The sequence below is a fragment of the Wyeomyia smithii genome, chromosome 2, assembly GCF_029784165.1.
Source record: "Wyeomyia smithii strain HCP4-BCI-WySm-NY-G18 chromosome 2, ASM2978416v1, whole genome shotgun sequence".
In the NCBI taxonomy this organism is placed as follows: domain Eukaryota; kingdom Metazoa; phylum Arthropoda; class Insecta; order Diptera; family Culicidae; genus Wyeomyia; species Wyeomyia smithii.
Window position 1 is genome coordinate 121,788,782 of NC_073695.1, and position 263,995 is coordinate 122,052,776.

A 263,995-nucleotide genomic window follows, 5' to 3' on the forward strand; every position below is an offset into this window, starting at 1 on the left:
AAACTCAGAGTAATAAATTTTCAGAAGATTTGAAACAGTGAATATCAAACGAAAACGTTTTTGCTGCACCTGACGGAGGAGTTGGCTTTCAGTATTTTACGAATGATGAAAAAACGTAGGAAGTAAGAATTAAAATTGCATGAGAGCGAAATATTTTCTTATGATAGTAAAAAAAGCACTGACTTTTATGGTGGCTAGTTTTCACTTCCATGAAAAGCGCCGAAATTTTTAAGCTCTGGTTTGGATTCATCGTTACAACAATGGTGTGGAAAGAGTATAGTCAGTTTAACAGCTTTTTTAGAGATTTGCTCTTCGGAAACATTTCTAGCTGGGTCGCAAGCTTATCATACTCATCAACTATAAGCACAATTGGCACAAAATTGATTGCATGTAAAAAATTTCAAGTATACCCGAAACAAAGTCATCTGGAAAAAACCCTCAAAATTGCGGTTATAGTTATATGTACCATAATTCATCTATATTCAAATATCATTGTCCAAAACAATAAAAAATATTGATTTTTCCAATTTATTTAGAAGTCACTGACAATGTAAGTAAAATTACTGTCGGTATTATTATGTTCAACAACGAAAATTTTTGTTGAAACATGGTAATGGTAAAAAAGGTAATATACAAAGATTTCTACGGTTACAACGAAAAACATTATCCATTCACTCTTGTCACCACCAAAAACATGATACTTTTTTCTGGTAGTTCTTAAATAGTAATCAAAGTTTAAATGTTGGGTTATTCCATATGGCATCACCCGCGGGGAACGAGTTTAGCTTAAGAGTCTAATTTAAAATGATCAGACGTCCAGCATTTCGTGGGACAGTTCCGCGTTTTAACAAAGTCTTTCGCGTAGAAAAACGACCCGCGTTCATCTGAAGTGTACTGCGCGCCTGTGCAAAGTTCCGCGGTTTAGAAAAAATTGAAACACCAGATGTTCTCACTGGGACGGTTGTCGGTATCGAATTTTTCAATGCCAAATGTCTCAAAAATGCATGAAATGGAGGGATCTGGTGTTATCCCGATATAACGACTTCCTAGGACTTAGAAATTCCCGAGCTGGACCAACGAAGAGTTTTTCAGCCCAAAAATTTCCTAAAAAAGTCCAGAAAGCCAATTTTTTTGATTTTTTAGATGACATCAGATCTTGACGTTTTTGCATTTTAAAAACATTTAACATTAAAAAATCCGATACCGACAGTTCCAGTTCGATATCGAAATGAACATTTCATTAACTTTAGCAGTCAACATAGGGAAACTTGGGCCGCTTTGAGGCGTAACTTTTCGAAGTTCAATTGAGCTGATCTTTGTATGAGAAAATTGTTCAAAAATACGAAACTTTTGAACCTTCCTGCACAACAAAATTCAAACGTCAATTTTTTCTCATACAAGTCAAGTCATTTCCACGCTACTATGCACGTGTAATTTCTGATCAATTCAAAGAAAAGTTCTTAAACCGAACCACACAATCCCCCCCCTCTCGTCTTGAATTGGTGTCCCGCGCTTAAGCCCTAACTGTCTGGTCACTTTAGTCTAATCTGAAATCCAGCGTGAAGTGAGGGTTCTTGGGGAGCCTGCGAATAAACTCATGTTTATGTCATTTGACATCGAGTACGGTTTTCTCCCTCCAATCCAACAGGGACCTGTATTTGCTGCATTGCTTGTATTGAAAACCATTTAAGAACGAACCAACGCATATTGTTCATGTTTGAGGTTATGATGACAATTATAGAAAAGCATTAATATTTGAAAAACGCATCACCAATAGCATAAACTGTACCCGCATAAATGAGATCACAAGTCAGAACTACAAACTTACTGATTATTCATTCCAGATTGATTTAATTTTTGCTTCTTCTCATTCTTTCATAGTGAAAAGCCGCTACGTTCTGGCTTCGTATCTTGATATATGATAAGTTTTGCTAAATATCATCTAGTCGCTCTTGCAACATATTAGCGTTGTATTATCTGCTTAATAATCTATAATTTATTACCCAGACTCCTGAAATCCGGCGCTTTAAGAAATTATACAAAAGCCTTTTCTTTCCAGTATTTCCCTTGAACTTCCTACCCACCAGCTAGTATAACAACCTTTCACGCCATTCACACCGAGTTAAAGTATGTCTTTTTTTGTAAAGCGGTTTGAAAAATTAGCTTTTCATCTAATCATCCGATTTTACCCGTCGTGACAGAATATTGAATGATTTTTGAAGAGTATTGAATAAAATCTAAATCTAAGGATTAGCCATTGAAATGAAACCAATGCTAGATTTTTTTTTTCATTTTTCTTGTGTGAATAAAATTAAAGGAAATCTATGTTAACATATAATATGTATAGTTACAATATGAAGAGTCTAATTCCTTAATGAGTTTATTTTAATTAAGTTTTTAAAACATACGAGAATAAACCAAAAACTAGAATTGGTGAACGATGCGATCACAGAATTTCATTTTCTTTTTCAAAAACATCTAAATCTTTCACAAAGAAAATTTTACTCAGATTCGCGGGAAGGATGGAGAGAAGTTATAAGAAACCATTGGAGGATTGCAAAGTAGATCCTTACCCAATTTGTGGATGACTTCTTTCATTCCACGTGTGGTTTTGCAAGTTATGCAATTACCCATTCTCGTAGAGGAAATCTTTCTTTAGGTACTTAGACAAATACAATTAAACTTTCATCTCTCGTCAACTACAGATATCGTTGGTAGAAATTGTGCTTCTAATTGAGTGTCGATTATATTTTATATAGGTTAAGGCTTAGTGTCCTACGTTTATCTTGTGAATATTTTTCACACATTTGCTGGAATTACGTGCTCTATTTGTGGATTTACTTTTATAGTTACTTTTCCAGATGGTAAAGTCTCTAGTCAATGCAAAGACTGAAAGTTAGATTTAAATGTCATTAAATGCAATTATAATAGTCATGCGTGTCGCTCATCTCTGGTTTTACAAATATAATATGGTAGCAAATTACAATTACAGGTGTGATGAGATTGATGTTGTAGCAAACGTCATTCATTTTTCGTTCAAATAACTTCATGTTCGTATTCAGAGCTAGAGCCGAGAGGGTCCGTGCTATTTTGTTCATTTGACATGAACTCAGAGACTATCTAGTAGGTTTATCGATTTGTTGTTGATTGATTTTACTAAACTTTCTGAAAGTCAACAGTTTATAGTAGTTTTGTTTTACAGTAAACACGCCAAATGGATGTTAAAATTCAATATTAGAAAAGCTTCATTTATAAAAGTGCTTGCACTTAGATAACTAAATATAGGTTGGCCTCCAATTGGAGTCGAAACCGCAGGCTGTGTCCGAGTCAGAATCGCCTGGATTTTCTGATTCTGTGTCCTGGTTTTCTGACAGTGACCCAATAGGAGCTCGAGACTGGCTTGGTGTCGTCGGTACACTTTGACTGAGGTGATCGCTGGGTAGATCATAGTCGATGTCTTGCTTCGGACGACGTTTTTTCACAGAACCGTATTTCGGTGGTGGCATGGTAATATCTTCATGCTAAAAAATAAAGAACATTAATATATGCCAGGTTATTAAATAAATATACTCTAATCCGAATTATGGGTGAATTCAACTGGAGCTACTGCGTTTACGTACTGGTATGTTATCTGCTGATCCCCAACTTTTATGAAGTTTCTCAAAGTAGGCGGAGTTGGGTGGTGCGCTAGTTCTCATGTTCTGTGGGAGACGTGTCGTGTTTGTCCCAACTCCCAAAAAGTTGCTGAAGGCTTCGGTCGTTCTCTTCACTCGAACGTTCAGAGAGCCAATCCTCAGGAATCCCGAGTCTTTTTCTGTGGGGTTATAGGATTTAGAAGAAGATGAAAATGTTGAGCAACACATAATTGTGCCCTTGTCCGAATTTACCTGTATGCTTTTTCCTGGCTTTGATTTCTGATTGGAACCGATAAAAAGAAAATACAAAACATATGTGAACGTCTTTATTTGAAAGTGTTGAAACTCCCATTCACACAAAAAACACAGAGTTCACGCCAAGAGTTTACTTGACTAAATAAATTTTATTACAAGATTAGTAAACAAAATATACTATACATTCAAGCTGTTAGTACTAGGTGTTAAAGAATGTGTTAATAAATCCCTCGTTTCTCGTTTTTTCTCGAAAATTCAACATCGTAAACGCTTGTCAATCTAATTGCTAAATATTTTGTAATTCTTTTTTTTTTCTACATAGAAAATGATAGATAACTTTACTAGCTTAAGATTTTACTATTGTTAAAAAAAAGGACATAGAATTACAATAACGTTCAATATAATCATCTAATCGCGAGTTTTGCAACAACTACCGTGACATAATGATGAAAGGTGGTTAACTTATAGACTTCGTAGACGACTTCTACGTTATTGCAAAAAACTTCGCAACGGAGGAGGCATTTAATGTTAGAATAAAAGTGGAGACTTGGAGAGTTGGACTAGTAATTAATGCGTCCAACCCATGATAGGGAGCAGCTCAAAAGAAACCAACATTCGCCTTCAACGGACGGTGATCATGGACGGCGAAGAACTCGAAGTGGTGGTTGAGGAAATATACCGTGGTAATCGAGGACTTTAAAATGTGACGCTGCTCACGAAGGTGCACTGGCCGTATTCAAACATAAAGTGTTAAAATATTTGATAGAGTACAAATCGAAAGCGGGGTGTGGCTGAGGTGTATAAACCACGAGTTGTAGGCGCTATTTAGAGAGATTGTTATTTTGCACCTGACGAAAGTTGAGTGGCCACGATAGCTGGACATGTCGCAAGGACGCCGGCCGACTGTGCGGTAAAATCTATTTTTTTCCAAGGACCCCATCAAATATCTAAAATCCAACGTGCCAGATCCCTTGACAACAGATCTACGAGAGTCGACATACCTAGGGAATTGGCGACGAGTAGCTCAGGACCAAGTGAAGCGGAGGAAAACCATTGATACGGCAAGAGAGGTTTCTGAAGTAAGTAATAGCGAATCCTAAATTGCAAAATCACGTTTATAGTTCTGGCGGTTTGTGCACAGGGACTTCATTACACAATAAACTACCACTTTCTAGCAGATTGAGCTTCCTAAGTAAAATAAATCAATCGAACACTGGTGAATTGAATTTACAGCGAAATTCTAGTGAACACAATATTCGGAAATTGGTGTTACAAAACATATTATTTGTTGGCTGCTGTGGGAAAAGGGCATGGAACGGTTCGAAATAAAAATAAGCAAATCCGGCATTGTTTGGTAAATAAAACAATTTGCCGTTTTCTAGTGCTTCGAGATACGAATGAAGTGCTAATAAACTAATTTTCATGAGGCAGTTCGTAAAATAGCTTACATACAAAACTGGTTAGGCACTGATTAAATATAGCGTCCCATGAAGCATTTCTCATTAGTTAGTTATATTTTTATACACATTTTACCTGATTCATTGGAAACCGTCAGTATATTGAGACCATTATACGAATTAACAGAACCACAAAAATGTAAGTGTGACTAAAAGCGGATTAATGAATTAACTCAGGGGAGGAATTGGATGAACATTTTGAATTTACTAATTTATGTGAGAACCTAGATGAATAAGGTAAACTAATAAATTCGCTAGAAAATTGCAAAAGGTGTTAAGTCTGGATTCTCACCATAGAACAATTCCACGAAAATGTATGAGTTACCTGTAGCTCCTAAGTTATTTCACTTAGTGAACGCAGTTTTGCTAGTGAAAATGTTATTTCTTGTTTTAGTTCTCTATGTTTAGAAGAATGTACAAGAAAGAGCATAATAATTGTTGCGGAATTGCTCTATAGTAAAATTTGATCAGACATGACATATATTAAAAGTGATCAAAGCTGTTTTTACATCTGAATCCAAACCTAAAAAAGAAACAGCCAACTGCAAACAATATTAGAATGCACAATCCCACAGAATCAATGTTTGCGTTCTGTGATTAGCTTTGCAAACGTAAAAAAATAAGAAAGATTTGCTAGATACGTAAAAGAAACAAAAACGTTGTAATATTTAAACGTGTGTGTGTAAATTGAAGTGCTGCGTGAAGGCTTGCAGTAAATACTTACAACGGAAGAATAAGCTAGCAAACAATGTTTTCTATTATTTAACACAAGAAGAAACGAATACATGACATTAGGATGCAAATTTGTACAAACTTGCCTCCAGTATCCAATACTCCATGTGGAAAAACCACCGCTTAGGGCTTGTAGTCTCATTGCTTGGATTTCTTGATTTTTATTTTCGGATAGATCCACCACCAGAATTAATAAAATCCCATATGCCAGCCGGCATAGAATGACAGTTGCAGAAAAAAGGAAAAGAAAGGATTAACAATGGTGAAAGTATTATTGTATTTGTAACACGTAAGTTAAAAAATTTAATAATAGAATCAAACCCGATATGTTCTTTCTGTTTTGGCGAAAATGTCATGTTTATTACAGTCAAGCTTCGTTTTGTTCATCTTGATCTCAAAAAGAAAACAATTATCTCCCCTCTTAATAACTGCGAGCTTACATGCAATGTGCATCACACCATTTGCTGTAGAGAGAGCGCTGAGTAATAGTTTGATGTAGGGGAATAAACGCTAAAATTGTTTGGTCATTTATTTTCATTGGCTATCCTATTTTCAAAACTATCCTAGAAAGTTCATTTAAATCAATTTTTACTGAACAATTTTTATGATCCAAAATCACATATTTTGTTTAGTTTGGTGATGCTCGTTTTTTTATGTAATTTCAAAACTTTGTACACTAATAGAAGTTACCCATGATGAAGTTTAGAGGTCGCTGCATCAAGTTTCAACCGTTACTGCGTCTCTACAGTACGTGTTCACTCATAATTTCCATTTGTTTTGTCAATCAAATAAGATTGACAAGCTTGAGCGCATGTTAGATATCGCGAAAAAGGCTAGGTGCAGCCTTACATCAGACAAAAAAAGGAAGAAGACGAAAATAAGGCCCAAGAAAGACAACTTTACGGCGCAAGGATAGCTGACTGAAGGTCAAAAAATCATTAGGGGCTTTATAATTGCGATTCTTGAGATTTATAGCATTTTGGAACTCTAAACGCGTTTTTGTCAAAACCATGTTTTTAAAATTGGCGAGCAGTAAAACTAAAATCCACCTAGCGGTCAGACCCAGCCTTTCTCATTCAAACTTATTATTTGTAAAAATAGATTTACATTAACGCTTCAATCCAATAAATGTGTATTCACTTTTTGGGTTGTAAAATAATGATGTTGTAATAGAAGTATAAAATATGAAATTTGACGTAATGTAAATGCTCAAGAAATAGCGAAATAAAAGAAATGACTTTTAATTTCGAACAATAAAATCACGAGCGATACCGGGAACATTCAAATGGTACGATACCACATTTAAATTATATTGTGGCCACATATATTGATCAAAGCAGGTATAGTTTTAAATAGCCTTTGAATTTCTTTTCTTTCCATAACTTTTGAACCACATATCAAATTGTTATGAAGTTTGTTATTTGTAATCAATAGGGTCTTATGGGGTAACTAGACCTTTCATATGACACTGATTTTGTGGAAATAGGTCCAGCTATCTCTGAGAAACATGAGTAAAATTAAACAGTATTCAGAAGACGTTACTTTTCATAACTTTTGAACCACATGTTCAATCTATATGAAATTCGGAAGTTAAGGGTTTTTAAGATAGCCCGTTCATTTGATACCAATTTTATTGAAATCGGTTGTGTGGTTTCTGAGATATTGATGATTTTCGTGATTTTTACATTTTTAAACATAACCTCTAAAATAAAAATCCAATTACAATGAAATTTCATAGGGTCTTATGGGGCAAGTAGAACTTTCATTTGTATATAATTTCATTAAAATCGGTCCAGCCATCTCTGAGAAAAGTGAGAGAAAATAAAAATCTGCACATACACACACTCACACACACACACACACACACACACACACACATACATACATACATACATACAGAACTGAGTCGAGTGATATATGCCATTCGGCTCTTTGGAGCACTTCCATATCTTCGGTTTTGCAAGTGATTGCTATACCTTTCTAGGAGAAAGGCAAAAAGTTAAAATAGTATTAATTAGGAGTAAAATATTCGTGCTGAAGAAATAGCGAAATAAAATAAATGACTTTGAACTTCGTACACTTCAATCACGAGCAATACCGGGAACTTACGAATAGCGCAGTACCAATGTTAAATTTTGTTGAGGCCATATGTTTTGATCAAAGCAGTTACAGTTTCAAATAGTCTTTGAATTTCGTGTCTTTTCATAACTTCCAAACCACATATCAAATTGCTATGAAATTTCTTACTTGTGAGTTTGAGAAAGAACCCGTTCAAATGGCACTAGATATGTTAAAATAAGTCGTGTGATCTTTGAGATAATAGACGCTCGTTGTTTTTATAATTTAATACAGTACAGATACAGTTGGAATAAAAATACGATTATAGTCAAATAAAATGGGAACCTATAGGAAAGCCAAACTTTTCATTTGACACATTTGACAAGATTGTTGAATTTAGTCCAGCCATTTTTGGGAAAACGAGTGAATTTGAAAAGTCACCGGAACATGTTTCTTTTCACAATTTTTGAGCCACGTGTTTAATCACTATAAAATTCATCAATTAACCTTTAACTAGCCCGTTCATTTGATACCAATATTGTTCAAATCGGTTGTGTACTTTCTGAGATAATTCATTTCGTGATTTTCATATTTTGATACATTACAGACAAAGTAACAGACCGATTACATTGAAACTCAATAGGGTGTTATGAGGCAGCTAGACCTTTCATTTGACACTAATTTCGTGGAAATCAGTTCAGCCATCTCTGAGAAAAGTGAGTGAGTTTGAATAGTCTTCGGAATATGTTTCTTTTCAAAGCTGGATTTCACATTTTCAAACATAACAGGCATAGTAATAGTCCGATTGCAAAAAAAATCAATAGGGTCTTATGGGGTAATTAGACCTTCCAAATGACACTGATTTTGTGGGAATCGGTTCAGCCATCTCTGAGAAACATGAGTGAGATTAAACACTCTCCAGAACACGTTTCTTTGAATAACTTCTGAACCACACGTTCAATCTTCATGAAACTCAAAAGTTAAGGGTTTTTTTCGAGCTCGTTCATTTAAAACCAATTTTGTTAAAATCAATTTAGTAGTTTCTGAGATAATGATGTTTCGTGATTTTCACATTTTTAAACATAACCTCTAAACTAAAAATCCGATTGCAATGAAATTCAATAGGGTTTAATGGAGCAACTAGACCTCTCATTTGCAATTAATTTCATGAAGATCGGTCCAGCCATCTCTGAGAAAATCGAGTGAGATTGGGAGAGCGTTACATACACACACATACACACACACATACAGAAAATGCTCAGCTCGTCAAACTAAGTCGATTGATATACGAGATTCGACCCTTTGGAGCACCTTTATACCTTTGGTTCTTCCAGTGATTGCTACACCTTTCTAGGAGAAAGGCAAAAAGTTTACATCCGATTGACTTGAAATTTTAACTGTAGCTTTTTTATTAGATTATCTAGTGAATTACACACGAAAATCGATTAGGATGTGGTTACAACGTGAACCTGAATGTTGACGTGGGGCTACGTCTTTCTTCACTATACTAAGGTACATTCTGTGAAAACTGTTTTGTTCTTTGGCTAACTTTTCTTTTAGTAACGGAGAATCTAACAAAAACTGTTTAACCCTCGCAAGCGATGATTAAGAGTGAAAATGAACTCTGTTACTTAAATACTCCACGACTAAATGTGGTTAATTACTCACTTTGTGTGAGAGATAGTCTGGTTCTCCAAGACGTTTGGCAGATAGAGAACAAAATGTGAGCAATAATCAAGAGAACTGATGAAGCCAATTTCTTAGAAATGTCATTAAATTTCCAACCATATTTCTCGCCAAACATGTGAAAAGGCTCCATGTGCCATATGTAAACAAGCCATAATTTTACTTTTTTTAAGTAATACAAGCTCAACCTACCCGTACAAATAAGATTATTTGATACAAATTAAAGTCTTCAATCAACAAATCTTATTCGTAAGGGTAGACCTCGTTTGTATTAATCGAAAAACGAGAAAATTTGGCTTGTTTACATATGGAACATGGGCCCTTTTCATATGTTTGGCGAGATTTTGAAGTTGAAGACATAATGTCCAAGTGAGATTAGGTATGCATGCATAGTTATGTCTAGCCAAAGATTAAGTAGGTCCAGCACCAAAATGTAAATAATGAGTAATTCCAAAAAGAAACTGCACAAACAAGCTTTTTCGTTTAATAAAAATAAGAAAAAATAACATTGTATAAAGAATATCTCACCAAATATACGATTAATTCAACGAAAGCTCGCATCAGAAAACGTAGATGCGTTTCAGTTTCTTTTTCGATAGAACCATTTGTTTTATAGAACTACAGATATTCTTTTACAGATACTTTTAATACGCCCAGGCATTTTGAAATTCGCTGACTGACTCAACCTTGTGAATTCGAAATTTGTAAAATTTTCAAAAATATTTACACTACTTTAGGCTTGGAATCGCTCTACTGAGTTTTGCGGCACACCTCAAAAACTTTTGCATAACCTGGAACAGACAGATATCTCGTGTTTCCGACAACCTACAAAGTTGCGGTCTTTAGCTGACTTCTTCAAAAGGTCGAAGGCTTCGGAATTGTGGACTGTGTAGTACGGAATCTATCGTTTCGTGGCGCCAGTGCGTTCGCAATACTTCGTATTGTGACCCTAATTTATCTCACGACTTCAACCTCCAAGAATGATGCGAATTTCAGTAAATTTAATAGCAGGTCAAGGGCTTCCAGTAGATAATAGTGCAGAATTCTGCCGCCATGGGTGCACGCTATTCCTCGCAGTTTTACTTACTCAACGATTACCTCGCGATTACGATTAGTGATGGGAAATATCGCCCAAAACGGACATCGATAACAATCGATAATTCCGGGGCTTTTATCGATATTATCGATAAGTATCGATAATTTGACAGCTAAAGTTTGCGTTAAAAAAAATTTTTTTCAGATGGTGATGAAAAAAAAAACTATTTAGGACGGATAATTGAGTTGGATAAATTTCCCATGGAAGGTTATCATGTTAGCTTCCTCACAAAAAAATATTACGTCCTTGCGTGCAGCCTTCCGTCAGTTAACCGGAACATTAGCCATGGTGGACGAAAACATGCGTGCAGCCATGTTGTTAAGCTCTTTCTTCGTTTTTTTTTATTAATTCCTCCTCCGTTTTCGTGACAAAATTGTTGGAATAGATCTTGCGCTTCAAGTTTGCCCAGAAATTCTCGATGGGAAGCAGGTGGGGACATTGGGCGGATTCGCCGATTTCGGTACCACATCGATATTCAGCCGCTCCATCTCCTCCACCGATCGCTTCGAGTAGTTGGCCGACGTAAAATCTGGCCAGAACACTGTGTCTTCGCGCTTATGGTATTTCTTGATGAACGACGCAACTTCTGTCAGGCACTTCGTACTATAAATTTTTCCGTTCACGGCTAGCCCGGAGCGAAAAAAGAGCAACTTTGATATCCCTTTTTCGCTGATTGTTAGCCACAGCCGCACCTTCTTGGGGAACTTGGTCTGTGAAATCAAATTTACCTTGGTGCTCACTTCCTTCGTGGGGGAGGTAAAATACGAAGAACCTTGCTAGTCGTTGCCATCCAGGGTGAGATAGGTCTAGTCGTCCAATACCACTGCCACGTCGCGATTTGCCGGGAAAATCGACTTGACCATCTTATTCAACCGCTGTCGCTGCGTCATTGCCTGCCGCTCCGAGACCAGTGAACGGGACTGCCGCTTCCTGCATGTATATCCATGTTCTCCAGATGCTTTTTCACTGTTTTAGAGCAAGCACCAACCTCTCGGCCAAGTGCACGCAGCAATTTAGCCACCTTTCCCTCGGTCTTCCTCTTCAGCATCCTTTGAAGCTTCTTGTCGCTCAGGGTCGTTGGCCGCCCGGAACCGGGCTTTCTTTCGATGCTCTGATCGTTGTCCAATAGTGTCAAGATGTTGTAGATGCCAGAACCGGCATACCCGGCGTCCACAAAGTGCCGCACGATGTCCGTTTTTGACGCGGCGGGGTACCATTCTTCGAACGCGCACACTTCACTTTTTTCGCCATCCCAGTTAGAGTTTGACAATTTTTTTTTTTTTTGCTAACTGCTAGTTTCGTCAATGCGATTAAAGGAAAACCCATGAAAAATCGGCAATTTTTGTCAATTTTTTTACCGCAAACGTTATTCGACAAATGCAATTTTGCTATATAAATTTGTTAAAAACAGAGACAGTGATGGCCCAAGCAGAATGGATACGTTTGCGTTGCGTTGACGTCAATGTGACAGTAAATGTATGGGCTAACTCTCAAATTAACGCAAACGCAGCCGCAACGTATCCATTGTGTTAAGGCCTTGAATGACAAATCTTACGATACTGCAAATGAAAATTCAAACAACCGTACGAGTTAAACAGTTTGTTTTGGAAAGTCTTCGGGTTTTACGCCAGGAGTGCTTTCTACAAGTAGTTTCAAGCCGAAGTTCATTTTGAAGGTTGTATAATAAGGGAAATAATTGATGCAGGCAAAATTCTGTCAATTTTTAAATGGCCAAAACTTGGAAGCGAAAACACACAAACACATGCATGTCCATCACATTATAAGAGGTGGCAAGCCAAAGAAAATGCATTTTATTACAATTTCGTATCATTGCTTTTTATGAGATGTTGCAAAAAGTTTGGATATTTTTTCAGAGTACTCCAGTACTAAGTTGTCGAACTCATCTGTTCTTAGGAAACTAAAAACTATAAATACTTTTTTAGTTACCATTATTTCTCAGAAACTCAGTGACACCCGGGGCGAACCTTTACACCACCCCCAACAATGCTAAATCTTGTCGAATAGCAGCACTCAACAAATACCTAGCGCAGGGGCGACTCGTGGCTGCTGAACCTACCTGTTCAACTATAAATTCTGAAAATCAGAGTTTGGGGAAGTAATTACAATTTTATCCGTGAATAAAAGCAAGTAATTCCCTTTGTTATTATTCAAAAATAAAACTAAAAAATAAGAAAATAAGAGCATGAATTTGGATTTTAGATTCATTTTTTGCCTGAAGTCCCCATGTGCATTGCACAGGTTGCACCTATGGACGAGTCGCCCCTAACCTAGCGGCAAAAGCAACTCCTGGGGTAGGGTAGGTGAGGTCTCCTTCTTTTGGGTCTCCTCCAGTAGCCTACCGCACTGACTTGTGTTCCCCCTAAATATCGATAATTATCGTTAACGTCAAAAAATTAGCGATAATATCGATGACCAGCATTTATCGATATTATCGATAAGTATCGATAAGTTTCCCATCACTAATTACGATTTCCTAAAAAGTCTAGAACTACTTTATTGAAGACCGCATGTTTCTAAACGGTTGACGAAGCATAGTAGGTAGAAAATGTTGCAAACTTCATGCAAACTAGCACCACGTTATGGCAGAATTCCGTATTAGGCTATTAGCTTACTAAAAGCCATTGAAAATCTAAACAACTTCTTTGAAGTTCACAGTTTTAAATCCACGAGATAAATTTATTTAAAATACTCAAAACCACATGCATATTAGCACCATGTAGAAGTTGAATTTCATACTAAACTGTATACCAACTAAAAACTCTTGTCCTCCTGAACAACTTTGCTGAAATCCACCACTCTTTAGGTTGGCGCGTAGCTGCTGAATTTTGAAACAAATTGTGCACCAAATAAAAGCCCTTGACCTCCACAACGACTTTGCTGATGTCAACAACTCTCTAGGTTGTTGGAATCACGAGATAGAGTGACAGAAATCTGCAAAATTTTCGGAATGCTGCAATATTTTCTACGCTTTCTTGTGTACTAGTAAATATATTAGTCATGTTTAAGTTTTTGTTCGTTATTTACATTTTTTAAATTAATATCACAGTATAAATGATGCACAATTGTGGTTAGTCTTTTATGTAAGTTTTGACTAGTGATCTATCATGCAAATTTAGATGAACAAGATTTATTATTTATTACATTCATGAATAATGATTAAAACAACATTCTAAAATTTTGATGACGTTTAATAATGTAGTATAGGCAATCGAATTTAATCATCTTCGATAGTAATTATAAATGGTATACATTACATGACAGCTAAAAGAATAAAATAATATCGGTAATAGGTAGCTAATAAAAAATAAATGCACTTCGCTACGCCTACTTTGAATCCAAATAAGTACAGACAAAACAAATCCAAGTAGAAGGCAAATCATACTAAAAGAAAACATATATAGCAGGTAGCCCAGCTTCAGCTTGGCATGCAAACGTTAGTTAGTGATGCGTTTTCTTGCGTCGAAAAAAGCTCTGATTGGATTTGTCATCTCTACGCAAGTTGCCGGCACTTCCGCTCATAAGGCTCATCGTGTCGCTCGGTTGGGCCGTTAGACGGTTACGAGTGTAGCTGCCGCTGCCATTAGTGCTGCTAGTGCTGCCGGTCGGAACCGACCGAATGTTAGTGGCAAGCGATAGTTGTTCCGGCGTGATCACAGTAAGCATTGAATGTGTGCGCTGTAGCTCGACCCCAGTCGCAGTGGAAGGACGTTGTCGGCGGCTTTTCTTGCGCATAAAAGTACCGCCTCGCGCAAGTGGCGAGAGAATTTTTTTCGACGGAAGAGAATGGAACCGTTCGTTCACTACAAACATGGGATCATACTCACTGCTGTAGGTGGACGCCGACACACTTGTCATTTGTTTTTGATATTCCAACGGTTTCTTGCCGCTCCAGTCCAAGAGGTCCCGATCTGCCTCTGTAGAGGTTGAAAGAAGAAAGGAAAAAAGGAAAGACATCAATCAGCTTGACGTAAATAAAATCAATCTTGGAATGCATTAAAGAAGTTAAACGAGACAGTATATTGGCTAATTCTAATGATCATCGTTTGGACTTCATTCATAAGCGTAACTTTGGAATCAAGGAATAGTTTCATTGATCGTAACAAGAACAGACTCACACAGCGCAGAGTCGCTCTGAAGAACTGGTTGCCTATCAGCAATCAAATGAATTTGAATATACTCTGTTGATATGTAGAAGGTCGTTTTATATCCACAAATGGCGGTTTATTTGTAGAACAAAAACATCAATGACCGCTTCCAAGAAATGTGATATCTTTATTCGATAATTATCGACAGGGCTTGTCACGTGTTCACACAAGATGATGGCGATCTTGCTCCTGCCTGGCCTTACACGTTACAATCGAGAGCCTTGTGATTTTGAATTCATTTCCGCTGACGCGCATCACAGACACCCCGCCGCGACTCATTCGTTATCACCTGTCAATCAGGCGGAATCAATCAATTACTCTTTCTTATCGCGTTGGCATCATGCCAATAATTGGCGGGAGTAGGTTGTGCGTGCTGATTTGAAATTTTGTTGGGTGAAAGAAATTCGTCATTATATTGAATTGTCAAATGAGACTTAAGCAACATGTACCGTCTAAAAATTCAACCAAGAAAATATTGTAAGATATCTACGCGATATTTATTGAGTTACAGGAAGTTTGATACTTAGTGAACGGAATATGCACAAACATCTATGGGTAAATTGCGGGCATTCTACACTGCAAAACGTGCTGCAGAAACGTGATCTAGACTACTGCGTCCATTAATTAGAACTATTGTAGTAAAAAAATATAAAATAATAATCGAAAGACATTGCGTGAATAACCCGTAATATTTACTTGTGCCGGTGTCTGCATTTTGCTGCTGGCGACCGAATCCTTCATGTATTCACTGAAGTTTACTATTTATGGTATAATATTTTGAATATTGTGGAAGTTGGTGAAAAAGTGACAAAGTCGATTTCTGGAATCTTCATACACTATACTGGTAACGATGTACTCTTCTCAAAGAGTTTCGTGCATTAAATTAAAAACAAATTGTTTTCGTACTTTGTATTGCCCCCCCATTCGCGTCGAAGTTGAAATTGACGATCCGCATACTTCCGTTTCTGATGTCCGGTCCTGCGTCTGGCAGTGAAAGACATAGTTTCTTTTTTTTTGAAAAAATGTCGTTTTAATTAAAGAACCAATCACAGTTTTATGGGTTTGATTATATCTGAACAATGCAAAACAAGTTTTGCTGTAAAATTTGACCAGTTATTCGAAAAGTTTCTATTTGTCACTTCTTGTTTTCTTGGATTAAACAAATTGTGATTGCAAAAATGATACACAAGACTCGTTTTTTCAAATGTTAAATTTTCAGCGAGTATTCTAACAGAAACCTGCAATATCAATGAGCTTCTTGTGATTCATGTTCATGTTCAGTTCAATTTATTTTGGCCGGACTTTTCCACACCTCGGAAGCATTACCCGTTACCTGGCCGGACTATAAACATTTGAGTCTGACCAGATTTCGGACTAGGCATTCTCTGCTTGGAGGTAAATTTAATTCTAGAATTGAAACTAACAACCAACCAACTGATGATCGTATGCTGACGTTCAAGTGCATCAAATTCATGAAAAGCAATTGATCTTTCATAAATTTCACCGTTTGTTGCGCCCACCTTAGCCAAAGAGTCCGCGCTCTTGGAATTTTTCGGATAAAGCACTCAAATGTTCCCGTATTTTCCCCAAAAAATACGGAGAGTGCTTAACATCTTCCATCGATCGGAGAGCGTCAATAGGACTGAGTAAAGATAAAGAGAGTCCGTAAAGATGAAATAATAATCCGTGAGCATTTTTTCGATAATCCCTAGGGTGTACTGAATTGCAGCTAATTCTGCGACGTAAATAGAAGCAGGATTATCGAGCTTATGGGAAACGGTTAAATTGTTCTTGAAGATACCGAAGCCAGTCTAATCGAGAAGTGATCCGTCAGTGTAGAACATATTGTCGCAGTTGATGTTTCGATATTTATTGGAAAAAAATTTGAGGATCTGCTGCATGCGTAAATGATCCGGAATTGTGGATGCTTCCTAGAAAAAACAACTATCTCAGTCTTCTCCGGAGAGAATTCTATACCTAGCTGTAGAGCCCAAGCCAGGCCCGTAGGAACCGGGGGGCTAGGGGGGGCTTAGCCCCCCCACGCGTTTGTATTGCCCCACGACGCAATTTTCTCATGTATGTGATTGATATGGTTGATTCATGTTCAGACTACACTTGCTCCTTGAACCAAAAGATACACAGTTACGCTAATCAATAGCGGTTTTCACGTCGAGCTCGAATACAAATACCTAGCCGTAAACTGTGTATTAGGGTGCCAATGAAAATCAATTTTTCGAATTTCGTTTAACGATAGGGCTCAAAAGTTTCGTCTTCTCGAAAAAAATCATCCAAAAAATTTTTTCCCGAAAAGATACACCAGATCTCGACGTTTCATGCATCTTTTAGATATTGGGCATGAAAAAGTTCGATATCGACGATATCATGAACTTTTACCTGTGCATTTCATCAGTCAGAAAGTTGAATCATTGATCGCTTTGAAGGCATGTTCCCAAAGGCCGATTTAGCTGAAATTTTGCATGGGGACTTTTGAACCCTACCGCTAAACGATATTCGAATGACCTTTTTTTATACATCTCACTGGCGCCTCACTGTATATCTTACATTACTCGTCAATTGAGGTGAGTATTTTTACGGCTGGGTATTTGAATACAAGCTCGATATGAATATAAAGTAAATGTACGAAGCTCTTACTCAGTTAGAGTAAAACTAGCTGAACCTGCGTAAAAAATTGGTCCCCTGAAACTCAATTACACAATGTAAACCTGCTCATTTAAGTTAGCAAACTCATTAAAATTTGTAGATTTTTTTTTCTTTAGTAAGGAGGTTTTTAACCACAAGCAAATGATAAAGTTTATATCCCTGCTTTATTTCCGGAAAGTTTTGGGAATATCAACCCGGAAAACCGGATTTTCGGGAATAAGAAAATTCTTACGGGACACCCCTAACGCTTATTTGATAATAAATGAGCTTCTGAATCTTTAGGTGCTAAAACAATCGAAATGGGACGAAAACTGCTAACGGTCTAAGAATTTTAATGTGTGAGTACCCGAGAACTCCGTTGGACGCGTAACGATCCTTTTTTTCGAGCACATAACGGTTTTAAACTGCTTACTCCACGAAAAAATAACATTTTATTAAATAAAAATTCTCTGCCCCCCCACGCGAAAAGGAGTAGCTACGGCTCTGCCAAGCAGACAAATTGTCCAAGGTATCCGGCAATGGCCTCTGCGAATCGGCAGCTTTGGGTCTTGTAACAGAAACCACGCTGTGGTCTGCAAGTTGTCTTATCGTGCATGAATTTGCCAGAAATTCGTCGATGTCATTTACATAAAAGTTGTAAAGAAGGAGGCTCAAACATGAGCCCTGGGGAAGACCCATGTAGCTAATGCGGAAAGTTGCCAAATCGCCATGCGTAAAATGTATTTTCGTACAACAAATTGTGCAAAAAATTGTTCAAAATTGGAAAAAATCTTTGTCGGTGAAGTCTACCCGAAAGAATGTTAATAGAAACGGAATCGCCTCTTAATGTCCAAGAATGCAGACGCCATTTGTTCTTTGCGAGCATACGCCAGCTGAATATATGTTGAAAGCAACGCAAGACAATCATTCGTCCGTGCCAATGGCGGAAGCCAAACGGAGTATCTGATAGTAGACCATTAGATGTGGTCTAAGCGACGGAGTACCATTTTTTCCATCAATTTCCAGATACAGGATAGCATTGCAATCGTCCTATAAGAGTTGTGATCAGAGGCTTGTTTTCCCGGTTTTTGGATGACGATCACCTTCACTTGCCTCCAATCCTGCGGCACAATGTTTTGCTTCAGGAACTTATTGAACAAGTTCAACAGTGCCGGGTAGATTCTTCAACAAGTTGAATTTAATTCTATCTAACCCAGGTGCGTAATTGTTACAACACAGGAGGCAACTCGTAAAAGGTGATTCTATCGCATCGTGGCTTGGAGACGCATCGCGAACAATTATTATTAAACAATTACATTCATCTGACAAAGATAAGTCTTAATGAACTAAAATTAAAATTAAAACTAAACCGTCACAGTCTGCGGAAAGCATCAAGGAGTCGTTGACGAAACACATTGATTGGCAAGTCGAAGTCAAACAGATCGTATACGGTGGCAAATAACGCGTATTGGATCATGACAACCCCAACTAAATCTTCCCAGCTGGTCTTGAGGTACGATGCTGGCCTAACAAGCCAGTCGTCGTAGGTTCGAGTCTCGGCTCGGGAGAGACTGTTAGTGTCAGTAGGATCGTAGCGCTAGCCCCGCAATTGTCCTGTACACTTAACAGTTGGCTGCGAAGTCTGTGTATGATAAACAGAAGGTCAAGTTCCGAATCGGAATGTAGCACCAAGGCTTTGCTTTGCTTTGGATCATGACAACCATAAAGTCGATTCCGAGGATCCAAATGCAGGAAACTTCTTTGGCGCAACGGCCTCTCAGGAGCATACAAATCAGCTATGCTACTAAGGCTGGATAGACGATGTGGCCAGTTGGGCGGCGTAGCTCTAAAGGTTGAATACCGAGAAGTTGGCAACGGTCCTCGTATGATGGCAGGTTTAGTGGATCTCGCCATCGGAGATGACGGAAAGCATAGCGTACGATTTTTTTCTGTATCATTTCCATTCTGTCGGACCAGTTTGCATGGTAAGGGGTTCATATCACAAAATTAGATTCGAGGATTGATCGCACTAAGACACAGTAAAGTGTTTTAAAGCATAACGGGTCACGAAATTCATCGGCAACCTTGAATATAAATCCCAATTTTCGGTTAGCCTTGGCGATAATGTTGGTATAGTGGTTTTTGAAGGTCAACTCGCTATCCAAGTGTCCAAGTGAATAGTCAAATTCGATAGGCATACGCTTTCTATGAAAAGAGATTATACTGCATTTTTCCACGCTCAACGTTAACATGTTTGTTGCACACCAATTAACAAATTTATTCAGATGCTCTTGCAGCTCCAAACAATCACGCAGACAATTTATAATTTCAAATATTTTTGTATCATTCGCATAAAATAGTCGACATTCGGGTGGTGCTGGGTGAAGGGTCGTTTATAAAAATGGAGAATATTCGCGGGCCCAAGTTGCTACCTTGAGGAACTCCTGATAAATTAGAAAAACGATTCGAAACCGCTTAATCTATTTACACACACACATTAGTCAGGTAAGACTTAAACCAGCATACGGATGAGACACCTAGTCGTTCTAATTTGGTAAGCAATATTTCGTGGTCTACCCGATCAAAGGCTGCTTTCAGGTCCAGGTAAATTGCGTCAGTTTGGAAACTACAATCCATACTTTGCAAACAGCGAGAGACGAACTGCAAGAGATTAGTCGCAACAGGTAAATTGCGTCAGTTTGGAAACTACAATCCATACTTTGCAAACAGCGAGAGACGAACTGCAGGAGATTAGTCGCAACAGATCGTTTAGGGAAAACCCCGTGCTGCTCAGCGTCAATATAAATTTTAAAGCAGACAAACAAGACGTCATTCACAATAATTTCAAACAACTTTGAGCAAGCACACAAGGATGTGATCCAACGGTAATTAGAAATGTCGCGTTTATCTCCTTTTTTGTGGATCGGTAACAGATATGAAAACTTCCATCGGTCGGAGAATTTACACTGCTGCACAGACAAATTGAAGACATCGCGATTGGAGTACAAAGCACTTCTCCACATCGCTTCAGAACCGCAGAAGGTATACCGTCTGGCCCAACAGCGTATGAGGTTTTGAGCTTAAGCAAAGCAGCAGCTACAACGTCGGTACTGATATGCAGTAATCGAAACGAAAAAACATTACGGGGTACTACATTTCTGGTTTCACGAATTTGTTCGGAGGACGCCACGAAGTCGTTGAAAACTTGCTGGAACTGCTCAGCAAAAAGGTCGCATTTTTCACGCTCAGTGTTAGCTACACCACAGTTGCCCAAGAACATGGAAGACGGTGAACCCCGTTCCTCACGTTTAGTTTTTACAAACGACCAAAATTGTTTCGGGTGCATGCGAAGGTTATTTTCAATACGCTTAACATACCTGTTAAGCAAATAACGGTTGTAGTTTCGGTTCTGATGACTGGCAATTTTTAAATGATTCCTGTGATACGATGAGCGGTAGCAGCAATATTTCCGTAGCGCAGCTGATCGAAAGCGCTTAAGCGTTCGTAGAATGAACAATGTTTTGCTCAGAATCAGAGCCCGGAATTACTTTTCTGGCAAAATCAAGAGGGGGGGGGGGGGTGGTAGGCTTCAAATCGTTAAAAAACTGGCCACGTGGTATGTGGATGGCCCTTAACTGAAATTAGAATAGGCAAATGGTCGCTACCGTGAGGATCAAGGAATTGTAATACTGATGATTTAGCAGGTTATAAGAAAATTTTCAATTCCGGACCTAGTATTTAACCTTTTGCATCAAACCGAATTGAAATTAGGTTTAACAATGATCAAATTAGAGCGAAATTAGTAAACTACATCTCGTGAGCTAATATCGTTATTTTCATTTCCAGATTAGCTGTGATTGATATTTTCAGTTCAGAAATCATCATTTATCATGAACTTATCGAAGAGCTTATTTCCAATAGAATGTACAGAATGTACAGACCCCGATTTATCTCTTAGAATTCTCGAAATTATTTCATATAGAAATTTCACCAATAGCCATTGGGGTTCTCTTGAACGAACGAACGAACGAACTTTTTGTATCAACTTGCTCGCAGATCGATTGGCCTACTCCAAACTGCATCTCGTCGTACATCCTTTGGTTTTCACGATCCAATCGCCGCCGCAATCAGAACCTTTTTGAGTGTTGAAGATTTGTTTGAGTTCGGCGAGTCATCACGAAAGTTTGTGCATAGCTTAAACCAGTCAAATATGTTTTAGACTTGACTCTTTTTTTGTTAAGGGGTTTTTAACTGCTAAGCAGTCATTCAACCCAGAGACTTGACTCTGATTTTTGTTATTTATTATGACTTTTGTCAGATAAATTATAGTTAAATATACAAAGATAAAAACTTGTGTTGTAAACTTGGTCTCGTTAATAGTTAAAATATCAAAATTTCTATCAAAATTACCTACTGATGATTACAAATTATAGCAAGTTTTAAAAGGTTTTTGGCAGAAAAAAATCAGAACTAGCTAGAATGTACAATATTTTGTTAATTGAATAACAATTTTTTTTATAAATATGCTTTAAAAACACACACTTTTGAACATTCAAGTGTATGATAACAGAATTCGATATAATTCTGTACTTTTCATTATTCTGGTATGTCAAGAGTTTTATAGGATTTGTTATTTCTATCAAGTTCAGATATATTTGTGTTACCCGTTTGTAATAATCGTTTGATCGGGAATATATTGAAATTTTTTTCTTAAGAGTGCCTTTTTTAACTGCTGAGAAGAATTTTGGGCAACTAAATAATCCATCTTAGAAACTAAAGTACGAAAAAAATCTAGTGGCGCGAAATTCGTCTATTGTTTCTTTTATGGTGAAGGAAACAAATCAATTTGAGGCAAATTATATATCATTAATTATTAATAATGTTACTGATTTATATTTTATGTGACTGGTTCATAAAAATACTTACTATAAACATTACAAAGAAGCTCGAAGATGTCATTTCGTCCGAATTGCATTGCGATGTGAAGAGCAGTGTAACCCTATAATGAAAAGCATATAAATATATGATAAAAACATTCGTTACGACTGTTATTGGGGCGCATTTTGTACAGTTATGTAATGTACAATTGCACAAAGCTGGTTCTGAGTTTAAGTAGAAAATTAAAAACCGTAAAATCACTCTAAAAAAATGAACGAGAGAAATATCCCCCTAGAGAGTTGATAGAGGTAGTTGCGTGAATAATTTCATTCTCTGCGTCAGACCGCAATCACAAAGTTGAACATTTAAACAGTTGAAAGGGCTTAAAGATTTGATTTTAAAATTTTGATTGACAACCAAAAACAACCGCGAAAGTTTTGATACATGTTTAAAGGCACCCCTTCTACCTCCTTCGCTACGATTATACTCGTGCAATATGTTGCAAAATCCTGTATAGTATGTAGGAACATAAAGTTGACATACGTACATATTTTTTATATGAATGATTCTCTTTTTTAATAAAAAGAAAAAATCTTTTTCCGTTCGAGCCGAAAATAAAACTCACAAAGATAAAACGGAAAAAGATTTTCTCTTCTTTTTATTCAAGGTTTTACACATCGAATTATTTCTACACTTTGATTACCTTAGGTGTAAAATATTAAGCTAATTATTGCATACCTTAATTAATCAACACAATGTATATATTTTATGTCATTCATATTCATCACACACAATTGCGTTTTCTACATAGTTCAAAGGCATCTTATGTTAAACACAAGTTGACACAGCTACCAAATGTTTGCAGATGACACACTGGATCGCAATTTTCCCATTAGATTGTGTACCGGAGCGTGATGTAAACGTGCAAAATTAATACCTCTTGGTGTGGCACGCTGAAGGAGCACTACAACACCACTTATCAATTAACGGTCTTGTCTTGGGTTAAATTATAATGAAACTTAAACTTCGATTCTATCCCTATACTATAGAACAGCAGAGGTGTACACCTACAACTCGATGCTGCAACCGAGCAGCGGATTTGATGTCAGTAATTCAGTGTGATGCTACAAGGCTCTGTTTTATGGATATTTTCTCTCACATACATCAGAAACGTTATTGCTGCAATGTAGCCTACAGCATCCGTGCACAGCCGGGAAAGGCACAAAGCATGAATCTTGTACATAGGAAATTGAAAATCCAAAACAATATACTAGATGTTCCCAGCGTTATAACGAATCAATGAGTTCGTCGTTCCTGTGATGTAGATCTCTGGCTCAATTCCGTTCCCCGTACACTATGTTCGGTTCATACCGAATGATCTTCCGGTCTCTCTTCCTCTATCTGTCAAAACCGTTGACTGGCTCCCTTTCGAATGGGGCAAACCGGGCAGCCACTATATGGTGCGCCATAGCTAAACTAGACCTGAACTGTAGAGAAAGAGAACAGCTCAAGCTATGGTGAAGCATTGACCACCTTCTTTCACTCACTTTTGTCTGTCTCGTCAATTGTTTTTGAAACATATATAAATAAATTTTAACATCTACTCAAAACCTTTTGAAATGTTTCTTCGTTTCCGTTGCTATGTGCGGGTAACGCCCACACTACCTTCCGAAATGTGTCGTTTCATCACCGTACCTATTGTATGTGTGAGGGGGGGGGGGGGGGGGGGTGGAATTGAAAACCGCCCAAATCAGGAACCTGAAAACCTTTTACTTATCATAGAATCACAACCATGTTACCTGACACACGAGAGTTATACAAATAATTCCTCCGCACTTTGTTTTCCGTTACATATTTCTTCAAAAAAATGTCAAAATAACTTTGATAGCAAAAAACTTCAATCTTTACCAATAATATCCTTTAATTTTCGAGTTAACACTACACACTTTTAAAATATGTACCAACTAATGCGATTAGCCGTTTTCAATTAGCACATTTAGAAAAAAATTATTTCATAAAGATTATAACCTATTTATTAAATTATGTGCATGCTTCCGCTTTTAACTTTCATAAAGATTATAACTTCAGTTGAGCCTGATTGAATGCTTATCCGTTAAACTGTTTTAATGATTGATAAGAATCTATAGATGATTAAGTCTGACAGATTTGTGATCATAATTACCTGATAAAAGTCAAAAATAACCTGCGTTTACCCGATTCATCCTCGATCAAATCTGTAGAGACAGTTTTTCGAGCATTTCCAGCATGTTACGCACAATATAAACAAACAGCACATTTTACCGGATAGGAACGGATCGACTGCAAGGCAACATGATTCTGTCAGGCTTAAAAATTCAATATACAAGCTGTTGCTACCAATCGTTACTCGATAGCACATATGAAACGAAGGGTAAAACCGTATAAAATACGATCCCCCTTTTTTAAATACACGCTGAAATAGGCAATTGTTTTTCCAAGTCACCGTTACAATTCGGGCTCGGTACACATTTTGTACTTTTATCCCGGGTGTGCAAACGAAGTTCACATGCGTCCAATGTAACATATCCTTTGATGAGCGGAACTGATTGTCTCGTGGCACCGCTTGCAACGGCCTAGCAAATAGGCTCAAAATTTTAAAGTTAACCCCTTGCTTTTTTCATAACAGACGTGCGTTTTAAAGTCGTTCATTTATAAAAAGATACGATTTATTGAGATTTGGGTGGTTAAATTGAACTTCCTATAACGCCAAAGTTATTGCAGTGTACGATACAGTTTTCGCACAAGCTGTTTGCAAACATATAATTCAAAAATGTGAATAAAATTCACATGTTACGCTATATGGTTCAGTGCAATGGATTGATTGAATATTTTTGGGAGTAGATAAAACCGGACCTGATGCACACATATTACGCAAGATACATGCCGCAGTTTTTTTTTTCAGAACTGTTCTTCGATTTAGAAAAGTAAGTTCATGATCGGTTCTAAAAAAATGAGAACAAATTGTAGTAAACAAATAAAAACGTCCTATTCTGTTTTTGACGGATTTTACCTCAAATGAAAGGCTACCCTCTCAGGATTTGATGAAACTTTTTGGGTGTGAAGGCCTTACCAAGCTGAGTAACTTTCCATCCTTTTCTAAAAAATATTTCTAATTAATGACGAGATATAGAGAAAAGATGTCAAAGAATGACATTTAGGGAACAGTTCAAATTTTTATTTAAACATAATGAAAAAAAAAATACTCCTAAACTCCTAATGAAAAAAATTCTAACAATAAATATTATTTAGTAAGAATACTTGCTTAAACATTTCAAATGTTTCATTAGATAATTGAATTGGCCTCGTAAAGTCAAATCAATGTAATATATGAAATGAGGAACCTACCAGTACAGTTAACTGTATTGAACAATGCACAGGTATCATTTTGTACACAATATAGCAATAGTAGTATTCCCACAATCAATCAAAACTAGCGTTGGCTGTATCAGAACGAGCCGTTTTCTTAAGGTTGATTCCGGTAAATGCTAGTATGTAATATTGTTTATGGTAATGGCCAAGAGAAAGAGAGAAACCAAGTAACCAAACACACGTTATTCTAATTGTTTATGTGTGACTAATTTGAATAGCGGCAAAAATTATGCATGCATATATTAATATTTTTATTGCTTGTACACGAGGGCCTTTTCTCTTTACGTACACGTTTCTAGCAGATACTGGCTTGAATTTAGTTGCAACATTTAACTTTGACCTTCGAATGGAAATATTTAGACCGTGTTATCAGAGCCGTAACCTTAAAGGATTGTTCGAAACAATTTCGCTGTAGATCGTGAGCTATCATAAAAGCGGATATATAGCTCTCGCAGGAATTAAAAACTAATTTGTTTGGAATAAAATTGTTTAATTATTTCAGTTGAATCTTAATTTCCGTATGTTGCCTCCTGTCTTTGGATCGGAAAGTCGTGACCGAATATTTTATGTTATCTGATGTCTACCTACTACCCACCGACAACAGCACGGATGATGCGGATTGTTGTTGCTCAAAGTCGTGTAGTCTGGAAATTTGCAGGGAGTATTCTTTGGTATTGAATGGATGGGAATTCGAGTTACCTACCACAACGTTTTGTGAAAAAAATGTCGCATGCAATGTCACACACGCTTAATCACGAGTAATTGTGCATTAATATGTGTCCCCTCGTTGTTTACTTGTTGATAATGCGATATTATTCTCTGATAGCTGAAAAAGAAAGAACATAATAATCCAAGAACCAGGGCCGGATTTAGACGCTGGAAGGCCCGGGGCAAATTTATCTGTGAGGCCCTCTTTTCTTAAAATATTTAGAGGTAACGTTCTGGAAGGTGACGAGCAAAAAAAAAGGTCTCCCCAGGATAAGGGGGGGCCCCTTGAATCGGGAGGCCCGGGGCATTTGCTCCCTTTGCCCCCCTCAAATCCGGGCCTGCCCAAGAACTATGCTTTAGGATGTTTAAACTTCTGTTTTGGGGTGGTTCAATATGAAACCTGTTTGGCAAATAAAATTAACTTCAGTTGAGATTTCACTGTTGATATTAAATTTCACTATGAGGATACCAGTCGATTACTATTCTATAAAATTTTCTAAATAGCAAAAAAGCAATTTCTCAGTACTCTTCTATCTTAAAAATCGCTTCAAAGACGCAAGTAATTTTCTATATTTTATGTAACAGTCGAGCACTTTTTTTATGTCCTTCCGGCCAGTTTTGTATAAGTCCTCTATGCTTGAAAAATCTTTAAATGCGGTTTTCTTGAAATACCTAACTGACACCAATATTGAAAGTGCGTATGTGAGATTTTTTCAAAAACTGCATTAGGTTTTTGTTGTATCGTTTTATTCGAGTCGATTCGTCCCATTTAATAAAAAAGCAAAGCTCGCTGTTGGCTGAAAATAACAATTTTTCAAAATCGCTGCGTACAAGTAGAATACGCTTCCGAAAAGTTAAAAACATCAAAAGGGTTGTGTGCAAAACTGCGACCTCTAGGTTGATGTAGAACTACATGAGGCTGTTTGTTACATTACTTGAATTGTTGTATTTATTTATTTCGTCAAGCAAATGTAGACTACAGTTATAATAATACAATGTTTTCTTATATTCTATACATTATTTCCAGTAGTTAGTCGTTTTTTTATTTGATTTCTGCCCATGGTGATGTCGATATTTTCGCAGTGCTGGTTATAGTGACGCATCATGCGATTTATTGGGCCATTTTTTGAGTAGTTTGTTCTTCTTTTTCCGAAAATATTTTACGATTTCTTAATTGACGAATGGGTGCATAAAAATTTAGTTGTGATAATAATTGAGTAGATTGCACGCGTTGAGAAATAATGTCATTGATAAAATAAAGCATTGAAAGATCGCGGCGTTCTTTAAGTGCTTGTATGTCTATAAGCATGCAGCGTGCTTCATATGATGGTAAGGGAAATGATGTCCAATTTAGCTTACGAAGCGCGTACAAAAGAAATTGTTTTTGGACAGATTCAATGCGTTCTTCATGTGTGGCAATATAGGGATTCCATACAATGCTACAATATTCCAGAATTGGTCGGACGTATGTAATATATAATAGTTTGATTGTATATGGGTCTTGAAAATTGTGGCCGAAGCGTTTTATAAAGCTTAGCATACTATTTGCTTTGTTGATAATTGTATTATAATGTTCTATGAATGTGAGTTTGGAGTCTAAGATTACGCCTAGGTCCCTAACGATTTTGCATTTTTCTACTGGTTGGTTTCCTAAGAAAATGTTTGTTGGTGGTGTTACTGTTTTTCTGCTAAAGGCTATTGAATTACATTTTTTAATGTTGAGTTGTAATAGGCTTTTGTTGCACCAAGTGTAGAATACATTAATTTCATTCTGGAATATTTCGAAGTCTTCTGCATTGGTTATTTCTATAAAGAGCTTCATGTCATCAGCATATACAAGCACATGTATTGACTTAAGAAGAAAGGAAATGTCATTTACGTGTAATATAAAAGAAGAGGGCCCAGGTGGGAACCTTGAGGAACCCCAGAAGTTACTTCTATTGGGTTTGAAAAGGAATTTTGAAAGCGGACTATTTGTGTTCGTCTTGTTAAGTATGACTGCAGCCATTCCAAACATTTTGTTTCAGTTCCGTATTTTTCGAGCTTGAAGAGTAATAATGGTATGTCGATTCTGTCAAATGCCTTGCTAAAGTCCGTATAAAGAGCTTCTACGTGGTTACCGTTGTCCATTACAGTCAGAGTGAAAGTTATGAATTCCAAAAGATTTGTGGTAGTTGATCGGCCTTTGTAAAAGCCGTGCTGTTGAGTTGTAATTTGGTGTTTTACTTGTTGAAAGATTTTTTCATTAATTATTGATTCAAATAATTTTGGAATGCATGAAATAATGGCAATTCCACGATAATTACGAATGTCAGATTTAGCGCCAGATTTGAAAATTGGCACTAAATATGAGGTTTTCCAGAGTTCTGGGAAAATTCCATTCTTCAGGGACATGTTAAAAAGGTGTTGTAAGGGTGTAGATAGTTCTTCTGCCAAATTTTTGAGAAAAATTGGAGCTATTCTGTCAGGTCCAGGACCTTTCGTAGCGTCTAAATTTTTAAGTGCGTTTTGAATTTCGAATTCAGATATTTGATTGACAGATAAAGAATTCGAAAATTCAGGAAAATACGAGAAGTATTCGCGGTCGCGATCTGTTTCTTCATATTTGGTGTAAATTTCTTGAAAAAAAGTGGCAAAAAGACTACATATTTCATTACTAGTTTGTCCTACATTACTGTCAAGATGCATTCGTGATGGAAAGTTGTTACTTTTTAGTTTGGTTTTTACGTAATTAAAGAAGTTCTTAGGGCAAGACTTGATTTGATGTTCGATTTTACGATTATGTTCTTCATGTGCAATTTTAATGGCTGCGTCAAGTTGACAGCAAATTTCTTGGTAATTTTGAAGATTTTCGCTATTGCTGTCTTTTTTGTATATTTTATGTGCTTTTTGTTTTCTATTTTTTAGGTTCTTCAATTGTGGATTAAACCACATTGGATATTTGTTGGTGTTCGTTCGTATTCGAGAGTGATCGCAAGAATAAGTTTTAAGTAAGCTTCTCTTTTGACGTAGAACTGCGTCTTACTTTAGTAGGGTGCTATAATGTGGTACGTGTAACAAAATTGTGCCCCCTTAAAACGTTTATTTAGCTACTACCACTAAACGGATTTTGGACGCCAATGTCATGATCGAAGAGTGAAGTGAGTAAAATCGGTCCACCGTGCTAGGGAAAGCATTAATGAGTCGCATGCATGCAACTCAGCTCTAATTGATCGAGATCTGCGTTTCAACTAGCCTTGGCAATATTCAATGGTACAACAGTTCCCACGATCAAAATGCAGTTTTCTGAATTTTGGCTGATGCGTAGTTGTTTTTCCAATTGATTGCTGCAAAAACGAAGGAAAACTGTTCAAAACTAAACGGGTGATAAGTATTTGAAATTGAACCTGATTTTGTCCTCTGTTCCGATTTGTGTCGTGTGACTCGAGTTTTTAGGGACATTAACTTTGACACCATCTACGGAACACGGATGTTATTTACCTTTGACTAAAATTCTTCTTTACTTTTTCATTTAATTATTTTTCACTTTACACATCTGTGACGATATGCACAGCAAAGCCTTGGTGCTACATACCGATTCAGAACTCGATCTTCTGTTTGTTGGACACATCGCAGCTAACAGCTTAGTGTACAGTAGAGTGGGACAAAAATAAATGTTAGCTCCCGTGCACTTTTCGTGTTCCTACAACAACTGTGTAAATTTTCAGATCGATCAGTGGAACTATATTTTTGCGCCCGATTTTTAAAGTTTCCATACGATTTTATATGGGAAAACCAACCTTTTTCAAACTCTTTCTCTAGAATTGTTCAGTTGGTTCCTGAAAATATACGATATGTATATATATATATATATATATATATATATATATATATATATATATATATATATATATATATATATATATATATATATATATATATATATATATATATATATATATATATATATATATATATATATGAAATTTTCCTGGAAAAAACTCTTCTGAAGACCGTAAGGCGCTAAGATACTTGAAGAAAAAGTTATTCACTCCAAACTGATTGGATGTCTGACGAACGGCTCATCATTGAATTTTTCGATCAACACTGCTACAGGCGCATGGCGCAAGTGATGTGCTATGTGCGTGTTTCGGGATACTCTCGAGTTTCTTTGAATCGCGTAGAGGGTTAAGTCAAAGTGATGGACATTCTTGTTTGCTGTTCGATTTCCACAAGGTCTAGTTGCCCCATAAGACCCCATTGGTTTTTGAAGTAGAATACTTCTCTCAGAAAGTTCGCCTACATAGGGATGTGAAATGAAAATCTAAAACCGAAAAAAGTGAAAAATATGTCCAATTTCAAATGCTAATAAATCGGTTAGTATTCGATGGATTTCCTTCGTTCTTGCAGCGATAGATTGGAAAATCTTCTAAGATTCTTCCCAAAATAAGATAATTGTAATTTTATAATTCACACTATTGTACTATTGAAAATAGTCAAGCCTTGTCAAAACGAAAAATTCGACCTCTGATTGGTCGTTATATGCTTGCTTCCCAAGCACGGTCGACAGGATCATATACCTTGCAATTGAAAACATGCTATTTGGCCTATATAAGAGCCTGTTTCAGCCGAAGCCGCTCATAATAGTTCTAGACAACGACAACAGCAGTCGTCCTTCCTTAGCAGCAGCACTAACCCTGTGGTAGGTCACCACGTCTCAGGAGCAGCGCGGTTTTTCTCAGCGTGAGTCGCCAGACAGCCATTATTCCCTCCGTGTTGGGGCAGCATGAAGATTGCCATCAGGAAATCCAATTTTGGAAATCAAAATGCCTTTTTTCAAGGCAAATAAACAAGTCGTTGAAAGTTAATAATTTTTGTCAACGCAAGCAAGCATTCTGTGTTGCATCCTAGCAATTAAAATCTGTCGCACCCGTAGAATTTACTGAATGTAAAATAGCTTCCACAGTGCATGTTGTCCGTGTATCCTAATTCCCCCAATGTTAGGGCTGCTCAAAAGTTGTAATTAGCAACCGATTTTGAACCGCAAAATGCTTTTTGACGTTGACTAACGTCTATATCGAAGTTAGGCCCCTGAATTTGAAAATCTAGTAATTCAACCAGGGAAAACCAGGAAAAAGTGGTCAGGTTTTGAGCGCTAATTTTGCAGTCATCTATAATCAGGTTTTCGAGGTTTTGGCATCAATCGATCAGAAATTCTTTAACGGTTAAATTTATGTAACAAAAATAGACTATTGTTTGAGATACACTATTGAAAAATTGGTAATCAATATCGATTGTCTAAATCATACCGCGCAGCCAATCACTACCTCTCTTCCCAAGCACAGTCGGCACTAACGGATACAATCGATCTGACAATGTTGTTATTGCTGTTGTCACTTTCTGTTTCCGATGTTTATGCTGCTGCTAGCGGAAAAAACCTTGCAAATATGCATCTTTTTGTTGGTGTTAATTTTACGACAGCGGCCGGCGCCCCATCATTTTAATTCGGACGCTAGGTGATAGCAGCTGAAAGGAGGAAAGACAAAAGAGTACCGGTCATCTTGTGCCGGTTTCACCCGAAATGCCGGTGGCTTTTAGTAGTAAATGGCTACTGCAAAACACTTAAATGGCTGGAATTCTGGACGGACTAACCAGAAAACAACAATATGATCGGCAACTGGCACCTTTTGGTGCCTCGAAATTCTGGTACAGAAGCGGCTATTTGAATTTTCTGTTTTACCAAATGCTGCTGCTAGCGGAAAAAACCTTGCAAAAATGCATGCTGTGTTGGTGTTAATATTACGACAGCGGCCGGCGCAGCTTTCAAGAAACATTTGTCTCTACCATTTCATCATCTATGTAGCCCCTCCTTCTTTCTAATTATCCGACGAAGCCTTGGTGTAAAACGTATCGTTCGAACATTTCACCCCATCAGTTTCATTACTAAACCGTACCGGTTACATACGGACGCTAGGTGTTAGCAGCTAAACGGAGGAAAAACAAAATAGTACCGGCCATCACGTGCCGGTTTCACCCGAAATGCTGGTGGCTGTTAGTAATAAATGGCTACTGCAAAATACTAAAATGGCAGGAATTCTGGACGGACTAACCAGTAAACGAGAACAATCGGCAACTGGTAGCTTTTGGTGCCTCGAAATTTTGTTTCAGAAGCGGCTAATTGAATTTTCTGTTTTTCAAAATGCTGCTGCTAGCGGAAAAAACCTTGCAAGAATGCATGTTTGTGTTGATGTTAATTTTACGACAGCGCTAGGTGTTAGCAGCTGAAAGGAGGAAAGACAAAATAGTACCGGTCATCTCGTGCCGGTTTCACCCGTTATGCTGGTGGCTGTTAGTAGTAAATGGCTACTGCAAAATACAAAAATGACTGGAATTCTGGACGGACTAACCAGTAAACGAGAACAATCGGCAACTGGCACCTTTTGGTGCCTCGAAGTTTTGTAAAAGAAGCGTTGCAATTCCCTCTACTATTTGTTTCAATGGAATATAAGAATACGGTAGTCAACGTCATGCGGTCGTGTCTTGAATACCACCGTCCTACTATTTTCAAGGCAAATAAAAAAATATTTGAAGGTTAATAATTTTCTGGCATCAACACGAGCAGACATTCTGTGCGGGATGCAATAAAATTCTGTTGTAGTTGTCTAATTTTCACTTTATTTAGTAAACCCCCCACTGTAGGGGCAGCGCAAAGGCTGCGATCAGCATAACCGACATTGAATAACAAACTGCCCTGTTAGAACGCATTCACAAAAGCAGTTAGTTCGACTATGCAGAGCTAATATGAAGTCGATTCAATCAATCAGTATAAACAGAATTTCGTCGTCTCCCAGCTGCCAAGTTGCAACATGATGCAACACGCAACAGCGAGCAAACGAAATCGCTTGATGTTACAAACCGCAATAAGATACGGGTTAAAACCGTTGCGTGTGTGAGAGCACCATCGGTGTTTATTCGCTGGATACAAAAATCAAATGCGAATTGTGGAATAATTCGTCTAAAGAACATAAGGAAATGGTAAACCTGAACTGAAAGGCGTGGCCTATAACGTAGCACCCTTCGGCTATAAAAGAGTGTTTCTGGGAAAACTAGCTACATTCATTAGTCGGAAGGTGAACTGGATGGACCGTCCACAACGTTGACAGCAGTTACAGCAGATATCGGCACTCAGCAGTAACAGACCACAGCAGCGAGTAGCGCCTGTGGCTGCCTTCAAATTAAACAAATCACTTGCCCTGTGGTTGGTCACCACGTCTCAGGCCTCTGCCAGGCTGAACGCCAACGCGAGCGATCGGGCGAGATTTTTGCGGTACATCAGCCGGCACTTCCTCTAATGGAAAAGTAGGATCATTTTGTTTAGAAGAATATTACTGTCGGTTATATTACAGAGATGCGATTGCATCATATCCGATATGGAATTGAACAATTGTTCTTTTGAGGACAAATAAAACATCAATTTGAAGAGTTAATAGCTTTGGGTACCAGTAGCAGTATGGTAACAGCCTCAGCGGTAGGTGCAGCCGGTACTTCCATAAGGCCGATGTAATAAGGAAGTAAATGGAAGCGGCACGGCGAAACAGTTCGGGTGTTCTTAGACGCGCGTCATTTTTCGTACGATAGCGGCGGTATTAGCGGTAGATGCATTTGCCAACACTTACTCCAGTAAAGTCGTGTCTAATTTTCAATGTGAAAACACCTTTCTATTGTGTTGGCCGTGCGCATTACGCCTCTGCCAGGCTAAACGCGATAAGCGGCGCGAACCGATACGCCGGCCGTAGGTTAATTTACAGCCGTAAGTAGAGCTGTGTAAAAGTATTCTACTTCAACCTTGCGGTCGTGGACACAACCCTCCTGTGATTTTTTTTTTTGCAATCGGACTATTACTTTGCCAGTTATGTTTAAAAATAAGTGTAGCTGGAGATATGAAAAAAAAAAACAACATATCCTAAACACTACTTAAATTCACTCACTTTTCTCAGAGATGGCTGAACCGATTTACACGAAATTAGTGTCAAATGAAAGGTCTAGCTACCTCGTAACACCCTTGGTCCGTAACGTATTGAAATGTGAAAATCACGAAGCTTCATTATCTCAAAAACTACACAACCGATGAACGGGCTAGTTAAGGGTTAACAAAGGTCAAAAATAATTCCGCGTCATATATTTGTAACATATTTATTTCATGTTATTTGCATGTGTTAATGTATGTTCATGTAATGTTTGAATGGTATGTTTTGAATGTTTGGTAAAGTTTCACTGTTGGCTACCACAAATTTGTTATTTAGAGTGAAAAATAAATCCAGCAAATATTATCAGTTTTTTTTTCGAAAATTGAGAGTTCGTGAAAATCTATTTTAACAAATAATAAGTTTGAAAGAGAAAGGCTTGGTCTGACCACTAGGTGGATAATTTGGGTTTTTCCTTATGTTGTTATACTCAACTTTTTTATATTCGGTAAAGTTCTTCATCCTTCTGTTTCCAGTTAGGTACTAAATTTAGACCTTGCCGGAGACAACGGAGATTGCGAGTTCGAGTCCCGTCTGGACGAGGGAAAAATTTTTCTAAGCCTAAAAAGTCACACCTTCTATTCCCGTTCATTTTCGCATCCTCGCAAACTGCATACATTGCCCGCTTTACTAAACTTAAAATGTAAGTCATATGACAAAAATGACGTGATACGCGTGCGTGAAGAGATCACTCTCTCAGTTACAAAAATAAACTCCCACCGGGCAGTGTGTGCAGTTCATCGTTGGCGTGCTGAGATACGGGAACACAATAGTAGAGGGTGATTCGACTTTGGTTTAAAACTAGTTATACCTTTCCCAGTAGTTTAATTGGCCAAAACACCTTGCCGGAGACAACGGAGATTGCGGGTTAGAGTCCCGTCTGGACGAGGGGAAAAATTTTTCTACGCCTAAAAAGTCACACCTTCGAATCCTGTTCATTTTCGCATCCTCGCAAACTGCATACATTGCCCGCTTTACTAAACTTAAAATGTAAGTCATATGACAAAAATGAAATTAGTTCGTAAACTAAATTTAGAGTCTAAGATCAAAGTTGACGTTTGCAAAGTATCAATGAAATGTGTAGTACTAAAATTTTATCATTTTAAAATGGAGGCAGTTGTTGAGTGGGGTCATAAAACTACATTTGAAACATGCAAAACAATATTAAATTTGAAGATAAAGAATGTGTCGAGGTTACATTTTAGATAAGTTTAATTGGTTTTTGGGCTTAAGCCGGCCACAAAAAGTTAAAGAATTCCGTCATCAATTTTGAATTTATATCGTGTGCATTATATCAACTCAAGGTTACTCTAGAATGCACAGATCAGAAACGGAAAGTCTAAGCTCACTTACTTTTACGCAGCTCATGATTATGTTATTAAGATAAGATCGTGTAACCGTCTACTCACCCCATTCTGTTGAATTTACGAGTTTCGTAACCGTTTTCCGCGCGACAAGAGACGAGATGAGACCGAAGAAAGGAGAAACAAAAAAACGCTTTTAGAAGTCGTATATTATCAATGATAATTTCATAATTAATACCGTTCTTGTGTTGACATCTGCCTTCAGTGTTCCAGCTACCAATTTAACGACGTCTTTGCTACCATGCTTGGCTGCCCAGTGAAGTGCGGTCTAGAAAAAAAAAAGAAATCATTATAGTCACTATAACGCCAAATTTTGAATTTTAAGGACTATGTGTTTACTTGAGCACATGTTTACGTGATAGTGTTTTTATATAAATGCTGCCTTTTGCACAAAATAACAATTACTATTCTAAAGAGTTGGTTTACTAGACTCTTGCTGGATTAGACGAAGTTGTGCTTTATAAAAAATTCCATTACTTTCTATTACTATTTCCAGGTATACTCTGCATGCGTGATTTTATTAAAAAAAAAATATTTCAGTGTGTATTGAGTCAGAAAATTTGATCAGCAGGAAATAGTGTGTACGCTTACAACGGCTGCAGATTGTTTAAGAACTGCATTTCTAATAAGTCATATTATTCTCAGAAAACTAACTCAGCCAAACAGATTCTAAACTGGTATCTCATAATGACGTTAATTATGGTAACAAGATACAATCGGTTAGAGATTAAATGTATGTCGACCAACGTGATTCTTACGTATTTTGCAGCGTGTTTCATCGTTGAGAAGTGACCCATCGCATCATATAATTGTTTTGAATGACCTTTCGAAAGCATAGAGTGAAAAATGCTTTCTGGCACCATTCTTAGGGGGACAAATGGTTTAGGCAGGGCATCCCCCATTCGTAAAGCGAGCGTATATTGTATTGTCTCACGGTTATGATTAATATTTCGCAACCCGAACCTGTCTCGACTGTTCCATCCTGTCCTTGCTACCTAGCCAAATCCACGCGCTGAAATCACGAATGGAGTCTTACCTCATGATCCATCGCCCTCTACGATTCCGAGGAAAACACACAAAAGAAAATCTTACAAAGTACACAGACAGCTAAATCGTTGCACTTCTCGGTAATAAAAAATTGAAGCCCGGTATACGCTCAGAAATGGGAATGCACTTTTGTTCTTTTACGAAATCCTATCATTCCCCATGTACGTCGACTACTCCTGATACCGAGCCTTACCACACAAATTCTTCGGGGTGGTTTAAAAAAATTTTGCAATTGAAATTATAGCCACAACTACATGATGAGATGGCGCCAACCGTGAGCCGCCAGCGCCACCACGGCCGGTCAGGAATGATGTTGTCTGTGGGAGACAGTAGTTTTATATTTATCCTTCTCTTACCGTTGCTGCTGATTTCGCTCAGAACAATAACCAAGCAGCATGACCGCGTTTAACGGCCAAACAAACGGAGGCGTGTAGCCAATTGCTATTGCAACGTTGGAAAATGTGAGGACATAAGATCAGTTCGATTCGAGTTATAATCTTCGATGAAGGTTGTTAGGAACGCCGAGGTTATTTCGAAGAGCACGTGCGAAGCTTTGTTACATGTCAAGTTATATTCTGTTATAGTAAATAGAAAAAAGAACTCATCAAATTTATTAGAAATAATGTCAATCAGATAAAACCTTAACGCCTACTCAGAGTTCTACTTCGTAATGACATTATGAAAATTAGAAATTTCTATTTAAAATGAGATCAAAATTAATGCAATGAAAAACAAACACATGTATTCAAACAAACATACATACGCGCATTCCATAGAAAATGAATAAAAATAAATATTGCTTGAACATGTAATTTCCGATTTCGAGGAAACTTTGCACAGTCGTTCCTTTTAGATAAAGAGATCGTTTTATGGTATCAGTTGTTCATGTTGACTTACGACTGGGTTTTTAAAAGAACCTATCCAAAAATGTGGCTGAACAAAAAAATCTATATCAGAAAAAAATTGCTTAATTGGAATAGTGTTTTTGAAAAAGCTGTAGATAATAAAATGTGGTTTTATAAAAAAATTCATTTATGTCAGTACAAAACCCGGGAAATCAAGCTCATGCACTGAGTGTCTATTAACGATAAAAAATATTTTTAGCGTTTAAACGGTTTGTTTGGTCGGTATAGTGTCTTCGGCAAAGTTGTAGATAATATTGTTTTTCTTCCAAAAAAATACACTTTCAAAATAAATTGTTTTGCTTCCAAAATATTATAACTCATTTAGTTTTTATTCTACCATGTTCAAACAAGTATCAATGTTTAGATAATAATGTGTAGTTTCTGAAAAAGGGAACTTTTGAAGATATCCAATCCATAGTTATTCTTTTAACTTATTTCACGAAGATTTTTTTTCTTACGGCGTATATTTTTTTTGGAACGACAAAAACACTCTCTGCGACTTGGTTGAAGACATAATATAAATCAAAATCGCGTTTTTATTCCCTATAATTTTGCCGAAGACACTGTTTTAATCAAACAAACCGTTTTTCTATATAGAATAGTTTATTAATCAGTCACATTTTCGGGAAGGTCCTTTTGAAACAGCAGTCGTGAGTCAACATAAGCAACTGATATCATAAAATGACCTCTTTATCAAAAAGAAACAACTGTGTGAAGTTTCAACAAAATCGTAAATGATGGATCAGCATCGATTTGCAAAGCGTGGATAGCCTCATGATTACTGAATATTTATTATTGTAGCCTTGGACATGATATTTTAATATTAAGTTACTGTGAGCTTCTTGTAGCCTTGTAGTATATAATCCTTGTATGTAAAAATAACACTAAATTCAATAACATTTACAGAGAACCCCTCAAGCAAAATTTATAGCGCCTAACTAACTAACTTATCATTATTCAGGGAACAGTTTTTCCCAGTTTTATTTTTTTAGAATCCTTCAAAGCAGCCCCTTTTTTTGTTCTATTGGTGATATTTTCTAAATCAATGACATTCTTTATATTTCTTTGTTGATTCGAATGATATTTCATATAGTAATTGTTGAAAAAAAATTAAATAATTTGCAACAGAGTTTGCATGACTCTCCAATAAAACAACAGTATGTATGTTTTTGTAATTTTTATTTCAAACATTGTCAAACATTGATGCCCAGTTGAAAACGGTTGTTCCAGATTATTAGAAAAATATTGGCAACCTTGATCCCTGCTACTGTTATTAACAGTAAGATGATGATTTTTTTAATTCTTTAAAAAAAGTTATTGAGTATTGCAGCATAAATACAAAGATTTGTTTACATTAGTTATTTGAAAACAATTTGCGAAACCTTCAAGCGCTTCTTAATTTTTGCTTCTGTATGCATGCATGCATTGTTTATTACCAAACACAATAATACTTGATTTCATGAAATGGAAGTATGGCAAAACTGAAATATATAAATCAGAAAAAAATTAGGAACGCGATTCACTTTTAATCCCCCTGAGCGGTTTATAGTTATCATCTCTTTTAATGCCATGAAAACGACTCCTAGAAAACATTCATATATTGCGTAACGCGGAATTTGGAAATTTTCAATACCCCACTCCCACCTAACGCAACAAAATGAATGAATACCCTTTTTTATTTATAATCAACATCTAATCAACTAATTTTGAATTAAAACATCTGATGAGCAATTTCTCAGTTTGTTTACTTATGGTGCTTGGGTGCTGTTTGCATGTTTGCATAGCTAGATGTTAAGTTGAGACGAGCGTTTAAAACCATTGTTTGAATTTCTGTGCTATGGGCGTTATTAAAGATTACAGCTCACTGTGAAAGTGATTGTCTTTTCTAGACGGACAATGCAATTATTTTCATACTTGTATTCACACAATTGCGATTACGAATTCTACTTATTGCCTGTTGTTGAGCATCAACTGAAACAACTGCTCCGTAACAGATGGTATAGATGTAGCAAAGGTTAACATATTTGAGCGTATCGTAGTTATTGATACAACATAAGAATATGATCATTATCTCGCACGTTCAAGTTCTACACAATATTCGTCAGGATAAAATTGCAGCTCGTGAAAGATTTATACTATATGATTATTTCTAACGGCAATGTTTTGCTTTGGTTAAACTAATGGCGAACTGGATGTTATCCTCGAGCGTTTTACGAGGAAAAATTTGCATCTGTTTCGGAAGTGCGAGGATTAGCGGATGTTATTAGTTGTTGGCCTCAAAAGTAGCGTAAATGTGTACAGCCAAATTTTCGTCACTTGGCTGCGGGCGTTACAGAAAGCCGCTTCTACATGCTATCGTTGGCTATATATGGTGAAAGACTGCATCGAAGGTCGCAGTTTCGAATAAAACAGTATGCAGGGCGAATAATGCAAAACTTCTTGAAAATAAAATTGTTGCAATTCGAAGATTACTCCATCTGCCGCATCAGCACCAACTACCAGCAAATGACTGCTTCTGTGGTCCCGGGCAGCAGCTCAGATCTCGTGGATCGTTATTCGACTGCGCAGATGGGATTATTCTGTGGAAAGAAGTCGGTGGATTCCCTAACATCGCCTTGGGAGACGATTCAGGCCCGATTGTGTCAGTTCGTGAGAAGAAGCAAAAAGGTAAACTCTCAATAAATTATTTTCCTTTTTTGGGCGCAATCGCACTATCATTGTTGTCTTACGCTGTCGCCAAGATGATTATCTGATAAAAACAAACAGGAGAGATGTAGGAGAATGCGCTGCAACTTAAGCAAACCAAGTACAGTGTGTACGAGTACATATGTTTCTGTACACCATTGTGTTGCTTTTTTGCGGTATACTCTATTTGTAAAATTCTCTAACCGGGAAGGTTGCCTATAAAACCAAATCGAAATTTGTCAAGAATTACAAATGTACCAAAACTCATTTGTGGCGTTCAGTTGAATACCTTTGAAGCAGTAAATTTTCGAGCATTGGATTTAGTTTTTAAAATGCGACCAAGATATAAAATAACATCGTGAAGAAAAAAAGGAATATCTTTAATAAAAATTTGTGTGCAAGTTATGAAATCTTGAATTTTTTACCGACGGTGCCCGAAGGTGTACCCGGGTAACCACAAATTGAAATTCTTGTAACTTTGACAATTTACATCTGACTTTAATAGTTTCAGCACAAAAAGATTCAGCTCATCTACTATGAAATCATTGCTGGTGGTGCCCCGAAAGAATTTTCTCATTCTCGGAAATCCGGGTTTTTCGAAGATATTTTTATGAACATTTGATGACACAGGTATACCACGATTTTTTGACAACCAATACAAAAAAAAATTAAAGTCCTAAAAAAGGTATAGGTTGAGAAAAGTAATTATTCACTTGTACGGCAGGAACTCACCCAGAACATCTGGAAAATGCTTGGAAGGATTTACTTAAAACGATAAATAGAGGCTTGTTTGAGTATGTGTGTGCCAAACACATTTTTTTGCTCATATTACCACCAACTTCCATTTAACACAGCCCTTCTATTTTGCTTGAACTTTGATTTATAAATTGACTGGGTCGAGTGCCTATTTGTGATAAAAACATGTTTAGATCCAACACGGTTTGTTTGATCGGTCTGCGGCAAAGTTGTAGATATTATTTTGTCCTTCCAACAAAAATATACACCGTAAAAAGAAGTTCAAAACAAAATGTTTTTTTTTTGAGAGATTTAATTTTCCTTTTATGTTTATATCTCCAAGTTCAGTTGACTATCATTGTTTAGCTAGCATTGAAAAAACAAAATTAAAAATATTAGCTTTTGAGATAATTAATAAAAAAATACCATTAGCACAAAATGACATTTTTAGTCCATAAGAACCTTTGTGCAAATTTTAAGCTAGATTAAAAATGTCATTTGAAAAATATATCAAGATTAGTACATTTTTTATGGAATTGCTATCAGCTTTTGAACGCTTCAAAATCAAACAAGTTTCCATGTGGGGCTTCTATTATACAGTTGTTGTAGATTTATATACAGCAAAGTTGTGGAAAAATTTAAAAAAAAAAACAATTGCTGAATACTGCCTTCCTTCAACCAGACTTTTACAGTACCCCTGTTAACTCTCCTTCTAACAAAAATAAGCCCCTATTATAATAAAACTGGTGTGAGTAACGTATGAAAGTTCTCTCCAGAAAATTGTAATTAGGGAATATTGTTAGAATGGACAGAGGCTCGATATAGTAAACTAGAAACGGAAAGGTAAAACTTACACACAAGCACGGATATCATTGATAAGCGTATTACTTACTTCAATAGTGATACTGCCAATAATATGAAGTGCGGAGTACAGAAAACAACTGGGTAATATCACAATAGATCTAATCTCTGGTCGCAGTGATGAGTCCACCCAGGAAAAAGGCTTTGTTGTATGAAACAATTTTGCTGAAGACATTGAGTACGTAAAATCAATTTTCCACAGTCAAATCTAAAACGATCACAATTTTTCGAGTTCAGACCACTGTGCATTGTGGGCTTTTCGATTAAATTTTTACACCAATTGTAAATGTCTTGGAATATAATACTTGGAATGTGTTAAAATTGTTTTGGAAGTTTTTTCATGAAATGGTGGTTGAAAAACGTGGTTTATAATAAGTATTTCATTGCTTTTATATTACTTTTTTGTACTTTATGACCTTCAAAAGGGCTTTACTCGAAAATGTACCGTACGACGATTTTGAAATTTTGACCAGAGATTCAGGACGTCATAACGAATCGAATGGTATAGTCAGATCCTTTGGTGTATTTTTTTTAATAACGGTCTGTGGGTGCACCGTGTATTCAGTCAAAGTTCAAACATTTTGGGACAGTTTTCTACTTCATTTTTTTCAACTCAATTTAGTCTGTTTTTATGCGGTTCCATACAATTTCATCATGTTCTGTTGAATATTCGGTCGTCCGTTCGGCAGAATATTCGGCAGAACAGACGGCCGAATATTCAACGAAACATGATGATAAGATGAGAATAATTAAAAACCAAATTTTTCTTGACTTAATATGACTTACTCTAGACAAGCTCAAGTTAAAACCATTATTCTGTAAATTGAAAATTCGGTACTTTCCACAAAAAAACTTTTTCCCAGCCTTATTATTCGGTGCAACGCTAGCGTCTGGAGTTGATTTCCGGTCTCTGGTTCCGGAAATACTCATATTGGGTGGTATTCTACCAATTTTGGTTCTCTTCCAGAAGACGGAAGTCGCCATTTTGATATTCAAAATGGCCACTAGAGTCGTCTTCAGGTTTTTGGACATCATCTTGATTCCGAAAATACTAATATGAAGTATCAATTGCAATTGTATCAATGATGACCACGGAAAACCAGATTTCCGGAAATTAAAAAATTCTTTCCGGACACCGCTGACACTGATTACGAAGCAGATAAGCTACTGAATCTAAAAAAAAAACTCTTAGGGGTTTCTGGGGTAAAACGCACCAATTAACGAGAGCAGCGTATAAAGCTGAGATATAAAACCAATGTTATAAATTGATCAAAATATAAAAACCCTTATTTATTCGTTCAAACTCGCATCTGATGCTAAAAAATTATAAAAATGCATAACACACATTTTTTAAGTGAGTGTAATAATTTTTAAAAGTCGTCAATCGAGGCAAAATGCACCCTTGCTAGGGTAAAATGTACCGCAACAAAGGGGCAAGAAGCACCATGCAAATGAGGTAAAATGCACCCCGTCCAGAACCACTATATTGGGGCAGTACGGCTAATTTTGTCATCTAATGAATAATGGCAAAATTGTTTTCTTCGGAATTTCATACACTCGAACGACAAGGTTTTTGGAAACACCGTCTTTGATTGCCTTTAGCACCGATTGTAGCTGTTTAACGGTCCATGATCGCCGATTGGACTTCCGGACAATGCTGGAAACGAGATGAAATGTAAGCAAAAAATTTGTTTACAAAGAGTCCTTTTGCCTCGAGCTACGGGAAGCGTTATGCCCCGAACGTAACAAAGGAATGTTTCTGGTTGGCGACATCCATTAAGTACGTCACGCAAATTTTGATCAAAATTTACTCCCACCTCTAGAAATGGACTCCGCTTGCTATAATCAGATAAGTTTCAGTCAAATGTCAAATGAAGCTACTTTCACATGAACGTATATCAGCTTAAATTTTATATTATATGCAATAATTATTTTTATTTACCAAATAGCTTTAACAAATTTTCAGAAAAATATAATGTACTCATAACTAAAAAAATGATGATAAAAAGACGATTACGATGGAAAGAACAGAAAGATTTGATACGATTTATTGAAAAAATAAAAAAATGAACTCTTTTTGTTGTTGGCCAGGTCTAAAGTAAGCGTTGCCAAAGCCACTAAAAGTTCTGACCTCTCTGGTTCGTACGATGAGTTCCCCACTGTACCGCCAAGGCATTGAAGTCGCGTGCCACCGTCAATGGCGTTGGGCCCGTCAGTTCTACAGTTATTCCGTTCATCATCTGTGTGAACTGTTCGATAGACCTGTGGTGATGAATCATAGTAATTACAGTAGAACACTTGGTCAAATAAACTTTAAGTAAAATTGCATATCACTTTTCGCCTTTTCACATAAAATAAAAGTATTCAATGCTGTTCGTGGTTGCGTTGATATTTATCCTAGACGTAACTAGTTCCTGTGAAATCATTGTCTATTCGAAGATGCAGTCGAGAGAACGCCTTCGCCTATCAATAATAAAAAAGGTTCTGTTCGAACGCAACGTTTTCCAGATCAGATTTGCAACAATGAATTCACATATGTACAGTTAAATCAAAGCGGAAAGTAAGCGAGCATCACCATCAACATTAGCGTCATTGGCAGTAAAAAAACCTAAATTAATCCACCTAGCGGTCAGACCCAGCCTTTCTCATTCAATTATTTATTTGTAAAAATAGATTTACGTGACCGCTTCAATCCAATAAATGTATATTCACTCTTTAGGTTCTAAAATATTATGTTGTAATCTTTACATATAAAAATGCTGTCAAGTCTGTCTGTCTGTTTGATCCATATAGGCCCGAAAACTACCGAACCGATCGACGTGAAAATTTGTATGTAGGGGTTTTTGGTGCCGATAAAGGTTCCTATGATAGTTTGAGACCCCTCCCTCTTCTGGAAGGGAGGAGTCCCATACAAATGAAACATAAATTTCTGCACAACTCAAGAACAAACCAAGCAAATGAAACCGAATTTGGCATGTGGATGTTTTAAGGGGTAACTAATATGTCCATAATAGTTGGATGAAACACAAATTTGTGCACATCTCGAGAACTAAGCAACCAAATGGAACAAAATTTGGCAGGTAAATGTTTTTAGTGGTAACAAATATGTACATAATGGTTTGACACCCAACTCCCTCTTCTATAAGGGAGGGATCCCATGAAAATGAAACACAAATTTCGCACAGCTCAAGAACCAATCAAGAAAATACAACCAAATTTGGTATGTGAATGTTTTTAGAGGTAACAAATATGTCCATAATGGTTTACGCCCCTCCCTCTTCTGAAAGTACATGTTTCTTCACAAATTTCTGCACATCTCGCGAACTAATCAACTAAATGGAACCATATTGGCAGGTGAATGTTTTTAGTGGTAACAGATATGTTCCATAATAGACCTCAGACAACATTTTAGATTGTAAGATGGCAACTTCCGGTTTCTGGAAAACAGCCTGAAATGGACGATTCCCATTAAATATTAGTATTTCTGGAACCAGAAAGATGCACAGAAGCTAAAAATTGATCACAGACACAATCTTGAATTTTAAGATGGTGACTTCCGGTGTCTGGCAAACAGCCGGAAATGACCAAATACCATTCAATATGAATGTTTTCGGAACCAGAATTACGCCCAGATGACAGAAATTTATTTCACAGGCAATTTTAAAGTCCAAAATGACGACTTTCGGCTTCTGAAAAACAGTCCAAAGTGACAAAATATCACCCAATATGAGTTTTTCTTTAACCAGTATCCTAAATACAATTTTGAAATCCAAGATGGCGAACACCGGTTTGTGAAAAACAGCCTAAAATAAACAAATACTATCCAATATGAGTATCTCTGGAACCAGAATGATGCAATGAGCTAACAATTGACCTCAGGCACCATTTTGAATTGCTAAATGGCAACTTATAGGCAACAGTCGGAAATGACCGAATAATACTCAAAATGGATGTTTCCGTCAACATGATGATGCATAGAAACCAAACATTGACCCTGGACACCATTTTGAATTTAAAGACGACCACTTTTAGTTTCTGGAAAATAACCAAAAATACCTCCCAATATGGGTTTTTCCGGTGTCAGATTGATGCCAGAAAGTCTGCTGAAAATGACAGAATACCACCCAATATGAATATATTCAGAATTAAAACGATGTACAGAAGCCAAAAGTTGAGGATATTGTCATTTCGATAAAACCAATCATTTCAAACGGTTTGTTATTTGACTTTGATCATATCCTATGACCGATTCGTCGTGCATTTGCAGACTTTAAACACATTGCAAGGAATCAATGAATTTGGAACGTTCAAATAGTACGATACCACATTTAAATTATGTTGAGGCCACATATATCGATCAAAGCAGGTATAGTTTTTAATAGTCTTTGAATTTCTCTTCTTTCCAAAACTTTTGAGCCACATATCAAATTGTTATGAAGTTTGTTATTTGTAAGTTTGAGAGATGACACGTTCGTATGACACTAGTTATGTTCAAATAAGTCATGTAATCTTTGAGATAATAGACTTTCGTTGTTTTATTAACAATTTAATACATAACGGTTGCTTAAGTTCGATTATAATCAAATGAAATGGGAACGTGTAGGACAGCCAAACTTTGAAACCACGTGTTCAATCATAATTCATCAGTTAACCCTTAACTAGCCCGCTCATCTGATAATAATAATCAAATCGGTTGTGTAGTTTCTGAGATAATGAAATTTCGTGATTCTCACAAGTCGGTACATTACAAATGAAGTTACAGTTCGATTACAGTAAAATTCAATAGGGTCTTCTGAGGTAGCTAGACCATTCATTTGACACTAATTTTGTGGAAATCGGGTCGGCCATCTCTGAGATAAGTGAGTGAGTCCAAGTAGTCTTCGGAATGTGTTCCTTTGCATAGCTGATTTCACATTTTTAAACATAACAGGCAAAGTAATAGTCCGATTGCAAAACAAATCAATAGGGTCTTATGGGGCAACTAGACCTTCCATTTGACACATATTTTATGAAAATCGGTACAGCCATCTCTGAGAAACATGAGTGAGATTAAACAGTCTTCAGAACACGTTTCTCTTCATAACTTTTGAACCACATGTTCAATCTTCATAAAATTAAAAAGTTAAGGGTATTTCAAGTAGCCCGTTCATTTGAGACCAATTTTGTTCAAATCGGTTGTGTAGTTTCTGAGATATTGTTGTTTCGTGATTTTCACATTTTTAAACATAACCTCTAAACTAGAAATCCGATTACAATAAAATTCAATAGGGTCTTATGGGGCAACAAGACCTTTCATTTGCAATTAATTTCATGAAAATCGGTCTAGCCATCTATGAGAAAAGTGAGTGAGAATAAAAATCTGCACATACACACACACATACACACACACACACACACACACACACACACACATACATACAGAAAATGCTCAGCTCGTCGAGCTGAGTCGAGTGATATATGCCATTCGGCCCTTTGGAGCACTTTTATACTTTCTGTTTTGCAAGTGATTGCTATACCTTTCTAGAAGAAAGGCAAAACTTAAGTAACACGTGTACTTTTCTAGGGAACATACATTTTAACAATCGGAAAGTATGCAAAAACGGCAAAAAAGCTGCCTTATGAAGTAGCTCCTAACATCGATTATAAATTTACATTCCGCGCCAGGGGAAACGGGCTGGGAACAAGACTTGGCAGTGTTAGACAAAGTATCTTTGCGATGTACCTTTTAACAAAAAGGGTTGAGCAAAAAGTGATTTTACACTTTGATATCGAGATGTCGTTTGTTTACAGCTGGTCTTTACATTTATCGCAGAGCGGCAATATAATCGCATTTCAAGTGAAACAGAAAAGGGCATTTTCATGTATCATTCAACCTACAGTGTTAAAATTGTACAAACGTGTGTTTAAAGGCGGCAACAAATGCAAGTTCTTCAGTTGTATCAATTGAAACTCAAGTTGTGTCAATAATATTATAGTTTTTATCAATATTCATCATCTGAGTAAAGTATCAAACATGTTGTGAAGGATATTTGACACGTATTCAAAACTCTTCGATGATAAATATTAGGTAAAATGAAAATAATGTTATTACGATTTAAGTTATAATTTATGCAACCTAAGTTACAATTTAACTTGAGAAATTTATAAGGTTTAAACTTAAAACAAATAGACGGTGAGGATTCCCTGTTCGGTGGATTGAACTCAATGTTGCTGGATGCTTGGACTGTAGTCTAATAGTTTTCGATTTGTTAAAGCAATATCGAAACAAATAATAACACTTCATTGTCGAGGGTATGCAATGATAAATAAGCTCCACGGTATGTTGGTCTTCACGACAGCATAAGACGTTATTTCTCTGCAGTGACAAAATTTATGGTTATTAGCGAAAATCTGAAAAAGCTACGTATATTGTTGTCTCAATCTGTTGGGAAACAAGATTCCGTGACAATTTAGTGGCTCGATTGTTGGTTTTGTGGAGCGAAAAAAAAACAGAGAAACCCGTACGTAAAAGATGGCAAAAAGTGAATTTTCCTTAACCGCCAGTATGTACGAAGGCGGATTGGTTGGACTACTACAATCGAGATGTTATCAGAATTTGTATTCAAATTGATTTTTCTTGTGTTATTTCCCACTGAAGAAAGGTAGACAGAGTGAGTTTTGGCTTGTATGAAGGGAAGGTCCAGCAAAATTGATACAAATACGAATCGGTTAGCAAAAGCGATTTGTCTCGCATGCGTAGTCTTTCGAAAAGTTGCCGTGCAGCTTTAGTTCCGACAATTGTCAACAATGTGTGTGAAGGGTAACGCTTTAATTAGAATTTCCTCCGGGCTAGTGCTTAGTTTCGAGCTCCAGCTATCGTTAGAAGCCTGGTTTTGTCGACATAGTAGCAGACAAAAGGGAATTGCATCGATTGATTTTTGGTTCCAGATGATAGAGGGCTAGTAAAGAGGCTTATCCGATTAAAAGGCAGTTATTTTCTACCCGGTATGCAGAACGATGGACGATTGCATACATTGTGTTTAACGAATGTTGTCTTGAGAACGTCAGACGAATGACATTTCCAATTACCGGTAAATGGGATTTATTGCGGTCACTCACGTTTAGTAAGCAAAAACAAAACAAGCTACTTTTTTTAGCTTATTAATACCAATAGAGGTTTTCGGTCGAAAATTTTTATTCGCCTAAACGAAGATAACGTTTTAATTGTTAAAACCGATCCTCATTTAACTTTTTTTCTTTAATGCTTGCAACTATTGAAAATAAAAAATAAAAAATCGAAAAATTCATATTTTACCACATCCCGACGAACATTTTTTCCGCACCTTCATATGTCCCATTGAGTTTTGTTTTTGTCCCTTTTCTGGCAGTTGGTTCTGATGTAAATAATCTCTACTATCTTCAGGTGAAAACCAAAACAAACACCTTGAAAACACTGGGATAATGTTTTAGATTCGACCCGGCAGGAAATGCAGCCGCAATGATCTAGAAATTCGAGAACATTGTAAGTATTAACGACTTTCTAAAACTCTCAAGTTGGTCAAGTGTAGATGCTGTGATTTTAGCTATACAATCAATGGGACATCTCTGGCGATTGTAACTTCCACTGTCGGAACCGCTGCACAATGGCGAGCTTCAACAGCAACAGCAGCGCCAAACAAATGCAGTGGAACAATTTCGCAAAAAGCTTTAATTATGTAATGACAACAGCAGAGATATGACGAATACGAACGTCACCACCAATACATTTGATAAGGCTTTTACTAAGGTGAAAACAGTAACAATGAAGGCAATCAGAATTTTCGCAATGGTAATATTGTATCTGGTCGTTTTTGGAGGCGAATCCAACCGTAGACGACCGTTTTTAACGAATTGTTTATTTGATTAACCACAATTGTTTTTTTCAGGCTTTTCAGGTTGTCCACATAATTGTACTGTTTTTTTTTGCATAATATTAAGCTTTCGATTCATTCTCGGCTACGGCAAAATAGCTTAGCATATAACTAAATAATTCTCAAACGTATCTTAGTGTTTATTTTGACCCTTTCATACTTTTTCGTGTCCGCGTGTCCAGTGCTGATATACTTACTCTGCAAGTACTAATAGGATGCTATATCTTATAACTGTCATTGTGGGACGTCTGGTTACTTTATCTTAGCATTATCCTTTTGTAATTTTTCCAAGGAGAATGCTGGCACTGTCTTGCTTCTAGTTGAGCAGTCGTTTTTTTTAATTGGTACAAAAGGGTCTTTACGAAGAAACTTTACAGCAGCAGTTGTTTTGATTGGCCCGTGAACAACGTATAAGTATTGATTATAAAATGATACGAATGAGTGCCGGAGATTATCTTGACGCATTCGATAGGATTCTCCAACTGGCCCTCAAAGACCAGCGAGTAGTGGTTACGGTCATATTCCACTGTTTGCCCCAATGGATTACAATCCATACTATAACTCATTTTCGCAAAAGCTTTGCGAATACAATCGCTGCTATCAGCTAGCAATTTGGGGTCGGTTGAACAGTATGCATTTAAGCAAGCATCGGTAAGGAATGTTGCTAAATTACGTGCACATTTGATTGTCGAACGTGGATTTGTTATTATTCGTTCAGAAGGTAATAAACCTAAGTAACTATACTCGTTTTATCAAAGTCTTATAGCGCTGTTTTGACTGTATTAAGTGCTATAAAACTTGGATAAAACCAATATTGTTACTAGGGAATAGAATATTAGTCAAAAGAAACCAACAAAGTTACGCTCGGATTGGTTAGGCAAGTTATACAGGGAATTGTACTGCTGAATTAGGAGGATATGTGTATCTAGGTTTTAAATCGAGTCGGTCTAGGTATACCTAGCTTATAAGCTGTAAGAATTGGTGATATAGGGTGATATCTTCTGAAAGAGCTGCATTTTCTGACCAATACGTGATTTTCGGAAATTTTCTATCGTTTTCAATTTTTTCAATTCAATTTTTAAATCACGAATTGAAACTTCTCGAAATCGCTACAACGACAGTTTGTCCATATACCAACTGTCATTGTAGCGATTTAGATAATTTTTTTCAAAACATCACGTTTCGCTCAGAAAATTACACTCTTTTAGCTGATATATTCGTGAGTAGTTAATCAACCCAATTCAAGGATAGTTTGCGACTATTTCTGAAACATTTTTGCTGAGGTGAAGCGATAAGTTCGACGTGCCTCAAGAGGAAACACAGCTGTTGCAGCAACGAATCACTCTTGCTGAATGGATGCTGGATACTTCCAAATTGAGAGTAAAGTTTTGAGCTGGTTATTATGCAAGTTGTGGAAAATTTTGGTTATGAGCAAGAAGTCAAATTCTCACGCGGACGTTCTTTCATTATGAAACGATCTTTTTTAATTTTGAAAAAAAAATCCAGTATCAGTCAAAGACAACAATGTAGTCAGAAATACGGGGTGAATAATATTTAGCAGTGCTGCTAGAACGTGAACTTCGAAAAAAAAAACGTTCGTGTAAATTTCAACTTTTTGAAAAATAATAGCAAATTTTATGCTCATAGAAAAAAATTGGTTTTAGCGCTATCAATCTTAGAATAAAAAATACTTTGAAGAAAAAAATATAAAGATAGGGAGTATGGTCTGACGGAAAACCTTTATTATTATACCGTTTACGTAAATTGCTATTTTCTACGTGAACAAAAATCGAAATAATCTATAATGCTTTTTCGACGATTGCTCCCACAGAATTTGACCTTTGCACAGAGAAGTAACTCGAGTGAAAACCTGACCAAAATTATTTTCGCTGCTATTTAGCAATATTTTGGGTAATATTTGAGTAAGAAGGGGAAAGAAATGATTACAGAATAATCAGATTTAAAATAAGAAAAATAAACTGGTAATTCTGCATTCCATTTTAAATACTCAACTCCAATTTCGCTGATTGCTCAAAAACTGTATGAAACAAACACCAAGCTCGGTTAAACACTTGTTTTCTACAATGGTAAAAACACATTGGCCTTTTATGGCAGGTTCGAGTATTGTATCGGAGTGTAACTCCAAATATCACACACACAACTTGATGTTTACATTTAATTATAATTTGTGTTCGCAAAATTGGCAGCGAAACAAATCGAGAATCTACCAAATAAATGATGTGGCAAAATATCTTCATTTTGAATTTTCAATTTGTTGCTCATAGATTATATAGTGTTATTAATCTGGATTAATATTTCCGTGCATCAAGTTAATTTTATGTTAGCCTCCATTAGTTGAGATTAATTCACTGAACTAATCTAATTCAAGGGGAGTTCCGTAGCCGCAAGGTTACAGAGTCCGCTTTGACAAGCGGGTGATCGTGGGTTCGAATCTTAGTAGAATCAGGCCATTTGGTGGTTGTCAAAGGATTTTAGCATGGGTTTATTTTTCACCACATAGCATTCCTTCAATATGAATTCCTTTCGCCTGTTGACTCTTCTTCTAACAAAAATAAGTCCCCATACCAGTTTTAGGTATGAGTAACGTCTAAAAGTTCTCTCCAGGCAATTGTAATCGGGCGACATTGATAGGATGGAAAAGAGGCTCGGTACATAGTAGAGCAGTAAGCTGGAAACGGAAACGTAAAACTGACACACTAGCAGGGATATGAATGATAAGCGTATCACTTACTTCAATAGTGATCATGCCAATAATATGAAGTGCGGAGTACAGCAAATACTTGGGCAATATCACAATAGATCTAATGTTTCTGGTTGCAGTGATGAGTCCACACAGAAAAAAAAATCTAATTCAGTCATTGATGAGCTGAAACTTTGTTTGGACATTGAGGCAGGGACTCGTCCGGTATTTTATTTTTTTCCATTACCCATGTACGCGTGAACACTTAACGTCAAAATTTGTCAAAAACCCCATTTGGCAAACGGTTCGCAAATGTCAATCCGGACGTTTTCGGATGAGGTATTAGCAAGGATGTGTTTGTGATGATATGTAGACTTCCTTTCCACCGAAGATTATATGATCGGTTGTCGCGAGATTTGTTAATTTCATTAATGTTGAATACGTTTGAAAATGCATAAAAATCACTAATTTCGAAAACTTTTTAAGAGCAATTCTTAATTTCGGAATTTCTATCAACCGGTTTATTAGCATTGAACATAAAGAACTCATTTGCTGCAAAAAATTGAACAATTATCATTTTTTGACTCCTGGCACAAGTTATAGTAAAATGGTTCGATTTCTAAAAAAAAGCTTGACAATTTATCAATATTTACAGCGCCTCCAGCATATGTAAATACCGTTTAACGTTAGTCGAGTGATGGCATTTTGTGAAGCATTTATTTAAGCTGCAGAGAAAAATATTGCGGCACCAAAAACATTTTTTATTTTGGCCAACTTTTTGTTCTAGGTGCTTCTGTGCTTCGTTCAAAGGATCTCCCTGCTGGTCTTGTGATATCAGTTGTCGTATGTTCGAGTCCCGCCACAAGAGAGATAGTTAGCGTTGACTGGTTCTACAATTGACCTCTGCACTATTAACCCTTTCCCGCTCATGGTGACTCTAAAGCACCAAGGATTATAATCATCATATCTTGACATAAAATAGTTTGTTATGCTTACGATTGTTCCATAAACTTTTATATGCTGCGTCAGAGCATCACTGGGCATTTTCTTCGAAATACTACAGTTGACAGTAATTTCAGTTAGTCTACATAGTGTTCAGTTTGAATTTTCTCGTGAAGCTATAAATTTTAATGATAAACCTTGTGAGCGGGAGAGGGTTAATAATAACAGTTGTAGGTGAAGTCTGCGTCAAATAAATAGAAGGTAAAGTTTCGAAAGTGGAACGTAGCATTTAGGTTTTGCTTTGTTCTCAACTTAACGAATGAATTTCACTGGAAAACAATAAATGATTATGGCTTTTTAACCGTTCCAGTGTAAACATAACGTTCGTAAACATAACGTTGAAACGACGAACATACCTAAAAAGATTTTTGAAACATTATTTTACACATTTTTTCCAATGGAATTCTGGAGGATCAACTTTTTAATAAATAAATGATTTTTTATTGGTAAATTAGAATATTGAAGGTACAGCGCAAACTTATTATCTCTAATTTTTAATAAAGAGGGCAATGAATGCAATTTTTCAAGAATGCGAAGTTTACCAAATTTTTCGTTTCTATCAAAACCTGTTTTCCTAACAAAGTTGGACATGGGTTTGACACTAGTAGGACCATTTTTGTTATAATTTCTGTTATTCTGACACCTAACGGGATCAAATTGAAAAAACAACCTGATAGGTTTTGCTCATAATAAACTAACAGCTTCGGGGGACATTGAATATCTTTTATCAGACCACATAGAAACTATGAACGAGATAGATATAAGTGAATGAGATTTTTTAATATATTATATTCAAATTCGCAAACTTCTTGCGCAGAATAGACAAGACAAAAATTGAACAAAAAATCTAATCTAAGTATTCCACACATTAGGATACCTGAATAAGTCTTTTGTCAACATTTTCAATTTATATTACTTACCTCACGACAAAGAGAGCAATTAGGATAAGCTTTGCACAGTGGCACAAATCTCATAAATATTTTAATGCTTTGTAAATTGAATACAGGTGTTGACTACGGGATTATTTTTGCCGGTAGCCAACGAATGCCATAGAAGTAGCCCAAACTTGGCAGCAAAGAAAGAAAACCTATTCCACGGTACGGTTCAGCTGAGTGGCGAAAATTTTCAAAAACATAACAGATAAATGGTCACAATCACCAAATGCGCAAACAAATCGAATTTACACATTTACATCTATCGCATTCTGGTATATACCACTCTGCAGCCCTTGCTAATCGAGCATTTCCCATTCCTTTCTTAAAGCATCGCTGGTGAATAGCACGATGGAATCCCAATAAAATGTCATTGTTTGGTGGTAACATTCTTTCTCCGCTTTGTCGCTGGAAAGCGTTTTGTCCACTTCAAAGGTGTTTGCAATTTATGCTTTAGCTCCGGTTAATCCCAACCATCGAGGCAGGATTTGGTTGAGGCTCATCAGACTAGCCGTAAAATATTTACGCGGTTTAAAACCTTTCAACGCGTTTCCTTTCTTTTAGGAAATATTTCAGGAACGCTTTGACTGCATCCAATGATCAAGGTGTGCTCTCTTGATGTTCGTTGGAGCATAGGTGGATATATAGAGGTGGACAGACGAACGAAACCTTTTCTGTTTTTGGTTATTTACGCGGCTTCTTGTGTGAAAATGAGACAGCAATTGCTTGTTGATTAATAGCAAAGTGCGTTTTCGAAAACGGCATGCCAATTGCGACGATGCCAATCGATTCCACGAAGAAAATCAAAACCGAAAACGTTTTTTTTTGTTTGTTGAAAGCAAACGTATTGTATGCAAGGAGAAGCAACAATGTCTCCAAACTATCTGAAATCGATCGGGTTCGAATATACACCAGATTTTCTCAGGCTGATAGAACAATCGAGCGTGTATCAGATGCTACCTTATTTGAATATCTGTGGGGTATATGTTGGGTTGTCCAAAAAGGAAATGTTGTTTCTGGGAAGATAATTTTTCTTATGTGGTGTTGATGAAATATCATTAAGCAGTTTTGAGTTTGTGCAATAAATAAATCATTTAATTCAAGCTGATTGATTTGTTTGAAACAAACATGTTTTCAAAGAATCTTTTTAAATCCAGTCCCTGAAATAGCACTTTTTTCAAAGTTTTTGTTCATGCACTTTTATCTGTTGAAATTACACACCGTGATTTTTTCAGCATTTCAACATTACCTTTCCGGATCAGAATAACTCTATGTTATAAGATCCTCAAAATGAAAAATAATAATAATAACTTACCCTTACATTGTAGACTAATGAATTCGTTAGGTGATACTACATTACTTTGAAAGCGTGAAGAAAAGGTTTTCATAACCCGCTTGTCAACACGGATTCTTTGGATTTGCGGTAACGATGCCACAGTATTCCATTTCAAACTTATACAATTTTTTACTTAGTTTTGCAATAATGGTAAGTCTGATTTGAACAATCTTAGTGTCATTGGCAAGATGCTAATATTTGATTGATATCTTTTAAACAGTTATGATTGAATGTTTAGTTTAAATATTACGTATAAAATGTGCATTATCATGTACGTACTATTGTGTTTCTCAGAATTGGCTTATCCGATTCGATGACCCCTTCAAAATTGTTATGCACAGTGCCTGAAAATTTACCGTTTAAGCAAAACAGTGTTTGCAACTTTTCAATTAAAGTGTTTGAGTATACCGAATAACACATTTTCCATGTTGCAATGCGTTTCGCTTTGACAGCTGGACATAAAAACAATGTCACCATTTCGCTATATTTACTAAGCAAAGTAGAAAAACGACACATTTTGTATGATTAAATCGGAGTATGATTCAAAGCAAAGACCCATGAAATCTCGTGCCAATTGATCAGTATGCAATAAATCATTCACCTCTATTTCTTTACAGCCGATGGAAGTACTTGACGCGGTTATCTAATTTTTTTCTAGGAATAAGTATCAATATGTTTCCCATTGTGTTTCCTAATCAATGATGAATCGATACAGCACTTACGATATGTTTAAGCTCATCAAAGATTAAAAGTGTGTGAATGTATACTGACCAGTCATATATTAACGATTTTGAAGTAGTTATTATCAAACTACTTGGAGATCAATAATATCTGTGTCGGCAATGCATTTCAAACGCGGGAACAACGCACAGAGAACATGATATGCTATTTAAAATCGAATAAAAATAAACTAAATACTTACATACTGTCGGTATCGGATTACATGTCCATAAGATGATGCGTTCGACCAGAGTAGCAAAGAGTGGTTGATGTTGAATAGGAGAACCGGTAAAGATCGGGTATAGATTTCAGTCAATTGCAGAATTTATGGTCAGCGTATGCAATGCAGTAGAGATTCGTAAGTGTTGCGTACATGAAACGAGAGAATAAAGAAAGGAAATCTAAAATAATTTATACGATACATCGATGTTCTTCGGAAGGGCGAAGGACAAATACAGCGAAGTGGTGGCAGGGTAGCAAAAGATGAGTCGTCTTTTTGTGTTTAATTTTGGTATCGCATCGCTTGCTGAAACGCCTATCATCATATGTAATCAAAAATTATTCATAAAAATAAATAGCTATTGAATTATGATTGACCACTGAAGTTACTGCTGACAAATCTTAACATGTATGTGAATGAGAGATTCATTCAGATAATGTTGAAATTGAAAATATCACTCTGTGAATTATGTTCTTAACTTTTGTTTACAAAATTAAGGCACTTTGAACAAAATATCGATAAAATCAGTTTCAAAATAAGCATTTAATAGATTTTTAAAACGAAATTTGACATTAAAATAAATTAAAATTAAATTTAGGTTATTTGGGCGATTAAATCAATCGCAAAATAATCAGGCTCATCTGAAATGTAGTACTAGTGTCGTGTCCAACTTTAAAATTAATCTTTCAGCTTTTTTGAAAAATTGATCCCAAAATAGGTGAATAGTTTATTACAGGTCGGACTCCATTATCCGGAATAATTCTTTTTGCTGTTGGTTTTTAATATTTATTTTGAAATTTCACTTTTACTATCCCTTTCAGTACATTTGTTACCTTTTCTGTTCTTTCTGGCATGTTTGGGAAACATTCGAGTTGAGTGCAATAATCAGTTCCTCTCGAGAATTCACCTCTTTTTTCAACAGAGAGCAGTTCCACAAAAAATGTCCCAGTTTTAGTATTTTTTTTAAATTGTCATTTTTGATTTGGCTGAAATTTTGCATAGACGTTTCCATAGGCAAACGACGCCGTTTTGTGCTATTGGTTTAATTTTTTGGAACATAACTCATTTTGGAAAAGCTATTGAAAAATGCCATTTCGGGAAGGTATTGATAATTACAAGCATTTTTAGGGCCAAAACGGTTTGTTTGGTAGGTGTGACATCTTCGGCAAAGTTGTATGTAATAATTTTGTCTTTCCGAAAAAAACATACACTCTAAAAAAAATTATTTATTTTTTGAAAAAAGTTAAAAGAAAAATTAAAAATTAATTATCTAAAACAGCTCATTTTTTTAAAATCTTTTTTTTATATATAAAAACTACAAAAGATTACCTAAACAATGCAATTGGTCCGATCATGGAAAAATAAGGGAAAAAAAGTTATGATTTTTTGAAAAAAAAAAATTTTTTTTCACAGGGTACTTTTTTTATTGAAGGACAAAATTATTATCTACAACTTTGCCAAAGAGACTATGCCAATCAAACAAGACGTTTTGACTGTGAATATATTTTTAATTCCCTATAGAGTGCTCTATTGGAAAAAATTGGAAGCGGTTGGTTATAAGACACGACCGCAGAGTTAACGTAGAATACGACAGCCTGCTTGTGTCAATGTCTTTCTTGGCATAGGTTTGGGAATACACTCAATTGGGCTTAATTAATTTAATAGTCTCTTTGCTCCAGATGACGTTTACCTCTGTACTTGCTGTCACTTGCTGCCGTATCCAAAACAAGAATGAAATTGAATTGTTTTGTGGCTGTCTTTTGTATCAAGTTGCACTAAGATATCTTAATTTAGGCAGTGGCTACGAAGAGGCTATAGACAAGGGCAAATATAACAGTTCAAATAACAAATTTCTGCATTTTACGATAGCGTAGATAATTTTACAACTGATTGCTGCAATTAGTAAGACTTTCGCGAAAAATTATGTGATTCAGGATCACTAGCTTCTTCAGATAAACTTTGAGGTTAATTGTGTTTGTCAATGCCATTTATTGATAAGTGAACATTTTTTCAACGTGGCAAATTTTTTATTTAGTTTTGGATGATTTACAGTGATAATTAAATTCTACATGAGGTGATTTATGTATATATGAAAATTTGTATATATGAAAATTTCAATGCAATTACGTATATATGAAAATTTCAATCGCTATATTGCTAGCCACACACGCTTTATAGCAAGCCACACACGCTATACAGCAAGCCACGTACGCTATATAGCAAGCCACACAAGCTATAGACATGCACATACACGCTATAAACATACACACACGCTATACAGCTAGCCACGCACGCTATAAAGCAAGCCACGCACTCTAGCCACACGTGGTGGGGGTGGTGGTGGTGGTGGTGTTGGTGGTGGCGTTGCCACACGCGTTATAAACATGTTCACACGCGCTACAGACATGCATACACGCCATAAACATACACACACGCTATATAGCAAGCCACACACGCTAGCCACACACCTTATATATTAGAGATACACGCTACAAATATTCACACACAATATGTGCATACACCCTACATACGCTGGATGATGGTGGCTTTTCAAACCACCTGGCGGTGCGACTCTCTTTCAGTTTCGGGTTGTATTCACCCAACGATATCTGAATCGGATTGCCACTGGTGGGGTTCAACTCAGATCGAAGGGAAGCCGAGCTGAAAGAGGTAAGAACTGCAGCTAACCACTACCACCGCCGCTGTTGCCCGATGCTGATCCACTTCGCCTACTGCCATCGGTGTTGATGTCCGCTGCTGCTGCCTGCTGCTAGTAAACTGATTTGCTCGAGGAGAATCAGTCTCTTATATAGCCCGAAGAGTGCATTCCCGGCTAACTAGGTACTCCATTCTGTCGTCCTTTTTAGGGAAAGGCAGCAAGCTACCAATCAAAAGTCGACATTTGCGTTTCGACAATGTTCAACAATTTTCAATATTACAATAGTTTGAACAATCAGATTACAATTTTCTGCATTTGGACGGGTGCTTAAATGATTTTCCAATCGATTGCTGCAAAAATGACAGAAATCGGTTGGAAACTGACTGGGTTTAAAGCGTTTGAAATTGGACAAATTTTGTGACGCTCTCGATGTTTTCGCTTTTGAAATTGGATCCCTGTATTGAAATTGGGTCCCTGTAATTGTTGCCGTAAAACGTATTCTACCTCAAAAAATATTTCTACAGGTTTGAATCATTGGCATAGTGTCTTCGGCAAAGTTGTAGATATCAGTTTTGTCCTTCCGAAAAAAATATGTCACTCGAATAAAAAAATTAAAAAATTTTTTCTTTCAAAAAATCATAACTTTTTTTTCTTGATTTCTCCATTATCAAACCAAACCGATTGAATTCTTTAGGTAATCTTTTGTAGTTTTTATATAAAAAAATAGATTTAAAAAAATGAGCTTTTTCAGATAGGGTAAATTACCAATTCTCGTCAGTCTATGTCGTTTGTCATGTTTTAAACTGTCATCCTTCTTTAGTAAGCTGCCTAATTTCATCTATTATTTTTCTAGCATACTTTCCTACTTTTTGTTCCTTTTGGTCAAGCCATTTCTATTGTAGTTCCTTTTTGGTCAAGCCATTTCCATTGTAGTCAGAATTTGGTTTAGTTCGTCAGTAGCAGAGAGAGAAAGAAAACTTGTAAAACTATACTCGTTTCATCTAGTTTGATTGCTATGAATTGCAAATAAACGTTCTTCGTTATTCCGCCATTCAAAGTATAAGTAGAATTCTGACGCCATAAGTTGTACGTGCAAATTAATACTAGTGATGTCATATTTTATTTATTTTTGTATATGTATTTATTTTATTTTTGTATATGTATTTGCTGCGCTTCTGTACACACGATTGTCGAGGGATTGATACATGTTGTCGTTTACTGTTTGAAAAAAAGGGGTCGAGATATTTGCGCAGTGCGCAGCGTGTGCAGTGGCTCCAAATTTACCGCAAAATATGTTTGTACTCTAAATCTAATTACTATATCTATTTGATTTATAAAGTAATTTCTTTGTTTAGGAATATGCAAATAGCAATAAGAGTTTTTGCAATTCAATAAACATCAAAATATGGTTTCACATGTCATAAACTTTATTCAAAAAAGGATACGGCACGTTTTGCAACAAAAACAGTTCCCTTTTGTTCTGGCAACAAAAACAAAAACACATGCCGTGCTGTCTGTTGACGAACTAAACCAACCTGTTGGATGTGTTAAATAAATTTAAGTTTTATTTATCCCGTATCCTCAATTAACTGTGAGTGTTCATAGTGTATGAGTTATTTGCTCTCGCTAGTACGACGGAACTAAGGTTATTTGAGGAAGAACAAATGTATATTTCTCGAGAAAATCGTAACCAAATATCGCTAGCGGTGAAGATGTGTTTCGTGAAAGTTTTCTTCTGCCGGGGGAAATATATAGGTGTGTGAAAGTGTAAACTGCCACATTTTTGTCAAAAAACAATAAATATGTTTGAGTTTTTAATGGAGTGATTCATTCATGCGAACAGAAAAACTTCAACGTTCAAGGTAAGTTAACATACATTGAGTTTCTGAGTGGAATATAAGCAGTAGAGCTTGGCAAACTGAATCCTGCCCACAATGCATATCACCTGACGAAGCCGTCAGTTACCCTAATTAATTTTTAATTTTTCTTTTACTTTTTTTTCAAAAAATAAATAATTTTTACTTAAAATGGTAGATTAACTTGGTTGCCCGTTTTTTGTGGAAATGCTCCAGAAATGATTCCTGCTTACGCCAAGTAACATAACGATAGAAAATAATTATTTTACGTTCGTTAAAGGCAAAATCATTAAAAATTTTTGATTCGAAAACTCGATTATACGGAGTGAAAAAAATTTCAACACTCCGGATAATCGAGTCCAACCTGTATTTCTAAATTGTTTTAACAAATCTAGCAATTTCTTCAATTTTCAATCATTATAATGTTTAGAAGTTTTAGGGATGTGGCGCAGTTTTTGGGGATGTGTCGCAGGAACAGAGCCAGTTTTTTGCGGCTGTCCATAATCGTATATGAAACTTGGACCCAAAGATTCAGACCTTGCAACACAACAACCAGAACCTTTCGGCGGAGATGGTTTTATCCACTGATAAGGTCATGGCATCAGTTTTATTAAAAACAATGAACGGACAGTATTACGCGAGATTACTAAAGCGTTTAAATGATGAATCAAGAAAACAAAATTGTGATCTTTCATTTGTCGGGTGAGAAGGTTTTCGCCTTGGTATCCTTGTTCACGCGATCGTTGTATTCCCATTATTTAAAAATAATTGTTTTCTTTGAGACACTTTAGTAAAAGATTTTGAGATCCATCCGAACTAAAGAAATAAATAAATTCTAGAAATATTGCCTAGAACGCCTTAATCGTTCACTTCGTTTACACTCTTCCAAGGGTGGTTGCTTTTTTGAGCGGAAACGAAATATGCCTGACTAAGTTTTTTTTTGGCGCTCACTGTAATTACAACGATATCGTCGGTTCGGTAACCTCGTCAAATAACAACTAGGCCAGATGTTGATTTTTATCAGTCGCGCATCTTGATGGTAACCTTGGCGGTGACTGCTTATAAGGAACACTTTTGAGTGAAGGAGAACCTTTAAACGGTGGTAGGACGTACAGGAAAAGGTGCACGATTTGGCACCTGCCTGTGCATTAATATGCGAACCTTGAATATGCCAATTTACGGAACAGTTGAGCTGTAGAATAAAAAGGTTGAATCTTGAGATATAGAGGCGACAATTTTAATGACATTTTGACAAACTAATTTGATGATTTTGGTAACAATATATTCAATATGCTGATTTATACGCCAGACTGTTCCGGCACAAGAGGCTTGCGTGCAAAAAAATAAATACTTGATACGCGGTTTGTAGCTAATACTGTTTTGTTGTTGCGTAATAATTCGTCCTATTAACGAATAAATACTCCAGCATCGTAGACTATAATTATATCCTCTTAAGCTTCCGTTATAAGCAGGAAAAAAGTTCTTGCGATAATCCTTTAATACTGGAGAAGGTGAACACGGGAACAAAATGTGAAGAGGAGCAAGTGTAATGACCTGTTACGTTTATAAATTTAAACAAAATAAAAAACAACTGCATATAATCAATTATGTTACACTTTTTATGCATGGTAACGCATCCAAGCTTTTTGCGTGGTTACTACTTGTTCATCATACGCGCAATAACAGTATGTATGAAATTGGCCAAAACAACCTCAATAATCGCTATTCGCCACTATATGTTACGGTTTGAGGAACGGTTGAATGATCCTCGCAGACGCAGACTCATAAATCTAGGATTTTACCCGCAACGGCAATTAAATTGTCAAAGCTGACCGAGTGGACCGCTCTTAACAAGTTTGTTAGTTTTTTATGACATTCGTCACAAAGGAAAGCATGTCGTAACATAAATGCCTAACATTAACACTGGCTGTTATTATATTCATCGTCTGCTATTGACGTGTCTGCCGCTGTTGCTGGAGAATTGGCTTTTTTGTTGTTATCTGTCTCGAGGCGAGAAGGTGTGTATTTTTGTAATAGGGATCGACAGGTGGTTCTGCTGTATGCTGTTTACTATCGAATTCGGTTTCGACAAATAGGAGAACCGATTTGACTCACCATCACTCAATCATGTTTTTATATGATGCCCTTGTCCTTTTTGAGGACATTTTTTCAGAAATGGGACATATTTCAGCTTTTGTTTTATCTCATTGTTTATTGTGTATGTTCGTGGTAGTACATTTCGTTGAAGGCTCAAGCAATTGTAAGCAAATGACTTTCGGGTACAATTGAAACGTTTCAGCATGAAATCAAAATATTGTTGGCGCAATGTATTAAATGCATTATATTTTCAGTCTACAGAGCTCAAAATTACTCAAACCATACATTTTATGACTTTGAAAGAGAGGTTTGTTGATGCTTAACAACTTTGCCGAAGACACTAAAGAGCTAGGATGTCCCGAAAAAATACTGTAGCTGTTTAAAGTTGAGATTGTCGAATTAATTGCAGGAAATATTTTTTTCTGCCAACACTACCAGTGTACCGGCTTCAGTTGGATTTCCATACCAGGTATAGAATTAAAAGGTAACTTCCGAAGAACTTGAACCTCGATGGAGCAAGAGCCCGCAAAATCATAGCAAATGCGCTGAGGTTCAGCGTTGCAGAAGTGGCAAGTGTCGATGAAATGATGAAAAGCACATAACCGCGGGGTTGGGGTAGATAAACTGTTTAGCTTGTCTACAACTTTGCGCATGTTGCCATTGGGATGCCGTTTAGGTTATGTGTGGCCGAGCAATGGTGATATAAGATCAGGGTGCAAACTGTGGTTTCAGCCCCCAGGTTTTGCCGAACAGTGTAGAGTCCAGATCCAGCCATGTCCAAAACACGCTCTGCACTGAGGGATAGATTTAAAACACGAAACGGCGTGCTTAGCAATTGCCACTCAGTGTTGGTGTAAGACAGACGGCACGAAGGGCGAAACAGCAGTGTAATACGATCGACACTGGCGCATTAAGCTTCGGCAAACACCGGGAACGAGGGCTTTACTTTCGTGAAAGCACCGTAGCCGAATGTTCGAACTTCGTAGAAACACCTCGGTCACTGCCATATGGCTCTGCTAGGCCTAATGCGAAGCGAAACGTTTCTAAAAATGCTCACATTGTTGATATTATTCTTTATGTAAGACCAGTGTTTTCCGAAGCTAGATCCACCGGCGCCGGTGTTTGCCGAAGCTTAAGACACCAGTGGCGATCATATATGTACCACTGACACTGCCTTCGGTGTTGCAAGTTTCGCCCTTCGTGCCGTCTGTCTAACACTAACACTGAGTGGTGGTAGCAAGACACGTCGTAGCGTGTTGCTATGCAAAAACCGCACCAGTGCAGCACAGTTCAGTGTTTATACCATGGCTGTCCAGATCTCTGAAGTCGGCTTCTTGGTGGCGTAGTCCAGTTCAGCTTTTTATTCAGAATGATTCCAAGTTATTTGGTTATTTGGCTGAAGTTCAGTCTTACCCCGTTGAGTAGCGGAGGAATGATTCAATGCATCTTTCGTTTGGTATATGGTATGATGACCGTTTTAGTGCGGTTAATGGTCAGCCCTTCTTCGGAACACCACTGAGAAGTGGTGTTAGGAGCCCTTTGCATACCACTGGAAAGAATTGTGTCACATTTTCCCCGAACAATATGAACTACATCATCAGCATAATCAATGACTTAACAGCCAAGCTGCGATAGCATGTTAAAAAGAACGTCTCCTACTCACCATAGCGTTACCATAGCAGGGGAGAGAGAACTGTTCCTTGAGGACACCTTTCACTGCCTCTACTGTGACAGACGAAACTCCCAACGCAGCTGCGATTCTCCTGCTTAAATGTATTGGCTCCAGCCCAGTGTGGTTTATTCGACTCCTCTATTTTATAGAGCCCCGTAAATAAATGTCGGACATGTTATCGTGGTCCCTCAATATTAAGAAAAATGCAGACCGCTGTCTCTCTGTATTTTAGTACTTTCTCGATCTTCGAACTTAGCAGTGTAGAGCAGTATCTTGAGCTTTAGCTTGACGAACTTAGCAGCATAGATCGGTTTATGTAGATTTACTCTATTGATAAGCATATTGATGTTTATACAGGGGTTAGTCCTTCAGAAACTCGCTGCGGATGTAGTTACCCATGATTTTCTATCAACTTCACGTCAGACTTATCGGTCTGAAAGCTTTGGGTAATGTTTTGTCTTTTTTGCCCGGCTTTGGTATAAACACCACCTTAACGTTTCGGCAGCTGTCCGGGATACGTCCCAAAGTTAAACTAGCTTGAAAAATGCTAGTAAGTTCGGACATGATGACCCAGTCAGATTTTTGCAGGAAGATTGGTAGAATGCCATCCGATCCTGGTGACTTCATAGGCTCAAAAGATGTTAGTGTCCAATTGAAGAAGTCCCCATGAACAGCCGGCGAGCGAGTCCTGCGGAACCACGTGACGTCGTGCGTGTGGATGCGAGGTTTTGTAGCTCTTCAGCGTATAACCCGGAGATCACTGTCGAGCCAGGAATCCCGTGGTGTGACTTCCTCTAAACAAATTTAGTCCCTCTTGTAATAAAGCTGGCCAGAAGGACGCCCAACGAAACTTCTCCAGGAAATTATAGTTGGCGATATTTGGCAGGAGGAACGAGGACTATACCTAGAGTCATATTACACACATACACGGATAGATAATATGCATGCCACTTCTCAATAGCGGTATGGCTTATAATAGAAGTGCGGGATACAGCATTTACCCGGGCATATCTCACAATAGATTAACGATTCTGGTCGCAGTGAGCAAGTTCATACAGAAAAAACACGACTTAATTATTCTAGCCTTGTTCTTAGCCTAGAATTATATAAATCTGTGACATCTCAGAATTCATTTATAGGCAACTTTTATTATTAATATTTAAAAAGTAATGAGTGTGGTTCAATCTTTTATTCACCACGTGACCAGTCTCGTAAAAAAGCATAACCGAGGTACCGTAAACTGGGATGACTTTGATCACCGGGGTGGGTGATTTTGATCACTTTACCTCATTTTGAATTAGTGACAAAAAGCGCTCGTAAAGCTTGGGATTTCTCGTAATATTCCCTGATTGTGTTTAGATATGTGTACATTGCCACTTTTCATGCATTTCCTGCTATTTAAAGAGTGTTTTTCATGCTAAGACACGAATTGAAAATAAACTGGATTTTGAGCTTTTTTTATTCACTTCTGTTCGAGCGTCTTGATAGAATATTTTCACTACACATTACACTTTTTATCCACTTTCACTTTTTAATTCTATCATTTTTCAAAAGTGATAGAATTAAATAGTGAAAGTGGATAAAAAGTGTAATGTGTAGTGGATTTTGAGCGATTTTTATTGCATACAAACAATTGGTTCAAGCAGATACAAAACAACAAGCTGCGATACGTAAAGTTTTTCAATTTTGTTCCCAGATTAGTTATCAAGATAAAAAAATATTATCACAACGATTTTCATTATTTTTTTTTTGCAATATTTTTCCTTAAAGGCAATTTTAAGTCCCAATAATCTCAACAGCGTATCACACGTTTTCTTCTTAACGACAGCCCACGACGTCACGTGACATGCAACTTTGGACTATTGGATGATATGAATCTTTGACATTAACAACAACATAAACTGCTCACGTGAAATGTGAATGGCCTTCAAATGGTTGCTCATATTTATCAACTCGTTTAAGTCGTTTCAGACAATTCATATTTGTTAAAGCAGTAAATCTCACTTCAAATTAATCAAAATAATGAAGTGATCAAAGTCACCCCGGAATGATGATTGAAAAAAAAAATTTTAGAGCATATAAAAAAACAGCAGAATTGTTGCTTAACTTTTGAATAGTAACTGGATCTGGTTCAATGCATGCCAGTACTCATTTTAAAAATATCAAACAGTTTTGTATTCAGTACATTTTTAAAATATTTAAGATATATTAAAAAAAGTGATCAAAGTCACCCCAGTTTACGGTACTACATTCCGTAATTCGACACTGACTTCGCAACCAACCGTTATAATATACAGGATAATTGCGGGGCTAGCGCTACGATTCTATTTACACTAACAGTCTCTCTCCCGAACTAAGATTCGAACATATGACGACTCGTAGACCAGCATTGCGCAAAATATTTGTTGTCAAAACCTAAGGATATCTCTTACCGAACGGTAATGTTTATATATCCTACTTTGTTGAATAATATTGTGTATTACAAAACATGGGGCTTGTGTATGTAATTTATTGCATACATTTGTTAAAAAATAAAATAAACGCATAAGTTGCATGATTTTAGATGACATTCAAATAGTGCAACAATAGTTTTGTGTTACAAAAAGGAACAATAGTTTGTCCGGGTTGTGTCAATATCGATAAAAATGGGTACTCTGAGATATGTTGAATTATGCCTTCCCAATTCATTTTATGCCGACCGGAAATGCAAAAAAAACTTATGTTGTTTGATTTTAAATTGTGCGCGTCATAATATTAAGAACACACCATAATGCTCATGTTGCATCAATGGTAAATTTATTTTCATATGTCACAGACAAAACCACAACAAGCAAGAATCTGGCACGAACAGAAAGTGAAACAAGAATTCATTCAATCCATATTTTATGCTTCTTTGCGATTTCGATCAGATAACAACCAAACGAGCATAATTCCATTAGGGCAATTTGTTTCAATCATATTTTGCTTAATACGTTTCTACAAACAAAAAGAAAAAAATCGAATTTCAAACAAATGGGGTAACAAAGGATTGGGTTGCTCTCTATTCGGAGTCTTGTGTCAGAGTTTTAAAATTTGTTTGTATTTAAGGAACAAGGGCCGCTTTATGTTTTGCTATCATAATTGGGAAAAGGTATAATTTCAATACAAAATTAAAATTCGGATGAACAAAATTCAGCGAGTGAACTTACTCAACAATGTTTATTATTTTGGATGACCGAAACATGAATATCAGTGTTTTAGTCATTATGATCAAATGAAAAGGCGAATGTTGTAGTAAAAGAAGACTAACGAAGATTATTGAACTGTTTAAAACAGAGTCAAATGAAGATAGAAGCTAAAGACAAAAACCTGAATTGTTGCAGTTAGTAGCGTAAATTATCATTTCTGCTACACTTTACAATCAGTACAAATTCATTCATTAAGCCCCAGATTAAACAACGTGTTCAGTCAAAATGCTTCATGACCTATTCACACATTGATTTATCTTAACTTTTAATTATATCTTAACTGTATAGTTATTTTCACCAATATGTTTTAGTATTGCCAAAGATTTTGAATATTATGAATAAATCGCGTTGTGTAATGTAGAGAAAAAGCTTGAAAAAGGTTTTCTAACACTAGAAGGATTACATGCGACTTTAATTATGCACAAGCTATGTCTCTTATTATGGATGAATGAGTTAGCTGTTACTAAGTTCGATAGTTATTGCTTTACGAATTTATAAAGTCGGTAGACAGTGTAGGAAAGGAGAGGAAACAAAACAACATTTGCAACTTTCTTTGGCAATAAATTTAAAAATTTTAGGCTGGTGGAAAACGGCAGGTGGCGACTAGTAGGTGGTTTGACCCCATAGCACTAACCAAGCGCAATGACATTTTAACTATATCTTTAAAAGAGATGATGTCTTAGGGTAACCAAGCTAATTTTGTTCCTGCCACCAGTTCTCTGTTGCAAAATATATCATTGGTGAATGATCCTAAGCAGCTAAAATAAACACTTTTTTGTGTATTCATTTTTTGTAGAAACAATTTTTTTAGTTTATTAGAATTGCGTTATCCATGAATCGGAGAAAAAACTTCAATATGATTCTTCACCCTAGCGAACGCAACAGGGCACCAGATTCATCGCAACAGCCCCATCAGATCGATGGAGGAGAAGTGCCGCATGCGGTGCGATGATGAACTTGGGATATTTCGCGCCAGTTTGCAGACAGAGTAATGTTTGGCTTGTTATGATTTACAGAAGAAGATCGGAAAAGAAAATTTGTATATGTGGCTCGTTCTGTCGCTCTATCTTTTTTATTATTGTCTTTTCACCCTTTCAATAAGCGCAGCAAGGTGGGTGAGTCGTACCATAATAACATCGCGAAGTTCCAACCTGAAAAATAAGCCGTTTCGGTAAGCCACGGGAGATTAATTCACAGACATGTTTGAGGTATTTTTAAACGATCGGAATCGGCTTCGAGTGTAGCCGTTTATAATATAATTAATTAGGGCTGATTAAAAAATCGGTATAATTCATAAACGGATCGTCGCTTACAGTGATAAATAGTGCAAATAAGTTAGTGTACAAAAGTGCATTACTACGCTAGCTATGCATTTTCCAAATAAAGCTGAATGCTTTTACTTGAGAAAAAAAACGTCGTTACTTACTTTCTTAGAAGCAGTTGTTTGTTAACGGGTTTGACGGGTCATGAAACGTATAAAAACAATGAGGTTAGTGATAAGACACGTAGATTGTAATTATCGGCTATGTCGATCAATTTGCATAATTATATTGCAAAACAGCAGTACTGGCAGCTGATAGCCATCGATGTTTTCTTCGTCTGATGTTAAGATATGAGCGGTAGAAATAGTCAGCAAAGATATAGGAAAAGGGTGATAGCTCAATGCTTGTTGCCCTGTCATCTCGACAAGCTCGTGCAGTAATTTGACCAAAAATATAAAATATTTTTTGCGAAAAAAAAGTTGCCCTAAGCAGATTATAGCTTTTGAACCATACCTGTGAATTTTAGTGCCCCAGTTCTCAAGGCTTTGAATGCATGGAATTTTGCCAATTTTTCAATTTTAATAGATAGTTTTTACGTCAACAAGTTCCTGCCTTAGCCCCTAATCCAACTCCGTAGTACTTACGGGAGTGTTATTGAGTCGGTGGCCTCTCACTAAGTAAGTATTATATCATCAATATCCTTTCTAATATCCCCAAGCTACGGTTAAGATGGGCGTGGCCAGCACTGATGACTATCGGGCGTTAGTCACCAGTCTGCAACCTACGAAATATACCGTGCGTATGCTACGCTTTACCTGTGAATTTTAGTGCTTCAAATAAATGCAGAAGTGCGTCAAAAAGCCGCAGAGTAATTGCTCGCCGGACTCGTCGCTTCTACATTTTTTTTCTCTGTGTGGACTCATCACTGCGACCGGAGACATTTTGATCTATTGTGGTGTTTTCCTGTACTCCACACTCCGCATTATTGGCAGTATCACTATTGACTAAGACATTATTGGGTGAGACTTCACCCAACATATCTTTTCGGCCAGGTTTATTCTAAGAGGGACTTATTATGTCAAGTGAAAGGAATTTTATCGAAACCTCGTTCCCCGTGCCAGTATCACCAATAACTATTCCCTGGAGAGGATCAATATTCCTCTGGTTTATTACAAGCGAAACTTATATTGTCAACAAGAAGGAGTCTTATAGAAAACCGTTCCTCCAGCCAATATCGCGCGATAATTACAATTCCCTAAACAGAACTAATAACGCTACTCAGACTAGTTTAATTGTAAGAGTGATTTATTTTTGTTAGGAAAGAGTCAACTACTGTAGAATTCAGTTTGAAGGAAGGACATGTGGTGGAGAGCCTGAGAATAAACCCATGTTAAAGTCCTTGGACAACCAAATGGCGTGATTTTACTAAGGTTCGTACCCACGACCACCTGCTTGTCAAATTCAGATGATGAGTGTTGGATTCAAATTTCTATGCATTCATGAAATTATTTGGAAGCAATTGAAAATATCTTGACACTTTTCATTATATATTTTATAATATCATGAAGGTGTTTTAATACTTTAGACCTTGTAACCAAATAACATGACCTGATGAGACTAAATGTATACTGGTAATGTTTGCACCATAAACTTTATTTTTTTTTAACTTTTTCTTTTCCTCAATTACGCTCAAATGAAGGCATGAAAAGCAGTGTTACGTGCATCAGTTTCAAATTATGTGCAATGTTTTCATGCAGTACTTTCCTACCAAAAGGATTTTACCACCGCTGATACCAATTTCACGACCCGGGGCGCTTTCTTCCCATCAGTATTCGTGTCAAACTCAATCGACACGCAAATTATATCGGAGGTAGTGTTGACTGAAGACACATATAACTAAACTGACAAAATCAGCAATCAAATTCTTCCGGAATATTGATCAAAACTTGCGTGACGTATTCAATGGATGCCACCACATGGCCATTAGCTTCCGCGTGTTTATCGTCCAACTGCGGTATGTAGTGGTTCGAAGAGCAGGCGCATCCGTTGAAGGAAAGAACAAGGTCATACTTTGCGTCAATCATTCCGTCAAGCCTACATACCGACACGAACGACAACGACCAACGAAGTATTAACTTCGTATCTTCTCAAGGCCTCGAGATTTAAAGCACTTTTCTCCCTCGGAAAGATATCCACAAAATTACCTGGAGATCACCTGACCATCGAACAACAAACCGAATTTTCGGACCACAACTTCGTAGCAGTACATGTGCGCTTGAAATAATCCACGATAAAGCTGTCTTCTTCGGCCAAACAACCGGCAATTACACAATCCACAGGATGTTGGATGGGATAAGCTGCGTTCGGTCATCGAAGAGAACGCAAGCGCGGCACTAGGTGAGGTAACCTCGAAGCGAAAAAATGACTTGTTTGGCGGGGAATGCCAGCAAAGCGATAGAGAAAACTATCTAGGTATTGCCACAAGAGAGAACGTGGTCAAATATCGAAGAGCTCGCAAAGAGTTGAGCGCCAGTAAGAGAACAGAGAACGTGAAGTGGTCGACAGGTAAAAGCAGTTCTTCAATAAGAACCTCAATAGAGGCGTAAGGGAAGGAAAGTAAACCTTGGATAGCAGTGTTTCAGTTCCCGATATCCTGGAGATAAAATGGGAAATTGATGTAAGCAAAAGCGTGTTAATTTTTTCGCGAGTGCAGAGAAAAATATTGTGCAAAAAATTGCAACACGCAGCGCTCATGCTGGACAGGAAGTAAACGGTGAATATTTACTCTGCACTTCCCACAACCGATAAAAACACAAGTGAGTAGATCCAACGAAATTGGGTCTACCTTGCCCTGCTCAAGATGGAATTGACGATGTACACTTGAAACGATGAACTTGAAACTGTGACGCACTACGTGCACTGGCTGTATTCAAATGTAAAATGTTGTGGATAATATTTGGTAAAAAAAACTGAAATTAGTGCGGCAAAAACAGTCCTCTTCAGGAACCCCACCAGCAACAGAAGTAGCGAGGCCCGGTGTGCTAGATGGCTTGACCAGGTTGTAGTGAACCTGCCAGTGTCGACGTGCCTAGGGAATTGTCGGCGAGTAACCCAGGACCGATTGGAATTCTTAACGCGGAGGATAATTTGAAATTTTATCTCAGTTTCATAATGTTCTGAATGCGCGTTCAAAATTATTATAGGCTTTCATATCGAGCTCGTATACAAATACCCAGCCGTAAAAATACTCACCTCGATTGACGAGTAATGGAAGATACACAGTTTACGGCCGGGTATTTGTAAGCTCGACGTGAAAACTCAATATTACAACCAGAAGAATAAATCTTTGTCTGTTAGTAGTAACTCATAAATAAATGAATACATAAACATCCAACGTATTTCTGAAAAATATAGTTCTGTTGGATTTTAAACTGATGACTTCAATATCATAAACGATGCCAAGTAACTGAATGGACTTCCAGTGATTCCGCAAATCTGTAAATTGAAATACAAGGCCTTTTTTTGCCTTTCTCCTAGTTTACTAGGGAAAACATTCCAAATGTATATGGGACCACCTAAAAATACATTTTTTTGAGTTGAAAATATAATGACAAAAACCGTCCTAAAATGGTTGAACATTGTTTGATTGTGATAGTGGTCATTCCAAAAGCTAAAATACGATATTTCAAATTTTCTGTATGAACACCAGCAATTGTGATTTTTTTTTTGAAAATGCGTAAAAAAATCGCGCGAAAAAGACCTCACTGTAATATGTTTCCTATGCTTTTCACCGTTTTCATATTGCTCTGATTTCTTTCTAGTTGTGATTATTTCTAACTGTTACCAAAAATCATTCATATGAATACCCATTTCAATCCATATTATCTCCCATACCTACGGCTACTTGCTAAAGTAAAATGTGAAATACCTAATATTAAACAAGTTTTTTGGAAACAATCTTCGATGCACGTAACAATTATTTTTCGTATTTCAGAACAAAATATTAGAAATGTGCTCAACTGCATGTATTAGTATAAAATAAATAGCGACTAACCCTGTAATTATCTGTCACTCAAACCCGACGCTATAATGATACTTACACCCTTTATTCGTTGAATTTACACATAGTTAAAGTTGTCAACAGGTCAATTGACGATCCACCGATACAGGAACGGAAATGAGAAGCATTGGTCATTCGGTCAGTAGAAGCACATGGCCATTAGCTTCCGCGTGTTTATCGTCCAACTGCGGTATGTAGTGGTTCGAAGAGCAGGCGCATCCGTTGAAGGAAAGAACAAGGTCATACTTTGCGTCAATCATTCCGTCAAGCCTACATACCGACACGAACGACAACGACCAACGAAGTATTAACTTCGTATCTTCTCAAGGCCTCGAGATTTAAAGCACTTTTCTCCCTCGGAAAGATATCCACAAAATTACCTGGAGATCACCTGACCATCGAACAACAAACCGAATTTTCGGACCACAACTTCGTAGCAGTACATGTGCGCTTGAAATAATCCACGATAAAGCTGTCCTCTTCGGCCAAACAACCGGCAATTACACAATCCACAGGATGTTGGATGGGATAAGCTGCGTTCGGTCATCGAAGAGAACGCAAGCGCGGCACTAGGTGAGGTAACCTCGAAGCGAAAAAATGACTTGTTTGGCGGGGAATGCCAGCAAAGCGATAGAGAAAACTATCTAGGTATTGCCACAAGAGAGAACGTGGTCAAATATCGAAGAGCTCGCAAAGAGTTGAGCGCCAGTAAGAGAACAGAGAACGTGAAGTGGTCGACAGGTAAAAGCAGTTCTTCAATAAGAACCTCAATAGAGGCGTAAGGGAAGGAAAGTAAACCTTGGATAGCAGTGTTTCAGTTCCCGATATCCTGGAGATAAAATGGGAAATTGATGTAAGCAAAAGCGTGTTAATTTTTTCGCGAGTGCAGAGAAAAATATTGTGCAAAAAATTGCAACACGCAGCGCTCATGCTGGACAGGAAGTAAACGGTGAATATTTACTCTGCACTTCCCACAACCGATAAAAACACAAGTGAGTAGATCCAACGAAATTGGGTCTACCTTGCCCTGCTCAAGATGGAATTGACGATGTACACTTGAAACGATGAACTTGAAACTGTGACGCACTACGTGCACTGGCTGTATTCAAATGTAAAATGTTGTGGATAATATTTGGTAAAAAAAACTGAAATTAGTGCGGCAAAAACAGTCCTCTTCAGGAACCCCACCAGCAACAGAAGTAGCGAGGCCCGGTGTGCTAGATGGCTTGACCAGGTTGTAGTGAACCTGCCAGTGTCGACGTGCCTAGGGAATTGTCGGCGAGTAACCCAGGACCGATTGGAATTCTTAACGCGGAGGATAATTTGAAATTTTATCTCAGTTTCATAATGTTCTGAATGCGCGTTCAAAATTATTATAGGCTTTCATATCGAGCTCGTATACAAATACCCAGCCGTAAAAATACTCACCTCGATTGACGAGTAATGGAAGATACACAGTTTACGGCCGGGTATTTGTAAGCTCGACGTGAAAACTCAATATTACAACCAGAAGAATAAATCTTTGTCTGTTAGTAGTAACTCATAAATAAATGAATACATAAACATCCAACGTATTTCTGAAAAATATAGTTCTGTTGGATTTTAAACTGATGACTTCAATATCATAAACGATGCCAAGTAACTGAATGGACTTCCAGTGATTCCGCAAATCTGTAAATTGAAATACAAGGCCTTTTTTTGCCTTTCTCCTAGTTTACTAGGGAAAACATTCCAAATGTATATGGGACCACCTAAAAATACATTTTTTTGAGTTGAAAATATAATGACAAAAACCGTCCTAAAATGGTTGAACATTGTTTGATTGTGATAGTGGTCATTCCAAAAGCTAAAATACGATATTTCAAATTTTCTGTATGAACACCAGCAATTGTGATTTTTTTTTTGAAAATGCGTAAAAAAATCGCGCGAAAAAGACCTCACTGTAATATGTTTCCTATGCTTTTCACCGTTTTCATATTGCTCTGATTTCTTTCTAGTTGTGATTATTTCTAACTGTTACCAAAAATCATTCATATGAATACCCATTTCAATCCATATTATCTCCCATACCTACGGCTACTTGCTAAAGTAAAATGTGAAATACCTAATATTAAACAAGTTTTTTGGAAACAATCTTCGATGCACGTAACAATTATTTTTCGTATTTCAGAACAAAATATTAGAAATGTGCTCAACTGCATGTATTAGTATAAAATAAATAGCGACTAACCCTGTAATTATCTGTCACTCAAACCCGACGCTATAATGATACTTACACCCTTTATTCGTTGAATTTACACATAGTTAAAGTTGTCAACAGGTCAATTGACGATCCACCGATACAGGAACGGAAATGAGAAGCATTGGTCATTCGGTCAGTAGAAGCATCGGGCAGCGTATTGTTTTATGCAGGAATTATTTTCCCAAGTGTGATCATTAGAAGGTATCAACAGTTTTAAAGATTATCATTACCATCCAGCAGTTGTCGCAGAAAGCCCATATTTTGGGGGTGATCGGTGCCATTAGATAGCGGTTGGAAAATTGCAGGTTACGATCAATTGTGTCATCCCCGTTCGGCCAAGTGCCGAAGATTCATAACGACATCATCATTTCAGTGGTGGTGTTTTGGCGTGTTTTCGTCAGTTGATGGTCATCACGGTTGAGCGGATGTACAGGGAGCAGACGGCCGTATAACAGGATAGTGTATCGATGATTATCATTGTCGTTTTTACGATGATGGCAATAACGTCGTTTGGAAAAGCAACCACATTACGTTATATAACGACAATAGTTTCGTGTTCGATGTCGAAAATTTGTTGTTGAGTTTGTTGTGACATGCAAAGAGAATTGAAAGAAGAACATGAGAAAATATATGTAGCTGCTGTACTAGGAAAACATATGTTAAAAAGGAAAATATAAACAACCAAGTTTACCTAGTTTCCTTTTTGCACATTCTACAGCTGTATGCGAGTATTCCGTTTGCGAACGGGAAACTAGTTTTGTGATAGCACTGTACACACGTCACCATTTTGGGTGGATATGGACGGCCTACATAAAATTGCTTCGAAATTCAAATATAACAACAGTAGAGGACCTAGCATCCAATATCGACCATTTTTGATTTGATAGAAATTTTGAACATATATTTGACTTAGCAAACCAAATATTTTTCTGAGGTGGAGATTTTTTTGGTTCAAGAGTAGTTTTCTAAAAGGGCGTGTGTATGTTAGCATATTTTAGGGGATGGACAAAATGATTGAGATAGAGAAAATTTGGTAATTTTAAAATGGCTATCATTTTACGAAAAATGAATTAATTTTGACGAAACAGTTTTCCGTAAAATTACTGGAAAAATTAATTAGTTAGGTTCCTAATATTGTGCGTCGTCAACAGACAGCGGAAATGTTCTGGATTTTAGGAGTGTGTGTCAAAATGTATACATTTGCAACGCGTGGAACTTTTTCTCACATCTTGTTTTATTTAGGTTTATATGTTTCCAATAAACAAGAAATCTTTCCGAGTTCATTAGTAACAACAGATCGGCACAATACAAGATCGAAAATTCGTCAATCATTAAGATATGAATTATTGAACTATGGGGTTGGGAACTCGAATCCACATGGTATTCGGCATGGTATTCGGTCCCGTCTGGATTTTTTTTCCTAATCTAAGTAACACCTTCTGCTCTCGTTTATTATTCGCACCTTCATAAAACTACATATATTTCCCGCTTTACTTAACTAGAATAAACTTAACACATTCCCCGCGGGTGATGCCGTGTGGCATCACCTGACATATAAACATTGATAACAGTTACTATACTTGAAATTTCCAACGATGAAAATATTCTAAGCAGATCTTCAATATGCAATATAGTTTGTGCCAATAATGCATGCGGTTGCTGAGTAATAAGAGTTTGAATGTCATTTTTCGATGTAAAAACTGATTTCTCTCCGCGGGGATAGGGTTAAAAATAGCATAAGCATTTTTTTTCCATAATGCTCTATTTCTATTATTGCATAACAAAAATGTGTGCCAGTGACAAGATTTGAAAATTTAGAACACATGGTGAGATTTCACATCAACAAGTAACTCTCAATCATACATATACACAATACTGTGTGGCCGAACTACTCCAAAGAGGAAGACGGCTGATCAAAGATAATCTTAACAATGATTAATGAATTCATTGACTAAAGTACCATCACTTTCCTCGCTCTTCTTTATTCGTCACACGAGGGTAACCATTATACTTGGGCAATTTACTTCTCTTTAAAATGCTGCTAATCTATAAGGTGCGATTATTCAACGTTGTAGTAGTTTGTTATTATTAGCATATTATTTCTTGTTGTCCTTTACTACTGGCAACAGTCGAAATGAGCTTTTACCTTACATAGGGAGATAGGCTGGCTGAATGTATTCTTATTCGCCCTCGAAAAGTGGGCATTTAGGAAGATACAAATTATGCTGTTTCTTTTACCTGAGCCCGGTTCATTATGAATTGCTTAAGCAAATATATCCATGTAAGGCTGATCATCGATAAGACCAACCGAAACAGATGCGGAAGCAAGGTGATTAAATTAAATCGTATGATTATGACTGAAAGCTTTCCAGTTGCTTCAACGTAGACTGTTAATTGTGTATTGCTTGTTTAAAGGTTAATGATGGAGAAAAATTTACAAAACAAGGGTCTGTTTCACCTTGAAGAAAATGTATATTTTCATCTTAAGCTGCCTCTCGCAAAAATCTTTGGTACCATGGAACGGGGTGAAATTGATCAATTTTTATAACATTTTCCAATTAACTAGCTTCATGTACATTTTTCCCGAAATAGTATAATTTTAAAACAAGTACTGGTATATACTCCAGTAATCCTCTATGGCTATTGGTGAAATTTCTATCGTCTACTTCATGAAATAAATTCGATAATTCTATAAGGTACTATGAGGTAAATTGGGGTGAAATTGATTGAAATCCATACATTTTTTTGGCAATGTGCTTTTTTTCGATATGCTAAAGATAAATGATGATTTCTGTACTGAAAAATTTCATTTACAGCTAGTTTGGAAACGAAAATAACGATATTTCAGGTTAAAATTTGTTTATTTTGGTTTACGAGCTGATTGTTGCTAAATTTGCTCTTATTTGATCGTCGTTAGACCGATTTCAATTCATCAGTATTTCTTTAATGGTATGGAATGATCATTGTTCGAAATTAATTTTTTTGAGCTTTTATCAAACTTTACTCATTCTCCAAATTCAACGTAATAAACCCTCACATAAGATTACTTTAGGTAAATTCAATACTTTTTTTTTGTTATTTGGAAACTTGTTTGATCAAATTTGATTGAGTTTTGACTGAGTTAAAAGAATTTTTCGAAAATATGAAAAATTGCACCGGGCATGCAAGGGTTAACTTTGTCAGGTATGTGAATCATGCAAAAGTTGCGTTTAAGGACACGTTAACATTGCCTAGTGTAGTAAGAGCAATTTCTTTTGATTAGTATTTTTCATCACGAATTTTCAAGTGATCAATTTCACCCCACGGATCAATTTCACCCCATTCCACGGTAACTGCTTTCGTTTTTAGCAGCTCATAATTTTGAAAGCAATTTCCAACTTGGACGCTTTGTTATAAACGAATTTCAAAATCGAAGCAATTTGAATGGAGACAAATGCCGATGAGTTGTTTATGAAATTGAAGCTTAAAATAACTTTTAATAAATTTTGTTCCAAAAGAAATCGCTAGCATAAGGTTATATACGCACAAAAAATTGCCGTTTATTTTCAAAAAAAAAAAAAAAAAGACCAGAATTATTCCACCTCATGCAGGAGAAGAAGTTCTATGAGCTCGTGGAAAAGACGTATAATGAGTGCCCAGGACACGACATCAAGATCGTCATCGGGGATCCAAATGTGCAGGTCGGGCAGAAGAACTTCTCCCGCCCAGTGATTGGTAGAGAAAGCCTCCTCTTTACTACGAACGACAACGGCCTGAGGGTTGTCAATTTCGCTGCAGCCAGAGTTATGGCTATCTGTAGTACTTATTTTGCACGCCGGAAAATACGTAAGCACACCTGGAGGCACCCGAATGAAGAGGCCTGCTCTCAGATCGACCATGCTCTGATTGATGGTCGGCACTTTTCGGACGATACAGACGTGAGGTCGTTTAGAGGACCAAACGCTGACTCGCATCATTATCTCGTTGAATCCAAGATTCGCGCCCGGTTGTCCAATGTGTTGAAATCCAGGACGACAAGGAGGATACAGTTGAACATCCAGCGGCTATTAACTGGAGAAGTCGCTACAGAGTACCTGCAGAAGTTTGATGAGCGGACCCAGGTTGAAGTTGGAGGTAGCCAGCAGAGGAGGCATATTCACAGTTCAATTAGCACCACAGCGGAAGAAGTGTTGGATATATCTGCGAAAGCCACGTCCAATGAGTGGTTTGACAGGAGTGCCAGCGAGTGACGGATGAAAAGAACTGCGTCAGAGTTCACATGTTAGCCCGGCTGTGACTCGTCAAAGCGTAGAAAGATACCGGAACGCTAGAGCTGTTGAAAAAAGACTCCATCGCCAAAAGAAACGATAGCATTGAGAGCGGATTCTTGCGGAGGTGGAAGGTTGCTTCTCTAGGCACGCTACTACAGAAGAAGAAGCTTCTACAAGAAGATAAATGAAGTCAGGAACCGGAACGTGTCAGCTTCTGTCATGTGTAACGATAGGGAGGGGAACATGATTCCCGATAAAACGGAGGTGGCCAGGCGTTGGAAGGAACACTTTAGGTGAAGAAAACGCGTAGTCGAAAGGAGCAGGATTGAGGATGATGGCAAAGCTGTGGACCCACCCTCCGTGGACGAGGTGAAGAAAGCAGTGAAAGAGCTGAAGAACTGCAAGGCAGCTGGTAAGGACGGCATTCCAGCCGAATAGCTGTATCGTGCTTTGCATCGGATTATGCTGAGAGTGTGGACCGATGAACAATTACCCTCGGACTGGTTGAAGGGCTGATATGTCCGAGCTACAAGAGCGGCCACCGCCTGGACTGTAGTAATTATCGGGGCATAACCCTTCTTAACTCTCTAGTGCCCAAGTTAATTTTTAGACGGACTTCGGTAAAATCACTATGAATCTTTATACACTTTTTAAAAGCATTTATTGAAGCTTTAAGCGCCGTTGGCGCCGGTCCGTTAATAAAACGGGTCGTGAGTTAGGGTCCTGGGTTGGGTGTGGAGTCGCCTCCCTGGGCGTCGGTGATTGGCCACAACAGTGGCGGAACTAGACCGACGGAAAATAAGCGAGAATAAAAAAAAAAAAATGAAGCCTAAGGGGTAATAGCCACCAAAAAAATTTTTTTTCTTGTCACTTTTTTATTGGCTTGAATCATGCTAAAGATATCCTAGAAGCAAAATCTACAAGTACCTACTGATCTAAACTCAAAATTCGTTGAAATCAATTTTTACCGAACAACTTTTATGCTCCAAAATAACAATTTTGGTTTATTTTGGCGATGTTCTCTTTTCTTTTTATTTCGAGGCTTTATAAACTAGCAGAAGTTACCTATGATCGTTATCGTGTTTCAAATTTGAAGTATAGAGGTCGCTGCATCAAGCTTCGACCTTAATAGCTTCTCTACAGCACGTGTTTACTCACAATTACCCTTTGTTTAATCGATCAGCCGCTCTCGTTGTGTACGTTCTTTGTTTGAGTTCTTCTATACTTTTTAACAGTGAGTTATGTTCAAAAGTACTTAAATACGAGTGACAAGTTTGAGTTTTGCGTGGGATCGGACGCCAACCGCGTCAAAGTCACTGAGCATCGCATGTCTGATATCGCGAAAGAGGCGCAGCCTAACATCAGATGACAAAAGGGAAGAAGAGGAAAATCAAGCTCAGGAAGGACAACTTTATGGCGCAGGGATAACTGGGGCTTTATTATTGCGATTTTTAGGTTTTATAGCAATTTGAAACTTTAAACGTGTTTTTCTCAAAATCATGTTTTCAAAATCGCCGGGCAGTAGAACTGAAAAAGTTTACATTCGATTGACTTGAAATTTTAACTGTAGCTTCTTCATTAGATTATCTAGTGAAGTAGACACGGTTTTGGCGATTGGTTAACAACAACAAAAGTTATAAACAATTAAAGTCGATTTTTTTTGTCGGAAAAGATTTTTTTCTCCATACCGTTTCCATTTTGCGAAAAATGGAAAAATTCTAAAAAAATATAATCATGTGTACTTCACTAGCGACACTTATGTAGATAATGAAAAAAAAAATTGTTTTGGTTATAGGTGGTTTTGGGCACGACTTCTACTGCTCGCCACGGAAGAACTTTTGAAGAAAGTGGTTCACGGCAATCGCTGCACAGCCGCCATTTTGTAAAAAAATAGCAAACAAAATTTTTCCTATTTTTCAAGAGTTGCCTAATCCAATGATATATTATTTATATACCTTACATCTGAAATGTCCTTTTAAAAAATCATGAAAAAAGCTTTGTTTTTTTTGAGCATTTGGTGGATTTTACCCCTTAAAGAGGTTTGACTGAAGCCCATCCAAAGACGGCATTGGGCACTAGAGGTTTGACACCGTTTACAAAATTCTCTCCCGCATTTTGTGCCGTTGTCAGAGACCTTTTGTTGGCGATTACCAATGTGGTTTTCGAGGGGGGCGCTTCACTATGGACCAAATGTTCACACTGCGACAGATCCAAAATAAATTTCGAGAATTCAACTTCGTAGATTTTAGGGCAGCGTACGATACAGTTAAGAGAAATGAGTTAATGCGATTTATGCTCGAGCATGGTTTTCCAACAAAACTAATTAGGCTGATACGTGCCACCCTTAAAGGTTCTTCATCGTGCGTTGGGATAGCCGGTGAGATATCAGACTCCTTCGTGACATTAGATAGTTTGAAGCAGGGAGACGGGCTGTCAAACTTATTGTTCAACATCGCATTGGAGGGTGCTATACGGAGGGCTGGCGTGCAAAAAAGCGGCACGCACCATAATTACGAAGTCTCACATGCTTCTGGGTTTTGCGGACGATATCGACATCATTGGTATCAACCGTAGAGCAGTGGAAGAGGCCTCCGGACCTTTCAGGAGGGAAGCTGCGAGAATAGGGCTCATCATTAACTCTACCAAAACTAAATATATGGTGACTGGTAGAGAGCATGGTAATCCGATGGATGTTGGTGCTGAGGTGGTGTTCACTAATGGGTACACTAGTGACATGTGACAACGAGGTTAGACGTGAGATAAAAAGGCAGATAGCAGCTGCACAGGGCCTTCTACGGATTGCGAAACCAGCTGAGGTCCCGCCGTCTGTAAACCCGTACTAAACTTGCACTCTACAAAACACTAATCCTTCCCGTGGCCCTATACGACTATGAAGCAAGGACGTTGAAAGAGGCCGATCGGCGAGCTCTTGGTGTTTTTGGGCGTAGGATTTTGTATTCAATCCCTGGCGGCAAACTAGAAAATGGTGTTTGGCGCAGACGCATGAACCATTAAGTGCACCAGGTGTACAAATCGGCGGATATAGTCAAGCGGATGAAACACGGCAGGTCGCACTGGGCTGAAATCCCGATGGAGGTCGTCAATTTGGAGGTAGGTGTTAGGGGATATTGGAGGATAGCAGTCCAAGACCGAGTGACTTGCTGGAGTATTCTGGATTCAGCATTGGATCGATAATTCGGTCTGTCGCCGTAAAAGTAAATAAAAAGTATCGGAACTTTAGTTTCAGAAGTTTATTTTTCAGGTTCTGACGGAGACTTCGATACGTTAAGATCTACCACCAATTTAGTGGTATTACTCTTGGTCTCGGTCTTCAGGTAACTTTTGACAGTAGTGTACACGAAACTTCTTCACACACGTAAATGGGACTGATCACTTCTCCCGTCGTTTTCCAGCTTGGAACAAGGTACAATTGTGGCTGGTAATGTTTAGTTTATACTGTTTTGCAAAGCTATAGATCACACTATTAGAATCTGGTAAAAATATATAAAAAAAAACAAACGTCGAAAATCTATACATGCATAATAAAGAACACTAGGATATTAAAAATGAAAATAGAGCGCTGAGGGAGAGTTTCAGCGATTGGATGTCGAAATATGCAAAATATTGACCGTATGTGGCTTACCGTATTCATATCCTGAAACGAAAAGAAGAATATCGTTACTATTTTGCCTTAATAATAATTCTAATGATGTAATAACTACGCATGTATAACAAGGCGCTCACAAACATACAGCTGTTTCATTTTGAGGCACGAAGGACATAAAGTCGCCGGACAAATCACCTGATTATGTGTTAATAGAGGTACTATTGTTGTGGTCATGTTCGCTCCCGTAATAAACAGCGAATTTAAGCGGGTGAAAGTATTGTCTCAGCCTATGGGGTGCTTGTAGGCCACGTAAAGAAATTGGAAATATGACGAAATTAATTTAAATTCATATTTTTACGATTCTACTGCGTGGCTTACCGTATACTAGGGTGCCATGCTCTATTCACGTGAGGAAACGAAGGAATATATGAATCGGAATTGGAACGGTATTCAAAAGACCTGAGCACGCTGTGTGTGTCCCCCGACACAACAACAATTCCTGCGACTTCGGTCAAAGCGAAAACACTAATAAAGCACCACCACTCGTATAATATTGAAATTTATGCATTGTAAATTATTATATCGAACCATGTTAAACCGACTAATAAACCATTTAATTTGACTAGAAATAACTTCATCACTGTGTGACGAGTAAGGTTGTTTCGAATGTACACTCATATTCCGACTTCGTATAGCATGGTGGCGCAAGGTGTAAAAACTTGTGTGCTTACAAACGAGGTTCAATCTGAGATTTCATATTGTGAGCTTGGGTAGTATTCTTTTGGTTATATGACGGCAATTTGACTAGCGCGCTTCGAACAACGATATTTATGTTTTATTTACATGAGTTTCTACAATAAAATATTCAAATCATTTTTAGCATTTTCATCCATTGCTATTTTTTATTGTTGATTCTTATTACTTCGACTTTCGAAGGAGCTATAAAACGCTGGTATTTTACTTCGCCAGATTAGTCGGCACAGTTTAACGCTAGATTTTCAACTCTATACCAGGGCATACACAGTTACCAGAGAAGATTAAGAACTGATATCCGAAATGAAACAAATATACGAAAAATATGTTATGATACATATTAAGGGTATATTAGAAAATAAGAAAAAAGGGCTGTTAAGCCTGCTGACTGTTGCTATTAGGGATTTGTTGACCAAAAACAGTGTTGCTGGAAGCCCTATCACGGAGACCGCACGCTCTCTGTCAGTTTCGGTTACGGGCAACAGAGATGTTGAAACAAATGCTGACCTGCTGAGCGTTCGATTCATGTGTCGTTTTCATACACTCTATCGTTGGATTTTTCGGCATGGGATCTTGAATTGCGTATGATTTATGGATTTTTTATGCTCTGCGTGAATTTGATTCACGATCTCTTCCTCGGAGCGAGAGAATCACGTATGAACATTGAACCTGTAAACGTAGCAACAGTAAAATAACAAAAAAAAACAAGGAAGAAGTGAAGTTATAAGTGTCAATTCATAAATATTTGATTATTAATAAGATTGAATATGTGGTCAAAGACGACACCGTCCGTTTCTTCTTCAACGAAAACGTCTGGCGTCACAGAGTGCAGACTTGCGTGGTCTGTGATTTATTAATTGATTATACTAATTTATTCGTGTATTTAATCTTAAATCGTTGGGTTCATTGTTTAAAGAAAACGTCTCTAAAACTTCAACAGTATAAAAAACCAAGAACGATAGACAAATTTTATTCTCTTTATTGTCTATACCATTAAATTATAAATCGGATACACTTGGTTTTCATTGAAGTGTTGAAAAACTGCGCAATAACCTTAACGTTGATTTGGTAATAAATTAATTATAACTAACTAATAATAGTTGAAGGTCACCTGTTATTAATTGAATTTATGTTTTAAGTTGTGTATGAGTACCTTTTATAATCACAATTGAGACACACATTGTAATAGTTAATTCTAAACAACATATTGAAATGAAAATCAATATTAGATTAATCTGCGAATTTGGGCACAGTCTCATAGAGTCAAAGAGCTACTTGTTTGGAATAACTATCTTATAAGGTGTTCAGCCAGTAGACGTCAATAAAAATATGCATGCAGAGAGGTCTTGAAGAGTCCATGTGTTTTCAAACAGAATTCATTACACTTTTTAATGCTAAATATTCACGCAATTATTGCATAATTTAATATATCAAACCACCTTTCCCAACGATCCGTTTTATGCTTCCATCCTTCCCGATGCATGGACGAAATGTTATTCTAACCGTCAAAGGTTAATTTATTACAATTTTGGTACACTTTAATGCCTTGTAAAACAGTTTTAGCATAATACGTATCGTCGATTAAACCAGCCATTCTGGAGCGCTGCACATAAACAATTAAATCTAGCACATGCATGTCTAGGATTTCTTAGTAATAAAATAGTACTTAATGAGTGACGCATTACTTGAACTCACCTTTAAATTGAACCTAATGATTATGCAAGAAAATGCCATCAAAGCAGCCTTAAAACGCTATCTTTACTGTTTGTAGTGTTCAAATGTTACGTAAATAATGTTGACAGTATGACCATCAGCCTTATCATTTGAACGAATTTTCACATAACTAGCTAACAACTCCTGTTTTATTTTTGTTTTGTCTTTCTGATCGGGTTGCTAACTGTTGGCTTCAGACAAAATGGTGCGTTGACACACCCGGCATCACACCACTCCATCTTTTAGTTACGTTATGATTTCAGAATAGACGTTAAAGCGGCGATTATGTTATATACTCTTTTAAAACTACAAAGATTCATTTCTACAGCGCACATACGACACATGGGTGTTCCATGATGTAGTTTATTTATTTTGACGTGGGATTACATCTTTGTTTACTATACTGTTTACTATAGAGCAAAATCATTTCAAATCGCCTGGAAATACGAGAAAATTTAATCGACCATTTTTTATTCGAATGAAACTTTGCGCACGTATTTGGCTTAGCAAACTGAGCATTTTTCACAGGTGGAGAGATTTTTTACACCCATGAGTTACATTTTAAAAGGGCGTATGCCTTTTGGCACAGGTTTTATTCGAAGCATTGTAGCCCAGAAACCGTTGGTTGTATAGAAAAACTGTCTGAGAATGAGTTGTAGGGAATTAAATATGCACCATAAAAAATATACACTGTACAAAATAAAAATTTTTTTGACCAAAAAAATATTAAAAATAAACATTGAATTTCAATTAAAAAAAAATTGAATTTTTTCGTTTATTTTTTTTTTAAAGAAACTTGACGTTAATATGCAACTTTTAAAAAAAAGTCCAGGATGGAGAAATGAAAAATAATTTTTTATGGTAGATTAATTTTTTTATGAAAATTCTAATTCAAACATTTTTCAAAATATTTGTATTCTGATGATTTTAAAAGATGCAGAAAGTCATTTTGAATCAAAAAGCTCTTGGTAGTAAACATTTTAAAGGTATTGGTTTTCGAGTTATTTCTAATTTAAGCTCGAAAAATTATAATTATTTAGGAAAATACACGTTTTTCTTAATTTGTCCATGGTTCTCCAGCGGAAACCATACGTTCATTGGAATGCTTGATCAAAAATATACAATTCATTCTTTGACAACAAAACGATTGGGCGAACGGTTCTCAAGAAAAGACCCAAGTAACCAAAAGTTCGGATAAAAGTAGAATTTATAGACTAATCAGCCAATCTAACGATCATGAATAGAATTCTATTCAGCTCAATTTTTAAGTAACTAACCGTACTTTCAAGTTCGCATTTGTTGAATAAACTTCGAGTAGCATGCAAAGCAGCTTCTAAACCGAACTAGAAAGTTCACATTAAGTTCGGTTAGGTCACTGAACAGAGCGCTATTCAGCTTGAAAAGAAAACTTCAAAATACTTAAAATAAAAATCAATTTGCAATTTTCCAATTCCCTCACTCATCATTCGTGTTGCTTCATCAATCCCATGATAATCGTTTACTGAAGAAATTTAGATCAGAAGAATAATGTCTGGCTTCATTTATTATTAAATTTCATAATTTTTTTGCAACTTACTACACAAGCTTCGAACTCGAGTCCTCCCTCTTTAAAGCCTAGATTCATACCACTGCTCCGTTCCCGCTATATGAGATCAGCATCGATTTTACTCGATGTGCTGATTTCTCTTCATTACCTACACGTTCATAGCTAGGAACATACCGGGTCTCTCTTTCAGCTTGAAAGTTCAGATTAAGTACAGGCAGAACCTCATGCGAACTAGGAAGTTCAGAAAAGGCTGACGCGGAACTTTTTCTGAACTTTCAAGTTCAGAAGAAGTACGCGCGGAACGCAATGTGAACTTAAGTCTGACAGTTCTCTAGTTTGTTTTGATTTTGCTGCAGTTCGTTGGTAATGTAATTGAAAAACGTTGTGTCCGCAATATTTTCCTTCCAAACGTTTACTGAAATTTTATTCTGGTAAGCAGTATATACAAAATATGATAAATGTTCAAAATCAGCAAAAACTTTTTCGGTCAGTAGATATGCTGTGTGCCGCAGTCGAAACAACCAACGCCTTGGAACACAGGGAGCTCTCGGTGGTGTCCGAGAAATGGATTCGGACCTCAAAAACCGGCAACATCATGCTGTGGCCTACATAAAAACACCCAAGATTTGGGCAAATTGCTCAGGGATGAAAGCATCACGCACAGCAAATGTCTAACGGGAATTCACAGCTTACATCATTTTTTCTTTTGACCTACACATTCATGGGTATCTGAATTCATAATTGATTTCCTGTAAGGTAACAAAAGTGTTTAGATAGAGAAACCTTTAAGCACCCTAATATTACCTATTGGAATCATAGCTTTGTTTTCTTTTTGCCATTAATTTAGATAATAAAATTCCGATGATAATAAAATAGACCACATTTTTAAATGTTTTTGAAAAACTCATTTTTTATCACTAATCCTGAAGCAAACTTCACTTTCGCCAAAGTAGAGTAAAGCACGAGTCAGAACTTAAAATGAACTTTGAAGTGGAAATGAAGAACGATATAGACTTCTCCTGAACTTTCGAGCTGATTAAAGGTACGGAAAGTTCCGCGGAACCAAATCCGAACCTTATGTGAACTTCTAAGTTCGTTTGTTAAGTGAAATTCGAACTTCTGGTTGCTTGGGGAGTTAAATGTTCTAAGTGATATAAATATATATAAGAATCAAATATTTATTTTCGAGTTTTATTATCTTAGGAACATATTTTTTTATGACATAGATACTTTACAGAACTAGTTTCACCTTATATTTTACATACATCATAAGTAAATGATTCGTCATCTTTTGAAAACAGCTTCATTTGTATCTTATTTTCTGAAATCGGAACAAAAGAGTAATTCTCTTGTGTGGCAGCTATTATTATAGATTTTTGAAAATATTGCTCCATTCTGTTACACCTTGTTCATATTCTTCATATGATACCCAACTAAATGACATTTTTGATGAATTTTTATTACTTCTCTGATTAGACCAATCATACAATTCTTTTGCGCTTGTAATGGGATGTTCATGTTCTCTAGCTAAACTTGCATTTCTTGCCATTCGTTTTAATATGCAACCAATCGCATCGCATGGGCCTTTACCATGAGAAGTCGCAAAAAAATGCCGCTCTGCATCGACGTTATATTTAGTTTTGAGCTTGCAAAGACTTGCAAAGTTTTTTCTATTTTTATATTGTGAGGCAGCTCCATCAGACATTAATATCGCTTTTTTCAACTCTATTGTTGTTTTCAAAAAACTCATTAATTTGGCAATGAACACCTGAACCGCAACAGTATCATGATGGAGTACTTCCGATATGATGATGAAGCTGATATTCTTAAGTGTTCCAGATTCTGAATAGTAAACAACGAAGGGATGAATGGTGGCTTGACTATCATTCCAATAACTACACGAATCACAAATTGATGAAGACGTATTAAAATGAGCTTGACTGTTCAATATTTTTAATTTTGCAATAACGTTTTTTTTTTAATTTGCGTAAGCTTGATGAGCGCCGATGATCAGGAAAGGGTTTACAGCATTTGGGCTTGGAGTATTCCATTTTCACTTTATTCATCTTCAACAAAATGCAAACTGTTACTAACACATCTGGAGTAGTGCAATCGTATTTATATACGAAAACAGATATTATAGGTAACCCAGTAGTTATTGGTTGCGTACTTTACAAACAGTTATTATTAGTAAACAAGTAGGTAGTGTTGCACGACAAACATATTTTTTTATAAAACATTCGGCAAGGGGGAACGTGTAGGTAGGCTAAGGTTTAGCGCTTGAGTTATTTATCCAATCGTTTTGTTGTCAAAGAATGAATTGTATATTTTTGATCAAACATTCCAAGGAACGTATGGTTTTTGCTGGAGAACCATGGACAAATTAAGAAAAACGTGTATTTTCCGAAATATTAATAATTTTTCGAGCTTAAATTTAAAATAACTCGAAAACCGATGCCTTTAAAATGTTTACTATCAAGAGCTTTTTGATACAATATGACTTACTGCATCTTTTAAAATCATCAGAATACAAATATTTTGAAAAAATGTTTAAATTAGAATTTTTATAAAAAAATTAATCTACCATAAAAAATAATTTTTCATTTCCCCATCCTGGACTTTTTTTTAAAAGTTGCATATTAACGTCAAGTTTCTTAAAAAAAAATAAAACAAAAATTCAACTCTTTTTTTTTTAATTGAAATTTAATGTTTATTTTTAATTTTTTTTTGGTCAAAAATTTTTTATTTTGTACAGTGTATATTTTTTATGGTGCATTTTTAATTCCCTACAACTCATTCTCAGACAGTTTTTCTATACAACCAACGGTTTCTGGGCTACAATGCTTCGAATAAAACCTGTGCCAAAAGGCATACGCCCTTTTAGAATGTAATTCATGGGTGTAAAAAATCTCTCCACCTGTGAAAAATGCTCAGTTTGCTAAGCCAAATACGTGTGCAAAGTTTCATTCAAATCAAAAATGGTCGATATTCGACCATCGGTCATTTCGCGCGATTTGTCTCTATACTGGTGATATTCTCTATATCAATATCGATATAAAAATTGACAGAGTCTCCCCGTCCCAATAGGTTAATTTATTTTTGCTTCCATGAGCTTAGACTAATATGATGTCTCGAAGGTAAAAGTTTTTCGAAAAGTTTGAAACACTCTCCATTCTTGCACAATTTCTAAACCTGCTTTCAGAATCTAATAAAAACTGATATCTTGAAAGAAAACATGCCGGTAGAAGCAACAGTACCAGTGGAGTAAAGAACCACAGATCTCTCGTTGTCTATGATTGTAGCGGTACTCTTCTATTCGTACATTTTAGCGGTACACTTCTATTCGTACTGCAGCAACAACTGCAGCAACAAACAGCTCGTGAACCAAAATAAACAAATTTTAACCTGGAATATCGTTATTTTCGTTTTCGAACTAGCTGTAAATGATATTTTTCAGTACAGAAATCATCATTTATCTTTAGCATATCGAAAAAAAATCACATTGCCAAAAATATGTATAAATTTCAATGGTGATCAATTTCACCCCAATTTACCCCATAGTACCTTATAAAATTATCGAATTTATTTCATGAAGTAGACGATAGAAATTTCACCAATAGCCATAGAGGTTTACTGCAGCACATACCAGTACTTGTTTTAAAATTATACTATTCCGGGAAAAATTTACATGAAGCTAGTTAATTGGAAATTGTTATAAAAATTGATAAATTTCACCCCGTTCTATGGTACTCAACGAGAATTGTAAATTTTTGCAACAGATATTTATTTAATTTCAAAGCTTTATAATAATACACGCATGCATATTAGCTGTCTTCGTAATACAGCGAATGTAGTTGTAGGCAAATAAAAACAATTGTCAAGCAAAAAAACAAAAATCGAATTGTTGATTGCTACGATTTTTTGCTGGAACTTGTTAATAATTTTGTTTGACATATCTCATTATGTTTGCCATTTAATGAACCTTTGTAAGGGCTTCCATATTATTTTGTAAGTAAGATCCATATTATAGATTTGATTTAATCAGAGTTGAATAAGACAAAACCATTCATTATGATAACGTAAGTATTATTAGATTTGATTTTTGAGGATATAGAGTTAATTGTGACTTCGACGCATTACGAGAAATTCTTGGTGCTTCTTCAACAAGAATGATATGCTTGTGCCTTGTCAAATACATGTTGTTTGCACAAAAAATACTACAGTCATAATATCGCCAAATATAAACGATGTTCTTTCGAGTGTTGTTGAATATATTTCAAAAAATTGATTACCAGAGGAGGCTGTAAATAAATATACGTACAGTCGCTGAGCAAACACCTTGATTCTGTCTGGAGATTCTGTATATTTTGTAAAAAAAAAACAATCCCCTAATTACAGTGTTTAGTCCCACGTCACCATTTCATACAACCTTAGGGCAGTATACCTTGTAGTATTTTTCAACTTATAAATATAGTTCACCGATTGTACAGATAATATTTTTCTGCATTTATTTCAAACTCTATACAAATCTGGTACATCTTTGTACTACACTTCTTTAGTATTAAGGTAATGACAAAAAATTTACTTTGGTCAAAATATTCATACTCATAGATTTTGGCGTATTAATTTCTTTACTTTTCTCAAATTGAAATCATTGAATCTGTATTATTACATCAAGTATTTCAAGTCCAGTAATGCTATTGAATGGCTTCATTACAACACAAAGTAATTTGTGGATGGATTTTGGGAGGTGTTTTCTGCCACCATTCAGCCATCGTTTAATTTAAAATGGTAATGTTATAGATTTTTAAATTCTTCTCCACCAAAGTTGCACATATAGTACGTGATTGGAATAATTCAGCTCATCTGAAAACAGACAAAGCAATGTGCATGTTTTTCTAATAACTAATAATAAAATAGTGTTACCTAGCATGTTGTTAACTTTAATTCAAACTTTTAAATTAGCTGTTTCTTTCTTTTTAACTTTTTTTTCTACGAAGTTCTCTTTCCTCAGTAAAACTTTTCCTCAATACTACTTGGACCACTGTGATTGTCGTTGGTTTCAAAGAAAATCGTCGATACACGATAACCAATCAAACATTACATATCACTGCAGGTTACGATACTTTGGTAAAATGAATACGCATATTTTTTAAATTTGTTCATTTTCCGTCGGCCAAACCCTGCAACTTGTCTGTGCCGACGTCCGGGAAGCCGCCTTTAGTCAGGTCTCCAACTTACGATCATTCACTACTACTTTTCGACTCAGGAAAGCTATCGGTAAATATCAGTTGAAATTGAATCTAGACCTGTTGACATGCGCGTATACGCATGTGCTAATAACCGATAATTGTTCGAAAATATCGAATGATAACTGATACTTTTATCCTCTGTTAGTTGTTTTGCAATTACGTAGTTTGAATATTATACTTTTCTCATAGAAGAGATTCCGAAGCAAAAAAATGATAATTAGACGAGAGATGATCAACATGGTCACAGTTCGTCACGCATTTTTTGACAGTTACTAAGCTACTTCAAAATCACCATCATCATCACCATCTTCGTCATTATCCATCCATTGTACTGTCTGTTTGTTTATTATGTTCGTGTTTCTCATAAAACTTGACCCACACATTTCATCCGAAGTGAAATGAAAAACCTCTCCTATCAACGGGTGTTGTAGCAGTCAACCAAAAAGAGCCTGCGGTACCATTTTGTCTTAATTATCCATATTTTGTATGAATTAATTGTTTCGGTGTATTCCTCCAATTTGGTGTAGATTATTCATGAACCATACTAACTCGAGCGAGGCGCAAAAAGGGGCTACAGGTTCGTTACAGCGATGGTCAGCAAAGTGCAAATGGTTCAAAATTTTTATAAATATTTCATTCAAGGTGATGGAAACCTTTGTTTCATTTCGGCAACGACGAACTGTGCTTTCAAAAAAATTTCTAACACATTTTTATTGACGTTCTTGCACTTTGCGGTGTTTTGCGAGAAATTATCATTTTAAATTAAACTATGGCCGAATGGTACCATTCCAGAAAATACCTCTCCAAATCCATCCACAAATTAATTCGGGCAGTAACGAAGCCAAGCAATAGCGTTTATGTGGAACGACGTCCTGGGTTTGAAAACCTCGATTAAAGAAACTGTAAAAAGTCAATTGTCGAATAAAGAAATGAATATGATATAAAACTTTACATAAGCTTGAATGTTTTGAGCAAAACTTGCTGTTTCGTCATCACTGCGAAAGTTAAATATCATACACCACGCATGCATTGTGTTCGGTACAATTTCAGTAGTTAATGCAGTTTGTAGCATTTGTACAGTCAGTGAAATGCAAAGGTCAATTCATCATACCACTTGCATGTGTCATGAGTAAGTGTGGAAATTATCAAGAAGTAAGCAACCAACCAAGGTGAGAATAAATTGATTCTACGACAGCCGGAAGGTTTACCAGTTCATATTTTTTGCTTCTACAAATTTTCGCTGATGACACACGTAGTTCCACATAAGACCGTTCGATGGCTACATCATATAACCGATAATCAATGTAATGAATATATCGATGAATGACGCTAATTTAGAGCTTTAGTCATAAACGAAAAACAATGTTGTATTGATAGTTTAAACATGAAAACAGATTGTTCTCGCTTCTTACCGTAGGTACAGAGAGATGACACCATAAAACATACTGTTGGAAGTGAGGCGGGGGAAGCAATCTTCGTGAAGCATGATTGTGGTCAAAGTGCAACAATTTGATTGTGATAATACGCACAAAACAAACTGCCTTTACTATGGCAAAAAAAGTTCATCAAACACTTACAGGAAATGAATGGATCTTTCTTGAGGATTCACGAGAGACGTCGGGTTTTGACGGACCGAAGCCTTGCTAAATTCGTTTATTTCTCTGGTGCATTGCGGTATCACGACTGCACTGTTATTAACATTGTTATTAAATGTATTAAGTTGAAGTTTGTTATTAAATTGCCCGCCGATCGATATTAACAGCTGCGGTAGCGGTTGTTTGAGGATTTTCAGCATTTTCCTTGGCGAAGTGAGCAGGTAAGTGAGGCCAAACTAAAAGGTGTCGGTGTCCATCAAAGGCGCCGTTCGTTACGAAATATTCACATGATCTTGCAGGTTTCAGAAAAGCGATTATTGTATAGCATGTGAAAGTATTAGGTAGTTAAATTAAATTCCCTGTAATAAAGCAGTAAAGAGACCAAATTTGTCCAGTGGGATGAAATTTAATTTTCTACATGATTCGATTTAGTCGTAATAATCGTGAAAATTTAATTTTTCGAAGCATAACAATTTGGTGTTATTACTACCTTTCCTTATCGTGTTGGTGAATAGGATAACGTTTGTAACTTGTGCCTTGCCATCTAAACTGTGCTTTCCTGTATGCTGTCCAATACGTATTGTACTGTGGACGGTTTCTGGCGTTATTCAGATATTATTTGTTTCATGTTCCACTATGCAAATGTACGCGTCAGTTTCAATCGTCTTAGCTCAGACTCAAGCTATGCTTCATTGCATAAGGCATGTTACCGACGTGATAGCACAAAACATTCCGCCTCCTTCCAATATACTGTTATGTGAATGTGACGCATACCTAGTCCACCCACCCTGTCATCCTTTATCTTCACTGTGAGAGCATTTCTTGAGCAGCGGTACGGTCATGTTGTATAGACCGACGGTGGACATTCACTTCCAAGTCGTTATTCATTCTCGAGGCTTGTTTCATTTAGAAAGACAATTAAATCCGCTATTAAATCTCAAATTAGTGACAATTTCTAATCACATTTTCCTACGAATAAATTTTGCATACACAAATGCGATATGGTCTTCCGTTCCGTTCAGGTGCTCCATCCTGTTGCATGTTGAGAACAGAATAAATACCGAGTCGTAAATCATAAAAAATGAGTTATACTCTTTTTATTTTCACAAAACAGGTAACAATTGGTGATGTTAAAAAATAGTTTGCTTTACTTTCAATCGTGTGAGTGTGAACAATGAATTTATGAATCGACTTTATCATATGACCACGTGGTTTAGGAACGTCCTCTTATATGGAATGTTTGCTTCATGCGAAAATGATGCACTATTTTTATATCAACAATAACGGTTATACTAAAAATAGTAATGCTGGGAATTTTATCCGGATATGATCCGGATATTTTGAGCTCTGAGCACTGATAAGTAAACGAATACTATACGAATAGTTGAATAGTCGGGTATCCGGATATTAACTGTCCAGATATTGGATTTTTGTTTTGTCTTTGAAAGTCTGTTCGATTAATACTTAACGCGAAAAATGTTTTTTATACCCCCACAACTATTCGAACATACAGAATCTGGATATTCGGATATCCGACGATCTACAGAAGCTCAGGTGGACAAAAATCGGAAATGAGACTGTCGTTGATCTATTTTTATATATATTTTTTGAAAGTAGTCACTTAAACTGAGAAAAGCTCGAAACTACAGGACTATAGAAGGTACTATACTACATATTTCGAGAAAAAGTATTTTTTATCGTTATAACAGAATAATTATTAAGTGTATTATCTATAAATATAAAAATGGAGTTCTGTCTGTCTGTCTGATCCATATAGACTTGAAAACGACTGAACCGATCGACATGAAAATTTATATGTAAGGGATTTTGGGGCCGGGAAAGGTTCTTATGATAGTTTGAGACCCCTCTCTATTCTGGAAGAGAGGGCCCCCATACAAATGAAACACAAGCAGTGCTGATAAAAGTCATTTTCCCCAGCAAAATTCTTCGAAAATTACAGCCAATCATTTTCAATTTTCACTTCCAAAGATCGCAGCACTCTTTCAGATACACTAGATTTTCGTCCTAGTAACGTGCTGTTATACTCAGATGAAATAGATCGCGCGCATCGTTCACGGTTACGGAATAAAATTTGACGACAAATCCAACCAAATGATCTTCACTTCAAAGCGAAAAAGGAAAACAAACAGCCCACTCAACCAAAATGAACCTCACCGAAACACTTTTTCACTGACACTGACCGATGCCTTGACAATCTTCGTTAACTGATAAACTGATATTGTTGTCTTGCTTCCATCGCATGAAATATACTGAGGTGTTTTGACAGTTCACTTCCATGCAAAAAGCGGGAAGGGAGAACTCTGAAAGGATTGTAAAAAAGTAACGTTTATAGATGCTTTTTTTCACTTTCACTTAAGAGTGTCAACAAATATCGACCCTGACACAAGTTTTTGCATAACCCAAAAACTATTCGAGCAAATGAAGCCAAACTTGACACGTTGATGTATCTAGAAGCAAGAAATATTTCTGTGGTAGTTTCAGGGGTCCCTGCTCTGGAAGGGAGGGCTCCCATACAAACGAAACACAAATTTCTGCATAACTCATAATGTCGAGACAATGGACTGTACTCAAATCACTACGAGAACATTCTGGATGGTTTTATTACTTTGAAAGGATTTTTGGATGAAGAACTTCCAATTATTTCAGACAAATATTTATTGTATTTAAACCACTTACACTCTTCAAAAATTAAAACACGAATGAAAATATCTCTACTGCCACTGCCCTACTTATAGCACTGTACTAACTTCTAGAGCATTCGGAAACGGAAAACTAAAAAAACTATTGTGAAGGAACGTATTCACCATCTGGAAAATTCGAGAAAATGCTCCATCAGGATGCGGCTGTCAAACACGTCGAGCTGTCAAAGTTTGCGTTAGCGTTGACGAGGTGTTAACAAATTGAAATTACATCGAGCTGAATCGGTTGGCTCGAACACATAAACTAATCAAGTATTTGGCATGTGGAAGTTTTTGGGGGTAAGAAATGTTTCTATGGTACTTTGACGACCCTCTCCCCTCTGGAAAGGGGGGCTTCCATACAAATGACAAACAAATTTTTGCGTGACTCTATAATGGAAAACTGGAAACCAGCCGAAAGTGACAAAACATGGTATTTCCGTTATCATGCACAGATACTAAAAATTAATCTCCGACACCATTTTGAATTCTAGAATGGTGACCTCCGGTTTTTGGAAAACAGCCAAAACTGACTGAATACCATCAAATATGGGTATTTCCGGTATCAAACTGGTGGCCAGAGGCTAGAAATCGATTCCACACGCCATTTTGAAATGCAACTTGACGACTTCGTTTTCTGAAAATCAACTGAAAATGACCGAACGCCATCCAATATGGGTATTTTCAGAATCGATGTACAAAAACTGAAAGGTAGGGATATTCTGATTCAAGTAAAACTAATCATTTCAAATGGTTTTTGTTTTGAGTTTGAACGAATCAAATGCCTGATTCGTTAGGTATTTGCAGACTGTAAACAAATCGGAAGTAAAATCTTTGGATGCAGGTGGGATCAATTTAGAGTGCTTGAAATCATTTACATAAAAAAATGAGCGGAACGAAGTTTGCCGGGACAGCTAGTATTATTATAAACGTTATTGATTAGGTTTTCCGAAAAATGAGTAGTAAAGCCACTTAATTGGTGAAAATAAAAAAATAAAGCATAAGAAAAAATAGAAGATGAAAAAAACATAATACACTCTCCACCTCGCGATCTGCAATACAAAAATTGATCAGAGGAGTAACTCATCGCTCGCCTCATCTTCTGTAATAGGGGTCTGTGTCACCCTATTTTGAAATTGGACACCCTAATAGGCAAACAAACAAATAGGAGTATATTTTTTTGGCTGGTGACCAACCTCTACAATTCAGAGCAAAATATAAGCACTTGAAAATTTTTTTGTCTTAGGGGCCATCCACATACCACGTGGACAGATTTTTAACGATTTTGTCCCCCCCCCCTCCTCCTCCGTGGACAACTGCCCATATAAATTCTAAAAAACTTGTATGGACCGTGGACATTACCTAGAAGAGTTTTCTTTAGAAAAATTTCCTACAAATATCATGTATCTATATATTTTTAGGAGCCAACAGGAAATATCTAGAGAATAAATTTTGAAAAAGTGGATTTTCCCATATAAAACCATATGGAAACTTTAAAAATCGGGCGCAAAAATATAGTTCCATCGATCGCTTTGAAAAGTTACACAGTTGTTGTAGGACTTATAAGGAACACGAAAAGTGCATTGGAGCGAAGTAATAACACCATGTATACATTAAAGTGCCAATAAAACTCGAATTTCATTTGTGGTAGGGCTCAAAAGTTTCATCTTCTCGAAAAAAGTCCCCTTGCAAAATTTTAGTTCAAACGGACTTAGATAACAAAGCGATCGAAACTTCACTTTTTCGACGGAATACGAAAAGCACTGGTAGTTATTCATGAGATTGTCGATATCGAAATTTTTCTCGCTACTGCCGGTACCCGGATAACTGTCCCATAATGAAAAACAACATGTTGAGAAAACGGCGATTTTATATTATCCATGAATTTTCGGATTTCCAGCAATTACATCCAGAACCAATGACCATAACAGTTTCATGGCACCACAAGTTTATCGTTGAGAACAAAAAACCATGGATGGAATTGGTTTTACGTTATATAACTTGAAAAAAAGACAAAATGGGACAAAATATGCGGGTACATTTCAAAAATACTCGCATATTTTGTCCCATTACATATAAATTCAACCAGCAACCGGCAGTGTCATTGGCAATGTAAATTGTACTACAGAAAAACAACATTAGTCTAGCTAATTGAATGACATCCTTCTATATGCCTAAAATAATCCGATATACACTAATCTGGAGCAAAATTATATGTTTAAAGTTTGTACCACTACGCAGTGGGACTGTAATGCGGGTACTTTCAATATGGGACAAAAATAACTTGGTATTTTTCCCATGTTTTTCCATACAAAAGTATCAATTTTAATTTTTTTCCCGAAAATATGATAACAATTAGGTCGATTCCTGATGATAACTCAAAAGTGATCAAAATCAGTATGGGACAGTTATGCGGGTACCGGCAGTAAATGTCTCAAAAACATGTAAAACGTCGAGATCTGGTGTTAACTCCAATCAAATAAATCGGAAAAATTCGACATACTGAGAGCTGGGAAGCCTTCTAATCTTGAAAATTTGTCCCGGAAAGACGATTTTTTTTTCGAGATAACATCAGATCTGAGACCTTTGACTTAAAAAGTGTGTTTTTCTTTATTAGCCGAAAAAATTAAACTTTGACCGCTCTGAGGCACGTGTTTCCTAAGTCCGTTTGAACTGAAATTTTCCATGGGGACTTCGAGAAGACGTAACTTTTGAGTCCTACCGCTAAGGAACTTCGGAGGTCAATGTTTTCCCATATGAAGCTTGATCAGATAGTATTGGAACCAAAACAATAGCGTGTACACTAAGGTCGCTTTTTACGCGGTTTTTTACGCGGATTCCGGAATTTACGCGTTTTTTTTTACGCGGATTCCGGAATTTACGCGGATTCCGGAATTTTCGCGGTTTTTTTTAAGCGGATTCCGGAATTTACACGATATTTTTTTGCGCGGATTTCGGAATTTACGCGGTTTTTTTCTACGCGGATTCCGGAATTTACGCGGTTTTATTTACGCGGCATGTATCCCCCGCGTAAAAAGCGACTTTAGTGTATTTCAGTTATTTATTGTTAAATTCAAGAACTTTTCTTACAAAAATGTACCATTTTCTTCATTCTTTCAAGCAAAAATACGAATAAAATCAGCCCTCCCAGCTGGTCTCGAGGTACGATGCTGGCCTAACAAGCCAGTTGTCGTACGTTCAAGTCTCGACTCGGGAGAGAAAGTTAGTGTCAGTAGGATCGTAGCGCTTTTTTCTTTGCTTTGAGTCTCCTCATCTTTCTCAATAGGGCAGAACTGGAGGCAATTGGGTGGGTTAAGGTCTTTCGGAATAAATTGGATCCCTTTATTTGCATTTCATTCTTGAAAGACTTTGCTGTAATGACAACTCATCAAATTGAGCCAAGACATCACGGGATGGTCGTGAAAACGAATGAACGGTAAAATTCGTTTTTGGAGACACTCTTTTTGGTACAGTTCCGACGTCATTGTCTTATTTGTAACGAAAACTTTCGTTTTTCTGCCACAGCTGCAAATGCCCGGCCGAGCAAGGATTTTGGCCACACTGTTCTGTTTTATGGTCTGGTTTGGCTGTTTGCTAGCTCGATACGAATTGACTCTTTTCCGTCCAACAGATAGGGATTCCACTATGGTTTTCAAAATCTCACCACGCAGTTTCCGGTGAACAGTTCCACTCCGATGATTGGCTTGAGGCTTCCGAATCATCGTCAATGTTTACTTATACAGTTTGATAACGCGCCATGCGGTATTTCTGGGCAATTTCAGCTATTCAGCTATCCTAGCTGCAGCCCACAATGGATTTTGTGCACATTTTTCCCTTCTTTCGGCTTCCATATTGATTGTTTACGAAATAAATACAAGCATTTTTTGGAATGTCAAAAATACATAGGTGAAGCTAACAGAGTTCGCGACACGTGGGCTCCAAGTTCTTGGACAAATCCGTCAATCAGGAACGCACACATGTTCAGGAAACATCTTTATGATATTCTGGTAGTATTTTAATGGCCGTATTGACGGAAATTTTCCACTAAAAGCATAGACATACACAAGTGTGGAATATAATCATCAATCGTTTAAAAAGGCTGATAGTTGTTCGACCCTTAAATGTAGAGAATTTGATTTAGCTACATCTTTTTCCCCGGAGAGCAGGATGGAATAAGTTAGAATGGTTATAGAAGAGCTCAAAGATATAAATCTATGCTTTCCAGACGATAGTTATTTTATTACTTCGAAACAAACCAACGTGCTCTGCTTCAATTGCGCCATTCGTTACGAAAATTCTCCTACAGCTGGCAACATGCTGTATGGGTTTGATTTGCTTACTAACCACTTTCTTTCTTGACTAATTGCATCACTAATGCAAAGCACTTTTCGTTTCGAGCGAAATATAACTGACACTGACGTTTCCGGGATCGCCTAAGTCGTTAGTCATTTATAGAGCAAGACAACATTGACTATTTCTTCCGCAAAGAACATTGCTACACAATGCAACCGATTGCAACATTCGCAGAACGGAAGATATATGAGCCTGGAAAGGCTTTCTTCGTTTCTAGGATAGATTCGATGTGAGAATCGTAAATTACATGTCTGTCATGTACCGAAGATTCCACTCGTCACTAGGCTGCACCAAGATATGGTTGCAGATACTACGCAAGTTGTGTAAGACAACGAAGGCTGACATGATCTGGCAAATGCATTAAATTCACTGCATATTGCAGTGGCATGGTTAATATCCGAGAGTGAATACTCGATATAGATAATAGTTTTACGGTAGGACGAATGCTGGAAGCCAATTTGTGCTGACATTTTTTTGGGTTTTATCTTCAGCATTATATTTTCTATTTGATTGAACTATATTCTTAATTCGCAAGCTACAACATCAAAGAAGATGCAGTGAAAATCTGATCTGATTTTCACAATTCACTGTAAGAAATATTAATTGAAACAATTAGCAGTACTGCAATAACAAGTTGCCATTAATTCACTCATGACTGATTATAATACTTATGCTTATATCCATTTCATCAACAAAATCGTATGAAATAATGCAGGAATTTGAATATATTTGCTACTAAATTATACAATAGATTATGACCACCTGTGACTCAGGCTCACCACTATTATGATGTGATGATTACTTTTAAATAAAAAAGTTTTAGCTGTCTTTGTACAATGTCTGAATAGCCATGAGACTGTGCGAATGATTTCATATTTAAATTTCCGTTAACGATTACACGATTGTAAAATAGATCCAGTAGCAGCAGTACGAGGCACATGATACGTTTTAATTAATTTTCAAGGTTCGTTAAAATGTATGACCAGAGCATCTTGCCAGTTTCGCGTTCTGAATCGATAGCAATTTCACTTTCCGTCTGTTATCGGAAGTCGCACGTTGCTCCTTCTAGAACCCACCTCTTACCAGGTAATTATATAATGGAAGTTGATGACCTTATTGCGCTACCAAACAGCACCCGGTGTCACAAATGATTTCATAATCGTGTCTTTGTCTTTTGATCCTCATTGGAATAACCGCGATGTGTTTATCAAATAAATAGTTTGGCATAATTTCGTCACATGCTTGCCTTAACCGAACGTCGTCGCTTTGCCTGATCCTGATACTGAGGGTACATTAGCATTCCGCGAGTCATCCAACGGGATGCAAACGGCACACATACATAAATGCATAAATTACACCACACAAGACAATGACATCTTTCATGTTTGTAAATGTTAATGGCGTTGCTCAACCAGACAGACGCGACAGCTTCGGTCAAGTGAAGCAATTTATCGGAAATATTTTAATTGCATCAAACAGGTGATACCGTTGCAGAGCGCTATTCTAGCAGTTCGAAACGGTAGCATCAAGTGACCGTTTATGTTCGTAGGTTGTGACCCTCGATTCGCCCAAGAGGATAATAGCAGGTTCGGTAATTATCAAAGTCCAGGCAAGGTGGGAAAGGAACGCATGCTCATCTACCAATTTCACCATTCGTCAATGTGTTTACAAGTTATTTCGCTTTATTAAGGAAACCGATTACGGTAACTGATAACGTCCTAAAACAAGCTGTTTTACACCATTGCACATATTATCGTTGTGCAAAATGGCTCCACTTTTCAGCGTTTGTTTCACTTTGTGGTCGGAGGGTTTTTATTTCTGTCAAGGATGTTCTGTTGACACATGCCTCAGCGAAATAACTTTGACAACGGGAATGATGGTTCAAGTGGATACATACCATATGATTAGTAACTTTAGTTCATACAAAATTAGGAATCTGTAGAACTCCACAACGTTACCCATTTAACCCAGCCAATAAAATAGTTATGGCGTAGATATCTTATTCGGTTTAGTCTACGCTAATGACGAATATTATATTAAAGCAAAGATGGCTATCGCATCTGAATGTTCGCAGGCTAACATTAATAATTCAGAATGTATACCTCTTATGTAAGCATGTGGCTCTCAGATCCCTTTTAAACAAAACCCTCTCGCATACCGTACATTAGAGTGCACGGTTACACTGTATCGAATTCGTATCACGCCTATGTAACAACACGGTGAGGTTTATGTTCATATGCTATGGTACACCGGAACAACCTAGCCGTTGTGGAGGTAAAAGGCTTCAAACTCACATTTTTGTTCCATCGTTTATTCGACGAGAAACGATGTAAAAAGCATACTAGCTGATGGTTTGATTATGTTTCGTTCTTCATTTACACTGGTAAGATATTTTCAGCGCCTTCAGCGGGTGCTTCTTTTCTAAATGGTATTTTTCGCACTATCTGAACACATCTTGAACAAAGTAACATGTGTTCTGAGAAAAAAAGGATTCCCAAAGATGTGCGTGTATTGGGGCCTTTTCCATTTGTTTATACAGTGTTGTAAATATATTATACAAAATTACTATAACTTCAATTGAATCCTTTAATTGTCAAAAAAAGGCAACTAACGTACTGAGTATTTAGAAACTCATCCAATATGGTTAGTTGAAGCTTTGTAATGTAGCAGAAAATTTGGTTATTCCAACGTGAAAGGTACCCTTGGCAACAGAATTTACCAATACCAGATAACCCTTAGTCCTAACTGATTGTTCACGCGAAGCCGAAGTTTGCCGAAACATCTCGATTTTTAATACGATATGAATAACTTAGTTATTATTCAAAGAGAAAATAAACAAAGACTATTTACTTACTTACTTACTTAAGGGGTTATATACCTTTTTGTTCGAGAAAAAAGTGCATAGCTTGGGATTCTTTTAAGCGTGTAGCATCTTTTTTTATTGCATAAAAGTAGTAATTTTCTAAAAGTTTTATCATCCAACCACAACAAAACACGTTTGTTCATAAGAAATACCAATTATTTGGGGAGTAATGGATGTTTCCCCGTAACACTTTTTTTTTGTCAGAGGTTTGTAGTGTTTACGATAGCGACGCAGCATTTCAACTGGAATCAAAAAACTCATATTATTTCATTAGTTTAGAAGTGTGCCGGGTATCTGAAGGATCGTTTTTATAAGCATTTTTCAGTGCAAACGGGAACGTTTTTTCCCGAAAGAAACATGTATTGAGCGCTGAAAATAACATTAAAATTATTTTTCCGACACACACTTCGTGTATCAAAAATCGATCGTTCAACGACCGGTAAATTTAATAACGAACAGTTTTAAAAAAAGAGAATCGGTTCAGTAGTTTCAATGCAATCGTAAACACGGCAGTCATTTTTTGAGAAACACCATTCGGAGATAAACGCGTATAGAGTTTCAAGTTTAGCTTATGCGGCCGTAACGACGTAACTTTCTTCCTTTTGCTCAGGTCTTCATGTAAATTCGTGAAAATGTTCTCAAGATGTTGTACTTTAAGTTAATGCAATAGAAAAAATTTTCGATTTTTTGGAAACTAAAAAGGTATATAGCCCGTTAAATGGCCGTACGTCCTAAGACATGGCCTACATAACGTAGTTCCGCCAGTTTACTCGGTCCATGGCTGCATGCCTCCAATTCCGTGGGCACCCGGTACTATGCAGATCGTTCTTCATCTGGTCCATCCATCTCGCTTTTTGCGCCTCTCATCTTCTCGTTTCTACCGGATTTGAAGCAAATACCAATCTTGCAGGGTCGATATCCGACGTTCTAGCTACATTTTCTGCCCAGCGTATCCTTCCAGCTTTAGCCACTTTCTGAATACTGGGTTCACCGAAAAGGCGAGTAAGCACGTGAACGTTTCCGGTATTGCTCGTGATTAAAGTGTTTGAAATTAGGAGTCATGTTTTCATTTCGATATTTCTTTAGTACAAATATAACGTCAAATTTCACAATTTTATACTTCGATTATTACTTCAAATACAACAACATTATTCTAGTACCCAAAGAATAAATATACCTTTATTGGATTGAATTTGACGATTTTAGGTTGTTTTCCTGAAACCATAAATCGCAAAATCGGATTTCAAAATGAAGTATGGAGTTGATTTCCGGCCTCTTAGCATTATCTCGGTTCCTGAAAAACTCACCTTGGGTGATGAAACTGGATGATACTATCCAAAAATATTAAAATGGCGTCTGCAGTTGAGTTTGGCCTCTGGGTATCATACTGTTCCACAAATTCTCATATTGAATGAAATTCGGTCTTTTTAGGCCAGGGAAAATTATTCTACTATAAAAAGTTGAATCTAAAATGATATATAATCGACATAGGCACATCGGAATATATTTGCGTGAACTACGGTAGGTACGTAACTGCTCAATAATGCGAATATCAAGAAAAAGAACAACATTCGTCGAATCTTGAATCTGTTATTCATATTAAGTTGTAGTTGTATTAATCAAGCAAAGATTTTTTGAAATTTTGCTGAGTGGTGCAAACGGCTCAGATCGTTAGAAAGATATTTCTAGATAACTCATTCAACGCCAAAATCTATCCGCTCTCCTTATTCTCACGTATTTATAGAATGACTCGGTAGCATAAAAGATTGAACAATTATAGCCGGAATATATGTTAGATTAAGGGAAGTCTTTAGAAATAAACAATCAGGAACGAAATTTCAACACCGTGGCTAGACATATTTTTGTTAGAAATATTGTATTTTTTTTTTTCAAATAGTCGAGTTAATTTTTCCGAGAGTGGTAATTTTATTGGAATTATTAAACATGCTTAGTGATATATTAGAATTGGAAAATGTAAATTTGCTCTTCATCGGGCATCATTTACCGTTCTCCGATAAAACATAGACATAATAATTATTCTCCAGGTTGAACATATCAATTTGAAGATGCAAAACACATGTATTCTGTTGAGACACGTGCGAACGATCAATTGAGCATCAGTTGTGCTTTTTTAAACGTTTGGTTTTTTTTTTGTTTGGAAAAACGACACCCACAGAAAGCGCGAAAAAAAATCCTGTTACTCATGTCTGCAAGTCGAGGTAATTTTAAGTAACGAAAAAAATGTCTGTCTTCTCGTTGTTATCTATCTTGTCTTACCGCTGTTTTCCCCAAGTGTCTGGAATGTCGTAGTACAGCGGTTTCTAGCCAGCCTGTCTTGGCGTAGTTCAAGCTATATTTTGCACCCAAACGGTCGGTAGCTACTTAAGTAAAACCATTCAGCAGAAACTGAAACAACATCCACCCGGCCAGGAGCTACAACATCATTTTTGCCCCCTCCCCCCTCCCGTGCTGAAAGAGCCTAAGTAAATACAGAACCGAGATGACGGTGCAGGAGGAAAGTGGGGTGATCATTTCGAGCGGGCATCGCCATTTTTTCGTTTAATGCAAGCGCGAATTTAATTGTGCGCTCCGCCATGAATTTCGCGTTAGGAGATGCATTAAACAGTAGAAGCTCACTGAGGTGCGTGCGTGTGTTTTTCTGTTTTTCTGTTGAGTGCGTGGAGGTAATGCGTTTTTTTTTTCTCTCCGTTTCCGATTGCTTAGGCGAGGTGATGCGAAAATTTACATAGTCTAATGTGGAACATGGTTACAAAAATGATGTAAATTCATTTGAATAATTCACAGTGAAACCATGTTTTTGAAGAATTTACATACTTTTCCACCCTGCAATTTTATCAGCCTAGTTCCCTCGAACGGACCCGAGGAACGCGAGCCGTTTGTTCTGGTACCTTTGAATAAACGCAGGCGCAGGCAGTGTGGTCCGTTGACCAAAGGGTGCTCGCTCATTTAGAGCTCCAGCTCGAAACTCTGCTAAATCCGCGGAAAACCTTCTTGCGCCTCTAGGCGAATGAAATGCTCGTACTAGTTCCTATTCGAAAAAAGAGCTGCGGTAGCTCATGCAAGAAGTACGTGTATCCTTTCGCACATCGATGAGTTGGAAAACAGTGATGGATTCATTGCGGAGAATGAGCACTTAATGATGCCTAATAAGCACCAAGTGCACTGGACGCTGGCAGTAAGGAATCATTGGCAGGAAAGGAAACATGGTCCCAACTATCGTCGCGCCATTTACTCCCGGAGATAGTACAGCAAAGCTTATTGTACTTATAATGGAGATTAGTTCATGCGAGGTAAATGGTCTGCGCAGCGAACGTGAACTTTAATAAATCTGACGATAATCGACTGGAAACCGATGCAGTTTTTACAGTATGAAGGGTATTATCGTAATCTGCGTAGAATAGTAATAACGGAAAAACTTAATACTCAAATTAGTGCTTTGAAAATAAATTGAAGAATTGAAAACTGTTAAATATAAGGGTCACGTGTTTTTTCGGAAATTTTGTAAAAGGATGCGATATCTGCGTTCACAAATCAGTGGTTTTGGCAATTATATAATTCAAATACATTTTTATGATGCTGTCGCGTGTTATGTTACATAGATCGAAATAACAAATTCACAGTAGGGTCAGAATTCGTGAAACGGATCACTAAAAATCACTCTGGATTTGAGTAAGTTTTCAAGTTGTTATTGTCATTTGAAGTTTAGGTTAATATTTGTTTAAATAAACATATCCTTAAGAATATTGCTTCGATTTCAATGAAATTTTCACAGCAGATGAATCCCAAGTTGTAGTTTCTGAAATAGTAATTATTTAAAACAATATGTTGAAAAACTATGTTTTGGGGCACTGAAAAATCTGAAAAAAATCAAAAGTTTTCTTGACGAAATTTCGAAACTGTCCTGAAAATTTCGAGTTGGTGATATTTTTTGTTCAAAAGATATGGGGTTTCAAAATTGGTGCCACAACGCATTTTCAAGCGAGAAACGCCCCTCAACCCACCTTTCCTATGCAGCATAATAACAAAACGCAATAGTATATGTGTGTGTTTCGCAATAGTGTGTGTTTCGATATAGTTTCTAACGTTTCTAAAGAAAAAAATGATAGTAAAAAGCTATATTTAGTATTGAAATTGAATTCATGCAGCTTCGCCATAGAAAACATTTTAGTATAGAGATAACATTTTTCATAGATTTCACCTACTCAAAAATATGCGTCTTTTGTGACAGAATGGTCCAAATAACTGTGCAAAAGTTGTGTCAAAATCGAAAATGTTTGTTTCATATTTCAGCCTTTATAGAAAGATTCCACAACGAACAATTCAATTGCCCAGTGGTTTGGGCCACAACCAAATTGTTTTAAGCCGTCAACAACGCAAAAAAGACCTCAGTGTGTTAGTAGTTTTTCCTTCTTTACCTTAATATAATAAACTTGAATAAATACTGCTCAGATCTTGTTTGAAACTTGCCGCTCTGCTTTGAATAAAATGGTCATACATCTCGAAGCCTATTAAAATAATACGCATATGTGTCTTAATAAATATACCTGCTGCCTACAAAATCAACCGGAGAACATTTCAATACCCGCGAAGAAATCTTATACTGAGATCGTTTTTATCAGTTACACACATCTGATTAATAGCGTCGAAAGGTGGTATACTATCAGTGATTTATAAAGAATTATTCCGAATTACCTTAATCTAATTTAAATATATCAATTTTCTCTTAGCCTGAAAAAAGCGGAGGCCTTCACTTTGGGCAGAAACTGCAACTAAAATCGTAAATGGGACCCGAAAATGTCGATTCGGTAAATATGAAAAGAATGATGAATAGACATAAATTTCGAGGCAGCCACGGGCCCCCAACTGATGGTAGAGTGCATGCTGAATTTACAATTTCTTGTGGGTAAAAGCAGAAAGAAATGCTTCAAACTGAATGAATAAAAAGGGTGGTCTGACCTATTCTTGTTATATTGTAAAAAATCGTCGTGCATTGGTACACAGCAGAACGTAATCGACTTGAGAGACCATAAATACCATCGCATACGCTACTCGATTTATTTATGCGTCTGTTCCGACTCTGTTCTTTAAAAGTGGTCGCAGATCCCTGCTTGGTAAAGACATAAATCTAAAAGTGAGCAATTTTTATCAATTAATTATGTCGTTTTGATTTATTCCAAATGTATTTCCGTACGGTGTAGGTGGATGCACTTTTTTTTGTAATGTATTAAACTGAATTTGAAATCAGTAGTGAGTAGAAGATATAGCTCGCAAGGCTTATTACGTGTAATGTGAACTTAGTGAGTATTGCACGGTCTGAATCTTTCGTTTCGTTTTGGGCGTTCAAATTACATATATAAGATGGGGATCATCCCAGATCTGATAAAATCTTTAAATGTGAAAATTGATAGTCTACGCCAAGTGAAATGATGTTACAAACAAACTTTTCAATAATATATAGATCTTGTTGTAAACTAGATACTCAAGTTATTGTTTCCTCTTACTGGTTAAATCATATGGAGTTATTTAGTGCAGATTTTTTTTTTTTTTGATGAGCATTTCCAGTATCGAAACCGATATTTAGACAACAATAAAGAATCTTTTTTTACTAACCAATACTACAAATAATCTATGTGGTGCCCACGAAGCTCAAGTTTACCAAGATAACTTTGCACTTTCGCAGATAAACAGCGGCTTAATTGATCGCAATCCTCGTTCGCCTTTAAACTGAAATACTCCTGGTATCAGTCCGCGGATGGTCAGAAATTAAATTATTATCCTGCGGTCGCAGTAAGTTTGCGTTCGTACCTTCTGTGGGCGTCGGGTTAGGGGTCAGCTCTACCGTTTACTGCCTTCACATCAGCATATCTTTCCCAAGCGATCGTGAAGTTGTTTTCAGTTCTGTATGCTTGGCATACTGTCTATATTTTTTGAGATTCGGTTTGTGTAAGTTTTTGCAGGAAAATCTTCTTTATTTCCATTTCGCAGACAATGATGTTGCAAAGGGTTCGAGTTCCCTCGTTCGATGGTTCAGTAAGTCGTGCTTGATTTTGCAATTGCAATGAACCGTTTTACACCTACAATTAATAAAATAAATGACTCCATAAATTCGGGTCAATACACTTCTGCGACGAAAAGTGTGTTCACGATTCCATAGTATTGATTGTTCAGAGGTTGCATTGTCATTTTCGTTTTGCATACTGACGAAACAATTATAATTAGTTCAGAAGATAAGTTTGACACTTGCAAACCCCTAATATAGTATTATTTGTTACATTGTGCTCGAAGCATATGATTTCTACAAAACAGTTTAAACATGCAGATATTTGCCTAACTAGTGAACACTGCATCGAAATGTTTGCTTCTAATAGTTGAGGATACATATAAGATTTAGTTACTGATACTTACGTACACGAAGACGAAGGCTTTGCAAAATAATCGAAGGAAGTAAGAAGCCACTCGGTGTGAGACAGAACAGCATTCTTTAGTTCACGTCTTGAGTGCATTTGCTTGTTATCGGACTTTCCTCTCACAGCATGTTTTAACGGTGGAACATTGGCAATGGAAACGTTTGACTTTTTCTGCTTGCAAAAGAAGACTGAGTTCCTGTTACCAAAATGGCAATCTTTTGTATAATCAATACATTCGACCTGTTTGCTCAGTTGATTTTAAATCAAATCCATTCATGATAAATTAGCAAAGCAAATTATTGACGTATATTGCAAGCGCAGTTAACAGTAGCATACACTTCCATGATATTTTTTAACATTTTTTCTAACATTCAGCACAAAACAGCGCAACGTAGATGAATGCAACTTTGAAATTCAAGTGAAAAAGTTGTCCCGTATTAACCTCTTGTGCGAAGAAAAATCCGTTTTGGCCCTGATAAGCCGTTTAAAAATAAATAGCGTCTCGGTTAAATTTTTTCCTGATATTCCCTGATCGAAGAATAGATTCCCTGACATTCTCTGATTTTCAAGTTTTACCCAGTTTGCACCGCCCTGATAACTATTTCTTAGTGATAAAGACAGAAATATGTTTTATATACCATCTGTAGATTTTTTTTGTAAAAGTTTTTAATAAAAAAGCGTTCAAATTTAGTTGCATTTCAAACTTAAGTATGACCTGCCAAAAAAGGAGTTCCTAGGAGTGCCCCACAACAGCTCGAAAATAAATAGTTCAATTTCCAAAGTAATTGTAGCAAGTTTTATTGTAATGTTGTGTTGGTTTTAATTTCATATTTTATTTTAAAGTTTAATTTTCAAGTTTTCAAAGTAGATGAATTATTATTTCAACGGAATTCAACCAACTAAATATGGCAATTTGGTATGAAGTTACAAATGTCGCTTTTCGAGGGACTAAATCAATTGGTAATGAACTGTTACACGCGGTTAAAATGTTTATGAATTTGAAATTAGGTCCGTAGGATGAATAAAATGGCTCTACGCGGCCTGGACACCTATTAAAAACCAACAAATAGAACCGGTAGCTAATGAGAATCACATATAGAAAGATAGGATACTCGGTAGCTGCAACACATCACGCGGGATTTTAATACGTCCGCCGGCAAGTAGTCAAAAGACTCCCTAGGCAGAAAAAAGCCAAATTCGAAGCGTCAATCTCCTCCACCTTTTATCGGATTCCTACTGAGGAGTCACTTTTCATCACTGCTAATTAGTGGTATTCAAAATAGCTATATCCAGATCTCGGCATCCTACAGCGCGTTGTTTCTGATCTTTCAGGGTGGAATTTTATTGGTCTTTTCATTCCTGTTTTCTTCGAAAGCGGAGAGTTTCGGGTTAGCGGTGCTCGGATTTAATGCGTAACCTGAAATGTGTATTTGGCTACAAACGCCGTTTGGCGGCCGATCGTTGATCAAGATGGTGTAAAACAAGTGGCAAAGGGAAATGGAAAGGAACGAGACGAGTGCTTTAAATTTTGGTTGCTTTTTTCCCTGAGTCTCCGGTCATTCGATATCATTTACCTTCTGCTTCCCGGTTTGTTTGCGGTGGTCTCCAATTAACACTCGCCTATCGGTAGAGAAGTTTTCATGACGAGGATTAGAGACAATTATGGATGACGAAATGCTATTAAATGAGTAACCAAATTGAGCGATGAATGAACTTCGGTTTAGCCTTGGCGTAAATCTCACACATCGGTATGTTAAAGATCTATTGACGTTAGTATTTCACGGCGAACCTACGGATTCCGAGATACTAATTACCGTAAGCCAAGGATTGTGCCAGAAGAGCATACTTTTTAGTTATTCAGCTTGTAATAAACACATTAAAACGATAAACTTGATAAACTCCAAGGCAATAATTCTACACGCCAATTCATCCGCTGTTAAATACAAGTCCATAATAACTGATAATAAGGACGTTATCTATGGACAGCCTCAATAAACTCAGTAGCGTAGGAACGAAGGGAAACTAAGTGGCAAGCAATTTTAGAAGACTTATCGTTTTTTTTATCATTCAACATTTACCATTGTGTATTTCTTTCGAGATCTCTGAGTTACAGGGCACTTAGCCACAATTCCTAAACTGATTTAACTGGTTTAATGTCTAATATTCCCTCAACACATTGCGAACGACAATGTAGTGTACTTTTTGAACAGTAGGTTGTTACGTAAGTTTGTGTGTGGGGCCATGGACAACTGCCCACATAAATTCTAAAAAATTTGTATGGACCGTGGACAACACACAGACCCCCCCAAAGCTGTCCACGTGGTATGTGGATGGCTCCTGAGACGTTTTCTGGTAACGTTTTTCTGCGCGTATTTTTTCAAGCTGAACTTTATTTAAGCAAAATGGTACACTAACTATTATTTGTGTTCTATTCCAAGTTGTGAATAAATATGTCTTGTTTCGTATCGTGTGAAGCATTTTACATAACAAACGAAATTATCCAAAAGTAAGGCACTTATATTGTCATTTGAACATCAAACAATACCATAAAGAATGATTTTTGTTAATATTCGGAAAAGTGGCAATCTTGATTGTTTATTTTTCAAAGTACAGAACAGCATCGTAGAAAAAAGTTTGAAGAAATATGACTTCGAGAGTATTGATGCCTAAATAGAAACGCGAACAGACTATAAAGTAGCAAAGTCAAAATATAATGAATCACGTGCGTGTGCTTAACTGATTTAATATCTGGCACGTTTCTGAATAGCACCAATCCATCAAACGCATTGCGAGGTTCAATCATTATCGCCTTTGACATCATTATATTATGCGCTTTTGTTCTGCTTCACTCGCAGGCTAAACGCAGCAGGATATGACATGTTGTATATCGGAATAAAATTAGCTCAACTATTCCGTGTATATTATACGCTAGCTAAATAGATTCTCTCGACGTGGTTGATCTCATTTTGATATGGGTGAGCGCATGCACTTCAAGTGTCAACTGTCAAAACATGTGCGACTGATCTTTTACACTTCTTGTCGTCAACAACGGCGCACCACCGCACTCGCCTACACCTTTACCTACGAACACATGGCGTTTGAAACGAAACGCAGATGAGCAGCTGTCCGGGGTTTGTCCTCCAATCCACGGACGTTGATGTTATGTGGGATAAAATCCATCGTACGTTTCCGAAAGATACAAATACTATGGGCAAAATATAATTTATTTTACGATACCCTCTGTTTTGAAAACAGTGCAGCGAAACGGCATTAATAGGGTGCAACTTGGTCGCATTTTTCGTGATGGATACGTCTCAATTTACGTTGTCGGATATATTTCATGGACGGCGCGCGTCTTTGTAGAGCTTTTTTATTGTCAGAGTCGTTCTCATCCCGGGAACGTGTTAAATGGCTTACATCGTTTTCGAAAAGATTTCAATACCTATACGAATTTCAAACAAATTACTGACGTTCTTTTTTCGTTTATTTCGCCTTCTCACCTAAAACAAGCCGTGTCATATTTTTTACCACCAAGATAGATGTTAACCTTATAACATCGCGATGTCACGGCACACGCATATTTCATTCTACGTATGTTTTCTCCCTAGTTTCCTCGGGCGCATGCCAAAAACTACTTTTTGTGTAGTCACTGTGTTCACAGACGGCAGCGTTCTGCTTCAAATTAGGAAAAACTAGGAAGAGACAGAAGGTCTACAGCTCGAAAACGTTGGAGCAATAATTTATCAACTAGACGATCGCTGTTTATTCTTGAGCAAGGGACGACAAAAATAATTAGATCTCTGTTTCTGGCGCTAGAGTACGGTAAACGAATTAGCAAATTTTCAACCACTACTACTACTAGTGCAGTTACTTAAAAATAATCCCACTAGTGTAGCTACTGAAATAATCCTACTAGTGTAGCTAATTATATATATACAAATAAATAATCTTTTTTTACCCAAGCTTATCTGAATTGCTTGGGATATGTTCGAAATGATTATTTACGCAACAATACTTCTAATGCAACTTAATGCGTTCAAATCGGTTGTGCCGTTGTAAAGAAAATCGGAATATCAAGATGTGAAAACAATGAATGAAACTGGAATGATCAAGCTGACCCGGTGAACTTCGTTCCGCCAATTTTTTTCCTTATTTAATTTTGAACATTTAATGCATGGGAAATGATTGGTTTTATCGGGAGGAGAACATCTTCGCTCTTGAATTTATCTTAAATTATCGTTGCTTGTTATAGATTGGATTTTAGATGCTAGATTCAATTTTCGATCTCTTGGCAACATTCTGGTTCCAAAAATATTCATATCTGTAACTCCTTTGCTAGACATCCTCTTAACAAAAATAAATACCTCTTATCAATAAAAAAAAAAAAAAATAAAAAAATCATTCTGTGCCGAACACGCATCAGTACTGGACGTGTTTGGTGATCGGTCCGATAGAGTATAAAACAAAAGACGTGTGAACAAGTGTTGGCATTGTTTGCCTGGTCGAGTGAAATAAATCCGGGTTCAAGGTCGTTCCTTTGTGCAACTGTTTCGCATCGTGACTGCCAGCTGGTGCGTAAGCCGATTTGGCTGCTGGCTGGATTGTGCTACAGCAGTGGACGAGACACAAACGAGGAAAAAGAAGAAGCCATCAGTGTCAGCGAGTCGTATCGCTGTGTGGAGTGATCTCACACCTGGCTCGCTGCTGGTGGCTGTTCGGTGCTGCTGTATTGGTGCCGCTGGCTGTAACGGCTGCTACTTCGAACGATCGGACAACCAACCTTACTGGAAGGGAGAAATAAAAAGGTACGTGTTCTTGTCAGCGCTAGTGCGCTAAACATAGCGCGATGGATGTAGATCCCTCGCCTCCCGCGCCACCATCCCCGAACCCCTCTGACCCTGACCCTTCTGTTACCCCCTCCCCTGTTGATTCTTCAGTCCCCCCTCGCCCCAGGCTTTACCCAGACGGAGCCCAGGGCAGCTATACTGTTTATTTTCGGCCAAAGGCAGGACCGAAATCGAAAAAGTTGAACCTCTTGCAGATTTCTAAAGACCTGACGAAGGAGTACAAGGGCGTGACCGAAATTTCCAAGGTCCGGCCTAACAAGCTCCGTGTCGTGGTCGGTAACCTGAAAGAGGCCAACGATATAGCTTGCTCTGAGCTCTTCACACGCGAGTATCGCGTTTACATACCCGCACGAGACGTGGAGATCGACGGTGTCATAACCGATTCGAGTCTGTCCGTCGAGTGTATACTGCAAAGTGCCAAAGGGTGCTTTAAGAACAAAACGTGTCCCGAAGTAAAGGTGCTCGACTGCAAGCAATTGCGGTCAGCATCGATCATCGGTGGCAAAACAGTATACACTCCGTCAGACTCGTTTCGAGTTACGTTCGCCGGGTCTGCACTACCAAGCCATGTCTCGATCCACCGGGTTCGTCTCCCTGTGAGGCTCTACGTGCCCCGCGTCATGAACTGCCTGAATTGCAAGCAGTTAGGCCATACAGCCGCCTACTGCTGCAATAAGGCACGTTGTGGCAAGTGTGGGGAGTCTCATGCGGAAGATTCTTGCAGTGTTAACGCTGAAAAGTGTATTCACTGCGGAGAAAATCTGCATGAGCTCTCGACATGTGCGGTGTACATGCAGCGCAGGGATAAAATAAAACGGTCTCTCAAAGAGCGTTCAAAGCGTTCCTACGCTGACATGCTGAAGAAGACCGTTACCACTTCTCCCGTTACTTCGAACCCCTTCGATCTGTTGCCCTCTGAGGAAACCGATTCTGACGATTCACCAGCGGGAGCATCTTACGCCAATCCTGGGGAGTCTAGAAAGAGGAAAAATATTTCCTCTCCTAAACTTCCCAGAAAAGGTCCTAAGATTTCTCAAAGTGAAATGAAAGTTACAAACAAACCAAACAGTGCTGCGGAAAAACCGAAGCAAACTCCTCCTGGGCTGGCAAATTTAAAGTCCCAGAAGGAGTTCCCAGCACTGCCAGGAACATCTAAAACCCCAGTTGCTCCTTTTACACTCCCAGTTGATGAAACAAACTCTGGATTAGTGAAATTTTCTGACATTGTGGACTGGATTTTTGAAACTTTCAATGTACCCGATCCAATTAAAATTTTTCTTACAGCATTCCTCCCAACAGTTAGATCATTTTTGAAGCAGTTGACTGCCCAATGGCCTCTCCTTGCAGCGATTGTATCCTTCGATGCCTAATTCAACTGCGTATATGAAGGATTCTATCTCTGTCTTACAGTGGAATTGTAGAAGTATTTTACCAAAAATTGATTCGTTTAAAGTTTTGATAAATAAAAACAAATGCGATGCATTTTCCCTTTGTGAAACTTGGCTTACTTCAAATATTGATCTCAACTTCCATGATTTTAATATTATTCGCCTTGATCGAGACACCCCATATGGAGGAGTACTTTTAGGGATTAAAAAGTGCTATTCTTTCTATCGTATTAACCTCCCCTCGATTCCAGGCATCGAAGTTGTCGCATGTCAAATGACAATACAAGGTAAAGAGCTTTGTATTGCCTCAATATATATTCCCCCCAGAGCACAGGTTGGGCAACGGCTGCTCTTTGATTTAATAGAACTTCTTCCCTCGCCACGTTTGATTTTGGGAGACTTCAACTCTCATGGCGTGGCTTGGGGTTCCCCATACAATGATAACCGCTCCTCTTTAATCTATAACCTTTGCGATGACTTCGACATGACTATTTTAAACAACGGTGAAATGACACGTATCCCGAAACCTCCAGCGCGCCCAAGCGCTTTGGATCTATCCTTATGTTCGACGTCGCTACGGTTGGATTGCACATGGAAGGTAATCCTCGATCCTCACGGTAGCGACCATCTGCCTATTCTTATTTCAATTACTAACGGGTCAACTCGCATGCGACCAATTGACATTCCGTATGACCTCACACGAAATGTCGATTGGAAGTTATACGAGGAAATGATTTCAAAAGCGGTCGAGTCGATTCAACATCATTCACCACTTGAAGAATACAACCTCCTCGCGGGCTTGATTCTCGACGCCGCGTTGCAAGCCCAAACGAAGAAATATCCCGGCGTAACGATCAAAGAACGGCCTCCCACTCCGTGGTGGGACCAAGAGTGCTCCGATGTCTACACGCAAAGATCCGACGCGTTTAAGGCCTACCAGACGGGAGGTATACCTGGCGACTATTTACGGTATTCGGAGCTTGATACCAAGCTTAAAAGCTTGGCTAAAGCAAAGAAACGTGGATATTGGCGTCGGTTCGTGAACGAGACGTCGAGGGAGACATCGATGAGCACTCTTTGGAACACAGCCCGAAGAATGCGGAATCGCGTAACGGTCAACGAAAGCGAGGAGTCTTCAAGTAGGTGGATATTTGATTTTGCCAGGAAAGTATGTCCGGACTCTGTTCCTGAGCAAAATATTGTTCGCGATGCGTCTCCGGGCCACGACGCGATAGAATCACCTTTTACGATGGCAGAACTTTCAGTTGCCCTCCTGTCCTGTAACAATAACGCGCCTGGATTAGATAGAATCAAATTCAACTTGTTGAAGAATCTACCCGGCAATGCCAAGAGGCGCTTGTTGAACTTGTTCAATAAGTTCCTGGAGCAAAACATTGTACCGCAGGATTGGAGGCAAGTGAAGGTGATCGCCATCCAAAAACCAGGGAAACCAGCTTCTAATCACAACTCTTATAGGCCGATTGCAATGCTATCCTGTATCCGGAAATTGATGGAAAAAATGATACTCCGTCGTTTAGACCACTGGGTCGAATCAAATGGTCTACTATCAGAAACTCAATTTGGCTTCCGCCGTGCCAAAGGGACGAATGATTGTCTTGCGTTGCTTTCAACAGATATTCAGCTGGCGTATGCTCGTAAAGAACAAATGGCGTCTGCGTTCTTGGACATTAAGGGGGCTTTTGATTCCGTTTCTATTGACATTCTTTCGGGTAAACTTCACCGACAAGGATTTTCTCCAATTTTGAACAATTTTTTGCACAATTTGTTGTCCGAAAAGCACATGTATTTTACGCATGGCGATTTGGCAACTTTTCGCATTAGCTACATGGGTCTTCTCCAGGGCTCATGTTTAAGCCCCCTTCTTTACAACTTTTATGTAAATGACATCGACGAATGTCTGGCAAATTCATGCACGATAAGACAACTTGCAGACGACAGTGTAATCTCTGTTACAGGAGCCAAAGCTGCCGATTTGCAAGGACCATTGCAAGATACCTTGGACAATTTGTCTGCTTGGGCTTTACAGCTAGGTATCGAATTCTCTCCGGAGAAGACTGAGATAGTAGTTTTTTCTAGGAAGCATGAACCTGCTCAGCTTCAAACACAATTAATGGGTAAAACGATTTCTCAGGTTTTGGTACACAAATATCTTGGTGTCTGGTTCGACTCTAAAGGCACCTGGGGTTGTCACGTGAGGTATCTGATGAAAAAATGTCAACAAAGAGTGAATTTTCTTCGTACAATAACCGGACAATGGTGGGGAGCCCATCCAGGAGACCTTATAAGGCTTTACCAAACAACGATATTGTCTGTTATTGAATACGGGTGTTTCTGCTTCCGCTCCGCAGCAAACACACATTTGATCAAACTGGAGCGAATACAATATCGTTGTTTGCGTATCGCCTTAGGTTGCATGCAGTCGACCCATACGATGAGTTTGGAGGTTTTAGCTGGAGTACTACCATTGAAAAACCGCTTCTGGAGCCTGTCTTCTCGTATTCTAATCAAATGTGAGGTCTTGAACCGTCCCGTGATTGAAAATTTTGAAAGGTTAATCGAACTTAATTCTCAAACCCGTTTTATGACATTGTATTTCAATCACATGTCCCAAAATATTAACCCTTCTTCGAATATTCCAAATCGTGTCGACTTATCAAATACTTCTGATTCTACTGTGTTTTTCGATACATCCATGATAGAAGAAACTCGTGGAATCCCGGATCATTTACGCGTGCAGCAGATCCCTAAAATTTTTTCCAATAAATATCGAAACATCAACTGCGACAATATGTACTACACTGACGGATCACTTCTTGATGGGTCCACTGGCTTCGGTATCTTCAATAACAATTTAACCGTCTCCCATAAGCTCGATAATCCTGCTTCTGTTTACGTCGCAGAATTAGCTGCAATTCAGTACACCCTAGGGATTATCGAAAAAATGCCCACGGACCATTATTTCATCTTTACGGACAGTCTCAGTTCCATTGAGGCTCTCCGATCGATGAAAGATGTTAAGCACTCTCCGTATTTCCTGGGGAAAATACGGGAACATCTGAGTGCTTTATCCGAAAAATCTACTCAGATTACCTTAGCGTGGGTCCCTTCTCACTGCTCGATACCGGGTAATGAGAAAGCGGACTCTTTGGCTAAGGTGGGCGCAACAAACGGTGATATTTATGAAAGACCAATTGCCTTTAATGAATTTTTCGCACTTGTACGTCAGAATACGATCATCAGTTGGCAAAATGCTTGGACCAGAGGGGAATTGGGAAGGTGGTTACATTCCATAATCCCCAAAGTATCGACGAACCCGTGGTTCAAGGGGTTGGATGTAGGTCGGGATTTCATTTGCGTGATGTCCCGGCTTATGTCCAATCACTATAGATTTGACGCGCTCCTCCGTCGTGTTGGGCTCGGGGAAAGTGGTATCTGTGCCTGTGGTGAAGGTTATCACGACATAGAGCATGTGGTTTGGTCATGCCCTGTACACCGTGACGCCAGGTCTAAATTAATAGCTTCCCTGCAGGCCGAGGGTAGACAGCCGGCTGTTCCTGTTCGTGATGTCTTGGCGAGCCGTGACCTATCCTACATGTCCCTTATATACGTTTTCCTGAAATCCATCCACGCCCCAGTCTAGTCCCGTTCCCCTCCGTCTACACCCAACAAAACGACAAGAACACGTTTGAACCTTAAGCACAAAACCAGCAACCAGACCCCGCACAATAGAACCAGGACCCAAGGACTACGAGCCTCTGTCCCAACTCACGACATCGTGGCTCAGCAGAACGAATCCATACATGCCATTCGACGATTATCAGACGACCATTGAACAACAAAACACTGATTGGAAATCCCATGCTAGTTTTAAGTTAGACTTAATTTCAGCTCGTAGTCGGCAGCGAGGATAAAAAATTTGCTTTAGTTTTTAAGTCATCAGATATAATTGGCGCCGTTAAACATTAAATTGTATTTGTGCCGTGTCAAATAAATGTTATGTGAAGAAAAAAAAAAAAAAAAAAAAAAAAATCAATAAAAAAGGTCAGCAGGACGCACGACTAAACTCCCCCAGGGAGTTATAATTGGTTATATTCAGCAGGAAGAACGAGGCTCGGAATAGTAGAACAGTAAGCGTGTAAAGGGAAGGGTAAAATCACATTACACACAAGCACTGATAAAATAATAATAAGCATGCCACTTTTTAATAGCGGTATTGCTAATAATAGAGCGCGGGATTCAGCTTACACGCGGGCATATTTCACAATAGATCAACGATTTTGGTCGCAGTGAGGGAGTCCATACAGGAAATCAAAATTAGGAAGAGAGAAAGCTGTCGAACTATCATAGAAACATTTCTTGAATTCTAAAATTCTAAAATTTGTTTGTATGGGAGTTCTTCTCACTTCACTGCGAAATATGAGCCGTTGCGGAACAGAGTGGTCTAAAGACCATTTTTTCAGAAATGAGCTTTTGCATAAACCGCATCTACTCAAGAAGCTGAAATTAGGAGACTAGAAAAATTTCGAAAAATCGAACTTTAAAGCTGATTATACCATGTTGAAATTTCGTCCGAAACAGAATGGCCATTCTGTTTCGGAACAGAGTGGTCTATGTACATAAATCGTGGTAATAATATCACGTAACATGTGACATGTAACATATCACATGTGATATGTAACTTGTCACTTGCCCTGTAACATGTTACACGTGATTTGTACATGTTAAACGTAATGTAACACGAAAAATGTAACATGCCAAATATCATGTAATATGTAACATATTGTGTAACATGTAATGTTACACGTCACATGTTACATGTGACATGCCATGTACATCATATAACATGTGACACTAGCCATATTGAACGAGTTAACGTCATTTTTATTTATGGTTATGTACATAGACCACTCTGTTCCGAAACGATACGAGGATTTCAATGAAATATATGTGAAGTCGGAGTGGTCTATGTTCATTAGTATGGTTAAATCACTTATTTCACCAAATGAATGGTAATTTCATGTATTCACATGTTAAACCACTTCATAACCTTTATATTAGAACATTTTGTTTGAAAGAATCCGTTAAACTGAATTTTATTCAGAGATTTCTCGAAAATTGCTTCTCCTGACAAATTTGCTCGATGGAACATAGACCACTCTGTTCCGCAACGGCTCATATTGTGATATTGCTCAGTACTCCACATTTCTCGCCAAACATGTGAAAAGGGCCCATGTGCCATATGTAAACAAGCCAAATTTTCTCGTTTTTTGATCAATACAAGCGAAATCTGCTCTTACCAATAAGATTTATTGATAAAAGTTTTCACTCTTTATCAAAAAATCTTATTTGTACGAGTAGAATAAGCTTATATTCATTGAAAAACGTGAAATTGTGGCTTGTTTACATATGGCACATGGGCCCTTTTCACATGTTTAGCGAGATTTCATATTATTGGTGTTATCAACACCATTACAGACAAACAGACGTACCACTCCATACAAACTTCTAAGAAAATTGTGATTCCGACTAATTTGTGCGACACCTACTGGACATATTCCGCAAAAGATAAACTTTCTGCTGTTCTTGCCAGCACGGCGCGCGTAGCTGTCAACTGAGTTCAAAGGAAAAGGCACATCAGCGTCACCATCGCTGCGGCGGGAATATTCCGCATAACTAAAACTTATTCGAATTGACCGTTATATTGATCCACAAAAATAAATTTCGCGGTACGTCTGGGCTCTACATTTTTGAAACATAAAAAACAAGTACAGTATGAAAGCCTCCTATTTTCGTCAGCGATTATTATCATTTTCAATTGAAAATCGTCAGGTAATAGTGACGCCTGTTATTCTCCGTTTTCAATTGAAAATTATTTCTTTGCTTTTCGAAGATGTCAAAATCAAAGCAAGAGTATCCTAATAGTTTTCATTTGACTCACAAAATGCTCGAAAATATAATAAGTGTTTTTCAATTGATAAATGTCAATTGATAATGATTTTGTCAGGTTCTGCTCTGCCCACGACCACCCGTTTGTTAACCCTTTCCGACCGGGCCCATATAATTGCGTAGGTAGTAGGTAACTTAAACAAAACCTTCTCTCTCGCTTTTTGAACATCCTATTCATTGTTTTATTGGTCACAAAGCTAGTGTCAACATCGCAGATGCTACGGAAAATAAAAAACCGGAGCAAGCAAGTGTTTTTATATAGGAATTGCTTCGATTTAGGTTTTGTTTTCCGTCATTTTTTACCTACACAATTGTGTGGGCTCGGTCGGAGAGGGTTAAAGCGGATTCTGTAACCTTAGCACCAAATATCCAAATACCCTCACATGTCAAATTTGGCTCCATTTGCTTGAATAGTTCTCGAGTTATGCAGGAATTAGTGTTTTATTTGTACAGCCCCTATTTAGAGAGGGGAAATATGGCAAACTACAATTGAAACATTTCTTGCATCTAAAAATCTTAATATGACACATTTGGTTTCATTTTCTTGATTAGTTCTCGATTTCCACAGAAACACGTGTTTCATCTGTATTGGAGCCCTCCCTTCCAGAGGAGGAGTATCAAATCATCAAAAGAACCTCTCTCGGCCCAAAAACCCCTACATATAAACATTATATTACCAATATTACCATTATATCACATTATAGGTAACCATAGGCTATTATGACACTGTATTAGTCCCGTGCACTGCTGCACCACGTCATCACCACCGACACTTTTGCATACACCGACGCTGCCGATGATTCTGAGCCGACGCCCGCTGAGGATATTTTTTTCACATTATTGGTAATGATTGTAAACATACAACCAGAGACTTCGACTAAGACCCAAAAAATAAACATTCCATCAATGCAATCGTTCACCAGGGAGCCACTTTTTAACCCGAGAAAACAGTGAGTATTCGTTTTGGGTTTAATCTGGTGAATATAAAGAGTGAGAAACCAGTTCGTAGCGCAATTTCTTCAATTTTTCGGTCGTATCGCGAGCACAAAAGCGGGAGCATTGTCTTGGTGAAAGATCTTTACAATAATGTACAATAATATTGCTGAATGATTGTTTTACCATGTTCAGAGGTGGTCGACGAATATAGGAGCAAAATATTGTCCAACCTTTACCGGCCGATTGTTGCGTTTTGGGCGCTCCGGACAATGTCAGGAAATGTTGTCAGCATTCTATTTAAAATTGGTACAATCGGAGAACCCCATAATTTTTTGATTTGCAACCTCAGGCAAAAGAGTTTTCAGCGTATGTAGTAAACATCACATTAACCGAAAGTCAGTTAGGAGACGTCGGTGACTTCGTCGGAAATGTGTCTGATTAGCAGTTACTCCCCATTCACAGGTTTGTTCTTTATATTTTATGCGCTGCAGGTGCAGAAAAAACACCAATGATCCACTGAAACACCAATGATCCACTTGGTCTTACCGATACATCGCCGTTATCATCCTTCCTGGACTCAAGACCTGCTTCTGGAAAACTCAAACTTGCTTTTGGACTACTTTTCAGGAAAACCTTTCTTCAAAATTTAGCATTCATGCAAACGATGATTACATTTGAGCAGCATTAAGAAAACGATACCTTCTATACATAATGCACACAGTTTCTCAATTTCCATGTCACCATAAGTTCAACAAAAACCCTATTGCATTCATTCGAGTGCTCCAGTCATTACTCAAACCATGTAATTTTAAGTGAAACATGTGTTCAACTATCTGTAACAGAGCACTAGTAGAGAAAAAACCCGTGTTGCTACTTGATGTCTCTACTATCTTTATCACATAATATTTTGTAACTACTACCGCTAGCTTTTGTTTTGATACCACCGTTAGAAATAAGCTGAAACTCATAGAAGACAAAGCGCGGAAATGATCAACAGAAAGACAAAAAACGACAACCAACTAACTAATTACTCATTTTTGATGACACCACAAGCCTTAAATCATCGCTCGAATCTGGCAAATCGTGGCGTGCCCCCTATATTTCCAGGACCACACATCACAAGATATATTTTTTACAGACAAGTTGTCTTTTTTGTGTTCATGGTTGGTTTCGTTGCGACATCCAGCACAGAATGTGAGCAGATGATGACTAAATTTCGCGTCATCAGTGTGATGGATCATAAAATTCAAAAAATGTGGTAATAACTCTTTTTCCTTAACTTTTGTTGCTTCTCGTTAGAGAACGTTTATTTATTGCATTTGGTTTACCAAACTTATCTTAATTAGCGGCATTGAATGCACTTGTGAAACAAGAGAACACAGATACAAATTTCGGATAGTTTTTTTTTTTGCAGGATACAATGATAAACAGCAGTAGAGCGGCAAATCGTGGATAAAGTTGTATAGGTACGAAGGTGTAAATCAACTTTTATCACTCTGTGTGTCAGAGCTTGTATTTTAGTCTCATTTATCTAAAATTGTTTGACATATAGATAATTTTATGGCGTACCGTGTCTAAACAGAATATTCCCATAACGGTTGCAGCTCAAGAATTTTCTTTCAGCAGCTCTTCGAAACGCTTGAGACAACGGAGAGATGTACGAGTATTCGACGGCGGAGGTTTATTAGCTGGTGCTTTTATGTGGTTTACGAGCTCACCATCTAAGATCTGACTGACTTAGTCCCCGAAGCTATGCGGTTACTGCCGAAGGGGAGAAGAGAAAGAGCGTGTGTCGCTGTGGCACCCTGAGATATGTAAAACAATAAATTTTGTTATAACGCATTTTTAAGGCATGCCTGTTCGGCCTGAATCTCATGTTGAAGATTTTTTATTGTAATTTATGGCACTCTTTGTTTTGACGGTTGTTTATGATTTTCTCTGGCTCTTGAACAATTACCTCGGTACTTTTCTGGCAGTAATATTACTAATAACGCTGTCTCTGATAAATTTGCATTGGCCATAATTATGTACACGTGGATATTTCTGACAGTACAAGGGGGATATTTAAAAATATTCAAACTATAAATATTTGAAAATAATTTTTCAGTTTCCAAACAATAACTGCGAAATTCAATCAGTCCGTATAAGTTTTTCAGAATATAAAAAAAATTTTGATTTGAGAAACTTGAAATTTTGTTTGATTGGATTGCATTTTTGATGAATCCGATATAACTCTGGCGTGCTTAAATGGAAAGATGAACTGGAATATTAGTATCCATTGTATAAATGTGTTGAGAAACCCGAATTCAAAACTTTTCTTTTGTATGTTTGAAGAGTATTGGGCAAAAATTTTAATAACGCAGAAAAATTATTCATATGATTTACTATTTCCAGTTCTACTTGCACTACAATTCAGAAATTAAACAAGAAATCAAATCTGCCTGTTCAAGGAGACCAGCATTTCAATGTATTGTAATGTATTGCTTACTTTTTCGACATTATGAGATCCAACTTTGTACTATTCGAAATTTAGAAAAAAATCCAAAACTGACAAACTAACTGTACACTAAAAAATGGAATTGATACGCACAAAAAAGCGTTGTTTTACTTTCTTTTCATAGTTTTGTCTGCCATTTTTTTACCAAGCACTGTTGCACATAAAAATATGGCACGGGATACAAACCGCATTCCGTTCCCTAATAAATTAAATTAATCACCCAGCTTCCCTTCATTTGTAGCAGTAGATCACACTGTAAATTAATTTGCATTTCCCACCACAGAAAATGTCAAACGAGTCAGAGAGGAAATCACATCCCTGCTCGGTAGACGCTCTAACATGTTTCTTTCAACGGTCTAGTGCTGGTGCGAATATGTTCCCCTCCCGAACTGAGCAATATAAACAGAAAAAGCCATATTCCTAATTAAAACGAATGTATGATACTTCTCTTAGATAGACACCCAGAGGATATAAAAATAAAAGATTTTCCTGGTAATTATTCCTAATTAAACACGGACCAAATTTTTTCCTCAGGCTCATTGAAAAAAAAAACAGAAAAGTCAGCACCAAGGGCAGCCTTCTAATCATGTAGTGTTTCTTCTTGATGCTAATTAATAATACGGTCCGCTAAAATTTTGTTCGCAAATTGGTCGTGGCAAGTTGCATCACATGAGATTGACGTGTTGTATTCCGCGGAAATGCTTAGCACTTTTCATTGGGAGAACGACTGCATAAGCGTCACACATGCTTTGCAGTAAACGAGTTGATGAAGAAGCAAATCCATCATCCTGTTCGCGGACCAAAACTAGATGACATCGTCGTTATACGTTTTGTTTGCAATTAAATTGCCCGGTAAAACATCATCATCGCATCTCTCATTTAAAACATAAGCAATTCTTGCACGTTAGGTTCACAGCTTTCAGTTTCCAAAAATTGCGCTCTGCCTGTAATAAATGATCCAAAACTGGGTGAAAATCTGGCTGCGAAGTGGGCCGGAACCATCTCTATTAGAAAAGTAACCTCCCTTTTTCTCAAGTGCAAAGGAAACATATACTGAGATTCACTATCATAGCTTTAACAGCGTTTGAATATAGTTGAACTAATTAACAGTCTGTTGTTATTATTCAACTTACACTAACAACACCTTCTAGTCGCATTTTGAGAAGGCAATAAATGTATATCAGTTTCGTACCTATCTTGAAGTAAATTGGGCAATTCAAGGGTAATGAACAGTTTCTGAGTGATGCCTGGTATACAAACTGGACAATTTTGGTACGAAACCGCGCATAACTTTCTATTACTTGATTACACACAGGGTAGCGAAAAAGTTTTCAAAATCAAATTCCCTGATTATCCCTGAAATGTAACATTGATTTCGTTGATATTTTTCACCATTCGGCACAAAAAAAGTGCAACGTAGATTAACGTAACTCTGAAATCCCAGCGAAAAAAGTATTCAATCTGGTATGAAACCGATCCGTAGAGGTCCCGAATTAGCCATTTATGCTGAAAAAATCAGTTTTCCGCGTCTCGGTTAAATTTTTTTCCTAGAATATTTTTCAGTTTTCCCTGATATTCCTTAATTCTCCTGATATAAAAATAAATTCCCTGACATTCCCTGATTTGCCAGGTTTCACCACCCTGTCTCGAGATTAACAATATATGCAATTTGAGATATCTACTATCAGAAGCTAATGAGTAATATACATGTTCGGGTAACCAAATCTTTAGCAAATCTTTATTCATAAATTGCTTTAAGCTGCAATTAATTTAATATTAAAAACTCAAACGGATGCTATTCTATTTAGTTACTCACAATCTTGGTGTTCGATCACAATCGATAATGCTGATCTCCGACCTATGAGCTTATCTTCAATGTTCTCCGCACGTGTAACAACCGACAAATCAATATAAACTATATTGCATAATATTCCAAAGCTTAATTATTTTATATAAATTCACATGAGAGTATTGCGAGAGAATTACCTTAATATTTAATATATAATATCAACTACGATCAAAGTTTGTCTTCTAAAGTTTTTTCAATCGGGCGAACGCTTTTAGTTTCCTAACCTGATGACTCTTCTTCAATCTAAAGACACTTCAGTGAGAGTAACAATAGGTGACGTCCTTCTATCTTCCCGCTTCTCTCTGCCATCTCACGTTACTATCAGTTGCTATCAGTAACGGTCGTTCGAGGGGACATCGATTGCTCGTTGTAACAATCCCCCACCCGTGAAGACTGGTGATGATCTGCACCTCCTGATGAGTCCTCAGCGGCTTCACAATCCGGTAAAACGTCGAGCAATGCCAGCTTAATCACCGGCCGTTTATATACGCCTGTTGCTGTGCGCACCTGTGCCTGGCGAACTCGTCCATCTCGTCCCAGGAATACCTTTTCAACTCTCGCTCTTACGTACTGATTTCGCACCGCGCCGCTTACCATCAACACCAAGTCGCCCTTTTGGATCTCACGAACTTCTTCAAACCATTTACCTCGTCTCCTTATGACCGGCAAGTACTTTTTAATCCACCTTTTCCAAAACGTGTCCGTGATGTGTTGAGCAAGAGCCCAGCTATTTCTAAGAGTAGGGCGATAGTCTACTAGTTGCGACGGTGGCTGTTTCACGCCTGACGAACTCCCAAGCAAGAAGTGGTTTGGAGTCAGCGATTCCTCATCGGCGGTTTCCAAGGGCACGTAAGTCAGGGGTCTCGAGTTTATCATCGACTCAGCATCCGAAAGAATTGTCATAAGCGTTTCATCGTTCGGTTTACGGGGTGCATCAATAATCGTGCCAATAGCTTGCTTAACCGAGCGTACCAAGCGCTCCCGGGCCCCTCCCATGTGGGGTGCTCCTGGGGTGTTTAATTTCTAACGCGTATTCGTGTTTGTGAATGTCGTTGCCAATGCTTCGTTTCAGGACTGTATCTCATGCTGTAGCTGTTTGTTTGCTCCAACGAAACAGGTTCCGTTGTCGCTGAAAAATTCGACGGGAGCGCCCCGCCTGGCAACGAACCGCCTGACTGCCATTATGCATGACTCGCTCGACAAACTGTGTACCACTTCGAGATGTATTGCCCTCACTGTCATACATGTGAAGAGTGCAACCCAGCGTTTTACTTCCGTGCGACCTACTTTCACGTACAGGGGTCCAAAATAATCTACCCCGACGTAGGTAAACGGTCTCATGTACGGGGACAGTCGTTGTTCCGGCAACGGTGCCATAGATGGTAGTAGAGGGGTGGCTTTTTCCAATCGACAGGTGAAACAGCCTTTGACTGTTCGTTTGAGCAACGCTCTTAGTTTTGGTATCTCATAACGTTGCCTCATTTCATTCACGACGGTTTCATGGTGGGCGTGACAGTAGCGACGGTGGAACCAGTCTGTAAGGAGAGAAGATATTAAGTGGGTAGCTGGCAAAATCACGGGGTACTTAGCTTCGTGCGGTGCGTACCACGCAGCACCAATTCTACCCCGCATTCGAATTAATCCATCCTCGTCTAGGTACGGCCATAATTTATGTATAGAGCTGGTCTTTGGTACCACATTGTGACGCGCGTGAGGGTCCCCTTGAGTGTCCAATAAAATATTCCTCTCCGACGCAAAGACGTCTGCTTGAGCCTGTTTCCACAGCAATTTTTCGGCTCGTTGTAACTCTTCTTGCGATAGTTCACCACGTTGAATCGGCTCTCCCTTCCGCAACCGTTCATAATTCTCAATGAATCGTACCACATATGCTTGTGTTCGTTGAAGTCTTTCCCACTTACTGAAGCGAGTTACATCGATGAGGGGCTGCGGAGCTTCCCAGTGCACATGTTGTACATTAGTTAATTCTGTAGAGGTCGTAAAGCGACGATTTTCCGGCCATTCATCTTCAGGACAATACAGGAAGGGGGGACCACGGAACCACAAGCTCTCTATGTCGAACTTCGGCCCTGTTCCCCACATCGATTGCTCGTTGTAACAATCCCCCACCCGTGAAGACTGGTGATGATCTGCACCTCCTGATGAGTCCTCAGCGGCTTCACAATCCGGTAAAACGTCGAGCAATGCCAGCTTAATCACCGGCCGTTTATATACGCCTGTTGCTGTGCGCACCTGTGCCTGGCGAACTCGTCCATCTCGTCCCAGGAATACCTTTTCAACTCTCGCTCTTACGTACTGATTTCGCACCGCGCCGCTTACCATCAACACCAAGTCGCCCTTTTGGATCTCACGAACTTCTTCAAACCATTTACCTCGTCTCCTTATGACCGGCAAGTACTTTTTAATCCACCTTTTCCAAAACGTGTCCGTGATGTGTTGAGCAAGAGCCCAGCTATTTCTAAGAGTAGGGCGATAGTCTACTAGTTGCGACGGTGGCTGTTTCACGCCTGACGAACTCCCAAGCAAGAAGTGGTTTGGAGTCAGCGATTCCTCATCGGCGGTTTCCAAGGGCACGTAAGTCAGGGGTCTCGAGTTTATCATCGACTCAGCATCCGAAAGAATTGTCATAAGCGTTTCATCGTTCGGTTTACGGGGTGCATCAATAATCGTGCCAATAGCTTGCTTAACCGAGCGTACCAAGCGCTCCCGGGCCCCTCCCATGTGGGGTGCTCCTGGGGTGTTTAATTTCTAACGCGTATTCGTGTTTGTGAATGTCGTTGCCAATGCTTCGTTTCAGGACTGTATCTCATGCTGTAGCTGTTTGTTTGCTCCAACGAAACAGGTTCCGTTGTCGCTGAAAAATTCGACGGGAGCGCCCCGCCTGGCAACGAACCGCCTGACTGCCATTATGCATGACTCGCTCGACAAACTGTGTACCACTTCGAGATGTATTGCCCTCACTGTCATACATGTGAAGAGTGCAACCCAGCGTTTTACTTCCGTGCGACCTACTTTCACGTACAGGGGTCCAAAATAATCTACCCCGACGTAGGTAAACGGTCTCATGTACGGGGACAGTCGTTGTTCCGGCAACGGTGCCATAGATGGTAGTAGAGGGGTGGCTTTTTCCAATCGACAGGTGAAACAGCCTTTGACTGTTCGTTTGAGCAACGCTCTTAGTTTTGGTATCTCATAACGTTGCCTCATTTCATTCACGACGGTTTCATGGTGGGCGTGACAGTAGCGACGGTGGAACCAGTCTGTAAGGAGAGAAGATATTAAGTGGGTAGCTGGCAAAATCACGGGGTACTTAGCTTCGTGCGGTGCGTACCACGCAGCACCAATTCTACCCCGCATTCGAATTAATCCATCCTCGTCTAGGTACGGCCATAATTTATGTATAGAGCTGGTCTTTGGTACCACATTGTGACGCGCGTGAGGGTCCCCTTGAGTGTCCAATAAAATATTCCTCTCCGACGCAAAGACGTCTGCTTGAGCCTGTTTCCACAGCAATTTTTCGGCTCGTTGTAACTCTTCTTGCGATAGTTCACCACGTTGAATCGGCTCTCCCTTCCGCAACCGTTCATAATTCTCAATGAATCGTACCACATATGCTTGTGTTCGTTGAAGTCTTTCCCACTTACTGAAGCGAGTTACATCGATGAGGGGCTGCGGAGCTTCCCAGTGCACATGTTGTACATTAGTTAATTCTGTAGAGGTCGTAAAGCGACGATTTTCCGGCCATTCATCTTCAGGACAATACAGGAAGGGGGGACCACGGAACCACAAGCTCTCTATGTCGAACTTCGGCCCTGTTCCCCACTTAGTGGCAGGATCAGCAGGGTTCTGTCCTGATCGAACGTACTTCCACTCGCTCATTCGAGTTGACGATAATATTTCACCGATTTTAACACCCACAAACTGATGATACCTTCGGTGATCTGAATTGATCCAAGCGAGGACTGTCTTCGAATCAGTCCAAAAAAATCTTTGATCTATTTTAAACGAATGCGACGAGATTACTGATTCAGCGAGACGTGTTCCTAAAACCGCAGCTTTAAGTTCGAGACGTGGAACCGAAAGTACCTTGATCGGAGCAACTTTGCTTTTAGCTAAAACAAGTGCGACTTAGATCCCTTCTGGTCCTGTTGCTGTGATGTATGCCACACTAGCGTATGCCTCTCTACTTGCATCAACGAATACGTGAAGATTTTTGAACTCGTTCATTTTATTTCTGAAGTAATTACGTGGGATCCGAAGGTTGATTAATGAGGGAAATTGACTGAGCCATAGACGCCATTTTTTGAGTAATCGATCATTTATTGGGGAGTCCCAGTCAAGTCCAGCTGCCCACGCATCCTGTATTGAGATTTGTCCGTGGACGACAAAGAAAGTTACAAATCCAAGTGGATCGAACAAGCTCATCACGAGCTTTAACATCTCACGTTTAGTTGGTATGTGTGTGGGTTCCATTACCTTCATAACCTCCACTTTAGGTGACAGTGCGTATGAGAAAACGTCTGCGAGCGGATTCCATCGCATTCCCAGCACGGATTCTGTTTTTTCTACTCTTACGATGCTGAGTTCTTTCGACTCGTCCCGCGACGTATCTTCGATTGCGGAAAGTACCTGACCAGAATTAGACAGGAAGTTACGAATCTCAAAGCCCCCTTTTTCATGAATGTGCTTCACCTGCTTCGCTACTTCGATAGCTTCTTCTACCGTTGCGAAACTATCGAGATAGTCATCAACGTAGTGATATTTTATGATTGCTGTTGCTGCTCTGGGGAACTCTTCCATATAGTCCATCGCGTTCCTATTTTTTACAAATTGAGCTGAGCTCGGGGAACAAGTAGACCCGAACGTAGCCACATCGATAATATAAATCTGGGGGGATCGTCGGATTTCCTCCGCCATAGAAATCGTTGTGATTGACGATCTCCGGCGCATATTAGCATACGCAAGAACATTTCTTTTATATCTCCGGTGATCGCGATTTTGTGTTCGCGAAAATGACTCAGAACAGCAATGAGGGATGTAAGCAAATCTGGTCCCTTCAATAATGCCGAGTTAAATGAAACGCCATTTACTTGGGCTGCAGCGTCCCACACTAACCTCACCTTATTTGGTTTCCTTGGGTTGACGACAATTCCAAGAGGTAGGTACCAGACGCGCTTGTTATCGGCAGTTGCTAACTCGTCCGACTTTGCGCGGTGACAGTAACCTTTTGTCACATATTCATCTAGTTGCTCGTGTACTCGCAGTTTTAAAACGGGATCCTTTGCAAGTTTTCGCTCCAACGCTTCAAGCCTCCGAACAGCCATGGGGAAACTATCCGGAAATTCAACGTTGTCCGACTTCCACAGCAATCCGGTTTCAAATCGGTTACCCACTCGGCGAGTCGTTTCATCCAGAAATTGGCGCGCTCTTTGGTCCATTTTTGATTCAGGAATGTCGAATGGAAATTTCGCTCCGGCTTGTTCCAGCGTAAAGTAGTCGCTCAGTTGTTGATTCAACTCTCGATCGGAATCCATACATGCCGGGACATGTAAGTTTATAGAAACTGTTGGTGTATGTCCCACCCCACTGCCATAATTAGTCCACCCTAGCCTGCATTTCGCTGCTATAGGTTCGTTTACTCCTCCTTCTCTAATTTTCAGCGGTATCCCAAGCCTCAGGTTGTCCAACCCGATGAGTAGTTTCGGTTCCACCATCTGATAGTCGTCTATGGGTAACCCTCTGAGATGTGAATATTTTTCACTTAGCACTCGATACGATAGCGACTGTTTTGGCAACATAAGATGATCGACCGTGCGTGCATTAGTGATTTGGTGCTTCTGCGATTTACCCTTTCCAGAGACAGAGACATGCACCCGCCGCGATGTATTTTCATTCCGTGTAACGTTACCAGTCCATTGCAGTGTCAACGGCTCAACTGGACCTTCTATTTCTAGTAAATCTGCTACAGAGCGGTCTAATAGTGTCGATGAAGATCCTTCGTCAATAAACGCAAGTATCAGCTGCCTTTTCCCGTTTCTATGCAGAACTACTGGGAGTATACGAAAATAGGGTAACATATTTTGCCGGTCGAGGTTGACAGACGAATGGCTGCTCGATAGATGTACTGGACTGCTAGAAATCGGTGGATGCAAGAGATAGTGATGCTTTTCCCGACATCCTTCCACATTACAACCTTGCCAAGTCTTACAGAGCCATTTCTGGTGAAAATTCAAACAAGTTCTGCAAAGATTATTCTGCCGCACGAAATTTAAACGATCCTCTAGGTTTCTTTTTGCAAATTCCTTGCAACCTGAAACTCGATGTCCCGATTCTTTACAAAATTGTCAAAGTTTAACATGTTTCTTTGTCAATTCGTTGCGTTTCGAGTGTGAAAGGAAATGTCGGTCAAATTTGTTTTCTTGCGAGTATGAATGAGCCACATTTTTTTCTTTGTTTCTCGGTCTTTCAAACTTGGCGTTTTGGTTGAGCGGAACATCGAAGCAGACTTCGCTAGCCGCTTGGATCAATTGCTCCATGAAACATCCGAAAGTAGCAAGAGTGGTTGTCGAGTTCAGTAATTTATATTTAGCCCAATCAAGCTTTAATTGCACTGGCAGCTTTTCCACGAGCTCCTGTAGCAAAGTTGGATTGTTAAGATGACTCTCCTGTTTGGCCGCCTGTAAATGAACGACTAAATTCTGGACAGCCAATCCAAAATCAATCAGTGTCTCCAACCTATCTGGCTTAGGGGAGGGTAGACGATGAATACGTTCTAGCATCGAACGAATAATCAATTCTGGACGACCAAAACGCATTTCCAGTGTCTTAATCACATGTGGCACGCCTTCCGGCATCAGGAGCCGGCTGCGAACGGTTTCCAAAGCATCACCCCGTAGGCATTTTTGAAGCCGTACTTGATTTTCCACATTGGAAAATCCACACGCATTCGCAGTCTCTTCAAAGATCCGAATAAACATCGGCCAGTCTTCCGGGTTTCCGCTGAAAGCTGGAAGATCCTTGCCCGTAACCTGGCGGGCTGCAATTTGCATATATGCAGGGTTTACTGATGGGTGGTTAGGCTGCGACCGGAAATTTCCTTGTTCTAAAGAAATTTCTCGGATTCGTTGGGCGAGTTGAGTGAGTGGATCTTCTGGAGCTGGTGTTACAGACAGTGAATGTCCTTGCAATGAATTCCCGCTGACTAAAGAAGCTGATGATGAAGATGGTTGTTGTGACGAATTAATTGTCCCTTTTCCCGAGGGGTCTTTACTGCAGCCATCCGCGGAATTTTCATTTTCCTTCAACCATTTTTGCACCCTGCTTCCGTTGAAAATTTGGGAAATTCCCGAGGTTGAGATCGTTGACCCTCCATCGCTCATCTGGGCCTGCTGCCTAATAAGCTCTTGACGTTTATCCATCGACTCCTTTTTTAACCTTAACCTCTCTTCTCGCAACGCCTTTTGTTTAGCCAACTGCTCTTCTCTTAGCTTTGCCTCCTCTTCCTGCCGTCGTCGACGTTCGTTAATCTGCCGCTGCCTTTCCTCGAACTCGAGGCGTTCTACCTCTTCCTTTTCAAAGTTTTTCTTCTAAAGTTTTTTCAATCGAGTGAACGCTTTTAATTTCCTAACCTGATGACTCCTCTTCAATCTAAAGACACTTCAGTGAGAGTAACAATAGGTGACGTCCTTCTATCTTCCCGCTTCGCTCTGCCATCTCACGTTACTATCAGTTGCTATCAGTAACGGTCGTTCGAGGGGACTTCGATTGCTCATTGTAACAATACATATATTATGAACAATAAAGTATAATTGATATTTGACTCATGATTCCCAACGGACATGGTAATATAATAGGTTAAATTTGTTCACTAGAATTTTGAATGATAGTAAACTTTATGACATTCATGAATAAATTGGCATTTGAAAAATAAATGGAATGCGTTAACAGCAAAGAAAAGAAGGTTTAAAAACTGTAGTAATTTTGATACAAAAAATGATATGAATTTATGTAGTGTAATTTTGTTATTTTGTAAGGTTTATTCATTTATTTTCCTGTTTTGACCATCTAGCCATTAAGGTCATGATGGTTTTTCTAAGGTGGGGAAAAGCTCCGCCAGTATTAGGGTGGGGCAAAGTGATCGATTTTCCAGAATCAAGTTTTTTTTTGGTTCTTTTTAGGGCCTCAAACAATCCCGAACTTATCGGTAGTCGATTGGTTTTGTCTCCGTTGAGCGCATGGCATTTTAAACTTGTATGAAAATTTGTATGGGAAAACCTACTTTTTTACATTTCCCATTCTAGAGCACAGTAATGCTTTATGTATGCACTAAATTACATCGAAGAATAGTATTTTAAATGCTAAACAACTTTGCTAAAGACTCTGAAAACCTAGGATGTCCTTAAAAAATGCTATAGCTGCTCAAAGTTGAGTGTGTCGAAATCTATACCTATAAAAATGCAGTCCGGTCTGTCTGTCGGTCTGTCTGTCTGTCTGTCTGTCTGATCCATATAGGCTTTGTATGTAGGGGTTTTAAGGGCCGAGAAAGGTTTTCATGATAGTTTGAGACCCCTCTCTGTTCTGGAAGGAAGGGCCCCCATACAAATGAAACACAAATTTCTGCACATCTCAAAAACTAACCAAGCAAATGAAACCAAATTTGGCATGTGGATGTTTTTAGGAGTGAAAAATATGTCCAAATTAGTTCGACACCCCTCCCTCTTCTGCAAGGGAGGGGTTCCATACAAATGAAACTCAAATTTCTGCATATCTAGAGAATTTACCAAGTAAATAGAACCAAATTGGGTAGGTGGATGTTTTTAGGAGTAACAAATGTATCCATAATGATTTGACACCCCTCCCTCTCCAACAAGGGAGGGGTCCCATACAAATGAAACACAAATTTCAGCACATCTAGAGAACTAACCAAGTAAATAGAACCAAATTTGGTAGGTGGATGTTTTTAAGGGTAACAAATATATCCATAATGGTTTGACACCCCTCACTCTTCTATAAGGGAGGGGTCCCATACAAATGATACTCAAATTTCGCATAGCTCGAGAACCAATCAAGCAAATATAACCAAATTTGGCAAGTGAATGTTTGTAGATGTAACAAACATGTCCATAATGTTTCGACACCTTTCCTTCTTCTGGCATGTCTCCAAATGCCATTTTGAAATCCAAGATGGCGACTTCCGGTTTCTGAAAAACAGCGGCAAATGACCAAATACCACCCAATATGGGTATTTCCGGGATTTTTATGATGCACTGAAGCCACAAATCGACCTTAGACAACATTTTGAATTGTAAGATGGCGACTTCCGGTGTCTAGAAAATCAGCCGAAAATGACAAAATACCACCCAATATGAGTGTTTCTTCAACCAGATTGACGCTCAGAGGCCAAAAATTGTCTCCTTATGCCATTTTGAAATCCAAGATGGCGACTTCCGGTTTCTGAAAAACAGCGGCAAATGACCAAATACCACCCAATTTGGGTATTTCTGGAATTGTTATAATGCACTGAAGCCAAAAATCGACCTCAGACAACATTTTGAATTGTAAGATGGCGACTTCCGGTGTCTGGAAAACAGCCGAAAATGACCAAATATCACCCAATGTGAGTGTTTCTTCAACCAGAATGACGCTCAGAGGCCGAAAACTGTCCCCTAATGCCATTTTGAAATCCAAGATGGCGACTTCGGTTTTTGAAAAATAGCCTGCAGTGACCAAATACCACCCAGTATGTGTATCACCGGATCCAGAATGATGCAAGGAGCTAAAAATTGACCTCAGACACCAGTTTGAATTGTTAAATGGCAACTTCTGGGAAACAGCCGAAATTAACCGAATACTACTACATATGGATATTTCCGTAATCGAAATGATGTATAGAAGCCAAGCATTGACCCTGGACACCATTTTGAATTCGAAGATGACCACTTTCAGTTTCTAAAAAAACGAAAATAATTGAAATGCATTCAATATATTTCCGGAATAGAGGTGATGTACAAAAGCCAAAAGTCGAGGATGTTGTCATTCCGATAAAACCAATCATTTCAAATGATATAAACAAATCGCAAGGAATCAATGAATTTGAAATGTTTAAAATTATCAAATTGAACACTAAAATAGTCGAGACGAAGTTTGCCGGGTCAGCTAGTCTATACTAAAAATCATTATTTCTGCCAACACTATCAGTGTACCAGCGTTAGTAGGATTTCTATCAGTAGTAACCTGTCGTAACGAGTTTATACACTTAGCTGGACTAAGCAAGCAAATTCAGGTAAATATTCTAGGCGCAGGTACGATCTATAACATGTTGCAGAGGTTAATTATGATATAGATCTGACTGACGGCGGTACACTGGTAGTGTTGGCAGAACCAATGATTTTTACCATTAAATTCGACACACTCAACTTTGAAAATCTCTAGCATTTTTAGGGACATCCTAGTTCTTCGATGTCTTCTGCAAAGTTATTAAGCATTAAAAACCTAGCTTTTTAAGTTATAAAACTTATGGTTTAAGCTGTTTTGAGTACTCTAGAATGAAAAATTCAAAAAAGTAGGTTTTCCCATACAAATCTTCATACAAATTTGAAATGCAATGCTCCAGGCGGAGACAAAACCATTCGACTTCTGATAAATTAAGGATCGTTTGGGGTCTCAAATAGACGAAAAAAGCTTGGTTCTGGCTAGCGACGCCCCACTCTACTAAGTATATCTGCTGATTTCAAGTTTCGCCCCCGGTTGATGTTTATTTGCGACAGGACACAAGGGGCATCTATGATGCCAGTCAACATTTTACCAACCATAACAGCTCCCTGTAGTTCTGTGGTTAGCGATGTCGGTCGGCTAGCTCTCCCACACGGTTGTCATATCGGGTTCGATTCCCGATCAGATCGAGGATCTTTTCGAGCTGGAAATTTTCTCGACTCAGCACTGGGGCATGGTGTATCGTTGGACTTATCCTACAACATGCAAAATGTGCCGAAAACAACATCGATAACAAATTCTCTCAGCTAATCTAGTTGATCGAGACCGCATTAGCCCTGCAGGCTAGTGTGCGATATTGTTTTTTGTTGTTAACCGCTCCTAACATCTTCCGTCTTTTAGCCAGGGTATCCATACCTAGTAGACGGCAGCTCCATCCTGTTACGTCAAGATAAGAACCGAAGGGCAAAATGTATAAACATTGACTGCACAGATTCAATTCTTCTGATCCATATTTCTGCGTACGGGCTCCAAACAATGAGACATGATTCAAGTGCAGAACGCACAAGCGAGAAGTATACCCAAGTAACAATATTGGTTTTATCACAGTTTTATAGCGCCTAATACAGCCAAAACAGCGCTATAAAACTTTGTTAAAACCAGTTTTGTTACCTGGGTAAGGCTTTATGGGGCAATATGGGTTTCTGAGCTCTCTGGCGATTCGTATTATTAAACCCAAGTTTTTATTCGTTTTTAAAATGATATATGCGTGGTGATTATGGAATGAAATTTGATAGTCTAACAGTACACCAAAATTTTTTACTTCAAATGTACGATTAAGTAATTCACCGTTGATTGTGTAGTTCCAGATTATTGAATTTTCCCCCGGGTTAATGAGATCACGAAACATTTTGTCACGCTAATGGTCAGAAGATTTTTGCAACACCAGCCACAGAAAAGGCCAACGTATCTCTGCAAATCACGGTAGTCAGCAATAGATCTGATTGCCAAATATAACTTGAGATCATCGGCCTGCATCCTAGTGTCGAAACAAGACAAAATAACAAGAAAAGCGATGAACTAAGGACTCAGCATTTCCCATGTTTACCGTTAAAGATCGATCTGCAAGATAAGACTTCATCCAGTTAACAAGAGCAACTCCAAGTCTTTCAATTTTCGTAATAGCATAGCATGATCAAATCGAATGAAATTTGAGTTCATATAAAATAGAACAGATTTTAGAAGTATGTAACTAAACAAGCTGATGGCAGAATAGAGAGGCAATGCTTTACAAATTACTGGTCAAAACGAACCACGTGAATAAATCCTGAAAGTTAAGGTGCATTTTTATAGCAAAAAACTCGAGTCTTTCGAACCTAATTTTGAAATATCTCAATATATTTATAAAGTTATTCACTAAAAAAAAATAACAGTGTATATTTCTGCGTTAATCCGAAAATCACTGTCATGAACGTGTTTGAGAAATGGATTGGATTGTGTTACTCACTTTGGCATCCGGTGTTTTCAGTTCGCCGTTTTAAAACCAATTGATCTGTTTTTTATTCGTAGATTGTTTATTAGAGTTGATACTCGAATAGATAGAATTGTGCTGTTTGCCTCATGCTCGTGTATCTGATCGCATCGCCTACCATGGAAAGTCCTGACCGGACGGTTACGGACATTTTACTCAATTATATGCTGTTGTTTTCTGATTTTCTTAGTTTTTGGACAAATTTTGCTACACATAAACAAATTATATTTAATTATGAAACTCTGTTTTGTTTGATATGCATATTTGCATTTTTTTAACTTTTCTCGCTATGAACGCATGGAACTTTGTCAGGCTTTGTACTCGACTCATTAGGTGGCATTAGTGAATAGAGCGGTCGTCTATAATCGTCCGGTGTAAACGCGTCGGTTAAGCAATATATACGTTCGCTTGCTTTCGTAATGAGCTAACTTCGCGCGCGACATTGTTCGATTCATGACTTACCATGGTGACCGAATCCTACCTTTCCGTCGTAGTCGTGGAGATTCAGAGGTAGACTCGGTCATTGACAACAACGACTGTGACATCTCCTTCCTTACAATCTCCTTCTTTACCCTAATAACCATAAAGACGTAGCCGGCTCCATTATGGATCTGTACAATGCGGAGCTACTGAATTGTTGTACATTGTAGATGGTAAACTCATCCCAAGTTGCCATATACGTGGTTTCCTGTGCAACTTCACTAGCGGAGGAGCAACTACGAAATGTGCGGTCGTCAAGCTCAAGCTCAAGAACGGGGCATCGGTCCACATGGCTAATATCGTCCCAGCGTGGTGTTGGGAGAATTTGACTGCTCTCTTCGATAAGAATTTGTGACCCGACTCCTTAACTTTGATCCCCTTGACTTTCATGTATGGTCGTAAATGTTGGCCAAAAAGAGCAAACGAAAAGTGACTATGGACCATTTTGAAAAGCTCATTTCCATGATCTCGGACGTAATGCCGATGGATCAGGTGCGTACCGCGTGCGATTTTTTTGAGAAACTTCTCAAACTCGTCATACAGCACAATGGTAAGGTGCTTCCAGACAATATAACGTAATTTGTTATGGTTATAGTGTATTCAAAGTTATTGAACACCCTGTAACTGAAAATTTCAAACCGATCCAATGCACAGTGGTTTAACACATGAAAAAAGTGATCGGCAGCCTTAAAGTATAAAAATGTTATTTGAAATCTCAAAAGGCAACTTTTAATGCAAACAGATTTTTGATTAATCCACCTAAGAGTGAGATGAAAATTTTATTTTTTTATTACTTGTCAATCAAAGTGAAGTCTTTAGCAAAGTTGTAGGTAATATTATGTGGGAAAACTTTCCTGAAGACACTTTGGTACTTTCTCTTGAAAATCTACCACTTTCGGGTAGTTTTATACAAAGACATTCTTAAAATTTCTAAAAATCAGAATATACCAATTAACTTTTTCTGATGTGTTGTTAGAGGCCTGCTTGATCATAATTTTCCATTAAAAAGTACAAAAGTCGCCATTAAAGTCACCGGTACCTTACATTATTTGGAAAGCACGAAAATAGAAAATAGAAAAATGATTTTTACCGAAAATAATTGTGTGTTACTAATGTGTGTGTGTAGATAACAATGTTTTTTTTTAAACAAAATCAGCAGCATGCTTTAACTTTTTTTCAATACTTGCTTTCTAAAAATGGAATGTCAGCTCAGAGATGTAGATACTCTCATTTTCAATATTGTTGTCCATACGGAGGAACCTCTGTATGTATTAGGTATCTCCGTATGCACAAACATAAAAAATGAGTGTTGTTTGTGTATAAATGTTCTTATTTGTGCGTGTGTGCGTATGTTTGTATGTATTTTTGTGCAAGTATGCTAATATAATTACCTCGTATAGAAATTTATCAAACTCAATAATCTGTCTTAGTTTTTATGAACACCATCCGAAAAATTCCATTTTTTAATGCAAACGTTATACCTATAAATTCATTTGGGTGTTTGTTGCTGAGTAAAAGTGTTTCAAAAGAAAATCCAAAATTTTAGTTGGCACCCGTCACATTGAATACCATGACACACACCTAGGTTTCTGAAGAAAAAAAAAATCACCTAGGTTTCGGATTCAAACACAAATTGCGCTAATTTCGCACAATAATATAGGTTCAGCCGTTCTAGGGTGTTTTTTAGAAACCGGAATCACCATCTTGAATTTCAAAATGGCGCAATGAGTTGATTTCCGGCTTTCGAGTGTCGAGAATATCAATATTAGATGGTATGGATGTGGATAGCCTGGCTTTCGAAACGGTGTCTGGGGTATGATTATGGGTATCATCCCAATACGTATACAGTATGCGGCAGAAAAAAATGATGAAAATGTTCAATCGTTACTAACGATTCGTTAGTATTGGGTTAGTTTGTGTATCGAATGACCTGTTTTGTTGGACAGGGTATTTTTTACATTTATTTTTGAGTGCTACAAGAGGACTTCTAACCGGTTTATTGCAAATTAGTTAAAATGTTCTCCAAAATGGAGAACATATACATACAATACACGATATACAATGTAACGGAAGAGTAATCAAACCAACTTTTTGCGATGAAACGGAGAAATGCCAATTTGGTGCTGTTTGTTTATTTTAATAAACCCAACGCCCAAGTACCGTCGATAGCAGTTAATCGCAGCAGCAACCGTGCGACTATGCTTGCTCAATCAGTAACGCCTAAAACAAGATGAAACAAGCGACCAGCTTCTACTTGTCGCGCATATAGCCAGCCAGATAAAAAGGTGAATATTTATTATTTACATATTTATCAATTCTCGGTAGCCGTGTTTTAAGTGGCAGATAACTACCGAAGAAATTGAATTTCTGACAGCCAAAGCAGAAATCGGTAAATTATATCTTGGCATGGCCACTCTCGGTCACTTCTCAGCCTAAGGCCTATCCTCGAAATGCGGTGTGCAGTAGACTGGGGTAGTTAGTTGGAACATAATCTTTCATCCCATAGCATCCGTCAGTGTGCGCAGGCAACTGCACGCACGCTTGCATGCTCATCTTGCAATACCTTATTGTGTGTTATTGAAACCAAGTCCCCCAGAGGCCCTTTCCAATCGATTCAGGAGCACCCGGACAAAACAAGGTACCAACAGTTAGAGGCCATCGTAAAGTATCGTCAAATCCGCACCTCGCCACCAGAGAAGTAAAAAAATAATTATGATTTGTCTGCCAATAACTTGGAGCAGCATAAACGCAAAATATGAGTGTATAAATAACATATGTAAAGATATATTTCTTTCAAATTGAAATACAAACAATTACAAGTTTTAAATTGATTTTCTTTAATTAAGTCCCTGCTATCGCGCGGACAGGGGCGATTTACTTTGATGAAAAATGTGCTCTTTCAGTTGGGTTGTTACTGGCTTTCGAACCCCATATGTGTTGATTTTGAGGCGTGAAGTATTGTTTGCTATCGCAGATGTGTTTGTTTCCACTGTGGGATTTTCACATTCAGTTATGAGTGAAAACTATAACTAAATTACATCCTCAAAAATGCTTTAGATATGTTAAACTATCAACTGACAACAGTGCGCAGAAACATTTTGTAATTATTTACATTTTTATGTAATTTACCAATTCAGCAAATTTGAAATTTTTACCAATGAATACAACTGGACCAACGATTTGTGTTTTTTAATTAAGGCGTTCGGGCTTGAAATTATCTTGGTGCCTAAAGATGTTATGTAATAACACATCTATTCCGAATAACAAACGAACAAACAAAGACGCGTACGATATAAAATTGTCCATACAATATCTGACTGTTCGAAACGATGAATTATTATTATTACTGTTATTTCTACCGGCCATACCTGCTCCACTTTGGTAATCACTGACCCTGTCTTGCACATGCTGGTGGCCCTGAAGGGAAAGTCATTCAACTCGCAGTTGCAGTTTCGGAAACTAATGAGGTGCAGACGGCACGGTACGTAAATTGTGAATGGAAGATAAAATATTGCGAAACTTGGTCAGTTTCAATGAAATAATGTACTGCGAACTGAATTTAGCTGTGTTACCTGTTGTACGAAGAGTAGATTGAAGCTTGGTGACCTATTGACCGCGTCAATGAACCGAAATTTTCAGGGTTCATTATGAGCGTATAAGGCTGTTAATTCTGAGCTGTATTAAATTTTTTAACAATAAGATTTCAACGTGCATTATGACACGCAAAGCAAGTTGCAACGTTCTTTTCCAGTCTGTTTTTTTTAGGTTTGCATTCACGTAAGAAAGAGCTGGCTTGCTGACCACGTCCTAATGAAAGAGTGATGAAACTCAGAAGTGCTAATAAAGCAGTTTTTTTTTGTGAGAATAGTTATTTCTAAATAAATAACACGAGCAAAATTTTTAATGAATAACATGTGCGCAATTTTTAAATAATTTTCAATTCAAAGTTATTTTTTTAAGGATATCATATTTCATATATTTTGAATATTTACTTTTGTCAACCAGTTTGGACGGACAAATAAATATTTTTAAGCTCGAGGACCAAAACACCATCCTCAGTTCCCGTAGGCACTGACCACTTCAATTAACGTTCAACCCCTAAAAGCGAGAGTTTGTGTCCAAGCAGTAAATTATGGCACGAAGGGTAGGTGGATCTTTCTGGGGACAACCGGTAGTATGATACGGTTTCGCATTAAATGAAGCCCGAGCCGGTTGACCGTCATGAGCCACCGGGGAGCAGTTGAAAAACAACCTCCGTGTAACAGGCGACCACCGTGCATCCCATGACTCCCTGTTTTCTCCTACTCTACACGTCTGTGGATCACTGAGCAAGAGACCATGAAACACACCTCTGAAAAGTGAGCCAGAACGGTTCCATTCATTTGCAGGTACTATTATGTTCTGGTTTGGGAGGGTTCATCGGAATTGAGAAAGCTCACAGCCGCTGTACTCTTAGACTCTTTAGCTAATGTCGAAAATTAACATACTACATGTATTTAACTCTTTAGTTAATCAAAATTTATGCCCTTCGTATCTAGCAGCTAGTATTTTTCAGAAAAAATATCCTATGCTGTAGAATCATCGCATTGGAAAAGAACTAGAGGTGGGTGTTGGAAGAAAAAGTTTTCCCTTAATTAACGATGTACTTTTAGTTCACACTGGTTTTTATACAAGAAAACTTCTTAACGTGTTCTTGCATATGGAGGTAAAATCAACGTTTATAAAGTCTATAACATACATGATCGAGTAATCAGCGTATGAGCGTTGGCTTTCCTAGCGGCAGAGATAGTTAGTCTATTTAGAGCGTGAGTGTGAAAACGTAATGCTAGCTTTGATAGGTATCATGCATCTCTCTTTAAAATTAAATTTCAGCAATCTAAAATTTAGATTGCTGAAATATCACAAATCGAACAAATACACATCACGATAACTCAAATAAGAGTTTTATGTACTAGCTTCTTTTATTTTTTTTTGGATAAAAATCGTTGACACGCGTTGGTCCTATCATTAACTTTCCTATTGATTGCCGTTTAATTTTTTGAATATAACGGATATATAGTAATTTCAAAATACTATTAACCGGTGATTACAAGAGATTGTTCAAAAATGACACTAATAAATAAAGTATTATGGAAAAATGGTGCATTCGTCAGACATAGTTATATGTAACAAAATTTTGAAACAGAAAACAAATGTCAAAAACTAAATTTTGAAACAGTGAACAAATGTCGATTGATTACCCTGTATAATAGTGTGTTCTGTTAAATGAATGCATTCAGTTATGACCTGCGTTAGTCAATGTCCTTTCACTGCTAAACCACAGAATCGAACAAAAGGCAAGACAGTGTTCAGCGACTTGCGATAGCCCGCGGTTTACATGACCCTTGTTTGGAAAAGCAATTTTGGTGAAAAGCTAGAATATCATGCTGCTTTGTCGGCATCGTTTGTTTGTTGCCAATTTCCTTCAGGTCAACAACAGAAACAGATATACTTTGTTCTGTGCAGTTAGCGGTTATTCATATTTTTACGGTGTTGATACACACGGGGAGGAAACATTGCTGAAACTCAACCTACCAATTGCATCATATAGTTATTAACAAATGAGAGCTCTAACTGTCGATGGTGGCATTAGCGGTGCATGAAAGAAAGATAGCGAAACTTTCAATGCCCGAGGTGAAGAAAAATTAGCTACTCGGCAGAAGTTAAATAACAATGTCCTGGAGGAAGTAACTTTTATAGTAATGAGTGTGCTTTGAATAATTAAAGGAACAACGATGGTTTGAGCTCGAGTATCCTTGAGGCTACACGCCAATTATGTTTGCTTGATTTACGATAGCTGAGTTTACTGGATTAAAAATACCGTTGTCAAATTGGCCACTAATTAAAAATTATACAACGCCATCCGTCTCGCTCGGGATCATGACTGTGCTTATTTAAGAAGAATATGTTCAGCAAATGCAACGCCGGTGACGACGATGATGATGAACATGAGCAACAGCGTCAACAAAATGCAGGTCATAAAATTCACGAGTGCAATGTCATTTACTACCATGTTAATAATTTTATGACAAAACAAACATCGTGTCTTACTAGCAATGCTGTTTGCAGAGGAAATCGTCATCAGCGGACATGTCAGTCTAGTTGCTGTTTTTTAATGTCTAGCATGGATTCGTTTCGCAAGTAACATTCGCTCAATTTGCTAGAATTTTACTGTATGTTTCCCTGCTGTGTATTGAGCGGATTTTTACACTTAGGATAGTGTGACCGTCGGTTAGAATTCGTTGAAGTTGAAATTGTACCAAACTTACCGATCGCTGCATGTTCCAGGATTTACTGGCATCATTTACAGATTTGCGATGACTGATGGATTTTATAGAACCGTGTTCAGTGTCGTGTACAGCACGTGTAAATCATTACGATCAACGGTGTCAGCGATTGCATTCATAATGTGAGAACTACTGTAATGAACTACCTAAATTAATGCCAAATGTGAAGTTTTTTTTTTTTCCTCATCTATAGTTTATTTGACACGGCACAAATACAATTCAATGTTTAACGGCGTCAATTATATCTGGTAGCTTACTTTCTAAAGTATCTTAATAACTAAGAGCAAATTTTTTATCCTCGCTGCCGACTACGAGCTGAAACTAAATCTAACTTAAGCTAGAATGTTTTGCATGAAAAGCACTGATTTGTTGTTTGATGGTTTTCCATCGCCATAGGTAAGCAGCATATTGAATATGTTCCGCTGCTGGGCCAAGATATTACGGACTGGCATATTGGGTTGTCTCCCTCGGGGCCTGAGAGTATCGTGCGGGTCTAGTTGCTGTTTCCGGATCCGGGGTCTTAACGTGTTCTTGTCGTTTGGTTGGATGTAGGCGGAAGGGGATAGGACTAAACTGGGGCGTGGATGGATTTCAGGAAAACGTATATAAGGGACATGTAGGATAGGTCACGGCTTGCCAAGACATCACGAACAGGAACAGCCGACTGCCTACCTTCGGCCTGCAGGGAAGCTATTAATCTAGACCTGGCGTCACGGTATACAGGGCATGACCAAACAACGTGCTCTATGTCGTGATAACCTTCACCACAGGCACAGATACCACTCTCCCCGAGCCCAACACGACGGAGATGCGCGTCAAATCTATAGTGATTGGACATAAGCCGGGACATCACGCAAATGAAATCCCGACCTACATCCAACCCCTTGAACCACGGGTTCGTCGATACCTTGGGGATTATGGAATGTAACCACCTTCCCAGTTCCCCCTTGGTCCAAGAATTTTGCCAACTGATGATCGTATTCTGACGTACAAATGCGAAAAATTCATTAAAGGCAATTGGTCTTTCATAAATATCACCGTTTGTTGCGCCCACCTTAGCCAAAAAGTCCGCTTTCTCATTACCCGGTATCGAGCAGTGAGAAGGGACCCACGCTAAGGTAATCTGAGTAGATTTTTCGGATAAAGCACTCAGATGTTCCCGTATTTTCCCCAGGAAATACGGAGAGTGCTTAACATCTTTCATCGATCGGAGAGCCTCAATGGAACTGAGACTGTCCGTAAAGATGAAATAATGGTCCGTGGGCATTTTTTCGATAATCCCTAGGGTGTACTGAATTGCAGCTAATTCTGCGACGTAAACAGAAGCAGGATTATCGAGCTTATGGGAGACGGTTAAATTGTTATTGAAGATACCGAAGCCAGTGGACCCATCAAGAAGTGATCCGTCAGTGTAGTACATATTGTCGCAGTTGATGTTTCGATATTTATTGGAAAAAATTTTGGGGATCTGCTGCACGCGTAAATGATCCGGGATTCCACGAGTTTCTTCTATCATGGATGTATCGAAAAACACAGTAGAATCAGAAGTATTTGATAAGTCGACACGATTTGGAATATTCGAAGAAGGGTTAATATTTTGGGACATGTGATTGAAATACAATGTCATAAAACGGGTTTGAGAATTGAGTTCGATTAACCTTTCAAAATTTTCCATCACGGGACGGTTCAAGATCTCACATTTGATAAGAATACGAGAAGACAGGCTCCAGAAGCGGTTTTTCAATGGTAGTACTCCAGCGAAGACCTCCAAACTCATCGTATGGGTCGACTGCATGCAACCTAAGGCGATACGCAAACAACGATATTGTATTCGCTCCAGTTTGATCAAATGTGTGTTTGCTGCGGAGCGGAAGCAGAAACACCCGTATTCAATAACAGACAATATCGTTGTTTGGTAAAGCCTTATAAGGTCTCCTGGGTGGGCTCCCCACCATTGTCCGGTTATTGTACGAAGAAAATTTACTCTTTGTTGACATTTTTTCATCAGATACCTCACGTGACAACCCCAGGTGCCTTTAGAGTCGAACCAGACACCAAGATATTTGTGTACCAAAACCTGAGAAATCGTTTTACCCATTAATTGTGTTTGAAGCTGAGCAGGTTCATGCTTCCTAGAAAAAACTACTATCTCAGTCTTCTCCGGAGAGAATTCGATACCTAGCTGTAAAGCCCAAGCAGACAAATTGTCCAAGGTATCTTGCAATGGTCCTTGCAAATCGGCAGCTTTGGCTCCTGTAACAGAGATTACACTGTCGTCTGCAAGTTGTCTTATCGTGCATGAGTTTGCCAGACATTCGTCGATGTCATTTACATAAAAGTTGTAAAGAAGGGGGCTTAAACATGAGCCCTGGGGAAGACCCATGTAGCTAATGCGAAAAGTTGCCAAATCGCCGTGCGTAAAATGCATGTGCTTTTCGGACAACAAATTGTGCAAAAAATTGTTCAAAATTGGAGAAAATCCTTGTCGGTATTGAACAAGTTCAACAAGCGCCTCTTGGCATTGCCGGGTAGATTCTTCAACAAGTTGAATTTGATTCTATCTAACCCAGGCGCGTTATTGTTACAGGACAGGAGGGCAACTGAAAATTCTGCCATCGTAAAAGGTGATTCAATCGCGTCGTGGCCCGGAGACGCATCGCGAACAATGTTTTGCTCAGGAACAGAGTCCGGACATACTTTCCTGGCAAAATCAAATATCCATCTACTCGAAGACTCCTCGCTTTCGTTGACCGTTACGCGATTCCGCATTCTTCGGGCTGTGTTCCAAAGAGTGCTCATTGATGTCTCCCTCGACGTCTCGTTTACGAACCGACGCCAATATCCGCGTTTCTTTGCCTTAGTCAAGCTTTTAAACTTGGTATCAAGCTCCGAATAACGTTTAAAGTCGTCGGCATCGTCTGTATCCCGGAAGGTCAGATACGCGTCGGATCTTTGCGTGTAGACATCGGAGCACTCTAGGTCCCACCACGGAGTGGGAGGCCGTTCTTTGATCGTTACGCCGGGATATTTCTTCGTTTGGGCTTGCAACGCGGCGTCGAGAATCAAGCCCGCGAGGAGGTTGTATTCTTCAAGTGGTGGATGATGTTGAATCGACTCGACCGCTTTTGAAATCATTTCCTCGTATAACTTCCAATCGACATTCCGTGTGAGGTCATACGGAATGTCAATTGGTCGCATGCGAGTTGACCCGTTATTAATTGAAATAAGAATAGGCAAATGGTCGCTACCGTGAGGATCAAGGATTACCTCCCATGTGCAATCCAACCGTAGCGACGTCGAACATAAGGATAGATCCAAAGCGCTTGGGCGCGCTGGAGGTTTCGGGATACGTGTCATTTCACCGTTGTTTAAAATAGTCATGTCGAAGTCATCGCAAAGTTTATAGATTAAAGAGGAGCGGTTATCATTGTATGGGGAACCCCAAGCCACGCCATGAGAGTTGAAGTCTCCCAAAATCAAACGTGGCGAGGGGAGAAGTTCTATTAAATCAAAGAGCAGCCGTTGCCCAACCTGTGCTCTGGGAGGAATATATATTGAGGCAATACAAAGCTCTTCACCTTGTATTGTCATTTGACATGCGACAACTTCGATGCCTGGAATCGAGGGGAGGTTAATACGATAGAAAGAATAGCACTTTTTAATCCCTAAAAGTACTCCTCCATATGGGGTGTCTCGATCAAGGCGAATAATATTAAAATCATGGAAGTTGAGATCAATATTTGAAGTAAGCCAAGTTTCACAAAGGGAAAATGCATCGCATTTGTTTTTATTTATCAAAACTTTAAACGAATCAATTTTTGGTAAAATACTTCTGCAATTCCACTGTAAGACAGAGATAGAATCCTTCATATACGCAGTTGAATTAGGCATCGAAGGATACAATCGCTGCAAGGAGGGGCTATTGGGCAGTCAACTGCTTCAAAAATGATCTAACTGTTGGGAGGAATGCTGTAAGAAAAATTTTAATTGGATCGGGTACATTGAAATTTTCAAAAATCCAGTCCACAATGTCAGAAAATTTCACTAATCCAGAGTTTGTTTCATCAACTGGATGTGCAAAAGGAACAACTGGGGTTTTAGATGTTCCTGGCAGTGCTGGGAACTCCTTCTGGGACTTTAAATTTGCAAGCCCAGGAGGAGTTTGCTTCGGTTTTTCCGCAGCACTGTTTGGTTTGTTCGTACTTTTCATTGCACTTTGGGAAATCTTAGGACCTTTACGGGGAAGTTTAGGAGAAGAAACCTTTTTCCTCTTCCTAGACTCCCCAGGATTGGCATAAGATGTTCCCGCTGATGAATCGTCAGAATCGGTTTCATCAGAGGGCAACAGATCAAAGGGGTTCGATGTTATGGTAGAAGTGGTCACGGTCTTCTTCAGCATCTCAGCGTAAGAACGCTTTGAACGCTCCTTAAGTGACCGCTTGATTTTATCTCTGCGCTGCATGTACACCGGGCATGTGGAGAGCTCATGCTGCTTTCCCCACAGTGAATACATTTTTCAGCATTAACACTGCAAGAATCTTCCGCATGAGTTTCCCCACACTTGCTACATCGTGCCTTATTGCAGCAGTAGGCGGCTGTGTGGCCTAACTGCTTGCAATTGGTGCAATTCATAACACGGGGTACATACAATCGCACAGGCAGACGAACCCGGTCGATCGAGACGTGGCTAGGGAGTGCAGATCCGGCAAACGTAACGCGAAACGAGTCTGACGGAGTGTAAACTTTTTTACCGCCGACGAGAGACATGGACCGCAATTGCTTACAATCCAAAATCTTCGCCTGTGTTTCGGTATTTTTGAAGCAACCGGTTGCGCTTTTTAGGATACACTCGACAGACAGACTCGAATCGGTTATGACACCGTCGATCTACACGTCTCGTGCGGGTATGTAAACGCGATACTCGCGTGTGAAGAGCTCAGAGCAAGCGATAGCATTGGCCTGTGCCAGATCACTGACCACGACACGGAGCTTGTTAGGTCGGACCTTTGAAATTTCGGTCACGGCCTTGTACCCCTTCGTCAGGTCTTTAGCAATTTGCAGTATGTTTAAACGCTTTGAATTCAATCCTGCCTTTGGACGAAAATAAACAGTATAGCTGCCCTGTTGAGATCCGTCCGGGTAAAGCCTGGGACGAGGGGGGACTGGAGAATGAACAGGGGAGGGGGTAACAGAAGGGTCAGGGTTAGGGGGGTTCGGGGATGGTGGCACGGGAGGCGAGGGATCTATATCCATTGCGCTAAATGTAGCGCACTAGCGCACTAGCGCCGACAAGAACACGTACCTCTTTACTTCTTCCTTCCAGCAGTGGTTGTCCGATCGTTCGAAGCTGCACCCAAAGCAGCCAGCAGCACCAGTACAGCAGCACCAATACAGCCACCAGCAGTGAGCCGGGTGTGAGATCACTCAGCACAGCGACACGAATTCGACTGTCAACTGATGGGCTTGGATTAAAAAGATCTATTCACAGTGCACAGATCAAAACTGCAGCTGGTATTTTGCACTAATACAGCCAAAGTTGTGAGCCGGGTACAGAACGTATCGACACAACTCACAATCTAGTTGGCCTTTAGCGCGAGTAATACACTCTTTTGTTTGGCTATTCGTACACACGGACCGGATTGTAATAGAACGACCACTTTGCACGTCCGTTTCTGTCGAGTGTTCGACGCGGAATGAAATGTGAAGTTTTGTACGTGTATGTTTTTTATTTACTGCAAATATTTTAAAAGTGAGCAGCAGAATGTACAGAGAACCTTAAGGCTGATGAATTATAACCATGGAACTTTGGTTATCATTTTGATTTTTGATTTAAATTCAGGTTGGCTAACAATGGTTAACAACTCAATTTTTCTGTTTTTCGTTACTGAAACATGTAGATAAAGAAACAGCTTGCTATTGCCATTGTTTAAATGATTTTTTGCAATTCTTTGAAGGTATGAAATAAAACTAAATTGCGGACTTATGAACGACTCGTTGCTAACAATTCGAGCGGTTTGCATAATAGCGATGTTCGTTTTCACCTGTAACGCACTAAGGGTGTGCGAAATTTCGTGAAAACTCGAGTTGCTGGATATTTAAAGAAATTGAGCACACACTTTTTAATAATAGTAACAACCAGTGCTGATAAAAGTCATTTTCCCCAGCAAAATTCTTCGAAAATTACAGCCTATCATTTTCAATTTTCACTTCCAATGATCGCAGCACTCTTTCAGATACACTAGATTTTCGTCCTAGTAACGTGCTGTTATACTCAGATGAAATAGATCGCGCGCATCGTTCACGGTTACGGAATAAAATTTGACGACAAATCCAACCAAATGATCTTCACTTCAAAGCGAAAAAGAAAAACAAACAGTCCACTCAACCAAAATGAACCGCACCGAAACACTTTTTCACTGACACTGACCGATGCCTTCACAATCTTCGTTAACTGATAAACTGATATTGTTGTCTTGCTTCCATCGCACCATTCGTTGTTTGGCTTTCGTCTCGATTAGACGCAAATTGTTCATCTGCCGTTTGAGTTCGCAAAATAACAATACACGAGTTATCGTAAGGGTGTTTTTTTTGTCGATTAGTTCTTGTGCTGAGCGATAACAATAGCCTGCACTATATCGGCAGAAACATCTTCTGCACACTGGTAGGGGCAGGCTACCCCGCCAGTGATCTGATACGCAGCTAATATATCAGCAAGAATAATTCTCCCGCACCGCTGTTACCCCGCTAGCAGCACGGACCACCATACGATCAAGCGAGTGCAAGTCAACTACAAGTGGCATCTACAAGGTCGCGTGTAGGACACGGCCACTGTGTCACAACACGAAGCTGGATCGTCATTGTTTGTTCAGCGGAGACGCTCGATTAATCCTACTATCAGCCGTGAGGTCGTGACTTAGACGTTCGGTGAAGTATTCACTTTAGAATTTTTATCATTATTATTAATATTATTATTATTATTGTTATTATTATAATTATTATTATTATTATTATTATTATTATAATTATTATTATTATTACTATTGTTATTAGTATTAGTATTACTGCCTTTTTTTATTTTTATCCATTGTAGTTTGAAAAATTGTTTTTAAAATTTAATAGCAACTACTTGACCCCCCCCACATTCGAATATTTATCGTTTGTGTGCGGTGGACGCAAAATGGACGCAAAATGGACGACATGCAGGTGCAACTATTCCTGGATGTGGAAACAAATGGGGAAGAGATTGAGATCTCCCCCATCAATTCCCCTCTACCTTCCCCGCTACCTAGCCCCGTACCAAGGGTACCGGCAACACGGATGAAAGCTTCCCCAGATGCTTCGAAAGGTCCGTTCGTAGTTTACTTCAGGCCCATAAAGAAGCCTCTAAATATTATTCAAATCGGCAAGGACCTGGCAAAACAGTTTTCGGACGTAACCGAAATTACAAAGGTTAGACCGAATAAACTGCGAGTTGTGGTGAGTAGCTTGAAGCAAGCAAACGCAATTGCGAGCTACGAGCTCTTCACGAGAGAGTACCGCGTGTACATCCCTGCCAAGGACGTGGAGATCGATGGTGTGGTTACCGAAGGAAGCTCCACGGTCGATGACATTTTGCGTCACGGGGTTGGCTGCTTCAAGAACCCCCTGATTTAAGATGTAAAGATACTGGATGTCAAGCAATTGCATTCAGTATCCATCGAAGAAGGGAAGAAGAAATTCTTCCCTTCGGATTCCTTCCGTGTAACATTCGCCGGATCCGCACTGCCAAACTACATCTCTTTGGACAGGGTTCGTCTGCTTGTAAGCCCGTTCGTACCGCGGGTCATGCATTGCCAAAACTGCAAGCAGTTAGGTCATACAGCCACCTACTGCTGCAACAAGGCACGCTGCAGCAAGTGCGGAGGCAATCATGCTGAGACCGCTTGCAGTGAGAATACTGAAAAGTGTTTTTACTGCGAGGGAACTCGGCATGACCTTTCGGCGTGTCCCGCGTACAAACAGCGCGAGGAAAAAATCAAGCGTTCCCTCAAGGAACGATCAAAGCGCTCTTTTGCAGAAATGCTTAAGAGGGCTGAGCCACCCTCGACAGGAAACATCTTTTCCTTTCTGCCAACCGATGAGGGTACATCTGACGATCCCGTCGAAGGGTGTTCTTATGCCATGCCAGAAGGATCTAGGAAGAGGAGATTGATCAACTCTCCTAATCTTTCCCGCAAAGGTCGCAAGATAACCCCTAGCGGAATGACCAATAAGCCCTAGCGGAATGACCAATAAGCCGCTTCCTGGGGCACCAAAATCCCCTCGTTTACCCATTTCTCGATCAAAAGATAAAAAAGAAACAGGGTTCGGAAAATTTTCTGATATTGTGGACTGGATATTTAAAACATTCAACATACCAGATCCCCTACAAAATATTCTTCTTGCTCTTCTTCCTACAGTGAAAACCTTTTTGAAGCAACTAGCAGCAACTTGCCCCCTCATTTCAGCTATCATATCTTTCGATGACTAATACGGCGAAAGAGGTTAGGAATTTTATCACTGTATTACAGTGGAATTGCAGAAGTATCGTCCCCAAATTCGATCTATTTTCTCATTTGATAAATACATACAATTGTGACGCATTTGCGCTCTGTGAAACCTTTCTCAATTCAAACGATCAACTCAATTTCCACGATTTTAACATTATTCGTCGAGATCGAGACTCACACGGTGGAGGGGTACTTTTAGGGATTAAAAAGTGCTATTCCTTCTCCAGAATCGACCTCCCCTCGATCTCGAATATTGAAGTCGTTGCCATTCAAACGAATATGAATGGAAAAGACCTATGCCTTGTCTCGTTATATATCCCTCCATCCGCGCGGATTGAACAGAGACTAATATAGCAGAGTTGCTTCCCGCGCCTTTTTTGATTTTGGGAGATTTTAATTCTCACTGTTCGCTATGGGGGTCGCTGTACGACGACAACCGATCTTCTTTAATCTTTAACTTAATCGACAACTTCAATATGACACTTTTGAATACTGGGGAAGCGACACGTGTACCTAATCCTCCAGCACGTGAAAGCGTGCTTGACCTATCCCTTTGCTTGACATCACTAGCGTTAGATTGCCGGTGGAAAGAAATCAACGATCCCCACGGTAGTGATCACCTACCAATCGTTATCTCAATTGCTAATGGGTCAACTCCAACGGATCCAATCAATATTGCGTATGACCTCACACGTAATATTGATTGGAAGTCTTATGAGACCATAATATCGCAAAGAATCGAGTCCCACGTGGAACTTCCTCCGGAGGAAGAATACGCGTTCCTTTCTCGCTTGATCATCGACGCCGCAACTCAAGCTCAGACGAAACCGATACCCGGGGTAACGATTAGACGGCCCCCTCTCTCCAAGTGGTGGGACAAAGAATGCTCAGAGCTGTACGCGCGAAGGTCCTCGGTGTATTTGGCCTTCCGAGAACAAGGCACTATCGATTTGCTCCGAAAGTACGATGTACTGGATAAACAGATGAAGAGATTGATAAAAGCAAAAAAACGCGGATACTGGTGGCGGTTTGTAAACGCGTTGTCGAGGGAAACAGCGATGAGCACTCTTTGGAATACCGCCAGACGCATGCGGAATCGTAACGTTTCGAATGAGTCCGAGGAGTATTCAGATCGCTGGATACTCGATTTCGCCAAAAAGGTCTGTCCGGACTCTGTCCCCGAACAGAAGACCTTTCGCGACGCGTTTTTAGTAGCTACGGAAAAGCCTCCATTTTCGATGTTGGAATCTTCAATGGCTCTCCTCTCGTGCAACAATAAAGCTCCAGGGTTGGACAGAATCAAATTCAACTTGTTGAAGAATCTACCCGACTCTGCAAAAAGACGCTCGTTGAACTTGTTCAACAAGTTCCTTGAGCTAAACATTGTTCCGCACGAGTGGAGGGAGGTCAAGTGATTGCTATTCGAAAACCCGGAAAACCTGCCTCTGATCACAATTCTTATAGGCCGATTGCTATGCTCTCTTCGGAAATTAATGGAGAAAATGATCCTCTTACGGTTAGACAAATGGGTCGAAACAAATGGTTTACTTTCAGATACTCAATTTGGCTTTCGCCGGGGCAAAGGAACGAACGATTGCCCAGCGTTGCTTTCTACCGAAATTCAACTCGCCTCTGCTCGAAAAGAGCAAATGGCTTCTGCATTCGTGGACATTAAGGGGGCTTTTGACTCTGTCTCTGTAGAAGTTTTAAGCGCGAACTTCATTCGCAGGGACTTTCACCAAATTTGAATAATTTTTTGCTCAATTTGTTGTCAGAAAAGCATATGTGTTTCTCACATGGTGATTCGACAACTTCCCGAATTAGTTACATGGGTCTTCCCCAGGGCTCATGTTTAAGCCCTCTCTTATATAATTTTTACGTCAATGACATCGATAAATGACTTGCAAATTCATGCACGCTACGGCAACTTGCAGACGATAGCGTTGTATCCATTACTGGAAGCTAGGCTAACGATCTGCAAGGACCATTGCAAGATACCTTAGACAATTTGTCTGAATGGGCTCTTAAGCGGGGTATCGAATTCTCTCCGGAGAAAACTGAGCTGTTCGTTTTTTCTAGGAAGCATAACCCAGCTCAGCTGCAGCTCCTACTAACGGGTAAAACAATCACTCAGGTTTTAGTCGCTAAATATCTCGGGGTCTGGTTCGACTCTAAATGCACCTGGGCTTGCCATATTAGGTATCTGACACGAAAATGCCAACAGAGGATTAATTTTCTTCGTACGATTACCGGAACCTGGTGGGGAGCCCACCCAGGAGACCTTCTAAGGCTTTACCAAACAACGATATTGTCTGTAATTGAGTACGGGTGTTTCTGCTTCCGCTCTGCAGCAAACACACATTTGATCAAACTGGAACGAATACAATATCGTTGTTTGCGTATTGCCTTAGGTTGCATGCAGTCGACCCATACGATGAGTCTTGAAGTGCTAGCGGGTATTCTCCCGTTGAAACATCGTTATTGGAATCTCTCTTACCGGTTGCTAATTCGATGCACAGTTATGAACCCATTAGTAATTGAAAATTTCGAGAGGTTGGTCGACCTTCAATCTCAATCCAGATTTATGACTTTATATTTTGACTATATGGCTCAAGATATTAATCCTTCTTCATACGATTCCTCCAATGTCGCACTTTTAGATACTTCTAATAATGCTATATTCTTCGACACCACCATGAACGAAGATATTATTGGTATCCCGGATGAATTGCGACCGCAAGAGATCCCTAAGATTTTTTCCGATAAGTTCAAACATGTTAGTTGTGATAAAATGTTTTACACTGACGGATCTAATCTAGATGAGTCCACTGGCTTCGGTGTTTTTCACGATAATTTTACCGCCTCCTACAAACTCGATGCTCCTGCTTCCGTGTACTTCGCAGAACTTCCCAAGTAACACGGTTAGTCTTTAATAAGTTTAGGTAATTGATATATAACAAATCTCGTCACTATAACAATAACGTATAAACTTATATACAACTTGTTAACAACTCAAAAAGCGCACGGGGCGGAGCCAATATAAAACATATATTCAACTTCAAATGAATTGTTCACACGACTTATATAAAACAACTTTATAACGACTATAACTACCACTCTTACATTTCCAGTATCAACAAATGGTGGCCTGTTATTAATAGGTCATAAACAAATTGCACAAATGAGTTGAAATTTCACTCGCTGATGATTGTTTCTTATACATACAAAACAGATGACCCACGAAAATAATCATCGCTCTTCATTTGAGAAATTATCGAGACGATTCATTGATAGAATAGGGTGTTGGTATAGTGATTAAATACAATAAATCTACGTGCGATTTCAGATTTGTCGTGAATATTTGCCTTGTACTTCGTTAAAATTTACGCGCTTCGAAAATACCACAATATGATAGTAATCAATATCATATTTTTTTTCAAATTTGAAATAAAGAAAAAAGTAACAGATGAACTCTAGAGGAATGAGCCTCAGGTTTATATTTTCGATAGGATTATATTATGAAACGTGCCTTTAGCACAGAAAAATGGTGTTGAATATTATTTTAGCACGCCGCTTGCGCTAACGAGGCAGCCATGTTGATTATTAGCATTCGTTGAATGGGTACACCGATTGCCCAAAGATTTTGTCCGTTATATGACCACTATCTATAAAGTTTATTCCGGTAAAAATATTGCAAAATAATTGAAAAAAATGTACATTGAAACATCAAAGTGAACTAAGATGTCATGCCCTATGTACTAATTATTTGAACTTTCTTACTCTTTTAGCAAACCAAGCGAGGAGTAATTTCTGCCACAATTTGGAGATGGAATCGTGAAACCAATTAAGCAAGGCTATATAAAGCTACTACAATCCATAAAAAAAATCGCCGTCACGATCTTGATTATTGTAGTAGAGAAAATAATATAAAAATTCTCCTAACTAAACCACGCATTAAGTAATATATTTTGAAATTTAAGTAAAACAGAAATATTCAAACATTGATCTGAGGTTATTAACGATGATCAAAATAATAATAATAAAACCGAAGATCGTTGAGCAAGGCAAAAAAGAGAATTGAAACAAATCATGGCCGATCAAATCAAACGATTTTCTTGTTTTAAGTAAATTGAATGATAAATTTATTGATTATAATTTACTGTCAAATTTATTATTTATGTTAAATCAAACATAAATTCCCTGGGTGTTTAAATATTTTATATACTTTTGAATATTATAACAGTATTTTTGATCTGCACTGTATTTGATGAAGAAGAAATAGTTCACACCACAAAATCACATTTACAACTGATTTAAAACTGAGCTACAACTTTTGCGGCCATTTTTCAATTTTGTCTCCACTATACGTTTTGATGTCAAACACATATTCACCACTGTTGTCTCTCTTGCATTCTCAAGAAAAAAACTGGTTATAAACATGTTATAAATCAGTTTTTACAGCAATTCGTAATGTATTTACAACTTCAACTTGTTATTTCGATTTAAAATATCATTCCGATTTAAAACATCAATGCGAGTGAATTAAAACCCAATGTTTTCCCTGTAACTTATTTATGACTTATTTATAACTTTTTCCTTTCATTTTTTTTCGTAAAAGATGTTGCATGTGTTACTTGGGTTGCTACTATTCAGTACTCTCTTGGGATCATCGAAACCCTGCCCATAGACCACTACTTCATCTTCACAGACAGTCTCAGTGCCATTGAGGCTCTGCGATCGATGAAGACTGTGAAGCACACCCCGTATTTCCTGGGGAAAATACGGCGGTTTTTAAGTGCTTTAACAGATAAAAATTACCTTTACCTTAGCGTGGGTCCCTCCTCATTGTTCCATTCCGGGCAATGAAAAGGCTGACGCTTTAGCTAAGGTGGGTGCTATTGATGGCGATATTTATGTAAGACCAATTGCTTATGATGAATTTTATAGCATTTTGCGTCAGAGAACACTCAACAGTTGGCAATCATCATGGAACTCAGATGAACTGGGACGGTGGCTACATTCCATTTTTCTTAAGGTATCGACGAAAGCATGGTTCAAGAGGTTGGATGTAGGTCGGGACTTCATTCGCGTGATGTCCAGACTTATGTCCAACCACTATACGTTAAACACGCATCTCTTTCGTATAGGGCTTGTAGACAGTAATCACTGCGTTTGTGGCGATGGCTACCATGACATCGAGCATGTTGTTTGGTCGTGTACCGAATACTGTGGTGTTAGGTCTGAGCTTATAGATTCCCTTCGGGCCCGAGGAAAACAACCGAACGTACCCGTTAGAGACATTCTGGGAAGCGGTGATCTCCAGTACATGACACAGCTATACGGGTTTATAAAAAATGCTGGCATTAAAATTTGATTTCTTTTATCTATTTGCTAGAATACAATTTCTGTCACAAACTGAAAGAGAGCCCGGCTGGAGACACTAAAACGAAGACTCGGCATCTCTATGTTTACGCAGACACCAACCCTGGTAACAACTTATGATTTCTGAACAAATTTTGCTGCTGTTATAAACTCTAATTAAGGCCCGAAAATACTTCAAAGCTTAGGTCTTAGAAAATCTAGAGTTTAGCATATTTTTCGTTATTTCCGGAAACGGTGGTTTTTCGACAGCGTATATGCTAAATTTAGCATCAAACAAGTCTAGTGACAGCGACAGTGTCATCAAAAGGCAAGTAAAATGATTAATAACAATAATAAATGCGAGCACGCAACTCGCTCATCGCTGCGAATGAATGAGCATAGACACCACGATTGTTTTCCCCCAGGTTAACACCAAGAATGTATATGTTTTTCAGGAGCTAGGTGCTCGGATTCTGCCGTCGTTGAAAATCGATCCGCTTTTCAGGCAAATTCTACTGCTGAGCATTGCGTTGATGTCGGGCCATTGAATTGCAACCTGCGTGAACAGAAACATCTTCAATTCTTTTACCAGAATGTGAGAGGGCTACGTACGAAAATTTTTGTTGCTGCCTCGGATGCCGAACATGACGTCGTCGTCCTCACTGAAACCTGGCTAAATGATCAAATTAGTTCCCTTCACAAATGTACACAGTTTACCGCAACGATCGTAACACAGCAAGTACAGGTAAATCTCGTGGTGACGGGGTCCTCGTGGCTGTATCAAACAGATTACAGTCCAGGCGAAGATCTAGTCCCGAATTTGATTTCGAGCAATTATGGGTGGACGTTCGCGCACACGACACTAACATTTGTGTGGGCGTTGTATATATCCCTCCCGATATCGCAGATAACGCATCTGTGATGCAAAATCATATCGACTCAGTGCTTTCTGTCACAGACTCACTTCAAACGCATACTACTCACCTTCTATTCGGTGATTATAATCAACCAGGCCTTGTTTGGAAAGCTAGCCACTCTGGTCGCGTCTTTGCAGATCCTGCTGATTCGAATTTTAATAGTTCCAGTGTTGTACTGTTGGATGGGATGCCTCTACTCAACATGTCTCAAATAAGCACAGTTAAAAACACTCGAAATCGCACCCTTGATCTCGTTTTCGTCAACGATGAATCCGTTTTGAACTGCAATATTGCCGAAGCATGCGACCCATTAGTTGGCATTGATGCTCATCACCCACCAGTCTCTGTCTCATTAGCTTGCACGCAGCCAGTTTACTTTGAAGAGTTGTCTGAAACTAAGCAATACAACTTCTCTAAAACCGATTTTGATGGACTTCAGAGGGCTCTACTTGCAGTCGATTGGGAAACTTTGCTAAGCCGCGCACCTGATGTCAATAGTTTAGTTGATATATTTTCGCACACGCTCAAACAGCAATTTTGTAATTTTGTACCGGCACCACGCCCCCGGCGAAAGCCTGTTTGGTCTAATCGGCATCTTCGTGAGCTAAGACGACTAAGGGCAGCGGCACTTCGGAGATACGTCAAACGACGAAACGCAATGACTAAACTTTCGTTTACTACTGCAAGCAAAAATTATAAAATACAATCGTTTCCTTTATTCTCAGCATGTACTACGCACTCAATCTGAGCTCAAACGAAGCCCAAAACGATTCTGGTCATTTATAAACAGTAAAAGAAAAGAAAGTGGACTTCCTACCAGTATGTTTCTTGGGAATGAAAGCGTATTCAGTTCAACTACTGCTAATACATCTCAAATGGAGAATGCACTGCACGACGTTCCTCATAACGTGGTAAACCTGAGTAGCTTATGTTTTACTGATGAAGAAGTACTGAAGGCCACCACAAAATTGAAACCTTCAACTTCCACTGGACCTGACGGTATTCCGACCATTATTCTGAAAAAATGTGCTATCGCGCTCTGTGTACCGTTCAGGATAATAGTCAACAAATTGCTTTCGCAAGCGGTATTTCCTGACTGCTGGAAGAAGTCTGTTATGTTCCCGGTTTATAAAAAAGGCGACAAACACGATGTAACGAACTATCGAGGAATAACCTCACTATCCGCTGGATCAAAATTATTTGAGATTCTCGTCGGCAACGTTCTACTTCGTAAATTCAAGACATATATCTCGTTAGACCAACATGGCTTTTACCCCGGTAGATCGACCACTACTAACTTGCTTCAGTTCACATCTAATTGTATTAAAAACATGGAGAACGGGATGCAAGTTGACACTATTTACACCGACCTAAAGGCTGCGTTTGATCGTGTTGATCACACCATTCTTTTGGCCAAAATTGAACGTCTTGGTGCCTCACACCATTTCACAAAGTGGCTGAAATCATACCTCGTTGACCGCACACTCTGCATAAAGCTAGGCAACACCGAGTCAGACAATTTCGTTAACTTGTCGGGTGTGCCTCAGGGGAGCAACCTTGGACCACTCCTTTTTTCAATTTTTTTCAATGATGTTTGCAACGTCGTTCCACCAGGCTGTAAACTTATCTATGCTGACGACTTGAAACTTTTTCGCGTAATTCGTACTGAAGCAGACTGTAGAGAACTGCAACAATATCTGGATAATTTTTCTGACTGGTGTAATCGTAATTTACTAATAATCAGTGTTTTAAAATGTCTTGCAATTTCTTTCACGCGGAAAAAAAATCCGTTTTCGTGGAACTATAATGTATCCGGAGAAAATCTTGAAAGAGTATCGGTAGTCAAGGATTTAGGTGTACTGCTTGATTCACAACTAACCTTCAAGCACCACTACTCTCATATCATTGCGCACGCTAGTAAAAACCTGGGTTTCATCATGAGAATAGCCAAAGAGTTTACCGATCCGTTTTGCTTGCGATCGCTTTATGTTTCCCTTGTTCGGTCCATTTTGGAAATATCAGCTATAGTTTGGAGTCCCTACACTGACATTTGGACCAAACGAATTGAATCAGTACAGGCCAAGTTTCTTCGTTTTGCTTTAAGATCACTCCCATGGCGTAATCCTGATCAATTACCACCATATCCCAATCGATGCCAATTACTTGGTATTGACACACTGGCAAAGAGAAGAGATGTGTCCAGGGCCGTATTTGTGGGAAAATTACTGATCGGCGAAATAGACGCTCCAAACATTCTGTCTGCAATTCACGTGAATGTGCCCTACAGAAATCTGAGGTCACGACACTTCCTGCGTCTTCCATTTCAACGCACTGAATATGGTCAAAACGAACCCATAAGGGGGATGTGTAGCGTCTTTAATAATGTGTTTGAATTGTTTGACTTCAATGAATCAAGTGTTACTTTTAAAAATAGACTTAGGCGAATGTTATAATGTGTTAGCCTTAACTTCTAGATTTACTATAGTTAAGCTTAGTCAGTGTCAGCTTTGTAGTATTAATGTGCCATTGTTAGACTTAATTCATGATTTGTAAATGTTAAATCAAAAGATGCGGGGTTTTTACGCGCACTCGAGGGTTTCGCAAGGAATTCCTCAAATGGGCTTTTCCCCGCCACATTCCATTAAGACCTAAAAAGTCAGATGAAGAATAAATAAATAAATAAATAAATAAATAAATAAATAAATAAATAAAGAGTTATTTTTCAACATTTATTTGAGTGCAAGTTACAAACGTCGTAACTTGTACATAAACTTTCATCAAAGATATTCTTTTTTTCTGTCTCGGTGTTATTTATTTTTCGCCCTCCCCTTGGCTAACTTTGATAACCTTGTATATAAAAAGTATTCGAAAATTGTATCAGCCTAATTGATTTTTTTTCTGTGTGGACTCACCAGAGATGAGGTCTATTGTGATATTGCCCAGGTGTTTTCTGTACTCCGCACTTCATATTATTGAAGTAAGTGATACGCTTATCATTCATATCCGTGCTTGTGTGTAAGTTGTACCTTTCCGCTTCAAGCTTACTGCTCTACTATACCGAGCCTCTGTCCATCCTAAAAACTCACACCAGTTTTATTATAATAGGGACTTATTTTTGTTAGAAGGAGAGTCAACAGAGGTACTGTAGAATTCATATTGAAGGAAGGGTACTTGGTGGGGAGTCTGAGAATGAACCCATGCTGAAGTTCTTTGACAACCAAATGGCCTGATTCACTAAGATTCGAACCCACGACCACCCGCTCACCAATGCAGACTCTGTAACCTTGCGGCTACGGAGCTCCCTAGCCCTAGCCTAATTGAGAATCAACAACCTTCTATCATGAAAATACTACCACTGCCGACTTCAACGATTTTTTAACGTAAACGATGTTGTGATTGAAATTTCAACACAGTTTCCACGCTATGATTTTGTATGCCTAAGTAAATCGGAAAATTTACAATAAAATAATCGAAACATGTTGACTCCTATTTTATTTTTAAACACAAAGCTTCTATGTATTGAAAATTATATAATGTAGATATCATTAGAACTCTACTAATCGGACCATCATTCGGATTTACCATCCCTTCTGGCATATTAGTTTATGTCACTTCCGGCATGTTTGGGACATGTTCGAATCAAGTGAAAATAATCAATGTCCAATTTATTTTTTTTGCTTCTCAAGATTTTACCCCTTTTCGCCTCGGAAATAATTTCTGGTTACGCTGGTTCTGGTTCTGGTTATTATACAAGTAAAATAAAAAAAAGGAAATATTAATTTTATGTTCGTTCGCAAATTTTAATATTTTTTCTGTGATTCGATTATCCGGAAAACTTGTTTATTCGGAATGAATTTTTTTTGATGTTCCGGATCATCGAGTCCGACCTGTTTATACATTGAAAAACGGTTTTCAAAATATTTATCTCAGAGATGTCTGAATGAATGAACACACACACACACTTGAAATTTATGGCCAGTTCTCGTTAATTTTGGCCGAGAATGGCACTACTGAGTGCTCGGTTGAAAAAATAATGACAACTGCCACATTTTTTCGTAAATCTCGGTTCAACTCAACTGAAACTTCGGTATAAAATATTACCGAGCTATCATTACCGAGATTACTGATATTTTGTGCCGAAATTTCAGTTAGGTGAACCGAAAATTACGAAAAAATGTGACAGCTGTCATTATTTTTTCAACCGAGCACTCAGTGGTGCCATTCTCGGCAAAAATGACCAAGACCCGGCAATAAATTTAAAGTATGCAACAGATTTCATTTGGTATAGGTATAGCGCTGCTTTTAAATTTTAAAGAACATTATTGGAGTCTGTTCATATATTTCAAAACAAGTTTCGGAATAAACATAAAGGCAACCTGAAACCACCAAAACATCTTGAGTTTCGAAATTTAATTCATGTCAGCAGAAATTCCGGGACATCAAGTTTTGGGATTATTTTTCGCGCCGAGTGTACATAATAATATGAAGTTACAGATAATAATTTTGTCTTTACAAACAATATACACTGTAGAAAAAAAAATTGAAAATAATATATTTTTCTCTGATAATTTTAACTTTTTTATTTTTTATTTCTCCAAGTTCAGTAAACAATTATTGGTTGGTTTATAATGTCTAGTTTTTGTAGAGAAAAATTGAAATTCATAAGATGTGAGTTTTTTGAGACATTTCTAAGACATTTATTTATTTATTTCACTCCGTCTCCAGTTCAAGCTGTACAGACTGACTAGTTATTATACCTTATACTAATTTTAAAACGTTGTCTAGTTATATTAAAATCAAATGCGTCGCTATTGCTTAGTAGAGTGAAACATTTTTCCAGTGGATGGTTTTGTCCGAATACTGTTCGATGTCTAGTTGTCCAGAACAGTGAGCGTGGTCGTGATCGATGCGCTGGTACGTAGATATTTACCTGCTGTTGTAGGTCAGGGCAATCGACACGATTGCTCAGTATGTCGAAAGCGAACATGCGTTGCAAAAATATGCGTCTCTGGTGCAAGGGTTCCAGTCTAATTAATCGGCATCGCTGATCATACGGTGGTAATCTTCGAGGCTCAACCCAAGGTAGTCGTCGTAGTGCGAAGCGGAGAAAACACCGTTGTATCCTCTCTATGCGAATGATTTGGGCTTCTTGATGGGGTGCCCAGATTTGAACAGCGTATTCAAGAACGCTTCGCACAATCGAGCAATAGAGTGTTTTGAGAGCATATACATCGCTGAAGTCGCGAGCATTTCGACGGATGAAACCTAGCAGGGTGAAAGCTTTACACGTTGTCGCTGTGATATGCTCGTGGAAACAGAGCTTACTGTTGAAGGTAACTCCTAAGTCCTGTATCGAGGAAACACGTTCTAGGTTGAAACCATTCACTCTGTACTCGTAGTGCTGCTGCGTCCGCTTCCTGGTGAAGCTAATTATTTTACACTTCGTCGCGTTCATCTCCATGCCATTCAAGTTACACCAGAATACTATATTGTCGACGTCTTGCTGTAAAGCGGCACGATCAACCAATGAGCTGATGATTCGGTAAACCTTTAAATCGTCGGCGTACATGAGGTGATGAGAAATCAGGCGGTGGCTCAAATCGTTCACAAACAAAATAAAGAGTAAAGGGCCGAGGTAGCTACCTTGCGGTACACCAGAAGGTGTTGAAAACTGAGCTGACTCTGCGGAATTAAATTTCACTGTGGCCGATCTGTCCTGTAAGTAGGAGCGGAGCCACAAGATGAGCCAACTAGGAAAACCTAATTTTTCTAGCTTTCTTAGTGTTAGCTCGTGAGGCACCTTATCAAAAGCAAAATCTACGTACACACTGTCTACTTGGCAGTGTTTTTCATTTATTTTATCGTTTATTGGCTATTATCGGGGAAACTTAAGTTTCAATAAACGCTCACGGTGCACAGTGGTCGGAGGCCAGAAAAACCTCGATTTTTCATTCAATATTTATCAAGTTTTGCATTTCATTTTGGTTGAGATATCGATTTTTATCCGCACTTTGAATGTTGCTATACAGGCAATTTCGATGATTTTCATGGTTAAAAATCCAGAGGGTAGAAGTCGCTGTCAGATTGCCTATTAAACCAGCGTACCCAACATCGCCTAATTTTGGCACCAACCGTTGGTTTTTTGACGTTTCCTCGCATGCGTAAGCAACAGTAGGGGAGAGTTGATAACCGCGTTAGCAGCTAGATTTTCGAGTTTGTTAAGTTATTGTTTCTGAGTATTGAGCATATTATGTGATCTGAAGAAAATGCGCTTTTTATTTCATCCGTTCATTTTGCGTAGGGTCAAGGTTGAATTTAAACTCACAGGTGAATAGTACAGCCGCAATTTTGCAAATAATAAAGGTGTATTCTCAACTCACATGTGAATAATGCAGCTCGTATTGTGTAAAAAACTTACTAATAGTTTAATTTTCAAGATTCCTCACGATTGAACAAAAAAACGTCGGTGGTGCAGGATTATTTCCATCTGCAAATTATGAAATCTGCTTGCTTCTGGAAGCCAAACAAAAGCAGGAATCAGTGTTCTCGCCGCTTCTGCACATCTGATTGTATTTTACAAATATGCTGTTCCGAGTTTGTAGCTTGTCGAAAACATCACTGAGTATGTATTGAGTATTGAGTATTGTATTGAGTAGAATATTCAAAATTACAACAGATAGTTGCTCTCTTTTAATTATCGTGAAAAAACGACGCCATATAGATTTACGATAAAACTGCTTGACTTCACCCCCTGGCTGACCAAATAAACTATTTTTAAACTAAAAAAAAACCCCTGGCTGAAATCACAATTTTTAGCTTAACTTCAAACACCTGTAGCTCACTCAGTTTTGGTCCGATTTTGATTCAACAAGTTTCATTTTGAAGGTAAATTTATGTATTTGGTTGATTTTTAAGATTTGCCAAAAACGCAACCAATTTCTCAATCTAATTTCATTTCTACCGTACAATCTTGTGAAACAGTTCGGAACGATCGGATAGCCAACAATCAATAGGAAATTTATTGTACTTTTCAGATTTTTGGGTCCCGTTTCGCACATCGTTGCTCAAGGGAGATATTTTGAAAATAAAACTATGGAGACGTATGGTGGTGGTCAGTTGTAAAATATTCACTTTCGTATATTTAACTTTTATGTACTCGGCAGGGTACCCGGGTACCTTTTCAGAATTTATTGCTTTTAAAAACAAGGATAGCCTCAACTCAGCCAGCTGAAACTTATGGAATGCTCTTAACTAGTGGAAATAAACCATTTCCTATCATCAGACTGTTTCTAGCAGCAGCGGGGGTCGGAGGGGAAGGCTTCGAATTTTTTTACCCCATAAGTACTCGGCAGGGTTCCCGGGTACCCACAAAATGAAATGAGCCTTGCTTTTTCCAATCTTTTGACGGGTCAAGATCGAAAATCGGTCAAGAATTGAAGAAGTAAGAAGCATTTCATTTTGGTGGGTACCCGGGTACCCTGCCGAGTACTTACGTGTGTTGAAATTGCCGAGTACATAACGGTTAAACAAAACGATTGACTGAAAAGTATACATGAATCTTTTTCCAGTAGTCTGAAACATTTTTATATAAATTTTTAAACCGCTTTTAGTACCTCAAGATGTATAAAGAGAGGATAAATTGAATTGATGAGAAATAATATATCGTCTTTATATTTCCAATGACGTTAAAATAAACTACCGTACGATCTCACAATTTTCAATAAAAGACCTATAACTGTCTTTATACAAACAATATCGCACGCTTAGCCTTGGCGGGTTAATAGCGGTCTCGATGAACTAGATTAGTTGAGAGAATTCGTTATCGATATTGTTTTTGGCACATTTTCCATTCCATTTCCAGGATAAGTACAACGATACACCGTGCCCCAGTGCTGAGTCGAGAAAATTTCCAGCTCGATAAGATCCTCGACTCGATCTGGAATCGAATCTGATATCACAACCGTGTGGGAGATCTTTCATCGGCCTTACTATCGTGAATAATAATCACCTGACATCCCACTCGGATTCGTGCCGAAGGATGTCGAAGATTATTGGCTGTCATTTGCGATAGCTTGGAATAAACAACAGGCATAAGGAGATGAAAACTAACAGCCCGTTTGGCATTGCATGAGTGTGTCATCAGTTACTGTCGGGTTATGTACCTAATGTACGAGAATAGGGAGAGCTGTGCAATGCAATGACAACCGAATCAGTTGAAAACTTGCTGTCATGGATATGCAGTCTTTTTCATAAGCTTGTATTTCGAAACTAAAAAAAAATCCAGCGGCTCGTCATGCATGTTTGCTTGTAGAAAGCAATTGAATTTATCTCAGCAGGTAACAACGGTGTACTTCTGTGCATTCTCAGTAAAGTGATTTTTGTTCAGCTGTAGTGTAAGCAGCAAGTGTATTATTTTTCTGCGAGCGATAGAAACACAGCACAAAGTAGAATGGAGAAGGTTGGTGCAAAAAATTTTATACGCAGCACTCATGCTGGATAAGAAGTGAACGGTGAACATTTACTCTGTTCATTCCACAGGATTCACAGGATCAATTCCAAAATCAAACCAAACGTTCTGGCTTTGATTTTTGTAAAAGCTTTTTCAGATGAATGACAAAATAATTATCTACAACTGTACCAAAGACGTAACACCAATCAAATAAACCGTTTTGGCTCCAAAAATATTTGTAATCATCAATACCTTTTCTACATAGCATTTTAACATAGCTTCTCAAAACTGAGTTGTGATTCAAAAAAAAAAAAATAATAATAATAATAATAGAAAATAGCACGAAATGGCATCTTTTGCCCATCTATGCAAAATGTTTCAAATGTAAACAAAATCTGAATTTTAAGAAACAAAAATAACTTCGAACAGCCAGATAATCAAGCCTCCGGATAATCAAGTCCAAACGATATAGTGAAATTTTGGGTGCATTGTCACATTTTTCACTATGGACAATTTAAAACGAAATTAAAATTATAATTTGTATGATAGTGATAAGCGCATGTTCCAATGTTATGTATAAGTTCAATAAAAGGTTATAAACAGTGCATACGTATTCGTTTAGCCGAGGAGTGAAAGTCGTGAAAAATTCGATCCACTTTTTCCGCGACTCGATCTCGTCTATAGTAACAACTGGCGAAAGAAAAAAAACTAACCTCAGCCAATCATTCATTCTCGAGATTCTAAACAGAAGCTCTTGTAGACTCGAGATGATCTGTGTGCGATAACAAGAAAGGCAATAAATAATAGTCAATTTATCTAATAATACAGTCCACGCCGGACTCGCATCATTCACATTTTTTCCTTCAGCTTACATATACGATTTAAGAGACCACCGCGCAAGAGTATTCCGAAAGTAAGCGCGAATAATGCTGAGAACTCCACGATCGCAGAGTGAAGAGATTTCAAACGGGATTAAAAAAAACTGCCAGACAATGTTGGGATTGTTATGAGTCAAACAAAACTATGAATAATAGGATGAGCAGAGGCCAGAGCTACCACACAGACACCAGGCTTACTGGGAGAAAACAGAAGAATGTGAAACTGGAAGCGTCAAGCCATATTTCAGTCCGAATCCAAAATAAATCATATTGCCTACTCTCCCTAGGACTTATTCGTTCTAGTTTTAGTGTGAGATTTTTTATTAGTCTTGTTCAGTTGCCATTTCAGCCACTCTTCGTGGGTACGTTGAATAGCATATATTTCAAAACAGCTTGATTTTGATTGCTGTACAGCAACTTTGTAACTCGTACTGATGTTAGTGAGTGATTTTCTTCATTTAAACAAAGAACGATGTCAATTTGTGGAATGTGAAGGTCCTAAGTGCGTTTAAATAAGGATAATCAGTGAATGCTGACCAGCTTCGAGTGTGCATTCAATTTAAACTGTCTAAGACAAGATATCTTTTTCACAAACGCCATTGATATTAGCACAGCAGTAGTTAACAAATTTCTACAGAAAAATTAGAAAAAATATCAAACACCAAATATCATCTGACAGTGAATATTAGGCCATTTTTTTATTTACCACAGAAGATTGATTAAAACAGTTATTTGTTTTTATTTGAATTTTTGTTCAATTTTAGATAAACTATGAAAATAAGAAGTATGCATATTTATTTAAACCGAAAGTTTGATAAATGAAACATGTGATAGGAATAAGATTGTATTCCATAGAAATTTACTTTCAACAAACGTACTTTACATACTACCGTATCAGATAAACCTTATTATGATGTTTGTTTCATCATAATTACAGCGTAAACATCATTTTTATTTTTATTTTCAGAGGTTCTAATAATTACATCTACTCTTACTAGTAGTGCAATAAATACCTTTTGATAACTGTAATTTACATATATCCTCAGTGGGTAGACTATTATTCAAGAGGATGGATAATAAACGCCCTTTGCTAATAGACCATCGTGTTGCACTGGCAATCGTATGAAATTAACAAACCGAAATATAAATACCAAATAAGAGGATAAATGTTTGCGGTGGATTTCATAGAGCCGGTTACCGCGAACCACCCATTTTTGGATGTTTGCCACTGCATTCCACCGACTCGGATAGCCTAGTCCACGGAGAAAGATTTGTGGATGAGTCGTATCTTCATCCTGCCGCTGAACTTAAACAAAAGCGCCACAGCCGGTTAGGGCAATGGATTCTACGCCGGATGTGCTGCGGTCACACGGGTCGTTTCGAGTTGTGGTAAGTAAAATCGGAAAACTATCATCGAAATATGGCTGTATTTCACCGTCGGAACATGGAACGAAGGAACACGTACGACCGGTCCAATTGGTTTTTGGGGGCTGTACTATTGAGTATCGGATCGGTAGTCCTTTATCCATAAAGAAGCTGTCGTATGAGCATACAAAAGCTGTGGTTTTTCTGCTGAATCGTACGACGACGTTCGCCGTTCGGCCTCGCATACGAACGGTTTGCCAAAAAACAAGCTAAACCTCATTCGACCCCGTATCCCAACTCTGCATCTTCTACTACGCTACTGCATCGGTACCTATATTCTCTCCATCGTACCGCGTAGAATGAACGGTGGTTCCAATATTCATTCAGCGGTCTGCCCAAACGCACAACTTATAATGTGCCGAGAATCAAATGGTCTTGTGTAATCCGGCCGTGTGGAGCGAAACTGCGCTTGTGTCTCCAGATCGTTTTATGTACGCTCAATAAAATATTGTTTGTTGTTCTCTCCACGTCTAATTGATTCCTATAAAAGAGTTTGATAAATCGCTTTTTATCATGCTTGTTTTGGGCGGTTTTCCAGTGCCATTTGATTCGGTGAATGATGAATGAATTGTGGACCTTATGGTTAGTCTTCGAATCGGTGGAATGGCAACTTCTAGCGCTATTTCACAGACAATTACCTACTGCTTTGATATTTTGAAGCGTTACTGTTGGACCAAGAGAATCTCACAATTTGATTAATTAAAAGAATCCACCTGTCGGTATGATCTTTTTTCATATAATATTAATATTTGTCAAACTTGATTAGGGCATGCATTACAATTCTTAAAATATTTTTTCAAGGGTAATTCAATTGGTATGTCATTTTTGAAATGTGCATAATTTGATATGGAATAACACATATGCTCAAATGCTGTGAAATATATTGTATTCATTAAAACAGCAAAAGTGGTTCATAGTTAGGACGCTTGTTAGTGACCTTTAGGACAATCGAGACTCGATAACCAATAGTTTTTCTTATAAAGCTAAAGTTTTTATTTTTATTATTGTTTTTATTGAGTAAAGAATATATACATGAGTTTGACGGTTGCTGATCTCCAATTTTTCAAAAACCGATACAGTATCTTCACTAATCTTTGGGATTACTGTTAGATATTATTTCCTAAATTTTGTTTGTATTATTATATAAATGTGTCTAAACCTGACGTATCAAGTGACATCTTATGTTATTACCCAACCGGAATCGGTTAACCTTTATTTTGATTGTAGTGCGTGGTGGAAATTTCAGATTTCTCTGTCAATATCAAGTATACTTACTAAAATGAATTACGTTAGATTACAACATTCTAAACATGCATGCAGCATGTATGGTTCAAAGAAAACTAATCTAGATACGCCAATCCTTGTTCCGCGGCTAGAGTAGTAAAATATAACATTATCATCTCCATATGGAAGCAAGTAATGTCATGTTAATATGCCTCTGTTTGGTATTTATAAAATACGGGTGGCGCTTATTAAAATTTTCCCATTTCGACGGCAAATGCCACCTCGTTCGCCAAAACTTGCCTTCTATTAGAACGTTGCCGTTGTGAGTGGCACGAGCCGGCTGTAAGTACACATTTTTAATATCCACGTACCAGCACGTTAGATCATATGTTTCGTCGGTACATACTACTACTTGTAACGACAAATAGACGACAGACTGCGGACTAGACTAGGGAAGGCTTGGTAGAGGGAAAAGAAGTACGGAATTTCTTAGTTTTGCTCTTCTTCGCGGCACAGTGTTAACACATTTCGCCTCTGAGAAAAAGACATCAACGAACAATGTGCTTATGATCGTCATAACGCGCTTTTATAGTCGCCAGAATGGGAGAAAGGCAACTCTTGTCGAGATGAGAACATTAAAATTCATATTCATCTTCAGGAGCAAGAAGGAATCGCTTATGAGTGAAGACACGGTACCAGTCGCCAATATGGCGAAGAAACTCTCTGTTGGTGAATAAATGACCATGCAGGGTTTATTGCAAATTATGTATAATTTGGGCAAGAATTATTTAGCAAGCGAACGAATGAGTTTTAGGTTGTGAGCGTAAGCGTTCTTACGTTTTTAATATGTCAGGAGTGAAACATTAGCTTTTGCTACAATAGGCAATCGCTACAACGCAACGTGAAAGTAAACTTTGTTAGTAAGATTCAATCTAAACAACTAATTATAAAACGAAAGGTTTTAAAACAAATAATACATTTTAAGTGTGAAGCTGTAATATTAAATTGAAATTTTTACCCGCAATTAGTTCTTTATTTTAAAACAGGAATTAGCTTTATTTCGTTTCTATCGTTGAATATCTTAGAATTGTTTGTTTGAACAGAGCTTGGCTGATATTTTAGCTAATTAATATAGTGTAACATCTTCAAGTAGTGTGTTTACATCACATTAGTTAATTTTTTCTCTACTTGCTGAACAGTTTGCTGCCTATTTGTATTTTTGGGGAATAAATGAAAATACTTAAGACGTAAAATATTTGCAGCATGGATTTGTTTTTTGTGCTCGACTAATGCGACAAAAGCCAACCACACACCCTTATACCAAACTCGTATCCCCTTCAAAATGTATTCATATGGTGTTGTTTTGTTTTAGCAGTCGATACGATATTGTAGAATTACTAACAGTGTTAACGTGATTGCCAACAGTTTGGTTTGCTTCGTAAATACATTGCTATAAACAAAAATATATTTCAATTTATATAATAGTATATAAAATTATAACCCCTCTAATGCTCAATTAACTATTGTTTTTTGCTTTTTTTTAATACAGGTTGCGTACAAAGTAAAGAGCCTTTCTTAGATAAAACTATTCCGTAAAATAAGGTTAATGATTTTTGATTCTATCTGTCCAACCTGGATTAATTAACACTGCGAGTTAAAACTGATGATGCGTAAAATTCAATTATTGTTTTCCTGTACACTTTCAGAGTGTGCGGATGAGTTATCGGTTATGAAGGAAAACACAATTGGAAAATTCTAATGAGGATTCTGGAAATTGGGTGAAAATCGCTGGTTGCCGGAGGGGATTTGCTGGTGTGAAAAATAAAATTCACTCTTGCATATGTGCCCAGGCAGTCCCTTTTATATGTAACCATTTTCACGGCATGTGGTTCTCCTGGCGAATGATTATTGTACACAATAAAAGTAACTCGTCGCTCTACACCGTACGGCATACCGAGACGGATTTTATTGCCAGCGGACTGCATGTAGTGCGTAAATTGCGTCTATTCTTGGGTAGATTTTCAGCAAATGAGCCGTGCATTGTGATGTGTATATTTTATTCAAAATATTAAATGCGTTTTTTAAGTTAAAAACGGAAAATGCGTTCAACAACGGCTTGTTCTTAGTGTGTTTGTGATGTTATCTATGTGGTATCAAGATATTGTAGTTTAACTCTGAACTAACTAGAATTCCCCATCTATTGCATTTTATGTATCATCGTGACGTAATGTATAAAAGTTTCAGTGTTACTTAGGTGTAAAATGTTTTAGTAGAAGTTTGAACGGTAACAATAGTTTATTTATAATTTTCTCTGGTCGTAAAACTTTATTGGATTTTTTTTCACTGTATTTTTTCCGAATTCCTGAGAATATTTACGAGAAATTCACATACATGAATGATGGATAGTAGTATCCTGTCATCGGGGGAAAACAATTTCCGGCATTTTGCCTTCAACGTGTTACCGTGCTGGATCGAAATCCGTACACCTAAGCACATGATAATCTTCGACGGTCAATATAGAATCAAGAAATCACATATTGCTTTAAACTGACATGTTTACTTATAGGTCTACTTATATTTTATCACCATTTTCAAGCAAAATGATTAAAATCACTCCGAAACTCGAAAAAATCATGTTCAAATAGAACATTTTCTGAATCGAAATCCGTACACAGTTTTTTGTCTGAATCAAAACCCGTACACTTTTGAATCGAAATCCGCACACACGCGATATAGACTGGATCAAAGTCCATACAGCAATGAATCAAAATCCGTATAGATATAGAAGTACAAAAATGAACATCTTTTATTTATAATTTTTCTTTAAATTTACGAATAAATATATTTTGAGGATCAATTGGTTCCTAAGCACGGTTTTCTAATTTTGTATATCAGGTGAAATAGTGCAATTTTCGTAGCGTTTCGTTGCGGCACCGCTTATCGTAGTAACCGGAACCTCTCGAAGCTTCCCGGTACGACTTTCCCTCGCGCACCTCAGTCACAGCTCCTTCGAAATTGTGTGCTGTATATTTATACTTGTTTTCTTCCATTATATGCTGAAAACAAGAAGAAAGTTCAACAATATATGCATGATACACACGCTGTACGGATTTCGATTCAACCAAGTAACAAGGATCAATATCTGTACGGCACAGTTTTTGTTGAATAAATACAATTTACACTATTTACCAGACAATATACAGCTCGAAAATGACAAAGACTTACCTTTTCCATCAGTTTCAAGAAGATTCACAGAGTAAAACACTTATATCCCACTTGAAAATCGTTTTTATCTGCAACGAATTGACAACTGAAACCGATACACGATTGATTTTTCATTTTCAATATTTTTATTTTATGGCCTACTGGCGCATAGTTTAATTTAACAGTCAGCTCAACAGTCAACAGCTCAACGGATATTTACATGTAATTATCATATGAATTTTCATTTTTATAATGCTTAAAACTGAAGAAAAACGTCAAGGTGTACGGATTCCGATACTGTACGGGTTTCGATCCAGCACGGTAACTTGTTTTTAAATATATGTTTCATTATCATCATGTTGAGAATATTTTCCAGTAAAACATATACTTTCGTTGATTCAAAGATGTGTCTGAAGGATCTCGCGCCAACTCGACTCGATGTTGGCAGCATCCTCTCTATTCAGCATTTCTCAATAAAAAATTAGCCATTTTTCTTGGAAGCGTTTCGCTAGGCTAGCTCGTGCTTTTTTAAGATATAAAAATTTACAAAAAAAAAAGCACGAGTTAATCCTCTGAGCCGTGTTAACTGCGCTTTCTTATTCCAAATCTTAGCACATAAACATCAATACTTGAAACAAATACAGTCTGACAGAATTGTTCTCTTCAATAAGTTGAAAGAGTAGAGTGAAGTGAATATTTACCGCTCGCTTCTTGCCCAATATGAGCGCTGCGTGTAGCAATTTTTTGCACCTCACTTCTTTTTTTCTGTTTTGTGCTGTGTTTCTGCCACTTGCAGAAAAATTAACACACTGCTTATACCGCAGCTGAGCGAAACAAGAGTAGTGAATCACTCTAGTAAGAATACACAGGAGTACGTGCGCCGCACAGTGGGGAATCGCTGGCCATCAGCCAAAAAAAAATTTTTTCGTTAGCTGTTTCATAATATTTTTCCTTTATTGCTATAACATTCAAGTGTCTAAATCCAAAATTTGGGCGCAATATCATGAAATCTGAATTTTTTATGACTTTTCAAAGCTTGGCGAACTGACGCTTTTTGTCTTTTTTTTGTAAAAAAGTACATTACTTTGAAACGTTCTGTAGCTTCAGTGATAGCTTGGATTTTTGACGTCAAAGGAAAAGTTGTTGTAAATATTGTGTAAAACAAACCCTTTTTGGTCATAGTAGGTCTGACACTAGAAAAAATTTAAAAAAACGTGATTTTTTGTAGAAAAGTAGCTTAAAAGTTGCCGCAGTTTGCCACGGTTGTGATTACATTCAAAATTTAGATAAAAACGTAAGCTTTCAAATGCATACTGTCCGCTGTAGCGCAAAACTGCGCAAATGGTCACTTTAGTGAAGTAAGCGATAGCAGATTTTTTTAGTTTTTATTTTTGAAGTTGAAATTTCATCCAGGATTAATTGTAATCATAACCATGATACCCCATTAATGAAAATTTATGATATCGTACTCAATCCGTAAGGATAATATAAAAATTTGGGCAAAAATCAAATTTATCAATGAAAAGTTATAAAATAAGTGTTGAACAAGAAAACAGTAAACAAATCTTTATAAAATTTTAATTATGTAAAACTTTATCACTATTTGCAAATTTAAAACAATATTAAAAACATTCAGCCCTTTTCAATTTATGATCATGAAATTCGCTAAACTGATTGAAGAGTCAAATACTAGCAGCAAATTCATACCACCAAACTCCGGCTAACAATACCCCGTTTGAAGATTGCTTTTACTTCGCACTCGTTTGCATACAAAAGTAAAACACACATTTTGCTTTATGAGAAAAAAACAAAGAACAGTCCGCATATTCATTTAGAACGTTGTGTCATTCCAGTGTCTTGGTTTTGAAATTCATAAATTCGTTGAATTTTTTTATGGAGCCTTCAACTTCAGCGGCACCACATTATTCAATGTCTAGTAAGTTGTCTATTGGTGTTATATATGTATTTAAATGTCCTCTTTCAACCATAGAAACCGGATTAGGAAGATAACATATATATGAAACAATGAAACATCTAAAATTACTAGAAGAAATGAAAATTGCAGCGAAAGACATTTTTCCTGCTGATAAGTATAATTAACTTCAAATTTTCTGGAAACAATTCAACACGAGATTTAAGCAATCACAGTGAAAATGATGATGCTGATGACAGTGCTAATAAAAGTCATTTTCCCCAGCAAAATTCTTCGAAAATTACAGCCAATCATTTTCAATTTTCACTTCCAATGATCGCAGCACTCTTTCAGATACCTTAGATTTTCGTCCTAGTAACGTGCTGTTATACTCAGATGAAATAGATCGCGCGCATCGTTCACTGTAACGAAATAAAATTTGACGACAAATCCAACAAAATGATCTTCACTTCAAAGCGAAAAAGAAAAACAAACAGTCCACTCAACCAAAATGAACTTCACCGAAACACTTTTTCACTGCCACTGACCGATGCCTCGACAATCTTCGTTAACTGATAAACTGATTTTGTTGTCTTGCTTTCATCGCATGAAATATATTGAGGTGTTTTGACAGTTCACTTCCATGCAAAAAGCGAGAAGGGAGAACTCTGAAAGGATTGTAAAAAAATAACGTTTATGGATGCTTTTTTTCACTTTCACTCAAGAGTGTCAACAAATATCAACCCTGGCTGATGATGATTTTTTTAATTTGTAATTAGTTTTTATTACTTATATTGTTTTAGTTTATTAAAAAAAAAAAAAAAAAAAAAATATATATATATATATATATATATATATATATATATATATATATATATATATATATATATATGCAAAATTTGTTAAGTTCGAGGGATCGTCCATGAATCACGTATTTTTTTTCAATGGGGAGGACGCCTGGTGGCCTACTTGTGGTCAAAGATCATATAATTCTATAAAAAAGGAAAGTGCCAAAAAAATATTAAAAATTGGATATCGTGCTTTATGGACGGCCCCAAACAAAAAATGGATGTAAATACCAAGTTTTTGTTGCATTTATCGACACTTTTTTGCTTGGCCAGCCTTTGTATAGAGTCGCCCCACTTTGCGCCGCGGCGCGCACTGCTGAGATAAATTCGATAGCTTCCGAAGGGCGAACATAGCGAGCGGCTGGGTTTATTTACTTCAGTTTCTAGATGCAAGGTTAACAACGCAATCTACTTTCCTATCTAATTTGATATATATGCTAAACCCATTCCCGACGGGTGATGCCAACATATTTGTTCGCGTCAATTATTGAAGACTATATCTTGAAACTATTGCTAAAATTACAAATCTAGTGTTAATTTTTTTAACATTTCTTGACATCGTTAAATCAATAACTTCACAATATTTATTTTAAAGATTCATCTTACTATTAACTAGCCCTTTCATAGCATATTCGGTTTTATTAGAATTTAATGCAATTTTCTACTGTTTTCTTTTTTCGTATTCTGAAAGGGCGTATAAGAGCATAGAAGTTGGGGTTTTTAAGCAAATATTCCGAACATATGCGTTGTCAAACTAAATCGTAAACAAAGGTGACTAAAACAATTTCACTTCTTTTTTCAAATGTTTCTATATTAATAAGCATGCAACGCGATTCATGAGAAGGAAGAGGAAATGAATTACAACCTAGTTTCCAACCTAGTGCAATTAACAATAACTGCTTTTGTACGGATTCGATTTAACAGTGACGTGTCAAATTTATCACGGTTAGTTTTTATCACGTTTTCATCACGTTCGAATTTATCACGCAAAGCATTTCGGTTTTATCACCTTTCTGAGAGATATGAAAAATATTATAAAAACACGAATTAATGCACCATCTAGCAGCGAAAAATTGTCAGCAAGTTTTTAAGCAATCACTACTTACAAGGAAGAGTTCTTCAATTGCCCGATGAATCATGACTTGATTGCCGATCAAATTTGCAACTGGAAAGTTACGGTTTTCAGCGAATTTGTTCAGAAGGGCAAGACTAGTGATTGATGACCAGCTCAGTGCAGTATTCTGTCGCTACGTGGCATTCATGTGAACGCAATTCTTCATATTTTGACCTTAACATATCTCGTGATTCTTACTCTCTAGAAAGCTGCGGTCTTCAGCAAGCTTTTCAGAATGTTGAGGGCTTCTGAATGGTACGCAATTTTCACCACTATGTGGTGTTAGTGTGTACGCAATTCTTCGTATTTTGATCCTGATTTACATGTACTACGATTCCATTCTTCAAGAAAACTGTGGTCTTCAGAAAAGTTTTCCACATGACCTTTTGTACAAGTTTCCTAAAGACCAGATACTTGATGTTCGAAATTTTTAAAGCTGTAGCACACAAGCGCCGCGTTACGGTCGAATTTGAAAACAAACTGTGTATCAATTAAAATCTCTTGACCCTTTGTTGCAGTCAAATTTCGGACAAACTGTGCACCAATCAAAGTTCTCGAAGACCACTACCCTCTAGGTTGTCGGTATCCGAGATAGAATTATATAAATTCGCCCATATGAGGGGATGATAAACTTTTCGGGGTGTTGTAATATTCAGACTGGGTGTTGCAACACTCAGTGAAGCGAATCCAAACTTGTGGCAGGTAGGGTATATATTTTATATTATCAAAAAATACGTGGAATTGCCATGAAAAAGTCACTAAATCAATAGTTCTATATCTATATTCTTATATGTTGCATAAAACTTCGTTTGGTTATGTTGAGTTGATAAATAGTTGAGAATATGCATGTTGAACTTAAAATATCGTTTTAATTGATTTTACAGAATGAACCCGCATCAAAAAATATGTTTCAAATATATCACATTGAAAAAATTTTTTAGACGTGAAATAATCGAAACGTCACTGTATTTGAAAAATTTAAGTTCTGGTTGTTTTTTCTCGTGTATGATATAATATTGCATATTTTTACGTTAAGATCAAGAAGACTTTTTTGCACCAAATGTAGAAAATGTCAACTTCTTGTTGGAATTGTTGGATATATGACTTGGCTCTTAATTCCACGTACAATGTCGTGTCATCGGCAAATCTCAATATTTTAAGATGATCCAACTTTGTCCAAATTTGGTCTAGAAAAAAAAATACAACGCAAGAGAAAATTTCTTGGAGAAAAGTCTAGAAAAAAAATACACCGTAAAAAAAATTCTTGGAGAAAAGTTAAAACAATAATTATAAATTGAATATTTCCAAAAGTCTGCATTTTAAAGATATGATTTTTATTTACAAAAGTTATGCGTTATAAGCTGAAATTGATGCTTGTTTAAACCCGATTGAATAAAAAAAATATGATATTTTGAAAAAAAAAAAATCAAATATTTTTATACAGTGTATATTTTTTGGAAGAACAAAATTATTATCTACAACTTATATAAAAGTATATATATAAAAGTGGATCTTCATTTTGAGGAAAAGGATTTTCGATTTGTGCAGCACTTCGAAATCGTCGACCAATTTAAATGTTGTACGGATTTTTTTCCTCATACGTTATGTAAAATTATTTGATCTGTGGCATCATGTTATTTGGCAAAGGTTACAGACGGGCTGTGTACAAGACAAAGTTCACGTAGAATTACTTATGAGTGTCATGGATTTGAAAATAGCATTTGGAGTTGTATCCGGCATCATTTTGGTTACGGAAATACTCGTATTGGGTGGTATTTTCGCAGTTTAGCCTATTTTCCAGAAATATGCTGTCTGGTGTCAACTTGGGGCGACTCTGTATCCACATCGTGTCCAATAAAATCCAATAAATTCGTTGAAAACAGACCGAGTTATAAGCATTTGAAATTGGTCAAAATTCGCAGCATGTTCCGATTTTAGATTTTAGAAGACCGTATTTATAGATATTATCTAAGTTTTCCGATAAAATCAATGATGTTCGCAACGTGTTGGAAGTGTTGTAAAATTATAGCAAAAGTCTATACAGCGTCAATTGTGATATCGTGTAAAACAGGTTACAAAGACATGTAGTGAACAATTTATCACCCGTAGATGAATTGAAACAGCTTTTTTCCAAACAGAACTAGAATCAAAATTGAATAATCTTACTATGAGTACAGTGCTAATTCGCTTGTTAATTACAAGTAAAACAGCAGCACCCGTGCATCCTGCATCTAACTTATGTACATTCCGCTTCGGCCATAACGGCAGCGACCCTCCCACCGCAGCTGATCTCCCATTCGACAAAGATGCTAATTTGAACATCGTCGTCGTCATCGTCAACATGGTCGTTTTTAGAGTCATGAGCAAACGATAAAAATAGCTTAACCAATCGTGTGCGAGAATCAGTACCGAATGAAAAGTACACTGAAACACACAGCAGAGGAAAAAAAAAAGAACGGCAAACGCTTTCACGCGCGCTCTCTGTGTAATTAAATTATCGTGCTGGCTCTGCGAATCGCACACTCTGGCCACCCACCCACAATCCACTTAACATTTCAATGGTGGAATCTCTACGACTGAATGCTACACCCTCTCCACAGTTCATTCACTATTCCACGACAGTGCCGACAAATACACGACTAAAACCAGTACTCTGATTTAATTAAGCACGAAATAAAATAATAATAAAAGAAAATAATTTCACAAAAAAAGTGGGTGGATTTAATTCACTCTATATTTACCAAACATATTAACCAATTTTGTTTTTGTAGCATCGTGTTGTAATGAGATTTTTCTTTTGCTCTCGTATCCATACCTTCGAGGTACCAACATATTTGTTCATGGTTGGCTTTTTGCCATTGATATTACACTCTCCCACCGCACAGAGTGAGGAGATTACAATTTGAGCCAACTCAACCTCTCCTGCCAATTTTTCTGCCACATTATGAGAACTGCCTGCTACCGTCGTTTTGTTGGCACAGAGATCTCCTCCTCTTTGGCGTTGCAGATTTTTCCCCGACCAGCTGAATAGTATGGCACACAATTTGCCGTAATTAAACCTCTGAGCAGGGAGGGTAGATGGTAAGCGTATGCCTCTACCAACTAACGGAGTGTCGATAAGTTGGCGAAACGAACGAACAGCGATTAAGCAAAAAAAACTACGAGTGGGAGATACGGATAGTCCGCAGAAAGCCTGTGAAGCAAATGTCACTGCTTTCATAGATTGCTTTTTTGCCCTGCCTGAGGTTACACCTCTCGTTATTGAAAGTAAATTTATCATCGAGTTGCGTTTATAGGGCGGAACTTTCTAAGCAGTTTTAGGAAATGGTAAAAGGTCTCGTATAGTATCTTGTGAATCACCGGTGACGTAATGAGTTAGTATATTTAATTGAACGTTGTGGATTCGCTGTTTCACACAAACATGTACTCTGCAACTACTATTGAAATCGAAAGTGATGTTGAGTACGTCAATTTTAAATTTATTTACTATGGATTTGTATTTAAATCACCAAAAAACTACTGTGCGGATGAAAAAATATCTTAAAAATAGCACATCTCAATTGTTCTGCAAATGCGTGTAGGCATTTAATCATTTTCCAGCAAAAAAATTAACAAGCAACTAATAGCTGGAAAATAAAGTTGTAGTATCACAAAACATAATACAGTTTCCCTTCGAAATTTGCAACAATCGCTCATAACATAGTTTTCAGTTTTACAAAGATTTAATGCGTATAAAAGTAATGTTAGTCCATGCGAAATCTCAATCTCTATTTTTTAAATTTGTTTTTTTATTCATATTTAACTTTGCACAGTAGTAAATTTAAAATCACAAAGTAAATGTATAGCATAAGCCATACATCAATAGAAAAAAAAACAGTAGTAATTGACAGAACTGAGTATCATTTTGTAAAATTAGAAACAAAATGTAAAAATATTAAACCAAAAATGAAAAATTAATCAAATAAAAATAAAATATGTATAAGATTGTAAAAGGAAATGAAATACATGTGTTATTATGTGTATAGGCCAATTTAGCAAGATTTCATTCAAATTTTACGTATGTGAGAGATAAAAACACATCTGGACAACTTTTTAAAAAGGGCTAGCTTTTTTATACATTTGACGTAGGACTACGTCTTTGTTTTCGGTACCGGAGTACATTCTGTAAAATTGATAATGAAACCATTGCAATTGGTAATAAAAGCATAACTACATGATAAATTACAATAATCAATATGACGGTGGATAGATAAATGTTGGACAATTTTGAAATACGCCAGTTATCATTATTACTCCATTGCTCACCGATAAAAATTGAAGAAAAGTTTGAAGGTCAAATTTCCGCGAACAATGAACACACTTATTTCCGCCTTGATTGTTCGGTAATTTTTATTACGGTCGCGTTCAGTAAACTTGAAATTTTACTGATTATTCTGTAATTTCCTGAAAAATTACTGATGTCGGTTAACTTTTTTGCCGAAATACTGTTTAATAAAATTTACTTGACGAGTTCAGCAAAAAACATTGCTGACCTTTTCAGTAAACTAGAATATTTCTTGCACTTTTTTATAGTTCAGTGAATATTCAACGATCTATCAGCACTTATCCAGATGTTGCTGAAAAATCTCTAATTGTTTTACTGAACTTTTGCTTTTTTTACTATACTGTTCGGTAAATTTTCTGCATCTGTCATAACAGAATCGCACATCAGAAGTCTGCCTTTTTGAGATTTTCAGAAAAGTTTTGTGTAGGGTTTGCAATCCCGGGAACGATTTCCCGGGAAATACCACTTCCCGGGATTCCCGCAAGATTTATTATTTTTTTCTAAGCAACAGTGCAATGAAACTGCATAACCTATCAAACACGAAACTGACGTCGTCAAACTGTATAGCAGCTCTAAAGTGGGCATTACACAAAACATATATTTGCTTGAAACGACGGTCAAAATTTGTTCGCCTTGTAGTTACAAATAATTTGCTTCAATTATTTGTCAAAAATATTTGCTGTCTTTTTCAGCAAACGAAAAATCAGGCTATTATTTGGTTTATCTAATGTCGTTGAATTTTTTAATTGATAACATTTTCGATACCTGTAAATTGATAAAAAAATTTTGAAGTCCGTAAATCAATGCGACCTCTTTTAAATAATTTAATAAAACTCAAAGTCAGGATCGTGGCTACGATTTCACCGTTAAAATCGCCTTTGCAGAATAATTACGTAGGCATGCGAATGCTTTAAAACTGACCTTTTTTGAGTCGTACTGAACTGATATTTCTATTGTTTTCTTCCGGTTTGTCTCAGTCTTTCACAGAAAACCGGTAAATGGCTGATTAACAATCCAGTCAATCAATCCAAATTCTTACGTGAAATCCTGAGCAAATATTTATTATGGTGCAATAGGATAACATATCTTCGGTTTCGTGCAACACTCGCATAACTCAAAAATCATTGTTTAAAGAAAAAAGCGATTGATAGTTAGCGTCGAAAATTTAGTATTTAATTTTCAAGAAAACTTTAAAGTTTAATATTTCCAATCCTAATTCTACGTTTTTGAGTCTGTTATGCACATTTAATGAGCACAAGATTTGTATTTGCAGTACAAGATTTGTATTACAAGAAGTGCCTGCTCATAACTGGTGATTTTTTGTAAGTTTTGAAACGGGGTTTCGTGGGAGCAAGATTTACAATATTTGGCATCATTTGTCATCAAGAATTAAAAAATGCAAAATTTTGAGTTGCAAGTTGCTCAAAACCGACAATATATGTTATCAGTGAGAAATATTTTGCCCAAAAAGGCAGCACATTTTTCATTCCCGGTTACCGAGAATTCCCGGGAAATGAGATTTTTTATTCCCGTTTCCCGGGAAATCAATTCTCGGGAATATTGCAAACCCTAGTTTCGTGGCTGTGTTATTTAAAGTGTTCTACGAGCCATTTGTACAAAAAACTCTAAAAGCGGTATCGTGCTTTCAAATTTTCCACCACAGTATATTAATTTACATGAAGTCTTTAATAAAAAGTTTATATTCGCCATGATATAGAACGTATCTAGTTTTAGTCGAATGTGCATGAAACATCAGTATAATGGTCTGAACAATCCGAAATACCTGTATAAAATTAGTCATCGGTTACAATAGCAGCTATAGGAATAATTACATTCATATTTATCTATATTATTATAACCGCGAAAATATTTCCCTGTCTCAACAGGTCAATGGCTCGAAGGTAAAGATTTCGAGAAAAGTTAGCAGCAACCATTTTGATAATTTACCCTAAAATTCGCATGGAACTGATAGATAATCTTCGACGACTTAGATCCACGCAGCTTCGAAGTCGCAGCACTGCGGGAATTTTGATGAACAGGACATAAGGGGTGGAAAAGCGGACATCGCCACAGTGGGGAATCACTGGCCATCAGCCTAATTTTTTTTAAGTTAGCGTTTTCGTATTTTTTTTCCCTTTCTTGCTATAATATTCAAGTACATAGATCCAAAATTTGGGCGCAATATCATGAAATCTGAATTTTTTATGACTTTTCGAAGCTTGGTATACTGTCGTTTTATGACATATTTGTTAAAAAAGTACATTACTTTTGAACAAAAATTTGGTCATAGTAAGCCTGATAATGAATAAATTAAAAAATAAATAATTTTTGTAGAAAAGCAGCTTAAAACTTTTGGTTGCCACGGCTAGACCAAATTGATGTTTCAGGTCAACAATCCCGATCAGTCAAAAATATCAGGATTATAACAAATCTCGATATATTGTTACGCACTGTTTTGCATCAACTTGTGTTCTAAACTTGGTCTCGTTAATAGTTAAAATATCAAAATTTCTATCAAAATTACTTACTGATTATAACAAATTATAGCAAGTTTTGTAAGGTATTTGGCAGAAAAAGATCACAATTAGTTAGAATGTACACTATTTTGTCAAATGAATAACAAATTCTGTTATAAATATGCTTTAGAAAAACACACTTTTGAACATTCAAGTGTATGGTAACAGAATTTGATATAATTCTGTACTTTTTATCGTTCTGGCATATCAAGAATATTGCAGGCTTTGTTATTTCTATCAAGTTCAGATATATTTGTGATACCCGTTTGTTATAATCGTTTGATCGCGACATCAATTAAAGCGCAATACTATCCGAAGAAGCTCAAGAGAAGAGTAATTAAAATAATAAAATAAAGACGAGAACATTCCACTTACAGTCGAGAAAATACAAATCATGATAAATTCAATCATCTTCTTATTTCCACAGATCCAACACTTTTTATGAAAAGGTGAAAAGTAATTGTAAAAAATTTCCAGATGAAGTGATATTACTATTGAACAATTTTTGAATCAGGAAAAATCAGGAATTGCTGATGATGAATCTGATCACAGTTATAAAGATGAAGAAGAAAAAGAGGAAGATGATTATGATGATGAAAAAGAAGATGATGATTGTTTTGATTTGCAATGTTGTTTTAATTTAGATAAAAAAATCATTAATATTTTAGTGAAATTTGATTAATCTGAGGGGTCAGCGAAAAATTACGTAATCGTTTTTAGTGAGGAGGACGTCAGTTTTGCTTTGTTGAGATCATATAATTCTATTTAATAAAAAAGCAAGGGGAAATGTGCCAAAAAAACGATAAAAATTTGATCACGTGGTTTATTGACAGCCTCAATTAAAAAATCGATGCCAGATTCGTGTTTAGCACACCAAAATTATGTAAATACTATGTTTCATCCACATTTATCGACACTTTTTTGCTTTACCAGCCTTTGTAAGAAGTCGCCCCACTGTGCATCGGGCGGCTACCTTTTACCAGACTGTGGCACTACCAACGAGCTGGGAATCAGTTTTATAGTACTTGGTAGGATGCGTGAACGCGTGATCGGGTGGTACCCGATAAATGCTAGGATGTGTAAACTGAGGATTGAAGGCCCTTACTTTAACTACGGCATCATCAACGTGCGAGAAGGAAGCGTTCTACGCTCAGCTGGAACATGTGTATGACGGTTGCCCTAGGAGGAACATAAAAATTGTCATCTGGCGGCATGAATGCTTAGATAGAACGAGAGGCAATATGCAGACCAATGGATGGGCCGAACAGCCTTCTCGCCGCAACGAGCGACAACGTTCAACGGCGCGTAAACTTTGCAGCCTCTCGTGGTATGGTAGTCCAAAGCATCTTCTTCCCCCGCAAAGACATCCACAAAGCCACCTGGAGATCAGCCGACCAACGTACAGAAAATCAAGTAGACTACAATGTAATCCACGAGAGATTCGTCTCCGATATTACCAACGTTCACATCTAAACGGCAATATTACAGTAGATGAGAGTGGTACAGCAATCATTCTAGGAGCACGTGCAGATGACGACAGGTTTCCGACCCAGGCCTCCGGGAGATTGAGGAGGAAATTTGCAGGATGAAAAACAACAAAGCCGCTGGTAGTAACCAACTACCAAGCGAGCTTCTAAAACACGATGGTGAAGCACTGGCTAGAGCACTGCAGACTGCACTGGATGATTGCCAGGATTTGGAGGAAAGAGACGTTACCGGAGGAATGGATGGAAGGAATCGTGTGTAACATCTACAAGAAAGGCGATAAGCTGGATTGTAGCAACTATCGCGCAATCACGCTGCTATGCACCGCCTACAAGGTACTCTACCAATTTCTTTGCCTCCGCCTATCACTTATTGTTGCAAGTACAAGGTAACTGCGCACCACTTTAAAGCAGCGAATCTCGAAGAAGATTACGGCCATGGAAGGTCATGGAAGGTGTTATTAGAAGACCTGGGATAGAGACGAGTAGTACGATCTACAGGAAGTCCGGCCAGTTACTTGGCTTCGCCAACGACATTGACATTATGGCACGCAAATTTGCGATGTTGACGGAAACGTACAACAGACTTAAGACGGAAACGTACAACAGACTTAAGATATTAACCTCCCACCACGGATTCTAATTGACGGTGACGAAATCTGTGTATTTGGGCTCACTAGTGACCGCCGACAAAGATACTAGCGGAGAGATAAAAAGACGCATTAAGGCCGGAAGTCGAGCTTACTTTGGACTGTGGAAAACGTTTCGATCGAACAAAATTGACCATCTACAAAAGTGCTCTACGGCCACGAAACATGAATCTTGCTCGTGGCGAACCAGCGTGCCCTTGGGGTTTCCGAACGAAAGATGCTGCATACGATCTACGGTTGAGTGCAGATGAGAGATGGGACATGGAGATGACGAATGAACCATGAGTTGCATCAGCTGCTTCAGGAACCCACTATAGTCCATTCGGCTGAAATCGGAAGGTTATGGTGGGCACGTCTAGGGTTTGCAATCCCGAGAACGATTTCCCGGGAATTGCCTTTTCCCGGGATTCCCGGATCCCGGGAATAGGAATATTGATTCCCGGGATCCCGGGATTCCCGAGCTCCTCGAAAAATTTTCCATACAATATTGCAATAAAACTAAATATCGTATCAAAACACGAAACTTACGTCGTAGAAGTGTAGAGCAGCTTCATAGTGTGCATTATACGAAGCAAATATTTGCTTGAAACGACGATCTATATTTGCTTGCCGTGTAATATCAAATTATTTGCTTAATTTATTTGTCAAAAATATATGCTGTCTCATTTAGTAAACGCTAAATTAGGAAATATTTTCTTCGTCTCATGTCTTTTTTTGCTAGTGAGTTTACTACTGTAAATTGATAAAGAAAAATTGAAACCCGTAAATCAATGCGACCAGAAATAAATAAATTAATAAAACTCAGTCAGTGTAACTTAGGTCGTGGCCGCGATTTCACATTAATTACGAAGGCATTCAAATGCTCTAAAATCTGGCTGCCAAACACTCAGCTTTATCTTCAACAAACTAAAAGTATTGGACTCTTCAATTTCTAATGGAATGTAACAAGAGCTGGAATCGGTGATTTAGAAGTATTTTAGAAATCAGACACCAGCGGTGATTCAGCGATCTTAAGCAAAGTTTTACAGAAGGGAACTACATTATTTGGGCCTAACGAAAAATTGTCAGCGGCACTGAGGCGATTGATAGACGATTGTTCATGAATTTCTGGAGTGAGCTTGAATAAATTTTGTTTTTCAATTGATAAATAAATTGTAAACAATTGTTTGAAACTTTATTTGAAATCTCATTTTTGCTAAGGATTTTTTGCTTTCCCGGTTCCCGGGAATTCCCGGGATATGAGATTTTTCATTCCCGTTTCCCGGGAAATCTATTCTCGGGAATATTGCAAACCCTAGGCACGTCGTAAGGATGTCGACCGAAAGCCCGGTTAAAATGGTTCTGGACAACAACCCAACAGGAACGCGGCGTCGTGGCGCGCAACGTGCACGTTGGATTGATCTAGTGGAAGACGATTTTCGCAGCATACGCAGCCAGCAAAAGTAGCAACGAACATTCATGAACCATAAAACGATGACGTCGGCTCCTAGATACACCGAAGGCCACACAGGCCTTTGTCTGATTGGTATGGTAAGTAAGCTGTAACGTGAATTATTTCTTTAGAGAAATATGACTTTTCATTCTGTTTTATGTCTGACGTTTCGGCTTTTAGACTTGGCCTTCCTCAGGGAATATAATGTTGTACCATTTTTCGTTCAGCGGCCGAAACGTCGAACATTAAACATTGTAGCGTTTTGAACTACCGTAAAAACTGAAAAGTCGTATGTCCTTGAATTAAACAAAAAAGTAGAGGACCCTTTTCTGATTGAATTCTTCAAGATCTGCAAAGTTTTGGTAAGAGAATACAAGAAAGGATTACTAAATATTTTTAAAAGAATTTCTTAGTTGTTTGTTTATTTGTTTATAGCATCATCTGGCAGTTGTCTTAATGAATCGATAGTTAAAAGGAACTTAGTCTAACAATTTTCTGTTTAAAAATATGTATGGATTCACCAATGTTAAAAAGTTGTTCAACATTTGCGAAAATTCTAACCATGTAAGCAGCAGGCTCGTAGTAACCGTAGTTCATGTGGTGGAATGTATTAAGTAGCATCGATGAAGATCTCAGCATGCGATGTGATGCGCGAAAATTTATCGTGGATAGCAATTTCGGTGAGTCTATTTCGCCATTTGAAATCTTAGCAACGAATAATGCCTGCTGTGCCTTTCGGCGACGTTCAAGCGTATCAAGTCCTAACAAACGACAGCGATCCGGATACGATGGAAGATTAACTGGATCACGCCAGGGTAAGTCTCTCAAAGCCAAACGGATAAATCTTCACTGCACACGGTTCTAATCTAAAATTCCAAGACAGCTGATGCGGGTTCCAAACCACGCTTGCATTTTCCATTACGTTTTTATTACGAGTTTTTATGACGAATCGTCAAATAAATTTTCAAATCATGGGCGTAAACAAGTCTGCAACCAATTTCTAGAGCGCTAGCCACCGTTGAAAAATATGATGAAAAGTAATGGCCCAAGATTACAGCCTTGCGGTACACCAAATTTGTTAGTGAAGGAAGTAGAGACAGTAGCGCCGAACCTGCAACGTTCTATCACACAGGAGTGACTTCAACCACGTGACGAAAAGTGACGATGCTCCCAATCGCGATATTTTCTTCAGCAGTATACAATGATCGATGCGATCAAAAGCTGCTTTTAGATCGGTGTTTAAATATTTTCACGTGTTACAAAGTTTAAGGAAAAATTTGTCAAAGATTAAAAGGCGGAAATTTACTTTCTCAAAGAATTAAATAGTTTTCATACTAAATTATACTGAATAAATTTTGGTTTTTGTTATAGATGATTCGTAAAATATTCCAAAAGTCATCTATACGCAGCACGATTGGCCCTTTTGTGGGGAAAGTGTTTTTTAGCATCCAGAGCTGTGTGAAGAGAAAAGAAATGTCATCGCATTCGATAGCCCATCCTCTAAAAGCAAACAATTGGGGTAGTAAACATGGAGATTTGACAAGCGATTTAATGTTCTATTTATCTTGTTTTGATTACATGGTTTTCATTGTCCACGGCCGTGACGTTACAGAGTTTACACGAGTCTTGCTGATATTTGAAACATTGACAATCACCATGCTAAAGTGAGTGTTTTTATGCCAACGTGATCTGTGAAAAACGAATTATTAAAAATTATTGGGTAAAGCCAAAAAGATATCATTAGAGTTTTTAGTGTAAAAATTATTCATAGAACACAAGCTTCTCCTTCAGTATACCTTAATGAATGAAATACATCATCGACAAATAGGTTTGTAATAGTAGTTTGTATAATGATCAGTTCGTACATTAATTTGCACACCTTGAATTGTTTTTTGATACTACTGAATGCATTCTCTCAACCCAATCTGATGAATGTAAAGTTAACGGAGATGCTAACATTGCACCCTTTCAATATTTACGAATAAAGATGAGAGTTTACGAATGTATCTCAACATACTAAAATCCTTTCAATGATAATCCTTTTTTACGAAGTTGAGAAAATTTAAAATAATGGAAACGAAATTGTAGAGAATAGCAACGACAGCTGTGTAAAACGTCAACCGCGTTTCTTTACTAAATAGTGATGTCCAAAAAAAAAAAACAAAAAAAAACGTCTGGTTTTGAAGTAGCTTGTTAAAATCACCTCTGAGGGCTTCAAACCAGATAAAAATGCCACTTAATATAATGTATCATAACGAACCATGGTTAGAACTACTTACGAGTGCATAGTGTCAATTTCCAAGCACTTTCGAACAACCGAAAGTATGAGATTCCAAAGAAAACTCAACAAATCATTTGTAATTGAATTCCTAGAACTTTAGTCAGTGGTGGATAAAATGCAAGCGAAATGAAACCAAGTAGAACGCGAGTGCTAGCAAAGTGTTGTTTGTAAACATATGCTTGTGCGTGGCGAAAAGCCGCCACGGTCGGGGACGAGACGTGAACGAGACCATAAATCCTGCACTTATGCTGTAACAGGACCCGTGTTAGCGCCAGGGGTGGATGATGCGATGGCAGGATGCCATCAATGCTTTACAAGCGCAGAATGCTGCCTCAGCCGTGCGTTCGGTACTTGTAAGACGATCCGGAGGCAGTTCGTAGCGTTCGCAACACTTATGTTTACATGTAAATTCATAATGAGTGTGTTAGTCCAGAGGTCAAAATGAGGTTTTACGTTTTTTTGTTGTGTAAGAAATATGCATAGAAAGCAAAACGCATCAGCTATCCATAGATGTTTTAATTATCTCTATTGATTATGCTGGAAAGCTGGATCTCCAGCTTACCCATTTAGTTACGTCTAGTTAAACATGTGTGTAAGGAATGGTAGGAATCCCATATCGGGTGCAATATTTTCAGCTTTGCCCAACACATTACCTACTGCTCCAGGATGTACCCATATGTAAAGCGAATGTAATCTCATTCCTGCCAAGTTGAAACGATAGAAGTTGCCCACATTTTAAACATGTGGCCAGGAACATATTATTCAAACTTAAATTAACTTTATAATGGGTTGATAATAAACAAAATTAGGCGAAATAAATGTAAAACTTGCGTTGATTTGCGGCAGTGTTGAATCGTTCTCCTGCACCTGCTGATTATGCTGACGGTTGGGTTGCGTTCACCAATGTATGTCTAAACGGAAGTTAACTGGAGCTCTTCTGGCCAATTCGTGTGTGTACAAGTATGTATAGGACTCGGAAATCTATAGGGGTTACCAAACGAGAAAGCTTACGCTGTATTGTTGGTGACTTATGGCACACACTTGCCATACACATATGGCTAATTACTTATGGGAATCCTAACTCAAATGATACCGCCATGTTTGCTGCCGGTGAGCAGTGATGCTGGGGTTAGTAAATTTTTCAACAAAATTTGTGTTTTAATAGGGTTGCGACATAAGTATCATTGGGCAATATTTTTATTGTAAACATAACTTTAGATAGTATGCCATGTCAAATTTTTAAGACGGAAACAAGTGCTATAAACTCATTGTCGCATAAAAAACGTAAAATAATGTCATGTTAACGGGAGCCTAATTAGCATGAATGTTTTCAAAATAAATATCAAAATGTAATCACAAAAATCATACCCTCGACGATGCCATATAGGGCTTTTATAATATTTGGAACATTTTCGACTGTTTATATTTTCTGCAAACTTCACAATAATTCGCCAGGGATATAGTGGAAGACCGGCCAAAGTAATGGACAAAAAAAGACTTCGTTTATCTTGTCTAAAACTAGCTATCAATCAAGATGTGTTCCATAATGAATGTTTGTAGAAAATTTTGATTCCATTTCTTCACAAGCACCTTGGCAATGGAAAATATATGTTTTGACCAGAAAAAGCATCTCGGCTCGACCCCATTTGAGCCGTTGCGGAACAGAGTGGGCCATTTTTTTCGAAAATGAGTTTTTGCATAAACCGCATCTACTCAAGAAGCTGAAGTTGGGAAATTGAGAAAATTTCGCAAAATCGAATTTTAAAGCTGATTTATACCGTGTTAAAATTTCGTTCGAAACAGAATGGCCATTCTGTTGTAATGCTATCATGTAACACGTAACATGTAGCATAATACATGTGATAATTAACGTGCCATTTGTTTTGTACATGTCACACGTGATATGTAACATGTTACACGTAATGTAACACGAAAAATGTAACATGTGAAAAATTATGTAATATGTAACATGTTGTGTTACATGTAATGTTACCCGTAACATCTTACATGTGACATGCTGTATGTATCATATAACATGTGACACTAGCCATTCTATACGAGTTACCGTCATTTTCTTTGTCATTTAGTTTGTGGACATAGACCACTTTGTTTCGAAACGATTAGAGGATTCCAGGTAGTTTTATTCAGAGAAATTTCGAAAATTGCTTCTCCTGAGAAAATTAGCTCGATGGCACATAGACCACTCTGTTCCGCAACGGCTCATTTGTGCCCAATATACGCAACCCAATGAATCTGCCTCAGTTTCGTCCAATCACAGAATTCTTCGGGATTTTAAGTTTCTTGGTGGACGATTGATTGGTAAAATCGAGAGATGCTTCGAAAAGCCAACGTGATACGGCCTTCACGTTGGCTTTTCGAAGCATCTCTTACGCTGTTGTTTCGGCATTATGAAAAGGCTTTGTTGGAAGGCAGGTTACGGACCTTTCTCAAATGTTCTTAAATATTTTTTTTTTCGTTGATAATTAATGTATCTTCATGAGAAAAAAACGGGTTTTCTTTAAATACATATTTTTTTTTTTTTTTAAAGGGGGGATTTGTTAGTAGCTTAAGTATTTATGATAAATATTAGTAAATAATGAGTATGTGTGTCCAATCACAAATGGTGACTTCTCAACACTGTTAGAAATTTGTAATTTTAATTGTCAGACTTGTCAGAAAAGGGGAAGTAAACTTACAACTAACTTAATTGCTAACTTATTGGCTATAAAGAGAGCTTATCGTAGCAATTGAGGATTGCAACGATTTTTGTCGAAATTTGTTAATAATTTTATTTGACATAGATTCTAATGGTTCAACACCAGTAAGTCTATGTAATTCGAGTGTACCAAACCAAGGAGGACGCTTCAAAATCATTTTCAGTATTTTATTCTGAATCCTTTGGAGCGTTTTCTTCCTTGTTGAACAGCAACTTGACCAGATCGGTACAGCATAAAGCATTGCTGGTCTAAAAATTTGTTTGTAAATCAAAAGTTTGTTCTTTAAACAAAGTTTAGAATTCCTGTTAATGAGAGGATATAAACATCTCGTATATTTGATGCACTTGGCTTGTATACTCTCAATGTGCTCTTTGAAAATAAGTTTTTTATCATAAATTAGTCCCAAGTACTTAACCTTGTCGGACCAACTCAAAATAACCCCATTCATCTTGACTCTTTAAATACATATACCTTCTTCTATAGCAGTTGAAAAAACTCCGAAATTTTTGGTTGTCACCCGTTATATATGAGCAGGTATATTGGATGATTTCAACAAATGTAGCGAAAACGTTTTGTACGTAGATTTTCATATAATCGTAGGTACACAACGATGTGACAATATCGTTGTGTGACAATATTGAAAGTACAAAAAAAAAATCGATCTCTTCTGTACTATGTTCAACATCTTACTTTCATGGCTCGCAGTCGGCTTATGGAAGATTTTTGGCTTTATCAGCTAAGCGTTATCAACGTGTTAACGCTGTGTGCGAGTCAATAATATGTTTCAATAACGAGTGGTTCTCCCAGGGGCGAATGGGGTAAATTATTGTTTCAGCTAACGAAAATACGATAGGTAAATAATAGATAATAAAGATAAATGAATTTCATATGATATATAAAATTTGCCTCAAACATGCAATGAAAAAGAAAAAATCTTTAACTAAGTGCTTTTTAGCCTGTATTTCCCTTATCTTGTTAAGTTTACAATCACGTTCAGGGGTAACTACTTTATAAGTGTTATTCAGTTACAAAGTTCAGATGTGTCATAAAGTACTTGTGACTTGTTGGATTAAAGAACTCTCTTAGTGAACTACATTTCTCTTGTAACACGATTTACCTAATTACTGGTTCTAAACCAATATGAGCAGGCTATTGAAGATTGGTTTTCTCGGAGGAGGTAAAATGGCCCAGGCCATGGCTAATGGATTTGTTTCGGCAGGTCAGTGTTGTGAAATAAATGTTATCAAATTAGTTTTGTTTGGAACTATGATCATTTTGAATAATAATATCGGGTATAGTTTAACAGGGTAAAATAATGTCAAAGAACGATTATATTACATTGAATAGAGTATTAATGAGCAAACAATACTTTTTTAATATTACCCATCAATTTGAAGGTCTAACTAAGGGTGAACAAATGACTGCTAGCTTTCATCCGTCCGATGTAGCGAATATCGAAGCATTCAAGTCAGCAGGAGTGAAAACGTTTGTGGATAATCTCCCGGTGGTGAAACACTCCGAAGTGGTTTTCATTTCCGTTAAACCAACAATTGTTCCAACAGTGCTGGAAAACGTAAAATCGGCAAGTGATGGAAAGTTGTTTATTTCGATTGCGATGGGTGTAACGCTTAAGGAGCTGGAGAAGGTAGGTCTTTATGAAGTATTTTGCTGCAATGATTCTAATCGGTATTGAAGTCTCTTTCGCTGAAAGCTCGTGTAATCAGAGTAATGCCGAATACCCCAGCATTGGTTCGTAGTGGAGCATCAGTATATGTTCGAGGTAGCGCAGCTACTGCTGATGATTGCGTCCTGACGCAATCCCTGTTAGAAGCGATAGGTACCTGTGAAGAAGTAGCGGAAAATATGATGGATCCTATTACTGCCCTCTCGGGAAGTGGCCCGGCGTACATATTTGTGCTGATAGAAGCTCTTGCCGATGGTGGAGTTCGTATGGGTTTACCGCGCGATTTGTCATATCGATTGGCATCACAAACCGTGCTAGGATCGGGACAGTTAGTTAAGGAGACTGGCCGGCACCCTGGACAGTTGAAAGATGATGTAACAAGTCCAGCTGGATCGACTGCGGCAGGTTTGGCATACTTGGAGCAAAACGGTAAATCTGAGTTATTGTTCATTATAACTTTGGCATCTTAAAATTTATATTTCCATAGCATTCCGACATGCAGTAGCGGGAGCCGTCGAGGCAGCGACACTTCGATGCCGTCAAGTTTCAGGAAATAAGTAAACATAACTCTTCAAGACACAACTCTCAGCAGATAGTAGGTATTCTCTTAACTAATAAATAATATAAACATGATCTAGCCGGGAAAAATGACACAATAACTTTGACAACGGTCACAACAAAAGATATATCGATCGTTTACTTTTGACATTTCCCGGCCAAAATTGTTATCGTTATTCAACTCATTCTCTTAGTAAACATTAAGCGGAGTAGACACAACTAACATAAACATAATATTCCCAGCATGGCAAGTAAAACTTTATGTTGCGACTAATAATCTTACGAAGTTAGGCAGATAGCATCATGGAGCAGCACAGAAAATTTTACCGTTTCGTCACTTTGGTTTTCCTATCGCCTTGGATGGCGGGAAACTAATTTTTCATCGTCACATTCCCCGAAAATTTACGTACACAGAGACAGACAGAATCATTCCCCTTTGCCACGATTCTTTCTCGCTCATTAGGATCCTAATAATGCGTCACTGGCGTTTACCGTTGAAAAAGTTTTCGTAGCCTGGAGTATTAAAAGTGAGTGGTCTTCAAAATAGAAATGTTTGCTGTATTTTTTTTCAAAATGATGTCAAAGGCAAAAAAGCAAAGCAAGAAAAAAACTCACATTTTTCCGTTGTTATATTGTTATCATTTTTTTTTTCTTCAATATCAGTATTCTTTTATACAACAGATTGACTGCAAGGATTGATAAAAGAATTTGAATAAAATCAATATTTTATTCAAAACATACCCTTTGATTTTTCAATATTTTTATTTGAAACTGAAACATTTCAAAATTGGACAATTTTTTGTAATACGAGAGAGAAAATATTTTGGGAACTAATCCAAGATGGGCCCAGAGAAATGTTCTCTTTTCAGTGGGTCGCTACAATATCTTTCCGGAAGCCAAACATTCAAAATAGCTTTCACTTTCACCATTAGCTTAAGCAGCGGATTTTAAATTATGAGATTGTCCCACACTTCCCCTCTAATTTCGTTCGTAAGGTATTCTGAAAAGTGTTCTTTGTTCTCGTTCTTGCAGCGGTTGTCCTCCGCCAGATGACGGGCACGTGGTGATAATTTTGCTGAGAGCAGGATTTGTGACACGAAGCTAATTTACGATATGGAAACCGCATGACCATTTTCGTGTACTGTTTCACTAGCTACGAATCAGATCGTTGTATAGCGTATTGAAAAGGTTTGTAAGATGCATAATCAGAACACCAAATCAACCCTTAGATTATAGATAGTAGAATACGTAGTAAGGGTTTACAAAAATTCGAATAAAGCTGGACGTTTCTATTGAAACATCTGTAAAAGAAGGCTTCGGGGAGAGATTTGGATTAAGGATGTTATTTTGAACTTACTGATAGACATACTGATCTTGATAACATTGATCAAATAAGTATCATTGGTTCGTTTGTATCAATGTTCATATATGTTATAGTACATATTTGTTTTAACAAATCAATTTATATTGTTTCAAAAGAATACAAATGATGCGAAATATAGTATATGGAAAAATCTTTTATCGTTTTATGTCTTTTTTGCCAAAACGGAACTATCCTCGACGTGTCGCGAATGAGTTGAGCGGTGATTATTGATGTTTCGTCAGCAGAAGAGATGCTGATCGGTGTTCGGCTATAGAAGCACGAAATAAAATACGGACGGCGATGGATGGAGCTGGAGGAATTTTCAAAATTTTATGCATCCTTTCGATATAAATTTTTTGGCGTCCGATCGAAATTATGTGCGATGAGAATAAATTTTCGTTTTCAATGGGCTTTTGTTTGTTTTGCCATCACCAGCGATGTCGTAGCCGTTGACGTCGTACCCAGCGTTAGCCATGGGTCTCAGACGGGTTGACTGTCGTTCCAACCCATCAAAATAATGGTCGTCGATGGTAGTCTGTCGTCATTTTGGTGCTGCCGGTGCTTCGCTTCTGACAGTACATGGCCGGGTTCCCGTGGTGAAAGATGCCATCAATTTATGGTGGCAGTGCTAATCTCGGCTTGGCTGCAGCGATGCCACCCAATGGGAACGAGGCGGCGCAGAATCACGAGCGGCGCGCAAGTTAGTCACCTAAACTGCTAAGAGACAAAAGAAGAGCTACCAGTCATTTATCGTGGACGTCACCGGGGATGTCACCGGTCGTCAACGGCTGGCTGCTAGCTGTCAAGAGAGTTTCGCCTCTCAATTTACGAACGTAATTGCTTTGATTTTTTGTATTGAGATTGGTTCTTTGTTAACACACACACACGAAGCGAGAGATGACGCCGATTTAAGGATAATATTATGATAATGAATATTTAATATTTTTCTTCTTGATAAATTCGAAAGATCGGAGGTAAACAGATGTTTTTGGAACTTGAAAATAAAAAAAATGTGACACACTAGAATAAAAAGAAACACAGCAAGCAGATCCATTACATTTTACAACAAACGATGCACTTTTGTTAAATTTTTATCCGCAAGAAATATAAAAAAATGTGAAAGAAGTATTTTCTATTGCACCATATCAAACCAAATCCAATGTTGATGGCATTAGCCAAAATAACCAATTCCATTAAAACAAGACCGAGGCAGATGAAATTTACTGAGATGAGAAATAATCGCACTACTGCTGCCAATGTGTTGAAATCGAAAAACGTCAAAATGAATCGTGCAGTTTCCAGATGCGACGGTACAATTTACGAGTCAGCTAACTAGACACGTTCAATTGTACACGTGTTAATGAAAAACGTAGTTTAATTGAGTCGAACGATTTATGGCTGAAAATTGTGAATTATTGTTCGAGTAATGGGACATCCGATCGTCAGCAAATGAACAAACGTGTTCCTACTAAATTCAATCGGAATTATACCGGCAAACATGTTGGGGGAAATGGACATCAATTGCACTTGCAAACTTAACAGCCCGTTGTGAAGCGAAGATTGGGGCTCTGCAGAGCCACTGTTATGGGAAGAGTAAATTATCTGCATCCGGGGTTCCGGAGCTATTGGACTCCCAAAATTGATTTCAGCGTTTGGCCTGCTTTGCGATGGGAGCGCGAGAGCACGAACAAAAGGGGATGAACGGTTCACGTTTATGCCTTTCAAAATCGATAGGCAATAACAATAAAACAATAAACCGAAAGTTAAATTTATGAATGAAACTCGGCAATATATATTATGAAAAACAAACGAATAAATTTAGAGGTAAGCGTGCATACTGTTAGAGCGGTAGTCATAAGGGCTAATCTCTTATTCTCTAGACAACAGCCGAGCTTCCAAAACGGTCCAGCGATGTGAATGATCAGTTTTAATTATTACACCAGTTCCAATAATTTCAATAGAATTCAAATCTTAAGGTTACCAATAAACTGGCTTGGGTTCGGAAATTGAGAGAAATCAGAAATAGTGTGTATGATGTGATGCACCACATGTTTACAAAGGTTTGGTGGTATTTTATAATGGATTACAGTAAAGTTTAAGCAAAGGTTAACAACATTAAAAATGAGAATTAATGATAATAATATAAATTAACACATGAGAGGATATTACAAGTGAAACAAAATACAATGAATAAAAACGTAAAATTACTTTGGCTTTAAACCAGTTTTTCACTCATTGTTTTCTACACAAGGTTTTTTTTTTATAATAGAAAAGGACCTTTTTCGGGCCCATCGAAAGAGAGGACTCACCTGCAGCTTCACTAGATTCGGAAAATCGGTTGAGAGTTTCGCCAGCTCCTGATAGTTTGCATTGGCTGCCGCAATCAGCCACTCTTTTGCTTTCGGATGTTGTGCCTACATCGAGAAATATGGGGATAAGAGCACAGCGGCAGGTCATTTAATAGAACAACCACCTATAGTAGTATATTTATGTGAGTTTTCATTGGCTTCCAATGTAGGTTTGACTCTCTCCAATTTACGTCGTCTTACCAATTCATCACTGTAAACAGCAAAATGGTCTGCTTTGTAAATGAGATTAGCAGTGAAATCTTACTGAAAGAAGTTTGAAAATGATGAAAGAGTCGCAAATAAAATAAAAAAGTCAAATCAAAAGGCAATTACGTCAAATTTTATAACTGTGTCTGTCCCGCGAAAAAAAATCGGTTGCTAACGAACTCTCACAGGTGTAAAAGTGCTTTACTTACCAAGTTTTCCGAGCTTAACGAATCATTTGGGTTCTGAAATAGAGCAACAAAGTATAATAGATGAATTGAATACTACTAGTTATTTTAAAAACGAATTTGCGACTGAATTGAGTAATGATGATTTTTTCGTGATTTTCATGCTAGAGGATGTACGGGTAAAAATCCGCACACACGAAATTAATTCCAAAAGTTCCGGTTTTCATTCTACTGTCATAAATTTCTCAAAGTATAGAAAACAAAGAAACAAACAAATCAACTAACTCAGTGTCAAAAATACACGTAAAACTATTTCTAATCAAAATTTCAATTAATTTTACCCACATGTTTTGCTCATTATTTATTCATTATATCAACATGAACAGACAACAAATGTTCCAATGCACACTGGGCCAGGAATGGAATCTAGCGGAACGAAATTATTTGCGCTCTCGGGGTTTGACCAATCGGTTTCCGATCTTCTACAAAGTTTCTTGGTATAGTTAAGGCTTCATTTCGGATGTTCGAATTAGTTCGGAATTTAGCCGCGAAGGTGGCGTTGCAACTCCAACTTCTTTCCCTTACACGCTAGAGCTTTGCGGTTTTCGACAATTCTATGTTTCTATTCTTTTCTAATTCTATGAAACTATGAATTCAGAGATCTACAACCTTGTCGAAAATCACAAAGCTCTAGCGTGTAAGGGAAAGAAATTGGCATCGCAATGCCACCTTCGCGGCTAAATTCCGAGTTAATTCGAACATCCAAAATGAAGCCCCTATATACCAAGAGACTTTGTAGAAGATCAGAAACCGATTAGTCAAACCCTGAGAGCGCTAATAATTTTGTTCCGCTAGATTCCATTTCTGACCCAGTGTGACAATGATGGCTAAAAAAACGATATCGCCGACGAAGAAACCTTCGAGATAAATTAAAATCAAATAGAGCGGATACTCTCTTAAATGATCTATGGGGTCATCCACATACCACGTGGACAGTTTTTTAACGATTTTGACCTCCCCCGCCGTGGAAAACTGTTCATATAAATTCTAAAAAAATTGTATGGACCACGACCCCCAAAGCTGTCCACGTGGTATGTGGATGGCTCCTATGGAAACCAGCTATTGCGCCAAAAATGCTGTAGTTATTTCATTCAGCAGGTGATCGTAGCATCGAATTGTCTCGCAGGGCACGAGTTTGCATGTTTATATTTACTTGGTCCAGACAAGCGAACAGTACTCTAATATAGAGCGAGATAATGCTTGATATAACGATTTGAGGCAGTAAATATCCGTAAATTCTTCAGCGGTGCTGAAGATGAATCCCAGAACTTTACCGACAGCGAACATAATGTGAGACTTGAAGTTAGCTGGGAATCCAAAATTACTTCCAACTTGGTTTACGCGGGTTATTTCTGGATATTGAGAATAGGTTATGTTTCCAGTTAATTCTACTACAAAAAATCGAATACCCTCTAATCGAATACCGTCCGCAGATACGTATTTCGGCTGCTACTGTTATTTCTGTTCATAGCAAAGCGTATTTGTAATGTATAGTTTTTTTTTTCACGATAATGAATTAATTGAGCATGAAATGGATTCACATCTATACGGTTCTGATGGCACCAATCGGTAAAAATATCTAGCTGACGTTGAAGGAAGTGACAGTCTTCAGTTGTGTGGATTTGAAGATAGAGTTTGAGGTCATCCACGTAAGACAACTGTGGTTCTTTAATAACTAGGTTCACGTCATTTCAATAGAGCATGAAGATAAGCGGTTCTAAGTGACTTCCCTGTGCCATTCCAGACATAGCGTCGAAATAAGAGGATTGGCAATCCCTAATAGCAATGATGAGACGACGACCGGTAAGTTACGATTGGAACCATAGTAAAAGATTCCCGTTGAATCCAAGATTGTCAAGCTATGCGATGGTTCAGTCTTTCAATGGCATGTCAAGTCAGTGTAAATGACATCCGTCTGGGCACGGTTCACCATACTGTCACTGATGTACGAAGTAATACAAAGCAAGGTCCCGAGTTTAAGAGTGATTTGAGTTTACAGCAAGCTCTAGAAATCATCGTTGCATCTAAATAAAAGGTGTTCAAAGTTTGACCAGACTGTGTGGTATTACTGACGGCACGTACAACGTGATGATCGCTTAGTGTCGCATGGCTCTCGGAGGAAAGTTGACAGATTTTTTGTAGGGTGGTTGCCTCCTTACCGTTGAATGTCATAGAGGATAGTATCCAGGCTTCGTTTTGCTCATCTTCATGTTAAAGGGATAACAGTGTTCTCCCCTCTTAACAACTGTGAGCTTACATTTAATGTGCATCACACCATCTGCTGCAGAGAGAACACTAAGTAATAGTTTCTCTGGCGAAAAGCTCCTAATTTGACAGAACAGAAACCTTTTGAAACTCTTTTAAATACATAGTTCATTCGCACACGCAAAATAAGTGAAATAAATTGCTCGGCAAACAACTGAGAATTGCATTGCCGTTCTCATCGCTCTGGGGTGCGGTAAAAACATTATAAAATCGAACGTTCTGCAGAATACGCACCCATGGCGAGTTGTGAATCTTCCTATAATATTAAATTCAAAAACGGTTAGGATGAGACTTCAATGTGAACCTGAATGTTTTGTTTTTTGACCAACTTCTCTTTCAGTAACAGAGAAGCTAACGAAAACTGCTCCCTCCTAAACTGAGAAAGAAAACAATTGTTCACCCCTCGCACACGATTTTTGCGAGTGAAAATGAACTCTGCAACTGAAATACTTTACACCTAAATGTGGAAAGTTATTCACTCTGTGTGAGAGAAAATCTAGTTCTCCAAGGCGTTTGACAGGTAAAGGAGGAAATTTGAGCAAAAATCAAGAGAACGAAAGAAGCCTGCCTTCATGTCGTCGTTGATTGACGAACTTCCAGAACTACTTGGGGCGAGAATTGTACTTTTTCTGTGAATCGTGTTGATATCAGAGGAAGCATCATTTCGCAATACTTTTGCATGTGTGGTTGATCCTCGCATAGTGACGTTTTAAGGACAGTAATTTTTTTCAAGGCCGCTCTCTTCTCAGATTTTAACTTCCGAAGTTCCCTCGTTTGTCACGGCTGTCGGGACACAAGAAGCTGGCTTTTCTTTAAGACGTACCTGTTAATGGCGTAGGCCAATACGTTGGAGAGATTTTGAGCGGCATCAACGGTATGAACGGAGTGCAAAATATTCCTGTCTACTTCGAAGAAATACAAGAAAGATTCAAGTCCGGAAAAAACCCTTCTCGATATTCCTTCCGTGAAATCCGGGGAAGATTGAAATCGTTGAACACCATAACTTCATCTGTTACTTTTGCAATTTCCAGCAATGAGAAGATCGATTGGCAAATGAGCAACAATCAATTTACGCTCATGTACTCGATCCGGAGGTATGTACAGAGCGCAGAGAAACAACTTACGATCACCCAATTTGATCGTCCAAGCCTGTTCAAGGATCAAAGAAGCGGCATCCTTTATTGCTACGAACTAAGAATTGCCAGCTACAAGAACGTCCTCGCCAGTGTATTTGCGACTATTGTCGGCTATCACAACGAAAAACCTCGTAGTTTTTTCCGAATACCTGACGAGGAAGCGTGCGCGATTCCAGCCAGATCTCCCATAGAACTATGATATCAACAAAGATCCGAGACGGCAACGCGGAAATCATTGCTAACACTGTCCACACCGCCGATATTCTGGTAGTACACGTTGACAATGGTGGCGGCTAGAAAGCAAGCAGCTTGTTGGTCGTACTGTTGATACGCAATTATAAGTACCGGGAGTGCAGCTAGAATGCGAAGCGGCATTAGGCATTAAGTGGGCCGAATCATAACTATACTTACCTGTTTAAGCAGGTTGGAAGAGACCCGATCCACATCCCCGGACCCGGACCGAGACGACTGTTATGAGAACTTGCTACAATAGGCGCTTGTGGAGCAGAGGAACCGCTTTCCACAGTGCGTCCCGGTTGCAGCTGCTTTTCAATATTGGAGGGCTCGTTATTGAGGCTGAAATTTGGAGTAATGTCAGGAAGCAAAATACAGTCAAAACACGCCTGAGTTGAATACTTGCTTGAGATAACAAATACCGAGCAATATCGTCATCATGCGCAATATCAAAGTAGTTTGAGCTTGTGATGATGACTCCGTTGCTGTCTCACTGCAAACAATACCTATTACTTTAAACTGATCGTGGTAATCGATGATTTTCAAGCAAAAACTTCTTTGTCTTCAACCGGAATCCCACAAGGCAGCCACTTGGGACTACTACTGTTCCTGTTATATTTTATTGATGTGAATTTTGTACTTGGAGGCTCCCTTTAATCATTCGCTGACGATTTGAAGATATATTTGAAGATCCGTTCGATAGTGAATACAATCTGCCTCCAAAGTTTGACACCTTCATGAGTTGATGCTACTTGAACTAAATGGTTGTCAATCTAGAACTCCGTAATTTCTTTCACCTGCATTCGTCAACCTGTCATCTTTGACTTCGAATGGTGTGGTATCGAAATCCAACGAGTTGATTATGTGAAGGATATCGGCACCTAAAGTTGCTTAGAATATGTTCCCTACCCTATATTGAATAGTCAACTATCGATTAAACTACATGTCTCATACACTCCTACAAGCAACCAGAACTTCAGGATTCATTTTCCGCATCGCAAAACACTTCACCAGTGTTGTCTCAAGACATTATACTATTCACTCGTCTGTTTCACGCTTGGACACTGTTCTGTTGTCTGGCACCCATATTATCAAAATGGAATTGTGAGGGTTGATCCCCTAAATAGTACTAAAATTATCCGTCTTTTGCTTCCAAATAGGAAGATTGAAAAGAACGACATTTGAGCATCTAGTATTGTATTAAAAAAAAGCAAATGTTCCCAGGTTTGCCGTAGATGGTTTTGAAGTAATAACTATACAAACACGATAGATGTTGTCATTGATCATATGATCGATTTCATCTCAAACATCTTATCGTTTAATGATAATAATATGCTAGAGTATGATTTATTAAGAGCTGACATTCTACACCTAGTAATATTTTGTGGTTGATGTCATGAAACTACAATACTTCCATTAAAGATTAAATAATAAATAGAAGGAGACATCGCAGCCGTTTATGATTTATAAATTAAAAATTCATATTAAAAAAAAACGTCGCGAATACGGTATGCTCACAAGAATTGGTGGAGAGAAAACAAAATATCTAAAAGCAGTAAACAATTTGCATACATCGACAAATTGTAAATCAATTGATTGCAGATTTCTTAGTGTCTTCTATTCTCTTTCGCTGTGCTTGTTCCCGTACCTATCGACATTTATGCTTTGGGAGACAAATCGAACATTCTGTCGAATAGTGTCCAAAGCTACAAATTTATATTTGTTCAACCCTTGACTGCCGATACCATAACTTTATTTAAATGACTGCCATAATCATAAAAACGCGGATATTATTTGTCAATTTTATTTCTATGCACCATATATTCTCACCAATCTGCTAAAAAGTATGACAAATGTTTGAATGTATAAATAACAGTTATTTTTTGCCTTTCGGCAAAAGAAAACCAATTTTTTCTTTCTCATTCATGGTGATTGGTAAAACATAAAAAATCGAATTTACCAATTGTTCTCCCTGCTCTAGATGATGCTCCTTTACTATCTTAAATGAACGGAGATACCCTACAACACTGAGCCACATTTGCAATAGGCTCTATCATGAGCACAAATCTTGAAACTCGATAAAAAATTAGCACAACCGGTGAAAAAAGATGCAGGAGACATAAGCATGATGTTTAAGTGTTTACAAGCATTTTAACTCGTTTTATATAGTGTACATTAAACATTCTGAAAACAAAGTTTTATTGCTGGTCGAACATTTCGGTTAAAATCAAGTCTTTCAGTTCGACAACGCGTACTATTAATCGGATCCAGTTGTGTGTGGGCTCTTATAGCTTTACCACCCAGAGGTTGTCTCTCATCGTCGTGTAGAACAGACTGTTCGCGAGTTTTTTTTTTCAAATCAGTTTAGTGCAGTGATGAGTTTTATTAAAAAAAAATTCTGCTTTATATCATAATTACAATACACCTGAAGGTAATTGTCACTTAGTCATTATGGTATTCATTGAAATTAAAAGTAATCATAGCATAACTATTGTAGAAACAAACAAAAAAATTATACATTCATCATATTTCAAAACTTGCAAGTTTGAGATTTTTTTATAATCCCATTGTAATTATACACCAAAACATATCCATGCTCGATCATAAATTGGTTTTTGCACTACTTTATGTGAAAGTAAAAACTTTTGTATCAGCGAAATAAAGGAATGTATTCAAAATATTTATGTCGCTCGTTCATTCCAAAACTACCTTGATCAAGCTAATCAGTAAATTGGATTAATGAAAAATGCTTTTCGTTCGTGACTTAGTAAGTAGAAGTGAGTAACCGTGCGTACCATTTTTATATACGTTTTGTTATCGGAGATCGCACAGAGATTTTTTCTATTTTGACTTTTTTGACTGAGTTGTATGTATCAAATTTACTGATTTATAAGCGATGTTAAACAGAGTTTAGAAGTTGAAAACAAAACAAAATGTTATTGAATTCCGAATACCAAATTAAAACACTAAATTCTAAGCAAACATGTGAACTTCCGGACTATATAACGAATCTCTATTATAAGTATGACTAGTTTAATATAACATAGCAGTCATGTATATCATGCGGTCCAACGAAGGCACAGGTAACCAGATTGCCACGAGTCTAGTATACTCTTGTACAATGTTCAATGTATGTACAGCAACAAAAAAAAAACAGCTTTACAAAACGTACGTTAGTTTATCATTTCATATCTCAAGTGTGGATCCGCATGCGTTCATTAGGAGGATGCGGAACAAGTATGCTCTTGTAAATTGCTGTAGGGCGGGGGAATGTTTCAAACTCATCTAGCCTCGGTTTCATTCGAAGCTGCACGATGACAGGCTTTCTTCCAACGCGTGGCTTTTGTTTCGCAACGTTTGTAGTCGAACTATGGAGCGAATTTCCATCACGCATAGTGCTGGCTCAGAGATGAAAGGTAAAAGTATTAACTACGTTCAGTGGCGATGAGATGAGAAAGGCAACATTTACATACAAGTGCCCATCAGCCCACTTTCATTCACCCTTGCGACTAAACGAAATGAAAATATCACCGCGGGGACTAATGAAGAACATGTTCCAGCGAATGAGGGTGCAATTCCATAACTGAAAGCCTAGACCCCGATGCGTTTGCCCGGGACAGTGTAATGCGAGCTGCTATCAATATGTACGAACTATTCTGAAAATCTTCAGGTTTTATTCAGTAAACAGTTTTTGCCTTTCTCCTAGAAAGGTATAGCAATCACTTGCAAAACCGAAAGTATAAAAGTGCTCCAAAGTGCCGAATGGCATATATCACTCGACTCAGCTCGATGAGCTGAGCATTTTCTGTATGTGTGTGTGTGTGTGTATGTGCAGATTTTTATTCTCACTCACTTTTCTCAGAGATGGCTGGACCGATTTTCATAAAATTAATTGCAAATGAAAGGTCTTGTTGCCCCATAAGACCCTATTGAATTTCATTGTAATCGGATTTTTAGTTTAGAGGTTATGTTTAAAAATGTGAAAATCATGAAACATCATTATCTCAGAAACTACACAACCGATTTGAACAAAATTGGTTTCAAAAGAACGAGCTACCTAGAAAACCCTTAAGTTTTGAATTTCATAAAGACTGAACTTGTGGTTCAAAAGTTATGAAAAGAAACGTGTTCTGAAGACTGTTTAATCTCACTCATGTTTCTCAGAGATGGCTGTACCGATTCTCATAAAATCAGTGTCAAATGGAAGGTTTAATTGCCCCATAGAACCTATTGATTTGTTTTGCAGTCGGACTATTACTTTGCCTGTTATGTTTAAAAATGTGAAATCCAGCTATGCAAAGGAACATATTCCGAAGACTACTTGGACTCACTCACTTTTCTCAGAGATGGCCGACCCGATTTCCACAAAATTAGTGTCAAATGAATGGTCTAGCTGCCTCAGAAGACCCTATTGAATTTTCCTGTAATCGAACTGTAACTTCATTTGTAATGTGCCGACTTGTGAAAATCACGAAACTTAATTATCTCAGGAACTACACAACCGATTTGATTATTATTTTCAGATGAGCGGGCTAGTTTAGGGTTAACTGATGAATTATGATTGAACACGTGGTTTCGAAGTTTGGCTGCCCTACACGTTCCCATTTCATTTGACTATAATCGAACTTAAGCAACCGTTATGTATTAAATTGTTAATAAAACAACGAAAGTCTATTATCTCAAAGATTACATGACTTATTTGGACATAACTAGTGTCATACGAACGAGTCATCTCTCAAACTTACAAATAACAAACTTCATAACAATTTGATATGTGGCTCAAAAGTTATGGAAAGAAGAGAAATTCAAAGACTATTTAAAACTATACCTGCTTTAATCGATATATGTGGCCTCAACATAATTTAAATGTGGTGTCGTACTATTTGAACGTTCCAAGTTCATTGATTCCTTGCGGTTTGTTTGAAGTCTGCAAATGCACGACGAATCGGCCATAGGATATGATCAAAGTCAAAAAACAAATCGTTTGAAATGATTGGTTTTATCGAAATGACAACATCTTCGTCTTTTGGCTTCTGTACATCGCCTTAATTCTGAATATATTCATATTGGGTGGTATTCTGTCATTATCAGTAGACTTTCTGGCATCAATCTGACACCGGAAATACCCATATTGGGAGGTAATTTTGGTTGTTTTCCAGAAACTAAAAGTGGTCGTCTTCAAATTCAAAATAGTGTCCAGGGTCAATGTTTGGTTTCTAGGCATCATCACGTTTACGGAAATATCCATATTGAGTATTATTATGAGTTGCCATTTAGCAATTCAAAATGGTGCCTGAGGTCAATTGTTAGCTCCTTGCATCATTCTGGTTCCAGGGATACTCATATTGGATAGTATTTGTTTATTTTAGGCTGTTTTTCACAAACCGGTAGTCGCCATCTTGGATTTCAAAATGGTATTTAGGATACTGGTTATAGAAAAATTCATATTGGGTGATATTTGGTCACTTTGGACTGTTTTTCAGAAACCGAAAGTCGTCATTTTGGACTTTAAAATTGCCTGTGAAATCAATTTTGTCATCTGGGCGTAATTCTGGTTCCGAAAACATTCATATTGAATGGTATTTGGTCATTTCCGGCTGTTTGCCAGACACCGGAAGTTGCCATCTTACAATTCAAAATGCTGTCTGAAGTCGATTTGTGGCTCCAGTGCATCATTACGGTTCCGGAAATACCCATATTGGGTGGTATTTGGTCATTTGCCGCTGTTTTTCCGACACCAGAAGTCGCCATTTTGGATTTCATAATGGCATTCGGAGACAATTTCTGGATTTTGAACGGCATACTGGTTAAAGAAAAACTCATATTGGGTGGTATTTGGTCATTTCCTGCTGTATTCAGAAACCGGAAGTCGCCATCTTAGAATTTAAAATGCTATCTGTTGTCGATTTTAGCTCCTGTGTATTATTATAGATCCGGATATTATTATATTGGGTGGAAATCGGCCATTTTCGGCTGTTTTCCAGAAACGGAAAGTTGCCATCTTACAATTCAAAATGTTGTCTGAGGTCGATTATGGTACATATTTGTTACCACTGAAAACATTCACCTGCCAATATGGTTCCATTTAGTTGATTAGTTCGCGAGATGTGCAAAAATTTGTGAAGAAACATGTACTTCCAGAAGAGGGAGGGGCGTCAAACCATTATGGACATATTTGTTACCTCTAAAAACATTCACATACCAAATTTGGTTGTATTTTCTTGATTGGTTCTTGGGCTGTGCGAAATTTGTGTTTCATTTTCATGGGATCCCTCCCTTATAGAAGAGGGAGTCGGGTTTCAAACCATTATGTACATATTTGTTACCACTAAAAACATTTACCTGCCAAATTTTGTTCCATTTGGTTGATTAGTTCTCGAGATGTGCACAAATTTGTGTTTCATCCAACTATTATGGACATATTAGTTACCCCTTAAAACATCCACATGCCAAATTCGGTTTCATTTGCTTGGTTTGTTCTTGAGTTGTGCAGAACTATGTTTCATTTGTATGGGACCCCTCCCTTCCAGAAGAGGGAGGGGTCTCAAACTATCATAGGAACCTTTATCGGCACCATAAACCCCTACATACAAATTTTCACGTCGATCGGTTCGGTAGTGTTCGGGCCTATATGGATCAGACAGACAGACAGACTTGACTGCATTTTTATATGTAAAGATTACAACATCAATATTTTGGAACCTAAAGAGTGAATATACATTTATTGGATTGAAGCGTTCATGTAAATCTATTTTTGCAAATAAAAAATTGAATGAGAAAGGCTGGGTCTGACCGCTAGGTGGATTAATTTAGGTTTTTGCACATAATTCACTTTGATGAATTATGATGCTTTCAGCAGACGTTGCTCATATTTAAATCATCAACTCATAAATATGCACACGCTATTTTTTAACTCTGCATACAACAAAGTATAACCAAGTCTCTTAAAATTAACTGAAAATTTGCAGAATTTTTTGCTCAACAAAAGAAAAATATATATAATAAATTACTTAGTAGAAATTGTGTACCTCATAGAAGTATCTCGGGCCCAAACTTATACGATATTTTTGCTTCTAGTCTACTGATTTGGCGAAAAATAGCGTCAATTGACCTATTGTTCTCCCTTCCTCCCAGCTGATCGCGAGGTACGATGCTGGCCTAACAAGCCAGTCCTCGTAGGCTCGAGTCTCGGTTCGGGAGAGACTTAGTGTCAGTAGGATCGTAGCGCTAGCCCCGAAATTGTCCTGTACACTTAACAGTTGGCTGCGAGTGTACAATAAAAAGGAGGTCGAGTTCCGAATCAACATGAAGGCTTTGCTTTGGGAGTAGGGGTATCTGAGGTAATGAGCACCATTGAGGAATGATGCACCCCCTCCGATTTACAATGAAGAAACATTTTAATAACAAATGGTCACCCTGTCAATTTGGCAGCACTACAATGTCAGAAAATGTAAATAAATACAAAAAAAGTATTCGTTGCATACGGTCTAATTTTTTTCTCAGCTGAATTAAATGTTTTCAGCTCTTCAATTGTTGTTTTCCACCAGGCAAAAGTGTTATTTCATCGAATATATATCTAGCAACATATTTATGATAAAATATCGGTATGTTTCGGGGCATAAAGACTCTCTGTAAACAATTTTTCTGCTTACATTTCATCTCGTTTCCAGCATTATCCGGAAGTCCAATCGGCGATCGCCGCTCGAGTGTATGGAATTCCAAATAAAATCATTTTGCCATTATTTATTAGTTGGGTCAGAATTCGTGAAACGGATCACTAAAAATCGCGATGTCTAATTTTTCCAAATAAGTATTAAAAACTTCAAGAGTTTCACTCGGGAAGTTGATTTTCCAATTTTTATTGAAATTGAATAAATTTACAAGTTGTCATTTGAAATTTAGGTCAAAATTGGTTTTAAATAGACATAGCTTTGAAAATATTGCATCGAATTTGATGAAATTTTCACAGCAGATGCATCCTGAGTTGTAGTTTACGAAAATATTGTTTTTGAAGAAAAAAATATTTTTTCAATAGTAACTATTTAAAACAATATGTTGAAAATCTATGTTCTGGGGCAAATCTGAAAAAATCACAAGTATTTTTGACGAAATTTCGAAACTGCCCTGAAAATTTCGCGGTGGTGATATTTTTTGATCAAAAGATATGGGCCTTCAAAGTTGGTGCCGCAACGCATTTTTCATGCGAGAAATGCTCTTAAACCAAGTTTTCTTCACTTCTCATACCAAAAAGTGCACCATAATGGCTAAAAGTAATAGCACGGGCGATCGTAACCCGCTGATGCGTTCTGTACGGTTGTCCTCTAACTAAATTTTGCATTAATTTTTAGTAAAATGTGTAGATAGGCTTGCGAGTTGTAAGGAGCATAAAATTTACAGTCTTCATCATTAAGTTGGGTAACAGACTAAGCATATTTTGACTATTTTGCGACTTAAAATCATTTCCATTAAACTAATTTTGCAAACCTAACACAATTTTTGCATATAACTGAAACTGGGATTGTCAATAGTAGTACTGCTCACTCGCTTCTCGCTTGAAAATGCGCTTGGCACCAACTTTGAAGGCCCATATCTTTTGATCAAAAATATCACCACCACGAAATTTTCAGGGCAGTTTCGAAATTTCGTCAAAAATACTTGTGATTTTTTTCAGATTTTTCAGTGCCCCAGAACATAGATTTTCAACATATTGTTTTAAATAGTTACTATTAAAAAAATATTTTTTTCTCCAAAAAAAATATTTTCGTAAACTACAACTTAGGATGCATCTGCTGTGAAAATTTCATCAAATTCGATAAAATATTTTATGTCTGTTTAAAAACAATTTTGACCTAAATTTCAAATGACAATAACAACTTGTAAACTTACTCAAATTCAATAAAAATTGGAAAATCAACTTCCCGAGTGAAACTCTTGAAGTTTTTTATACTTATTTGAAAAAATTAGACATCGCGATTTTTAGTGATCCGTTTCACGAATTCTGACCCAGTTGACAAAATGAGCCGTAGTGCCGCAATGTTGTGGTGCAATTTGCCCCGTGGACGGGATGCATTTTACCTCATTGGCATGACGCTGTATACCCCTTTGCGCGGTGCATTTTACCCCAGCAAGGGTGCATTTTGCCTCGATTGACGACTTTTATACATTTTTACAATCACTTAAAAAATGTGTGTTATGCATTTTCTATAATGTTTTAGCATCAGACGCGAGTTGGTATTATCCCTCAGCTTTAACAAGAATATACTCTGCTTCCATTAACAGGTGCATTCTACCCCAGGAACCCCTACCACCACGGTTTTGCTTTGACCTATTATTAAATATCGACCGTTTCTCATTTGAATCAAACTTTGCGCATGTATTTGGCTTAGCAAATTGAATATTTTTCACAGATGGAAACATTTTTTAGACCCGAGTATAATTTTCTTGAAGAACGTATGCGTTTTGATATAATTTTTTTTAAAGCATTGTAGTTGAGACCCTGTTGGATGTAAAGAAAATTTGTTTGAGAATGAGTTGTAGAGAATTAATAATGCCTTGTGAAAAAAAATAATAGAATACACTAAAAAAAATAATATTAACACTAAATTTAAATTTACAAAAGAGAAACAGAGAAACTTGAAGTTATAATGAAACTTTTGATAAAAAGTCTCGAGTGGAGAAATGAAAACCAATTTTTTCAAGATATTTGTAGTCCGATGATAATAAACAATTCAAATGATCGCTTCAAATTGAAAAGCTTATGTTGGTAAATGCATCCATTTTCAAGTTATTTTGAGAAATCAAAGAAATAGTTATCGGTTTCCGTTATACTCTTCTAGAAAATTTTTTGGAAATAAATATTGAAATTCAGTCCGCGCAAATATATATTACGACTGTGACATACAGTCTTCCTCAGTGCTTATGTGGACTGTGGACAGTCTAGTAGAGTATAACGGAAACCGATAACTATTTCTTTGATTTCTCAATCACTCTACTAAGACGCTCGGTATAGATTTTCTAAAAAAAAAAGTTATTTTGAATTTAAATGGACAATATTAGAAAACAAACACTAACTTAAACGTTAAGTCAAAAACGGATGAAATTTTTCCCTCGAATTATTGTTTTGTTGATTCTTGACTTTGTTTCAAAACTTTTGATGAAAATTCCTGGATAGAGAAATGTAAGCTAATTTTTTACTTAAAAGCTAAGTTTAAAAGCTTTGTTTTGTTTTAAAATTTTTGAGAATAATCAAATTCCAATGATGCAATATGATACCAATAAAAGTTTCAAATCTAAAAGCTTTAGGAGATCAACTTTCTGAAAGCTTCCGGTGTTGAGATATTTCAATATTAACCCTCTAGTGCCCAATGCCGCCAAATAACCCAATGCCGCCAAATACTCAAAAAGTGTTTATAATGGTTTATAGTGATTTTATCGAAGTCCGTTTAGAAATTAATTTGGGCACAAGAGGGTTAAGTTTGGAAAATTTAAGTTTTTCTTGTGAATGCTTTTTTGCGAGTTATTTTTGGGTCTCCAGCAACAAACATAAACTTGTGAAACATACGATCGTTATTACACAGTTCATTCTTTGACATCGAAGAGATTGGATGAGTAATTCAGCACTAATGGTTGTGTCCACATTTACGGATGTTTATTTCCATAGGATAAATAGTTCAAAGAAGGGAAACTACTTCAATATTATTTATTCAAACGTCAAAATATGATTTGTGTCAAATTAATCGTATATTTCAATAAATCTGTGTTTGTTGCTGGACAACCACAAAGCACTCATGAAAAGCGTGTTCCCATAAAAAACTGATTTTTTCTACTTCATATTGAAATAGCGCAACCGCTCCTATATTCATCTCAGTACCTTTATTCATCTCATCACGCCTTTTTGATCAATTTATCATCAAATTTTACCATATTTTTAAAAAAAAACTTTCAGCCCCTTGAGAAAATCGAGAAGCAAATAGATTTACTTTCGAAAATTTGTAGAAATTTGACGGTAAATTGGACAAATGAGAGAAATAAGATGAGTATAGGTGCACCAAACTGTTGAGATGAATAATGGAACGACTACCCTGTCTTAAAAAACGGATACATGAAACGGATGTAGTTGCCAAATGCTATATGGGTCAAATTACTATCAGAATCATATTGCATCATTGGAATTTGTTTTTCTCTCAAAGCTGATGAAATTGAAAAAAGTCTTAAAGACTGAACTTTTAGGTAAAATTTTATCTTACACCATCCAGGACTTTTTATCAAAAGTTCTAACGAAAAAAATAATGTGAGAGGAAAATGTAATCTGTTTTAGATTTTATGTATAATTTAGTGTTTGTTTTCTAATTGCCTTAACTTGTGCGAATGCATTCAGTTCTGAATATTCACAATTTTGACAGTTGTATATCGCTTGAGAAAAAAAACAAAGCGTAGGTACTAACATTCCGCTGTCGAAACTTGACCATTCTCTTTGTTGGACACAGACTTTGCTGCCCACTGTTGGTATACAGGACAATTGCGGGGCTAGCGCTACGATCCTATTGATACTAAGGCGACATCCATATTCTACGTAACGCAAAAAACCTAATTTTTAGACCCCCACCTCCCATATCTAACGAAATGTAGCGCCAACGCCAACTCCACGTAAACATCACGTAACGCTGTAGAAGAATTTGCTTAATAAAAATGCTCGCTTTTGGAAGGCCTCTCCAGAGTTTTTTTGTTACGTAACGCTGATCTTGCCTCCCCCTCTCCCCTATGTAACAAATAGTAACGCTCAAGGATACCCCCCCTACCCCTATGAGCGTTACGAAATTTATCGATGCCGTCTAACAGTTTGTTAGGCCAGCATCGTGCATTCGCACATTTAAAATAAATGGCTCTCTTGACAAAATAGGTTCCTCTCAGAATAAAACAAGCCAGAGGAACAAAGAATTCATATTAATAATTGAAAATAATCGAGAACATAATTGCTTCTCCAGAGTCATCCTGAGTTACGTCAAAAATGTACTTGACCTATCGTAGTTGTTTCCACCTTACCGGAATCTAATAAATATGTTATACTTCCCGGAGATTCGCCTAATACTCCAATTATACATTATAAAAGCTATACCACTCCGAAACTTCGAGTCAAACAGTTCAAAAATCTTGCTAACAATCCATGACAGCCCAACCAGCAAGAAAATCCGTTCAACTCCTGATATTGCTATATGACGACGATTATAAAACACGCAAAGTTGTATCTTTTCTCCCAAAACAAGACACTTGACAAACGAAATCCTCCACAACACAAACAACTCCTGGTGCAAGTTTGCAACCCTTAGTAGTAGTGGCATCGCACCTCAACCGCCTTAGCCTCCCCGAATCTTAGACCGGGAGGGTGATCGGTGATGCATGAGCAAATAAGTTTTAATACCGTAAGCGCAAATTGCATAGAAAACAAACAAAACTGTGAAACTATGGAGTGGTAGGGCAACCAAGTGTAATGAGTAAGACTTTGCTAGTGTCCTTTTCATTGGAAGCTTCTACGTTAAATGGAAAGAGTAAGCCAATACAAGTGTCTCTGTGCTCCTCAAGAGTAAAGGATCCGGAACGGGAGTGGTTGCGGTTGGTATGTGCTTATGCATGCACATATGCATCACATAGAAGGAAACCACTTCTGAGACGACACAACGCGGGGCAGTATGAGATTGTGCTCCGTAACAACTGAAGCATGTGAGAGGTACATGAACAGCGGGAAGAAAAGAGCACGCCCCGGTGGGAACGATCGGAACACTCGGAGTCGGATTTGTGGGAAGCGGTGTGTGTTTTGGCAATTTGGACAGGATTTCTGCTGCCACTCACGAAGTTCGTGGAGTGCGAACCGGAAACTGGCCGCGACTTGAGGAGAGTGAGAGTATTGCGTGCACTTTATTTGCTGTTTATTATCATTATGATTTTATATAAAATGCAAAACAGTTTCACTATAGCAGCGCTGAATGCAGATTCCAACCCATCCGCATTGGCAGTGTTTTTCCGAGGAGAGCCATGAAACTACCCTTGCCAGTCAACCGGAAAACAAGGCAAAAGGTTATAATATTTTGTTATGTTTTCATAGAGTTCAAGTGGTTGATGATGGTTTGCACGTTTTCGTAGCAAAGGATCTAAAACGTGCGCATTTGTCTAGAATAGAGTTAGTCTTGTATGGAATAACAGTATAAAGTTGCGATGGGAAAACATATTAGATTAGCTCTAGTAATCCTATTCAGAGAGGGAGTCGTATTACAAGTATCTCTTGAATTGAAGTGGTGATTTCGTGGCTGCCGAGCCGAATCTAAACCGAGCCATCCCCGCGAAGCAACTTATTTATGCGTTGATGTTTTCGAAGCTCAAGTGCATGAGAAGCGTTCGTGGGCTTCAAATAAAATAATTAGCGACAAGTCCACACGAGCAAAAATGCCAACAATTGTCTGCTCCAGACGGTACAAAAAGCCATTGAAAACACTAAATATGGTGCGATGAAATTATAAGTTTTAATTTTTCAAGTGGTACTATTATCGTGCAGAATTGTTTAGCGGTTAATTAACCACAATCAGCCAAAGATCATTCAATTCATGGGGCCGCGCTTTGGTGCGCTTTATGCACAAATATGGTGCCTGCTAGTAGACAGTTATCAAGCAATAGAGGCTATTGCGTGCTCTAATATGTACATGTATAAGTGCGTCGAATGGGGCTTTGTAATGTATAGCGTGCGGTTGCCGTTTTTATTGTTTTGGGGCCAGCCTTCCAGCCGTCAGTGCCGGTACCTGTGCTGTATACGGTTGGCCTGGCCGAGATGCTTCAACTTGACTGCAGTTAATTTATATTCCGCGAAATTAATTTTCCAGTTTCCTAGCGGACGACGACGCGGATAATTTTCGCGATATGGATTGTTATCAGTCCATGTTGTTATTCACGCATGCTGGATAGCATTTACATTTTTATTGTTTTTAGGATAATGGAGAGAAACACTGGAGTGGGAAAGCTTGTACCAATCGGTCTGCACGCTATAAGTCGCCACTCATTTGCATGTGTGTGAATCATTAAGTACCACTGGTGCTTAAATCTGACTATTCTTAACTTCAAATATATAGTCTATATTAGGGTGGTTATCGGGTTCTTAATGAGCAGAAAAAAATATTTTATGCGACATGTTATTTTGTTTTGTGCAAGTCTTACTAGAAAACCATAATTTCACCCATTTCTCGTCAAAGTTTATTATAAGATTTAACTTTTGTGATGTATCGGAAAATTATTTTCTCGTGTTTGAAAGAATAAATTATCTTCAATCGGTGTAATGTGTACATAAAGTTTGGAGCCAGTTTGTAAGAGAAGGGTCATGAATATATAATCATAGAAATTTTAACTTTCCACTTATTTTTTTTATTTTTATTCTCGCTTATTTTCCGTCGGTCTAGTTCCGCCACTGTTGTGGCCAATCACCGACGCCCAGGGAGGCGACTCCACACCCAGGACCCTAACTCACGACCCGTTTATTAACGGACCGGCGCCAACGGCTTTACTTCCTCATGCGATGGAAGGCGTGATCCCAGAGATTTTTCGCCTCAGAAAATCTCCCGGTGTCGGCTAGGATTGAATCTAGACCAGTTGGGTTGGTTGTGAGTGGATCACGCCACCTCACAACCATCGACACCTATGTCGGCGGTGGGATTCGAACCCAGGCGTCGAGCGTGGTTGGCGGAGACGTTACCAACCACACTAGGCCCCCGCTCTAGCTTTCCACTTATGTTATAGCATGGAAATGTGAAAATTAGGAAAATACCTCTTGTAACAATAACAGTAAAATTATGAATGAGTAAACAATGCTAAGTTATCTTCACATTATTATGAATGTTATGCCCGATCTAATGGAAATTATTTTCCATTATAATTTTGGGTCACTTATTGAAAAAACAATTATCTCTAAACGTAGATTATTAAAAAAATTTACTGGTTAGCCATCCATATATTTTAGCTTGTTACACGAATAAATTGATTGCTCATTAATCCAAACAACAATATTTGCTTATTGTGAATTCCTGTATGAATCTGTCTGTAAATCTGTCTGTTTCAGACAACTCAGTTCAAAATATTGTAACATTAGTAGTAAATTTTCTGTTTTACTGTTACTTATATTAAATTTCCCAAATACTACGAGAAAATATTTTATCTAGTATATATATATATATATATATATATATATATATATATATATATATATATATATATATATATATATATATATATATATATATATATATATATATATATATATATATATATATATATATATATATATATATATATATATATATATATATATATATATATATATATATATATATATATATATATATATATATATATATATATATATATATATATATTTTTTTTTTTTTTTTTTCTCGCAAAAAGTTTCATCGGTATGTCGCATTGACACGCCGGAAGATTATATCTTTTGCAAAGGCAATCACGGCTGTTTTTCGTCGTTTCTTCAGAATAGAAATTCTGATAAGCATGCAGCGAAATTTGTAATATGAAAGTGAAAATGATGACCAGTTGAATTTCTTTAACACATAAAACATAAATTGTTTTTGAACTAATTCAATACGATTGGAAAGAACTTTTTGGTAAGAAGAAAGAACTTTTGGTAGCCTTGTATGCTAAAAAATCAGTTTCGCGCTAAAAAGCCGTTTAAAAATAAAATGCGTATCGGTTATAAAATCTTCCAGATAATTTTTAAGTTTTCCCTGATATTCCCAGATTTCCTTGATCGAAAACTGAATTCCTTGACATTCCCTGATTTTCCAGGTTTCTCAGGTTTTCGGCACCTTGGTAGAGTTCCAAATGAAAAGTGAAATTTGCTGTAAATAATCAAACGCTGGAAGTAAGGTAAATCACCAATTCTTGTCAGGCTATGTCAGTTGTAATGTTTGAAACTGCAATCCTCCTCCAGTAAGTGGTCGAATTTCATCTAAAAATTTTTATTTAATTTTCCATATTATTAGTAATATTGAAAAAGGTGACGTAAAATTCAACAGAGCTTCTAAATTTAATTGTAGAAACTCACTTTTACATTTATTTCTTGGTCATAATTTTTCTATTGCACTGTGCTTAAAAAGGGCAAAAAGTGGAACCTAGATCCATAGCGCCTATTGTATGAATTTTAGCTTAATGGTGTCTTCCAAACAATGATTTGTATGCATGACCCGCATAATATCAAAAAGTCGAATGTTTCTATGATAGAAAATAACTTTTTCGTGTTAAGAGATAAAGGAATAGTTTATATGGAAGTTTTAGAAAATGAAAACAATTTAAACTTTGCCGAATAAACAAAATTCCTGTCTTCATTGGGTACAGAGTTATAGAGTATTAATTAACTATAGTTAGTCGCATTTTACAAGAAAACGTTGTGTTAAGTAATTGTTGGGGCATACAAAACACACGTTTTTGCCAAAGACTACACATCTCCAAGTCTATTTTTTGTGTCAAATAAACATATTGTAAAAAAAGTCTTTTTTTTTACAAAGTTAGAGCATGTTTTTACTTTTATCCCGATTACTTTAAGAACGTATAGGGTAAAAAGTGGTAAGTGGAGGCACGATGGCAAAATTTTTTCTTAAGGTTTAGCTCAATTACTTCAACCTGTTGTAGGTTCCATTTGTCCCAATCCACTCATAATGAAGTACAGGTATAAGTTACAGTTATTTTTCATAAGCTATAATTTTTCTTGAAGGTTTCCGTTAATTACTTGTTTTGCTTTCGTTTTCAAGGCAAGAAAAGCCCTTATAAAACCCCATGTTTTTGTCAAATATCGAAATCTTCTAGAGTATTTTACTCTATAATTTTAAACCAAATGAAGATAAGTATTTTGTCGCCATCAAAAAACCTGAAAAACCAGCTTCTGATCACAACTCTTATCGGTCGATTGCAATGCCATCCTGTATCCGGGAATTGCTGGAAAAAATGATACTCCGTTGTTAAGACCATTGGGTCGAATTAAATGGTCTGCTAACAGATACTTAATTTGGTTTCCGCCGGGCCAAAGGGACGAATGACTGTCTTGCGTCGCTTTCAACAGACATTCAGCTGGCGTTTTGACGGCTCTCTCGTCAGGCATTCTGGCCTCATGTCCAGCCAACTGAAACCTGCCCCGCTGTATTACTTTCACTATATCAGCATGTTTGTATACCTGGTACAAATCGTGATTCATGTGTCTGCGCCACATTTTATCTTCCAATTTACCGTTAAGTTGGTATCGATTGCACAATTTTGCGCTTAAATACTCCGAGCACTCGTCGATCAGCCTCCTTCAGCGTCCACACTTCATGTCCGTAAAGGGGGAGGATAAGTATCCTATATAGCGCTAGTGTAGTGCTAGTTTGCAAACTACGGGAACTTAGCTGGTTTCGTCGTCTGTAGAAGGCCCTTGTTTGCAGCTGCAACACGTCGTTTCACTACGTGGCTCATATCGTTGTAACAAGTCACAAGGGTACTAAGATAAGTAAATTCATCAACAACTTCAAATCGTTTCTCACCAATCTCCATTTCAGCACTAGCGCCACTGGAACTCTCACGCTTAAGGTTAATTCGGGGACAAAGCATTGACTCTGACCATTATCACGTCGTTTGTAAGGTCCACGCACGGTAGTCGAACGTGGCGAAATCTCACATAGAGAGGATGCTGCGTTCAACATACAGCGGTTTTATTTATTTATAATAATCTACATCAACAGATAACAAATGTCCCAATGATGGCTAATTATCTTAAACTAATTACAGTCACGATCGCTTCAAAACAATACAAAATATTACAATAACAATTCTCTTAGTCGTCGTTAGTAGGAAGTAAAAAACACAGAAAAATGACGGCGGATTGCAACACGTGATAAATTAAAATCAAAGACGGCCGCTACTCTGTTGAAGGCTCGCTGTATACCGACTATAGCTCTGTTTTGTGCGTAGTTAGTGCGTTGAAAAGGTATCCTCAGCATAGCATTATTCCGCAGTGCCCTAGTTCGTACGTTCAAATTGATTTCCCTCAGAATAGCAGGGCAATCGATTTTTCCCTGCAACATATCGGCAGCAAACAAAGCCCTTGCGATGTTTCTTCGTGCGTGGAAAGTCTCCAAGTGAATCAGTCGGCATCGGCTCTCATAACCCAGTAAACGATACTGGTTTTGCCAAGGTAGCCGACGCAAAGCAAAGTGTAAAAAGCGACGTTGAATCGATTCAATCCTTACCATCCCGTTTTGGTAATATGGGTGTCAGACAACGGAACAGTATTCGAGAGTGGAACGGACGAGCGAACAATATAATGCTTGAGACAATACACGCTCGTAAAGTCTTTTGCTATGCGGAAAATGAGTCCCAAAGTTCTGGATACCTTATCCACGATGTATGAGACATGCCGTTTAAACGATAGTTGGCTATCCAAGATAACGCCGAGATCTTCTACATGGTCGACACGTTGAATTTCGGTACCACAGAGCTTATAGTTGAAGATGACAGGATGGCGAATGCGAGCGAAGGAAATTACAGAACATTTCTCAGGATTAACAAGCATACAGTTTAGGTTGCACCAATTTATGAAGGCGTCAAATTCACACTGGAGGCAGATTGCATCCACCATGGAACGGATTTTCATGTAAATCTTCAAATCGTCAGCGAAGGATGAGCGAGGGCATTTAAGTACGTAGTTAATATCATTGAAGTACAACAAGAAGATTAACGGTCCCAGGTGGCTTCCTTGTGGAATACCGGATGAGGCCAAAAAAGCATTCGTCTGAAAATCATCAATTGTCACAATCAGTTTCCGACCGACAAGGTAGGAATGGCACCAACGTAATATACAGCCGCTGATGCCGAGTCTTCCGAGTTTGGCAATCGTAATAGCGTGATTGATTTTGTCAAACGCCGCGGACAAATCAGTATAAATGACGTCCGTTTGAGTGCGATCTGCCATGTTTTCCGCATCATACGATGTGAGACACAAGAGATTTGAAGTTGTTGGTCTACCCGAGACTAAACCGTGTTGATCCTCGCTCAGGTATTGTTTGCAGTGCGACAGCAAAGGAGTCATAGCAACAAGGTCAAACAATTTTGAAATGGCACATAATGACGATATTCCTCGGTAGTTGTTCACGTCCTTCCGCTCTCCTTTTTTGTAGACGGGAAACATGTATGCGATTTTCCATGCAGACGGAAATATTCCGCTTGACAGGGACAGGCCAAACACAAGCTGAAGAGGGGTTAGCAGACTCTCATTATACTTAAGAACGCAGACGGAATTCCATCCGGACCCAATTTTGTCGATGATTTCAATATTGAGGCGACTCGAGAGATCATTGCTTCATCAATGTTGAGTCTGCTAAAATTACTCCCAACTACAATCGGAACGTTTTGAGCAGCCTGAGTTACTTGGTCAGCCGGGGTCACATCGTAGCAAAAAGTCCGCGCGAATTTCTCAGCAAAGAATTGGCAGACCTTCTCCGGCTCGGAGGCGACCTTGCCGTTGAAAGTTGAAGGAAGACTCGATTCTCTTCGTTGAGCGTTAACGTGTCTCCAAAATGTTTTTGGTTTCGCCTTCAAACTGCGCTGGATGCTTTGCAAGTGTCGTCTAAAACAACTCTGACTGGTCCTCTTATTCGCTGTGTTCAACTTTTTGTAGTGCTCGCGGAACGGAAGCGTACCAAACCTGGAGTAAGTCCTGAGTGCAGCCTTTTTTTGGTCTTCAACAAGCGAAGCTCGCGGGTCATCGAAGGCTTACTATTAAATGAACGAACTAACTTGGGAACATGTCGGTCAATAGCGTGAATGATTATGTGCGATAACGTCAGTGCATCACGGCCATCAAGAACACCGGCCCAGTCGATAGCGGCAAAAATTTAGTAATGCTCCGGTGATCGGCTGCGGTGTGACGGTTTCCGTAAGGTTTACCGAAAAGTTCTTGAGGACGAGAAATAATGGAGGGTGGTGCCTTACTTGCTTGACCAGAGGTGATGGAGCGAGTGAAACAACCGGGGCAACGTCCTGCGCGCTGACGAAACAGAGGTCCAGGCAGCGATTGTTCTCGTTAGTCACGTTAGAGATGGTCGGGTTTCGGGTTTTCAAACCCGAAACCCGAACCCGACCCGTACCCGACGGGTTCGGGTCGGGTTCGGGTTTGAAAATTTTCAAAAGTGTCGGGTACGGGTCGGGTTCGGGTTTTGTGAAAAAAATATTTTCGGGTTCGGGTCGGGTTCGAGTTTGAAAATGTCGGGTTCAGGTCGGGTTTGGGTATTGAAACCCGAAACCCGATTATAAAATCTATAAAATCTCGGGTTCGGGTTTCACAATTTCGGGTTCGGGTCGGGTTCGGGTTTCAATGAAATAAAATTTTCGGGTTCGGGTCGGGTTCGGGTTTGAACGAATAAAAAAGTTTCGGGTTCGGGTCGGGTTCGGGTTTTGACCGAAAAAAAAATTCGGGTTCGGGTCGGGTACGGGTTTGAGAAACATCAAACCCGACCATTTGCGGTTGATCTGTCACAGCGTGGCAGAACTGTAGCAGTCGAGAAACCGTATAGCTCCAATGTGCAGAGTAGAGTGATCAGGGTTGAAAGCTTATGGCGAGAAACCGTATAGCTCCAATGTGCAGAGTAGAGTGATCAGCGGTTGAAAGCTTATGGCGTAGCGGAAGAATATGACAGAGAGCTGGATCAACGAATCGCAGATCAGCAGGATGAACGAGAAGAAGACACTAGTTGGCTGTGAAATATTATCTACAGTGCCATTGAAACGACTGCGTTCGACGCGTGGAAGACAGCGTAACAGCTGGTTTGATGCTGAGCGCCAGAAAGCGATGGACGGGAAGAACCGCGTCAATCTCAGGATGAGGATTATGAGCGACGAACAAAATGTGAAGCGAACAACACAGGAGGAGGTTAAGGCGATTAGTTAGCTGAAAAACAGTAAGGCGACTGGGAAGGATGGCATTCCGGTCGAACTTCTAAAAGCGGGAAGCGAGAGGCTGTACTATACAATACACCAGATCATACTGAGGATCTAGGTGGATGAACGAATGCCGAACGAATGGTTGGAAGGCCTTATATGCCCAATCTAAAAGAAGGGTCATTGACTGGATTCTTGCAACTATCGAGGCATCCTATTCTTCAGATTGAGACCGCACCATTAGTAGAATCCTGACGCCATCAGTTCCGCGTGCTTCAAAGCAAGTTAATGCTAGTGATGTCATTTTTGTAGATGTGCTAGAGTATATCTGTTTGATATCTAACGTGATTTTTTTGTGTAGGAATATAAAAATAACACCAAAAGTTCTCTTTTCCTATGGCAAAAAAACACCATCACCATGTGACAAAGAGAATCCTTTGTTTTGGAATAAAATTGAATTTTTTTTTCTGGTATTAATCTTGGTACACTGGTATACTTGAAAAACTGTAGAGTTGTCTGTGGCTCTGTACAACATGTATTCGTGAATTTTATACAAGCTTTTATGGGTAAATGACCTGGGCATAATTTAAAAAAAAAAAATGTGGTTATCACACTTTTAGAATTTATTGTAACTATGAACATTTCAATTTATTATGTCCCTTAAGCTGGAAGTACAAAGTCAGCACAACAAAGAGTTAATAGCATGAAAATTTAGTGCTCATTCGATGATCATTTAATGTCATATCGCCGAATTTAATGCTCCATCATTTCTTTGAAAAATGCATTTGTTTGCTAGCTTAAGAAAATAGCTAGCAGACAATATACTAAAATAGCATTTTTAGTCACAAAACGGTTCTATAACGGTCAAAAACATTTAATGCTCATTTAATGCTCTTGAAAAAACTTGATTTACATGATAATTTTACTGATTTTGTATAAATTTCTCAATAATATTATAATAATATGATAATACATGAATAGCTTCAATTTTTTCAAACATTTCCCTCTGAAAACAATCAGAATCCTTTTGATACGATTAGATACCAATTAAATGCTCCCATATGCGAGCAGTTTCAATAACTTAGGTGCATTTTTCATTGAATATATTTTTTTCAAAAATATTGTTCTGCTAGCTTAAGAAAAACAGCATTTTAGGCAATAAACTGTTGTAGAATGGTCATAACAATTTAATGCTCATTTAATGCTCTCGAAAAAACCTGATTCTTATGATAATTTTATTGATTCTGTATAAATTTTTCAATAATATTATAATAATATGATAATACATGAATAGCTTCAATTTTCTCAAACATTTTCCTCTGAAAACAATCAGAATCCTTTTGATACGATTAGATACCTAATAAATGCTCCCGTTTACGAGCAGTTTCAATAACTTAAAAAATCAAATTAAAATAAAATTAAAATCAAAATTAAATTTAAAAAATGTAATTTAATTTATTGAGATTTATTTGCTGTCTCAATTAGGACTTATCATTATTAATTAGGCATTAATAAAAATTTGAAAAATGGTTGCCGTTACAATTCGCACAGCGAAAAGTTTTACTCTTTTTTACAGGACATATAGCCTTTTTGTGAGAAGAGTCTCCACAAATGAGTCATTTTTGGTCCAAGTTACAGATTTTTGAACCATGGCCGTAACGTTGGCAAATTCGGAATTGGGCTTTTCTCCTCCCCCAAACTTTCTATATAACTCCCACTTTACCTGAACATTATGAATGGCATGTGGTTTGTCAAAAAATTTCAAATTGTTAACCTCAGTGCGGTTAGCAAAGCAAAGCCTGGCTGCTACATTCCGATTCGGAACTTGACATTCTGTTTACTATACAAAGACTTCGCAGCCGACTGTTTTAGTGTTGCGGTGCAAGCGCTAGGATCCTACAGACACTAATAGTCTCTCCCAAAGCGAGACTCGAACTTACGACGACTGGCTTGTTAGGCCAGCATCGTACGACGAGACCATCTGGGAGATAAGTCCGGTTAAAATGAATTAAATAATTAACAAGGGCAATTCCAGCTCTCTGACTTTTCTCGCCTCGTATTTTTCGTTTCATTAGATATGCCAATTAATTCTGTTGGGGTAAGTTTGATGATCGGTGGTTGAGCGGTGATGATGATCTCATCAACGGTTTGATTGTTGGTGAGACCTTTGCAGACAACCTCGACCGGCTTTGCGTTTTTGGTGTCATAGGTTAAAAATTTATATACCTTATCAGTTTAATACTGAACAAGACGATTATGGCCTTTAATTGACTCAGCTAATAAGCATTCGCCGCTAATAAGCATAAGCAGTTGATGAAACAAGTGACCAAATAGTACCCAACAAATCGAAAAAAGGGACCAAGTTATTGTTATTGAAAAGGATACGGAATAAGGGATTGGGCGATCTACAGGGAACGATCAATCTTCAGGATCGATTCAGCTGAGCGGTTCCAGATCGATCCATCTAAAATATCGGAGCTGCAGGATCTATCTCTGTTGAATCGATCTTTCAAAGCATTTTTTTGAGGCGCTGTGGAATTCACTGAACCAAGTGCCATTTTTTTCAATTGAGTTAAGTATTAACACCAGTGTACGTGAGAATGAATAATCTATCATTCATGAAGAACAGAAATCATTTAAATAGTTCATAATGATATGGCCTATTACAGAAGACGAGGCGAGCAACTCGCCTCACCTCCAGTCACTGACGGACGAGCAAAATGTTGTATTAGAGAATGCGAGTGAAACATGTTTGGTGACAGCTGAGTCGAACAGTTTCGCAGACCAGCTTGTCCAAATCCAGCCATCTGCAATATCAAAATTGGTCAGGCGAGTAACTCGCCGCTCGCCTCGTTTTCTGTAATAAGCCCCAATTACAAAAAATCCCTGAACACCGATGACTCGAAATCATGTTTTTGGAGATTGGTTCGATCTGGTTGTACTCTGATCATTTCATTATTGCTAGTCCATCACCAGTTGCATTATGGGCAGGAATGGAATGGACTATATGGAGGCATGATGATGTCATAATCGCACGCAACCATTCAAAAGCCGATAAGACGATATTAGAAATGGTACACGATACCTGACAATCACTCAAAATTGCATAAAAAAAAGTTCTGCACGCTGAAAAATATTTATTTTAAAAGATCGAAAAAAACCAAATCAAAAAATAAACGAACTTTCAAACTTTTTCAGGTCAAAAGAATTGGTCTGAAAATCAAAAAACAGGATGGAAATCATATTTTTATCATATTATCGAAAATTTAGAAAAAATCAATAAAATTATCATTTAATGAAAAATGCACCTAAGTTATTGAAACTGCTCGTATATGGAAGTATTCAATTGGTATCTAATCGTATCAAAAGGATTTTGATTGTTTTCAGAGGGAAATGTTTGAAAAAATTAAAGCTATTCATATATTTTCATATTTTTGAAAAATTTATACAAAATCAATAAAATTATCATGAAAATCATGTTTTTTTCAAGAGCATTTAATGAGCATTAAATTATTATGACCATTCTACAACAGTTTATTGCTTAAAAATGCTGTTTCTGGCCAATGTTCTGCTAACTTTTCTCTTAAGCTAGCAGAACAATATTTAAAAAAATATATATTTAATGAAAAATGCACTTAAGTTATTGAAACTGCTCGCATATGGGAGCATTTAATTGGTATCTAATCGTATCAAAAGGATTCTGATTGTTTTCAGAGGAAAATGTTTGAAAAAATTGAAGCTATTCATGTATTGTCATATTATTATAATATTATTGAAAAATTTATGCAACATCAATGAAATTATCATGAAAATAAGGTTTTTTCAAGAGCATTTATTGAGCATTAAATTATTATGACCATTCTACAACAGTTTATTGCTTAAAAATGCTGTTTCTGGCCAATGTTCTGCTAACTTTTTTCTTAAGCTAGCAAAACAATATTTTTGAAAAAAATATATTTAATGAAAAATGCACCTAAGTTATTGAAACTGCTCGCATATGGAAGCATTTAATTGGTATCTAATCGTATCAAAAGGATTCTGATTGTTTCCAGAGGAAAACGTTTGAAAAAATTGAGGCTATTCATATAATGTCATATTTTTGAAAAATTTATACAAAATCAATAAAATTATCATGAAAATCAGGTTTTTTCAAGAGCATTTAATGAGCAATAAATGTTTTTGACCGTTTTAGAACCGTTTTGTGATTAAAAATGCTATTTTAGTATATTGTCTGCTAGCTATTTTCTTAAGCTAGCAAACAAATGCATTTTTTAAAGAAATGATGGAGCATTAAATTCGGCGATATGGCATTAAATGAGCATCGAATGAGCACTCAATTTTCATGCTATTAACTCTTTGTTCTGCTGACTTTGTACTTCCAGCTTAAGGGACACCAATTTATTTATCGATCTTTCATTAACTTTTGCCTAAAAACTATCAAAACTAAAATTGGGTTAGAATGCACTATGAGCGTTGCAGAAGATTGCTTGACAACTTAGGGTACGTTTCATGGCTTTGATTTCACCCCTGGGACTTCAAGCGCAGCTCACTTCGCGTGCTAATTTCTAAGGGCCTATTAGATGTGCATTAGATTAGATTAGATTTGCATTAGAATACAAATTATTAGATGTGCTGCAATTTGCGCAAATGCTCAACTGCTTGTACAGTTGCTCCCCTACGTCCATGCGAATAGGAGATCGTTCAAGGTAAGATAATATACATTCAGTTCCTAAGTGGCTTAAAAGAGTAAATAAAGCTACAAACCATATTTTTGAAATAATCTGGGCCGTTAGTTTTCAGCAGTTGTTTGGCTCAAATTAGGAAACAGGATCGAAACGCGTGGAAATTTTATTTAAATTTAAATAAAAGCTACATGCACTGAAATAAGCCGAACATATCAAGAGATAAATAAAAAATTGTAGATTTTGTCTGCGGATCCGTATATTGGTAGAAGTGAAACACGTCGTAGATCTGGCAAGTCTGTTACAACACTCTAGTATTGATCGTACATAACTCACAAAAATTAACGAATTCTGAAATTGACAAAATCTACTAAACTAGTATAACTATATCTTTTAAGGAAAAAAACAAAACAGGAAAATTTCGCCCTTCTTAAATTATTCATATTTTTTGGGAAGACATAGGTTCTGAGACGATGCTATGTTTAAATGTTTTAAAATAAAAAGAGGTTAACAATATTCATGAAAAGGAGATTTAGCATCAGATTGAAATATTTTTTGTTCATCTATAATTTTACCTTAGTATAGGGAGCTTTTTTAGTAGTCTGAAAAACATTATGAATGTTTGAAATATTGCGAAGATTTTTCTTTGGACTTACATCATAACTTTCATTATCGCCCACAAACGTTTATTTTCCTCGAGTAAGATGATGTTTCAAACTTTATAACAAAATGTCGTATAATGACCGTCAACCGAGGTACAATATTTAGATTGCATGGAACATTCAGCAGTAATAATCAGTAATAACCAAGAAAGAAAGTAAAAAAACAAAGAGATCTCCTTTATTCAAACAGAGGGCTTTTTTTCCGCAAAAAAACCTTAGCGTATAGCTCAAGGTGCTCGGATTCATGAACTTCTAAGGGAATGATGAGACAGCAAATAAGAAGTAAGAAGCCCAAATACCAATGCTGAAGATTGAAATTCAACAACAAAAAGTCATAATTAATTGATTCAGTGTCAAACAATAATTGTGCTTCGATTGCCCAATCGTGCGGGGTCAGATCAACATGTCGTCGCTGGGAAACCGTCATCGTGACGATGCAGCTCACATCAACACCAAAAACGAGCCTATCTGCTGATAGATCGCTGTAGTAGATTTTTGCTGCCTGCGCGACTCTCGCTAGACAACCTCGTGAATGATTGTGTCAAAAGCTATTTCTCCCGTGATGGTTTACGTCGTTTTTCTCCCGTTGACCCCCTGTTGGAACTCGTAGTTTCGCTGACTATAAGGAAATGATTAGATTTGTTGAACGATTAGTGCCAGCAGGAACCACCGCAGTGACTCCTCCATTCATGGCAGCAAATCAAAAACGGTGGTGAGGGCTCAAACACGGGTGAAAGAGAGCAGCTTTGTTAGAATTGGATCTCCAATATAAAACTAGCGTAAAAATTGAAGCAACAATTATGAAAATTCAATTTAACCAACATGAGTATGCTGTTTTGGCTGGTTTCGAAAGTGTAGAGGCTCGACCTCTTCTTACTGCCAAATTCGAATGCAAATGATAAATGGATTTTAAATAATTCCGTTTATAAAACATGTCTTCTTTTGCCTACAAAATTCTCTTGTGATTGATAATACAGAATAGAGAACGATTCAAAATTTGCCCCTCAATCTATATAGGACAATAAAATGAATTCAAATGATGTTATCAAATAATTAAACTCTTGAAAAGTTATTAATTACAACGAGGATTGGTGTTACGATTACCGTATCTGATCAGTAAAGACTGAGAGCTCGTTGGGAGGTCATGTTTGGCTCATTCCGGTAGGTCTTGAAATTTTTGTTTGCATCGGGAATTATTGAATGACATTGTCATTCACATATATTTGATTCGTTTGGCTGAGAGACCAGTCTTAGGAAGTGCCGGGGTGTTCTAGACAATAATTTATAGTTTTGACAGGTAATTTATTTTGTGCTTTTGTTAGCAATGGGATGGCTCACCATTATGGACTGCCACCCCAAATCATTTTGCTAGAGCTAACCTGAATGTTGCGAAGTCATCTTTAAAACAACAGTGTGTCAAAATACAATTCTTTCTTCAGGGAATAGGCTTATTCAGACAAGCCGCGATTATTATGCTGGTGGCATCGCCACTAGGTCGCGAAGTTTTTTCGCCAAAACTGTTTCCTCGTGAACTCTGTTTACTAGTTGCAATTCCTCAGATTGTTTTCTAATTCCAAACTTAAATACTATAACACGAATTCATAATAAATTGAATTCAACAAAATATATTGAATCACGGCTTACCAGCATTTTGTTTTGTTCCAACAGGTTACATCATTCATTTCAACCACATTGTTTGTTGTTTCAACAATCAGACTTCCATTATGTTCTACAATACTGTTTTTTAAATTTGCAATACTGTTGTTCGTTTCAAAAATTAAAGTTCAATCCGAACAAAAACAATCATTTGAAGCAAAGTACATATTGATTAAACTGAAAAATAAATTTGAACAAACGTGCGAGTAGTTTCGAAGATCTTATTTTTTCAAATATCTTTTACTGTATTTTTTAATAATGTTGAAATCAAAGTCTTTTTGTCGTTTGAGCTATCAAACATTTGTTACATTAAGATAATTACAGCATCGATATCACAATAAATCATGAACCTTGTAAAGATTAATTGTAATAATGTGTACGTTTGACATTTTTTTTTTCCATTGTTGAAAAAAAAAAACTCCATATTATTGAAAATTCTCGTTAAATCTACGGAAATGTACACCGGAACATATTATAATTGGTTGATCATTTCCATCAATGATTTTATCTTCTAATTTATGAATACTATTAGGTTGTACAATTTAATCAGGTTTTTTTTGTAAAAATCATCTCTTCTTTAGTATATATATCGAATTTACGTACATCATGGATATGAATCGTATCGCAACCTTCTATTAAGCATTTGTGTCTTCCCAAAGTGGCAACGTTATTATCTTTGATTCTCGTAAATCAATTACTGGATCGAAAAAGTTATTAATACATTTCATGTGCTTCGTACTGTCTGCTAAAAACGGAGGCCTTCTCTGATTAAATGCGCTCAACAAATTTCGATGTATCTATAGTGTACCCGTTTGCTGGCAAATAAAAAGTTACGTTATTATGCTTAATAAATTCATAAAAATTATGTTTTTTCCAAACAAAACAACCGCATCTGTCACACCAAAAGATATTGATAGCTCCGATAAATCGAGCTCGAGAGCCCTAACTTTTATTCCAAATGGTTCCATTTTTTTGGAATTGATAAAATTGTGAAAATGCTCCCATTTGTGAAGTGATGCCAGAGGTTAGAACAACATGCACAGTGCCATAAGTGATGCTACATAACAATTTTTTTTCCAATCAAATTTATTGTTGAATCCATATCCTTCTTTATCATTTCTAATAAAGCGCTGTCAACCGATGTTGATTGTAAAAATTAAAATATTTGTTTTGCATTCAAAACCAAGGATCGAGTTTAAATCGAAAACGGTTTACAATGAATTCTAAAACTCGCTTTTCTTCTACGTGAAGGTATACAGCCCTAAAGGTTGTATGAATTGATGAAATTAAACAGTGTAATAAGTGCTATTTAGTAACAAAGTTACAGTGTCGACCTTGAATAGCGCGTAGTCATATGTTTGAATCTTGACAGAATCAGGACATTTATCCAGTGACTTGCGCATGTTTACTCTTAAGTTTCCTGTAACCCCTTCCTTAATGATACAACAACCGAGTGTATTTTACATTCTACAACACCCTTATTTATTTTATTTACATTTTTCTATACTTTGCTTGTCGGTGTCAGCGATGGAAAAAAATTACCACTAGCGATTTTGAATACATATAAAGCAAGCCTAAGATGCGTGTACGCTAACGACAAGCAATATATATCGAAAAAAGGAAAGCAAAGAGAGTGAACCAACCCCGATACTTTGTTATTCGCATACTGACGATGATGTCAACGCATCTTAGGCTTCCTTTATATGTATTCAAAATCGCTAGAGGTGATTTTTTTCCATCGATCGAAGATCACGCCTTCGACAATCATGTCTGTTATGCATTTTTAATATTCTTCTGTTCATTAAAGTGCTTATAAATAACAAAAAGACATCTTAGTAGAAAGGAAATGACTTACAAACATCAGCTTGGTTGCGTTTATAATCACAATTAGTTAAAATGAAACAACATAATTTGTAATTGAGGTAATTGTTGCCCAAAGTATACAATTAAGTTAGTGACTAAGAGAATTTTGTCTTCGGTTGGCTAAATTCAGCCAAAGCGAAGAACAAATTCATTTATAACAGGTGTTTTTGTAAAATAAAAAAAAAAAGGTGCTAAGTAACCTACAAGACTCAATCAATTGTGATCGAAGCCCACATCTATAAACAAAAAATTAAGGAGAGGGACAGAAATGTGCGAAACTCATTGAAAATGGATCGTCCGATTTGTGCGCATTTTTGTACAGCGCAAAAAACTGGAAAATAATAAAGAAAAAATTTCAAAGGATAACTCAATTTTTTACAGCAAACAGTAGTAAGGAGAAATAGAAAAAGGGGCGTTTTAGGTATTAGATTTCGAAAAAGAAATCGATACAACACAAGCTTGATTTTTAAACTAAAATGACATTGTTCTCTAAGAATCAATCCATGAGAAATCTCAGTTTCGTGTAAACATTTTATAAAAAATTTGACAGGCGGAATAGAGCAATGTTTCTAATAACTTTTTGCTGAAAAATAAGCAAAAGGCCAACAAAGTCATAATAAAATACAGAAACAAAATAAATTCCCTAATTCCTCTAGAAGCTGCTGCTTCAAATATCATAACACATTATGATGTTTGTGAGATATTATTTGATGGCGTTCTGCTCGGGTTTGTCGGTTCGTTATATCTTGAAATGACCACACAAGTGTTTAAACGTCATTTGATGGATGTCGCTCGGCATTTCAACAAATATTTTCGGAAATAAAAATAGATTTTCCGATCCAAACTGTCTGACAAAAAACAACAACCTTAAAATGAACAATTTTTCACTAAACCATCAGAATGCATCAACCCGACACAGCACTCGAGTAAAAGGAAAACGTTGAGAATCAGAAATGTTGAAGAAAAAGCAAAAATGGAAACTGAGTTGTAACACGAAGCGTAGCAAAGTTGTAACAAATGACATAATTTTCTCCGACCGTTGACAGACTCGTGTCAATTGTTGTTTATTTTTGGTGGCACTCCGATTCTGGCATGAAATAGAGCTATATTCTGTATGATTTCGTTCCCTATAAGTTAGCACGTATGTATGAAATTACGTTCGTCAAAAATGCGTTCAAATGTGATCAATAAAATTCCAGCTGTTGTGGTACTCGCTTGTTCGAAAAATATGCCGTTGCGTTCGCAGACCAAAATTGTTTTTACTTAATTTTAAAATTGTCAAATAAGAAAAATTTATTTGTTTATTCATTTATTAATTTTTTTAAAACTTTTTTATAGGCGAGGAATGTTTGTAATTTATTTACTAATATCTATTCCGAGTTTATATTGTGTGTTATGCCACAAATGGTAACATATCAACAATAGATTATATGAACGATTTTGCGCCAACTGGACCCAGAAGCTATCAGCACCCTCTCACAATTCAATGAAGCTTTGTGGGTATGTAGGCCTTACTACCCTGAGCATATTTTGGCATTTTTGAAGTAGAATACTTCTCTCAGGAAGTTCGGCTACATAGGGATGTGAAATGAAAATCTAAAACTGAAAAAAGTGAGAAATATGTCCAATTTCAAATGCCAATAAATCGGTTAGTTTTCGATGGATTTCCTTCGTTTTTGCAGCAATCGATTAGAAAATCTTCTAAGATTCCTACCAAATGCATGAAATTGCAATTTTATCATTCGAACTATTGTACTATTGAAAATTCTTAAGCCTTGTCAAAACACAAAATTCGACCTCTGATTGGTCGTTATACCGCGCTTTCCCAAGCACGGTCGGCAGAGTTATGGACCTAGTATATTGGGAATGCATCATTTGGCCTATATAAGAGCTTCATCAGAAAATGAACAGACATTTAATCGGATTTTAGATTGAACGACTGAAATTTGAAGAACACAAATGAATATTTGAAGAGTTAATATTTTCTCGTTTTGCGCTATAATCCAAACTTAGTTATCTTCATCTACATGCATACTCTGACTATTATTACGTGTTTGCGTCGCTTAGTGTTTGGCTACGAGCATGCAGAACGCAAATAACGGCGCGATGCGATTCGGCAAGACGAAATGTGTCGAAATGTATAGCTCTATTTCGCCTTGAAAAGAGCTGTACATTTCACCACGGTAAGGCGAATCGCATCGCGCCGGCATTCGCGTTCTGCATAACCGTAGCCTTTGTTCCGTTCCCGTTTAATGATGTCGTATTAAATGTGCATATTACAATTTGGCAGCACTTCAACTTCTCATTTGCACAAAATTTAAAAATATTCAATGAGCTTCATTCAAAATATCGAACAAAAAGAAATTACAATACTGCCAATTAACGGTCAACGTTTATTTACTAGAAAAAATGACTGACACGCTAGCAGCCGGGTTATTTTTCTTGTAAAAGTATTCTACTTCAACCTTGCGGTCGTGGCTTTGCATACAACCTTCCTGTGATTTTTTTCTTTCGATTAATATTTTTCGTGCAAATATTTCAATTTGTTCTTATATTTGAATAGAGGCCGAAGATGTTTTTATAAATCGATACATATTATGAATAATGATAAGAGATATGATATCATAACGTTCTTTTCTTGATTTCTCTATGATCGAACAGTCATCACTTTAAGGTAACCTTTGATAATTTTCATGAACAAATATTAGATTTTAAATAAAATGACCTTTTTTTAGATAATTTTTTTTCAATGTTTTTAATGTTTTTTTTAATGTGAGTGTATATTTTTTTCGGAAAAACAAATTACTAGATACAACTTTTCCGAAGACATCACACCGATCGAACCAGCCGTTTTGGCTCTAAAAATATTTGTAATCATCAATACCTATTAACATAGCATTTTTTTCCTGTATGTACTTCCTCACTGCGACCAGAATTGTTAATCTATTGTGAGATATGCCCGGGTGTCTGCTGCAGTATCCCGCTCTTCTTTTATTAGCAATACCGTTATTGAGAAGTGACATGCTTATTATAATACTTTATCAGTGCTTATGTGTAATGTGCTACCCTTCCTTTTACACGTTTACTGCTCTCCTATACCGAGCCTCGCTCCTACCTTCCTGCCAAATATCACCAATTATAATTCCCTGGAGAAGTTTCGTCGTGCGTCCTTCTGGCCAGCTTTATTGTTAAGAGGGACTTATTTTTGTTTAGAGGAAGTTACGCAACGGTATTGTAGATTTCAGCGTAAAGGAAGGGTGGGAAGCCTGAGGATAAACCCATGCTTAAAGCCCTTTTTGACATCGAATCGAATGGCCTGATTCTACCAAGATTCGAACCGACGACCATCCGCTTGACAAAGCGGACTCTGTAACCTTGAGCAATTCTCGCTGAAACCGTCCCACTGGTGACATGAGGTCTTTCAAAAAGGATATTTTTATGTCTAAATGATTGAAAGTAGCGAAAAAATGAGAAAACCACTTTGGTTAGTTCATATTGATGGACCCCTCGGGCACAAATCGGTTATACGGTTTATACAAAAATTGATTTTTGAGCAGTTCTTGACCTTTTTATTGATTTATTTCTCTTGAATTTGTCATTGAACCCCCTGCAACTAACACATCGTTTTCAAGAGGAATGATAGATCTTTCATTTGAAGTAGAAAAAAATTGGCCGCCATCTTGGATTTCATCAGAGAAATGTGTTTTTGAGCAAGTTCGCAACCACCGATTTTGAATTTGACATCACCATTGGAAAGCTGAGAAAAATGCTTTAAGATACATTCAAAATATTAGGTGAGCATTGAGTTTACTTTGTCATTCTGGTCACTTTTCAAAATCGACCTTCAAACAGTACAACGCAGGACGTATGGCCAATATGAAATCATGCTGAGCCTATGGTGTGTGTCTGTGTGTAGTGTATATTAGGGGCCATCCATGTTACCCGTGGACAGATTTTCAAGGATTTTGTTAGAACCCCCCTTCCCCTCCCCCACAACTTCTCATATAAATTCTCCAAATTTTGTATGAACCGTGGACATCACACAGACCCCCCTCCCCAAAGTTGTCCACGTGGAATGTGGATGGCCCAATGCCTGTGTGACTTTGGGCCAGTTCACAAATTACGTAAAGCAAAAAATCGTATCTTTGATCCCTTTCCACTGCATTCACACTGTTTTTTTCTTCACTCCCTCGCTCCTCCTTGAGTGTAACGTAATTTGTGAGCTTCTCTACGATTTTTTTTTGCTAGAACAAAGCTTAGTTCCCTGTACAGAGGACAGTTTTCGCGTGTTTAGTAATTAAATAAATTAATGCTAGATGTTGTTTTTGCTTCTGTTATATACTGTTGTTTTCATGCATTAAACTATTATCAACAAACTTAGGTATGGTATACCAAGGTATAGTATGAATCAAGTGTATCCCGAGTAATCTGGAGAAGATTTGCGTATGCCAGCGTAAATAAAGTAAAAGTAGAATCATCACTTTTTTATCCCTAGCAAATTCTTATCGACGAAAAGGGTACGTTTGCTACCGAACGAAATTCAGCCAATTGATTGAAAACTATTCAAAAATTACGGTGCGTGGGTGCACTTACTACTTGTGAACTAGGAATAGTGACTGTCCACATCATACGTACACCACAGGCTCAGTATATTGCGTTGATTTGATATTGAACGCGCGTCATGCGTTGTACTGTTTGAAGCTCGATTTTGAAAAGTGACCAGAATGACAAGATAACCTCAATGCTCACCTGTTTTGAATGTATCTTAAAGCATTTTTTCTCAGCTTCCCAATGGTGAGTCAAATTCCAAATCGGTGGTTGCGAACTTGCTCAAAAACACATTTTTCTGATGAAATCCAAGATGGCGGCGAGATCCAAGATGGCGGCCAATTTTTTCTACTTCAAATGAAAGCTCTATCATTCCTCTTGAAAACGATGTGTTGGTTGCAGGGGTTTCAATGACAAATTCAAAAGGAATAAATTTATAAAAAGGTCAGGAATTGCTCAAAAATCCATTTTTGTAAAAACCGTTTAACCGATTTGTGCCCGAGGGGTCCATCAATCCACTTTTTCGCTACTTTCGATCATTTAGATATAAAAATATCCTTTTTGAAAGACCTCATGTCACCAGTGGGACGGTTTCAGCGAGAATTGCTCCTTGCGGCTACGCAGCTCCTCCATTTTTTGATAACTCCTCAAAAATGAGTCTTCAAAACATAAAACCAATAGCACAAAATGACATTTTTGTTCAAAAAAACGTCTATACAAAGTTTCAGCTAAATAAAAAATTATCGATTGTATTGGTTGCCCGTTTTTTTTTGTGGAATTGCACCGAGAGCTTAATATGGATTATTTTAGAAAATCGATTCATATTATATGTTAATTATTAAATTAAAGTTTATAAGCATCTTAAACTCAATTTTACATTAGGGTGGTGCATTTATTAAAATCTATAAAAAGCCACATCGCAGATATTTTTTGTACTTACTTTTTCTGGTTTCTTTTTTCCGATAGGCGATGGAATTTTTGCTTCTTCTTCTGAAGCAAATCGATTAAATTTCATCATTTTTTCCTTGACACTCAACTTATTACTTTCTTGCTGTTCCACACTACCGGCATTTCTGTCCTCATTTTCACCAGCATCGGCAACCCGGCCGACACCATGATTTTCTTTATCAAAATCTGAGACCACTTCAAGATCAACACTTTTCACTGATTCAGAGTTTTTCCCCTCGATAGAACTTTGTTTAACCGCGAACTGATCTACACTATTTCGCTTTCGTGGTGGCACAGCAGGAGCCGTTTCTTCCTGGGAATCAATTTGATATAACTCTACGCTGGGCTTCCGGAAAGCTTCAGATATCTTGCGTGAATCACTGCTTTCACTTCGCGACAATCCTGAACCGAGTTGATGGGAATCATTTGAATACATTAATTCACTGCCAAAACTGTATTCGGAACCACTACGGCCAACGTCTGTGCTGTTTTTACGTGATGAAACAACACTTCCATATGGACTTCCTTGGTATGAATAAGGGCTATTCAGGTCCGATATCTCCGGGGGAGGACGATACGGTGGTGGTTGCTTGAACGGAGAACTTTCACTGTCGGAAGCACCTATTGTAAGAGAACGTGATCCTGGACTCATTGAATAACTAACGTTTAAGGCATCTTCTGTAGGACACTCATGAATGTATTTTTTACGAAGAATCAAAAACTTTTCGTTGCCTTCAGTTTTGATGGATGCCAGAGTGTTGACATAACTTTTGAAAAGTTTCCTAGCGTCTTCTGTAATGAAAAAAAATCATTTTTTGAATTATATGTATCTGCGAAATAGAACCAATTTACATTAAAAGAAAACCAAAAACAGTGAATCAACAAGTAGCTGCACAGTGCAGTTCACCAACCAGTTTGCTTACCTTGTGTTTCTTTATTGGTCAAAAACGAACGAAAATGCTTCACCAAAGCGTGGTTAGTAACTTTACAATTGTTTTTCAACATAAAATTGCGAATTTCAGCCAAAGAAAGCTCTTGCGGTGCCGATTCCATGTTTATTTTGATAAAAACACAAAACAATAATAATGCTAGCAACGGAATGACTGATTCAAGCGATTCAAGCAACCGGATGATTTTGACGTTTCCTTTCGTTTTGCTCGTGGCGCGTCATGATACAGCACAGGGTGAACACGCAGAACTCAGCTCATTCACTGGAATTTGTTTACTGCGGTACGAGCTCGAGCGATTTTACAATTGCAGCGGCAACCGTGTTGGATATGGATGTGGTTGATGACTTGCAAGTGTGAATGCTCGAAGAAAATTGTTAAATTAAAACATTTTTACATCAGATATATATATATATATATATATATATATATATATATATATATATATATATATATATATATATATATATATATATATATATATATATATATATATATATATATATATATATATATATATATATATATATATATATATATATATATATATATATATATATATATATATATATATATATATATATATATATATATATATATATATATATATATTTATATATATATATATATAGTAAGTTTAATATCCAGTACAGCTCATGCTACTAATGCTTACGACAAGGCTAGAGACACGTCTATTTATATCGTTTAGTCTTTTTTAGTAGTATAACTGAGATTCGCTTACAACGAAAAGCGCAACGACGTGCCCTTTTTGTCGACTTGATTGAGCTGAACGAATTTTATGTCTTGTTAACGCAATTAACATGGCTCAGTGAAACGTAAGCTATATCAGCGTTTGTCATGCAGCTCTTTAGGTTTTAACGATGCTAATTAGCTGAAAAATTTGAATATTAGTTTTGTCGATTTTTTACTTATATATCAAACACTAAATAGAATTAGAGATTCTTGACACCAGTGAATTTGACCTAGGTACTGGTATAACCTGGAGTTAATGCCATTCATATTTTCCTAACGCCCAAAAATTAATTGGCAATATTAAATCTTATTCACTAATTAACAGCAACTGCAAAACAGCATCATTAACCCTTAAATGCGCACGATGTTAAAAAATCATCTAAAAACATAAAATCTTTGTTCAACAGGTTAACTGCCCTAAAACTAACCAATATGCATAAAAAAATTGAAAGATTTACTTTTTAATGTGCAAATATTACCATGTTGTTTTTAAACAATACTGTGACTTTATCGCAGAATAAAGTCGAAACAATAACTTTTGTTAATAGTAACTTTTAAATTGAGCTTTTGTTAGTATAATTACTGATAATTCAAGCATTTTCACTAACCACTAACCTTATTTTGAAATTTATTTCCAAAGACAGTCAGCACCAGTCGGAAATCTCGCCATGTTTTTCTTCGTTTCCGAGATTTTGACACCAAAAATAAAAACAAAACATTCAAATACAGTACTTCTAGCTATTAAGTTTTCTTCGTTAGAGTCTAGAGAGTTGTTATAATGAATTTTATTTCTAAAAAATACTAAAATACGTATATTTTAAAACGGTTTTAGTAGTGTTGTTTTAAAACAACATTGCGCATTTAAGGGTTAATTTGCTGCATGAGAGCGTTTGAAGATGAAGACTCAGATTTTGCTGAGCATGCATTTCCACCAGTTATGAATGAAAATCCTCTCGTTTGAATAATGATGAAATTTTGTAAGATGAAAGATGCTGTCGAAAAGAAATCTACCGCAAGGTGGTAGCTTACATATTAACGTAAGTCTCATTGCTTCGCATTGAGATTAAGTTTGATAGAATATTTTTCTGCAGTGGTAGTGGCACATCGAAATACTTGCGCTAGTGGAAATTATCGGCAATGCAACACAGGTTTTTGACTGCCTCTTTATTTGGGAATAATTATGACTTTCATGGAAATGAGTTTATTGGTTTAATGCAGCGGTTCTCAACCTGGGGTACGCGTACCCCTGGGGGTACTCGAGCGCCTTCAGGGGGTACGCGAAAGAAAAATCAGTAATGGCGGACTAAGGAATTTTTCTTCATGATACTTTCTTTGTTGTTCAATCTTGCCCTTAAAACATGATTGTGCAATCAAACAAATCATAGTTCACTTTGAAACCTGAACTAGTCTACCACAACATGATCTATCACCGCTCTCTTCCATTCTGCGAGAACGTTCTAAGCCAGGGGGTACAATCGATATGAAAAATACCGCCAAGGGGTAAGCGCGCAAAAAAAGGTTGAGAACCGCTGGTTTAATGAATATAAGAGATTCAGAAAATATTAGAGTATCAAGTCATTTACTAATAAAAGCGGTTAAATATGTAAGAGCAAGCTATATTCTTTTCTTTTCACTAAGATTAACAAATTTCAGACAACAGAAGTTTGTTAAACGCTTCCCGAAAAAAATAAATTTACGGTGTATTTTGCGGTGAGAACAGTAAATGAACAATGTTTATTAATGTAACCATAAAAAACAAAATAGATGAATAAATTATAATCGCATCGTTCCTCGAGACTAGCTGGGAGGATCGACAATGATATGGTCTGCACAATGATGTTCAATGTAAAATTGATGTATTTACAATGAAAAACATAGTTAAATTATGGTACACTAAGATCGCTTTTTACGCGGAATTTTTCTACACAGCTTTTTACGCGGATTTCGGAATTTATGCGGTTTTTTTTACGCGGATTCCGAAATTTACTCTTTTTTATTTACGCGGATTACGGAATTTACGTGTTTTTTTACGCGGTTTCCAAAATTTACGCGATTTTTTTTCTTACGCGGATTCCGTATTTTTTTCACTCGGATTCCGGAATTTACGCGTTTTTTACGCGGATTACGGGATTTATGCGTTGTTTTTAACGCGGATTCCGCAATTTACGCGGTTTTTCCACGTGGATTCCGGAATTTACGCACTTTTTTTACGCGTATTCCGGTGTTTTTAACGCGGATTTTGAAATTTACGCGGTTTTTCTACGCGGATTCCGGAATTTACGCAGTATTGTTACGCGGTTTCTTTTAACGCGGCACGTATCCCCCGCGTAAAAAGCAACTTTAGTGTATAACTATGTACAATTACAGCAACTTTTAAGGTTTTTTTGATGTTATATTTTTTAGGATAGTTATAACAACAATGATAATTGTTCTTAAAATAAAAACCAAAGCTTATTTAAAGATCAACAAATGGCGGTAAGGGAACATCAATAATAGACGTAGCTTTTTCAAAGGCTTTTTGGTTTTCTTACGTAGCTTGGCTTGACCCCCCCCTCTCGTTCCATTTCATCACAAAACTGCAAACCCCCTCTCTTCAATCGAATACTACGCCATTAATGAATGTTCCCTAATAGGGATAAGCGAACGGCTCACGAAAATGAACCACAGTTCTCTGAGCGCACCAACACTGGTGGTTCGCCCGAAATCGAAGTTTACCGAAATAACATGAACTGTCAACCCGCATAATCAATAACCATAAAACGTGCCTAACTAGTTCGGAATATAGTTCTGACTGTATGGGGTATCGTTAAACCATATGGATTATCATCCGTTTATAGTTTTTGATTATGCGGGAACTCACGTTAATTATTGTGAACCATGAGCTGATCATAAGAGTCGGTACGCAACGGTAAGTGAGCGGTTGCGGTTCAAAGCCACTCTGAAAAAGAGCCGTTCTGCCAACCCTTTGGTAAACACATTTTGTCCAAATCAACTGTCCCTTTTGACGTAGGACTACGTCTTACCGCATTATATCGGGGTACATTCTGCGGAAGCTAAAACTAGGGAGATTAGTCGCATCCGCATCAGTAAATGCGGAACATCCGCATGAAAATTGACATCCGTATCTGCATCCGCATCCGCATCATGCATCACGAGATATCATGCGGATATGGAAAAAAATATCGCTTCATAAAATTTCAATATAGAAATTTTTCTTGGTGTACTTGCTGCTCGCTTCAATGACTTTCGCGCTGGAGTGCGACATATCATGCGAAATAAGCGAAATAAAACACCAGGCATGTTACGGATATCCGTATCCGCATCTATAGATGCGGAACATCCGCATAAAGTTTGAAAGTCGTATCTGCATTCGCATGATGTATTGTAATAATCAATATAATTTCTTTGGATTGATAAAATGATGGACAATTTTGTGACACTTCAATTATCATTTTTACTTCATTGTTCAGCAGAAAAAAATGGTGAAAGTTTCAAGGTCGAATTTTCACGGACAATCAGCCTATCACATACGAACACGCCTAGCACAGACTTCATAAGAAAACTCCAATTGCCTGTTGTAATATCCTCTAAATCAGTGGCTAAAATGACAGAGTCTCTCATCTCAATAGGTCAACTGTTTTGATATCTCTAAGGTAAAGCTTTTTCGAATGTTTCGTTATCAGACAATTTTACGACCTGCTGTTGAATGTTTTTAGAACTGATGTCTCGAAGGAAAACTGGCCCAGGCAACAATACCGCATCGAGCCATGTATGAGTAGAGCGCTTGTCACTCATCGTCTGTCAGTGCAGCAGAAATCGCTCTCCATTTGCGTACAGCCACGTAAAAACTACATTACTGCTGCCGATCTACCTGTAGTCAAGGAAAATACATATTTTCCAATAATTTAGAAACGCTAAAATATGTGTATTTTTGGCGCGAATGATTTTGCGTAAATACTTTTTATGTATTACATGAGAGATTTTTTTCGACGGTTTCAAAGTTTTAGAAAATAAAATGTGTCATGCCTGAAAGAGTTTCGTATAGGTACCAAAACACTTGTAGACATTTATTGATTTATTAGAAGAATATGATGAATGTTCATTTCTAATATAAGTTAGAAAATATGTTTCGTGTTGAAAGAATTAAGATTTGTAGTCTTCTCTTTTATTGTTTTTTTTTTCTGACAAATTGGTTACATTTCCAAACTTTTGAAATATTTATCTTTTATTTGTCTGTATGTAGCTACAAAAAAAGAACAATACCTTTTGAGAATAACGGGTGACAATCAAAATTTTGGATTTTTCTTTGAGACTCTTATGCTCAACAACAAACATGCTCAGAGAAGCCTAAGATGCGTCGACATCGTCGTCGGTATGCGAATAAATATGTATTATTATATTTATTGTTATTAGTTTACACCACAACATGCGATTCTCAATGTGCATAACTTGGACATGCAGTTATTCGTACGATGTGCAGCAAGCGAATATTTCTCATCTACACGCATTCATTGGGCTGATGATCGTGCCTTTTTTTCGCAAAAAAGAGAGTAAATGACAGTGTTTTTTCCGTGTTGGGTATTTTCGTCACTGCGACCAATTTTTTGATATTTTGTTTTTAATTTTGCTAAGTCAGGATAACGTATCACTATTGAAAGTGGTCGGTACAGTCTGGCCAATAGCATTAGTCCAGTCCGGTATTATACTTCGTATGAAGCGCACAACCGTACTGGGATTTGTTCTCCAGATTTCAGAGGGTTCCAGAAGACCTCTCTCGAAGAACTTATATCTTTTGATAAAAATTGCCGGACATCGGCATAACAGATGTTCCGAGTCTTCTTTTTCCATGCCACCTACTCGACGTGTATCATCTTGAAGTTTTTCATAACCTTCAAATGATAACGGCTCGGACAATGCCCTGTTATTAAACCAGTATACGTGCTTAGATCTTTTTTTGAAAGATCCAGTATTTTACGAGTCATAGAAACGTTCGGTGTGATGAAACGTTTCGACTGCCTACCGATGAAGGTGTTTGTCCAGTTGGATTCCACTTTCAGAGTTTCCCATGCTTTTAGTTCCATTCTAAGGAAACAAGCGGATAGACCACAGAAGGGTTCTGGTCCTATGAACTGACGAGACGATCCAAGTCTTGCCAGTTCATCGGCTCTTTCGTTCCCATCTATTCCACAGTGACCAGGAACCCAGTATAAGTCTACTTAATTATTACAACCCAGTGTTTGGAGTGATTGAACACACGTCGCAGACTTCAAAGCCTTCAACGCTACTTGACTGTCGGACATCATGCAAATGTTTGAGTGTCTGTATTTCCTGCGTAGGCATATTTTAGAACATCCTAGTATCGCTTGGACTTCAGCTTGGAAGACAGTTGGCCATTGGCCCATTGGAACTGACAGGGCTATTCCTGGGCCAGTTACTCCTGCTCCCACTTGATTGTTCAATTTTGAACCATCTGTGTAGAAAATGATTGATCCTGTGTGGAGATCAGGACCACCGCGTTCCTAAACATCACGCTCAGGTTCAAACATTCGAAATCGTCTTTCAAAATTGTATCTTTTCTCCATCCGGTCTTCATTGTTGATCACTACACGCAAAAGTTCAAGCTTTAATCATCCAATGTGTCCTTTAAATTCGCACAAAATTTGCTCTGACTTCGCACAACCAATGCGTGATACGCATAACGCAAAAGTTGTACAAGGAATACATTGTCAGAGATCAAAATCAGAATATGTATCATATACACAAAAATCGTAATGTCTCGGTAAACTTCGGCTTCGAGCGAACGATCAGTTTCGAGGCGCTCAAAAACCGTTCTTTACTTTTACGAGCCGGTGCGTATCAACGGCTCGTGCATCCCTAAAAATCGTCAGCAACCGAAACAGCCAATAGCGAGCCTTGTTGCCGCGGAAGTTATTGACGCTGGTGCCAGTAACGCAGAACCGAATGCATGTGAATGAAACCAGAGTCATAATTAAATGCAAAATGTTTTGGACTAATCTCATGTTTTTGTTTATTGTCAATGATTGAATAATGTTTTCAAATGACCTTATTCATGAAAATGAATCGATCAGACAATAATTTCTTCAATGGAGTCAGTACCCAACTTATCAGTATTGATTGCTGGTTGCACTGTTTTAACGATGCCTACCTTCTGAACATCGGCTGATGCTTCATAAGTGTAGTGGTTTGGAGCTACGCAATACATTCAAAATACGCTAGAGCATCAAATGCGTTATGCCCAACGCACATGCGTTGCACTGGTTATAATTCTAATCAGTAAATGCGCCAATTTCGCTCATAAATGATCTGGTTACGCACACTCCAACTTTTGCGTGTAGGGGATTGATACGAATAGTTTTTAGAATACCTAGATGACCCGTTAAATCACCCTCAAAGAGCCTTAATGATCTTTTGATCCGTATAAAATAAATTTACGGTGTATTTTGCGGTGAGAACAGTAAATGAACAATGTTTATTAATGTAACCATAAAAAACAAAATAGATGAATAAATTATAATCGCATCGTTCCTCGAGACTAGCTGGGAGGATCGACAATGATATGGTCTGCACAATGATGTTCAATGTAAAATTGATGTATTTACAATGAAAAACATAGTTAAATTATGGTACACTAAGATCGCTTTTTACGCGGAATTTTTCTACACAGCTTTTTACGCGGATTTCGGAATTTATGCGGTTTTTTTTACGCGGATTCCGAAATTTACTCTTTTTTATTTACGCGGATTACGGAATTTACGTGTTTTTTTACGCGGTTTCCAAAATTTACGCGATTTTTTTTCTTACGCGGATTCCGTATTTTTTTCACTCGGATTCCGGAATTTACGCGTTTTTTACGCGGATTACGGGATTTATGCGTTGTTTTTAACGCGGATTCCGCAATTTACGCGGTTTTTCCCCGTGGATTCCGGAATTTACGCACTTTTTTTACGCGGATTCCGGTGTTTTTAACGCGGATTCCGAAATTTACGCGGTTTTTCTATGCGGATTCCGGAATTTACGCAGTATTGTTACGCGGTTTCTTTTAACGCGGCACGTATCCCCCGCGTAAAAAGCAACTTTAGTGTATAACTATGTACAATTACAGCAACTTTTAAGGTTTTTTTGATGTTATATTTTTTAGGATAGTTATAACAACAATGATAATTGTTCTTAAAATAAAAACCAAAGCTTATTTAAAGATCAACAAATGGCGGTAAGGGAACATCAATAATAGACGTAGCTTTTTCAAAGGCTTTTTGGTTTTCTTACGTAGCTTGGCTTGACCCCCCCCCTCTCGTTCCATTTCATCACAAAACTGCAAACCCCCTCTCTCCAATCGAATACTACGCCATTAATGAATGTTCCCTAATAGGGATAAGCGAACGGCTCACGAAAATGAACCACAGTTCTTTGAGCGCACCAACACTGGTGGTTCGCCCGAAATCGAAGTTTACCGAAATAACATGAACTGTCAACCCGCATAATCAATAACCATAAAACGTGCCTAACTAGTTCGGAATATAGTTCTGACTGTATGGGGTATCGTTAAACCATATAGATTATCATCCGTTTATAGTTATTGATTATGCGGGAACTCACGTTAATTATTGTGAACCATGAGCTGATCATAAGAGTCGGTACGCAACGGTAAGTGAGCGGTTGCGGTTCAAAGCCACTCTGAAAAAGAGCCGTTCTGCCAACCCTTTGGTAAACACATTTTGTCCAAATCAACTGTCCCTTTTGACGTAGGACTACGTCTTACCGCATTATATCGGGGTACATTCTGCGGAAGCTAAAACTAGGGAGATTAGTCGCATCCGCATCAGTAAATGCGGAACATCCGCATGAAAATTGACATCCGTATCTGCATCCGCATCCGCATCATGCATCACGAGATATCATGCGGATATGGAAAAAAATATCGCTTCATAAAATTTCAATATAGAAATTTTTCTTGGTGTACTTGCTGCTCGCTTCAATGACTTTCGCGCTGGAGTGCGACATATCATGCGAAATAAGCGAAATAAAACACCAGGCATGTTACGGATATCCGTATCCGCATCTATAGATGCGGAACATCCGCATAAAGTTTGAAAGTCGTATCCGCATTCGCATGATGTATTGTAATAATCAATATAATTTCTTTGGATTGATAAAATGATGGACAATTTTGTGACACTTCAATTATCATTTTTACTTCATTGTTCAGCAGAAAAAAATGGTGAAAGTTTCAAGGTCGAATTTTCACGGACAATGAGCCTATCACATACGAACACGCCTAGCACAGACTTCATAAGAAAACTCCAATTGCCTGTTGTAATATCCTCTAAATCAGTGGCTAAAATGACAGAGTCTCTCATCTCAATAGGTCAACTGTTTTGATATCTCTAAGGTAAAGCTTTTTCGAATGTTTCGTTATCAGACAATTTTACGACCTGCTGTTGAATGTTTTTAGAACTGATGTCTCGAAGGAAAACTGGCCCAGGCAACAATACCGCACCGAGCCATGTATGAGTAGAGCGCTTGTCACTCATCGTCTGTCAGTGCAGCAGAAATCGCTCTCCATTTGCGTACAGCCACGTAAAAACTACATTACTGCTGCCGATCTACCTGTAGTCAAGGAAAATACATATTTTCTAATAATTTAGAAACGCTAAAATATGTGTATTTTTGGCGCGAATGATTTTGCGTAAATACTTTTTATGTATTATATGAGAGATTTTTTTCGACGGTTTCAAAGTTTTAGAAAATAAAATGTGTCATGCCTGAAAGAGTTTCGTATAGGTACCAAAACACTTGTAGACATTTATTGATTTATTAGAAGAATATGATGAATGTTCATTTCTAATATAAGTTAGAAAATATGTTTCGTGTTGAAAGAATTAAGATTTGTAGTCTTCTCTTTTATTGTTTTTTTTTTCTGACAAATTGGTTACATTTCCAAACTTTTGAAATATTTATCTTTTATTTGTCTGTATGTAGCTACCAAAAAAGAACAATACCTTTTGAGAATAACGGGTGACAATCAAAATTTTGGATTTTTCTTTGAGACTCTTATGCTCAACAACAAACATGCTCAGAGAAGCCTAAGATGCGTCGACATCGTCGTCGGTATGCGAATAAATATGTATTATTATATTTATTGTTATTAGTTTACACCACAACATGCGATTCTCAATGTGCATAACTCGGACATGCAGTTATTCGTACGATGTGCAGCAAGCGAATATTTCTCATCTACACGCATTCATTGGGCTGATGATCGTGCCTTTTTTTCGCAAAAAAGAGAGTAAATGACAGTGTTTTTTCCGTGTTGGGTATTTTCGTCACTGCGACCAATTTTTTGATATTTTGTGACATATTCCCCCTTTTTAATTTTGCTAAGTCAGGATAACGTATCACTATTGAAAGTGGTCGGTACAGTCTGGCCAATAGCATTAGTCCAGTCCGGTATTATACTTCGTATGAAGCGCACAACCGTACTGGGATTTGTTCTCCAGATTTCAGAGGGTTCCAGAAGACCTCTCTCGAAGAACTTATATCTTTTGATAAAAATTGCCGGACATCGGCATAACAGATGTTCCGAGTCTTCTTTTTCCATGCCACCTACTCGACGTGTATCATCTTGAAGTTTTTCATAACCTTCAAATGATAACGGCTCGGACAATGCCCTGTTATTAAACCAGTATACGTGCTTAGATCTTTTTTTGAAAGATCCAGTATTTTACGAGTCATAGAAACGTTCGGTGTGATGAAACGTTTCGACTGCCTACCGATGAAGGTGTTTGTCCAGTTGGATTCCACTTTCAGAGTTTCCCATGCTTTTAGTTCCATTCTAAGGAAACAAGCGGATAGACCACAGAAGGGTTCTGGTCCTATGAACTGACGAGACGATCCAAGTCTTGCCAGTTCATCGGCTCTTTCGTTCCCATCTATTCCACAGTGACCAGGAACCCAGTATAAGTCTACTTGATTATTACAACCCAGTGTTTGGAGTGATTGAACACACGTCGCAGACTTCAAAGCCTTCAACGCTACTGACTGTCGGACATCATGCAAATGTTTGAGTGTCTGTATTTCCTGCGTAGGCATATTTTAGAACATCCTAGTATCGCTTGGACTTCAGCTTGGAAGACAGTTGGCCATTGGCCCATTGGAACTGACAGGGCTATTCCTGGGCCAGTTACTCCTGCTCCCACTTGATTGTTCAATTTTGAACCATCTGTGTAGAAAATGATTGATCCTGTGTGGAGATCAGGACCACCGCGTTCCTAAACATCACGCTCAGGTTCAAACATTCGAAATCGTCTTTCAAAATTGTATCTTTTCTCCATCCGGTCTTCATTGTTGATCACTACACGCAAAAGTTCAAGCTTTAATCATCCAATGTGTCCTTTAAATTCGCACAAAATTTGCTCTGACTTCGCACAACCAATGCGTGATACGCATAACGCAAAAGTTGTACAAGGAATACATTGTCAGAGATCGAAATCAGAATATGTATCATATACACAAAAATCGTAATGTCTCGGTGAACTTCGGCTTCGAGCGAACGATCAGTTTCGAGGCGCTCAAAAACCGTTCTTTACTTTTACGAGCCGGTGCGTATCAACGGCTCGTGCATCCCTAAAAATCGTCAGCAACCGAAACAGCCAATAGCGAGCCTTGTTGCCGCGGAAGTTATTGACGCTGGTGCCAGTGACGCAGAACCGAATGCATGTGAATGAAACCAGAGTCATAATTAAATGCAAAATGTTTTGGACTAATCTCATGTTTTTGTTTATTGTCAATGATTGAATAATGTTTTCAAATGACCTTATTCATGAAAATGAATCGATCAGACAATAATTTCTTCAATGGAGTCAGTACCCAACTTATCAGTATTGATTGCTGGTTGCACTGTTTTAACGATGCCTACCTTCTGAACATCGGCTGATGCTTCATAAGTGTAGTGGTTTGGAGCTACGCAATACATTCAAAATACGCTAGAGCATCAAATGCGTTATGCCCAACGCACATGCGTTGCACTGGTTATAATTTTAATCAGTAAATGCGCCAATTTCGCTCATAAATGATCTGGTTACGCACACTCCAACTTTTGCGTGTAGGGGATTGATACGAATAGTTTTTAGAATACCTAGATGACCCGTTAAATCACCCTCAAAGAGCCTTAATGATCTTTTGATCCGTAAGGCACTCTTTTCGGCTTCTAATTGTATGAATTGATGCAGTGGAAGCATAAACAGTATAGCTTCCAATGCCTTGGTGGGTGTGCTTCTTATTGCACCCGTTATTGAGAGAGTGGCTAGCCGTTGAAGTTTTTCCAACTTATCTTGAGCACCTTTCTCCCTTGTTTTTGTCCACCAGACTAGTGAAGCATAGGTAATTCTGGGTCTCACTATAGCCGAATAAATCCAATGGATCATTTTCGGTTTGAGTCCCCATTGTTTACCAAAAGTTTTATTACATATCCATAGAGTATTTGTAGCTTTTTTTATTGCCTGCTCTAGATGTGTATTCCAGTTAAGTTTTTTGTCAAGAGTTACTCCAAGGTATTTGACGTTATCTGAGAGTTTAAGAAGCTCACCTTTTAGCCTAATATCATTAGGCATAGTTTTTTTTTCTACGTGTCAATGGGACGATAGTGGTTTTTGAGGGATTTACATTTAAGTCTTCCCTATCGCACCACGAGGAAATAATGTTTAAAGCAATTTGCATTCGATTTGCGATGATATCATCATACTTGCCACGAACAATAATGACAATATCATCAGCAAATCCAACTACTTCAAAGCCTTCTTCCATCATTTTTTTTAGAAGATCATCAACTATTAATGACCACAGCAGAGGAGATATCACCCCTCCTTGTGGGCACCCTTTTATAGCTGTTACACTTATATTAGAGCCGCCAAGGCTTGCTGCCATTTCTCTTTTTGATAACATCTCGCTTATCCGATGAATAATGCAATTGTCAAAACCACGTTTCTCCATTGTAGCAGCCATTGAGTCATGAGACGAGTTATCAAATGCCCCTTCAATATCAAGGAACGCCGCAATGGAAATTTCTTTTGCAGGAAAAGATTTTTCTAGTTTTGTAACTATAGTATGGAGTGCAGTTACTGACGATTTCCCCTCCTGGTAAGCAAATTGATATTTACTAAGAGGAGTTTTAGAGAGATATGATGATTTGATGTGCTCACCGATTATTTTTTCCATTGTTTTGAGAACGACTGACGATAAGCTAATTGGCCTAAAGGATTTTGGCAGAGATTTGTTTCTTTTGTTGGCCTTAGGGATAAAAATAACCCGTACTTGTCGCCATGCTCCCGGAATACAGCCTAGAATTAAACTGGATTGAAAGAGTTGTGTTAGAATGTGCATCAGAACTGTTTTACCCTGACACTGTATACTCTCCTACTCTCGCTCAACTCAACCGCACCTGAAGTAGTCCCTTCCACCAAACATTTCCTCTTACCGCACCACACCTGCTGCTACTCAGTCAGTAGTTCTCCCCTTAAAGACGGGACACGACTTCGCTGGCGTGTATTTGTTTTCTTCGAGAAACCAATGCACCAAACAAGCATTCCATTACGGTTTGAGAGGATTCAAGTTTAGTCGTAATCTATACTGATCATGATTTGTGCAGCTATTGAGTCATATTCACCTCAATTCCATCACTGATCAGTATAAAATACCAGAACGAATGTTTAAAAAAAATTTGATTCCATTCCTTCAAAAATACCATGCCGATGGATGGTATGTGTTTTGGCCAGATAAAGCATCATCACATTACGACGAAAAAGCTTCGTCGGAATGCTGGTTAAGGACTTTGCTCAAATGTTGTTTTTTCGTTGATAATGAATGTATCTTCATGAGAAATAAACTTGGTTTTTCTTTTAGTGAATATACTATTTTTGACAGCAGTAGAAAAGAAAAAACAAAATTTTAGTTGTCACCCGTTAGACTTAATCAGACCAATATCATGGTGCTTCCACAGACTTTTATTGTCAAAAAAAAAAAAAAATGCCATCAAAACGGTGAACGTCAGTTTTTTCGTTATGATAATAATGATGTTCTTCCAGGGATGTTACGGATGTGATTTTTCAAACATCTGCAGATGCGGATGCGGATATGTGATTACGGATGCGGATGTCAATTTTGATGCGGATGTTCCGCATTCGCGGATGCGGATATCCGTAGCATCTCTTGTGTTTTATTTTGCTTATTTCACATGATCCGTCCCTCCCCAGTGCAAAAATTATTTAGGTGAGCAGTAAATACACCAAGGAAAATTTTTCTACAAAATTTTATGAAGCGATATTTTTTCAAAATCCGCATGGTATGATACAGATGCGGATGCGAATCAGATGTCAATTTTCATGCGAATGTTCCGCATTTGCGGATGCGGATATCCGTAACATCCCTATTCTTCATATCTGGGCAAATTGAAAAAAATCAGTGAGCGTACAACTTCCGTACTGAACACACGCGTTTTCGTTACCGTGCTGTGAAAGTCTAACGCAAGCTATCGATATCAGTGTAAACTGTGTCTTTTCGATCTCTCTTCCTGCTCATCGTGGAGCCGTTCAGTGTCGCTGTGCGTCCAACGACTTTGCGATGGGCCGTCGAGAGAATACCTTTCGCATAGATTTCTCATCCGTGCCGAAAAAGCCGGGCAATGCCAAAGTACATAGTTTCTGTGCAACCGTATTGGGGGTGAAGCAAGGTGAAGGGTTAAGAATTCAGAACAGTAGAACCCTCGGTGCCTCCTTTGTGGAAGTCGTGGATCTAGCACTGGCGCAGCGTGTATGCGAAGAACACGACGACAAATACGAGATTTCGGTCGATGGTAAAAAATACCCACTGAGGATCACCCTAGAGGACGGAGCAGTGGAAGTGAGACTTTACGACTTGTCGAAAGATGTGACGGACCAGAAAATTGTTGAGTTTTTGAACAGATACGGTGATGTTATCGCGACACGAGAACAGCAATACGGTGCCGATGTCGACTTTCCTGGTATCTCGACGGATATTCGAGTTGCAAAAATGATTGTAAAACGAAATATTGAATCGTTGGTGACCATAGACGGTGAAATGACGCAAGTCGCGTACTATGGACAACGCCAGACGTGTCGACACTGCCGCGAGTACATCCAGATTGGAGCTATCTGTGAGCAAAATAAAAAACTGCTCGTGCAGAAGTCCTACGCTGATGCCGCAAAACAAATGAGTCCAGCCTCCATCTCTTTGCAAAAACACGAAGCAACTCGCTCCAGCAGCGAAACTTATGAACCCGAATCCAAACCAAACACCGCCTGGCACTAAACCAACCTCCATAAACTCGTCGCTGTCAGAAAGAATGCCGCCTCCGAAACAAATTCCCCACCGCCATCAACAGAAAGTGTTGCAGCCACCAATCCTAACTGAACAAAACTTTCCCCCGTTAGCCGCGACTACGAACTCATCTCATTCGCCATTCGGCGGGTCGTTGACTTCTCCTACAGGTCAACAAAGTCACGCAGGTGGGGGAATCATACGTAAGACTTATGGAGATAAGACTGATAAAGTGAAACTGACTCGTCCGTTGGTTTGTCCAGCTCCAGAAGGCTGCTTCGAATTCGGGCTATAGGTAAAAAACCTCGCGTAGGCGACGACGACGATTCAAGAGATGGGAGTATTTATCCACAGACAGACGTCCAAGCAAGAACAAAATTGATAGAAAATTCCGTGTAAATTTTCAAAGTGAATTGCGTTATTAATCACTTGTATACTAGTGCCCCATGGTGACCTTATCGCTACAATATATTTTTTTTCGCTGGTGTATGAGTCTGGCGTCACTGGTAGCGCTATCTGGTTACGGATTGCTACTTTAAAAATCTTTACACAAGTTTGGAACTCAGCTTGGACGTCTGTCTGCGCTTTATCGTAATGGCTGAGTTCTCCAGTTACAACCTCGCTTCCATCAATATCAACAACATTACGAACGCAACGAAGATCGATACGCTTCGGAACTGCGTACGAACGCTAGATCTTAACATCGTTTTTCTTCAAGAGGTGGAGGATGAATAATTCTCCCTCCCCGGTTCTAAAGGGGTCTGCAATGTAGATCAGGCAAGACGGGGAACGGAAATTGCCCTGAAGGACCATATAAACTTCTCACATGTGGAGAAGAGTCTGGATGACCGCCTCACTGCTCTGCGAGTGCAGAATACGACTCTCTGCAATGTATACGCTCCTTTGGGTACAACTGTTCGTGATTAAAGGGAGAGACTCTTCAAAAGCACGATCGCCTACTACCTTCGTCACAACACGCCACACGTCATCCTCGCCGGCGACTTCAACTGCGTGCTTCGTTCGAGCGATTCTAATAGTGCCAACATAAGCCCGCTTTTTCGGCGACCATACAGCAACTCCAGCTGCATGACGTGTGGCTAAAACTGTACCCCGCGACACCCGCACCTACTTATGTCACACACAACGCAGCATCCAGACTGAATCGCATGTACGTGAGCACTGGCTTATGCGAGCAGCTGCGCAGTGCTGCCACGCAAGTCTGTTCTTACTCAGACCACAAAACCCTCACAGCGCGTATCTGTCTTCCACACCTGGGCCGTGAACAGGGCGCGGTCCCTTCGTTCGCACCTCCTGATAACCGAAAACATCAGTGATTTCCAAACTCGATGGCAGTTCTTGACCCGGCAACGGAGAAACTTTCCCAGTTGGCTGGCGTGGTGGATATCATACGCGAAGCCGAAAATAAAAACCCTTTTCCGCTGGAAATCCAGTGAAGCATTCCGTTTATTTAATGCTAAACACCAACGGCTTTACGCCTAATTGAGGCGCGCCTACGATGGATATTTCCAAAACCCAAATATGTTAGTAACCATCAACCGCATAAAAGCACAAATGCACATACTACAGCGCCGCTTTGCACAAAATTTCATTCGTATAAGCGAAACATTTGTTGCCGGTGAGAGCATTTCCACCTTCTAGCTGGGGGACAGACGTCGGAAATTGAAAATACGATCACACAGCTGCAAAATGAGAACTGCCGTCAGAATTCGCAGATGGTACCATTGTGTTGGTTGAAAAGCGTGGTAGTGATGGGACAGCGAGAGCGTACCGCCGATAAGCCTGCTCCACGTGGACTATAATATATTCTCGTCCGTGTCATGAAGACCCGACTGCAACACATACTCCGGACCCACCGAGTGCTGAACGACGCGCAGAAGTGTGCAAACGCCGAGCGTTCCAACTTCCAAGCGACGCTCTCTCTTAAAGATCGTATGGCCCAGCTGATCGTGAGGAATGATTTCGTTCGATCTCGATCATGCTTTCGATCAGGTCTCTCATGAGTTCCTGCATCGTACTCTTCTCTCCGTGGGGCTCAACCAAGACTTCGCCGGATGGCTCGCCCGCATTGCTGCTGCCTCGTCCTCTTGCCTGTTAGTCAACGGGCACCTAACACAACCGTTTCAAATTGAGCGTTCCGTACGGCAGGGAGACCCAATGTCTATGCTGTTATTTGTTCTCTATCTCCATCCACTACTCACAAGATTGGAGCGTGTCTGTGGGCAAGATCTCTGCGATGCGTATGCAGATGACGTCACGGTTATTGCTACATCCACACGGACAATAGAATGGCTGTATTAGCTGTTTCACGATTTCGAGATAGTTTCCGGAGCAAAGTTGAATCGGCAGAAAACGGTAGCAATCGTCATTAGATTTATCAATGGGAACCCACTGATGGTACCGGGACAGCAGACAAATAACACCGTGAAAGTGTTGGGTGTAATTTTCACAAACTCAATGCGAAGCATGGTGAAACTAAACTGGGATGTTTTAGTGTCCAGAGTACTATTATGGTTGCACAGCATGCGTACCCTAACCCGGAACTGAACATAATTCTGCTAAATACTTTTATCACGTCGAAGGTGTGGTACCTCTCGTCAGTGATTCCACCACAATGTGCGCACACAGCAAAGCTGACATGCGACAATGGGGACTTATTTGTTTCTTGGGCTACCAGCACGAGTTCTGATGCATCAGTTGGCGCGCAATAGAGAGCATGATGGTTTGAAACTTCGGCTACCGGTGATTAAGTGCAAAGCGCTGCTGATCAAAAGCCATTCAAAAGACATTACTTCCCTTCCCTACTACAATTCCCTACTGACCCAAAATATACCTCCTCCGGCGGACCTGCCGTGCCTCGAAATCATTTCCCAGCAGATTCCATTGCTGCCACAACAAATCCAACAAGATCCCTCCAGTGATCAAATTCATCGCTTCTACCTATATCAAACTGATCTACCTAGGGTTAAACTAAATCGACCTAACACAAACTGGCGGAGAATATGGACAAACATTTTTTCCAGCAGACTTTCATCACAATACCGAAGTGACCTCTATCGACCTTGTTGGGAGGGTGGTACAGGCCATCTTTCGACGGTCTACTGCGATCAACTTTGGGGAACATAGCAGTAACTAGAAAAAACGGAATACTAAAAATGTTAGTATTCCATAATTCAAATAGTAATGCCGTAATCGATGTAGGCGAATTAGAATTCATGTTGGATCTGAATAGCGAATTATTTAATATTATCTGATAGGTACATTATTTTTAAACAAAGCTAAAAATAAACTAAATCTTACAAAAAAAATCTCTTGTGATTTATTTTGCTTATTTCACATGACCCGTCCCTCCCCAGTGCAAAAATTATTTAAGCGAGCAGTAAATACACCAAGGAAAATTTTTCTACAAAATTCTATGAAGCGATATTTTTTCAATATCCGCATAGTAAGATGCGGATGCGGATGCGGATGTGGATGCAAATCAGATGTCAACTTTCATGCGAATGTTCCGCATTGCGGATGCTGATATCCGTAACATCCCTATTCTTCATCTCTGGGCAAATTAAAAAAAATGTTGGCAGCATTTTTTGATTATGTCCATTTTATGTTAAAATGACCGATATTTTTAGGAAATGCATACAAACTCGACCAGTAATTGTTTTTTTTATGAGATTTCAATGTTACTTTGTGGGTATAGATATCTGCCTAAAAGCAAAACAAAGCCTTGGGTGCTACATTTCGATTCGGAACTCGACCTTCTGTTTATTATTCACAGACTTCGCTGCCAACTGTTATGTGTACAGGACAATTGCGAGGCTAGCGCTACGATTCTACTGACACTAACAGTCTCTTCCGAGCCGAGACTCGAAGCTACGACAACTGGCTTGATAGGTTAGCGTCGTACCTCGAGACCAGCTAGCATATATCTGCCTATCTATGAGCAATTTTCATGACCAAAAAAACAAGCCTAAGCTTTGAAAAAGGCGTAACTTCTTTATTTCAATACAACTTATATTATTGAGAGGCAGGTCAACTGAATGAAATTTAATAAACAATTAACGATAGATAGATAATTATTTTTCAACTCAGTTTCACGGTTGCAGGATTCGACTACTTGTACCGATGATAAAGTTGAAATAAATGTCAATACCCAAACATTCAACCTCTAACTACGCCACCGTCATACAGACAAATCAATTGCGCTGCTCAGTGGTTCAGAACGTCAATGAGGCGCTAAATAATTTTTTTTTGCACAATAACGAAAACTGAGAAAGAAATCCGTTTAAGTGCTATAGAAAATATTATAACGGAAAGATTTATAGAAAACCTAAGAGTAAACATGCGTAAGTTACTGGACGACTGGCCTAATTATGTCAGGATTTTAACCTACGACTACACGATTTTAAAGTGACTTTCTAACCTTGTAATCATAAAACCCTTGAATTACATTGTTTAGTCCTGCGTCACCATTCAATACAACCCCTAGGACTGTAAACCTTGAAGTATTTTAATGCAATACCGATAATCTGACAAAAAGCCATTTTTACGGAAAAAAGTTCGATACTGTTCCTAATTGTTTTACACTAAAATGACAAAGATAAAATAACGAACAATCACTGAGCATTTTTGGCTTAAAAGGATTAAATTTACTAACGGATGTCGTAAAATTTCGATATTTATTATCAATACCATGGTCAATATTATTGCATGACATATCGGTATTCCTTCAACAACACCAAACTTTTGCAAAGTGTGTAATACTTACGTAACCATTCTAGCGAACATCCCGAATTTACTAGCTGTATCATGAGCTGGTTAAGCTGTAGTGTATAGTTTGAATAACAGTACGTATTAATAGTTATGTTATGTGAAGTACGTATTAACTAGAAAAATTATTCATTGTAGTGATTGTGATAAATATGTGAATGAGAAATCTTCCGTTCTTCTTTTCATTTTCATCTAAATCACTAAAAAAAATTCTGCAGTTACTCAATTCAAATTAACTTACCCAAGTTAGTTGCTGCACTAAGTTGAATAATCCGAAAAGATTATTGAGATGCATTAAAGAAACTGAAAACTTCGTGTAGGAACAGTTCATGCAACGACTCACATTCCTTGAAACGATAGCGAATTGATGCATGTTCTAGTATTTATAAACTTGCATTCAACTTATATCTTTTTATTATATGTAGGTACTTGGCCGTGAAGCGTGGATTATTGCCTCTCAGGCACTATACAAAGTCATCAAAGCAAATTCTATGCTCTTTCGTAATACTTTATTACTCTATCAAAAGAAAATTCTGTTTCAGTAACATGTTCATTCGTCTTTACCTCACATAGTAGGTTTCTATGTTATATAATGTATGTAGTTTTAAAACGTACATAAAAAGGAATTAGCAGCATATAGTTTATTTTATTGGCTCGTTATATTTTCTATCGTTTCCAAATGTTAATTTGTAAGGTAGATAATTGTGGAATAATTTACAGATAGCTGGGGATGTATTCGATAAT

General features: G+C 37.8%; 3 protein-coding genes across 4 annotated transcripts; 1 reads left to right on the forward strand and 2 right to left on the reverse strand.

Annotated features, from left to right (window-relative positions):
• Nucleotides 1–2,279: 2,279 nt before the first annotated feature.
• LOC129720932 (uncharacterized) lies at nucleotides 2,280–23,667 on the reverse strand. The gene is made up of 6 exons (XM_055672851.1): nucleotides 23,342–23,667; nucleotides 22,652–22,724; nucleotides 14,765–14,854; nucleotides 3,888–3,914; nucleotides 3,621–3,814; nucleotides 2,280–3,521 (listed from the first exon to the last, which is right to left on the reverse strand). Exons 2-6 carry the CDS (start codon nucleotides 22,698–22,700, stop codon nucleotides 3,276–3,278), a joined length of 606 nt encoding a protein of 201 aa, XP_055528826.1. The 5' UTR covers nucleotides 22,701–22,724; nucleotides 23,342–23,667; the 3' UTR covers nucleotides 2,280–3,275.
• A 57,497-nt stretch (nucleotides 23,668–81,164) lies between these two features.
• LOC129720930 (uncharacterized) lies at nucleotides 81,165–243,553 on the reverse strand (the record flags this gene model as incomplete). Its single annotated transcript, XM_055672848.1, has 6 exons — nucleotides 243,338–243,553; nucleotides 242,407–243,206; nucleotides 203,436–203,468; nucleotides 202,981–203,085; nucleotides 84,088–84,099; nucleotides 81,165–81,227 (listed from the first exon to the last, which is right to left on the reverse strand). Coding segments are annotated over exons 1-6 (1,143 nt in total), but the record flags the coding sequence as incomplete, so codon positions are not given.
• LOC129720931 (pyrroline-5-carboxylate reductase 1, mitochondrial) lies at nucleotides 198,069–200,824 on the forward strand. 2 transcript variants are annotated; one of them, XM_055672850.1, is made up of 5 exons: nucleotides 198,069–198,285; nucleotides 198,464–198,711; nucleotides 198,762–199,179; nucleotides 199,238–199,349; nucleotides 200,341–200,824. In XM_055672850.1, the coding sequence occupies exons 1-4, from the start codon at nucleotides 198,207–198,209 to the stop codon at nucleotides 199,309–199,311; spliced, it is 819 nt and encodes a 272-aa protein (XP_055528825.1). In that variant the 5' UTR covers nucleotides 198,069–198,206; the 3' UTR covers nucleotides 199,312–199,349; nucleotides 200,341–200,824. The 2 variants fall into 2 exon arrangements, with proteins under 2 accessions (XP_055528825.1, XP_055528824.1); XM_055672849.1 differs by having other exon boundaries at nucleotides 198,070–198,285; nucleotides 199,238–199,345.
• Nucleotides 243,554–263,995: the final 20,442 nt, after the last annotated feature.

Bases quoted from the DNA above. Each gene is read 5' to 3' on its own strand.
- LOC129720932 (XM_055672851.1), bottom strand. From the start codon at position 22,700: ATGCAATTCGGACGAAATGACATCTTCGAGCTTCTTTGTAATGTTTAT. The intron at 3,915-14,764 runs GTGAGTATGATC...GGTTCCAATCAG, and splicing joins GTCGGCGTCCACCTACAGCA to AAATCAAAGCCAGGAAAAAG. The intron at 3,522-3,620 runs GTACGTAAACGC...TTTATTTTTTAG, and splicing joins GATCAGCAGATAACATACCA to CATGAAGATATTACCATGCC.
- LOC129720931 (XM_055672850.1), top strand. From the start codon at position 198,207: ATGAGCAGGCTATTGAAGATTGGTTTTCTCGGAGGAGGTAAAATGGCC. The intron at 198,286-198,463 runs GTCAGTGTTGTG...ATCAATTTGAAG, and splicing joins TAATGGATTTGTTTCGGCAG to GTCTAACTAAGGGTGAACAA. The intron at 198,712-198,761 runs GTAGGTCTTTAT...TCGGTATTGAAG, and splicing joins CGCTTAAGGAGCTGGAGAAG to TCTCTTTCGCTGAAAGCTCG.